Raw genomic sequence first — 221770 nt, 5'->3', positions numbered from 1 at the left:
TGAGCTAGGTGGAGACTCCAGCTGCAGAGAGGTCATGGCTGAGCGTAGTTTCACCCATGTCATCTAATCCTCAGAAGTCTGAGCAGGTTTAGGGCACTGGGTTGTGTGTGACAAAGCATAGCTGTGAGGGGGTGCTGCTGGGGTCTGGCAGGGTTTTCAGGTTGATGCACCGTTATGCAGGCATGGTTGCATGTGCCTCTTTTGTAGAAGGCTTGATCAAAAAGTGGCACCTGAGCATCTCTCCCCCAGGAATGACCCTGTTTCCCATTGTAGGGGCACCATATGGTCATGTCCAGGCTGCTGCTGCTGTACGTTCCTGCGCACAGGGTAGTAGGGACGGGGTGGGTGTGCGACCCAGTACGGCTCCTGCTAGCCAGGCTCTACCTGAAATACTTTGCAGGAAGCAATTGGAGGGTAAAGAAACCCTCATCCTGAGCAGCCTTGTCTTGGCTTGTCTGTGGTAGTTCAGCCATTGCTGGGGGTGTGCAGAACTTGCAGCAGCCCGACACATCTCCTGGCTGTGAGCATGCACTCAAGAGAGAGCAAAAGTGGTCAGCCTCTCCCATGAAACTCCCCGGCTGATATCCTTGAGAACTTTTAGCCCTGCTGTATTTTGAGCATTCATGTGCCTTTCAGTCAGAGTAATATGCCATCAAATTTAGATGTCTAATGAAGGAACAGTCATCTCTTCACTTCCCTTTTATAGCATCTGAGGCTTTCAGTAACATTATCCTGCCATGTTTTGACATCTGGCTTGTCACCAGGAACATTATCTACCACAATATCTTTTTTCCAGGAGCAAAACTTTGACATAAATTCACTGGCAAGCTGGCTAGAAGCTGCTATCTGCAACATCTACCACTTCCAAATAGTAAACACTCTCCCAGACGCCTAGTTTGAAGCCTCTGTTTTACTCCCAGACAAACTGAGATGTGAAATGTTGCACCAATGACCACCCTCGGACTGTGCCATAAAATCTCAGAAATCTTATTTGTCCCTCTTTGGTATAGTAACTGGGGACAAGGTGATTTATTTTGGTGTCACCTCTACCATCACCAGTGTGGGGTCTTGTCGACATTAAGAAACCCACACTACAGTGTCCACAGTGCAGAGGTGTGATTCGGTGGCCTGACTGTTGTGCCAGGAGCCACCTGAGATGACCTTAGGTATCTCGGAGGCTGGCAGGTGGGACACAGGTGGGAAAGGTGGGTTTTCCAGCTAGGGTTGCACATCCAGACCCAGTTGCCATCTATAAACATTGCTGTGGCCTTTTTTTTTTCATCAGTAGTTTTTAACCCATGCTCTGTGGATGCAGGTGTGTCCATAGGATATTTCCCAATCTGTGATGGACCAGCAGAAGAAGACCTGTTTGCTGACCACTTCTCTTTCCACCAGCCAGACTTGTTTTAGGAACCGGTTCAAGAATGGTGTGTACCACCTAGACATCTTCCTGCCATCACGGTGTTTCTGGGACTCGCAGCTATCCGCCTCACTCTCTGGCAGCAGCACTGCTGCCAGGAAGGATTTAAGATCTCTGGTGACTTCCACGGACCCCAGAGCATTTCTGGCCCCCTTCCACCCTCCTCCACACCTTGGGCCAAGTGCAGCTGAGTTGGTATGTTTGGTCCGTTGCCACTTTATCCTGGAAGGCCTCAGCAGTGCTGGGATTTGCCAAGAACATGTATCTCAGGAGCATCTCTGCCAAGCCCAGATGGTGCTTCTGCTTCCCTTCTCCTTCAAGCTCCTAGCCATGCCCTGGCCAGCTCAGAGGGTGTGTGTCTCCAAATCCTGTTTTGAAGACTATGGTAAATTCAGACTAATTCCCTAGTACTCCCAGAGTAAAATTCAAACTTTCCCTCTGAAAAGAAACACTTGGTGCCCTCCAGAACCCAGGCTTTTTCACTGCTGTGGGTGGAGAGCACTGATCCAGCTTAATCAGAAGGGGAAGGCTTGCCTCACACGATTTTAAATATCTAAACTAAGTGTCTAAATATCAACATTTTAGCTGGTCATCCAGGTCAGTGCAGAGAGAGAGCCAGTTCTGGGAGGTGGCTCACCTCATTTTGACATTGACTTTAGAAGGAGAAGATTTGGACCCCAGAAATATTTGCTTGTCTTTACTGACGATAATGGATCTAACCTGTAGATCACTGTCATGACCAACAACATCCCATAGCATTGTACAGAGTCCAGCTTTCATAACTTCCCCATCTTCATACCTTTCTGCCCAAAGACCAGCATGGTGTTAGAGCTGCACTCTGCACTGTCCCACAGCAACATTTCCCATCAAACTGGACTATCTCTTGTTATCCCAACAGCCTGAGAATGAAGCTGGTAGATACATCTCCCTCAGGTCCGTTCGCCGGGAGTGGTCCCTTTGCCAACCTTCTCCCACTTGGGAGTGTAGGTGCTTAGAAGGGCATCTCAGGGCCATCATTCAAAGCTCACTTGCTGCTCCTCAAATAATTTGGCTGAGCACCATCCTCCTGCCCCATGTCCCAGATGTTGAATAACAGTGTGTTTGGGAGATAAGTGAGAACATGTCGTTGGACAAACTCAGTTTTTCAGACTATGCATGAGAGATTCATTCCTTCCCTCACTGCTGTTGGAAAGTGACACCCAACAGCAAGCGATGACAGGGAGCAGGACACGAGACTGCAGCAGAGCACAGTTCGCTGTGCCAGAAGAGCAGAATGCTTCAAACTCAAGGAAGGTCACCAGCTCCTGCTCCTGCGACGTTATCATATGCAGCCACATGCACACAAGGTTACAGTGGGCTGATGCCAACCATATATCTATCACCTTGCACTGTCTCCCCACTCTCAGAGAGTGTTGTAACCAGTTGAAATGTTAATGGTGAGATGACAAAATTTTTCAAGCCTGAATCTGCTTAAGGCACTTTGGTTAAACCAGCTTCTGGCCCCATCTTTAATGCTTAGAAATAGGGTTTGGGTTTGTGTTTCATTTAAAAAAACATGACCTGAAACTGGCCATCACAAAGCTCTGCAGAGAGATGCTGGGTCACAGCTAGTAAGCAGAAAATGAAGGGAAAAAAGGGTTATGAACTATGAAATCCCAGCCTCTTGAAGCACAGCTATCTTTCTGTATGCTTCTTATCCAAATAATTAATCATTTTAACTCCTCAAGGCTTAGGGGTATGCTGCAGGGAATATATGCTGTTTATGCCATGGTTTAGAAACTTTTATTGGATGATCTGCAAGGGTCAGGTGTGGACGATTGGGTGAAGACAACACACAAATACACCTCTTCTGAGCTCCTTCCTTCTTCCCTGAGTTCTTATTTTTCCTGTGAAAATCTCTAGATGTCATGTATGCAAGGAAAGACTTGAGGAATATGCACTAGGACTTGGGAGTCAATGTGGCCAGGAAGCCTCCAAGAGGGACGGATGGCAGCCAGAGCTCTCCTGAGTGTGCCAGGAGCCAAGGCAGAGTGGCTTAGAGGAGGGCGCATGGCTGCACTCATCCCAGTGAGGGTTATCTCTGCAGCGGGGGGATGCGAGGCTGGAAAGGAGTGTTGTGTGCCAGGGGAGGGGGATGCTTTGCAAATGTGGTGTGGGATTTGTATTGCCGGTGGTGGGGCCAGCACTCAGCAGCACCACTGTGGTCTGCACCGTCCCTTGCAAGACCCCAAAATCGCAGCTCAAAGCAGAAAGAAATACTTTTTTCTCTTCCTCCCCCTCCTTTTCAGTCTCTTGATCTGTCTGGAGCCGGTAGGGGGTTGGCATTTCCCCCACTGTTGGGGGGGGGGCTGGGGGATGGCAGCGAGAAACCATCCCCTCCTGGGCAGATTGCAGAGGAAAAAACTGGGGAGCAGGATGAGAAAAAATGCAATTAAAGGCTCTGCAAGATCCATGTGCAGTGGTCCAGAGGGAGCCCAAGGGAGCTGTGTTTATCTACTCTGGCTGCGAGGGGCATGGATGCCATGCTTGGGGCTGTGAGGCTCCCTCCAGCCCCTGCCTACAGGGCACAGCCCAGAGCACTTTTTTTTTTTTTTTTTTTTGGTTTGGTTTTTTTGTTTGTTTTTTTAGACGAATCTCTTATGCGGATATGGAGGGATCACCATCCCAGAGCCCTGGGACTGTGCACATCCTGGCTGGCACCAGTACAAGACATCCTTTTGGATGCAGATACCTGCTGGGTATCTGCACACTCAGAGATGTCCCCGGAGTGGGATGTGACCCTCAGGCAGAGGACTTTCCGTAGGGGGAACACGTGGGGCCAGCTGCATGTTTCACCTGTGTATTGCATTGCCCTCCAGCGTTAGCAGACAGGAATATTTTGTTCTGTCTGAAGCTTCTCCCACTCACCAGCCCTGAGTGTTTTCTTTTCCTAACGAGATGTGAAGGCAGGCAGGCCCTTTGCTGGTGCACAGGGCTATTTTTGGCTACAGAAGGACTGACTGTAGCTCCTTCTAATTGCATAAGCATTTGTATAATTCATTGGCACTGGATTTCATCATCGGGAGCCTAGGCACGCAGAATGAAAAAGGACTTGTGCGTTTCCTCTCCGTCCTTTCTTTTCTCTCCAGCGACTGCTCTGCAGGCGATGGGTTTAGTGCCAGGTCAAATCCCCTCCGTTGGCAGGAAATGCTCTGTTTTATCCCTTTCCTGGTTTCTTGAGGAGTTCAGGGCAAACCTGGGAGGATCTGAGAAAGCATTTCCTCCTGCAGATTGCACAGCACATGCCTGGGAGTGTCAGATCGGTAGCTAAAAGCCAAACAGCCAGAGAGACTCCCAAGGAAGGGCTTATAAAATGACACGTGTGGGTTAGGCACTGAGAATGACTCACACATCCGAAACTTTGGGATCTCGGAATCCTTTGCAAACAATAGTGAAAAACAAACCTGCAGCCACGCCTGCCTCCTTGGTGGCACACAGGCTGGGGACACGTGGTATCCATCAATGCAGGGGAAGGGTGGTTCTGGGGACACCTTCAAGCATCCTTTCAGTAATTGAAGGGGGCTTATAAGAAAGATGGAGACAGACTTTTTCATAGGGCCTGGAGCAATAGGACAAGGGGAAATGGCTTTAAACTAGAAGAGGGGAGATTCTGACCAGGTATAAGGAAGAAATTTTTTACAGTGAGGGTGGTGAAACGCTGGCTGAGGCTGCCTCAAGAGCTGGGAGATGCCCCAACCCTGGAAACATTCAAGGCCAAACTGGATGGGGCTGTGAGCAACCTGATCTGGTTGCAGATGTCCCTGCCCGTGGCAGGGGGTTGGACTAGATGGCCTTTGGAGGTCCCTTCCAACCCAAACCACTCGATGATGCTATGGCTGCTAGGGAGGCTTTCAAGGAGGAAAAAGTAAATCATGAGAAACATGAATGCTCTTCGCAAGCTGGAGTCCAGCTCATGATGACTGCCTCCTCTGAGTGGTTGTGCCTGGAAGGGGTCTTGTCTCTGAAAGCATCCCTTTGCTCCCAGCCAGGATATTTTCACTCCTCTCTATTGAAACTGGTCAACAGGTTGCAAAGATAAAAGCAGAGGAGAGGGGTGAGCAGCAGGGGAACGGTAGGCACAGACACAACGCCTGTTTCCTTAGGAACCTGGCAAATAAAATAAATAATAATAACAAAAAAGGGTCCTGTGATCACAGGGTGCTCTCAGCCCTGCTCTTAGCACCCGGCAGGAGGGCACCCAGTCTGCCTCCCCTCCGCCGGCATCCCGGAGCAGCCACAGACCTGTGTGGGCTGGGGGCAGGCCTGGAGCTAAAACAAGCGCCGCCGCAGCTGCTGCTGCTGGGATATTTTCAGTCGTGTGACAAGTTGCGACTGTCTGTGCAGAGCCTGAGCACAGCAAGGAGCTGTGCTTCATTAGTGAGGGGGCTCTGCTGCCTTCCCGTCCCTCCATCACCTCTGCCCGCACACAGCTGCGGCAAAGCCGAGGTTAACAAAAGCCTGGATTTAACATCTCCAAAGTGACGTGAAAGTTTAAAACAGTCCACAACAGAATAAAAATAAACTGAAACAGGGCTTTGGGTAGGCTTTGGGACTGAACTGAGGCAAAATCCATGCAAGCTCTCATTTGATTCGTGCCAGATGAGCCGTGTTAGTTCAGAGTGGCTACTTTATTTTAAAAAATAGAAGTTTTCCAAATCCAAAGCATTATATTTTTAGGCACCTGAGGCAAATATTTGCTGTGGAAGAGGAGACTTGCTACCTTCATGGCAGGTAAAAAACCTACCTGCCACTTTTCCCCGCTGCCTCCTCCTAGCAATGTGCTGCTTTATGCTGGGGAGAGCTAACTATCCTTAAACCCCCTTCACGAAAAATACTAATCAGTAGCCTAATTAACCTGAGCCTTGGTCATTTGGGTACCTGGTCTCTCACACTTGAAACTTTTTTTTTTTTTTTTTAAATGCACACACTGTTGCTGGAAACAGCCTCCTAAGTTGGAGGATGGATCCACATTCGCAGAATAGAAGATGTATTAATTACAGGCTCCACACTTGGAGCCAAACAGGTTCCTCTGAGCTGTGCCAGGCATCAAAAACCAGCAGCTTTGTAAATACCTAGGGAGTGCTGTAACAGGCTGGCAGAAAGCCTGCAGGGAATTGTATCTTCAACCCTCTTTTTGCCATCCCTGGGCTGATTTCATCCACCTGCCAGGAGACCTTGACTCATGTAGGGCCTGCAGCGCTTTTGAGCCGTGGCCTTTTGTGCTCTCCTTTGCGATGCTGGTGGTTTCCTCTTGGTGTTTGTTGAGGTCAGATGGAGCCCAGAGGAGTTGGCTGTGCATTTGTGTGATGTCCTACGCAACAATTTGTCATCTTCTCAGCCAAAAATGTTGCTCTCTTCCAACTGTTTTCTGCCTGCTGCTGAAGACGAGCAGATGGAAAGGTGCCTGTGCGTGGTGTTTCTCCCTTCCCTGCTCCCTGAATTCATAGATCTTGTCAGAGACCAGGTGCTTCATGCTGGAGGCAGCTACAGGTGCAAGAAAACAAACTGATCACACGCTCATGTTATCTCTGATGTTTACCATGGACCTCATCTTGTCTAGAAGTCGACAGGGAGTTTGTCTGGCTAAGAAATGCCACCAGAGGCACATCTACCACTGCATTTCCCATTCAATTTCAAGGGAAAGTCTTCCTGAAATACATCTAGAATTGTAACAACCTAGTGGGGTTCTCCAGAGGACCTTTGCTGAGTGATACCCTGCAGCCAGGACATGTGACAGGGTGGCTGTACCTTCACTGTCCAGCATCTTGCAATGAGAACTTCATCTCAGCCTGGCCATCAGACCCTTTTGGTTCTTGTGAGGAACTTCTTCAAAGGCACAGTTGCCCACCTTGCTGGTATGGTCATGTACCTCCACCCAAATAAAAAGCACTGAGACCTCCTTTGCCCCACCAAACTTCTGGCTTTTGGTGGTGAGAACTAACCCAAGTCTCTGTCCTGAGCAGAGGGTGGTGATGGATGAGGGGACTGGAGCCTGGATGAGGAGGGTACAGTCCCTCTCAGGTGAGGCAGAGGAAAAAGGACATCCTTTCCATTTGCTGTAGGGTTAGGCCAGACATGGCATTTTTCACATCTCCACAGCAGAAGCCATCATCTCCTATTGGGTTATAGCTCTGTGCGTGGCTGGAAGAGGAAAGATGTCTTAGAGACAGCACTCAGAGATGCTCTCAGTCTGGTCCATGTCTGGCTGTGTTTACATGGTGCTCCCTCTCTCCGACACATGAATGGGTTCACATGATGCCCCTTGATTTCTCCCCCCACTCAGGGCATTATTACTTGCTGTCAAGTGCCAGAGCTACTATTTCAAGGGCTTTTTAGCTCCTTGGCTGGTTGGGTCACGCACAAACTCATCCCTCCCTTCCCATCCCTCCTCCAACCATTTGTGGTGGCTCATAAATCTCACTTCGCATCTGCTTGGAGGCCCTCTTTCACCCCCTCCATGCTGGGATGGGCTGTCAGTGTAACTATCTCACACCCCTGCTCTCCATTTTTTTGTTAGCCAAGCTCATCCATCCATCTTGCGGCAGCGTTTGCCATGCTGCATTTCAATGACATGGCAAGGAGAGGGATTGTGGCCCCAAACCCAAGACTCCCTCACAGCAAAGGATTGCATCGTGGTACCAAAGAGCTTACATCCAGCCAACACAGTCCTGGAGTGAGCAGGACAGAGATCTAATTATCCTTTTATCTGACAGCAGCGGGTTGGAGCTCAGCATCATTTCTGGTCCAGCTGTGACTCACCAGGAGTGACACCTCGCTGCAGATATGTGATCACCAGGGCTGAGCCACAGTTCACCTGCATTAGCACCCAAGCACAGCAGCGATGGCTGAAGGACCCAGTTGAGCAAAGAGATGCTGTTTTGGCTGCTGGAGCTAATGGGGCTTGAGGTGCTGAGAGATGATTCACAGAAGTGGTCCTGGCAGCAAGCCTTGTGGGATGCTGACCTCCAAGAACTGGAGATGCTGCTGGCAGAGGCTGTGTACCCCTGTTGGGTTCTTCCCCCTCCACCCATAGAGTCCCTGCTTTGTTCTGCAGAGGGCAGTGGGGACAGCAAGGAGGACGTGCCGCCTCCTTGTCCAGCAGGGAAGGTGAGCATCTCTGGGAATGTCTCTTTTGCTGGTGTTTCTGTCAGTAGCTTAGCCCCACCTCCACCCATCTCTTGTCTTGCAGCTCATCCCAAGGCTCCCCACCTTCTCTTTCTTATCTGATACAAGTTAGACCTTCCTGGAATGGGTCTTAAGGAAACTCACCTCCCATCTCAGGCTGGTCCTCACACCATTATGGGAGGAAGGAAGAGCAGATGCTCAGATAGAGCAAAAGTCAAGAGCAGGGAATTGCAGAGATCGCTGCTGCCTGTTTTCCCACGCTTGTCACCTGGATGCAGGGGTTAAGTCCCATCCTTTTGGAGGTTTGCTCCATTGGTATTGGTCTAGGTGATGATTAGAGAGATGCTCCCCCAGAATATGATTCCCTTGGGGTAAACAAAGCATCATGCTTTCAGGATGCTTTTCAGGGCATGACAGCAAAAGCCTCTCCTATTGTTAAAAGTGAGGTTGACGGGTTCAGTGGTGGTAGGGGGATGATGAGGCATAGCAGGTATCAAACTCAGCTTGGGGGGGGACGGGGGGAGCTAAAGCTAGAGCTGAATTTTTGGATGACCCAATGGGAAGTGGATATAAACAGGTTGTCCTGGAATCTGAAGAAGGCATAGACAAACCTATAGGTCTGTACAGGAAATTCCTGTATACAGGAAAGTACAGGAAATCCTGGAGCAAACACAATAAAACTCATGGGAGGAGCAAGCAAGGAAGAGAAATGAGCAGCCACTTTCTCCCTAGGCAGCAGATTTATGCTCAGTTTTTTTCATTTGCAATCTTGTGAGACCAACATAAGATTTCAAGGTCACTCAGGGGAATTTGAGGGAGGCGAGAAAATCCTGGAAAGCACAGGAACCATTCTGCCATGTTTCTGCTTTGCCCTTGCTTCAGCGAGTCCCACGTATTTTGGGAACACCCATTTTGGTAGATGTGGTGGAAGCCTCACATCGAGTGGAAGGCAATGCAAATTGAATTGACACACTTCATGCCCACGGAGGACTTCTGAAACCAGTGAAACCTCTGCGGGGGAAAAGGAAGGCAAAGAGGTAGCTGCTGATGCAGGCGGTCTCAGTGAAGATGTCACGTCGATCTGCAGCAGCAGTCAGCAAAGTTACAAATATATTCGGTGGTGTGTAAGAGAGCAGAGACAAACCATAGGACGGGCAGCAGCGTCCTCTACTCACCGAGGGGCATCTTCACCTGGAGTAATGCCTCTGCCCATGGAAATGGGCTTTACAGGGCCTGTATAGGACTGGAAAGGGCTTGTTCCTGGGTGTGAAAGGTGTTACAGGGAAGGAGGCTGGAGATGGGATTTGCTGTGCCCTAGGAGAGTGAAAAGATCTGGATGATTTGGTCCGGGTGTTTGGGTGAGACTGAGGGTATGACTGAGCTCTGGGAAGCAGTAACATCCCTGGCACATGCGTTCATACCCATCCTTGGCTTTATTAAGGGTGAAGAGATGTCCTGTTGACTTTGGAGGCCCGATGACTACACATGAGGCAAAGAACTTTGCTGGTCTGCAAAAAGTGGTGGCCTCTGCTAACCGTGGCCCATCTCACCCCACTGTAGTCCCTGCTAGGGCTTTGAATGCTTTCCACACCCTGGCCACATGCAGACCTCTTCAGCAGCCAGGCAGTATGGGCTCTGCAAACACAGGCAGGGTGTCACCAGGAGGTGGTCATAATTCAGTCATCTGTTTGATCTCCCTGTAGGAGAATGAGCAAATACATGGAAATCCTCTGTGATGGATGGCGGAGTCAGGAAGAGAAAGTAGAAAAGATGTCCAAACACACTCTAACAAACTTTCTAGGTCTGAGCTGGGGGACAGCGATAATCCATCCAGGCAGATTCTGATCTGGTTTCTTATTAATAATACCTTTGCTAATTAACTGTAGTTCATTTTCCTGCCTCACCTGTGGACAGATCTAACAGTGCATTAGCAAACTCTCTGGCTTAATTAATCTCCTCCCTGTTTAAAGAGAGTAGAGTGAGCAAGGCTTGGATGTCTCACCCGTCTCACTGGAAACATGTTCAGAGCATCACCCAAGAGGACAGGAAGGAAATACTTCGCGTGGAAAGTCCCTCTTTCCACAAGGTACAAGGGTAATGAATAGAGGTGTGCTGGCATCCAAAGAACCACAGCATGATTCATGTCCAAACAGAGACTTTATATATATTTCACACAGCAAGGATGTACCTTGCAGGGAGGACAAGGTACCGTCATGTGCTGGAACATTTTTTTTTCTTTTTGGGAAGCTGTGTGGTCCCAGTTGTCAGAAGAAAAGCTGCGATCCCAGCTCCGGGTCCTCTCTCCCTCCTCCTGTGCCCACTCTCCCTTCTGATACGCTGCAAATTACCATCTGCAGCCCAGGACAGCCTGGCCTCAGATGAACGCCAGGCAAAGACTCTTACATAAACCTCTTCATCCATAATGGATGAACATCATCAAAATTCAACGGCAGCCTCCGGAGCCTTTCCGGTGCCTTGCCTACAAATTTCTCCAAGAGGCTAGAAAGCCCTGTTTTAGCACTGCACATTGATTAGAGAGAAACCCGGGAGTTTTGGCTCCCTCATGCCTAGGGAGTCTCCATCCTCAAAGGACCTTGTAATATAATCAAGTCCTTTTTAAACAGGAAAATGATGTTCTGGCCTGGGCAAGCAAAAGTCCAGCTCTGGGCTTGTTCAGCCCTGGGGAGGCTGGGTGTGAGAGCACAGCTGGGAAAGATGGTGCAAATAAAACCACCGGTGACAGGAGCTGCTGGCACTTTCCCCTGTGTGTCCAGCTGCTGTCTGGTCACACAGTGGTGGCTTCATGCCTGAAATGTCCCTTTATGCTTTAGGGTGAGATCTGCGGGCGGAGGAGGAAGGGGATTTCAGTGCTTCATCTTGAACTGCTCGACTTCGAGAGCACAGTGGAGAATCTCTGATTTCTCTCATCTTCAAATCCCTTTCTGCTGGTCAAGGTTTGTAGGTGTGTGGGTAATCTTTTGTTACACCAACTGTGAAAGAAATCAGACAGACTTCTGGGTCTGTGTTGGGGTTTGAAATAAAAACAGCAGATCTTCAAACTGAGACTTTGCCTGGCAAGAAGTTTGCACCTCTGTAGGAGCAGGTAATTGGTACCAATGGAAGATAGTGTGGGGGAAAAGGGAAAAGAAAAAAAATAATTGATTAAAGAAAAAGGATAACAGGTGGGAGGGAGATTGTAGTGAAGGATAAACAGTTGAGTGTGTGGCTTTTGGTATCCAGCTCCTGAGCTCTGGAGGTGTTTTGGCTCATTGGTCCAAGGAGTGGGAGGGCCAAATGTTTCCATTTAAAACCCATCAACCCAACATGTTCTTGCTGGCTCTGCAAGAGGTGGAGCAGAGGTCCAAGTCCATGTTGTCCCCTTGGCACCGAGGGCTTAGTCCATATAATGCCTGGCTGTGGGATGGGACACCATGGGACACCCATGCAGCAGGAGATGTTGCCTGGCCATATGCAGAGTGGCCTGTTTCTCCATCGCTGTAAAGGCTGGGAGCATGTCTGGGGCCTGGCAGGTCAGGAGAGAAAACGGTGAAAAACCCACTGAAGATGCTGTGATGAGCATGCCTGTCATCTCCTGCAGGTGGATGGATACAACCTGCCTGGCTGTGAGTGGTGAACTTGGATTGAAGTAATAGAGACAAAAAGGGCCTCTGGGGCTGCATTAGCTGCTGTTCCTCAAGATTTTTGTATCCAAGGTTCCCCTCTGTCTTCTCTCATCAAAACCTACTGGCTGTGTTGCTCAGTGCTATATCAGCTGTTTCCACTTCCCACCACATACAAAGGAGGCTGCACTGCTATGGGTCCTTCATCTTTCTGTGTTTTATTTGTTGGCCTCAATAGCACTTGTTTTTCCCTTGATCCCATGAGCCATGGGTGTACAGCACTGCATGCCACAGCACTCTTGTTCTAGTTGATTTTTACAGATCTGCAAACAATCCCAAGATGCTACATGGCAGTTCAGTGCCTGCTTAGAAATGCATGATGATGATAATTTCTGTGGATTATCCCACTTTAACATCTGCAGCGATGCTGTTGACATTATGTGCCAACAGGGAGGAGTAACATCTATCGGTATAAAAGCTTATGAGTACCCAGCCTCCAAGGAAAAACATATTTTTGCTTCCTGTGGTGCTGTAATTATCTGATTAGATGAAATGAGCCTGTCCCACTGCTGCAGCTGTGGGACACATTCCTATACCGGGTTAAAGTTGTCCATTTGTTGCTGTGTGTGGACCTGCTGCAAGTAGGTCTTCTGCTAATTCATGTGCCTAATGGCAGTGCTCAGGTCAGCACTGGGAGCCAGTAAATCCTTGCAGTGCGTCCCATCTCAGTTATTTTTAGACATCCCAGTGTTAGATGTATCATCCTGACTTGGCAGTATTAGATTAATGGTTGGGCTGGATGATCTTATGGGTTGTTTCCAACCTAAATGATTCTCTGATGCTATCTCAGCCAGCTTCCCATGCTCTTTCTGTAGACAGTGGAGGACCTTAGTACCTGCAGATGATTCAGCCCTTGCATTTTACCTGCCTACCACAGGATGGGATGAATTGCCCCTATCAAACAAAGCCACCTCTCCCTATAGACCGTAGATGAAATCCAGGCAATGGACTGAAACTCAGCCCTTGTCCTAATTGTGATGTCCCCATCAGCATGAAGAGCCAGAGCTCAGGCTTGGGTTGCTATCACTGTTTTTGGCATTTTTCAAGCTTTTAATCCATGATATGCACAAAAAACAGCTCCTTCAGGATACAGTGTTGTTTGCACAGAGGTTTGTTGGTTGCAGACTCACTTTCCAGGACAGCTGAAAAATAAATGCACAAGGTGGCCAAAGTCCCAGCTAGGAATAACGTGAGTCAAGTCTTGCCTCGTCTCGCTCAAAATGCTGCTGCAATTGTGGGAGTAGCAGCTTGGAGTTGTGGTCGTACGGAATCTGGCCTATTCCCTCTAGAGTCAGGGGCAACAGGAGATACTACCAAAAGAGCTAATCTGTTTGTCAGAAACATTTCATGAATTCCTGTTAATTCACCCATCACTTCAGCTGGGAAGAGCCCTGCAAAAGCTGAAACATTTTGACAGTTGAAACACTTTAACACTCTTGCATGAAAATGCTTGAATGTTCTCATTTAGAAGTTACATTTAATGTTTTAAACTTACTTCAGTTTTATTTCAAAAGGTCCTTGAAATACCCTTCTGAAAAGATACAAAATAAAATAAAATGGTATTTTAGATTCCAGGTGCTTTTAAAGAACATGTTTCTCAGTATTGCAAATAAATAAATAAACTTTTTTTTCCACATGTGATTACAGGCACAGCTTTGATACAACCATTTACACCAGAAGAGAGCATCAGGCCCTGTAGCAGAGTGTTAACCACCTTGTGCTGGGGGTTCAGTGTTGTCCGTAAGACATCAGAAGGTGGTCCATTAAATGATTATAAGTAACCCTCTCTCCCCATGTGTGCTGTCCCAGGCAGCTGGTTGTACCTGTTACCACTCATGCCAGGAAGGACTGGAAGAAGGAGCCACTGCCTAGTTAGAAGCCAAATTATAGCATAAAATTACAGTTCTGCAGACCAATTAAACTGTGTTTACCTACAAGTCCCTTTATTTCCCACTCATCCAACCCCCCAACAAGTGAAATGCAAACAATCCTTACTCTTTTTCCCAAACAATAAAGACAAACCATTAAACTCTGTTTACTATTGATAAGGGCAGAGCTGGACCTCAGGAGGTGTCAGCCATGGATGTAGCTACCCCATGTTATGCCTGGCGTCCCCAAGGTGCACATATGCACATTTACAACACAACAGACACGGTACAATAAATTCACTGCCTCCCTTATTTCTTTGCATCCATAACTTCATCAGAGCCCTTGTAGGTATTTAACTGCACTCAGGAAAATGTTAGTATATACTAGAGGGAAGAGATGGAGACCAGAAGAGCTTGTTCACCACCCTGGCTTGGGGCATGTGAAGAAAACTTGGCTAGAGAGACGTTTGCTGTTGCTCTGCAAGACCTATGCATCGAACGTGGGCATGGGCAGCCCAGAGACTAGAGCACACTGGATATTAAAAATTCAGCATGCTGCACAGAGCTTGGGGCTTTTAAAGCCACTTTGATCTTCCTGTGACCCTTTGTCTTGATTTTCTGGGAGTGTGCCGATCCCTGGGGACTGATGGCAGCTCAGCATGTGGCTGTGAAGTTAAGCACTGAGGAGTTTGATGACTGCACAAGTGAACTATGACTATCTTTTCTGTGAGGATGGGTTCCTCATGGGACCTCTGCTAAGTTCTGCCTCCTGTGGCTGCAGAAACCCCCTCCAAGAGCAAATCCTTTCTTGCAGCTTCAGCTTTCAGCTTTTATTATTTTCTAATAGCTACTCTGGAGACCAGTTCAGGAAGAATCATAGAATTAGAGAATCATTTAGGTTGGAAAAGACCTTTAAGATCATTGAGTCCAACCGTTAACCCAGCACTGCCAAGGCCACCACTAAACCATGTCCCCAGGCACCACAGCTACATTTTTTTTGAACACCATCAGGGATGGTGATTACATCGTCACCTGGGCAGCCTGTGCCAGTGCCTGCCAGCCCTTTCGGTGCAGAATGTTCCCTCACACCCAATCTCACCCTCCCCTGGCGCAACGTGAGGCCATTTGCTCTCGTCCTGTCGCTGGTTCCTGGGGAGCAGAGACCGACCCCCCTGGCTACAGCCTCCTGCCAGGCCGTTGCAGAGCCACCGGGTCCCCCCCAGCCCCCTTCTCTCCAGGCTGACCCCCCCCGCCCCCCCAGCCCCTGCCCCAGCCCCTGCCCGGCTCTGGACACGCTCCAGCCCCTCAGTGTCAACACAGACACAGTCCTCTGGGCCACCACAAAGCATGTGTATCACCAAGCTCAGGTGACAGAGGATAGGCTTGGGTAGTCAAAAAGCCTCAATAGATCTTGGCCACAGTTGTTGCATCTCAGGTCTCCATCTATAGGGGATGAAATGTTTATGCCATCAACACTTCTTAAGAAGGAATGAATCCTAGCTGCGCCACAGGCTGAATGGAAAGCACAAGTTTGGGTGGCTAGGGAAAAAAACAAGCTGCAAAACCTGCTATGCCCAAAACCCAGCCGAAGATGACGGTTTGTTAGATGAAATCCACGGAGGTGCTGGGAAGAAAAAATAAAGAAAAACAAAAAAAGAATACTCTGGGGCCTTTAAGATGCTTTTTTGCACAATAGGTGCCTTTTGAAATGTAGAAAGGAATAACCAGATTCTCACCGGGAGCACGTGTTATGTTCACACAATGAGCTGTAGGATTCTCCCTTACCAGTTGTACAGAGATGAAAGCAAAGCTGCTCACAATCTTTTATTCAGGAAGGCGGTAGTAGTTAAGATGATTAACTATTCCTTATGAAACGCTGTCCAAAGGACCCTGCTGATTTTACGTCCAAGCCAGAAATGAGCTGGTAAGTGGTTTTCGCAGACGTAGTGTGACAAGGATGGCCAAGCCGGTGGAGGGGGAACCTGAAAGATGCGCTTTGATATTATGTCAAGAATTTTCATGAATAACAAAAACCCAAAGGGAAGAGGGTTTACATTCAAAATTATGCATCACGTGTAATGAAGGTGTTATACAGTGCAATGGATCATTGATCTGTACAAATAAAGCGTCCATCACAGCCAAAGGCTGCTGAGCGCTTTGCATTGCTACGTTTGGTCTTGTCTCACCTTCTCCCGGGCTTTCTGGATAGATTCACCCCTTAAAATTACACAAAATAGGCCAATCTCAAATCTACTGTCCCCATAGGACCGTGGATTTTAAGTCTGTGTAATGGGAGTCACTGAGACAACCTCCTTTAGCACAGAATGTCTGTAAATGCTGGGAGAAATAGGGCAATCCAGATCCTTGGAGGAAACAGCCATAATTGAAAATCAAGACTTTGTCTTGAGTCCATCATAAGGTGTGAAAAAGGCCAGGAATAAAACAATGAAGTAATTAAGCCCTAAAAAGGCACTCAGCAACATCCAGGGTGCTAGCCTCATCTCTGGAGGAGGCTCCTATGAGCACATCTGCATGTTTGTAGGACTGTCCTCACTTAACACTAAATGCCTGGTGGGTAGATGCATCTGTTTTTGCTTCAGACCCTGAGCTCCCTCTGAGGTCAGTGGAGTGAAAAAGTTGCTGAAAGGACAGTTCTGGGGATTTGTTCCAGATGTGCGTCTTACTGTGCCCAGGAATTGTGGGTTTGTCTTTACTGGCTGTGGAGTGAGGCAGCGATGGCCAGCTGCGATGGGGACACCCATATGGAAGGTACTTACTTGCAAGGGGGCAGAGGGGTCCTGCCCTGTAGCAGCCTCTCTGCTGTGTTCCCAAACAGCTCTTGAGCCCCACATTTGATGGAAGACATCAAAGACATATTTGTTTTGACAGAATCATAGACTCAGAATGGTTTGGGCTGGAAGTGACCTTAAAGCCCATCCAGTTCCAACCCTTGGCGTGGGCAGGGACACCTCCCACCAGCCCAGGTTGCTCCAAGCCCCGTCCAGCCTGGCCTTGGGCACTGCCAGGGATGGGGCATCCACAGCTGCTCTGGGCAGCCCGTGCCAGCGCCTCGCCACCCTCACAGGGAAGAATTTCTTCCTAAGGTCTAATCTGAATCTCCCCTCTTTCAGTGTAAAGCCATTCCCCCTCGTCCTATCACTAAGTGCCCTTGTAGAAAGCCCCTCTCCCGCTTTCTTGGAGGCCCCTGTAGGAACTGGGAAGTGCTCTAAGGTCTCCCAGCAGCCTTCTCTTCTCCAGGCTGAACCACTCTAGCTCTCCCAACTTGTCCCTACAGCAGAGCTGCTCCAGCCTCTGACCATCTCCATGGCCTCCTCTGGACTTGCTCTAACAGGTCCGTGTATTTCTTATGTTGAGGGCCCCAGAGCTGAACACAGTAAAATTTTGCATGTTTCATTAAAAAAACTGACTGAAGAGAAACCTTGGTCGTGCTTCCACTGATGCAGACTGAGCTCGGTCATCCTGAATGCTCAATAATTCCTGTTGGGAATAGATAAACACTTAGTCAAACAGTTCACCCAGATTGCTCATCTATTTCAACAAGCAAACCCAATCATCCACGAACAGAAATCTAGAGAAGAAACATTTGGGTTTTTTTTTCACGGTGCACACAGAATGATTTATTTTCAACCTGAGCGCCAATGGAGTGTTTGCTGTCATAGTTGCATCATGGCTGAAGAGCCCAGCTGGTGTGATCTTGTCCAAAAGAAAAAAAGGTTGAAGAAGGGAGAACCCTGAATCCAGATTGAGGAAGGACTGCTGTTTGGTCCCATCTCTGTAAAAACAACAGACAGTAGAGGGATGAAACCACAGCAGCAGTGGTATTTCATTCTCTGAATATAGGTGTTATAATGCCGTTTGGGATGACATGGGGTTCCTGAGTTGTCTATATGGGCAGCTACAACAGGGGGTTTGTAGGAAACTCACTCTTACTGAGATATTGCTGGGGGTTGGCTGGGATAACCCGAAGCATTTCCAATGGCTCTGTGTTTGGAGAGCTGAACCCACTCTCAGTGACTACTTATTATTGGAGTTAGCTTGTTAACTTTCATGATTATTTTTAAGATTAGGTAGTGTAAAGCTTTGTAGGAACTTGAGATAGCATGATGTGATTGGCAGGGCGTGGGAGACGTGAATCCATAAATCTGTGCCTAGACAATAATTGTTCGAGAGTTGTTTTTTTTTCTCCTCAGCTCCATCCCAACAATCTATCACAGCATTTCTGGGTGGGCCCCTTGAGGACTTGAGAAAATCGCTTGCTGCGCACTGTGGGAAAAACCTTGTGATCTCATGTGACAGATGCTCTGAAGATGTACAAAATCGTAAGGTAAAACCATGCTGATGCCAAATTGGGCCATGCTGACAGTCAGAATTGTCCGCGATCTGGCAGTGACCAACAGCAGATGATGGAAGAAGAACATCAGCGTGTGGCATGAATAGTGGAGTCCGTCCTTAAAAATCCTTCAGTCTTTGGCAAATTAAGTTAAACGTGTCCTAAGAATGAATAAGGCAAATAGAAGGACAGAGGAAACAAAAATGCACTTGTCCATATATTAATCCCACTTTTCCCACCCCATCCTGTCCCCAGCACGTGGCAGTGCAAAACCCAACAAGTAGCATTGCCAAAATGCAGCAACAGGGGATCGTCAAGAGGCTTCTTTCATAAGTGGGAAGCTGCCATGAAGATGACCCTCCTTGCTGGATAGTGGGCTGGTTTTCAGTGTCCAGGGATGTGCTTGACCATTGGGGTGAAGACAAGGACTATGGAGCGAGCCACCGTTCTTGAGTGCTCACTGTTGGATGAGAGGCTTTGCATATTTGACAAAGCTGGTGCAGTTAGTAGCAAAAGTTGAAGAAACATATTCCCAGCTGGTTTCAGCTATTTTAGCTGGGCCAGAGACATAGCCCTGTCCTTGCACAGCCATGGCCAAGCTATAAATAAATCTTTCTAGACAAGCAAAAAAATATTCCCTCCCCTCTTTTTGTCTTCCTGTAGCATTAGTTGCTTGAGATGTGGGTTGCTGTAGTGTTGGTGTTGTTGTTTTTGTCATATTTTTCTTTGCAGACCTAAACCCTCAGAGGCCAGCCCTGCACTGTAACAAGCAAAATCCAGCTGACAGGTAAAGACAGGCCTGGAGAGGCGAGCTGGGTCATGGGCTCGTATGACTCATATTTTGAGAGGCAAAAACCTTCCTCACCCACTCCTTTCCCACCTCATCCTCGCAACAAAACACACTCTGCAACATCAAAATAGTCCCAAGAAGTGTCTTGTCAGAGCCACTCAGGCTGATAAGGGATGTGTTTCCCGCTGGGGGGCCCAGTCTGTCTCCGCAGAGGCGCTGGGAAAGGGCAGAGCTCTACGGGCAGTGCTGCCAAGTGCTGGGAGAGGTCTGAAGTGGCAGGAAGCATCTGCCTCTGGAGATTCGTCTGGGTGCCTGGTGATTAATGATGAGATGGGAGGAGAGATGAGGTCTCCGAAAAAACATCGTACGGCTTTGTAAATACAGAGAGGGGCACGGCTGTGGCACGGTAAAATTGTGTGTATGGTTGTCAGGGTCACCCTTTGTGTCCACGTTTTGGGTGCCTATGTGTCTGGGCCTGAGAGCTGAGTGACCCTGATTTCTATAGGTTTTCCAGCTAAGGATTAAGCCGCATACCCAACTTCATCCCCCTCCTCTTCTTTCTCTGCAGATAAGTTCAAACATTTTGGATCTGGGGTGCCAGCTGTGGCTGAAATATGAATTTTGAATTCATACAATAGTCCTTTAGTCAAGTCGTATGGTCTCTGATGAGGATTGCTAAAGAGCCGTAATCATGCTACCATGAGAAGCATCTCATGTGTTATCACAAATATCTTTTCTAGCCTCAACTTATCTGTCCTCCCACAGATGCCAAGTTTACAGAGTTTCACTCAGAAGTTTGAATGCAAACCACGCATCTCGCGTGTTTGTGATTTCCGCAAGCAGCAGGGATGCTTCTTGGGCATGGTTAAGTTGGGTGAGGAACTGTAGATATTGTCCATACAAAGAAAAGCAGGCCTGCGGCAGAGATGAGGCTGTGACGGATGTAGTGTGAAAGTTCATGTCTCAGAGGAAGGAGGTACCGTGTCTCCCCAAGAAAGCAGGTGCTGTTTGGGTTAGAATACCTGGAGGAACAAGGGCCACCAAGCAAAGAGCAGCAATTGGAGAGGACAGAGAGCAGGGAGGGTGGTGGAGCTGGGCTGAGTGTGGCTGTGCAGGGACTGGTCATGCTGGGGAGAGCTCTGATTTGGAAACCTGACGCCAGGAAGAAAGTCTGTTTCAGAAGGACCCAGAGGAGAGAGAGGGAACAAAAAGGGGGAAGAGCAGAGGCTGGAATCATTGATAGAAAAGCCTGACTGTGCCACAGCTCCTTCACAACCAGGGAAACATTTTAATCCCTATTTTGCTTGTATGCAAATTTCTGAAATACCTCTTCTAATAGCTAATTTATCGCACTCAAGAAGAGACAGCAAGATCCTGAATACTGGCTAAGTGCTTGATCAAGAGGGGCTACCAGCTGTGGCCAAGCTTGCCAGGGGGCTCGTAAGACTTTTCTTTGCAATATGCTTTTAGATCCCTGGGTGGAAAAGGCCAGGTTAAGGGAGATGCTGGATGTACCTGGCTGGCTGCTGATGTGGAGTATGAACTCAACTCTTGGTGTTGTGGCTGCTGCATTAGCTGAGATTTCAACCCCAGAGCTTGGCTTTTTGCAGTCCAATAAAGAGAGGACTTCACTTTTGGCCACAGCTTGTGGCCATGCTCTGTAAGGCGTCAGAAACTTAAAGAAAGAATTTGGGCTTAAAAGTTTCATAAATAGCTGCTCTCAGGCACAGATAAGCAGCTGAAATCTTGCTAAAGCAGCTCCAAAAATACATTGCTTCTTTTTCCTTCAGCTCAAGAGAGAATCAACAACTTGCACGGGTGAGTAAATTAATTTTTGCCACTTGCAAAGCCCATGCGATGGATGATTACCCGTATGGAAGCAGTACCGCCAGCAGTATAAAGGGAAGGGTCTCCCCAGGCTTTTTGTGAGGCTTCCCATGCTGCCAGTGTTTTCCTTGGCATTTCTGCCAGAATTAAACTGCTCCAGGGAAAGGCTTTGCTGGCAGCTTTCCCAAACCAACCCTGCTGGGACAGTTTCATGCTGTTGCCCATCACTGCCACATGCAATACCTCTGTCTCCTCTTTGGGAATGCAGTGGTTGGGTGATCCTCAGGTCACCTTTTTCCAGGTGATCGTCCATGGTTAAGCCCCAGAGTCACCACGGCTTCTCACCTCAACAACAGACAGGATCAAATCAGCGTGCAGCCGTGGGTGAAAGCCTTTGCAGACCCTTACATGTGGCTCTGTCTGCCACTCTTCAAAAGCTCGTGAAGCCTAAGGAATGGTTATCCCAGGCAGAACCTACTGGTCTCTCCCTAAACCTTCTCTCTTCACCCTTGGCAACACTCTCCTCTTTCAAAAAGGGAGGGGAATAAGGAAATGCAGAAACTTAACAGCTTTGGGAGCTCCAAGCCAGCTGGATGTGGGTTCCCAGGGTTCTGCACCATGCTCAGAGCAACAAGGACCTTCTCCTCTGTGTCCCCACAGGGTCTGTGCTACCCAGGTCACCCCAGACCTGGACTCTGACTCCTATGTACACTGCTTTTCATCTGCCAAAGCACAGGCATCTGCCCTGCACTGCAACTACCCCCAGCTGGCAGGGCTGTGGGAAAGCTTGTTGCTGATGGATATTCATGCCCAACGTGATGGAGGTGCCCTTGAGGCCACAGGAGCCTTGTCCCACCATGATGAAGGGGACCATCCCCACCCAGCCATGCTGTGGGACCCTTTAGCAAAGCAATGCTCTGCTGAATTACGCAGCATCTGCTCCAGTGCCATCAACACGTCAGAAGGATGCAATAATTTTCCCTTTCTGCACAGCATCACACCTCGGGGCCCAGGTTTCTGTAGCACTGAGCATCTGCCGAGCCCATTAGCGTCAGTGGGAGCTGCTGGCACTTAGCCCCATCAAAAATTGGGGCCATTTAACATGACTCAGCTGAAATACAAAATTAGCCAAAAAGGTACAGCTGAGTTGGAAGATCTGAGCTGTTGTGCTTTGATATTAATTCTGGCCATGCATATCTTTGCAATGTTACAAATGCTATTTTACAGATTGCGGCAGGCAGAGACACATACACATCTTATTTTCACAGTAGTACAACAGGCAAAGGGAAAAAGCTGGTCATATTGTCCCCCCAAAAGAAAAGCTTGGCTTCTAGGTGACTCAGGAATGTCCTAGAGATTGGCTTTATCTATTTGTATGTTTATTCCAGCTGGCATCCATGAATCACTGCTAATAGCAAAGGGTTGCATAATTGTAAGGAGGATGCTTTTGTGATGCCTCTGACCATAGAAGATACATCTATTTTGGCTTGTGTCTATGAATAGGTACCCTACTCTGACTCTCTGCGTTTGCAAACCATAGATGCTACTGAAAATAAGATATGATTGGCAGGTACAACTTGATTAGCATATACAAATTGCTGTGGCCTTTCTCCAAGCAGTCATTTGTACAAATTGTTTCCTCTGTCTCCTAGCTGAAAAGAAACAGAGCTATTAGGTAAGGTGAGACTTTAAAAGAGTCAGCACAAGGCTAATGCGCATGCCATCTCATTTCACACCCTTTTGAATGTTCAGCTTTTTCTGAACTGTGTCTTTTTCCCCTTCCTTAATAAAAAGGCCAAAACACATGGGCTTTGGGTGAAGAGGCGTTTTTTTTCCCCTGAAGAAAATCCTTGCTTTTTTCTTTTTTTCACAGCTTTTTTTTTTTTTTTCTTACAGCAACTGTGCCTAAAATATTTGCTCATTGTGGTTTTTAAACAGATGAAAAATTTCTATAGCAGTTTAGATTATATATATATATTTTAAATCACATCAAAATGGGAAAAGAGGCTTGCAAGAGAAAGAAAACCTCACTTGATGAAAAGTGCTTCAGAGTGGGCTGAGATTATATCCCTCCCTCCATATTCAACCCAGGAATGGGTCTCGCGACATTTTTGCACTGAGTACACTACAGCACACTCCTCTTAAGATGTTTGATAGCACCAGTCATGGAGGTTCAATCCATGAGTCAAATACACCAAATGGCTGAGGGTGGCTCCAAAGACATGCATTTCCTCCCAGACACAGGAATAATCTGGCTTTTTCACTTTGCTTTGTGCACGTTGGACCTAGAAATGGTGTTGCACCCTTCTCTGTAATCCAGAGCAGTCCAGTGTTGTTATTTTCATGGTATTGAAGGTTCCCATGGCTCCAGGAACCAAAGGCTTAAGACCTTCAGGACCTTCCTGATCTCTATAGGCGATATGAGGGTCAGCTGGAGAGTCAATGGGTCACTGAGTCCCTTTGAGTGAGAACATCACTTCAGAAATTTTATCCTAACCAATTTAATTACAATAACAGCAGCCTGTCCAAATTTCATAGGCTTTTGAATCGATAATTAGGCATCTTAACACCGGTGATGAATATCAGGCTGAATTCTGGCTGCAACCTTAATTAAAAATATCTTGCAGCAGGATAAATAAATAATTCCCTTTTAAGTTTGAGGCCATTTTGTGCTTCAGACCCTGCCGGGCTGCAGGAGTGCTGGTGTGTGGGAGAGGCGTGATAGCTCTGCCTCAATGAGATAAGTGGTGGAGAGGCAGTGTGCATCCTCCAATGCGGTCCTCACCACAACCCTTCGTGGGCTTTGCAAACTTTCTGGCCAGAATCGTTTTGCTTTTTCTACGCTGCCTCAGAGATGTTTTTTTTTTTTCTCTCCTTGCTTGTTCTCTGGGGGCTTAAATAAATAGAGTGTGAGTGGGTGGGTGGGTGAGAGGAGGAGGCAACTTTGGGTAGCCAAGCTGAGCATGTCACTTGGTGCAGGAGTGTTGCATGGTCATGACTGTCCAAAAAGCATGGGTTGTTCTCCAACCCCAACCCTAAACGGGAAGAAGTGGGTCACGGATTTGCTCCTGGGCTTCCTGGCCAAAACCAGTGCATATCTGGTGCCAAAATGACACATGGGCATTGTAGGTCCTCCTGAAGGGCTCTTTCTGGCCATGACATTTTTGCCAATAACCCAGCCAATAATACAAAATCATTGACAGTGTTTTGAGCTGAGAATGAGATTACTGGTGTAATGTGTAATGAAGCAGGGCACATAATACCGCAGTGAGTCAGAGGTGAAGGTGTTTCAGACTTTATTTTGGAAAGCAGAGGTTTTAAAGACCACAATCAAAAATCAGCTTGGAACCAATGCACATATATCAGTTCAGATCAAGCTGAGTGATGGAGGCAAAGCGGGACCCCAAATGGAGATCCCTAAAGGAGCAGCACTGAGAAATCCAAGTTGGTGACACCATAAACTGGTTTTCCAAAATGATTTACCGCTTGTTGGAAAATCTCTGAAAATGGGTACCTGGTTGACAGGTCCAGACCTCACTGGAAAAACTGGAGCTTTGGAAGGTAATTGGGAATATAAGGAATATGGGGATAGGGACAATAAGTGATAGAGCCCACGTGGAGATGAAGAAGGGATGTATGGCCCAAATAAACACTCAGTGTTGTCTCTTTTTCTGAAACCTGGGGAAAATGTGGGTAGTGAAATGGGAATTACTAACCTAGGGGTGAAAAGTCAGCGCTGTTTCAGATAGATAACCCATTCTTGAGTACTGAAACGCCTGAAATGTGAGGCAGCATGTGAGACTGAATTAAAGTCAAACACAGGGATGGAGTATGACTGGAGAACAGCAAGTAGCATCCCTGCCTGAAGGACAGAAAGAAACGATCCATGCAGCTACAGGCCTGCCAGTCCGGCCTTAGTCTCTCGTGGAGAAGCAGTCTTCAGATGGGAAGAGGTGGCAGTGTTGGGAAGAGGGATGGAGAATAGACTTCAGGAGAAGCAGCCACTCAGCCCTAGCTTTGGTCCAGCACAAGATGGGTTGAACATGAGGAGGAAGATTTCCATCACACATTGCTGACAGTGCTGTCATCGGGGTGGTATGAAGCAAGTGAGTGCTGGGTGCACACTCCATCCACAGTCTGTGGTTCCAGAAACCCAGTGCCGCAGTGAAAATGGTACTTGGACGAAACATCCTCCTTCTGCATGGAAGAAGAAAAGCCACAATGACATACCATGTGCCGCAGGAAAAGAGAAGAAATCAATGTCCCAGGGACATCTTTCAGAGACAGCATCCAGATATCCTAGGAAGTCCATCTCTCCCTGTGCTACACCAGGAACCATAAGGGCCCTCCTGATCACTGTGGAAAGCTCATTCCCAATCATAAAATGGTGACTGATTAATTCTGGAGCTCATGAGCAAGATCCACAAAGCAGGAATTTAAATGAGGTTTTCTGAAACTGCTTGGTGCATTCTGCCCAACAACCCCTCTTCATTAAAGCCATAATCAATGGGCAAAGATGCATCTTTTCCTGCAGCCAAGTAATGCAGTGAAGACATAGTACAGGTCCAACATGACCAACACAACCCACAAGTTGTGATTAGGTTCCTTTTCAACCTCTGCTGGTGGGACCCATGGATCAAACACTCAAAATCTCCCAACTGCACAGGTTTTAGTCCCTGGCTCCGTGAGTGTCGGACTCCAGGACAAGTATGGTTGAGAGGTGCCGAGACTGGCGCTTCCTGCTTGCCCAACCCATCCCTCTGATCCCACCTGTGTGCACACCCCCCTTGCCATCTAGCTATAAAGCTGAGCAGATCTCTGAAGGAAGGCATTTCCCATCCCTGACATGCTGATGAATGATGGAGCATACCTGTGTGTTTTGCTGGCCATGGGATCGGTGGGAGCAGGACCTCTCCTCCCCGGCAGCAGGAGGGATTGGCAAAGGTTGGGAGCGTGTGCATCAATGCTTTGTGCCAGGACCTAAAGGGACCAGTCTCATTTTAAGCCTTTCTTGTGGATTGAAAGTGTGTACTATTCCCCTGCAATATTTAATACCTTGCTATGGATCCTGAGGAATATCTGCCCGCTTGATCATTATAATTAATAATAACACCACGCTGCAGGGAAAAAGACTTGTCTAAATGCTTTCAATTGTTAATGACTCAGACCTTAAGGTTTAATTCATCCTATTCCTTCCTTGTTAATTAAAGGCACTCTGTCTCTCGTTGTGTCAGCCAGATGAAGAAGAGGAGATGCAGAACAGCTGTTACTGCCACGGCAGGGAGATTGCATAAAAGTTATCTCAGCCTGGGACACCTTGGGAGCAGGGATGACTGTGGACAGTAGTTTGCTTTATCTGACAGCAAAGATGGAAAGAAAATGTGCAATGTGGTGATAAACTCCCTTCCCAAGCTTCTTAAAGCCTTTTCTTTACAATGCAGAGATTATAGCTATAGCTTGATTTCTGCTCCGATTCCTTGATAGCCAGGAATTATTTATTTTGCAGCTGTCAGACTGTATTTGCCGCATGCAGCACTTCTCTATTTGGTCTGTCTCAGATATCCTGGGGTTTTATACCTGAGTTTATGTTGTTTGTGGCTCTCTTAGAAATACAACGAAGCCAAAAATAATTGTGTTTATTACAACTCATTTTGAAGTTTTTCTGCCAGGCAGCAGCAGAGTTCAGGACCTAGTGGGATGCTTTCCAGGCAGAAAAAGGGTCAAGTGACAAAAATCAATACAGTTTGAAGCATAGGTCACTTATTTGCAGCAGTGCTGGATCAGATAGTAACCTCCCAGACTGAGGAAGAATCCTTCCTGGTATCCACCCAAAACAGCAAAATTAATATTCATTAGTTTATTTAGCAAGGTTAGGGTGGAAAAGAAAGTAACCTTCATTTGACAGCAGCTCCCCTGCCCCCATTCAGTCTAACCTTTCATAATTTCAGTCCTCTCAACCTTGTGGTGGTTCTGTGCAGGAGCCAAGATACTGTTGAGTAATGGTAAGCTTAGTCAATCCCCTCCAGGGGATACACGTAAATAAGGAAGGTTTGGCATGGGGACAAAATGATGGCAAATCCCTTGGGCAGTGCAGAGAAAAGAAAAAAAAATCCCAATCAAATAATTTTGCTCTGTTTCAAAAAAAATGGTACTTTCATGTTGGGCTGAAAATATCCTCCTGGTACTTTCATATCTCCAAAGTAGCTTGGAGATGAAAGCAGCTTTGCAGAAAGGGCTTCCGAGGAGAATTTGTAGTGGTCCTTTAGTCCTGCTTGCATTCAGGCAAAATTTGGATATTTTTTTGCTGAAGAAATTAAATTCTGCTCAGGGATTTGAACCTGCCTCCCTCTCCCCAGACCTCTGCTGCCATGTGATAACCACACCCCCTTTCCCCTTTAAAAGCAACACTACCACCACCACCCCCAACTGATTCATCCTTTGGCACTTGGAGGATAAAGAGACATTTAAAATCTCTGCACGTTTCACAAAATGCCACTTCTCCAGGGTTCCTTCCTTCCCTGAAGGAACTGCTGCTTGTAACTAACTCAAAACAGCAAGAACCAAATTTTATCAGTGGTTAATCCTGTTAGAGCAAACACGAGCTGAGGGGTAAAGTGGGTTTCTCTCCTCCACCTGCCCCAGTGCCTGCCAAGTCCCAGGACGCTGCCACCTCTAAGCAACTTTTCCTCGTCTGCGATATTTTGGTGAAAACTTGGTGGTCCCCCAGCTTCAAAAGTTGCAGGACAGGCAAATGCACAGAGATTTATATTACCCAAACTATGTGTCTCTGTTTCTTTTTGACGGAGGAAACAAAACAGTGTCAGTGTTTGCGCTGGTGTGAGCTGGCCTGAGCACAGACGTCTAGGGCGCTGCTTATGGCTACAACCAGCCAGTGCCTGCAAATCTGCAGTTTGCTTTGCTTTGGGTTCATTATTCCACATAAAAACCTTTGGCTTGGAGAAGACCTTTATTACCAAGAGTTCCACCATGATTTGATGCTACGTACCACATGTTGAGTTCATGCCAGCCTTGAAAAGCATGTTTTGAGTGAAATCTCATGAGTACAATAGTCCCATCCAAGGTCTCTCTCAGCCCAGTGTTTTTCAAATCATGTTCAAGACAAACACGTAGATCCTTGAGTCAAACAAGTGGTGAACGTACCCCAGGGGAAGATCTGGAGAGAGCAAGTTCAGCACAGCTGCTGTAGTGAAACAGTAGGTGCTTGGGAAAGTCAGGGTCCCACTGAAGAGCTTTTTAATTTGACCACAACTCACGAAGAAGTCCTTTCCCTGGAGGCATAGAAATCCAGGAAGACAATGAGATTTTTATTTTTTTTTCCAAGCTGCCTTTCCAGGAGGACAACCTACTTGACATCAGAGTGCCAAAAGAAAGGGGAAAAACTGAGAAAGCCTCCCCAGGCTAAACATCCTCCAGAGTTAAGGGCTGGTAGCTTTTAAAGATGACGGCAGGAGTGAGTTATCCTGTACCTAAGTGTTTGGGACACTCATGTGCGAGGGAAGGCTTTGCTTCCTGCTCATGTATGAGCTGTCTGCAGCCAAATGGGACCTCCAGCCCTTTGAGCCTCCAGTTCCACTGTCCCACTACATCCTCAGATCCACCACATCCCAACAGACAATGCTTCTCGCGGGGACTATAACAGCGTACGTGTAGCCTGGGAGGACAGGTGGAAACCCACCTACAGCCCCAGACCCAACTGCAAGATAAAACAGCTTCTCTCTTCAAATTCATCGGTGCCTGTGCCTATAAGGCGCTGCTTGGCAATTTATGACCTGTCAGGTATCACGCTGAGCACGCAAGTGTTTTTAGTGTGCCATGAAAGGCAGATGTTGCCATCAAACAGCCCCACTAAAGCCCCCAAGACATGAGTATGCATAGTCATTATAGCGCTGGGAATGCATTTGGCGCAGCTGTTGTAGTTTGCTATAGCGTGGAAAAGAGGTTGAGGGGAAAGGAGGGTTGCTTTAAGGGGCTTTGGGTGCAAGGGGAAGGTGTGCAGGATTGAAGGGATGAGCAAGGTGCATGCATGTGTGTGTGAGAGGGCTTCAGGAGGGAGATGTGGTCATCACTTGGGCATTGTAACGCAATGGGAGAGCGGATCCCATTAGCTCCTATGACAAGAAGCCACCATGGCTGCCCTCAAGCATTCCAGCCCCTTTTTCCACTGCTCTGGGAATGCCCATGACAGGACATGGGTCACCTTGCAAAATAGCCAGTGCCATCCGGCATGGACATCTGGGAGGGGGAAGAGGGTTGTGACGCCTCTGTGAGAACTGCATGGACTCAAGCTGCTGAGAAGAACTGGCACTTGACCATTTGGTGCTGAGCTGGGCTGCCTGCCTTGGACCAAGGATAGGTGAGCTGGGATGCAGCCTTGGAAGCAATTCGGGTCCCATGGAGGAATGCTAGCGGTACAGAGCAGGACAGTTCAGATCCTGTGTAAGGTTGTCAGAGGAGGGAATGCTCCTGAGAAAAGGGAAAAGATTAAATTTCTTAAATGAGTTCAGTAAGCTCCAGCTTGTTTCACCACTACAGTCCCAGGCTCCCAGCAGTGTGGGAATCCCCAGGGCGTGAGCTGCCAAAGAGGGAAGGACAGAAGTCTCACCACCATTATGCAATCCTCCCCAGGCCTCTTCTGCATTCAGCTCATTCTCTTTGCTGTAAATATTCCCAGGGAAAGGAAAACCATCCTTCTCTGCCCTTGCAAGAGCACAAAGCACTGCAGGGCAGGGAATCTGTCAGAGGAGCCGGGTGCTGTTGCACGTGCAGAGAGCTTGCAGCGCCTCGGGCGTGCAAAGGAGAGATGACTGTTACACATCAGTTTCAGGAATGGCTGAGCATCCCTTCCCCTTCGCTGCTCTTCTTAGGGCTGGCAGCAGCATGGGTTGGAGATGGCAATTTTTCGCAGGAAGTTCAGAGCAAGGTTTTGCTGTGGAAGCATGAAATGTAAAAAAATCCTGGTGGAATAAATGTACTGGGCAGAGGCCAGCTTGGAAATGTCTTTGAATTATTTTATTATGGGAGCATCTAGCTACTACTAGCTGATATTCCCTAATATAACAATACTGGCATCAAGTAAGTATGATAAAACCCAGAAGCAAGTAACTTCCAAGCAAGGGTCACCCCTCATTTCATTTTATGCGGCAAAACATTTCCAGGAGAAAGCCATCTTTTTTTGATTTCCATCCCCATTCCTGAAGGCAAACCACTTCAAAAAATACATTTTCAAGCAGCTTTAGCTAGGAAGCCTGACAAGCCCACTCAGCTCCACCACATGCAGCCCCTGGCACTCAAACACCCCACGAGGTCCCAGCACTGGGTAATGAGGAGAACATACTCTGGAATCAAGCCCGGTGAAAGCAAACACGTGCTCCTTAAGTGTATTGACATGTATTATGGCAAAACTCCCATTTCTTGTGTCTCAGTCCTTTTTTCCACATTTCTGCTCCCCAGCATTACGGCCTGGAGGCAGGCAGTGGTTGCCGAGGCAGTTGTCGTTTTTTCAGCAAGATGAAAGAAGATGACCTGCTATTTTATACATGAAGATGCACATACTTGCTCAGTGGTTCAGGGAAAGAAGAGAGGTGGACAAAGATAAAAGTGGAAACAAACCCTGCCAGCAACTCAGACACCGTGACAGGAGATGGTCTCAAGCATTTCCAAGAAGCAACCAAAGGCAAGACCTAGGGAAAATGGGATCACTAGGCATTTCAGTAATCCCTGGACCTCTAGATCAGGTAGCTGGTAGGACCAGCCATTCTGGAGGGTGGTCCTCTGGTCCACCAGTCCTCTCCTAAGTTACCAGCAGTGCTGATGTACATGTTAAGTTATCTGGACATCTGCTGGTAAAATGATCCAGGAAGACTGTGACAAAATCCTCCTTCCCAATCTCCAGGCCAGATGGTGGTGACATTTGGACTGGTGTCTGTTGGCTGCTTCTCCTGCAGGGTGGAGGTGAGTGATCCAGTCTTTCTTGTGAGACATGGAGGACTACCATGGGCTTCACACTGGATTGGTCTTGGATGCAGTTTGGTGTCCAGACTTGGGTCCCTTCCATCAAAAGGGACCTTGAGAAGTTGGACAGTGTGTGCAAATGGGAAGAAGACTAATACATCTAGACAGCACAAAGCATGAGGAATGGTAAAGTGAACTGGGCAAATGTGTTTTAGAAGGGGCAGGACTAGGAGGTAAGGGAAAGATCAGCTTCCCAGTAGCTAAAGCATTGTGACAGGTAGGACTGACTGAATGCTCTTGACATCCCCTAAGAAAGGGCAGGAGAGAACAATAAAAAAAGGCGGGGGGTGGGGGGCGCAAAGAAAAAGAAGGGATTTTGCTAGATAGGAAGCACTAGAGGCTGGGAAAATGCTTGGAACTTGCTGTGAAACACCTGCAACAGAAGGTCTAAGGATAGGCTTCTGAACAGATGCTGTAGACCTTTCTTGCAGCTCTACAACTCTCTCGTGGTGAACACTCCCATCTTACAAGCTTCTCATATGCTCACCTGTCTTCACTAAAGTTGGTGCCATTCCTCCTGCCCCATTTCAATTCCAGCCATATGCAGTTCATATAAGCCCATGGATCATCTTGTTGGGGCATCCTTCAGACCCGTGACAGCGATTCTGCTCTCAGGATGGTGTTGGTCTCCCCAGTCCTCCTCCACTTACTGGCAAAGAATTTACTGGTATCTCTGCCCCTGCCCCTGCTTTTGACTTCAGGAGGAGGCTTCCAGCTTTTCCAGGGCACTTCCAAGAGCCTCATCCTTTTAGTGACAAAACCTTTCGCATGGTGCTAGTTTTGAGCGATCACGCTGTGGAGTCAAAATTACAGGACAAATTCCACTGGCTCTCAGCTCACAGAGGAGCATCTCCATCCCAGCAGGAAACCAGAGTGAACAGATGCCTCTTTTGGGCTGTCCAGATGGCTGCCTAACTGCAAAAGGCATAAGAAGGATCATAGCCTACAGCAGCTTTCAAGTGGCCAAACTGATCTGGAGTGAGCAACGACCTTCATAAACCTGCTTAATGAAAAATACATCCTTGCAGCAGGGTGAAGAGGAGGAGGAATCTCTTTCTCTGAATCTCTTATGCCACAGATATTTCAGCTGTGCAAACATTTTGAAGTGAGACCAGCCTGCAGTTAGCTCCCGCCACTGGAAAATCCACTTTTCCACCCCAATTTTTTGCTTTCTAGGCAGCTTGCCAATGGGTACCTGGCAGCCAGCTTTTGGGGTGCTGCTCCTAATCACATTAGAGGAAAAGCACTTCCCTGGGACAGAGGAAGACATCACGAATAAAGGATAATGTGGGCTGATCTCACTAAAGGAGGTGAGCAAAAATCCCACCCAAAGTTAGGCGTGTGAAACTTGCTGCTGCAGAAATGGCATCTTTGGTATCCAAATGCTTATTAGATTGAGTAAAAAGAGGGTTCAGAGACATTCAAAGAGATGCTGGATGAATGGGACCTCTGGAAGTCATGAATCTAATCTCCTGCTCAAAGTGGAAGTGTCCCTAAAGCTGGATCATGTTGGTAAGGGCTTTGTCTGTCCCAGTCTTAAAAACCTCCAAGGATAGAGATCCCACCTGCTTTCTTTTCCAAGTCCTCCCTACATCCATAGCTCCATCTGATTGTTTCTCCCATTGGGTGAGAAGTCCTTGGAGCCTGGAGCTTTTCTGTTGCTGCAGCAGTGCTGCAGAGGAGGTCTGGTCTTAGCTGGCTGCTTTGGGGTCCAGTGCTAGTGCACAGTGCAGCACAGTGTGGGTGCTGTCAACGTGTTTGGAGGTTTTGATTCAGTGTTGTGTTGTGTCATGAAATAACCCAAAAAGCATTTAATAAATACACATAAACAGAGCTTTGGGATCTCCTAAATTGTGTGTTTAAATATTTTCCACCTCAGATATTCCTCGTTAAAAAACAGTTCCAAGTTATTTTCTCTGGAAGCTTTTGAATACAAGCTTTCTTTCATGTAAACCAGCATTTTCCATGGGAAAAATCCAAGCATTTCAGTGAGAGACGTCAAGCCATCTCCTGTGTTAAATCTCATCTGAATGGTTGATGTGCAATAAAGCACATACTCATCTGCAATGAAATGTGTGTAACTGAATTAGCTTTTGCAGAAGAGAAAGGACTGGTTAACTACACCAAAATTAAGTTAGCTTCTGTGGAGGACTCTTGATTATCACAGTGGAGGTGCAGAGTAAAGTTGCTCCCTGAGAAACATCAAATGTGTTTTTGCTGGGCTCCTAATGCAAACAGGGACAGGGCTACTGATGGTGAGCTAGGATTCTTACTACTGAAATGAATGGAGAGGCACATGAAATGGAAAAAAGAAGATTTTTACACTCCTTTTTCAGAGAGGAGGGAAGAACCTCTGAAGTTCCAGGCTTGCCCAGCTTGCCCATTGCCAGTGAAGCTACCGGGTGAATCTTACCTGATGTGAGCAGATTTGTCCTACCGCTGCACCTGAAAGGGAGATGGAAAAACCTTAGTCTGGCCACTTCTGTTTTAAATTATTTATCCTCCATCTGCTGACTTGAGCACAGATGTGCTTACAGTAAGTGCTGCACCTCTTAAAATAACAGCCCTGATGCAGTGGAGAGGTTTTACACATCCCTGACATGCCCACTCTAAGCTTTTTCAGCTTCTAACTCTTGATGATGTCGCTGCAGGTGAAGGCTGGATGTCACCTGAAACAAAGTGAGCGGCACAGGTTTGGCCTGCTCCAGGCACCAGCCAGGCAGGCTGAGATGCCATCATGCCAAGGAAAACTGCTCCCTCTTTCAGCCCAGTCTAGGAATTTCTACATCCTTTACTTTGACTGCTCCAAGAGACCTTGCCTGTGTGAGGAGTGTCTACACGTGACATCTGAAAGCCTCCCTGAGGGACCAGACCCCAAGCCTGAGTCCTGTATTGACTTTAATTTTGGAAAGCTCTAACCCCTGGACCACAGCACTCCTTACAATGGGTCTTGGCACCCTCAGGGGACCACTGCAGCCAAGCCTGGCTTGCCACCAGTTCAGAGCAGCCCCGGGTGCAGGAGCAAGCATGTTGGCCCAGCATCTCCCTGGAGCAAAGCCAGGGGCTGGTTAGATGGGGATTCACGCTGCCATGCTCGGGTCACTTCCAGACAGCGATTGCATCCCTGCCAGACATGCTCCACCACACTGAACATGTTGAATTTTCTGCCTCTTTCCTCTGACTCTAAATCAATTCTGTCAGCCCCTTAATTATTTTAATTTTTCTCCATTCTCCACATCCCTCAAATATATTTTATATGTAGGGTACAGGCTTAAAAAAGAAAGCTGCCGCTGTGGCCTTGCCTCTGAAATATTACCAGAGAAATGTATGTATTTCATCTCTGCCTTTCATTTTTCCAGACACTTTTTGCTTTGAAGAAGCTTGAAACAGTAATAGGCTGATGGCTACACTCCAGCTCTATTGATTAACAGTGAGTGGTCAAGCTCTTCAGTGCCTCAGAATATATCCAGAAATGGGGGCAGGTGAATTACTGCATTTTCCCGCAGAGGGAAGGAGAGGGAGGAGGACCAGACCTACAACGGGCAGTTAGAAAGACCAGCCTCCCCCATGTTCAGATCCCCTTTGGCATGAAGTTCTCATCTGGGGGAGAAGCAATGATTATTTTAGTGACTCAGCATAGCACAGGGCTAAATCATTTACAAATATTGCCATTCTAAATTGTCTCTACTTTAACAAGAGGAGAGCGGAGAAGGAAAGTGAGTGGGAACACTTTTCCCCAGTTTTATGCAAGAGGTGAGCGCTGAGAATAGAAATCTCTTCCTGGCCATTTCCATCCTCACCAACAGTCTCATTAGCAGTGCATTCTAGGAGAAAAGGCAAAGGCTTCTCAAGGCAAAGGAAGCGTTGCAGGCTGCAAGGTTTGAAGAAGCCCAAGGTCTGCAAAGAGGTTGTCCTGGTGGACAATGGAACAGAGGACCCATGGCTGTACCTTCAGCTTCCTCACAGAAGTGTTCTTCTTTACAGCCTTGGAAGCTCCTGGAAGCGCTGGGCTACTCCCTATCAAGACCACGAGGTCATAGTATCATAGAATCGTGTGGTAGTTCAGGTTGGAAGAGACCTCAGGTCTCTAGTCCAACCTCCTGCCCAAAGTGGGGTTACCTGTGTGGCTGGTCCAGGTTGCTCAGGGTTTTATCTACTCTGGTCTTGAAAATGTGCAAGGTTGGAGATGGTGCAAGTTCTCTGGGCAACATATTCTACTTCTTGACTCCCCTCAAATAACAAATGTTTCTCCTCCAACATGTCATCTTAACTTTTCTTTTTTGACTCAAAGGAATCACTGGTGGGTACACATGCAAAGGGGTTGCCATCAAAGCTGGGCTTTTCAGAGTAGGACAGACTTGGCAATGTTGTACTTCTCTCCAAAAAAAGAGATGGGTTTGGGGTGGGATCACAGTCTCTGGACTCCTCCAAACTTGAGCCAAGGAAGACGAGCAAAGTTTGGGTGCAATTAAGAGTTGTAGACCTTATTCTCAGTTCCACCACCATGTCCCCATCCCATCCCTCCATCTCATTCATCACCTGGGAGAGGTGCAAGTTTGCATCAAACATCAGAGAATCCATTCTGTCTTCAAAAAGATGGGGGATATTTTTGGAATCATGACTTCTTCTGGGATTGGAAAGCATTTTCTTCTTACTTGAACTCAAGAGCGGTCCCAAGACTGAAGAACAGGTGAAGGCAGATGTCATGGGTGATGAAGAGCAATAGATCACTCCAGCTTGCAAGATGAGTCAGTGAGAAGTCAGAAGCATTTTCAGCTTCTCTGCTGGACCTGATGCAATGGCTGGTGCTGGGGGATGTTTCTGAACTGTCTCTCAGCTGGACAGCCAGGTGAAGTTTTCGCTTGTATGTTAGGTACTGCAACACCAGCTTCCAAGGCCATTCAGGGCATTACTAAACATTAAAAAAATTTTCAATTCTCATGCAGTTAATAGTAAGTGATGCTTACTTTTCTGATACATATCATAAAACTCAGATCCTGACAGGATTAATGCACTGTAAAAAGACTCAAGACCTTCAGTGGGGCAGGATACTCCTTTAACACATCAGCTTTATGAGCCCATGTGTGGCCAGTTTTGGAAGAATAAAAAATCCTTTGATGAAAAGAAGCTTAGTAAAGAAAAACAGTAATTACAACAAAATGAATAAGCAACTGTAGAAAGTAAGCTATGAAGAAAATGTTTTCATCTGCAAATATACTTAAGTCAATAGCTGGATGAGAGGTACTAATGTTAACACACATTTGAAAGCTGTGAAGGCCAGAGGAAAACACATCTTTGGGTACAATAAACTAAAGAAGGTTACTATGATGTATATGTCCAGGCAGCTCAAACACTACAAGAAAACACAGAGGTAAAGGCATGCTCTTCTTCTTTCTACTTATCTTTTTATAGAATGAGATTTAACTTACATTATCCCAATCAAATTCAAGAGAATTTGCCAAGGGGGTTTCATCTGTTCTGCAGAGATCTAAATTATGTTTTCAAGGTACTAATATTTCCCAAAGCCTTTCCACAGTAGGAACAACACACTTTCTTGGAGAGTGGGGATCCAAGCAGCGTGACCGAACGCAACTCAGCCTTGCAAGCTGTTCTGACCCCTATCTTGCCTTGTTCCTCCTCAATTCTGTCTTTGCACATCTTGTCCTTTTTTTTTTCTTTCTCTTCTGCACATTTGAATTTAGTAACTATTATTTTAAGAATGGTGAAAGGGCTGTCTACTTAATCATGAGAAACTTGTAGTCTGAGTAGCTTTCCTAACAGCAAAACAGAATACTTTTGTTAATATTGATAGCTACAGACAGAAATCAATATCTGTCATAGCTCTGCATCATCTGTTATGACTCCACATCCCTCAGCAGGGCACCTGCTTGTTTCCCACATGTCCTGATACCACGGTGAGATCAGAAACTTATATACTCACCTGGGCATGGGGTAACTCTCCTCTTTTCACTTCTGTTCGTCGATTTCAACATGGATTGTTCGAAGCCCCTTGAAGCCCTTGGGGATTCCTCATGATAGACCTAGGGCTCAGATCATATTAAAACAGATTAAGGGTAAGCAATAAGTAGCAATAAACTATAGCTGTGCAGCTTTAACATCAGCAGTCGAGAAGCATCCCAGAGTATGATTTCATTGATTTTAGTGGAATTATGTCATGCATTAATTTGAGCCAAAACCACGATATATATTTCAGTGCTCCTGAAAACCCTTTTCGAAATTATTCTCCAGTGGAGGTTCCATTAAAATAAAAAGACGCCAGTTTTAACCATTGATCAGAATATATTGTAACATGTCTGAGCAGAGAGATTATGAAAGACCTCATAGAAGATTGACCTTTTGATATGTGGCAGAAAGATTGCTGGAAATAAGGGAACAATTCAACAGTTATTTGCTGACAGTACCCAGGGGCATTAAAATCACTGCATTATGGCAGGCTTGGACTGTTGCTGTTCCCTTTATATACAGCTGAGAGAGACTTGCAAAAGAAGCTCCTCTCAAGAAATGGATACAATATTTTTGCAGCCAGTGACAAGACAGCTTTGACAAATTTTAGATCAGCTCACTTGGAGGGAACAAAGGCTGCTGAAGTGAGTCAAGTTCACTCCTCAGTAGTCATGACAACACTTTCAAGAACTCACAGTTTAGGGAAGAAGTAAGGGAAATAAATACTGATGGGTGACACAAAACGATCCATTATTGCCCGCACTTTATCTCCAACCATCTGGACAGCTCTCAGGTTCAGAAACCAAGGCTTGGTGTCATCCCAGAGGCCAGGCGGGATGCGGTGGATCACAACCGATGGCAAAGCTCAGGCAAAAGTAGCATCGCTGTGCCACAGGCAGGGCAGAGGGTCCTGCCGTCAGAGCCCAGGGTGCTACAGACTCATCATGCATGTCCTTGGAAAGCAGTGGGAGAAGTTAGGACCAACTCCCTCCAGCTCTTCTCTTGGGCTTTTCTGGGGGACATTGTGGCTCCCTGGACTGCATCAGAGCAACAAAACGGCCATCCTGAGACAAAGCCTGGGGATAGGTTTGAGCTGCTGCAGGAAGCAGCTTGAACAGAGCAGTCAGACTTCATACTGAAGAGGATGATGGGGTGTCCAGCATGCTGCGTCCTGCTGGCCCTTTGTCCAGCCACAGCGTGGTCACAAACAGTCAGAGGACAGGAATATCATAGATGGCTGCACCTACTTGCTAAATGGAAGTAAGAATCTTTGCAAGCACTTGCCTTGCAAGTCACATCTGCTCATTGAAAGTCTATTTCCCTTCTTTCCGTTCCCCCAGGAAGCTTGATAGTGCTTTATTAGGTTTTTTCTTTTTTTCCCTTTTTTTTTCTTCTTCATCTTTTTGGATGTAATAGCCACCCTCCAGCTATATCTCTTCTTTGCTGCCCTTCCAGACAGCTTCTGCCACTGCTAATACACATCTGGAAAACCAGAACCCTCACTGGACAGTAATGGGACAGTGGAAACTTCAGGATCTCAACAGCAGGGGAAAAAGGGATTAGCATAGATAGCTGCTGTGCCCAGGCTTCCTTGAAAACCCCAGATGGGCTCAGCAGGGCAGGAGAAAGACTAATGTCCCCTGTGTTCTCCTGGAAATGTGTCTTATCCCAGTGAGAGGGGCAGGCACAGTAAAGCCATTATTCTCTTCTGGCCAGTTTCATTAAAGAAAGAAAAGTGACAAGTGTGGGGTTGCTGGGGACCGCAGTGCAGCAATGACCTGCTCCTTAGGAGTGATGCTGAAGGCATATGTATCTGTTCTAAGAGCTTCCCTGAGAGCCTCCTCAGATAGCAAGGTACAAAGAGACCTGGCGGCTGAGCCCTGTTCCACAGAGGTAAGAGATTTCATCCTTCATGAACAAGATTCATCTGGCAGATGAAAATACAGCCATCCAGTAAGGGACTGTGCACCTCCCAAGAGAGCTTGAGCTGTTTGCCCACACAGGTGTGTAGTGTACCACTACTTCTGCAATGGGCTTGCAGATGTGACACCACCTCTGCGAGGGTGGCAAAGGGAAAGCAAAAGAGTTACCCTAGACCATCTCAAATGCTTTGTTTTCCTGCACATTTGCACAGCCCCAGGCCACAGGACTGGCTGCTCAGCCTGCGAGCATGTGTACCCGCATCTCCTGTCCCTGGTCTCCTGCCAGGCCAGCACAGCACATCGTCCGTGCTGACCCACTGCCTTTGCATCTCCTCCAAAAAGCCATACTTGGGGTTGGATTGTGGAAGTAGGGTGGACTGCCAACCCATAAGGTAAATTCCTCCTCTACCTGTCTACCTGCATGCTACCTCCCTCTCACATCTTCTGGCAGCTCAGAGACCCAAATTCCCCAAAATCAGGAATAGGTCACAAGCACACCACCACCACATTCGTTTCCACAGAAACTTCTCATCTCTTCGGCCCTGCCTTAGTGCAGCACTGAAATCACCTTTCCTTGCACTGGAAACTCTCCACATGTAACTGCAATTTCTGTAGACATATTGTATTTACTATTATATCGGTCTAGGGCATGAAACTGACACTACTTCTGAAATATTTACTAACAGTGGCAAGCAAACAAAACGCACACCTCCTGAGGGGTCAACAAGGGTGGTTGTGCATGGAGGTAACTCATCACCACACCAAAAATGAAGGGGAGGATTATTGCCTTCAGCTGTACAGGAATCTGCAGTTTCAGCAAAGACTTTCTTTCAGATAGGATCAACTTTCCAAGCTCACCCAGGAACAAAAATGCAAATTTTCCATCAGGCCTATGAAAAATTTTTCTGCTTGCTCAAATGAAAGGTTTCATTTCAATTTCAGTATTTTCATAATTTACTCTTTATCATATAGAAAGAAAACATGATAAAAGTGCTCATTTGCAGTTCTGTAGGGTTTAACATAATAATATTCAGCAATAAGAAAATAGCCTATTAAAGGAAAGGCAGCCTATTAAAGGAAAGGCATAGTTATAGGCATTGCAATATCTATTGACACCATAAAGGTCAAAAACCTTCAGAACCACATTGTTTTCCAAGAAGACGTGACTAATAGCTATCATGAGCAGCACTGGTGAGTATGGCCATACCATACAGGGGGAGAAGGAGGGCAAGAGTGTGCCAGTTTTAGGGCTGGTGCAGGCACAAGCACCCTCTGGGCAGCCTTCAGGTTCAGTATCCCATCCACCAGCATTTGAAAGGTCTCCTAAGGACTTCCAGCAGATCATCCTGAGGCGTTTGAGCTGCAAATGCTTGAAGTTCAATCACTTTGTCATCATGAAAAGCTTTCACCATGTGCCCCTGGAGTACCGAGGTGCTTGCTGGTGGGATGGACTGCCCCACTTTGCAGCTCCACTGGTGGCACAGCCCTGACCTCCGGTGACCAGCAGAGGCACCTCAGCAGCCAGCTCACAAGTAGGCATCAATACGTAGACGCTCCTAAATGGAGGTTTTTTCAGCTTGAGGTATCTCCCACTCACTCACGTCTTGGTAAGCCGGAGAAAGAGACGTCCTGAAGCCCTGTGGAGCAGTTCCCCAGAGGCCAGTTTCACTAGGCTGTGCTTAAGGATGGCAAGCACTGGGGCTTCAGGAGGGATTTTGCACCCAGAGAGCTGTGAGGTTGTTTTACCTGGAAAGCAGCATACCCGGCATCAGCTGAGGGTTGCCTGAGGTAACCCAGCTGTCCTCTTGCCCAAGTCTGCCATCCCTGGGAACAATCTGTGTCCTGTATGTTACACAACAGGGGGAGGAAAGTGCATTATATTTGCCTATAGGTACCATTGCCATTTGGCTGTTTGCTTGGTGCTGCACAGCACATGGAGGTGGACTGGGTCAGCTTCATGACACTGCTCATTTATTAAACACCACCTAATGAAGAAACACCTCAATTTCTTTGAAACTGGCTTTTTGAGGGCAACAAACCATTTCCTACATTATACTTTTTCACACCTCTAGTTGCCTTCCCACATGCTTAGACCACTGACAAAACTTGCAGTAAGTATTCACCCACACGCTGGTTTGCAAGAAGGGGCATTTCTGGAGCCTTGCCCTTTCTGATGCTTTTATTTAGGGAACTGGGCAAAACGTTTAGAAGTGGAGCCAGCAGCCTAAAAACTGCCAAACTTCTCAGAAAATTGAAGTAGAATAAGGAAAGAGCTGCTTCTCTCTATCTGGGAGGCACAGCAATAAAAAAGACTAGCTGAAACCAGGACTTGGTTCTGGTTATGCCTTTGCTGCAGGAGGATGTGGTGGTGAGTCCACAGGTTCGGTTTGCACCATGTCAAACCCCTGCACAATTGAGTCGCCCAAAGCCAAGCCCCATGTATGTGACTTCCATGCGTGGGTCTCCCTCAGCACGTTTAATTGTACATAAAATATTTCCACCTAGAGATAGTGGTGGACAGGGAGACTCGATCCTTTTAGTCGTAACTGCTGGTTTATTTCAGTTTGTTTAGAAAACGTGTAGCTGTGGTGATTAGGGACATGGTTCAGTGGTGGCCTTGGCTTGGGCTTGGGCTTGATGGTCTTAAAGGTCTTTTTCAACCTAAATGAATCTATGGTTCTATGATTCTATGATTCCATCTACCTTCATTAAATCCCCTTGCCTAGCACCTGTGGCTTCTAGCCTCAAATGTCTCCAATGCTTTTAGATACCCTTTTTTTTTTTTGCAAATAACATAATGGTGAGGCTCTGGGAACTCGTTGCGGGGCACTTGCCATGTTTCAGAAACCGTGACCCACCCACAGACTGAGGATTGGAAACCAGCTCTTTAAAAAAAGATACTCCCAATCCTTGATATCCCTCCCTGCGCCCAGAGCTTTGCAAACCTCCACTTACTTTTGGCATCTGTCTCCAGATTGTGTCACTCGCCAGCTTAGTTAAGAAGCTGATTTGAATATTGTTTTATCACACTGTGCTTTGCAGACAGCATTGAGTCAGCTTAAAACCAGCGCAGTGTGTACTGGCTCCCAGTTAATTATAGTCATAAAACATAATTCATTCCAGTGAAAGGAAATACTTTGAATCCGGAGGGCTCTTTGCTGCACACGCCAGTTCTGGTGAAGGGTTTTCTTTTCTCCTGTTACCGCATGGGGCACGATGCTGGAGAGCGAGTGTTCTGATTGTGGGAGTACAAAGCACTGAAGACCCTGTCCAGACTACCCCTGGTGCATGAGTGATAGCAGCAAGGATGTTTTGCTGACAAATTTTTCCAAAGAGCATTAATACAGCCCTCGGGAAAGAAAGAAAGAAAGAAACTGAACTCTTAGTAAGTAACAGCCTGCCTCGTGCTTGGCATTTCTTTGGGGAGCATCAAGCTCCCCAGGTACCGATCCTCCCTTCAGCAGGGTCTGGCTTGGTCCCTAGAGGACTCCGCTGGGTTGGTGTTTCCTCCAATTTCAGCTCTCCAGGCAGCAAATAGTCACAGTACTAATGACCTAAAGGACGATTTGTTTTCCCAAAGGCCGGGCGCTTGCAGTGTGCCTCCCACCCAAACCACTCCTGGTGCAAGTAGCTGCATCCTGGTCATTGTCCCCACCTCAGCATCACAGGAAAAGTTATCTCCATCATAGGGACTGGATCACCTCCAAAACCCATCTACTAAATCCATCTCATTAAATAAATCCATCTCATTTAAACTCCTGATGGTCCGAGAGGTGAAGGCAGAGAGGAGGGATCGGGCCCTCCTCACCGTAGATGTAGCTCCTGGACACATCCCAAGTACAGTACTCAGAGTTATTCCGGGAGCATTTGCATGTGTAAGAGTCTTTTTCCCATTGTCCAGAAGAGGTTTTCTGGCCAGAAACCAGGTCTAAGGTTTACACAAGATGTTTGGGGTTGCACAGCTCAGCGTTTTCTTTCTGAGAGGTTGCCTTGGATATGTGCCCAAATGCAGAGAGGCAGCTGGGGAAGGAGCATGGCTGAGAACACACAGTGAAGCTGCAGCAACAGCAACCCACCTGCTCCTTCAAGCTGTCATGAGTGCTTAAAATTGGTGGGAGAAGAGCAGGCACAAGCTGGAATATCTAGTGAAGGTCCAGTGGGACCAGCCATTGCTGGTGAGCACTGGTAGGGCTAACCTTGGAGGGAGCAACTTTGTTCCTGGCAGTGCTTGAGACACCTGGGAAGGGCAAGAGGAAGGTGAAAATGCTTTGCTGATAGAATAGCACATAGCCACATCCCCTGCCCTCACCTCTTTCCCTGCTTCTCACTACTGAAAAAAAACCCCATCTTGTCCACTTGGTTTTTAGCAAATCTGGTGTGCAATTTAGGTGCTCTCAGGTTTCTTCCCACCAGAGACACCCAAAGCAGTGGAGAGGGAGGCAAGTTGAGGATATGTTTTCATTTGTCTGGCCAGATGCTCTCCTTGACATTGCGATGGTGAACTTGATCCTGTCTAAACATTTCTCTGGGTTCCTTCCCTCATTTTACTCCAGCACTGATCCAGGGGCAATGAGAGGGAAAGCAGCTCTCCTGGGTCTGTCTGATAGATGGATAGTGGGTAGAAATGAAAGGCTGGTCTGAACTCCTGGCCTCCTGGTTGGTTCCCTTCAAAGCACTGTCTGCGGTGAAGAATGGAGGTGCATGCCGTGGCCAGATCCAAGGTGATAACCTGATACAGCTGTGCATGCCTTGCTCCTGCCTCTAGAACCCTTCCTCCCCTCCACTCCTCATGGGTAGATTATTAATGATATGGAAAGGAAATACTCATATATATATATATATACACACACACACCATCAGAGGGTGTGCAATATTACTGCCCAAATCTGACATCTTTCAAGAGTCAGGGTCCCTAGGAAAACTGAGGCACTGGCTGCACTAGGGACATGACCCCAAATCTCAGAAAACCCTTAAGTCCCAAAGGGAAACCAACATTTGTGGCTCCATCAAGCACTGCCAGCTGGACACCCTCCTTTAGGTTTTAGTTAAGTGCTAGCCAACCAGAAGTATCACAGAATCAGAGAATCACAGCATGGTCAGGGTGGGAAGGGAGCTCTGGAGATCACTTAGTGCAGCCCCCTGCCAGAGCACGTCCCCCTCAAGCCGGCTGTGCAGAGTTACATCTAGGCGAGTTTTGAATGTCTCCAGAGAAGGAGACTCCTTCTCCGGTCTTCTTCTTCCTCACTGACACATGTCTGATTCCCACAGCATCTCTTAGAGGAGACATCCTGTATCCTTGCTGAAGGCGTATCGTGGATGTCTCCGGTCAGCAGCGGGACCAGCAGGGAAACAAAAAAACTTAGAAGGAGCAATACCCATCACATTTTTTATTTTTTCAGGCTTCCACTTCTCTTTTTTAATGTCCTATGAGGTGGTGGGAAGCTTTGCTCGAGGTTTGGGCAGAAAGGACCCCAAAGGGAAAGAAAAGTTGCCCGCAAACCTCGGAGGCACAGGTAGGTACATGCAGAAACAAACCTGGGAAAAAAAAGACAAAAATCCCCTAAAACATTTTTTTTTGTTTCTCCTGCTTATTTTACTGCAGAAGATTTTGAAGTTTTCCATTTCCTGTGTGTGTTACAGGAGCAGCAGAGTTGAGACACAAGCTTTTAATGAAGTTTATGTAAATTTGGTGATGTTTATATTTAGCAAAACAGATTTAGGAGTACTAATAAAGCAGCAGTTGAGGCGTAGAAAAGAGCTGGTGAAGTTTTCCACCACTGTTATTTTTTACCTCCCTCCCACCATTCCCAATGAAAAGAGCCTGTTTCTTGTTTCCAGTTTCCCTTCAAAACAAGTGCTTTGGAAAACCTGTTTATCCCTTAGTGCTGCTGAAGCATCTTACCAAGTGGCAGTTCAGTTGCGCCACATCACCTTTCTTCTGTGAGCAACAGGGGGCAATTCAGCCCACATTTGCTTTTCCTTAAAGCAAATTAAAATTTCCCAACTCTGCTCACTGATCTTTGTTCACTAGCATAGGAGCACTGAGGCAGGCCAAAGCAAAGCCATGCTTTTTGTTATTTATAGTCAGACTGAAGCTGAAGCAGCCTTCCCTTTGGAAGAAAGGTGAGGGCTGGTGCAGATGTGCTGGGATTGGATGCAGAGAACTGCACTGTTGATGCAGGAGGAGCCTTAGCCCTAAGGATGCGAGGGAGGAGGCAGAGCTGGCACTGCCCTGTGACAGGTGGTGACTGATCCTGTGTTTGTGCTACAAGGAGAAGAGCAAGGGCCACCAGCAGCGACCTGTGACCATTATCCCTTCTAATGCACTGCCTGTCCCCTCCAAAAGTAGCAAGTCTGTCTTCAAAGACCATGGTGGAACAAGACATAGAGAAGCAGTAAAATTCGTGGGTGCCCAGTGAGAACAAGAATTCTGGCAGGTCTCCAAGTCTTCATCTATTGCATGGAAAGGCTGGCTAATTAACCGTGACTATTAACCTAAGAGTAGACATGAGGTGCATTGCCTCCTGTCCATCCGCACAGCACCGTGACCCAGCTTCATGGTGCTGACAAGCGCTTTGGTTTTGTAAAGTGAGTGTGCTTGGGAGGGGCGGGATAAGAGGAATGAAGCAAGACCCCACAACCTGCAGTGACCTGAGGGCCAAACCAAAGCTGTCCTTCTGCATCCCAGTAACACCACTGAGGGGGTCAGAGGGACATTGCAGGGATGATGGGTTTTATCCTGCCTCTTATGTCAGCCAGCCAAGGCCTCCACAGCCACACCTGGGTCTACCTGGACATCCTCTTACAGATGGGGAAAACCAAGGAGCCGACACAGGTGACCCAGCAAGTCCTTGGAAGATGCTCGGAAGCCTCACCTCTCCTGACACCCTGACACAACCTCTTTAAAATATTTTCTGCTCACTCTGGGAGAGTTTATATTAGGACATAAGCTGGATTTGGGGCTTGTTGCCATTATGCATTGCTATGGCAGTAACCTCCAATGCAACCCAGCAGTGTCAGCTCAGCATATTCCCTGCTGAGCCCCACCTCAGCAGACTCCACCCTGGATGGGGTTCCCAAGGAGGGAAGGAATTTTGAGCCAACCTGTCCTTATCACAAAAAAGCAGAAGTCCTTTGCACACGCAGGGGAGTTCACTTTGGACAGAGCTGCCAGTCGCACACACGAGCCCAATGAGATTTGCAAGCTCATGCCTGTATCACTGGATGAGTGATGCTCTCTGGGATGCCTCCAGACTATTTGAGCCATTTACCTGTTCCTGTAGGTTCCCTCCCTGACCCTGAGGTCCCTCAGTGTGACCGCAAAACTGCTCTGTTTGATGAAGAAGAGCAGTCTTTGATAACAGAGATATCTAGCTTCATCAGAGGTCAACATGAAATGGAAGGTAATGCAAATTATTACAAGCTACTAGGTAAAAGGTGCTACAGAAATGCCTGGAAATTTTCCTCTTTATGCCACCTTCATGCATCACATTTCATCAACAAAAGGGATAGGGTCTAAATTTAGGACTGGCATGGCCAAAGCTTAGGTTTGAGGTGGGATTTCCCCACAACCCCACTGCCCCCCCAAACAAAAAAAAGCTATGTGGTTCAGGTGGCAATAACAAACCAGAACCCCCCCACATTGCTCCCTGTCCACCTTTTACATCATTGCAAGGCCAAATCCCTGCCAGACAGATAGATAGCCAACAGATGGGTGTCTCACTTCTTGTCTCCATGATTTAGCGGGCAGCAGACACACTGCATGAGAAACCCACAGCCACTTGCCTTCATCTCAGTCTGGGTCTCAAGTTTTCCTTAGGGATCCCATCCCTACAACACAAGAAGAGTCCTGGAAAACGTGAAAAAAACCCATATATTAGCAAGTACTCATGATATTTAATTTTTTTACAGGAGCCAACCATCTGTTTTACCAACATTCACCAATGTTTTAATGCACACCAGGGAGAAAGCCTGCAGAAGTTGTTAATAAATCAATGCTGCTGAGCTAAGTATTGTACCCAAATTTTCATAGAATCATGGAACACCAGGTTGGAAGGGACCTCAAGGATCATCTGGTCCAACTTTTCTTGGCAGAAGCATGGTCTAGACAATGTGGGCCAGCAATCTGTCCAGCCGAATCTTAAAAGTGCCCAAAGTGTTGGGGAATCCACCACTTCCCTGGCAAGATTATTCCAATGGCTGGTTGCTCTCACTGCAAAAAATTTTCCTCTTGTGTCCAGTTGGAATCTCCCCAGGAGTAACTTGTACCTGTTACCCCTGTCTTTCCCGTGTGACTCCTGGTAAAAAGGGACTCTCCATCTTCTTTGTAGCCACCCTCTAAATACCAGAACGCGGTGCTAAGGTCTCCCCTGAGCCTTCTTTTCTCAGGGCTGAACAAACCCATCTCTCAGCCTTTCCTCACAGGGCAGGCTTCCCAGTCCTTCCATCATCTTTGTGGCGCTTCCCTGGACCCCCTCCAACCTTTTAGTCTTTAATACATCTTTTTAGTATAGCGGGGACCAAAACTGAACACAGCATTCCTTCCTGGTGTGGCCTGACAAGTGCTGAGTAGAGTCGGGTAGTGACTTCTTTATCCCTGCTGTTTTTTTCTTTTTTTGGCTGCAGGGCTCTGACATGAGGAGCAAGGACACGTGATCCACTGAGATCCATTAGTTAGGCAGGCATGCTGATCAGGGAGTGTTAGTTTTGGCAGGGCTTTGGGTCATGCCATAGTTGTTGGGGGCAGCTCCTCCTAGGGAGGACTTCAGAGACGCAGTTCAGCGCAGCAGAAGTGGGCCATTAATGTTTTTTACCTGGTCACCTCCATTTACCTGTTTTCCTTCAGCTCATCTGTGATCAACCAATAGTTCAGGTGGGTCAAACACTGATGTGGCTCTCTGACATTCAGAAACCCTCATGAGCATCCTTAGGGCATCTTCCTTACCATGGACATGGATCCTGCAGGCATCCCAGTTTCTGATCAGTGTTTCCCTGGAGAGGAAGGGGCAGCCCAAAGGAGTCAGGTGGAGCTGGGTGGGTATCTGGAGGGGAGATCTTGGAAATAGGGATGTTCTCACTTAATCAAAGGTATCTTCGGAAGAAATGGGCTTTTTGAGACCACTGGCACTCAAATGCAGTCTCAAGCACCTGAGTGATCCTGTTGCAAGTGGTTACACAAGGATGGGAAACCAAAAGCCTCTGAGGACTGATGGATTCACAGCATTTTGACTAAAGGCTGAATCTTGCTTGAATTTTCAGCTGCGACTCCCTTTCTCTTCAACCTGAAATGAATCTAAATATCCCTAATGTAAGGTGCCGGAGGAGGAGGAGGACATTCTGGGGAAAAAAAGTGTTCAGTCCAGGAACCAGCTGTGATTGCTAAATTAGGAGATTTAGACACATGGGAAAAAAGCAAAATGACTGAAAAGCTAAAAATACAGCCCGAATCATGGAGCCTGCCTAGGAGCTGCGTTTTTGCCCTTCTTTAATATGGGCTTCTCTAAACCAAGGAAGAAGGGCACTGCAACCACAGGCTAGACCCGCAGTGTTAACAGCTACATAAAAGATGTAAGAAAGCAGGAGATAAGCCAGCCCAAAGCTCTCCCCTTAGGTATCACCTCCAAGCTTTTGTACAATTACAAGCATGAGCCAGCCATATCTGGGACGGTGTGTGATTAGAAAAGGCGAGAGGGGCTGAGCACAGCCTCACAGCTGCCCAGGGCCAAACTAAAAGGGGCTGCTTGAGGCATCCCAATAAAATGTTATTTTTCCCTAGAACAAGTGCCAGAGGCACAGAGGATGCTGCTCAGAAAGGAGATTTTTTTTCTCGCCTGTTGGTCATCAGCCTCAGCACAAGCTGATTATCCCACTAATTGCTGCCCTATCCCACTAAGTGCTGAGCTATCAAAATGTATGAGGGCTTCTCCAGCTGAGGGCTAAAGACATCCCACCTGGTGCCCTTTGCCTGCTAGTCGTGGTGGTCTGGTAGGGAGGGAGCTGGGGGAACTGGTGAGCCTTTTGACCAGAGAATGCTGCAGATTACTGCCTCCAGCTCCTGATGTGTCGGTGAGTCTTGTTAATCCAAGTTTACATTTTAGAGAGAGAATAGGAACTTCCAGGCAAGAGGATTTATACGCAAGGACTTAACAGTTAAATTTATTCATGGCTAAACTGAGAAGCCCGGAGTTATTAAAGCATGAAATTGTGCCAGTCAATTAAAGCGTCAATCATACCCAGCTTCATTTAGGAAAGCTGCTTTAATCCCAAGAAAGGAACGTTTTTTTGGCCTAGTGAGAGAGCACATTGACTTGAAGTTGGTTTTATTGAAATAGCTGTTCCTCAGTTACTGTTCAAAGATTTTTCCACTGTGGGTTTTTTTGGTGTTTTGTTGGGGTTTTTTTATGTGTGTATTTATTATTTTCTGCTGTGCTTCTTCCAAGGTGACTTGTAGATGCTCATGTAGAGACACAGGTGCAATGTGAGCTGGAGCTGGAGTAACTAGTGGGCTACATAGCAAACAAACAAGAATCAGAGACATTTAAACTGGCAAATATCAGAGTTCTGAGATATCTTTTGCGTTTAACCATGTAATGGATTTTTCTTTTGTTTTTAAAACTCAACAATTAGATTATTCTGCTTGTCACTTCATGCAACATGTGTTTGTTTTATTTGATTTTAAAGCCTTTTTTTTTTCCCCTCTGGGCCAAAATCTCAGAATGCTAATTACATTAGTGATATGTTTTTAACAAATGGCTGTCCTTTGGCCCTAGCTATAGCTATATAGAGCAAGTCACATACCTGATCATAATGAATGTATCGTCAGGAGATACATCTCCAAAAGTGGTTTACCTGGAGATTAATATAAGCTTAGGCACTGAATATGATTTTTTATTCTTTGTGCTCCGAAGCCCATGAAACACAGACAAAACAGACTTGGGATTGGAAGAGAAAAGGGAGCTCAGGGAGTCTAATGACTTAGCCAGGCTTGCACTGTAAGACATAGGCAGAGCTTGGTAGAGAGCCCAGGTGAGTTTCCAACTCATTAGTACACTTCATTCCCATTGATGTCTGGCAGCAGGTATTTCACCTGGGCTGGAGGTATTTTTGAGATGGGGATGGCTTTGGGTGTGCTTTCCAACAGCAAAGCAGTGCTATGAGAGTCAGCAAGGCTGGTCAGAGGAGGATGTGCTGGCTCACCTGCCTTTTCACTCCCATTCTGCAGAATGGCCCATTCAGCAGCAATCCTGACTGTGATGTGAGACAAGGAAAGGCTCTGGGTAATTTAGGAACAAAACTCAGGTTGTGAGGCACCTCCAGACCCATCTCAGAATGGAGTGGTCGGGGTTGGAAGGGATCTCTGGAGATCACCTAGCCCAGCCCCTGCCACAGCAGGTTCCCCTCGAGCCGGCTGCACAGTCTCATGTCCAGGCAGGTTTGAATGTCTCCAGGGAAGGAGACCCCACAGCCTCTCTGGGCAGCCTGTGCCAGGGCTCTGCCACCCTCAGGGTAAAGAAGTTTCTTTGACTGTAATGGATCACACAGTCTTTCCAGTTATTCCTGCACAGCACAACTTCCCATGGTGGAAGCCTTGGGTGCGCCCTTACTGTGAGGTTGTAATACTTTGTATTTCCTCTGAGCATCTTTTTCTTTGGTAATTAGTTCTTTTCCATTAAGAAACAGCTCAAGCGTGGGTCTAGGGGTGGTCCACCCCATGGACCAGGCTTTGTAGGCACTACATGTGAGGTTGTGTAGGGTTGGCTCCCCAGGGCTGCCCCAGCAAGCCTTGCAATGCAGGCACACTGCATGGCCCGATGCCACACTGCAAGGCACACAAGGCTCATGGGCACACAAGGAGACTCAAGGTCATGCTCAGAAAACACCGCTCTGTCTATGGGGCAGTCCTCACATTGCTCTGGATCCTCTGAAAATTTAAAAAAAAAAAAAAAAAAAGTATGTGCATTTAAGAATCTCTAAGTATAAATATATACCCATATGTATTTGTTTATGTGTTTGTTATAGTCACATATATGAGGCCCAGAGAAAATAGAGGCCAACAGTTGTGTAGGGTGGCCACAGCCACCCTGGCCCAGAAGAGATAAACCTTGAGCCTTGTGGATGAGCCCCTCTGTGCTGCTTGGCTGGGTGGCTTGAGATGCCTCCCGGAAGAATCCTCGAGCAGGATAGATGTAGTGTGGGTTTTCCCACCTGGGCAGTCCCCTTGCCTTGCCCAGCCATAGTGAGCCATTAGGGACAACCTGGACAATCAGGTGATTGAGGGTGAGCATTGGCTGGAAGCTCACATGAAGACATAGATGTAAGCCCACACCTCTCTTTTTTTTTTTTTTTTTTTTTTTTTTTTTTTTCCTCCTGGTGCCTTGCTTGAGATCTTGGGAAGGTCACATATTCTAGTGTCTGCAGTCTTCTGGTCACCTGTGTCCAGCAAAAGCATCCAAACTGGAACAGGCGAAGGGGAGAGGAACAAAGAATTTGTCTTATAAGATGACACAAAAAGGTTTTTGGCTTATCCCACCTAGACAACGAAAGCTAGGACATCATATGATTGCTCTCTGTAAATATCCTGAGCAGGGAGTGCAAGAAGTGAGCACTAAAAACAAAGAGCCATTTCATGGTAAGGTCTTGCTGCCAAACTGGAAACTGCCCAGACCTCATGGTGAAGGATCCAGGCTGGGATGGAGAGGGGAGATCTTAGGCAACAAAGTTGTGAGGGTCTGAAAAGCTTCTGAAAGGGAAAAAAAAACCTGGGGAAAGCTCAGGGGACTTTATTCTTCAGCTTGGCCTTAGTATGCCTAAGAAAGTGGTTGTATGACCAGGTGTCTGTGAGGGACCCAGGAGCTCCCTCCAGTCCTCCACCGCTGCCTCCGTAAGGAAGATAATAGCACTTCATGCCCTTGCGGGGGGATTAGAGACTGAGCACATTGCAGAGGGAAGAGCATTGAGATGCAACAGTGATTGGAGCATTATATATACCTGAGACAGTTGCATCTAGCTGTAATTTGCAGTATTAAACCAAGCCTATTTAATTACTAGGCTGTAGACTATTTTTTCTCTTCCCACCTGCTGTGAGATATTGTGAGGGGAAAAAATAGCACAAGTGCAAAGCGAGCCTTCATAAAAACTTTGGAAAAATGTAAGTGGGTCTCATCTCTGTAGGTATCAAGGTAACTTTTCTTGTTACTAAGAAGAAATTTTCCACGGCTGGCTGTTTGATTTATTGTCCAGATCCTGAACTGGAACATTTCTTGTGTTAGTGTTGGCAGTAAGAACAAAAGTACGAAGTATAAGATGTCCATGTTGGTTTTCATTTTGCCGGTGGATGTTTTGACAGCCAAAAGACTTCTTGCTATGATCTCTCTTTGTCTATCACTTATATTTATAGGACATTGGTGGGGTGGGAGAGAACTGAAATTCCCATCACCTGGTGGTGTTGTGTCAGTCAGAAATTTTTTGTTGTTAAATTCCAAATAAAGTCTTCTCAGTTTTCTAAAAGCTGTGATACTTTTGATGCGTCACCAACTTAGTCCTTGTGGCATGCAAAATATTGTTTGTGTGTGCATATTTGTAATTACTGACTTAAAACAAAGTTTGCCCCTGGTTTAGGATGACTTCGTTTGAATGTGGTCGGACCCTCCTGGGTCATCTTTGACCTTAATTTGTCAGGTTAGTGAGGCTGAGTAAGCTAAATTTTCCAGCAGTGAGACTTAAAATCCAAGAAGCCATGTCTTTTGGGTCAGTGCATTGTCAGTGGGAAAGCTGATGTCCCACTGTCCCTCTGGGTAATTTTACATGACCAGCTAAGTATTTGTGCATCCATCACGTTCAAATTAAACCATGAGACTGCTCTAAATGGCCACTTCAGCCCAAAACCTTGAGCTGGGCAGAGGAGAGGAGAGTCCATGTGCTGGACCAAGACTCTCCCTGGGTATCTCCCAGTACAGGAGTAGGTGGAGGTGCACCCATATGAGACCCAGCTGCTGCAGGATGGACACTGTGATCCAGTGCATCAGCTTCATCCCAGGTCTGACCCTTTGAGAGTTTGCAGCATGTGCTGAAGTACTTGTAATTTTCCCATCGAGTTAAACACCTGTCATTTCTCTCTGCTTTTCTGTGCTAGAAACTGTGAGGTTTTCAATCCATTTCGTGGTCTGATTTTCATGGCATCACTGACACAGACCATGGCAGTCCCTGTATATGTGGGATTTCTGAGTCGTCACCAGCCAATTCTGCCAAGTGTTTTGCCCCAGCTCTCCAAGATGTAGTTAAAGCTTTAGCTGTGGCGGTTAGGCATGATGGGATTCATCCCTTCAGATGCAGATACCTCCAATGTAGACATTCACGCAGAGCAATTTTGTAGTGCCTGGAAATAAAGTCAGTTGAGGATAAAATTCAACTCATCCACAGCAGCTATCTACATTTGGTTAAGAAAATAACTTCCTAATTGCCTGTTTCTCCCCAGCAATGGCAATTGGAGCATTGTGTGATTACCTCAGGCATAAGCAGGGATCCAAAACTAGGTGTTTCCACCTGTTTCTGTGGTACATGGAGAATTTTAACTTAACTCTGGCTGAAGAGAAGTGTTTTGGTGACCCTGGATACCAGAGAAGCAGGTGGAGATAAGCTGTATGTTTTGATATTGTAAGAGTCTGGGAATCCATCGCTTGTGGATTCCAGAGGGCCTCTGGAAAGTAAAAGAAACTAGTTTTCTAGCCAGTCAGGTTTGTATTCTTTTGAAGCATTTCCTGAAATAAGTTCAATGAGACACCCAGCCTTTCATGTCTAGACATTGTCCCCTATAAAGTTTATATCCTGAAATGCTCTCCTGGCAATAGGCTGTAGGAAGAGATGATTCTGTCATGCTGTGCTGTGACCCAGAAGAAGAAAGGGCTTCTTCAAAGAACTGCAGTTCATGCCCTTTAGCTGCTTTTACTCTGCTGAATTATTGCTGCTATGCTAACAAAGCCCATTTGGGTTGCCTGAACAGAGTACCTAAATTCTGCGGTATGGGAGTGACTTGGTCAAAAGCTGTGAGCTGAAGAGCAGGTTGTGGCTCATACCTGGGCAAATCGTGGTATGAGAGGAGCTCGCTGAAGCATGACATGTGTATGCCAATTCTTGCACGGGGAGGTTGCCAGAAGAATATCTCCCTGGCTTGACATGCCCTAAACAACATCTTGCAAAAATTATCTACTGGAGCACAAGCTGCTTTGGGTAGCAATCTGCGTACGGCAGTGGCCATGCCCAAGAGTTTCTAGCCTTTAGATTTGAGAGCAATAAGTAACTTTTCTAGTTACTTATTGCAAAGGACTCTTGGAGTAGGGGAAGGCGCAGTTCCCCTCCTCTTGCAGCTCTGTTTAGTGATTTAGGAGGCTGGGTAATAGAATTCAAACCTAATAATGGGACCGTGTTGATGTATTGATTTACTCTCTGTCTGATGGTTGCACTGCTTTATTCTTCTCTGGGCTCAGTAGTATTACTAGTAGTTCATCTTTGTTAATATGTCTTTCCTTGAAGCTCTTTCAAAAAATATATTAGTGGGTTTCATAAAATGTATGTGCTATATGAGAAACAGAGGTGGAAAGGTGCTATATCACACTGATTTAGAAAACAACAACATACATCCTGAATTGTTATTCACTTGATTTTCTTTCCCTGATCTTTGGTTCTTGCAGCGTTTCCTCACAGCAATATTTTTGCTTTCTCTGTTACATCTCTATTACTCCTGCTAGCATTTTTCCAACCACAGATACAACCTTAGATTCTTTCTGAAAAAGGTTTTTGTAGGGTGTTGCTTGTTAAAAAACAACCTTAGGTTGCAAAGTAGCAGGGCAGGAAAAGTCTGAATTAATTTTTGGAGGGTCTTTGGGCTCAAATCTGATAGTGGCCAGGGATTTTCTGCTTAGGAACAGTTTTCAGAACTGTATTAGATGCCCTAGAGAGAAATGCGGGGTTTTGCCTTTTTTTTTTTTTTTTTTTTTTTTTTCTTCTTCCCCCCTCCCTAGCTCTCTTTAATGCTTTTTACTTTTCCTGTTGTTAAACTCAAGATTTATCATCATTAGACACTTACAGTCAGTTTTCACTTAACTGCCAGTGGAAAACCACAAAGAAGTAAGTGAGGAAGAAGAGCGAGACAGACTTTAGCACAGTCCATACTTACTGGGGACAGATGCCTTTTTGGTGACTGTACCAGAAACACTTCTCCCAGAGAGGCATGAACAGCTCCTTACAGAGACAGACATTGCCTGTAACTATTTACTTCCTAGCTATGCTGAAGGCAATTTCATCCCTTGGTTTGATCCTGCAGTCCCAAGCCCCATGCTAATTGCTGTTAATTTAAATGAGTTATTTATATTGCTACTGCACAGATGTTACTGACTTTGATGGCAACATTTGGCAGCCTTGAAGATGCAGAGTCTCTGTATCCTTCTTATCCCAACACTTTTCCACTATACCAGTAAGACATTGTGTCCTGGCCTGGCTCGGAGGGCTAAGACAGCCCCCAGTCTGGTCTAGAGTGCTGTTTGAGTTGTTTCCCCATGGACTGTTGTGCTGGCAGGGCCACGGAGGCCATGCACGGGGTGGGGGGGAGGGCTGGGTGAGCCATCGGTGGTTCCCTGGTTGCTGGGTATTCAGGCTGCACCCCAGGAGCCACGTGCCTGCAGGCACCTTGGAACACATCGGCTGTTTGCACGCTGGATTTGTTCTTGCTAAAGGCTGTTGGCATTTTGATGTCTTTTGAAGATATAACAGAGAAGTGACTCCTGAGAAGTGACAGCACTAAACTCTGATTAATGTCTCCAAGGAGCTAGATAGTCAACCAGAACCATTTTCTTTAAGCTGCATCAATTTCCATATGTAGCTCAGACTTTGACGATGCAGTAGAAATGTGGTGCTTGGAAAGGGTATGGTTTGTTATGAGGAATATTCCTCCTTCAGCCTTTAAGAAGACATGAAAAAAACCCCTCCCAAACCTCTGTTAAAAGATCCCAGCATATGAATTTCCATAGTAATTAGGAGGTGACTGTCCCACATACTCCCACATAACCCATACCTGAGAATTCAGGTCTGCACAGTCTTGAGATGGGAAGGAGCATGGCAATGTGAAGTTAAAAGTTTGGTGAAAACCATGCATAATCCACACACAGCTTTGCTGGGGTGTTGCAGGATCATACTCAGGCTTGATATTGCCTCTCGTTTAGGGAGAACATCTTCTGGAGGTGTGGCCACAGTGTGTCTGCATATGCTCACAGGCTGCCTAAAGCTTTAGCCTGTGAGTTAAATGACCAAGACATTTCACAATCTAAAAATGTACATTTGGCGTTCAGATCGTCTGCATTTAAACAGAAAAATTCACAGGCTTCGAGCAGAGTACTTGTGAGCAGCGCTAATGATTTACAAGCGCATGGCTGTGTTGTCACATACTGTCACCAAGCGTCTGGCATTTGGCCACCCTCTTCCTCCCTCTTTTCCTAATTGCTGTGCTAACAGACCGCCAACCATGTTTAAAGGGATGGAGATGTGAAACTAAGTGTGGCAGAGAGACTGAAAAAGTGGATGCAGATAATGCAGTTCTTCTAGAGCCTTTCTCATCACCCGGGAAGAGTTAATTTTCATGGTCTTTTGCATGGGCTGGAGCAAGTATTCCAAGTTTCCAGCTCTCTACTAGCACTGCGCACACACGCATTGCAGCCTATAAAAATTTTGCTTTTCTTTTAATTGCTAGAGCAGTGATTTGGCAAGTCATGCGGCAGCAGATGAGTCCTGCTGCTGCTGTCCAAGGTCCATGTGCTTGGCAGGGGGAGCAGGAAAATGTACAGTGTGTCCAGGCTGCCCAGATCTGAGCCTGAGTGTATCTGGAATAGCCTGGGATGTGGCTGCCTTGGGGGGTGGGCGGCAGGTTCAAGGCTTAGGCTCAGTACTTTGATGCTGAAACACGGCACGGTTCATGTGTAAGTCCCGGGGGGTTAACTAGGTGTAATGGTACGAATGTATCCTGACCCTGTCAGTGACCATGCCTCCAGGGTGGCTCTTCTTGCTACCTGCCTGCCCGAGCAATGCTTTCCTCCAGCAGTCAAGGGACATGGGGCTCAGTGAAGCTTATGAATATTGTCCTCCATCAGGCTGGATGTCAGACCTTGTTGGTGCGGGCTGTAGAGAGAGCTCCTCTTCCACCTAGTCTGGGACACCATGCCATGCTGCACCTCCCCCTTTTCCACATCCCCTGCCCAGAGACCCTGTTTGTGTCCATCACCAGCAAGTCCTACCCGGATCCAATTGCCACCACCTATGAGCTGCTCCTTACACTCTGGAGTCAGCTGCTTTCATGAGACCTCTTGTGTTCACATGCTCCATCAGAGAGCCACCAGACTCTTCCTGGGGTTGTTTTTCCACAGGAGATGCTGCCTTTTCCCTTGTTTTTCTTGGGATTTTTTTTTCCATTGGTTTGTTTGATTTATTTTTTTTAAGAATGCTGTGATTCATCACAGGGAGGCAAATATCTAAATTGGGAAATGCATAGGAAGAACCTAGATGGTAGGTTTTATGTGTTATAAAGTGCACACCTGGATGACCAAGGGGCCAAGTGTAAGGTTCACCCAGGGAGAAGTATTGATGCAACCAGAGAGCTAAAGAAAACTGCCTGCAAGATATGTTCAGCTCTTCATGGGGTAAGGCATTTGTACAATATCGTCTTTCAACTCCCACCTCCTTGATTTCTTCTGAATGTGTACGTTCTATGTGAGAGATCTTGTAGTCATTAAAAGAAAGTGGAACCATCCGAGCAGAGCAGAACCTTCTTCCTTCCCTGTGTGTCAGTGCTGAGAAGGGCTGAAAATAGCCACCTGTTGCCTTAATTATGCGCCACAAATTGACTTTTCAGCAGGGCTTGCCCATCATTTGGTGTTATTGGAGTAGTGCTTAAGCTCTGAGTGATGCACAAGATGGAGAAAAGGAATAGAGACAAACAATGGAGGATCTTGCACGGTGGATATGAATGTGCCCAGATTAAAATGGAAAAAAAACCAACAAACAAAAAAAGGAAAACTATTGCATAAGAACACAGGTGGAAATTGTTGTGTGGTGTCTTTCAGTTTTATTAGACATGCAACTTAAATGCTACTGGAAGGTCCAAAATAGAAGGAGCTTTTTCACATGGCAGGTAGATCTGTAGATTGCTTTGCCAAAACATAAGTATGATAAATATTTACATGAGTCTGAGTCATCAAAATCATAGAATATTGAAATTGGAAGGGAAACACAGAGGTTTCTGAACCAATGTAATGCTCAAAGCAAAGGTAGCTTCAGCAGTTCATTGGGTCACTCAAGACCTGATCCAGCTGAGGTTTTAGTATCTCCAGAGAAGGAGATTCCCCACCTCTCTGGTGGAGTCTGCCTCCATCTTCCCTGTAATCCCCCTCAAGGCAGTGGTTGGCCTCCATTAGCTCTCTCCTTGGCCTTCTCCTTGCAAGCTCGGCCATGCTCTAGATACCAGGTCCTGCTCTGCCAGGTGCCCCAGCCCGGGCTGGTACACGGGGTTATCCCATCCCAGATGCAAGATGTGTCACTTGCCCGGTGAAGAGCAGGGGTTACACTGAGGCTTGCACAGAAACTCTGTCTAAGCAGGGAATTTCCTGAACTGAAGGTGGTTGGTTGTTTTGAAAATAGCAGAGGGTGGGAAGGCTTACCTAGACTGTCCTTGTCCTAATGTTTTTCCCAAGGCATCTCCTTCTGTCTGCTGTTGGGGAAGGGCTATGGGCTGGATAGACTTTTTATTTCAAAGAGAAGAACAGGGCAGAGGTCTACAAAACCAGAACTGTCCTGGAGAGGCTGAATAGGGATCATTGCTCCTCCTTCCTGGTGCCAGGACTAGGCAGTGCCTGATGAGCTCAGCAGACAGTAGGTTCAAAATGAGTGAAGGGAGAGAGTTCTTTACCTGAAAACCATTAAATTGTGGAACTCATTGTCTCAGGATGGCAGAGTGGCACAAACATAAATAGGTTCAAAGAAAAACACCCGTTGGAAGCTATTAAACATTACAAGAGCCCTTCTGGCTCAGCAAATTGCTGAACCTTTAATTGCTGGGACAAGGAGGGATACCATAACAGGTTTGCTGGTCTGTCTTTGTACAAAACCACTACTGGTCTCTGCTCGAGGCAGAATCCTGGGCTAGATCAGCTTCCCATCTGATGTGGTGCAGCTGTCATGTATTACACTGTCATGGGGAGATGGCAGGACGCGGGCGGAGATGCAGAACGCGGTGGGTTTGCTGAGCTCTGTATGCCCATCTCCAGCACCTGTCTCTGTCAGCCAAACTCATCCACAAAGTGCTGACTTCAGAGAGCAGGGAGGTTTCACGCTGTCTGGGAAGAGACACACAGGCTTTTACTGCCTTGGGCTTTTCGTTACATCTCTGGCTGATCATGCCTGGCTTTGCTCAGCGTTGTTATCAAAAACTTCCAAACCTCAGCTGGGGCAGCTGTAGGGGTTTGTCAAAGCTCTCTTTTCTCCCCGGATCGCTTCTGCCTGTGTTTCTGTATGTATTTCCCCTGCACACAAAGTGAAATAAAAAGCTGACTTGAGACCTACTCATTTTATGCCCGAATTACTCCAATTTTCTCTGCCTGAGGCTCCTCATTCCTTTCCACTGTGTGGCTGCTAGCCTGCTGGGACTCCTTCATTGCCCACAAAAGTTTCTTTTGTCCTCCTAAATGGATACTTTTCTCCACAAAATAAAATTTTTGCCTAAACATGGATTCTTATGGAGCTAATTGCTCTTAAATTCCACACAGTTTGGTTAGGCATAGATGTGTGCACTAAAATAAGTTTCAGAATGGCTCAGATTTATTTTAAGGTTTTCTTGTTGGTTTTTTGTTTTGTTTTGTTTTGTTTTTCAGATACAGAATGCATTGATTCCAGTTTGATTTAAAAAAATAAACAAACACCACCACCACCCCCCCCCAACATGGTTTAGCAGCTCATCTACAAGGATCTTGACTGGCTTAACTAAATGGTTGGTGCTCACTCGTGTGTAGAAAAGGCCTTGGTGGTTTTGGATGTACTTTATTTTATTTAACCTAAACACAATTTAATCTCAGAGAGTTAAAAAGCAAGAGTTTAAGATGATGTCTCACAGCTTGAGACAATAACTACTGGAAAAATCATGCAAGCTATCTCATTAGTTTTTGAGCAAAATGTTTTGGTTTAGTGAAGTTATCATTTAAATATTTTTGGATGAAAGCTTTTGGAATTGTTTCTGGTAACAAAGCTTTTCTTTTAAACACAACTACAGCTTAAAATGAAAATATAAGGGGAAAAAAAAAAAAGATGATCAGATAAGCCTTGAGAGAAACAATATTCAATTCTGAGTCAAAGAAAACATTGCCTTTTTCTTTTTTTTTAACGCAAATGAACCATTTTGCTTGATTGCTTGCTTACAAGAAGTTTGGGTTTTGAATCATCCAGAATCATATTCTTTTGTCTACTATTTTTATTCTGGAAGAACCATCAAACCAGAAAAAACCCCAGTATTCGTATGACTTCATTTAAAAGGATCGAGTGCTGTTTCATTGCTCTTCTGCAGAATACTTTTAAGCAGTGCTAGAAATACCATCAGAATAGGGATGTTGAGTGGAATTAAGTAAGATTATGAATGTTGAAGGCAGTTTAAGAATGCCTAATACAGAAAATAAGTAAAACTATGCCACTATGACCTTAGGCGGAGAGATACACTGCAGCAGAACAAACCAGGCTCCTTTGTTACGTGCTGAATATGAAACGGGCTGTCTCAGGGCTTTCACATTCTGACAAGAGAGTCTGCATTAGCAGCTGGTTGGTTTTAATCCAGGCAGCCCTGTCAGAAGGGCACAGTTAACTGGGGAGCCTAGGGAGGAACAGGGACCCTGCAGGGACCTCCTGTCCCCATGGCAGGCCAGATCTAGCGACCAGCTGCTGCTAAAACATTGTGACAGAGGGAATGATGGCCCGGAGTGTTTTCTGGGAGGAAAGGTGGTGTTTTTGTTAAGCAGACCCTGAGGTGGGCAGTCAGACCATGCCCTAGAGATGTGGTGCATGGGGACATACTGTGCGGGCTTGGAAGCAGAAGTGTCATGAGAAATCGCAACCAAGCTGCGGAAAGGGATGAGTAGCGAGTGCACCAAGGTGAATATACACTGTCAAGGGAAAGTAGAGAAGTTGTGGCAAGATTTAGCACCAGTTCATGTGGCAGCAGCATGAAAGCAAGAGAGTGAGGGCATGCTCATGCCTTCTCCTGCCTCATTGTGTTGGTGGGGTCCCTGGTTTGCGGGATGCAAGACCACATGGCATTGCAGGGGGACCACTCAATTTCCCTGGGCTATAGCACTCATTTTTGGCAGAGTGGCAGAGGACAGATCCTTGCTGCTGGCGTACATTCTAGACAGTTCAGGAAGGCTGGATTTTGTGTCAGTCCTGGATGGGAATAGCAGCCTCTGAGCAGCAGGGGCTAGGGACTGGATGTGGCTGCAAGGTGTGCAATGCTCTGCCTTCAGCAGCCAGCCTGGTCCAGGCAGCCTTGCACAAACCCAACACCAACATACAGCCATAGGTAGCAAACTGTGGGAGACAGATAGAAAGCTGTTAACCATCTTAGCAGAATCACTCATTACTCTTTAAAGAGCTCCAGCATGGGATAGCAGGTGAAGCAGGGCTCCTGCTAAACCTTGACAATCCTTCCTAAGTCCTCTTTCAAATCTCTTTGCTGTCTGATCATTAAGTCTTTCCCACTGCAGACCCATACAACAGCTACACCAACCTGCCCTGCTCCTCTGTGCAATTCTGGCTCTAGCTGTGAAGACACAAGCTTGGAGAACATCTGGACACATTGCTGTTCCTGTGCCCAACCTCTCAGTCCCTTGGGGATATTCCCAGGGGGCTTGAGACAATTTTCCTGCTATGAATCACCAGTCAAAACTGGAGACCTTGTCAGGTGGCTGTAGAAAAAGTAAGTATAAAAAAGAAACAAGATAGAACTGTCTATTAAAAAGTAAGATCACAAAAGATTTCACAGGAGAAATCTTGATTACATACAACAGCCAACGTACCTATGCACAGAGGCATCATACTGCATGATGTTGCAAGAGATGGGGCTACCACCACTCATACATGCTTGATAAAGAAAATCTGTAGTGGAGGGAGAACCAGAAACATCTTTCCCTGAGAGTCTGAACAGTCTAGCTTCGGCAAGAAAACCCAGATAGGAGATGTTCAAACAGCTAATCCCATGGAGCAGACATTACCTACAAACAGGCAGTGGTTTGGGGGGCTGCAAAGCAAGGCTGACACAACAAGGTTGGTCAGGAGCAGAGAGGAAGACAAGTCCCACCACCATGTAAAAGTACAGTGACCCTTTAAAGTCAGTGACCTAAGAGTCTACACCAAAATAAGGACACCAGACTTTTTTTTTTTTTTTTTTTTTTTTTTAAAAAAAAAAAGAATACATCATTTAGTGTGGTTTTTTTTTTCAAGCTTGCTGGACATCATACTGAAGCACTGTAAAGCTTGTCAGGGAAATTGTACACTTTTTTTCTGTTGTCAACCAAAGCGTGCTTTTATGGAGTCAATTAGCCACAAATTATGAACACACATCAGTTGTCTGAGAATGAATTACAGTACAACCCAATAAACATAACTGTCTTTGCTCACTGGTCATTGCCCTGATGAGGAGGCTGTCAGACTTTCTTATCCAACCATAAAGGAAACTTCATGTTCATTTGTGTTTCATTCTGCAAACGTGCCTCTTTCAAGTGCTGCAGTGCTACAGTGTGAGGGGAAATGGGGTCATTGGTATTACTTTTCTGACGTGCAAACCTGGACATGAGCTCAGTGGGTAAAATGCAATTACATCAGTGGAAAGGGTTCGTATAAGCTGGGATGCCATGAGTGCTCGGATCTACAACGGAGCCTATAGCTGCTGTCATATTCAATAGAGAAGTGCAGCCAATGTCCTTTTTACATAGTGTATTGTATGCCCTCCACAGACCTTAGAGCCCTTTTTGAAGGCGGAGAGCCACAGTCTTTTCAAGTTTGTAGGTTATTTTTTGTTTCTTTGATTGGGAGGGTTTCTTTTCCTTCCTTTCTTTTTTTTTTCCTTTTTTAAATTTTTTTATTTTTTAAACAGATGAAGAAACTGAGGCACAAAAAGGTGGTGTGACTTGCCCACAGTCAGTGGTAGACCTTGAACCCCCCGGTCTTGTTCACAGCTTTTCAGCTCTCACCTGGGACATGTTTAGAAGGAAGGGCTGCCTATTTTGTTCCCGAGGTGAGGAGAACTGCAGCTCCTCCCAGGGTGAGGGGAAGGGGTGTCACTCTCAGCGGTGATGTCTGCCAGGGGAGACAATGGCACGCATGGTTTCTGCCAGCCCCGAGAGGCAAGAGAAGCAAGGAACCTGAAATGGAGAGGCAGGAATTTGTTGTTCAGGCACTGAGAGAGAAGACATGGGTCTACAGGATGCATTCATGCCTCTCTGTGGCTTTCAGGGCTTCGTGCATGCTGGCGGCGGAGAGCCTTCTGTTGATGTTCCTGTACCTGCACCTCATGAGGTTCCAGAAAGTAGTCCTCAAGTCTCGGTTAAAAAAAGCATAAATCAAGGGGTTGATGAGGGAGTTGGTGTACCCCAGCCAGAGCAGAGTCCTCTCCAGCCGCAGGGGCATGCAGCTGCAGCGGATGCCGCAGATGAAAGGCCGAGCCGTTGACATCAAGAAGAAGGGAAGCCAGCAAAACGTGAATGCCCCCACGATAATGCCAAGGGTCCTGGCTGCTTTCTGCTCCCGTTTGAAGATGGAAATATTCTTTCGGTCTTGCCGGAGCAGTTTGGAGAGTGTGGCGCATTCCTCCACCGCTTTGGTACGCTTCGAGCTGTGGTGGCCCCGGCTGGAGGCCTCTAGGCAGTAGACACCATCTTCTTCATAGTGCTTGGGGAAGTTCATGAAGCGGTGCTTCTCGGCGCTGACCTTGGCAGCTTTGTAGATCTGGCTGTACATGACGAGCATGACTGCCATGGGGATGTAGAAGGCAACCCCTGTGGAGTAGACTGTGTACCCAAAGTCCTGGCTGATGAGACAGACTCTTTCCACGGTGACATTCTTGGCCCAGCCAAAAAGAGGAGGAAGAGTGATGGAGGCAGATAGGAGCCAAACGGTGAAGACCATCTTGGCCATCAGCTTCCCATTTTGTCTCACAGGGTATGTCAGCGGCCGAGTGATCCCCAGATACCTGGAAAAAAGAAGAGTTGCAAAGGGTTAGGCGGGTTGCATGGTGTGAGTGCTGTTGGGTGGTTTTTCATTCCTAAATAGCTGTTAATGCTCCACCACAGGAGAATTTTGGCACTGGGGGAGGCAAGAAATGAATTCACCAAATGAAAATGTTCCCAGGGATGTGCACTTGCAGCACCTTCTGTGAAATGCATTTCACACCCCTTCAGCTTTCTTGCTGAAACAACCTGTTTTGACTGTTCCCCATGCATGACACGAGATGTCATCTAACTGGTGAGTGCAGTCCAAGCTCCACATGGCTTCCTGGGGAATAAAAACCTTAAAAACACTTAAACGTTTGAAAAAAAGCTTCATTTTTCTCCACCGGAACTAGTTTGTACAGACAATGCACAACCATGTCCAGCCAGGGTGTGTAACTCACCCCAGACTGCTGCCCTGCCTGGGAAACACCCAGGAGCAGGGTGGGCTATCCGCAGAGTCATCCTTGCACCAGGATACGTCAGAACTGACTCTAAATGAAATTAATAGACTTTCTGGCAGTGTTTAATAGGAAGCAGGAAGGACAACACCCTTCTCTTACTTGTTCAGGCAACTTGGGAACTCAGGGAAGAAGCATAACCTGCAGCTGAGGTGCCCCTGAGGCAGTGGGCAAGCAAGGAGCAATCTGGGGAAGTTGGGAATTCTGGGAAGAAAAAACCTGGGAAGGAAGAAATCTTTGGGAAGGCTGGATCTGAAAGGGCACAGAAAGCAAAGCTAGTGATGGGGTGATGGAGTGTAGTGTAAGACAGACAGCTGTTGATTCACACCTCCTTTCAGCTGGTGAACTGCGTCTTTGCATCTCGCAGTGCCCATGGGAGACACCCCTGCCAGCAGCACACCCCATTGCTCCCCCTCTCCATCCCACCTGCCACACTGGGACAAACCTGCAGGTCCCTGCAACATTTACTGGAGGTGACCTCTAGAAACCAGGACAGGAGTGAGACAAACAGCTGGAGCAGCCTGCTCCTTTGCACGGCCCATAGCTCCTGAAGTGATGGTGTCCAGCTCGCTCTGGAGAGTGAAATGAGAGGAGCTCTGAGATCCCAAAAGCAGGTGGTGACCCACAGATTCACAAATCCTGATGCCTGGAGTTAGGAGTGACCTTGTCAGCTTGCCTGAAAGGAGCTGGAGATTACATCAACCATCAGCTCCTGCTTAAGCTACGGGTGGAATTTTGAACCACACCAGCCTTGACTGAGAAGGTTTGTGTGGCTACGAAACAGAGTCAACTGTTAGTTATTACATTACAATTGTAAATTAATAAACCAGTAGGGAGCTGGCCACCGTCAGCCAATGCTCCCACTGAGAAACATCTGCCTGCTATTCAGTGTCGAGCAGCCCAGCAAAAGCCTCTAACTAGTCCTATGGATTTCTTTTATGTTACAGCCTTTTTGATTCAAACCTGCCTGCTGTCAGCAATTTGTTGGCATTTTTAGGCAGGATCACACCACCTTCTAATTGTTCTTGGAAAAACTGTGTCAGTCCAGAGGGACAGTACAAACAGCAGCTGTACGGATACTTTTTGCTGAAAGCTGTTCAAGGGAAGAACAGGCTTTTCTGCCAAAAAAAAAGAAAAAAAACCACGAAAATTTCTGCAGAGAATTTTACCTCTATTGTATCTTTTTTTTTTCTCTGACAATCAGTCTCATTGCAGGTGTTAGAAGATTTTTTCTTCCCTGATTATTTCCCTTTTCCAGATCCTCCTCCAAGATTGAAATAAGATGGAAATACAATAAAAAGAAATCCAATCCCTCCTCCCCTCCTGACTGCTAAATAATTTCAAAGCCCAAAGTATTCTCCCCTGACTCTCTGATAAAATGCATTTGAATTCATTCACGGAGTTATTATTTCCCTGTTTTCCTCTGTATTTTCTTCAGCTGGCCTGAGTCACAAAAACCCAAGCAAAACTCTCTGTGACCACCTACATTGCTTGAGTGCCTGAAAGTGTCTGTGGAGGAGACCTGGTGAGAAGGAGGTGGACAGCAGGGCTGGTTTTGGTATTGTTCTTCCAAAACATACTATCCCCTCCTTCCCACCTGGGCTGAGCACAGCAAGAAGCGATGAGCCTGGCTGGAAGATCGGGACTCAGAGAGATGGGTGGGAGCAGGTCAGTGGGATGCTGCCAAATATCCTTCCTGCTGTAGGAAAGGGCTATGGAGGGAGCGCAGAATTGATGTCCTCTAGGCTGGGAGAAAACCATGCCCTGCTGTTGCATCTCCAAATTCAACATTCCCCAAATCACTCCTCTGTATAACCAAGCCTAGAACTTTGCAAACTAATATATGCTGTGCTGTGTGATATCCTTTATTATGCTTTTATTATGCTATTACTGGGTTTTCTTTAGAAGCCAATCCACTCAGGATTTGCTGAAACTTCAAGGAATTTACACACTAGCCAAGCAAAATGCACAGTGACAAGATTTAAAAAGCTGGCAAAGCCGACACCTTTCATCTGTGGGTACCTTGTGCAGTCACTGCTGGAGGAAATGGGGCCGTTTTGAGGTCTTTGCTTATAATTTTGATGAGAGAGGGAAGACCTCAAAATAGGCCAGCGTTTACAGCAGTGTGGGAGGCGAGATTGCACAGGCATGCAATGAAATTCAAATCAAATTCTCTTGCTTTGATTTTTTTTTTCTTTTCTGGTGTGTGTGTGTGTCTGGTTGTTAATCAAGTTTAGTGGTAATCAGGTAACAAAAGCCAGTTCCCAGAGCAGCGATTTACTGGCAGTTTCTGCAGCTTTGCAAGACTCCTGCTGTGCAGAGCTGATTGTGTTCCTGGTGCAATAAACTCTTTCCACATCCTTGTGCCTGCGGATGCCTGGGCGGCCTGAGCCCACAGGGTAGGAGACCTGCCCCAGGCTGGGCTCCACAATCAACCCCATGGATGAGCCAATTCAGCACATTTATTCTACACTCAACGGCAATTGTTGAATCCTTACATTAGGGATTAAATACTAAAGAAAAACAAAACCTCTCCAAGGTGACCCCATCTCCGTTCTGCAGCTGGTAAACTGGGAAAGGATGAAGCTCCACTCACACAGGTTGGCTGAGCCTAAACAAGCCTGGAATTGTTTCCCAGACACTTTTGCCACAATCCCATACCTCCTCTGGGCCAAATTTAAGCTCCATACCTGACTTCCAAGCTGATGCTATGCCTGCTCCATCCTGCTGAAGCAAAGGGAACCTCCAGGTGGAGGATGCAACAGGCAGCAGGAGGCTGCAGCTACCTGTCGCTTCATCTGCCCATGCCCTAAGCCAGGGATGCATCCCAGCTCACTGGAGATACAGTGCAGGGATCTACCTGGCCTGGGACACGTTTGGATGAAAGGCACGGGAAAGGCAATCCATGAAAACACTCTGCAGGTTTCATCCCACCAGTTCTTTTGGGAAACATCCTTTTTTTTACTGAGGATGATGCAAATTTGGAGCATATAATCTCATTTCAGGTTGCAAATACTTCCCAGGGAGAAGGGAAAGCCTCAGTGGAGCTGCATTCTCCACTGGGAAAGCCTGAAGGGACCTTCTTTTGTCAGCTGCATGACATTTTTATGAAGAGCTTCATCAAAAGCTGAACCACCAAAAGGGGTTTTTTGTTTTGTTTTTGGTTTGTGGCATTAAAGAATCTATAACATTTGCAGGCTTTTATATAAGAAAAATATAAGAAAAAGACAGATGTTTCCAGCATTTTTCTGTTTTGACTTAAAGGAAAATCAATCAAATCTCCCTTCATACAAGATTAGTCCTACCAGGTTCAATCAAGAGGCTTTTAGAAAGCGCTCTGTATTAATAATCAATAATAGCAACCTATATTTTAATGGTACTCATCATCTTGGGCAAACCAAGCATTTTCTATATCTAAGCTAACCAAAACATAATGACACTTCAGCCATCAATAAAAACACAACCTCCTCCTCGGCAGAAACAGGCAGCTGCCTAACCGTGCTGACCAAGCTGGCATTCAGGAGAGAACTAGCAGGGACATTTATATTTCCGAAAAGCACCAGGGCTGTTCCTCTTCTTTCTTGCAAGGCAGGAGGAACAGCATGCTTCGTCACAGGGGGAAATTTAAGTTAATGCCTCACTGAGATGAACAACCATTACAACCATTTTATCTCCTTTGGAGCAAGTGTTTCAGGCTCTCTGCAAACTCAGCTATCCTTTTGCTTTAGCTTTATGGTTGACTTTTCTTTGGATCAGTTTAGAAACTGAAAATGTGCTTCCGGATGTGTTTCCATCAGGTTCTAAACCAAAAATCCTGCCCATCCCAAGTTTGGGGGGAGGTGGAGATCCAGGTATGGTCCTGGATCTGTGCTCTCCCTCAATCCACCTCCATCAACTGCTTTGTGGGAGCAGGGAGGATGATGGGTTGATGTGGAGCAATGATGACTTACAGGATGCTCAAGGTACTGCCCTGGGATAATTCACACAACTCACAGCCCATTCCTGGGGACCTTTGAGGCACAAAGCAGCAGAACAGCGACCCAATCACCTACTCCTCCTTTGTGCATCAGAGGACATCCCAGTTATTCCCATTCCCTCATCAAGCTCTGGCACGGACTGAGCCCGCCAGCCCCCGGCACTCACAGCATGCTCTTCCTCCCACCCCGAGCGAGGTGGGCAGAGCAGGGAGGACTGTCCACCCCTTTTCTCTGCCCTGCCACCCCTCCTGCTGCTCAGATCACAGCCTTTGCTCTTTCTCTCTTTTCCTGGCTAGAAATACATCTCAGGCAATTACCCTCTAACTGCTCAGCTTCCCCATCAGGCATCTGGGGGGTGGGATGCAGGTCTGGGAGCAGACAGTGATGCTGTAGCCCAGCTGGGCCCCCAGCACGATGCAGACCCCGTGCAAACACACCTGAAGAACAACCCTGAGCCAGAAGAATCAGGCTCTGTGGCCACCTCCTGTATCACAGGTTTTTCCTCCATCACCCTGCTGAGAGGTCTGAAGCAACATGCTCCCCCCATCACTTCCTTTGCTGCAGCTCCCTTTTCCTCTTTGCCATCCGAAAAGGATGGTGGGGTTTGCATGGCCAGCAGTGGAGAAGATGCAGCAGAGATAAGTAGGTGTTCAAAGGCCACGTGAGATAGGGCACGGGACCATATCCCTATGAGGTGGGATGGTTTTCCATCCCTGCAGTTCAGCACTGGCAGCGTGAGTTTTGCACTAAAGGCCTGAAACCGCCCCACTGCTGGGCTCCTCCGAGCCCTGCCGAGCTCCTTCGGGTGAGCTGCACAGAGATGCTCCCCCAGAGGGCACGGGGGTTGCTGGAGACAGAAAAAATGTTCCCACAAGTGCTTCCAGCATCACCACTTAAAAGAGATCCTCCTTGGCTGTATGACCAGCAGGTGCAACTTAGAGCAGCCATAGGGCTGCTCCCATTTAAGCCAGAGATCCCAGTTATGTGGACAACTCCTGTCCACACTGCATGGAGCAGTTTCCTCCCTGCTGCCTTCCCTATAGCCCTCAGCACCGTCCAGGATTCAGCCTCGGCACACGTGGACCCCCCCCAGGCTGGTGTCTGTACGTCTCCAGAAACCTCCTGCCCAGTCCCATTCCAACAGGGAATGGCAAAGCGAGGGGAGCCCTGGCAGCTGCCCGCCATGGTGGCTGCTTGCAGGAGTGGCGACGTGGGTGAGAGCGACGGGATGGAGCAGTGGAATCGATGGCAGTGGGTTTTGTGCAAGGTCTGTCCTGTTCACTTGCATGTTTGCAAGATTCTCCATTCTCCAGGGAAAGGAAAGGGGGAAAGGAAAGGGGGAAAGGAAAGGGGGAAAGGAAAGGGGGAAAGGAAAGGGGGAAAGGAAAGGGGGAAAGGAAAGGGGGAAAGGAAAGGGGGAAAGGAAAGGGGGAAAGGAAAGGGGGAAAGGAAAGGGGGAAAGGAAAGGGACATTTTTAAAGCAAAGCCAATCTGATTAGCGTGTAGCTGCTTCCCTGCTCCTCACTCCTCAGGAGGAAGCACTGGCGTATATCTTTACTGCGTTAATCTCTTCCTCCTGACAGAGATAGGCTTCTGTCAGCTCTGAATGCACCTGCCTTTTTACAAGCAAGCTTTTTTATTAAAACTGAGCAAGTTCAGCAGCAGAGCTGGACCTTGCCGTGTGGCCTGGGAGTGATTTTGCTTTCCAACCAGCAGCGGAGCTGATCAGGGGTGCGGAGCAAAGGGCAGCTCGTTGGGGAGCAGCAGCTGGCGGGGGAGCGAGGGCTTTGGAGCAGGACTTGCTGTTTGCTTGCCGGGAGGTAACATCAGTCAGCAGCAGGAGGATTTTCCCATCCTTTCTGCTTTGTCACCCTGTTTCACACCTGGGAAGGGTGGGAGGGTGACCAGGGAAGTGGTATAGCTGAAGGCACGCTTCTTATCGGCTGTCTCCCTTCCCCGAGCAGTTCATCACAAACCCGCCCAGCTTAGCAGTGCCAGCGTAAACCCAAACCAACCCCCCGAGAAAGCCAACACGCGCGTCAGATCTGGATCTGGCCCACCGGCTCATCAGCGCAATGTCCCTAATGACGCAGGTTGCTATAATTAGACCCATGGAGGTGCTAACTTTCCCGAGTCTTGATAGTTTGCCAGATGGACTTAGCCTTTCCCTCCTGACCCCAGGTGTGGAGGGTGAAGCCTGCAAATCCTCAAAAATGCATGCAGTGGCTACAGCAAGGTTTCTGGGGACCTGGGATGGCGTGGGGGGAGTTGCTGACATCCTCAGCCAAGCCACAAGTCCAGGGTGCAGCAGACCATCCCATAGGGCTCCAGAAACCCCATAACATGGATTTTCGAAGTGCATCTGGGTAGGTTCTTTTTGTTTTCTTGAATAATGTTATGGTCCAGCCTCCTTCCATGGAGGTCAGGTCATGGGGTCTATCCTCTAGGCTCTGTTCCTCAAGTCAATCAAGGACAAGGTGAAGCAGCTGCCTAGAGGGGGAGGACTAAGCAAGTAACTTAGAGAAGTTTCTTGAGAAAGCCCCATAAGCCCAGCTCTTCCAAAGGGACTGAGGCACCTAATTCCCACAGAAAGCCCTCAGCAACCCCACACACCTGGAAAACACACACAGAAACATTGATCCAACCAGGAACATGATTCTAGTGGCCCACAACCTCCAGAAACACCTTTATATTCAAGCCCACCTGGACACATGGCAGGTACCTTCTCCTCCCTTACCTGTCAACGCTGATGATGCACAAGGTCATGATGGAGGCTGTGCAACACATAACGTCCATGGCGATAAACACATTGCAGAACACCTTCCCAAAGAGCCACTCTCCCCCCACCAGGTCTGTGATGGTCACGAAGGGCATGACAGCGAAGGCCACTGACAGGTCGGCAGCTGCGAGGGACACCACCAGGTAGTTGGAGGGCTGCCGGAGCTTCTTGACAATGCACACAGAGATGATGACCAGACCGTTGCCAGCGATGGTCATGAGGATGATGATGGAGAGCACCGCTCCTATGACAATCTTCTCAGTGTCCCCATAGAGCAGGATCTCCTCTCCACAGTCCGTCGTGTTGGTGAGGTTGGAGGATGGCAGGTCTGGCTCAGCTGGGACGGAGGGTTCCTCAGTCATGAATGGATTCGGGAGCAATTTCTGAGCCGGGTGCTGCTGCTCTGCGTTCTCCACAAAGAGAAGATGGTGCTCCAGAAACCGCCTGGGGCTGACCCTTAGCAACATGCTCTGAGCTCACCGCAGCAGGCAACAGCACGAGTTTTCTCCCAGCAATGACACCTCCAGCAAGAAACCAGAACATTTTGTCACAAGCAGGCTAAGAAAATTAAATATCCCTCCTCACCCCCAGCTCTTGCCTCCCAAAGCTGCGGCTGGATCTCACGGGCTCAGTAAGAAGCAGCTTCCCAAGTCTGCTTAAAGAAACACAGTTTGCTGGAGGATGCTTGGAGAAAGCTCCTCTCCAATTTTAAAGAGCACGAGCTGGCCAGTCTGCCTGCATCGGCTGCCTGATCATCTGCATGGTTTTCCAGAAGGACAGACAACAGCAGTCGATCATAACTGCCTATGTTATTATGCATTACTGCTGAGCTGTGCTGCTAGTCTTGCACTTCTGTGCATCCATACATTTAAATCCCATGCAACCACATGCATATTCTCCTACGTGCATATCAAAGAGTACGTGACAACACCAGTCGCACCGACAAACGTGCACACAGATCACCACTGGCTGTATCTCTTGCATGCATTAACACGTAAAGTTCAGAGCTGTGACTGTAAATCCATGCACATGGCATTTAAAGGCAGCATGCGACTGTACATACCCATAAGAGCACGGTGAGGAGCTGCAGATTGCAGTGGGAGCATATCCATCACATGCAGCACCCTCAGGGTACCACACACTGTCAGGGCATCTCAGCCCATGCCCAGGGCTGTGAGCATCACCACCACACACACAGCAGAGACACATAGAGAGCAGCCACTGCGCTCCCACGCCCGGGTATTCGCCTCTGTTAAGTATTTACCAGCCACCAACAGGGAAACTTTAAGGCAGGGCTCACCCCTGTATAGGGCTCCCAGCATCATGCACAACCTGTATCCTCTGCTTTTTGTTTCAAAGCCCCTTTTCCCCTTGAAGGGAGTTTTGTGGAAATCAAAGCAGGATTGCAGCCCCCTCCTCCTCCTCCTCTTTGCAGCTCCCCACCCCCCTGGGCTGGGGTGATGGGGGTCCCAGAGTTACCTGTGCCGGGGGGGTGAGACATCCTCCAAACGAGCCCCTGCGAGCTCTGGGCAGGCAGAGAAGGCAAAGAGCCACCCCCGGAGCATCCTTCTCCCCTCCCCGCCTCGCCGGTCCCTCCTACCGCCCTCCCCTCGCCTCTCCCCGGGCAGGGACCCAGATGGTCCCCAGCTCCCTCTGATCCCCGAGGAGCAGCAGAGACCGGGCAGAGGGGGGGTCCAGGTCCTGCAGCTACCCCACCCGTGCAGCCATGAGTAGGGAGGAGCACGCCAGGACCTCGAGGGGAAAGGCTGGAAGTTGAGAAGATGCCTTTGAATGCAGTCGTGCCACACAGCGAGGCAGGCACGGGAGGAGCAGCCTGAAGCCTAGCAGGCAGGGTGCACAACAGGGGCACAGAGAAAGGCTAATTCCAGAGCACTCCTCCCCATTACATTGTTTTTTGGTTTGGTTTGGTTTTTTTTTTTTTTTTTTTAAATAGATGTTACAGGAGAGGGTTTCTTTCCCTGCTCCATGTATTTTTCCAGTCCCCTGCTTGTACGAGGTCCCATATACATTCAGCTCTGCACCAAAAAGCATCCCTAAAGACAAGCCTTCCCCTTTTCCTAGTAAAACAAAACAGATAGAATAAACAAACCAGGCAAGAACATGCAGAGATCCACATCCATTTCTGTCTTTGCCAAATGTTGCATGGGTGCTTTGGTGCTGGGATTGCTCTGGATTTCCAACCCAGGGCATCAAGACAGCTGCTGTCCTGGGGTGAAAGCAGCAGAGCAGAGTCATCTCCTGCATTGGTTGTTCCCTTGGGAGCTCAGCCAGTCTGCTCCTCCCCGGGGGGGCTGACAGCGTGGGGCTTCTCCCCTTGCACAGGCCCGATCCTGCACCCCTCAGGGCAATGGGTGTTCAGCCTGGAGAGATGCAGGCAGGTGGCTTCAGAGCTGTTTGCAGGCTCAGAAAGTGTTTCCTGCTGCCCTGCCCCATGCCAAGCACTTGGGGAGCAAGATGGACACCTCCATTCCTGGTGCCACCAGCTCCCTCGCCCACTCTGGGACTGTGCAACCACCCCAGCACCCTCCAGCCCTCCCAGGGACAGTACAAAAGGCTGATTATGGGAAAAACACCTTTACATCTCTGAGACGCAGGACACTGAATTACCTTGGGCCAGGGTCAGCACCAGCCCCAAGAGATCTGGGGGCAGATGCTCCCTACAACAATACACCTGCAAGGAAAGCACCAGTGAGCTATCACAGGGCTTTTAAGGCTGTGCTTAACACTAGGGTTTCTCCTTTGCTGCTCAAGCATTGCCGGGTGCATGGGAGGCTGGCTAAAATAGCTTCTTCACTGGGGCATGGTGTGCTGAAACTGTTTTTTTTCACCTCTGCATTACGAGTGGTTTTTTTATCAGCCCCTCAAGAGTGGTGACAGGCCAAGATGGGATGGGGCTGATGATACACAAACACCCTGCAATGCCTGTGCAACCTGGGGAGCAGGGGCTGCCTCAGTCGCCAGTCTCGACTCACCGATTTTTGGCAGAAAAATATACCTGGTATTTCCAAGGAGCAAGGGGGATCTGCAGAACTCCCTGCTGCAGGGCCAAAGGATTCTGCAGTCCCCAAACCCAGACAGATTCACCCAAGAAAGCCAGGCCCTAAGGACCAGCTGTTAGGTGTTGAAGCAGCCTGTTGCCTGCCAGATGCCCGGAGAGTTTCAGGAAAAACATCTGTGCACGAGCTGCAAACTCCTGCCTTGCTTTCCACCTCTAAGACTGGGGTTTGGCAGGAAGCATACAGGGTGGGGATGGGCAGGAGGCATTTTTCCAGCTTCCCTGGATGTTGTCTTTGGGAGAGTAACACAGTGAGTGGCTCCTGTGCATCAGCAAGGAGCGACAGGGAGGGCTTTTTTTTTCCCCCTCAATGCCCTGCTGAAAGCAGCTGGCTTATGGACAGTGGTCAGGTTCATGTCCTGGCAGAGGAAGACAGGAAAGAGAGAAGGTGCTCATAAAGGTAATAAACTTCATAGGCCCTTGGCTCTGGCCAACTCCTTACACTACTTCTGGCCCAGCCTCAAACCCTGCAGCAGCTTCAGGGAGCAAAATGGACCTCCCTCTCTCCCATCCCAGCCCTATTTCTGTAGGATACAACCTATATCTTCCCCCTTCCCAAACCCCTGCAGGTCTGGGGACTCCAGAGGAGGGGGTTTCCCTCACCTTTCCAGGGGAATGAGCTGCTCTGATAACTTTGGTAGCAACAAAATCCCTGGAAAAACAAGGGCAGAAAGCCACTAGCCATCTCGTAGAACATGCACTGAGCGGCTGAAGGATTAAAAATAATAATAATTCTTCTCCCTAAAACTCTTTGTGCAGCATTCATCCATCTGCAGACCATGATGACCTTGTTAAAACATTTGCTCCTGGGGACAGGCTAGGAAGCACTAATTGCATTTAATGGCAATCAGGTGAGGAAATGGCCACCGCGCCTCAGCCGAGCAGCTAACTGTAGCTTTCCCACTGTGGCTGAGAAGAACGCACAGATCTGGAGGAGCAGGGATGCTGCTAGAGCGAGAGGGATGAATCCCAAAGAAAATTGTCCTTGCGATGCAAAATAGCCGAAGTTTTCTCCCTCCATATGCAGCAGGCAAGAGATGAGCAAAGCCCTCCCACCATTTCATGAAGGCAGTGCCCAGACACATTCTTCTATCTTCATGTACAAATGACTGTTAAAGTGGCTATTTTATTAACTATTAATTGTTAACATTATGCCCTATTAACTCTAATGGCAAGGTAATAGGCACAGTTATTAATATGCAAATTCTGAGAAATCTCATTAACTCCAAGGTCCTCAATCTCTCCGTGTTTTCAGGACTAGCATCCCAATCTTCCTTGTATTGCAGGTGTTGACATTTCTCCCTCCAAGCTGGCGGAGCCTGCCCAGATGGATAAAATGAATCACTTGACACTATCAGCTTTCAAGGAACATCACTAAGGACTGCGCTTGCGTGCAGAGAAGTTCACAGTGAACTGGTCTGGGATATCTAACCTGCCTCTGATTTGGAAACAGAGGGGCTTAACCCACTTCCACAGCAAGGTGGCCAATAACCCAACCATGAGCAGATACCATGGTGCTTCTCCAGTGGTTGTGGTCAGGAATAATGGTGACCAAGGTGTTTCAGAGACCCAAAATGGCTCAGAGCGTCACCTCCACTCCACAGGCGTGAGCCTTGCTTTCCCCCTGAGGCTCCCCCCTCCCAAAGACAGCCCCTTCTCCTCCTGGTGGGCATTGAAGCCCAGAGGTGTTCACCCAGCAAACACCATCTCAGTGCGGTGGGAAGGCAGCACCCAAGAGATTGTTGGGTCTCTTCGACACGGACTCCGAGACCCAGGTCCAGCCCAAGGTGGCCATCTCAGCCCCTTGGTGCATGGGCTAGGGAACGGGGCTGGCACAGCTCTACGGCAAACGAGCCAGAGCTTAGAGGGAAACTGAGGCACTTGAAAGGCCCAAGAAGGCAGCAAAGCTCTGCATTTAAATTTTCAAACACTTATGTCCTTTAAAAATCAACCCACAATCCTAAAAAGGACAAAGAAACCACAAAACTCGAAGAAGAGTCCCTAAATAAGACATGGTACTGTTGAAGTGGCACGGTTTTGGTTGGACCAGGACAAGATCTCCCTATCCCTCTTCCATGGGTGAAGCCATCAACCCAGCTGAGCATTCCTGCATCCTCCCACCTCTTTGGCTTCCCTTAGCACCACAACACCAATAGATTCACCTTTTCACAGAGCTCACCCTCCGGACAGAGGCAAATAGCAGGGGGGGAACCTGCTCAGAGTGCCCTGTGGTGACCAGGGGACTGGTCCCATGGTGGTGACATCGGTACCCAAAGGATTTCAGCAAGGGGATCCCACCAGCAAGGGGCTTTCTGCCCAAAATCCTTTCTCCATGAAAAGAAAAGCCAATACAGCATTGGTAAATTAACGACCTACCTGTGGCTTAAAACTCTCAGAGCTGGGTCTTCAGCTTGTTTTTTTCTTACTGCACCTCCCCAAAACAGAAAAAAAAAATAAAATTTAAACTTTTCAGCTATTTATAAAGGCACTCCATGCATTTTGCGGTTCAAGCAGATGGGGAGCAAAGGGAACGTCGTGGGAAAACGCCACCCAAAGGAGACATTCAAACAGCTCATCTCAAAAGGTGTTTGCTGGAGGGAAGCGGATATCAATGCTACCAGACACAGCCACGCTCCCTCTGCTGGAGTCCGCACAGACAGGCAGCTGTTAGGGTTTAAGCCGCCCACGATTTGCAAATTTTAATAATCTGGGAGGGCTCCCAAAGAACTACCTCTGTGCCCCATCGCAGCTAAAGCCAGGGCAAGCCAGGCACTGGCAGTACCGGTGCCTCATCCCTGTATCCTGCAAAGGCCACGGGGATGAGCTGGAGGGACATTTGCCACAGGATGGGGATGAAGTGGAGGGAGAGGAGCCCCCAACTGCAAGCTTTTGGCCTGCAGACCCTCCTGTCCCCCCTGAAGCTGCCTATGGTGGGTGCTAAAAGGATTTCCAGGGGGGCTGATGAAGCTAGCAGGGAGAAATCAAAAAGCCTGAAGAGGGTGAAAAACGAGTGATTTAGCTGAGGTTTCCAACACAAACCCTTCAGTCTGCAGGTCTGCTCACAACTGTAGTCACTCCTTATACTTTTATTAGCACTACATACTTTTATTAGCAAGCCAGTCTCATTAGTGCTCATTATTTATTTGAAGTGATGGACATGCGGCGTTTCCACCTACTGCTCTCTCATCTACCACCTCCAAGGGTTTGGGTAGAGCAGGGGTCCTCAAACTACGGCCCGCAGGCCAGATACGGCCCCCCAGGGTCCTCAATCCAGCCCCTGGTATTTACAGAACCCCCCTGCCCCCGCTGGGGGTTGGGGGGGGAAACCAAGCAGCCGCAGATGACTGCCTGCCACTGCATCCGTGTGCCAGCCCCCTGGTTAAAAAGTTTGAGGACCCCTGGGGTAGAGCCTGATATTAAGTATATGCAGTGAGGTAGGTGCCAATTTAGATTTTTGGGCTTAGATAAAGAGTCACGCAGCACCGAACTTGTCCCCTTTGATGCGCGGTCCTGGTGTTACACCCCTGGACCATCCAAGTTTCAGGAGGAAAGAAGCGGGTGATGCAAAGCAAGCACTCCTGGCAAAACTTTATTTAAAAGCCAGCAGGATACAGCCCCCTGGAGAGCAGCAGGAAGAGGGAAGGTTGTTTCAGGACATGATGGCAAACCTAGGGCTGGAAACACGAGTCGTGCCTACAGAGTGGCGAGCTCGCAGACCTGTCTTGCTTGCGCTTGGCTTAGAGCAAACCATCATAAAAAACCCACCTTGGTGCACGCCGTTGTGGTCCATGGTTCTGTGTGTGTGTGCTGCATGAAGGCAGATGCTTTCTGCTCAGAATTGGGGGCTGGCTAAGCTTTCATCAAGCCATACACCCACCGGCTCCCCGTTTTCCAGCTGGGATTCTCTGTGCTTGGTGCCAAAGCGACTAGAAGGTGGGAGGTGGGATGAGGCTGGCTGGAGGTTGCAAGTGGGTTGGTTTGGTGGAAAAAAAAAAATAAATACAGGTTTGGAAATGAAACCCTTCCTTGTCTTCTGTTGTCTGTCCCCTAGATGGCACCTGCTCTCAGCAGATTAAATCTCTGATGAAAAACAACAGATTTTGGTGCCTGGGAAGGTAGAGGGCTGTAAACTGCTTGCCAGAAAAACAAACAAAAATCCCACCCCAAACATAAAAAAAAAAAGCCACAATTAATGGCTTTTTTGGCTTTTAGACCAAGAACTTGAGATACGTGACCCCTTGCTGGCTGCAATGTTTTTGCTGCTTTTTCTTCTGGTCCACCTCTGGGTCCTCGATCCCTGCAAAATGCAGCAGGCAGGGGCCATCTGGTTCTTCCTCAGCAGCTTTTCTGCGGCACATGTGCACATCTGGGGGCAGTGAGGGACCCCACCAGACCTGGATTGTTCCGGGAAGATATTTCAGTCCTTTCTAGGGCTGGGAAGTGCACGGAGGAATGTGCCAAGTCCGTTTTCAGTTTAAATCAAAGCAGGACATTGAGAAGGGAAATGTACTGACACACTCCTGTCAGTTTGAGGAAAGCCCAGATGCAACCACCCTAAATAATCCCTTTTTCTCTGTCCTCCACGCCAAGGCATGGCACAGGGCAAAACTGCAGATCTCATCCCTGGGGCCTGGCTCCTCTTTGAACAGTTTATCCATCCAATTTTTGGCTAACACGTATTTAAACCCTTCCTGCAAAGCTCCTGGCAGTGCATCACATGTGTGTCCTGGTGGGAGGAGGGAAACATGTCCCCATCTGACCCCTTCCTTCCCCAGCTCGAATCCACACCAAACAGCACCGACATTTAAACCAACTATTACCAGAGACCTGCTTCGAATGGGGGCACCGTGCACCTCACAGGCTACCACCTCGCCAGGCTGCCCGCGATCATGAGCAGATGACCATCTGCTAAAACACCATGCCATGACACCCAGAAGGTGACAAACATGTCCTCAGCACCCATCCCAAGGGGCTTACTGCACCCCTGTATGTTTAGGGTCCTGTGGTAGCACCCAGCCCTTCGTCATACCTTGCTTCAGCCCAAAGGTGGCTGCACAGCCTCCCCAGGCTGCTCCTGGGCATCAAGCAGGGACCTGGGGGCTGTGCTGGGGAGAGACTCTCACAGACTGGGGAAGGACAGCTGCCACAGAGAGGCCACCGGCCCAGGGGCCCCCATGGCTCCCAGGAGGCTTTACCTGATGGGTGCACCACCGCTTCTTACCCATTCTTTGGTCCTGTTCTCAGGGCCTCCAGCTTGTCCAGGAGGGAGCAGTCATAAGTAGGAACACGCTCTCGACTCTCCAGTCATCTTGCAAGAGGTCTCCCAGGTGTTCAGAACAGTTCCCCCACCTATGCGATCCTTCATCACAGTCTGAGATCTCCGAAGGGAGAGATGCCCCACTCCCCTCCCACCTCAAGCTGCTGCTCGCTGCCAAAGCCTTAATCCTCACACCGGTTTGAGGATCGATTTGGCTCCTTTTGAAGGTCCCTTCTTGGACCTTGCTGTGAAGGGGGATGCAATCTACCTGCCTGAAGACAGTGTAGAGCCTGCTTCCTGCTTCACCCTTCTACAGAAAACTGTGGTAGAAGACTAGTGCAGCAAACACAGTCTGGGCATCGTTCACTGCCCCAAGGACTGGCACATCTCAAAGGTTCCCATACCAGAGCATGGGGCAGCTCAGGTCCCCAAAATCTGAGGCACTCACATGCTCAACAGCCCACCAAAGTTAACACTGTGCAGACTCTTTCCCCCTTTTCTTGATAGCCTGTTTATATATTTTATATATATAATGAGGGTCACCAACACTGCTTTGAGGGCAGCTCATGCTGATGAAAGCCAGAGCTAGTCCTCTGCATGGAGGAGGAATCCCACACTACCTGGAAAGATGCAGTGGCTGGAAGGCAAGGAACAAGTGTGCAGACTCTGGCTCCTCGCAGATGGTACTACCAGACCCACACGGCCTTTCTGTCTTACCCTTACACTTCAACCTCAGCTTGCTTTCACATGCAAAAAGCCATTCTTTCTGCAAAGTGAGCTCCTCAAGGTTCCTGATGATCTAGAGGGAGTTGGAGGGCCACTATCCAAGCCTGGGTCCTGTAGTAATTAACTTGTGAATTTACTCCTTGGAGAAGTGGACCATTCTCAGGCTCCTATGCTTGTGTTGGGATCACAGTATCTCACTAGGTATTGGACTCATCTCTGGTTTGGATGGTGCCAAGGATGTCAGAGCCACAAGGGCAATGCTAGCCAGGTCCAGATGCTCTCAGTGCTCCATATCAGGTAGAAGACACAGTTATTTCTTATGCTTCCCCATTAAAGTATGAAGGAATCCCATTTTTGGCTCCCCAGACTCCTATGGGCAAGATGTGTCCCTACATTCACAGCTGAGATGCTCAAATGCTACCACTGTGGGGGATTACAGAAGTATCTCAGCCACAGGGATCCCATCAGTCACCAAATACAGTACATCGGCACTAGGAGAGAAATCCAAACTATGCTGGGAGCTTAAGGTTAAATAAAGGACACTGATTAGGCACAAAGTAGAAATATATAAACAGTATATTTCTTTTTATTTTGGTTTTAAATACAGAATTTCCTTATACAATAAAGGAATTCCCTCTCCCTCCCCCCTCCCCCAAGCAACTCTTATCAAAAGAAATCATTCACTGTAAAATCAACACTAGATAGAGGCATGCGCTTTAAGAGCATATTTAGCAAGTGCAATATCTATAGGCCCTATCTCCCTAAATAGGAACATGTGCTTTCCCTCACTTAAAACGGCTCCCCAATCCATGACAGAAGCCTCACCAAATACAGAAACATTTAACCCGTTACATGCCACATGACATGTTGGAAAATAAACCCACCGTTGGTTGCCTTCTGGTATGCTGCAGGTCACCCCATCCTGGAAAGGGGACACAGGGTTTGAGAGGAGCAGTCTCTGCCTCAGGAAGGTTCCTCCTCTTAAATCACCTCCTCGGAGCTTATCCTGCATTTACACTCTCTCCAAGGAAAGCAGGAGGCGGAAAAGAGGGCATATTTAAGATACATCTCCTTTCTCTAGTCAGACCAAAGGGAAGAGGATTTGGTTTGCACTGATGTTCAAGAGCACGTACTTTGGAGAAGGTGGGGTTTAGCAGCTGAACTGCAGCACTTTCATAAAAAGAATTTTTGGGGTAACAGCATCTGTGTGGGAGCAAGGTGCAGCTTCACCTCAGTAAAGAAGACTGGGGGAACTGGGGGGGGGGGGGCGGGGGTTAAATACTTCTGAAAATAACAGAGCACTAAGCCACCTTACTTATTAAATCAGAGCGGCTCTGCCAAACATGAGGCCAAATCCTCAGAGGGTCAACAGCGCAGTAAGCTTCTCACTTTCCAGCAGCTGTCACGGTTTGCAGTTGAATCGTGCTTTCTCCCATGGGAATAGATCCACTTAGACCTGCTGGGCACTTCCAACCACAGCCCAGCACCGGCTGGGGACGGACACATCCAACACCCCCACCCCCCCCCCACCCCCCCCCAAGCAGCAACACCTGCCAGACGCAGGCACTTAAACCCAGGGTCCTAATTACACTTTGGCATCAGAAGTCTTGGGGATGGGAGGTAGCGGCTAACACCCGGGCAAAGGAAACTCTGCAACAGAAATGTGAATCACTTAAAAGCCTATTTCTGTAGGCCAGGACGCTGCTGGGGATGCAGTTTGAAGTCACTGGAAACAGTTACATATTTGAGAAGTTCAGAAAGAGGTGATGCTTTAAGTAACAGAAAGGTGGCTATGGCAACTCCCAAGGTAAGCCGTTCACGGTGAGGAGGGTACACTGCATGAGCTCAGTCATGTCACTTGGATGTCAACCAACCACCTCCTGAAAAGAAATCACCTGCAGAACTGGGGATGCCACTGCCCACAGCACTGAGGGCTGCACCTTCTGTTCCAGCCACCTCTGATCTGCCATCGCTTGTATGGACACTTGCAAAAACCATCTAAGCCATCCCATCACGTGGAACTTATCAAAATGTAACGTCTGGAAAAAGCATGCTGAGACACCGATCACTGCTGATAAGCAGAGTGAGAACTGATCGCAGCCCTTCAGCAAGCCTCACAAGCACTGAAACTGATACTCCAGCTGTTGAATTTGATATGCCTATTTTCTGCAAAACCCTGATCATGTAACAGACTTCACTGCTAGAGACCTCTTTTTATTATTATTATTATTATTTATTTGCATGCTAAGGGCAAAAAGCCAGCATAGCTCAGGTCAAGAGGGAGAGGATTTAATTGCAAACTGCTTTTTCCAACTCTTTGCCATTTTGTTTGCTTTTTGGACACCGACCTGTGGCTCAATAAGGAATACTGACAGCTTTTGCAGCAGCAAAAGTAGAGTACACAGTAGGTCACACAGATGACCAACTGAGATGCCACACACGTTCCCTCTTCTGCTCCAAGCCTGCTCAAGAGCAGACTTCAGCTCTCCATGCAAGCAGCTCTTTGCAGCAGAAATGCAGATGGGGAGCAGAAGGCAGTGTCTCCCTCAGGACAGGCTCTTAATATTTAATGTGACATCAGAACAGCACCAAGTGGTCCAAGATCATGCAGTTTTCTACAAGGGAAAGACACACAGCCAGGGATTGTCTCAGTTTGAAAGGAAAAACATACAAAAGCTGAAGAGAAAAGTGCTAATTTGTATTTCTAAAGCATGTACTCTGGCAACTCCCTTGTCTTTCTGCTCTTTACACAATATTGATGGTTTGCTCTTTGCAACCAGATCTGCAGCCAGTAGTGTAATGGACAGGGTTTGGTACTTAAATGCCTTAATTAGATATGAAAACAATTAGAGAAGACTATTCTCTTCTAAAATCCACAGGCCTCAGCACAGATATAAGATGGGGCAAACCCCATCCCATTACGTTTAAGTTGTTTTGGAAGCTTGACAGATGGAAGGCAGACAGCCCAACTGGAACACTGCACCTAAAAGTAATCATCCCAAGAGATGCAGAAGACAGTGAAACTGTAGGACAGTTCTGAATCCTTCAGAATTGCTTATTACAGCAAAGTGAGCCACAAGGGAGCAGCTGCTGCCACGCTGCTGCTCAGACACGGGCTCAAGTTCTCCAGAGAAAAATTCCCACTCGGCACTTTGCAGCATTTCCACAGTAGAGACGCCAGAGCCAGCTGCCAGAGGAGGGCTGAGGAAGATGAGAGCTTGGTCAGGAGATGGCAGAAAACAGTTTGCACTGAAGTTTGGAGGAGGCTGGGTCGGGAACAGACAGACAACCAAGCTCAAGCTTTTGGTTGAGTTTGAGCCGACCCTAGTTCTGCCCGTTAACCTTCCAGGCAGGTAGAAACACTACAAAAGACAGGTACAGAACACAACGAACAAGAAAAAAAAAGCTTGATCAAGAAGGAACATTAACATACATCAACAGGTAGTGTAGATACACGCATATCTACACGTAGTGTAGATACATGAGGGTAACAGATGGGAAAACGGTAGGTGCTTTTGGTGACACGGCATGTCTCGGGTCCCGTTTTTGTTGCTGAGATCTCCGCTGAAAACCCCCACCCTTCCCCTCCCACCCCCCAAGCAGTCTCCAGCTACATCTAGCTTTGGCCAACTTCATGTTTCTTCAAAGAGTGTCCACAGAACACAGTCCAGCAGCAGTTTCTAAAGCAGCCAAATATGATATGCAAAAGTTTACAAACAGTTTCAGTCTTTTGGTAGAGCTGGGGATGTGGACCTTTTGGGGAGAATTGTTCGACCTACGGTATACGGAAATGTGACTGGCTACTGTATTTCTTTTTGGAGCATCCCAGTTCACACAGGTCATTAGGAGGTGTGTATCATGTCCCACAGTCCCTGGGCTCATCTTGAAGCATTTCACCAGATGGCAGCTCTGAAGCAAACCAGCTGAATTCATTTACTCCATCCCCATCCTTTCACAGCAATGCGCTGATGCATATCCAAGTAGACCTTGACATTTATTAATAGCTTTATATGTTGACGCCAGAGAATTTGGGGATTGTTGCTAGTGAAGTTGTCAGATTCGCTTCCTAAGCAATCTAGGAAGTGCTACGCTGCCAGTTCAGCAGTCCATGTTTTCAACAACTTTCCTTAATTTACATGGAGAAACACATCTATTTCCACACATAGCATGTCAAGAGTATTTCTGAAGGCAACAAAATAAGTCTCGGACCAACAAAACTATTCAGGTATAAATCCGATTTTAATTGTCAAGCTAACTTCTAGCTCCTACATTCAATGCAAGGATCAAAAACTACAAGTTTGAGAGCAGAAGTTTATTCTATCCTCAGTTTCTTATCATTTTGGCAGCTGTCAAAGTGTAACTTCCAAAATCCACTTGTTTCAGAAGCTTTTCACTACCTTGCAGTTCCAGGTGAATGTCATGAACTCTCTTAATAGCTACCAACGTCTTTCAAACCCAGTTCTTTGGCAACAGTTATACATAGCATTGTGCGTATATAAAGAGCTTATAATAAAACTTCTTTTACATTCTAATTGTCTTAACCTTCACAGAAGTATTAAAGTGCTCAATCAACTCTGAACAAACTCTCCTTCCCTAGTTAGCCTACTTCCTGGAAACGCCTGCACTTAAGTCAGCAAAACCAGAAGCAAACAAGAAGAGAAAAGGTATTTGTATGAAAAAAAAAAAATCCTCTGCAGGATCATTACAACCCCTCATGAGGCAAGAGGCCTTGAGTCTCACATTTACCCATATATTAAAACATGGGTCCAAATGTTCAACCAGCCTAAGTCAGCACAACTTCTTTTCCCAAGTTGTGCTGATTTCCCATCAGTTGATTCTTTGGCCCCTGACTTCTGCAGAAAGAAACCCCTGCAAGACAGAATCCTGTTGATGCTACAAGAAAGCACGAACACTGAAGTCATATTGCTAAAGCAAGAGCAATAAAAGATACAAACAAGAGTTATGATGGATATTTAACATCCCCCTCCCCCAAGCTATCTGGATTTTACATTCTCTCTCAGTTAGCAACATTTGACACTATCTGAAATCAGTGCTTTAAATGGGGATGGTTTGGTCCTTCTGAGTGGGGGGATGGAGGGTACATCTCGAAACCGCTTCCTCTGGAAAGACCAGCATGCGAGTTCACCCCACTATGCTCTATGCTGTTGGAAATTTCTCCCACGGCCTCTGCTCTTCCCCAAAGAGGACCAGAACCACATCCCCTTGGCCCTGTCTCCTCCTTCCTCCAGCCACAGCATCCACAGTAAGATTTAAACCACCCCACAGGGTGACTTCTTCCTGCCAAGAGCTGGGGCACCAGAGGCGCAACCCCAGGACACGTGTGTCTAACAGCTCACTCAACCAGAGGATGACACTTCTGATTCTAGTTTTGGTTAAATCTTTTGACATCTGTGGGAAAAGCATGTTATTTAAGCATCGTCAGACCTTTGCACTCCCTGTTGTACAACAGGTACTGAACTGTTTGCTGTCACCTGCTCTTTTTCTGTCGACTGAAGATCAGACATACTTTTACCACCTCCGCCTTTGCACTGCCCTGAAATCCTGTTTGCCCCCTGTTTCTACACGTAGACCTTAGTAACAGCTATTAGTGATTTCACCACAGAAATGACTCAAAAGCCAGGAAATATTGACAAAGGTGATCAGAAGCCACACACAGATTTATACCTGCTGTCATACCACTTATCAGACATGGCATGAGCTACCCCTGCTGCCTCCAAGATTGACTGACAGCCAAATGCGTGGTGTTACCTGCTTTGGTGTACTGGGGTTGTCATCCTGACCTTGTGACTTCCCAGCAGTCCCAAGAGTTGGTTTTTGCAATGTAAAGGTCATGCTGTCAAGGTCACATAATGTTGTTTTGCTTGCTAAGCTGCGGGCTTTCCCCTGCAATTCCTCAGGGATATGTAAACCATGGCCACCTTACTGGGAACACTCTTACTGCTCTCCTCCATCAAGTATCAATACGAAGATGAAGGGTTTCATAAGAAAATAAAAATCTAGTTTTTCATACGTGTTTTAAAGCCATAGGCAGCTACATTAAGATGAAATGCCACCTGATATTTAGTGGAAATAAACCAAATCTTCAGTGGCTTGTGCCTGGCTTAGTTTCAGTATAGAATCTTTTTAGGAAGGAGAAGCCTTCCTCCCTCATTACAAAGTTGGTCTTCCTCATCACACAGAGGAACACCCAATCAATAGGGCATGTGCTGATAAACACTCTGCACCATTTACTGGGCGAGCAATTGGTAAGAAACACTTCTTTGTGCTAATAATATATTTGTATTTCATTTTGTATTACTCTTCTCTCATATCTACTGTTTTGAAAGTTCATTGTCTTCAGAGGTCCACATTTTTCTTAACACTTTACCTGTGATCTGTAGTGTGCAGCAGAGGGCAAGCACTGAACTGAAGGGCAGCTTGTTTCACAGTACTCCAAATAAGAAAACTGACCATAGTACAAGCAAAATTAAACAAACTGAAATATAAAAGACAGCAGAAGTTAAATTCATCCAGAAATATAATATAATGTCTGGGAGTGGGGAAAAATCTGAGACTAGCTACAAAACAGAAACAATGAAATGACCAACAAATATTCATTAGGCGAAAGAGGAAAACCTTCATTGCATACTGGAAATCAAAATTAAATGCAAAATTCACATGTTAGAGCATCAAGACAGAATGATGAAGGTCTCAAGCCATGGGAAGAAGAAAGCAAAGGAACAATTTGAATAAAGCAACACATGAACAAAAACAGTAACTGAGCAGCTTCAAAAAGAAAAGTGACCATATCTCAAATGAGGAAAAGCAGCACTGAAGCAGGGAACAAGTATATGGTTAAGACATCACAGGTAACACTGACTGCACAAAACACTTGATATTTTGAAAGAATCAGGCCTATTTGTATATCTATGCAAAATATATACACAAATCCATATGTATATATGTACACATAGGCACTACTGTACATATGTATATGCAATCATTAACACAACTGCCCTTGGACAAGTTTCAACATCTGACTCTGGGTGCAAGCAAAACTGTTGCAGTTGTGCAAAACGACACTTCTGTGTTTGATTACTGAGAAGTAATGGAAGAAAGATCCAAAATATTTTCCAAATAGCTTAGACCCAGATGCGGTTTCATCAATATCACCACACAAATCCAACCTTTGAACACGTCCAGCTCATTTGTAGGAATTAAACATTCACGCAAAGCTGTGGATTGTATCAGTACAAATAATATCTATTTCCAACCCTACTAATCTCAGGTGATGACTAGACATCTCTCCTGACATCAGTGGTTTAGCATGAGGCCACGCCACCCAGAATACCAGATTGGGAATACTGTATACACGGGAAATTGAATTCAAAGGCCAGAACAAGACTGTCATTCTGTAAAAGAATGGTCAGTTGCTGTCCTTACAGTGTTTTGGAGGAAAGGGACATGGTGCATAAAAGAGAGATTTCCAAACCCCCACCCCCACCCCAAACTAGGGAACACATGACAGCTCTGAGAACACATGCTCCAACCATACAGACACGCTGATCTTTGGGGTTTCCAATTTTGGGATGTGGAAAGTAGCATTTTCCATAAAGTTTGCTTGCCTGACAGCTCCAAAGAGCATCAGCCTCCCAAGTTCAAGGCCGTTTTGGTCTGACACTTCAACGCTCAATTGATCTTTGATATGTGTGCATTACCAATGCCATATTAGAGCAGAAAGAAAGTGGTGAAACAAAGAACTGCAGATAGATTGTTCTACGCCTCGGCAAAGCCACCTTCCAACTCCAAAAGAGCTGTCCTCGCTGCTCCATGTGTGAAGGACCCCATTTAATGCTCTGCATCCATAGCATCTAAGTACTTGGCTTCGATGATCCTAGGGAGCAGGTTATACCTAAGATTGAACCAGAGAGATAGCATTAGTGCTTGTTTATAGTCACATAACATTTTTGTCTGTCCCAGCACTCACAGATGAGTTTGCCATGGCCATGTGTACAGCAGATTCACCCAGCTGAAGGGAAGATGAAGTAGGGGAAAGCAAAACCAACCAATCCTGTCAGCAAATGCCGCATTTATAGGGATAACAGTGCAGAGTTCCTCCTGGAAGAAGCCTCCTTATTTCAGTTGAAGAGGAAAGAGAACATCCTCATCCTCATGGGAGAAAAGTCACTTTCTTAGAGCACGCTGTCACCACAATGTCTTCAAGGTGCCAAAAAATCTAGCTTTCACCTGACCCACAGCTATGCTCCTGGTTTGTGCTGGGGAGGAAGGTAGCAGCTTCCTGCTAACAGATGGGTTACTTTGCTAAGAATCACCATTTCTGATTTCTACTTTCTTCACTGTCTTCACTATAGTTGGAATGGTGGTTTAAAGACCTGCCTACAAGAGCTATTGTCTTGCACTTCCTGAGTTCTCCAAGTACACCAGGTCACTCCTTTCAGCTCTCACCACAAAGAAGGTTTAATAGACACAGGAGCTTCCAACTTTAGAGAAGCACCAAATATGTCAGCAAAACTTCAGACCATGGCAAAAAGCTAAGAAGGGCTGTGATTTTATTCCTCCAGCTGCTGGTAAGACTATCCGTATCCAGTGTCTGGATTCTCTATTGGATCATGGAGACAGTGATTCTCTTACTTTAGAGTAAAAAACATTCATGTTTTTTATTTGTTTGCAAAAACACCCTCATGAATTAACATATTTGGATGAAAAAGTCACGACACCATAACAATATGCTATGAAGTTGCTCTCATTAAATCCTACTGCATATTTAGTTTAACACTTTTCCTTGCTATTCTTCAGCTGCTAAAATAAGGTACAAAGCACTAGAAAGCCAGTTTGACTTGGAAAGGCCTTTTCAATAGCTCTGCAAGAGATCCCAAGCAGCACTTACTACTGAGAAGTACCAGGATCTGCTTAAATAGACATGTAATGAAATAAAATGCTGGAGAGCCACAGGAGCACAGATAAGCATCACAGAGAACTTGGGTAGAAGATTATGCCTCTCTGTGCAACTGAAAGTTTTGAATCAAAGCCAGGAGCTGGGGATGCCCAAAGAGATCCCATTTTCTCCCAACAGGCTGTGCTCCACTGCAATAATGAGAAGCCATTGAAATCCATTAGCTTTCCTATTAGCACTACATAAGTGGACCCTTACCACTGACAATGCAAATCACACATCGGGCAGATGAAAACCTGCCTTTGAGACAGACAAGTAACACTGCTGGTTTTCTGGATAGGAAAGCCATGACTCGCTCATCTGGGTTTGACTCTTGACTTTGACCTCTGACTACTGTCCCATCTCCTTTTCCTCCCTTCACTTCTTAATTTAAAAAAAAAAAAAGGAGAAAGATAGTTCATTTCTTCTACTCTGTCTCATCTAGAGTGCCAAATCTTGGTGAAAAAAATAATTTTTAACTACAGAGTTCATGCATCACAGTGCTGCCTTGTCAGCTGGAGTCCACAGAAACTACATGAAGGCAAAAGAAATCCGAGAAAGGAAAGCCAAGGACAAGTTTCTGATGTGCCAGGTAGCACCATCTTCCCCTTAGCAGCAGGGCTGATTATCCAGCTACTAAAAAAAATAATCTGCTCTGGAAAGAGAAATAAGCTAGCAACAGAGCTAGCATAAGATGACACTATCTTATTTACTAAAAGGAAGTTATATTTGCACCACTAAATTATCCAGCTCTTATTACAAAATCAGGTTCTTTGACAGCATGCTTTCCACACTAATTTAGCTTATTACACTATGTCCGATACTTAAATGTTTGGCAAAGTGTCCCATGTTTTCTTTTCTGTACTGAGCTGCTCTGTGCTGAGACTTGCAATTCCCACAAGAGTCAATCATCCAGCACTACACACAGTTGAAGTATTTACCAGACACTTAACTAGTCAAAGTAATGCCTATGTGAAGGGTGGGCAAGAGACACTTACCATAGGAACAATTATTTCAGTGCTTTCCAAGACTGGGCTGGATTTTTAAAGATAAACAAATAGCTCTAACCTGGTCCAGTTGAAAGCCATGGTAGTTTTGACATTTGCTTTTGTTTTAGAAAGAACTGGACCTATCTTCATTCCCCAAGGAAAAACACCACAAGAGCTGTCTTTGCAGATCATTGTGTAAGTAGCCCTAATCTTTGAGTTGAGACAGAAAATCTCCAAGACTGCAAGCTCAAAGACAACAAGATATTGCTGGATACCATGCTGGCCTAAAAATAATCAAGTGGACTGGAAACAGAACTGTTCCTTCCAAGATCTTTTTATGGCTTCTCATTACATCCAAAGGATGGAGAGCATGAATGATTTAACTGGAGAATGATAGGCAGTCACTGTTAATGAACATTAAGGAAGAAATTAGTTAAATTTCTCAATGATTCTCTCAAGTCTGCAAGATACATTTTAGGACTAAATGTGACTTTGACCTAACTGATCAACCGGCATTCAGCAGTACAGGTGGTCTGTTAGGTCACCACAGCACTGGGTAAGAGATAAGGATTCCTCTTAGGAAAAGTTTTTAGCTCTGCTCTGAGCACAAGTCTTATGAAATCAAATTGCAAAGCAATAAGGAACATTTCATATACCACCTAGAGGGAAGGCTCAGGCATCTCACAGGCACTGCAAAAGGAGACTTATTTGCCCCTCTGTCAGCCCAGAACCCTTTGCACAACACCCAGCATCAGTAAAATCACAGGCTTTCTGCACTATTCCTTCTCAAGCCTGAGCAGCTGGTAAGAAAAGAGGTCACCATCACCTACTGCCAGGTTCTGGCTACTCAGGAAAGTAGCAACTGCCCTTCTAGACTGCTCAGGCTTCCTGTAATCCAAAAGCCTGAAGACAAAAGGCATGGGAGGCAGAAAAAAAAAAAAAAAAAAAAGGGCAGCCAAGCTTTGTACCTGATTGGGATCATCCCTATCATGATGAGTGGAAAGATCATCTTCATGTAGGGCAATGGTGACATGCCGAAACCACAGAGAATGAGGAGCTGCAGGACCTGCAAGCCTGTGAAATAGTGGATCTTCCTCTGCGGCACTCTGCGGATGTAATGTGTCGGAGGATAAGCAGTCTGGGAAGAGAAGAATTAAGTGTTAGGTGTGCAGTGACCTGGACTTGTGACTGCAGAATGTGGATCAGGCTTTTGAACACAAGGGTTTTAAGGAAGTCATCAGTTTACACACACACAGAGTGCATCAACAGAGTCCTTAACAGGTTCAACAGCTGAGTGCAGGATTTGCAGGGTTAAAGCAAGTGCTTTAAACCACACCATTGGCAACAACACACAGAAGATGACTGGGCACTAGAAACCTGAAGAAGAAAAGACACACCACACAGCTAAGATTGCCTTTGGGAGCATCTGGAGTGCAATAAAGTATCTTGATAAGTACAGTAATGAGATTCCCCTGAGTAGGATTATCAGGGCTTTGCAGCAATTTGTGAAGTGCCTGTGGGGGCGTGCAGGGGGGTGGATGGTAAGCAGATGTATTTGGGTGTTGTTACTGCTGGGTGGTTTCTCCACCTGAAACCCAGCTCCTCATTATTTTGTAGCCTTCTGTCTTCTGCTGATCAGACTATGCTTGTCCCTGGTGGTCCCATTTCTTCCCAGCTAGGGAAGACCAGGAGATGAGACTGGGGAGGTGCGAGAAGAGACTGTACTCAGACTGCAGTGATTTTCTCAACTCATATAAGCTATTCATTTTTGAGAAAGAGGGAAAAGTGACATTAATAGGCTAAATCTCACTCGTGGTTTCTTTTGACAGTTACTTGCTCATGTCTGAGCACAGGCTTTGACTCACTGTCTATACATCAATGAAGTGTATGAGCGACTGTCTGCTGGCACCGATACAGGCTCAATGGATTTCAGATTATGCCATGACTCATTAAAAGGTTTCCAGAAAAGGGAGATCTCCATACTTGACAATACTTTTTAATTTTCCAAACCGAAGCTTGGAAAATTCCACACATAATTTGTACTAAACCCAGAAATAATATTCCACATACATCAGTAACTATTCAATCCTCATTCAAAAATTGACATGACAAATGTAATCTTTACTTGGATTTCACAGGTTTAATTTCAGGGATGTAATATTAAAGATCAAGGTAGATTAGCAGAAATGCAGAACCAAATGTTAGGCTTATTAAGCCCTTGACCCTAGTTACATAAGAGAAGGTGAGCCAAAAACTTGTTATTACTCCCAGGTGCCGCCTACACTGCAAACTAACACTTTCTGAACATATATAACAGAGAGCTTCAAAACACATCTTCCAGGTTTTTTCACCCCACATCAGAAGAGTTTCAGTAATGCAAGTCATTTCATTCTGAGTTTAAAATCCCATCTTGTGGCATTTTACACAAGACAAAATGAAAGTGTAAAATATAGCAAAACTTACCTGGTTTGAAGCTTTGTTGGGGAAATTAAAGGTCACAATTAACTGATGTTATACATGTGCTTTTTAATATTATTTTTAAAATGCACATACTCTGCAGCTGACATGACATCACAGCGTGTTTTTAAAACGTAAACACCCTACATTCAGTAAGCAAGTTTGTACAATTGTGCTTTTTTTTTTTTTTTTTTTTTTTTTAAAGGCATTGTTTTAATGTATTCGTGGTTTGTACTCTACACAGTTTAGGGGTGTCTTCACTGGTAGCGTCTATCCTGGCTCATTCATGCATTCATTTTTGCTTTCTGGAGATAGGGGCTCCAGAGCAATTCTTAGCAGATTGAAAAGAGAAGGATTATATCGAAGACATCACTCCGAACAAGAAAGCTCAAGTGCTTTTGTGGCAGGGAAATACAGAAAGCAATTTATACAGAGTTTGAAAGACTGACGAGATGCAGTGCCATTCGATGAACAATTCAGCTACTGCCTTTTTTTAACCCTACAATAATCCTGCTACTTTTCTTGTTTGACACTGCATTGTTCTCCCACTCATTTGTCCACTTTAATGGACAAAGCTCCTCTTGCTCATGTCTCAGTGGCTGCCAGACTGAACTACAGACATCAAGTCTCACTCCCACTTTGCAGAGAAAGGTGAAAGGGATATGCAAAGTGCAGGCTGGAGCCAGAAATCAGCTTCCTGAGAACATGAGTTTTGGGATAATGCCATTCCCAACACCAGCAGCTTTCTGTGTTAGCTCCTGGCACAGTTCAGTACTATTTCCTTCTCTGCTCTACCAGGCTGGTGCCCCAGTCCGCCTACCTGTTCTTTGAGCAGGAGAGCCACCCTTTCAAAGAGCTGGTTCCCATCAATGGAGGTCAACGCAATGTAGAGGAACAGGCCATAGAGTACCGGCTTTGGGATCCACTGAAGAGGAAAAGGGAGGAGCAGGAGCGAAAGGCCAACCAAGAAGTTTGCCACTACACTTGTCAGCCGGGTCTCCTTCACACTCACAATCCTGCAAGCAAGAAAACAGGGATTAGAGGAGCACAATAATATCACAGTATCCATGTAAATTAATCACAGGGGCTCACTGCTCTGTGTAGGTGCAGGACACGTGCTGCTCGGGAAAGGGAAACTCATCTCCACCACACCAAGATCAGCACTTCTAGCCCCATGCTGACACTGAGAAGGCAGAGCTCTGCTGGATCCAGGCCAAGCACTTAATCCACAGCTCAAACAGAGCAGCTGGAAAAATGCCAAATTCCCCTTCTGCGAAGCTCCACACATCCCATCCTGAACTAAACTGCTCTCTAAACTAATTCTGTTTAGCACATTGCAAAAACACCAGGCAAGAATCCTCCTTCTGGGAAGTAATCCTTCCCTCGATTTACTTTGTGCATATGCAATTGGCTTCTATCCAAAAGAAAACTCATTGACTTCCACGGAAACTAATGAACCTCTTTTAAAAAAAGAAGAGTCTGCACTCTCTTGACTGAGAGTCAGCATTTTTGATGTATATGAGGATCTCCTTGTTTATATGGAAGGGAATGCTGAGAGCACTACATAGGGAGCTAGAAATTTAATTCTGCTGTGGATAATAGCAGTTGAGCTGCAAATTGCCTATTACCATGCAAAACATGTAATTAATTAATGCAAATTTTCCAGAGCTGACAGACCACAGATTGATTTATTTTTTCAAATGGGGAGGAAAAAAAAAAACCAAAAAACCTGACAGGAAAGCAGGCAGCAGCTTTCAGACTATACTTGGGGGGTGAGGGGATGTTGCTTTATTTTCTTTTCACTTCAAACTAGGAGATGCTCACAGGTTTAGTTGAAAAGAAAATTACCAGAAACAACAGGAGGAAAGAAAACCCTCATCTTTCAAGTCTACTTATAAATACAGAAAAGGAGGATTCTTAACTTAAATTGAGAAGATAAATCCATTGATTCAGTGGATAAGCTAGTGAGTAAATCCCCCTATTATCAGAAGAAATTCTTGCCCAAAGGCTGTTTTGGTGTCATCTATCAGCCTCATTCCCTGGATGCAAGATCTAATATTCCAAGTTAACCCTGTACAAAAAATACTGGAGATTAACACAAGAGCCAGCCATGAGACCTATCAAAACACATTTCCCTCTTTTACATATGCACTGCTGGACTTCAAAATTCCTTCTGTCCTACAGAAAATTCACTGGGAAGCAATCTTTTCGATATTAAATTTTTGAGAATCGTGCTTATAGGCTCAGGTTGAACTTCAAATCTGTTTACACATTCAAGAGCATAATGAAGCTGTGGGGATGAGGGAGCCTTCCATCCCTGTATTTAGAGAGAGAGGGAAAGGGTCACAGCCTAAGGCTTGCTCTCAGGATTTGGATAACATGGCAGAATTAAACCACAAGCAGTCATGAGAGCTAATGAACAACAGGTATCACAAAACAAAGTCCCGAGGACAACACTTGAATTCCTTTGCAAGTAACAGGGCAAAATATACATATCTTGGATTACCAAGAGAGGATGCACAGAGGAGCCACAGGAGGTATTAAGCTCTAAGTAACCTCCCCCCTTCCCCTGGCTAGGTTTAAACAGCAGAAACCACAGCTCTCCTCCTTCCAAACAAATTTTATTCTGATCCTCTTTCAAGTCTCCTGTGTCAAGGTGTCCCTGCCTATGCCTAGAGAAGCCAAGGGACAGTAAAGTACTTCGCTCTATCTGCAGACTGCTCTTGCCAGCTCTGGAAGAACTGGAACATCACCTAGGTGGATAGAGTTTGACACCCTTTCCACAACCTCCAGGTTTGGATCACTACAGAACAGAAGTCTTGGAGATGAACAGAGCCAATCAGCTTAAAGTACAACTGAAAGTGCTAATTCAGAGTAATTTTCTAGTCTGATAAGCAGTGGTCAGACTGCTTCAGAGCTACCAGAACCACTGCAAGCCTCTCCAGTGGCCCAGTAAAGCAGGAGCGAAAGGGTGCGCTGATTTAGCCTCATCCAGGTACAGCACAAGTTTCCCTGACCCTGTCATTGGGCAAGCTACAGAGGAATCAATTCTGCTATTTCAGGCAGAGATCTAACCCACTGCTGGGGATGCTCGTCATCTGCAAGCATCAGTCTGAGCACTCACAAGTCTGTTAGGTTCCTTGCAAGTCAAGTCATGCAAACCAAAGAGCTCAGGATCAAAATTAGATTATGAAGCCACCAGTTTTCAATCAGATGCAAGTCTGCAACTACAGAACAGCTCAGAGTAGCAGCCCTTTGGTAATGGATTTTTGAAGTTTATGAAATTTTCTGCTGTCATGTCTTGGGGATGCAGCAATCACGGCACTGAAGAGTGTTTGATCACATACAAGATGCACTGCAACGACTACTGCCAGCTCACGCTAATGCCACTTATTAGTTTGGAATTTCTTATCAGAACATTGTTAAAATTGCTCATAATTGACCAAACATGAGATCTTTAAGGTGAAGTTCCCAGACTCAAATTGGTCTTCTGTCAATTCTAGCATCTTATTTCCAGGGTAAGGACATCATGAACAGTCACTAAATCAACAGATTAAACCCTTTAATTTGCATGTATTCAGAATCTGGTTTGGCCCTCAGAGAAACAGCTCCAGAAAGTCTGTGCTGCAATGGAAATGAAGTAATTAATAGAGATTAAAGCATCTAATCCAGGCTCATTTCCCCAGAATCCTTTAAACATTGCTAGCACAGGATTAGCCATTCCCAACCTCCTCCACATGAGTAATGAGAGCCTATTTGAAGATTGCTACATGAAACTCAAGTTGTTGTTCTACAGGGGAGAAGAAATCTTCGCTTTCATTGTGACAGACCTTTATTCTTGTTTATATCATCCTGCTCATCAAGAGCTTTGATTTGAGTGCAGGAAAGGAGCCTGCCAAGGGAGCCAGCTCTGAAAGAACTCCTGATTTTCTAATTGAGCTTCAGTATGTTTCTTTTTCAGTGAAGCTGGCTAAGAGGAAAAAAAACAACAAAACAAAACAACATTGCTTGGAGCCTCCTGTTTATAGCTCAGTGCTTTCCAGAGAACAAATTGCTTCAGTCTCAAAGGGAGTTAAAATAACTAGGAAATCCTCGTACCCCTCTTCCCTCCCAATATCCAGTTTGCAGCACTCATTTCCACATTGATTTGCCTCCAGCAGAGGAAGAGCTGTGCTGCAAGAGAATATGCTTAGTGAGAGCAGGGCATCCCTCAGCCCTTTCATGACAATTACTGGAGCCATATCCAGGTTAGCCTGGCCAAAGAGGGTTCTCCAGTGCTGGTTTTGGGCAGCTGGATGAAGGGACAGAGGACAAGGACAGAAGGCAGTCCTTAATCTGGACACAAGACTTGACTTTCTAAGGAGAAGCCAGAATGCATAATCAAGGCAGTGGGTGGCAGAAGAGGAAAAAAACCCACCAGGTATTAAAATTGACAACAGAAGACACAGGAGGGAGGCTTGGAACATGGGTTTCAAAGTGCAAGTTCTGCACCTCAGAAAAGAGGTATCCCAAAGCAGATCATGGGCACAAGGACCAAAGGCACAGATTAAAGCCCTACAGAACTCAGATTACAAAATTGCTTTTTTTTAAAAAAAAATATGGTTTAGTCTTTATTCCAGACAGATATAGTTATGGGAACAACTAGTACCAGTGTAATAATGGGAACACAAGCCCAAGGGGCTGATCTCCCAGGAAGAGTCTGTAAAAAACATTGCAGGGAGCAGCAGTACTCTGCAATTTCCAGATGTGGAAGGTGAAATCTGTCTGTTACAGACCCAAAAAGTAACTTTACCAGGTTGGGCTGGGTCAGCTGGCACCAAGAATAGTGTGAAGGCAAGACTGAAATTAAAAGACAGAGTCACTCCATCCCCAAAAGTAAATGACCGCTTAGCCTCACTTTTGATAAGTGACAACTCTGAAAATGGAAACCAAGACAGCATAATTAAAACTAATGGCATATGAGTGGAAATTGCCATTTCTGAGGTAAAAGCACTCAACTGTAACATGCTGAGATCAAACAGATGAGATAATTTCTCATGAATCCCACTACAGAATAGAGATTAGGTTTTAAATTACTATTTTTTTAATAGGTCTTTGATAAGAGTGTGTTGGACAACTCAGAAAAGCAAAAAAGCTGGTATGAAATAAAAAGCCATGACCCAGGCATGGCTTCAATTGCTTTTTCTTAAAAACAAGAAAATTTAATAAGCATCTCGCCGCCTTCCCAAAATGTGGTGGAAGATGCTATGGGAGCTCTGAAATAACGTTGCATTTTTCCCACCCTTCGTAATAACCACCAGACAGGTTTCCGGCAATGAATCAGACTGGATTTTTTTCTGGTAAAGACATCTCAAAAAGAGCTGGCCAAGACATCTCCTCAGCTTTCCACAAGGATAAACCTGAAAAAGGCCTTGGCCAACTCTTCCAGAGGACAATTAGCACTGGGGTGGGTGGAATCCCTGCAGGCTGCTGCCAGCTACTGACAAGAGCATAAATTTGTGCCTGTCCTAAATAAAGCACTTCAGTGAAGGGGGATGAAGTCAGGCCACCAGCCATACTGGCTGAGGTGGCTTCATTTGGTGCATCTCCCTTCCACCTTCATACATTGCAGACCTTCAAGACTACAGCTAACCCTAACCACGTAACCCACTGTACCTAAAGGATTATGAAACCACAAATGAAAGCAAGGAGATCCAAGATAGCTCTGCGGTTCCTACTTACGTCTCATAGATGTGTCCATTTTCAACCCTCTCCTCCACATAGGCCAGGGCGCGGACATGCATTGGGGAGTGAGGGAAGGCAGCATGGATCCATGGGAGGCCGAAGATGGACAGCCCTGTGTTGATCAGCGCAACAAGCAGGAGGTCCCAGTGATAAGCGGTTCCCTTCACCAACCTGAAATGAGGTTTTGGTTGACAGCAGTTGACACCCGGTGCAAACTGTAACAGGCTGCCCTTGCTGAACCTGAGCTCAAATGCTAAACACCAAAGTGCACTTCCATGCACAGAGCGATTTCACACCTCCTGCTTTACAGTGTGCACTACACCAACTTGAAAGGTAATGAAATTTGATAGCTTGCTCCCAAAGCAGTCATCTCCTGTAAAGAACAACATTGAGCAGAAAGGCAACCCACTAAAACAACAGCCCATGAAAATTTCATCAGCATTTTGCTCCTACACTTATTGCAGAGTCCACTCAAAATAGACATGTATACTTGCTAGCAGAGCCCATGAAGGGAGTGGTTAGAAACCTAGGCACAGGTTGCCAAAATACTGACACTGAAGTTTCCCACCCATCATGTTTTTAACTGTGATCTCCCTCCTTCCCCACAAGCAGAACACGTGCTCAGTATGCTGCAGTAATCCCCTAATTATGTAATTGCTACTACATGATAAGAAAATGGGACATAAAGTCATTAAACTTCAGCTTCTCCTTGGTAGTCAACCAAGGACATACACTTCTAACTTGCTCGGCAGCCTCCCCGTTTTGTTTGTTAGGGAAGGGGGAAACTGACAGCCTTCATCAAGGAAGCTGACCACTTCACATTCAGCTTGCAAGGACTACACAGACAGCAGCTGCTAACACTGAACTCGCATATAGTTTAAACTTGCCACTTTTTGCAGGGTCTTCCCCTTTCCTGAATATTCATAGTATGTGAGTACCACGTGGGTGTAAAGGCTAGAAAAAGGCTAGGGAATGATTCAACCCTCAGAATTTGATACCTAAATTAAAGGTCTATAAGCTGGGTTTCTGCCTGGCCGTCAGAGCACACAGCAGTTTGTAACCTCACACAACACCAGGGATCAGCTGAATTGCTCTCTGGCCATCATCAGCTAGAAAGAGAGCACCATTTAGGTGTCTCAATGTCACCCAAGCAAGCTCTGTTCAATACCTAAGCAGAGACTTGGAGCCATCCAAGATGCTCTAGGACGTGACACGCATGGAGCTAGTAGACATGACCCAGCACATGAAGATCTATGCCTAATGTCTATCTCAAGGAGCAGCAGAAATCCTGGGTGGGGTTTGGTTTTGGAACAAAACGACTAGTGTCACTGGAAGTGCTCACCTTCATTGACTGAGGAGGCCATGGGGTGATTAGGTCAGGTAGACATCTACATTGCAATGCCTCTGAAGATGGAAGGTGCTGGCCGGAAGGGTGGGATTGTAAACACGCTTCCTGTGTTGGCTCATGCTTTGAAAGCACAACCCCTGTTCACGTGCTGCCTTCTCAAAGCAAAAGCTTCTCCAGCACCCCCAGGGTTACCATTTGATTGTCCTGTTTGCCCTTTTCCGAGGGCTTTCTGTGTACAAAGGCCATACATCTAACAGCAGCATCGTTTTAGTCTCCCTGGGACACTGGTCTCTGCAATCTTCAAGTGCTGCTTGTGGTATACACTTGCTTTGACCAATAGATTAGGCTCCACTGAGGCTGCCTAGCTCAACATGCATACAGAGATCTAGATGCCTTATCCTAGGTCATTGTCACACTGCCCAACTGGCCCAGTATTCCTTGGACTGTCCTATATGCTTGCTTTAATTATTTTTTTAGCGAAGCATATCAGTGTACTTTCTTTTCTCTGTTTTTGGTTGGGTGTTTTCTCTCTCTCTCTCTCCAGGAGGAAATCACTACATTTGTCAAGACACCAAACAGCACATTCTCCATTTGGCTAGTACAGACAATGGTATTTTTATTCTGTAATGGTACCACAAGCGGAAGGTGTCAAGTCCTAGTTTTTCCATCTCTAAAAACCCATGCCCTGACACCTGATTAGCATAAGCTCAGCCCTATAACAAGGCATTATGAAAAACACTATGAAGAACTCCAAAAAATATTTTACATTCCTTAAAGACACTCTAGTGGAAAATAACAAAAGTTTAGAAGAAACTCATATTAGCAAAGAGATGACCCACTTACATTACAGATTTATGCAAAACTTTAAAGGGATATAATAAAGATAAAAGGGAAAAAAAATCAAGTGGTTAAAGAAAACCAAATTAGTAAACTGTGTGAGCCGAATTTGAGCTCCTCTTCTCTCCCCTGATTCAGTGTCACTCCAGCTACACGGAAAATGTTAATATATGTTATGCAAGGAGAGAACCCTCCCACGCATTACATTAGCAAAAAAAAAAAATCCTCTGAGACATGGTAGATTCCCTGAGAAAAGTCATACACGTTCATTCTTGATATCATATCTGATTGCAGTTGGCATAAAAACATCAGAGGGAATACTTTAACAGTACAACATCTTAACTCAAGTTTGCATATAAATCAGACCTATTAGACATACTGTTTTACTTCAGCTCAGTTGGAGACTACCAGCTCCAAACACTTCTTTTCAGATGCTCAGCTGCAGCATATCACGTTATGACATTTATGTAGGTCACTGGCTCCTCATTTTCAAAAAATTCTCTTTACTGCAAGAGCAGTGCAAGTGTCCACATGTGTCAGACACTCCCTAGCGATCCCGAGACCTCAAACCATACAAAACATCTACATAACATTCACACACGGCAAAGAAGAAACAGGCTGAGGTGATGAGCTCACTGATGCTCTGCATTCTTTACTTTGCCACAATATTGGGTTTTGGAGATGGTGAGGAGTTGATCAGTACAGTTACTTTCATCTGTGACAACAGGAGTTGTGAAGAACAAGTCCTGAAAACCTTTTCTAATATTCAGACAAGCAATGCTGGGAAAAGACTCGATACCTCCACAGAGGAAGAGTAACACCAAAAGTATTACCTGTTCTCTGGGGCGTTTGTGAGGGATGCCACGATGTTCTGTTCTATGAAGAAGAGCATTGACAGGAGGAATCCCAGCCCCATGGCGCTCATCACTGACCCGATGGAGAGAGACTGGACCGGGGCAAGCACGAATAAGCTCTCAGATGGGTTGTAGTTGAATTTGGACACTGGAGAGAGGAGAGGAATGACATTAGGAGGCACCTTATTGTGCAATCATCCACACGGACTCAAGTAATGTTTTATCCACACCATGAACTATTGGGAGCTAATGCAGCAAACCAGGCATGATGCTCTGTCATGTGGGAGTCAGACCATACAAGATGGGCTCATCTGGCAGTTTTAGTTTATTTTCCTCCATCCTCTTAGAACTTGGCTGCCATCCTGATTTGACAGACCACTGCTAGTCCTAGTGAGCCATTACATATATTTGAGCAAAACAAAAAGAGGGAAAGTTGTTTTCCACAGATTCAAGGCATTTTTGAATTAGAAAACCTTATTTCTAACTAGCACTATACTCCTCCTGCTCAGTTAGTCAACTGACAGAGGCACTTTAAAGCTTCCTCATTATCCAGCAAGCTGTGCAAGTCATTTTCATTTAAAATGCCCCTAAGTTTCCTGCCACTGGAAGAAATCCATGACTAGGGATAAATCACACATGGCCACACATCATTTTACAATCCAACTGGATGGAATGGCCATCACAGAAAAAAAGCCATTTCTTATTTGTTTCCATACATTTCCTCACATCACCCAGTCACGTCACCACAGGACAATGCAATTCCTGTCCCTGTTATCACTTCCTGATATGGAAAAGCTGATCTATTTGGCCAATGAATGGTGTCTCATTTTTAGATTTCCTTGTGTAATTTAGAACTGCCCAGATGCTCCGCACCATTTCACCTAAATTAAATTAGGAAAACGTAAACTGGAGACAAAGAGGACAGACTGGGATCATCAGCTCTACGTCTGACTGGCAACAACACTTCCTGCCTGCTAATTACTCTACCCTTTGTTCTTTGCCAGAAATTGTTGACCCTCTTTATTGTAAGAGATACGTACTTTAGATTACATTGAAATGAAAAGACACACTGGAATAATTTGTCCAGAGAAAAAACTTCACTCAGCTTTGTTTCATCAAGGTTTTGAACAGATTAAATCCAATATTGAGGAAGTCTGAGGTGTTGAGGTAGTGGGAGGTCAAATTATATGGAAGAAATTTGCTATTTATTTTTTTTTTAGCAAAACCTTCCTAGGGTTTAATTTCTCTTTTTCATATACCCCAGGATTCCAGAGAATAAAAATATAGCTTACTTTCAATTTCCTTGAAGATATACGAACCCACAACAGAGAAAGTCAGAACTGAAATCGGTAAGGCACAGTCGGACAGAATTTCACGTACTCTTGCATGCAGATATGGACTGCAATTTAAAAAGAAAAAGATTTCCATCAACACCTCACTGTAGGGACAATCGCTTAATCCAGATAGCATTAATACTTTAACAAGTGAAAATTCAGTCCAGTCTTGCAATTCTAAAGAGATACTTGGAGTGAAGAATCAGTCTTGAATTCAGCCTTAAATCCTCTGGAATCTATAGTTTTGAAGGTTTATGAATGCATAGGCAAAACCCATAAAGAAACAAGAAACTAAGATGCAAGCTAGAAAAATGTCCTCCAAACACCAATTTGTGTCTCATTTCCACTTTAGTTTAATTGCTTACTGCATTTCAAATGAAGAGTTTTAAAGGGCAACGGGAGTGAAACCCAAATTAGAGCTGGGCAGTTGAGTCCCAAGAGCACCCTGAAGGTACATTCCCAGTAGATCTTCCAGCACCATCTGGGATTTTTACCCACCAAAACAGTTAAATGCCTGTATGGGGGGGAGTTACAGGGGTTCCAACGAGAAATGCATAGTTCACCCACAGCTTTCTAAAAAGTCACTTGTGACGCCAAATCAAATACGGAAGGACATCGTCCAGTGACTGAACATTTTGTTCTGCTGCTAACATTTTCCAGGTGGCCAGCCAAGTTCATCTCTGGCTTTGGCTTCCACCACCACTAATGGAAGATTTCCACCTGATTTTTCTGGGTTACAAAATTAAGATCTAAACCATCAGCGATTCCTCACAGGTAATATGAAATAACCAGTAGTCTGAGCTCTAAGAATGAAGTAACTCACCTTTTCTTAAACTGATAGAGTGTATGACCAAGCCAAAGGGTACCCAGCATCAACATGAGACTAAGGACGGCAGTTTCACGTCCATAATGCACATCATGCATGCCTGTTTGATTCTCTAGGGACATGGATCTGCTCACTGATGAATTCATCAAGAAGGTGGTATTGATGCCGAGGCTTGGAATAGCATCAGCTCGGGCTTTTTCCAAGTAACTGTCTCCCGTGTGCCCATAGTAGTAATATTTCTTAAAAACTGTACAAACAACCAACAGGCAAGCATTAGGATAGGTTTGTGACAATCAAAGCAAGTAAAATAAAGTGGTTCTTTCTTGCTTGATCATGTAGCATTACATTATGCTTCCCCAGGTTCATAGCTTAACCCTCAAGCCAGTGAAATCAGGAGAGCTGCTTTTCTTATGAAGCCAGTGCTTTACAAGTTTATTTTTCACTTATTTTAATAGGTAAAAGTTAAATTGACCTAAAGCGACATGTTTGAAGTGTAAGGACTTCCAGTACTAATTATTTATGTGATTTGGTTCCTAGCACTGGAATCGCTGCTTTTAAATATACCTATATACATACACATATAGACAACTACTTTCAGCAGCCTGGTAAACAAATTCCATCAGGATCTCTGAAAAAATTAAGAGCAGCCAGGCTGCACAGATCCTTAAGCGGACTACAAAATGTACAATAATTACTTATCCCAGGCTGGTCCAGATTTTAAAGATAAACATTGATGATACGCAAAACCTGGCAGAACATTTAAATTTACACTGCAAATTGAAACAGTTACAGAGCACTTGAAGTAAACCTGTACAAGCGAAACACTCAAGTAATGCCTCTGGAACTGTCCATAAATGCATTAGCTTAGCTCAGACATATTTATGTAAGTAATTAGCAGCTGTAAATACACTTTTTCTCTTTAGCATTTAGACAGCTGTGTTCCCATTTCTATGGCATTGGCTGGCTCCAAGCATATAAATGTGGTTTTGGGGACATTTCAGCTCTTTCTATGGGAAAGAAGAACTTGAGGTGCCACAAGGAACAAGTAAAACCAGAAGATGGGAGTTGGGTTTTGCAGCCTTGGTACTCCCATGTTATGTGATCAGATGGCAGCAGGCAGCACCCGCTTCCCCCATACCAACAGGGAGATACATGGGGATGGAAACCACTGTCAGAGCTCTGCAGTCCCCCTACCTTTCTCTGCTTTAGTCAAAAAAGCCTTCAAACTTTGCATAGGGAAACTCAGAAGTTTAGGGCAAGAACATCCTCTTTAGACAAAAATACAACAATATGAAGCTTAAGCTATAATGCTCCTTATAACATTCCCTGTCCCCAAATAATCATCACATTTCTGAAAACCCCAAGCACATCCATTTTTTCATCTGCAGCAGTTACAGGGAAAGCAGGCAAAACAAACTGTAATTGAAAATACCTGAAAACAAGCAAAACAAACTTTAAACGTTCTTGCAAAGCACAACTAACATTTGCTAGGACCTTGAAGTTGACCAAAGCACAGTTTGTGCTACTGCTGGTTTGTAGCTTACCCCGTGTAAAACACCCCATGTTTAGCCACGTTGCTATTTTAACAGCAGTAATAATATTTTCGTACCACCTTTATATTTTAAAAGGAGTCCTGGCATTTGACAAGTGGATGGGGTCAATAGGGCATGTAGGGCACAAGAGAAAAGACCAGTTACTTCACATCCAATACTTCTGTGTATACATTTAAAGATCATGAAGGTTTACAGTTCAAGATTTAACCTTTCAGATCATTCTCAGCAGCAGCCAGAAATGAGGATATCATTTTACTTTTAAAGCATGAGAAAGGTTCCCCCTGTAAGGAGCAATCTCATCATGACCTCCGTTAGCACTGTGTATTTCTGCATTGCATGCTGCGGAAGAGGCTTTGCTATTATTTCCTCTCTGCATCCTAACAGCTGTGTCCAGCCCAGGCAGGACACCCACACCTGCTTTGCAAACAGGTAAACTGAGGCACAGAGCACTGCCATGACCTACACACCAGCACAGAACAGGTCATTGGAGTATTTGCAGTTTCCGGCTCTAAACATGAAAGGACACTTTTGTCATAACAAAAATGATTATGGCAGTATTTTCCGGGGATTAGCAGCTGGCCAGGGCTAAAAGCCTGTTCACCATCTCAGCTGACCTGAAGTGTTACCAAGTCCTAGAGACATGCACAATTACTGAGCATATGATAAACCAGTAGCACACACAGACTGGTAACTGTGCAGAATGTATTGCCTCCGTATTTAGATCTGGACTGGAATGAAGAAAAAAAAGTTTGGTTTGGTTCTTGTGGATTTTCTCTATTTCCCACCTTTGGATATATCACAGTAATATATTCAGGGCTAAGCACACCCCTGGTACCCTACGTTCAGCCTGGCTGCATTAACTCATGCTGCTTCTCAGGCTGCAATTCAATTCGCACCCATCTCAAAACTAGACAGCATTGCTCCACTCAATCTTGGATATAGGGGAAGAAACTTTTTATTTAGGGGCTTTACTCTTGTATTTTAGTTAAAACAATGACACGTGCCAAGATGGCTAGCAGCAGCCTTCATCCTGCACCACAGACTTGCTATAGAGTATTCAATTCCTGCAGATTTATAGTTTGTTTTATAACAGAGCTAAATGAGTCTTGTTGCTTACATCCAGAGTGAGCAACAAAGCAGGTGGTGCCCTCACTGAAACAGCCGTTCTCAAGCCTAGCAGGCTCTCAAGTTCCCTCCAACAACATTAACTCGCTTTGTTTGCTTCAGCTGGTTCACCACCATTTCCTGCAGAGCACAGATGTCAAGATCAAACAAACACAGCTTCAGTGGCTGGGCCACACAGTGAAAACAGTGTCACCGGGATAGTGTGAATGTACATGACTTGATTCCTTTGTACAATATTGCACACACACACCCACTTCTTTCCTGCACACGTACAAGTATCTTGCAAAAAAAAAAGTCTGTTCATAGCCTTGATACTATTAAGGAAAACATATCTGAGCAAGAGCAGCATGTCCACCAGCACTAAGGAAGCCCAAAGTTGTTGTCATCTGGCTAGCCATTACCAAAACACATTTAACAGCATGGAGAAGAGACCAGCTTTCTCTTTCTACTCTTCCTACTGCTCAACAGAAGTTTTAAGTGGGAGGAGGTGGTGGCAGTGGCAGCATCCCTCACCTCCTGCTACAGAACAGGAGTGGAAGAAGACAGACGAGCATGTGGCCAGGAACTGCACTGGTGTCATGTGTTCAAATATGAGCCCTGAGACTGTTAAAGTCTGTGCCTGCCAGCATCAGTGCCTCTCCGCATCTGGGAACATGCCTGGACCTGGGGTCCCATCTGCTGAACACTCCCAGATGCAGCTGAAGCCAACATGAGCTGGCAAATGAGTAGAGCATTGGTTTGATTTTATTACCATTGTTGCTATAAATACAGCCCTTCCCAAGTACAAGGGAGAATTACATTAATCCACTAATTAGGCTAACCTCCAGGATCCTCTCCTGTCCCCACTGCAATACACTGAGGTATTACTTGCACATTCCTGGAAGTCTGGCAGCAGAGATCGATGGATGATTTCTGTAGCTTTAACCTGCACACCATGCCCCTTCTATGATAAATCAGCTCTCTGCTACAGAAGCACTGTGAACATTTGCTAATATTTACAGAGAAATTGAATGCTCTGTTGAGGAACACCTTAGCGTCACAGGGAGAATGTCCCGTGCTTCCAGAACACGGCACACATTAAGCAAAGCTCAGAGCTACATAGTGAGCAAGGAGAAAGCAAAGCATCCCAGAACACCTTCTCCTTCACTGAGCATTGCCTAAGCAGGATATTTGAAAGATCCAGGTGTTCTGCAGAGGAAAAACATAACCCTCTTTATTGCACAATCAAAGCATATGCCCAAGGAGTCAAATTAAGGATTCCCAGTGAAAGAGCGTATCTCACTTCAAATTGCTTTGCAGTGTCAAACTTGCTCTTTGAAGGTGTTTTCCTTGCATGCAAGACACCATAACGAGCCAAGCCTGAGAATCTTGAAAACAAGGGACATGCTCAGTATGCTTGGGTATGTCCAGAAGGATTCCAAAGGATAGCCTAAACACGGGGCTGTGGGACAGTAGGTCATAAACTAGGAATGCAGATTTGGCCAGCTCCTCGCTGCAATGAGCAGAAAGGTTGCCATTCATATGACATTTCTGCTAACATCTTTCACCTTCACAAATACCTCCTACCAGTCCTGATCAGGAGGAAGAAAGGTGCCAGAGAAGCCTGTCAAACTCCAAGGCTGCTCATGGATACTCACCTAGAACTTAAGTCAGAAATGGGAACCAAGGGGCTAGAAAGGGAGAACCGCTTTAGGAACATGCTGGAAGGCACCAAAGTCCTTACACTGCCATTCAAGAAGGGTCTCAGAGCTCATGTAAGAATGGGCGATCCCAACCCATCTTCCAGCTCCCCTCCATGTAGTTTTAATAATGCGGCAAGGAAAGAGATCTAGAGACACTGCATTTAAGTTGGATAATTTTTTGCCAGCACCACTCAGAGACTGGTATCAGGACAAGACTTTCACAGTAACTCTATTATGGCTTCTCCATTTGGTAAAATTTAAGACACTAATCCTATCTCTGCTAACTGAAATTAGACCTGATAGAAATTCTGCATATCCAGGTAAACTGCTGACAAAGGGCTGCTTCAGTCTCACACAATGATTTTTTTTTTTTTTTCCCTGAAGACCCTGAACAAACATGGAGCAAGCAAACATCATGCATATTTGCACCTTGTACTTCTGTTTGATAATCCCTTTGACAAAGAAGCTGAGAGAGATCTACACTGTAAAACATTGTTGCAAGGCTTACCTTTAATAATGCCTTTGAAGGCATCAAGCACAAAAGTGATGGATATAAAAAGTGCAATTATTTCTTCTGTTGACCTGTGGAAAAATCCCAGGAATTAATATAGCCATTAGCAGAGTCTGCGTTCAACTCCATTCAAAGGCAAATCAGTGTAATCATTCATTTACATGAAAATATACCGATTTTAGTTAGACTCCAACTCAAAAAACAAAATCCAGTGAATATTTTAAAGCTTCTTTCAGGCTGGAACAATAAGCTGAAATGATACTAGCCTCATCTCACAAAATACATTTTGTGGCAAGTTTGTAATTAAGGAGCTTGTGGAATGTATAATTTTTCCATTTGCTGAATAATCTGATCAAAATATGACTTCTTGAAAATAGCTACCTTTTAAAGAGCTTCATCAGAAGACTGAAATTAAAGAGGGAATACATCACAAGGAAAAAGCTGTTCCATAGTCCAATCCAGGCATAGAAAGCACTGAAATCCAAGTTGTAGTCATCACAGATTCCTCGGATGACTGCAAAAATGAAGCATTCACGTGTCAGATTAAATTTTTGTCATGGCCACTCTGTGATTCCCATCTGCTTGATGGCAAAAAGAACCAATGTCAAGACTTTTCCCCAATGCACTTATGGCAGATACCATTAAACCTGTTACACTCCCAGATGAACACTGGATCAACCCAAACTGTTCTCTCCCCTTCCCTGCCCCCTTCCCCCACTAGAAATGGGGAGAAGCACTTGGGAAAAATAGTCTCCCACACTGCTCAAAGCATCTTTCCTAGGGATCAAAGCCAAAAATCAGCCCTTGGAATTTGCTTTTGCTGATGTTTTGGGATGCTGTTGAACAAGGGATCTCAAGACATGCTTTTGCACCATGTGTATGCAGTCACTGCATTGGTAACAAAACCTCATGTCTTCAACCTTTCAAGCTTGTGATAGCCCATCTGATTGTTTTTACAGATATTGAGTTGGCTCATTTACACCTCTGGCTCAGGAATATCATCTTGCAGCTGTAACTGGAAAGCGATTCATCACAGCTTAACAGACCAATCAAAAAAACCACCAAGCAAAAAACTTTACCTCAGGCTCTAATCCTCAAGTTGGTTAAATGCAGCATGAGAAAACCATTAGAAGGAAAAGATTTCCTCCTTGATGCAGAAATGCTCATTCTTCTTATGAAACTTTTTTCTATGTGAAATGATTCCTTTAGAAACCAATTTTTATTATATCTGAATCAAATTCTTTCCCTTTCCCTCTGCACCAGAAGCAGCCCTTTAATATTGTTTTAGTTAAAAATACACAACTAAAGCTCTAACAGGATTGCAAGGTTGTAGTACAAGGTCCCATTCTGCCAGTTACAATCACACAATTCCCCTGATGTACATGTTTAATAAACTTACCATTAATGTAGAGTGCTAAAGGAGCTGTAGTTAGGAGTACAACTAGAGGTTGCCCCGAAAAAAGCGCATAAAGCAGCCCTCCAATACACTGGCCGACGATTGTCTTCTGCACATCTACAAGTAGTTAGGAACAAACAGGGTTTTTAACCCACACCTCCCTGACCAAGGAGCATTCACAGGACATAGAAGCCAACCACTAATGAGCAAGAGCAATGTTTAGAGGGTATAGAGGTAAAACATTGTGAAAGCAAGAAAGCGACCCTTCACCAGGAAACTTGTACCAATAATTTAGGATGCCACCAGGTTTCCAGATGTTGAACTGTGAAAGTTAGGAGGGCTTTTTTTTGGGGGGGTTGGTTTTGGGGGGGGTATGTTTGTTTTTTAATATATTTGTTTTATTTTGAACAGCTATAAAAACATAACCTGTGTTTGTGGAGGCCTTCAGGACAAGATTTTGACTAAGACACCTATGAACTGTAACAACAGTAGGAACTGTTTCAGGGCCATAACTGGGATAGAGCAAAGCATCATCTGCTATACCAGTGGTTTGGATACTGGCAATCAAATTAAAATCAAAAGCACAGGAACTTGTACTAGGAAAAAACTTGAACATAATTACATCATTATAAAGCGAGCATCATTTAAAAATACAGTACCAGGTAATGGTACCAGTCCAAGTCAGATGATAACCATTTAAAATAGTGTTCAATTTTCCTAGTCTTCTGAGAAAGTCATGAACATCAACAATTAGAAAAACCTTCAGTTGTGGTTTTTTTCAGTAAATAAAAACTATTAAAACCTTCTGTGACCAGAGCTATTAACTTTGAATACATGGAATCCTACAACAGATGCACAAAACTGATAAACTTACCAATAGCTCCTCGGGTATTTTCATCATTGAGTGACCCAAATGCAATGGATGGAAGGAGGCAGGCAAAATACAGAAAGATCATAGTTGTGATGTATTTTCCTATAGCTTTGTTGTTTCCAATAATACCTAGTGTAAACCATAAACAAAACTCACGTTAATAGTGACCATCTGTAAACCGTTGAAACTCTACTCAAATCAGCCATATGTACCATTAGTTCTTTTCATGTTGAAAGGCAGAAGTAGAAGTTCAGTCCACACTTTAGTCTTAAACATATAGGTAGGTCTTTAACATTTGATTTTGTACATCCATGCTCTTTTTTTCATCTGGACCAGAAGCACCAACATGCCAACAGACTGCTTCAAGAGACGTTTCTGGCATCGTCAGAACAGGAAATACTGGAAGCTTTTTGTTCAGTTTTGCCAGCCCCAAAAGCTTGGAAGAGGATCAAAGCAGAAACCGTAAGTTTAGGGTTTATAAACCCCCTAATTCCCTGCCTTTTTCATACCAGCTTTATAGGACTTTTTTATTCTGGACTATGCCCCTAATGCGCTTCACTATGATCACTTGTCTTTGCAACTTATGATGCCTTGCACAGGAGAACATGAAGCACTTCATTTTTCCCTAGGCAGAAATCTGAGGTTATAGGCTTGAATCAATAATATGCTATGCTGAGCCAATTAGTGCTAGCAGACTTACAAAAACAAATAGCACAAGAGGTCAGGAATGCGTACATTGAGAGTTTTGCTTTAAAAAAATTCCTTCTGAAAGAATGGCTTTTTTTTCTTTTCCATCCACTCATCCCCTCTCATCTCCATCGGAAAAAACACACCAGGCCAAAACAAAAGCAGCCAGAAAGAGAATTAAAGTGTCATAATATGAATTTAAGGGCCTCTGAAGTAGCTTCCCTTCCCTTTCCTGTTTTCAGGCTGATGTCCATCCCCAGTGAGCTCATATCACATGAGAGAAAGGATGAGAGATGACAACGACTGATATTGCTTGAGAAGAGCAGAAGTTTTTCCACAAAACCACCTCTTCAGAGATGATACACCAGAGAGCCTTTTCAACGAAAACCTTGAAACAGCCTTCAACCTGCCTGTGCCACCATCCTTGATGGCGCTTCTGCTGTAAGACATTTGGACAAGATTGGAGTTGCCCAGTTCCTCTTTCTGTAAGCCCCCTGAGCAGTGAACTCCCGCACAAGCATCTGCCCCTAAGCTCCCAAATGTCATCTAACCTTTTGCAAGCATCAGTCCCTCGGCAAAGGAGCCAATGAGTTGAATTGGAGAAGGGAGGGGCTTTGCATTAGACAAGCTGATGCAGCACTAAGAAAAGCTGGACATTGCCACAACACACTAACTGGAATGAAAAAAAAAAACGAAACCAAAAAACAACAAAAAACCCCCAATCGTTCAATGACTTTGGAATCTTATCTACATCTGTTTTCTGCATCATTTGCAGTGCAGAGATAAGGACAGGAGGAAGATGCGAAAACCAAAAATCAAAGATGATGTGTAATGAACAGGCAGCCACGTGAATAAAGGACACCTTGAGATAGTTCCTTTTCACAGACACAAGAGGAACAGACACAAAAAGGAAACAGGACTTCTGATGCTCAGCATCCTCAAAAAACCAGGGCAGGGGCTAAAACCTAACAAGAGACATCTCAAGCACGCAAATATGAGCCTGACCTTCCAGGAGCCACAGGCCTAGCTGTTTCAAGGCAGATTCTTTTCTATTTACTGAGAAGATTCAGAAACCACAGACCGCATTCTTGACCACTCTTGGCAACCAAAAGGCCTGAAATTTCCTTCTTGCAGATGAAGCTTTCTCATGTGATCTTGCGTCCTACAGCTGCAGGCTCCTACCTCATACTCCCAAGCACCCAAGACCTTTAGAGAAATGGAAAGATTTGGCAGGGCAAACAGTGGACAACCTGGTCGTTTTATAAGTAGAGGTGGTCACATCCCTGTTCAAAGGACTCCATACCACTCCAGAACACCGCTTTTTGGAATCTTTGAAGCTTTGAAATCGTTTATAAGACAACAAGCAACCAGGACCAGAGAAGGAACTGATACTAAAAAAGGCTCATTTGCTGAGCAGAGATGTAAGTGAGGAGGTGCTTTCTGTCTTTCAGGTAGATAAACCATGGTACGAGAGGGCAGAAGGAAGGAAGAAGCCTTGAAGAGCATCACAAAAGCTCAGGCATGGCTTTTAGTTTCAGCTTCAATCCTTGCAAAGCAAGCAGCAGGAGTCCTGCTGATGTGGAGGTCCTTACATCACATCATGGCTGGGTCCAAGACTTCCAGTACCAAGCAGTACTTTAGTCCATAATCAGCCGGATGAGATGCAAGGAGCAAAGAATCCCTTCTGTTGAGCAGCAAAATTCGCTTCACAATGGAGACAAAAACTACATCACATTAAACATAGTCTTTCACAAACATGATTAATCACCCTCTAATTGCAGTTAAAATAATGAGCAAATACTGCCTCCTCATTCAGATTCACCCGAGACAAACACTAAAATCCGGTATTAACCACTATTTACCTTTTGCCTTTTTAAAGGCAACATCTGGCTAAACATTTTCAGGGTCTATTTGCAACCCAGGGACTGACATTACTTCACTTAAAAGAAGGTGGGCTGCATTATGATGGCATTTTATCTGCAGCGGGCTCATAAAGCCATTGAAAAAAATGTGTCACTCCAACTGCACAATGTAAATTTGTAGCAAAAAATCAACTCTCAGTCCAGCTGTGAGATTTGAGTAGTGACTTACAGAAGCAACCCCTTGAAATTAAGGTACATCTACACATTGAAATGGGAAGCAGGTCACGTTCATCAACATGACAGTTCTATTTTGCTTACCTGAATTTCTGAAATGTCATAGTTTTTCAAGACAAGGTTAGACTTACAGAAAAACTGCAGCATTACTGGCCTCACTTTGCTTGGTATTCTGCATCAACAAGCTAATGACCAAGAGACCGAGAGACTGGGACTAGAGCTCCTTAAGACTACTAATTGTACATTTACTGAATCAAAATTGAGACAGATGGACATTCTATGAAATGTCTGACTATTAATGTTCCTTCCCACTTCCCTGAAATATCTGATGAAAAACAAGTTTAATTCTAATAATCTGCAACACAGCAGCAAGGATGTGTCTATTTAAGCCACGATTTAAAAGAAGAAAAAAAAAGTCACCTTTGAATGGTAAAAACACACAATAAGGATATCTGTTCATGGGTTTTGAGCCATAAGAACTCAAAGGATTGCAAACTTCTGCTAATGCCCTCAAGCTGGGCTTTCACTTATTTTAATAGCTGCTGGACTCTGCCCAATTTTCTGAAGATGAACAGAAGACGAATCTTCCCTAAAGTCCTATGAACAGTACAAATGAGACTAAGAACTTAACTGGAAAAGGAAATCCAGTCTTACCAATTTTGGAGCAGAGAAGCCAAGCATATGCTCAGACTAGAGAAGTATGAAGAAACAAACCAAGGGCTCACAGATTTCCTTTCTATTGCTTCTTTCAGCCCATTTCCCCATGAAGTGCTAGACTCTTGGAAGGAAACATCCACAGACAAAACACGATGCTTTTATGCATCTTTAATGCATTCCCACCCACCACTGACACAACAAGAGACTTCAAAAGCAACTCAGGTCATGGTGCCCCAAAGCATCCAACAAGTCAGTCTTCAAGTGGCTTCTGAACTTTTACATCCAGCTGATATTTAGGAATGAAGGGCTGCAGAGTGATTCAGGAGCTACCCCACTACCTAACCTAGGGCAGCAGAGCAGTAAGAGAAGGGGAAAAGCCTATCTGCAATTCTTTTATTTTTTTCCTCCCTCAAGAACGTAATCCTGTCAAACAAGGTGGCCAGTGCAACCAGGCAAGAGTCAATGAAGATTTTGCACGTGCCACAATCAGTCCACAGTCAACATTTTAGCAGGTTTAAGCCCAGTGATATCTTAGACAATCAGCAACACAAAACTTCACCTTCCAATCCTATTTTTCCAGCACTTTCAAGCCTTCCTTCTAAGCATGCCTGCATTCCTCCTGCAAAACACCACTACCAAATCCCAAGGATGCTGCCAGCAGACGTGCTTGCCTTACTCTCAGGAGCTGGTTAGGGACCCTCTGCAGGACCAAGGACAGGGAGGAATTTGCATCTCCAGCTGAACTATCCACCCACCACAGCTGTGTTCTGAGGACACAGGTCTAGGAAAACAGGGGGAAACCAGAATAAATCTCAGCTCTCCTCTCTCCCCTTCACCACCTGCCTCTCCAAGAGGCAAAGGGATATGGCAGAACACAGAAAAGCTCACCATAAAAATCTCAAGCACCTCCTATTTCCTCCCAGGCACTCCAGGTGCTACCTCTGTTAAGTATTTATTCCTCTGTGCGGTACCAGAAAATACACACTGAGGGATAAGGGTAACAACTTTAAGGGGTTTCAGGAAACTTGTAGCTGTGTCCAGGCAGAATTCCCTCCTTCATTCAAACAAACAAAAAAAAATTCAAGAAGCTGCTATGGTCTGACTGTCTTAAAGAGTAATAATATCGATACACATGTGTTTAAGCCTACTTGACAAGATCAGGATGAAGTTCCGCACAAACTTTTTTTTTTAAGAAAGCAGAATCCCATAAACAGAGGTTGTAGTCATTAAAAGGAGACTAGATGACAAATTGTATGAATCCTAAATTAAAAGGAAAGTTACAGGTGTTCCTAGGCTCAACATTATCCAGTTCATCTTCAGTTGGTCCTGCTGGAAGACACCCATTACAAACCAACCATATCACTAAAGCCCCGGACCAAAAAAGTTTAGAAAACTCTTCCTTGATCCTTGCACATTAAGTAAGATGCACAAGACTTCACAATCCAAAGCAGACCTAAAGTTGATTGCTAATCTGGAAGAAAAAAGGAGAAAGAGAAAGATGTTTCCTTTATTTCTTCTCCCAAATCATGATGGTTAAAGATAATTTAATTGCCAGCTTTGTGTAATGTGTAAAGACTACCAATTCCAAAAAAGTCAAACTGGCAAAACATTTGCTGGCCCTACAAAAGCCTTATTTATCACCCTGTCCTTAATCAGTTTATCTGTCTAAACCAAAACCCCAGGATGCTTCTCAGATTGAGGATTTAGAGACTCCAACCATTCGGAAAAAAGGCATCTTTGTAATTCAGATCTCTTTGATGATGCACATGTGGTTGTCTGGAGCACAGATACTTGGATAGCTCAAATCCCCAATGTTCTGGTACACTGCTGCTTTGAGATGGTCCAGGAATTTCACATTCCTGATCACCTTCGGTCTTGGTGGTTTATGGCAGATGCTTTATGCTCCATCTGTTTTTCATTCATGCAAATCCTTAAAGAATTCATCCTAATTTCTGGTTTCTGGGAAGAAATGGCACATGCTAATATATTTATATAGGTTTTTTTAAAAAAATTCCTCCTTTCCTCATATCCTATTTTAAAGAGCACAACTGCTCCTAAGGCGAGTACTTCACAGTTGAGCTGCAGTAGTTCTTGGATTTCAACTTGGCTCATCTCTGCATCTTCCACTCTCCAGAAATTGTTTAATAATGCACGGACAGTTTTTAACATATACTTTCATTTTATACTAAAACCATTTTTCTGGAATGTTTGTAATGCTGGATTCTCACTATGACAGTATTTCATCACTCAGGGCAAATGCACCCAAGGGAACAATTCTTTCAAACTAGTCAGTCCCAGCACCTTGTTTAGGCCAAGCCTGATCTGCCATGTACATGAGTTCACAGAAAGCTTGCAGATCTAACTACAGCTGACAGACCCAGAGCTGATAGGTAGCATGCACAGGTTAATTTGGATGCATGCAGAGCCAGATCGTGGACCCTGAAATGCATTTCCAAATCTGCTGGCAGCCGAAGTTGGCTACAGGACCATCACATGATGCTTTTGTGCCTGTGAACACTGACAGCCACAGCAGTCACTGCACTGCCTTGAGATGCATGTGGGTCCCCACAAGGTGCTTCTGCCGCACTTTCCTTCTGAAGTGCTTTAGTATCCCTTTGTAATGAAGGGTCAGACTTTGACAGCCTACAAAGGCACAGCTGTAGAACTGAAGTGTCCTGAACCAACTGCAGAGGCGTCCAGATTAGGAGTTTAAGCCCCCGACCAGATCTGGTGCCAATGATGCACATGCCACAATATTTTTTCCTGTTTTATCATAATCCTTGCTGCTACCCTGAAAACAATTTATTGTCCCCTTTGTCCTCAACATACCCCCAAATCCCCAGAGAATATAGCATTATCTTGGCTTCAAAGAGAGCCTGCCCTTCCATCACCCCAAGGCTCCTGAAAAGCAGTTTAATCCCAGCAATTAACACACTTGCAGAAAGCATCCAGCACTCTACTGTGCTAAGCTGGCATCTCATCTTATTTTTTTCTTTCAAGCAGAGTAGATACCACTAACCACAACACGCATCATAGTGGATGAAGCATTCCTAGACAAGGATCTTTGTAGGAGGCAACTCCCCCAAACACATGGCATCTTCAGCTGAGCAGCCAACAGCTGATTGCTATGTTCCTCTGCTGGTAGTGACCATCTTGTTGAAACGCAGTGAAGGACTCTGCCCATGCTTGCTCTCAAGCTTAGGCTGCTGTGGAGGGTGGCTTTGCACCAGAATACTTGTCTGCATAACGGGGCTCGGGTATGCATCTTATTTTCTTATGCCAACTCCAGGGGAGAGCACCATCAGCAGAGGTGCAGTGGGGAAGGCTGGGACACTGTAGCTTGAGCTAAGGAGGATTTAACAGCAGAAACATGTCTGACAAAGCCCCGAGATTCTCCCTGCCTACACTCTACATATTTATTTTATATGCAAATTTTCTGGGTTTAATATGTGAATACATTAGCCAGCTCCCCAATAAGCTATAAGAAATTGAACATGTTTTGATGTCAGGCTGAAGCGCTGTAATCATGGTATGCCCTGAAGACTTAGCAGCCTTTAAAAAAAAAAAAAAAAAATCTCTGAAAGTGAAAGTTTGAAAGTAAAAAAGGAGAAAGTGACTCTTAAAACCAACAATGCCATTGTGGGAGCTATATAAAGCCCCAAACCTGAGGCTCAATATAAACACTGTATTGCTGCTCCTGTGATCTGGCTACAGCAGACAAGCTATATCCTGTTTTTAAAAGCACTGAGCTGAAGTTACTGCAGCTCAGATTTTGCTTAAGCATTTTCAACTCCCACAGCATCACCATAATCACTATTGAAGCTGGCTTGCAAAGACAGCAGAAAGAGCTTATTAGGCCAGTGCCGACTAATTAGGTTGCAATAAGGTGATCTGTGTCTACACACAACAATAATCAATCTATTTATTGCCTCATTGTTTAATAAAAATTAAAATCCTCATACACATACAGCTAGCATCTTCATTAAGGGAACACTGCAAGATTCTCATCTATAGTGTGCCACCATGCCTATTCATAGGCTTTTATCAAAATATTCCTTTAAATATGAAATAAGAGAGCTATTACACGTATCAAAGAACACATTCAATGCACACTGTAAACAGGACATTGCATCACAAAAATTCAAAATCGGGCCAATGCTTTCATAAACATTGGCCAACATACCATCAGTGAAGTCCAAAGCGTACACTGGAAATCTTCGCGCAATGTCATCAGAAATCCCCTTGCCAATATTGAGAAACTCATGCAACTAAAGAAAGGAAGGAAGTGCTGTGTCAGTTTAAAGGCTCATGTATTGTTAAAGAGATTAACCTCCTTATTCAATACTGATAGGAGCAAAACTGGTCATTTTGAATAGGGCATTCAAATCAGATTTTGTAATGATAATAAAAAACTCTTCACACTTCAATTTATATCCTCAAAAGCATTGTAAGAGAGAAAATCCCCCAAGACCACCCTGTTTTCCTCCCTTCCTTCCCTTTTCCCCCTCCCATTCATATCGGCATCCCTGCTTTGCAGGTGAGGGAGCTGAAGCAGTGTGACCCACTGAAAACACCCTGGCCAACAGCAGGATTAGACCTTGGGTACCCTGGGGTTGAACAACAGGTCAGAGATGCCCTTCCCACCCCTCTAGCCAACTTTTTTTTCTTTAGATGCCACCACAAACACACACCCCAAAAACACTACCCCCAAATCTACATGAAGCTTCTGAAAAGGGATCCCCAGCAAGTGCTACCTTCCCTGGCATTGCCATGAGAAAGGGAAAACTCAAATAGATGTAATAAGGGAACTAAGACCATCTACACCTCAAACTCCACCAAACGCGAAAAAGCTCTAATAACTTCACATAACCAAGCCATAATTTCTGCCCATTGAAAGATATTAAGATCCTTGTGAGAGGGTTCCAAAAACTCAACATGTTCCCTTTTATTTCTGGTTTAGGGGCCTGCAAGTTACAGTATGATTGTTGATACAATCTGATGCTCACCACAGGCAATAAGGAGCTTTTCAGAAACATGCGACAGCTGCTATTGACTTACAGCCTCCCAATTCTCACAGCTACATCCTTACAGAAAGCACATGGAAAGCATCAGAGTAGGCAACACTTGCAAATGAGGCACCTGCCAGATTTTTCCCTGTTATCCTCAGCTCAGAGTATATGTATTACTCTGAAAATCAGATGCACCTTATACAGTGCTAATTACCCCAGCTGTCTCAGCTAAAACATTTTGCATGTTTGTTACAGAACCAGACACAGAAGACTTATGACCTCTGCTACAAACTGTAAGCAAGGCAGGAAATAATAGATCCAAAATTGACACCAACAGACCATCTCAAAACAGCATGGACATCTTCCTTTGGCTGGTTTATGTGGAAACTGATAAAAAGTATTTCTTTAGAAAGGACACTACTGTGCTTGTTCAACAGACTACACACAACTCTGTCTTTTCTCACAGGGCTCCAGTGTTTTGCAGCAGCTGGAAGATCAGAGCCATAGGTAAAACACAATAAGAAAAACTCCCCTTTAGAGGGAATACACAGGGCATGACAAACTCTAGGGTTTGGGGTGCAAAAGATAACTCAAAGGATTAGCTCCCTTATCAGTGACTATGACATCTCATATTTTAGCTACTTAAGTCAATCCTGTTGCATTTTGCCAATACACCTGTATTACTTTAGGACAGTTTCAACTCTCTGACCTGAACGATCAGGATGAAATTCAGCAGACACCAGCATAACATTTGTATTTTAAGCATTTCTGAAAAAGCTATGAGCTTAAGCCATATTTGGAGGCATATTTGGACATCAAAGCCATATGCGCTTGAAAAGCAATTTAATTCCACCCCCCCACCTCCCCAAGAAAGACATTCCTGAAGGCACAAGTCAGACAGAGAATCACAATAGCTTTAATGACTAATATGTTTACTTGTCTCGCTGCAGTGAGTATGGGGAAAAGGATGCTCAGGGTATCTCATCTTCCGGGGAAGAAGCCACAGGCTTGCTGCTGGCCTGGGGTGGGGAGGGAAGGGGCACTCATGCACGATGTCTGATCACAGGCAGCAGTAAGTGCGCAGAGAAGAGAGAAGCACTGCCTAACTTCTTGTCCTACGAGGCACACTGAGACAAATAGATTGTTTGAGACCCCCTGATTCCTTCATGTGCTTATTTCTTGCATGTGTGCAATTTTAGGCTAGGCTGGGGCATGGGGATGTCAAGCTAAACCTCAGTGGCTAAGAACAGGGAAAGTCAATTCTTCCGTATGGCTAATCCTACTCTTAGCTTTCCTCTCTGCTCTGCTAACCTTACACTCAACTCTGCTTGCACTGAGGAGATAAAAGACCAAGTTTACTGGCCTCTGAAGCTACCACACTTTGTTTTTGGTTTTAACCCCCAACCTATCCACCATGCATATTCATTGTCTAACTGTACTCCAGACATGTTTCAGTCAGGCTTTTGCCTCATGCTGTCTTCTGAGCCTGCACCTTGTGAAGTTTCCCAAAAGCCTTGGAAAGGACAGGGCTGACATTTTATTCTTTCCTCATACACCCCAGTGCTGGGAATTTCTTGGACTGCGGTGCCCTACTTCTTTCTCTTTCAGTGGGTCAAGTTTGGCTGACACATGGGCTTTCCATTCCCATTCATGGTGGCACCTCTGTCATGGCCCTATTGTCTTTTTGATTTAACCTGGTACCAAGGGGCCTTATCCAGGAGGCCAAAGCCGCATCCCCCCACCAACACCTCAAGGCTTATTAGCCTTTAGGAACTACAGCTCAGGTACCCAGCGCCAAATCTTCCTTCAGACTCCTTATTCTCCTCTTCTGCAAGTCCCTTTAGTGCTTTGCCCATGCTGTTCCTAATACATGAGACAGGAAAGAGCAGCAAAAGGAGCGCCTCTCCCCCTGCCCCCCCCCCCCAAAAAAAAAAAAAACAACCCACAAACCACCAACAAAAAACAACCCAACAAAAAACCCCAAACAAACACTAGAGGAATTTCATGAATTTTCCAATTGCCATTTTACAAATCCCTCCAGGTCTCTTGCTGTAAGTGACTGTTGTTTGTGTTAAATGAAGAGGCTAAGCCAGCACTTAACAGCAGTTAAAGCCAAACAGAAAGTATCTGCTCCAACACCACCAACCCTTTCTCAGTCCTCTTCTGAAGTACTGAGGGGTGCATGACTATTTTACACAACCAGGGACACACACTATTCTTCCATCTGCTGATGCTGAGCAAGCATAGCCCAGCCCTCTCAGCAAATCCACACAGGTATCAGACACAAAAATCACAGCCAGAAAGCATCACAACTGCTAGGGGCTCCTCCATGAACAAAACCACAATTAGCCTCAAATCTTCTTGTTTACTGAGGCATCTGACTTAATTATGACTGAGTATGTAGCCTTGCCTAAATAATCCTCTAAGATGAGGCAAAGCAAAGTGACTGCACTGTAGGCACAACATGTATGCAACTGTCATGTCCCCTTCAGGATTTTAGCCAAGCTAAAAACAAGCACTTGCAAAAACCCACTCGTGTAGAGAGCGTTTGAGACCCATTTCTCTCCCATCACTGCAGGGCCAAAAGAAGAAGGGAGGCAGGAAAGATTTTTATGCTACCAAGAGACTTTACCCTCCTGAGAGCTCCCTTGTAACAATACAGTGGCTCCACATTAGGGTGTTTATTTCACTGGGGTGGCTTACAGGTTGAAATTACACCCTGGTCTCATATGAGTGTTTGCTCATATTAAATGCTTCCCTTCTAGGAGACTATTGCACAGGGCAGACAGAGGGGGAGGAGATACTGCTGGAGATGCCTCTCAGAGGAACTCAGGAATGCAGGCTACAATCTCAAGTCAGTCTCATCTCTCCAGGCAAATCTTTGCTTGCCAGGAAAAGAAATCTCCATCCTAGCTCTCGAGATCAATGCTGGCAAGGCAAGGTGGGGGACAGCTGCTTCCAAGAGACCTGAGAAAGCAGAGTTACTACTGTACAGGCTGCATCTCCTGAGAGCTGAAAGATAAAACATTTTAATAACAACAGTTTACCAAATCCAGACCAAGAACGGTCAATGCCAAGAGCAAGTGCTAGAGAAACAAGTGCTACTATCTACAGTACTGGCCAAGAGCCATCAAAAGTCTGCCTGGCCAAGGCTGCTTGCCCAGCAAGGCAAGTAGGAACCACCACTTCTCAGGGCCAACATCTATCTATAAGCACAGTGTTACATCCAGCCCTCCTGTTCACCCAAAGCACAGAGCAGAAAATCCTCTACAGACATTTAAAAAGGGCTAGGTTTAGCAGAAGACAGAGCCAGATATTTCAACTGCTTTAAGAAAAACTCCTTTGAAAGACCAAGTGCAAAGGGTTAAACCTACCTTTACCTAAATTACATTACTGCAGCTACTCTGAATACAACCACCCTGGACGGCCTAGGTTTAAAGAGGGTTTCAGGACTTGTTCTGCAAACTTAAGAGCAGGTATGGGGTCAAAGCACTACCTATAAGCAAGGGGATTCTCTAGGAAAAACATGAACTTTGCTCTTTTCCGGATGTGCAGATAAAAACCCTTTAAGTCTATTCCAGGAAAAAGTGCTAAGTTAACCAGCTTCTGCACTGTAGGCAACCCAAAGCTTTAAGGTTATTTGTAATTCAGGGACAGGAGCAGCCAGCTAGAGATGGCACAGTTTGTTTTTCAGGTATGCTGTCTGGTTAAAGAATGAATTTCTGAACAGAAAAACAAAGTGATGACCAATACACAGGAAATTCCAGAAAAGAAAGCTGGGTTACAGCATTTCCCTCAAACTTTAAAGTACAAAGCAAGTAACATTTTACAGAGCTACAGATCAAACAGTGAGAACTCAGGCCAAATACTGACAAGCAACTTCTAAGTGAAATTACCGTGCAGAGATGGCCAAGAAGTCTTTTGGCTGCAGGAAAGACAAGCGGCAGCTTCCTTCAGAGACTTTGGATTGTAAGGATTAAGTACCATGGACCCACAATGCAGTGATCCATTAATCCCATCCTTGACTAAGCATCTGGAATCAAAGTCCTGTAACCATTTCAAGCCCCTACTGCTCTGCATCCCCCTTCAGCACCTGCCTCTTTGAAGTGGTGAGTTTTTTTCTTTCAGATTTACAGCAGCAGCTGAGGAAGGCAGATGTACACACATCAGCCATTTATGGAAACCTCAGTGCTGAGAGCTTGCTAGGAGAGCCCAATGGATGCAAGCAGCACAAGTGCTTCATCTCCTTATTCAAAACCCCTTGCATTTATGCATTTGGACACCACTGAAGCAGGTGCATGGCAGATGTTGGCCAGCCTTACCTTTAGTGGCTTAGGACTGTGTGACTTGTGCCCATCACTCATCGCTGAGGGTCTCTGATTCACCACCGTCAACAAGTGGCGTTGGTGGACTAAGGCTTCCTTGAACTCCTCTTCTGTTTTGGTTTCTAGGAGTTTCTGCCGAAAGGTTATGTCCGAAAACATTGTGGCAAAGGTCCTGCCCACTTCTGTGGCCGTTTTGGTACTTTTCTGAGCAGAAAAGACAGGCAAAAAAACACCTTGTAAAACTACTTTCTTTTACTTCTGAAAGCAAACTCACTGATTTACCCATTGGGCACCATCTGAAGAGCCAGGTACTTGGTTTCCAGGACCCCAGAGACACCTGCAGAAGAAAAGCATACGCGGAAGCTGTTGCAGATGAACACACCAACCACAGCAGGATCCTGTGTGGAACCACAGCAGAACATACAGGCCCTGACCAGAAGCACTGGTCAGTCTTACTTGATCAACTTCCCAGGACTCAATCCAAAGCTGTATCATGCTGAGCATGCGTTTCATCCCTGGTCTCCCTTCAAGGCTGCTAAGACTAAACAAATAAGGCTTTGTATCCTACAGCATCTCAGCATTACTGCTACTGGAGCAGAAAGACGCTGTAGTCAATGTTCCTGCAGGTAGAAGCTGCCTGATGTCTCTTCTGAAAGACAGAATATTGTTCATATCTGCTTCACCAGCTTCCTATTTTCTAAACATTAAAACTCAATTCGGCTGGCCTCTCTGGGACAATTCTGGCAGCACAAGTAGAGATTTAGAGCTCTCTGCTAAAGTACTGGCACAGAGGAAAGCATAGGAAAGAAGCAGCTGAGTGCACACACGCAAGGAGCTCTGTATCTTCACTAAATGCTTGGAAGAGACAGGAGACTTGCAAACATGTAAAAGGAACAAGTGCCTACTTGCAGGCTTTAACACTGCTGTGAGCCAGAAGCCTGATGCTTTGAGGGCCCAGTGTCAACAGCATCCAAGCCTGGTTTCCTATTGCTCCAAGCACCTTGAAAGTTAGACACAAAAAGGGAACGGTAGACGAGACTGAGCTCCCCAATCCTACACAAACCCACCAAATCCAAGCTCTACAAACCCTGACCTGCTCAACTGCTTGTACCACTTTGGTCAGGCCTGATAAGATACTTGCCAAGGCAAAATTATGTAGAACCATAGCTCATTAAGAACTCCTTTTGATGCCAAGTTTTAACCCACCCACCTTCGCTACACTCAACACTCATCATGCAGCAACTGCTAGAGACACCCAAACAACCACCCTCCTTTGGACAGCCTCCAAGCTCCTCACATTACTGTGAAAAGTAGTAGTGAGCATATGTGTCTGATCTGAATTAGTTTTCGGGATTCATAACAAAGCAGATGAATAATTTTTTCATAAACACAACCAAATAATTCAGTGTTGCTTGACACAGAGGCATGGACACGTGGGTTGCACTGCACTAGTCCCAAAGTCATCACTCACACTACCACCTCTCCTCCACTACACTCTCTCCATCACAGGGAATGCTCCTTCAGATACACTTGCTAGGACATATTCAATTTAAGTTTCTAGGAAAGGGTTTGGATTTAAGTGAAGATAATCTGCTCTGGGAATTGCTTTTAGAGTTCATAAGCTTGGTCCTTTCAGCCTGGATTTGCCATCACAGGGGAGGCTTCTCCTTTCATCTCTAAGCAGCAGTAGTCCTTGGGCTGGATGCTGCAAGGGTCTTCAAGCTGCCGAGTGCTGCTTCCTTTCTTGGCTTTCCCAGAGGGAGATGAACAGTTTAGAGCAAAAGCACTCAAGGTTTTTTTACATCCTCCATGCTGGAGAAGGCCAATGATCTGGATTTCTCAGTACAACAGATGCCCATTTGCTGGGCTCTTTTTTTTCCTCCCCAAGAAAGGCTCAATTAATCTGTTACTGTCAGCAAGTTAATTATTTTAACTGCTGTACCAGAAATGCGTACTTAGAGCTGGCTAGATAAACTCATTTAAAATAAAAAGCATATTGGCAACTGCAGCTCTGCTTGGCCTCCACTCCCTTTCCTTAATTCGATGCTGTCCATTGGAATTGCAAACTTTCAGGATACAAGCGGATGCAGAGCTGTTCGCTGGGTGCTTTGCACGTAGCTGGCCGGAGATAAGCAAACTGCCATACAATGAAAGAGAGATCAATGCAATTGCGCACGGGTTCAGTTGTTTGCCTGATGCTTTTGTAAGTAACATCAATATGTTTTCAGCCTGTTGGGTTTGAGATCTATGCCAAAAGCATTGAACTTCTCAGTTGGGAAAGGTCTGCCAGAAATCCTGGGAAATAAGGAAACACCAGTATTTCCATTTAAACAAGGGTGGTGGTGACTGGGGGTGGGGAAAGACAAACCAGACTAGAAGGTCCCAAGGTCACACAGACAGCATTTGAGAGCAGGAAATTGAATCAGGATATGTCCTGTTCCAGACAAGGTCCCCCAACCTCTCCAGCACCTCCCAGAAGCACAGACCTAGTAGCCCCAAGGTGTAAACAGCCAGCTTAAGTGTGAAAAGGTCTTGAGCTTTGAACCATTCAACCCATTAGCTAGAAGAACACACCATCTTGATCAAGGCAGTGCTTTCTAGGAAGACAGGATGGTGATCCCCAATTAACCTTGATGCACCCCGCGATATTGTAGTGAATGTGTACTACTACAGCATTTGTTGGCCTTGTCTACACCAAAGAACCTGTAAGTACCCTTGAGCTTTAACCTTGGTGGCTGAAAGTGCCAAAAGCTATGAAAACACATCCCAAAGCACCTCAAGACAGTCTGACCTTACAAGCACTCCAGCTCCCAGATAGTTTTGTTCCCATACTGCAATAAAGCTCACAAAACTACAGCTTCCTCTTGGTTACATTAGTCCATCTACACCTGCTTCAACCACCCTGCCGTGTAACCGTTAGACCCATCAGGAGTTTGCTGGGAAGTCAACCCAGACCTTTGCAGTGGGGCATCAGCTGCAGACTTACAAGAGCCCTTCACAAGGATGGCTTTAACCAGGAACAGTATCCCTTAACTCTCCAAATAGTAGCTAAACCAGTAAAGCTGGAAGGGGGAATCTGTGGAGTAATACACACATCACAGCTATAGCTCTAGCAAAAGGTGTACGGGAGCTAACACAATCTGCAGTGTTCTCCTCCCAGTCAGGCTAGAGGCCATTCCCCAGTATGAGATGAGGGCACAGCCGACTAATCCACCCCTCACATCCACTGTTACCATAAACCATCTTGACAACTGCTGAGATCTCAGGCCTTTTCACATCCGCTGGTGTTTTAAAAATAATACATTATCATTAACCCTAGAAGGAGACCAAGAAAAAACAAACTTGGGAGAACTCTCTGAAGCACCAGAGCAAACAAGAATGCAATACTCACCATTTTAGGAGGAGCCAGGACTAATATCACAAATCTCACTTCACAGGAGTTTTCACCCCAATTCTGAGGCCTCTCCAGGCGGCTAATGCAAACATGACGTCGCTGAAGGGACTTTATAGTGCAACTGTCAAGGAAGATGGCATTGTTATGCATAGCACTACGACACATGACATGCTCTTTCCTGGTGTGCAAGGTTTATAAACACACATTTAAGCTTTGAGAAACACGAAATCTTATTGGTTGTGCAAGGGTCACTTCTGAAGGAACTTAAAGTCACTGTTTAAGACTGTTAGCCCAGTTCAGCTAACTTCTGTAGAATTCAACATCCATGTTTTTATAGGCAATAAGTTTCAAGATTAAGGTGTATTCTCCCTCTTCCTCCACCTGCTTTTTAACAGCCAAGAGAGCAAGAGTGCAACATACCTAGTACTTGCAGTGCTGCAGAAGTTTCTACAAACAAGCCCTCTTAGAAAAAAACCCACCACCACTTATGTTATTGGAAAGCAGTTTACACTTCATTTCATTTCACCCAATCTCCCAAATTGCTTTTTGAAACATTAAGGCAAAGTGCCAAACCAACATTTCCACTTTTGCCTTGGGCATATCTGTTTGATCGGCTTCCCCTGTTTGCTCTCAGCTGTTATTTTTCCCTTTCCTGGTACAGGTGTGTAATAGAAACCAAGCTGACCTCCTTGCTCAAGATCTACAGACACTGTAGCAGGCAGGATTACTGCTCAGAGGGAAATCCTTGGCTGCAATCCAGCCAGCCCTGCTGGGCACACGATGGCTGTTTGACTCCCAAAAACTAGCAACAAGTTGTTTGAAATAAAGAGATCATCTTTGGAGGCCATGAAAGACCAGGTTTGTCTCCACCCTGGGGTATTGAAACAGAGCTGTGATCTGGGTAGTCATCATTTTTCCTGCTGGGAAACTCTGAAAAAGCAGCAAAGTGGCTTGGTGCAGCTGCAGCTGGAGGCCAACACCAGCCTGGACTGCAGCTATCCTGTTCCCATTAATGCTACCTACTACTTCCCAATACTTCTAAAAAGCACTGGTGAAATACATACACAGGGTTTACATATCGACACTGAAAGAGGTACGGAAGTGTGTTTTCCTACCTTGGAGTGATTCCTCCCCTCCCTGGCCTTTTTTCTCGTTCAAAGTCACTTTGACTGCTTGCTCCCTTTTATTCATCTAGCCCGTGCTTACAGTCCTCTGTGATAAAAAGATTCATCTCTCCTTTAACTTCTCTTCCATAATCCTAGCCCATTTCTTTTCTTTTAACATGTATTCTCACACCCACACACCCTAAAGGTTTTTCCAGTAATGACTTCTGAAGATCTCTGGCTGGAGATGTACTAGTCAGGCACACATTATATTATGTTCTTATAACTTGCAAAAAAAAAAATAAAAAAAATCACACCACCAAGTATTTTCTTACTGAGTTTGACTTCCTGATCACAGATTGGAAGCAGGCTACTTACACAAATTAATTCAGACAAAGGCACTTGTCTGAGTGCAACCAAACAGCTTAATTAGAACAATATAGGTTATGAGTCAGATGACAGTATTTAATTTATTTCCGAACTCCCCTCCACCACAGCCCCTTGTCCTTTTTCTACTCGAATCAGCTTTGAAAGAGAGAAAGATCGAGGCAGGTCCTAAGGTTAGCAATAAATCCCTTCTAAAGTAATTGAAAATAGAGTGCAAGCTATCTTCTCAATTAAACCCATAGTCTGGATCTGCAACAATTCTTGTCCTTTGCTCCCAAGGGATCAAAGTAGCAGAGACAACACTGATTTTCACAAGCAAATCAACGACCTCGTAGCAATCCTGCTGTGGCTGGACAGCATACAAGCCTCCTTATGTTAATAGTTCAACAAGCCAATAAGGAAGCTATGTGAACTCTGGGCTTTAGATTAATGGAAGAACCTTCAAGTGGTCCTACACTTTCAGCGCTCTCACCTTCATCCACCTGAAATGGTCACCAACAGCAAATGGCTGTTCTCAGCATTTTCATATCTCAGCAATTGAGCTCAGATTAGTTTGTTTAGAAAAAGGCGGCCTTCTGGGCATTTTGAACACCATTTCTATCTCAGAGATGGCAGAAGCAGATATCAGGTACCTATTGCTCACAGAGCCATACTACCACTTTCCAGACATCCTCCCTTTCCTACTGTACCCGTCAGGCAGCACCCGACCTAGCAAAAAACTGCTGAAGTACAGAGTACGGCCAGAACAGACTTACTACAGGACAAGGGCTGATCACACCAGCACACACCCCAGTGCCCCAAGTAGGGCAGCATACTAAGGCACACACGTGAATAGAAGTTTGTGTGTGTTGTGGAGGTACAAGTTACCAGCCACGCCTTAGCAGTGCTGCTCAGCAGCATCTGCTTGCCTGCTCCCACCCTGTTTGAGTGAACCCAAGAACTGAAACCTCACAAGAAACAGAATTTCAGCTTGCTGCTACCCAGGGCAGGAAAGCCAGTGTGCAAAAGCCCAGCTCCCCTGGCTACAATATGCAAATTCATGTGGCAATAGAGCAAGTTATTTGGAAAAGAGCTATTATATACTGCAATAATTGAGCAAGCCACATGTTTCTTCTGTAGCTGGCTTTCTCCCTGAACTGACAGGGTTATGTTTCAGCTCCAGTAGCTCACCTCTAAGGCCTGCTTTCCAGAGATGACAGTCCTGCCAACAGTGCCAGTCCATAGGCTACAACATCGCTTTAGCTCAAGAGCTTCTTGGCTATGTAGAGGAAAACTTGACTCTGAAAGGCTGCTCTTTAATATTGGATCGCTTTCACATGCGAGTTAGTTTTCTGGGCAGCCATGCCAAACCTTGTGTTCCTCTAAATCAGGAGCCCACCATTTTCCTTAAATTGAGGGACTGGGGAACTGTGCAACAAAATGATCTCGAAGTTTGGGCAGTACTGGAACGTTTAGCAACACGGAGCACACTTACAAGACACCAAGAAGCCTGATGTCATCATTACCCATTTTTATGTGGAATGGTTTTATTCACAATGCTGGAATTTGCAACTTCTCACACCTATGAGAACATTTATTCCAACTCTTCCATAAAGAGCTCTATTGACACAGACATGTGCATCTGAATCCCAGTATATCCCAGTATCACACCAGTAAAACAGCGTGGACCACTGAGTAATTTCCAGTCTAGTTTAAGTCAATATATGGATACAATTTAAATCAATAACACCTTCACAAACCAGGCTGAGTCAGTTTAGTGAGGGTAAACCAGAGAAAAACCAGAATTAAACAGGCACCACAGAGAATGTCTGATGTACCTGAGCGTTCCTACATGGAGAGGAGAAACAGTGCTTTTGTGCAAAATGCAGCCTCATCTGCACTGAGCCTGCTCTTGCTCAGCTACATCCATTTATTTGGGGGAAAAGGTACTTTCAGTCCAAGGCCAAGTCACTTCTGCCCATGCACCACTCAGCATCTCAACCTTTTCTTCAAATTTAAGCCATTATTTAGCAGACTCAGATCCTACTCGCTAATGCAGCACTTAAATCTCCCACTTTTACTTTAATTCCAGAATCCAGATACAAATATAATACAAACCAAAACTGCAGCCCCTACTAGACTTGTGCAAATATTTGTAAAGGACAAAAAAGTTATTTGGTTCACATGGATAAATTCCAAGTTGTGCAAGACTGCAGGTAAAACTCAACCAAGAGGAGAGTCACTTTCAAACTGAAGCAACTTCTTTTCAAGTAGCACTTAAATTCCCACTACAAAAAAAAAAAAAAAATAGTAATTCTGAAGGGTGAATAGCCAAAGCCCCCCAAAACCCCAAGAACTAGCAAGGCATTTTCAGCTGACTAAATCAAGTCAGGTTTGGCCAAAGGCAAGCTGCCTTTTGGTTTGGGTTTAGCTAAATTTGATTCTCCTTTGGTTTGGCCAGAAAGTGGGGAAAAAAAAATTAAAAAATCTATTTTCACCCAGTATTAGTCACACAAGAAAATGCTGGGCTATGATTTAATGAGATGCCAGGTTGTGTTCTCAGCAATTTTATCTTGATCCTCCAATAACTGAGCTCATGAAAAGGGCATTTAAATTACAGTACACATTCCTGCTTCGCTGTCCTCCTCTTTCCACACTGTGTATCTAGCAGCACTGAGCACGGCACTCCGATGGTGAGAACTGGCAATGCTCCACCGAAATCACTGATACACCAAGTCACACACGCTGCAGGTCTGCCCCACACCCAAGATGTTATCAAGAGTAATAGCACATTTCTCAACTGAATCATAAAAAGGGTCAAACTATGGAGACCCAAGAGAAACAGAAATCCTCTTTAAACGCAGCAAGAAAGGAAGTTAATTCAGAAACAAATTATTCCCTGCAGTAAGAAAAGGTGCCCAGCAGAGGTAATCAGCTAGCCAGCCTTTTCCTGTCCCAATGCAGAACAACAATGACACTTCTTGTTCTCATCCACTGCAAATAAATCTTCCTCCACAGAGCAGCTCCAGGCACAAGCTTCCAGAAACCAGAATTTGCAAGTGAGGAATGAAGCTGTGACCAGCAAGCCAGCTCACCCGCAGCTTGGCACAGGGCTGTTTTAGCAACAAGGTCACTCCAAGCTGGATATAATTTTCAACTTGTAAACGCACTTTGCTGGCCTCCAAAAAGACCCATCCTCTCTAGGGAAAAGTATTATCTACAAGTCAATGCTTAAGGAGACATCTCTTCCCTGCATGCATGCTGCAGGCACTGAAACAACTCATCCTTCTCTACAACAGACCCCCTTCAGGACCCAAATTCCTAATGAAGGGTTTGAATTTGAGGACTCTTTTTCATAAGAGCACCTGCAAGAGCTTCAGCTCTCCAGCGTAACTTCAGACAGCCCAACAAGGGTGACCAGGCACTTAAAATTAGTCAGTTCTTTGAACGCAGAGAACACTTGAGAGGTTAGGACTGTAAATTTTAGAAAAGATGCTCTGGTTTATAAGACTCCAAATCTTGTAGTCATTTCTTTAGAAGACAGTATTTGTTTTAAACAGTTAAACTACATAATTTCCCATAGCATCTCATTTTGCTCTTTGAAAGAAGGGGTAATATTCTGAAGAATACACTGCAACTGAAGCATCTCCATTTGAAATCTTTTCAACAGCTAAATCTGAAGCAACGTGGCCTTTCTACAGACCCACAAACCTCTGGGTCTGGACAATACTTTCAACACATGAAATAGGCTTAGCATTACTTTTGTCAAGAGATCCATTAGTAACATGTTTCACACAACCATCAGTTATACATTAGATCTGAGAAGTTACTACACTTAAAGCTTACTCTATTTGAACAGCAGTCTTGTTTGATATCCCAAATAACCTCATAATACCTGGTTTTGAAAGGCTACCTAGGTTTTTCCCACCTGAACTCCTCCACAGGAATCACTGCAATGACACACTGTATCAGAGTAAGCAATTTTATAGCAACACAGAGCCTACAAACCACTAAACTGCTCTTTGCTTGCAGAAAGGCTTTTTTCTATGCTTTGCCTGTTAAAACAGCTTTAGCAAATCAGTTCAATGCACTGAAAATAAGCCCTTCACTAATCCATGTGCCTTATGAACGCAGCCAAAAAAAAACAAACCAAAAAAAAAAAGGCTCTTCAACTACTCAATCCAGACTATGAAGCAGCTTGCCTCATGTTTTTCTGAGGTTTCAGCTTTGGAAAAAAGCAATTATATCTATTTCCTGGCAAGAAGAATCTAGCCTGGAAGTTGTGATGCCTGGGGAATTCCACTCGGCTCAGGAAGCATTTGTTCAATAACCCACACAGCTGGTGTTTCTCCTATGGGGAGATCAAGGAGACAGATCCACCAGCAGTCAGTTAACAGTCACTTCAAAATCCTTAACATTAGGTATCCTACAGTCCGGTGTGTGTGTAATTAAAAATAAGCATTTACATCTCCATTTGTCAGACAGTGAAAGAAGCAACTGAGTGTGATAGGTCTTGGCTTGTGACAAGAGCCAGTTCTCCATATGTATCTCCATTGGATAAGGGGGAGGCCTTCCTTGGGCTTTTTGAGCCACAGAACCATGCAACACCAAACCCAGTAGCTCACAGGTGCTTCTTCCCCACCTTTCCTGATCCAGACATACAAAGCACCCAGTTTACCCCCTCCAGGCTCTGGATCATTGTAGGTCTGGGTGATTTGTGAGGAACTCTTAAGCACCCTCCTGGCAGTACATCTACCTGCTGCAGTCATTGCAGGTTGGAGGGTACCAGAGCACCTCCCTAAGCTCCTTCTGACAGGAGAACTTCCTCAGGCTGAATAATCAAGTAAGCCTGAGGGTAATAGTTCAGCACTCCACACTCTGGGACAGATCTGGCTACCCCTCATCACAAATTCTCCAATGAAACAATCAAGCAGCAGCTTCACATGCCAGTTTGCATCTTGCTGTTCTAGCAAATGCTACAAATAGAAAAAAGAAAGTTGTGTCCATGGCTTCCAAGGTATGAGATCACGTCCTTGACCAATGAAACTAATCTGTAACTTTGAAGATTTGCTTTCTAGTTAGAAGAAAACATCATGTACACCAATACCTAGCAATTTTCATCCTTTTAGAACTAAGATGGTTAAGGCACACAAAAACCAGCAGCACCAATCTAAAATTTTGCAAAGACTATAGACTAAATGCAAGGATAAAGAACCAGCAGATATGCCCACTCACATGGAAAAAAAAAATCATCATCATCAAATTCCTTTTACTTCAGAGTTTTCAAAGTTGTTTTGCAATCTGACTTCAAGAAAAATGTGAGACCTAAAAATATGGTTCATAATCTGTTGCACAATAGCTACAGCAGAAATACAGTGCAGTAATTAGATAATTATAGTTAATAACTCATCATTGCTTTCCCACCACTTTCTTCTCCCTCTTCAGAGTAACAAAAGGAAGAAACAAGGAAAGTTTTGCACAAGACACCTTCAGGCTGTAAGCTTATTTTTCAAATCATGTCTTGTCATGGAAGCTAGTATTACTCACATGGATGCATTTAAAGCTTTGGCACACTTTCTACAGAAAGGCTGAACCTACCCTTTTCAGTTTCATGTATATAATAACAGCATTTGTATCATGACCTGTAGAAATGCTTTGTTATTAAGTCAACGCTCTCCAAAGCCCTCCACAAAGCAAAGTCACATGCCACAGCAGAAACTTCCACCCTCTACCTTTCTTAGAGTAGAATGTACATATCCTTTGTTGCCACTATGCTACCTATGGCATCCAAAGAGGAGAAAACTGCTCAAAAGTCCTCTTGGTTGATCAGTAGAGAAAGACTATTTTACTGTATAGTCATTTTCTTTGTGCAAGATGCTCTGTACATGCTGGCATAAGAATAGAGTTGGCAGTAGCACACGCAGCACAGACATTATCCAGTGCAGTTATTTCACAGAACAGAGCCCCGATATGCAATAATCTCTTTGTTGTTTGTTGGTGACTTGTTTTGTTTAAATTATCTATTTCCAAGGCAGAACACACTACATTTTTTCCAGCTATAAGCAAAGACTACAACTTCTAGTAGATGGAGAGCTACGGTGACAGTTGTCCTAGCAAACTGGCTGTAAAGGCTAAAATATGTGCATGCACTCTCCAAGACTTTAGGCACCTATCCAACATACCCTAGTAATTTCTCTAGGAATTAAAATTTTTCTTGAAAACTTGACAGAGTTGCATAAAGAAACAGACAGAAGTCAAATCTCATCTCAGTCTTTGGTTGGCTCAGCAGCGCAGGTTCTGGCCTTCCTCTGCAGAGGGACAGTTTGGCTCACCCAATACGCTTGACTGTGAGACAATTCCAAAACCCAGTTTTGATCAAGTGGAAGCTGGGGTGAAGCCACTATGTCTCATAAATCCCAGGTGACAGAGTTCTTGCTGTCTTAAGGCTTTGCTCCAGTGTTTAAGTGTTGACAATTAATCAGCATCTGAATTAACCGCCAAAGTAAATTAGCGTCTAAATACTGTCAGAACTTCTGACTTCAATTTTCAGTTACAAAGTTTAGATGTTTTCATCAAAGGACTTAAGAAGTCTTTTGGTACAAGTTCCCAGACTTTGGCAGGCAAAGCAGTCCATGAACTGGTTTGCTCGTCCCTTTCAGAAGTTCCCCTCATTAGCATTTCTCAGTAATTAGCACTTTTTGGCTCAGATTTTTTTCAGCATTCTTAGCTTGTTGACACCAGATTTCTATAGCATCCAAGGGCTTAATGCCCTGTAGAGACTGTGGTCACCTCTGCCCAGGCTACTGCTCGTCCATTTGCAAAGAGGAACAGCCCAACACTCAGACTGAGATCCCACAGGCCAGGATGGATGGAGAGAGCATCACCATCGTAACTTAGGAGGGCACATCCCAAACTACTATTCTTCCCAGAAGCAGGAAAAGTTACAAGTTTTGAGCAGCCAGCAGATTCTGCTACTCTAACACAGATACTTACATGATACAGAGCCAGGACTGCTGATACTGCACCCCTGTGACTGTTGCTGTGACCCCTTGAATTGTATCTGATAAGAGGTGAACTAGGAAAAGAAGAGAGGGAGACGTTACAGGCTGTCCATGTTTGGTTCACAACTGCAAACAACATTCCCTTTTGAATGGAAGCCAAGTACTAATACCAAGCAAACTTATTTATCTGCACAGTGGATTGATGCAAGGGTGAGAGGTGACAGAGAAAGATGGAAACATTTGTCCTGATGCTTTTGAATGCTGTTCTAAGGCTATTTACAACTTTGAAAAGCAGCTGGTTTTTCCTCCCAACATCAACTTACTGCAGTACCAGGCTATTAGATTAGCATTACTCAAACTCACAGACAGGACTAAAAGAGGCATCTTCTGAATCCCCTGCCCTCTCACCCCCTCTTCCCAATTAGTGTTCTCATTTTATGGCACTGCTTAACTTTTCTTTATTGACAGAAAGCCTAAATTAAAGAGATTATAAATACAAAGCTCTAAGACAGGTAGCAAGAAGTAACCAAAGCATGAACATGCTTACTACATGCTCAGGACTTGACATATCTGTTAAACAAATTCACTCAGGCTGTGACAGTTACATTTGAGGTGCGATGTACATGTTTGTATATTCATTCCTGTTGACTCTGAAACATCATGGGTGCCTACAGAGAAACAATGCTTAGTTAAGCTTCTTTACATCTTGGGCTAAGAGGTAGTGTTTTAGACTATGCTACGACATTTGCTGATAGCTTAAGGTGACACGTGAGCCAACGATGTTGGCTAGGGCTGCCCTGATTGAGTTTCTGGAGGAAAACGAAGTGCCTCTCATCCCTTCCAGCAGGCTGGGAGCAACACGAAGGCTCAGCCTTCCCCAACCAATTACTCATCCAAAGCAGGCAAAACTCCCCAGCCTGTGTGAATTCAGGTGGAGAATCACATGGCCAAAGAGCCATTTCTGAAGAGACACCAGCAAGCATCTCTTTCTGAAGAGCGTTGGACACTTGTCTGAGGACAAGCATACCTAATGGGTCCAAACAGACAAGACACTCCAGTGCTGTACACTTCTCACCCCAGAGAACACCACTATGTGTCATATTAATGAAACAGGGGAAAGGCTCTACCAAAACATAAAAACCCTGGAGACATAAGACCCTTCAGTCAGAGTGACATGGAAAAAATAAATCCCCAGTGTCACATGCAACATGCAAGTCCGGGGACCACGCAGTAGTGAGTTCAACACCCCACTAATTGAAAGGATGACAACTTAACAGTAACCCACTGGCAAAAACAACTCAAGAGTTGATTACCATTCCCTTCTCTTGGGGTCCCTGAATCTGTGAATAAAGTGCTCATGATTTTTTCAAAGTTGCAGCTTGGCTCCATGTTCTCAGGATCTTCAGCAAAGTGTTTCAGCATCTCTCGAAGAACATCGTCCAAGGAGGTGGCTGTTTCATCAAGGATGATGCTGGCTCTGGCCAAAAACCCATCCAGGTCTCTGTGGGCTCTGACTTCCTCCTCAAAATTCTTTAATTTCAGGTACTGCGTTAAGAAGAGGCAAAAGCATTAGACAGCTATATGCAATACCTAACATCAAAGGCCTAGGATCCGTGGAGTTCACAAGCAGTTTTGCTGAGGTTACTGCCACCCAATCAATAATTCCGGAATCACTTTGACCATTCAAGATCATGTTTAGAAGAAAAGAAGGTTTATGCATTGATGCATTAATGTGTTGAAGGTTTGCATTTGCAAGGCTTATCCTAACAGAGTGCCCATAGGTGAATGCCTAGGTACCATTTATACCCTGACATAGAAAGCAGAATTAAAAAAAAAAAAAAGCAGCTTATTTTTACCTAGGATAAAGCACATCGGTTAGCCTAAAAGCAAAAATGCTTAAGGTAGCATTTAAAATCCTCTTCAGGTTTAAATAATTCAAGAAGATGGCAGAAATGCAGGAAGAGTTATTTGGAAGAAATGGATTTTGAGCTCAGCAGCACGAAAAATTGCCAGTATGCATTTCAGTGCAACCCAAGTCAGTTCTCCAGCTGGAAACCACCTCTTCCCAGTGGTCCCAATCAGAGACCCTGAAGTGGGAGGTGGGGAATGTCATCCAGCCCATCACCTTTTTTGACACTTCTTATTTCTATTGTACCCACTCCCAAGGAAGTTTTCTTCCTTTGTGCGCAACAGTTAGCTTTGACTAAATAAAAAAAAAAAAAAAAAGAGAAAGAAAAAGAAAAAATAAGGACAGTAGACAGAGGCTGAAACTGTTACAACTCTCCGCTGGTTCCCTCTGCTGCCCCAGACTTGTTTGCCTTGAGACAGTGGAAACAGCCACACTGTACTACAGAACCTCAACTCCTTTCTGGGTTTGCCAGCTGTGAAGTTTGTTAATTGAGTTACCAAACTACAAATGCATTGTTCCCATTTCATAGTCCTTGGAAATCCACACACGCAGTTAGCATTCACAGTACTAGTCAAGGAACGACAGTCCCGTCCTCTCCTTCAACAGCTTAAGACTGAGTGAGGAAATGGGAGCTGCACTTTGTTCTGTGGATCTTCCTTCTGACGGGAAATCAGCCAAACTTGAATTCATGATGTTCAGGACCAGATTGTCAAGACATTAAAATCCTCAGTCCCCCATAAGCTCAGTAAGAATCAAGCTCTTAATTGCTTTTACAAATCTGACACCAAGTTGTCTCCACAACAGGACCTTGGCACGTTCTCCCCAAGTTACAGAACCACCCCAGAGCCTGACTCACAGATCCCCTCCTCTCACACATACCCCTTCTAGCTTTTCCATTTATAGCCTAGACACAGGGAAAGAGATGCTAACATCTCACTAATTACTGTAATTATCCCAGCAACTATCAAGTTGTCAGTACACATCCATTGCAATTAGCACTGTTTTACTTTGCATCAATCACTCCTTACACAGCATCCTTGAGAGGGAGGATTCTTTGAAGTATTTCAGCTCCCACCCCCAAGGCTTTGTTACCATCTGTTTTTAGGAGAAGAAACAGTGACATAGCTTTGTTACAACTCCACCTCAAAAAGACCATATAACTGCCAGTGGCCAAGTCAGTCTCAAATTCTAACTGCCTAAGAGCAGGTGGTAAAACACCTATCACACCATCTGTAACACTGCTGTTCATGGGGTCATCATATGACCAGCAACCACCTCCCAAAGGTCACTCGTTTCAGTTTGTCTGGTACAGTCCAACGTCAGATGTAGGTTCAAACAGCAAAGAGGCCAAATGACCTGGACAGGACTTAACAAGGTGGATGGCAGAGGAGGTCAAGAGCATCAGGAGTGCCACAGTGCTGAGTAGCTTTCAAAAAAAGCAAGAGTAGCTTCGTGTCACCAACTCCTCCCATGCACGAGAGAAGCTACCAGAAGCAGAAGAGTGCAAGAAGAAAGCTGAGGGACAGCAGAAATTAATCAAAGGCATTCGGAAGAGAGCTATTATCTGCCCACATAATCTCAATCAACACTGATCTTCCAGCAAGCTGCACATGACAGCATCATTTGCTTGCTGTGGCACGACAGCACTGTCAGCAGCTTACTGCAAGTCATAAAGATTCAGCTCCAGCTCTGCCACAGGCTTCAGGCAATGCCTTAGGTAAACATTTTTCCATGCCTCAGTCCTGTCTTATTCCCCTGCTCCCAGTCCTTTATAGAAAACAGGGGCAATAGCCACCCTTATTACCACTCCCATAACGCTGGGAAAGATATGCACATTAAACATAGCAAGGCAAATACCTACCATGAAAGGTTTTAAATACATCACTCCCCAAGACAAACCAAAAATCAGATTAGTGGAAGCACTGGTACAGTAGCACCCCAGAGACAGCTCAAACAGAACTGTTCCAGTCAGGACACCTGGCAGTTTCAGGCGACATTAATGGATTGCTCCTTCACAAATATTTTCAGTGAGATAGTCAAGTCACACCAGGATACTTGATACTGGAAACCTGATGCTGGAAACTGCTTAGCAAGAAACCCAAGACAGCTACTCAACAGCCATGTTAATAGCATTAAGTATCCTTGATTACAAAGCTGCCCATTGATTCGTGGCAAGAACAGAGACTGTTGTGTCAAAGAAGGGGGAACACATTGAAACAGCCTCCCCTGACTTCAGGCAGGCCTCTTGGCCAAAGTCACACACTATCTGTTGCAAAAAAAGAGCTCTCAACACCCATTAAGAAGTCCCAAGATGCAAGCTCTTTCCTAGGGCTGGGCAGCTGCTCTGGAGACCACCTCCAGTTACAGGCACTGCAAGAACCTTCAGATAAGGGTGTCCAAAAAGCACAGTCCTGAGCAGAGCTCTACCTGAGCTGTTGCCATGGTCACTTGGGCCAATTCCCTCAGAAACACACTGTGATGGTGGCTAAATATTTCAAATTGTATCAAGGGGCTTCTCTTGATTTATGCCTGCCCAGTACCGTGCCAGATAGCAACTTGCCTGAGACACAGGTTGGCCTTCCAGCACTCCTAAAAGGCCACAAGAACCACAGGCTACCACCAGAGACAGGGACAACCCAGCAGGGAAAACACTCCCAGATAAAGCTTCTGACCCGATCACTTTTCTGCTAGCAATTCCCCCTTCCCAGACACTTGGAACCATCTCCTCTGTGAAGCACAAAGTTTCCACTTGCCCTCCCTGGAGGCAAAACCTGGCAATAGGATCTTTTCTCAAGCCCTGCTAAAGCAGGCTAGCTTTCTGCTATTTGTTGCTCAACAGCACACTAAAACACTCAAGCATGAACTACAGGCCAGAAAAACCAGGAATCCTACAGCTCTGAACAGCAAAAATAGAATAGGAGAGACACATGTGTTAGCAGTTTCCAACTGTTTCTTATCAGAGGCAGATCCTGCATTTGGGCTTAGAATTTGCACTTTAAGTGATTAAGTTCTTAGGTTACTTTCAGTCAAGTGTATACAACTGAGTACACTGGCACTAGACAAATCATTGACAATGACATTTCCATTCCAGAGCACAGAATAGCTTATTTTAACTTCTACAACTTAATATCAAACAATGTTTGATGTTATTTGTTGGTGGTGTTTTTTTGGTTGGTCATTTGGGTTTTTTTTAACTTGGAGGGAAGATTTCTTCTATTGAAGCTATTGCTCATTTTCCTCCCCCTACTAATTCAGCCTGCTGAAATACGTTTTCAGGATTTGAGCTGTCTTAGAGGCTTTAAACAAACCAGAGTTAAAGAGTATACTGGGATTCCCTAAAAAGCCCCCAAGGCTTTGGTACATAGATTTTAGAATCCAAGTTACAGCCTTCGACAAAGCCTGCAATATATGATTTACCAAGATCAGCAATGCTCTAAGTTTTCATACAGACAGGCAGCCCCTCCAAGCAGCAGACAAGGCAAGAGCCAAGACAACTTAAAGCACCATGAGCCATGCCTCGCAGCCCCAAAGACCAAGGCTTCATGCGGTATTAAATATCAACCCATTTCCTCCCCGCATACTTTCTGTGCACTTTCATAGCCAGAGGTTTGTAGTAACACAGCCTGCACAAGGGTTTTGCTGCACTTTCACTTTATCGTTCCTGAGTTACGGTCTTGAAAGCAAGTGTAAACTAAGCCTTGTTTCCTAATCATCCTCCTAGACTGCTGTTTTCCAGGGAATTCGCTCCTGCTGAACCTTGCAAAGGCAGACCTGATTAGCTGGAATAAACAGGAAACCAAATCACAGCAATGTCTATTGGGTGTTTCTGCTTTTGGCTGAAGAGGAGCTCAGCAGCCTGTATCCCTATGGTGTACACTTGGATCCCTTCACGGGCAGCTGCAGAAGAGAAAGTGATGAATTAAGTTGTCAAGGAATTGTCTGGGACAAAAAGCAGTGGAACAATCAGAATCACAGAGAAGTTGTTTGGAGAACAAGCAGCACATGGCTTTTTAGGTTTAAAGACAGACAGAGGCATTCAAGGAAAGACACATTAATATGCCTTCTATTTAGGCCAGTAAAAATCACCTCTCCACCCCCGCAGAGTGTTTCAAGATCCTTTTCTCTGCTTCTGGATGATGAAAAAGTAATTGATCATACAGCATCCCTACTTACCTTCCTTGATGTATGCAGTAACACGCAGCCAGCACTTTCATTTTCAGCTGGAAAGGGGAGAAAAAGTAACATCAGATCAGAAAAGTGTTACTATCGCAGGTACCTGACAGGCAGCAGGAACCAAGCAGAAGGTCTCAGAACAAGGTGAATTATCACTCTTGGCAGAGGATGATCTCTAAATTAAAGCAAAGATTCAATTTTTACAACATTTCCCATTTTGGAAGTGTAAACCAAGTGTAGAAGCAGCTTTTGGCGTTATCAGATCAGCTGGGGTTGGCATCTTGCAGCATTTCTGCCCCCCCCCCCCCCCCCCCCCCCCAGATTCCCTATGTATTTTTACATGCCACTTCCCACCTCACCCCCTACCTCTCCCCAAAATAAAATAATAATTAAAAAAACATCTAACTCCTAATCCTTTAGGTAATAATTTAATCCAATGCATTGCTGTTTGATAGATTGAGGCTAAGATTGCATGAGTCATGCTCATTTGGAAACTATTCTTTTCCTTGTTAAAAGAATCAACAATAACACTCAGGCACTTCCAAGGGAGCAGGCTGTGAGAGATCACATACAGTGACTCGAAGATGAGCACATTAACGTCCTGTCAACTCACCACGCTGCCTCCATAAATCTAAGCTTAAAGCAGCAGAGCACTTGGGAAAGAGTATTGCTGTTTAGAGACTATTAAATATGCAGCCAACATACTGGGATGGAGGTACCTGGGAAGTTCCTGGTTCAAACTTCTAAGCACCAACATTATTATTTTCTTAGGGTGTCTATGAAGCAATCTTTGGGGTATAAACCAAAAAAAAAAAAAAAAAAACCAAAACGAAATAAAACCCTGTTGGTTTTGCCACAAGCCCACTCAATACTGCTTGTATCCAAGGTGGCTTCTCTGTAGGATTACTAGTACCACAGGTACTGTCTGTGCATCCTCTTTAAGTCCTCATCTTCAGACACTCCAGAAAGCCCACTAGACTGAGCTGCTACCAAAATTTTTGCATGAAGCACATGAACAGTTTTCATTCAAATGAGTGTAGCGAGAGCATGGAAAAAACCCACTGAAGACCAAAACTTTTCCAGAGGTCAAGTTGTGGAAAAGTACAGAGATGTAACACAGAGTTACAGCTATTCAGATAAGTTTTTTGCTTCCTTTCCAGATCTGCATTTCCAAATCCTAACCTAGAACTGCTGCAATCCCATTTTACAGGCTGACCACACACAGAGCACCTCCAAGCAGCCCTGCTACTCTCCAAAAAAATAAGCTAAGGATACAATTCACAAGAAAACACCCAAACTCCAAAAAAGCATATTTTTTTTCTACACAGAAAGCTGCTTTAATCAAAGCCACCCCGATCAAACAGAAATTCAAGTCATGTCCACGGTGGAGTTAAAAGGCTGCAACTCAAACTGGGAACAGAGTTGACAATAGTACTAAAGGATTGCCTTTGCCTCCCACTAAAATGATGGTTCAGAGGCTTTGATTACATCACCTAACTCCTCCCAAAGTTCACTTGGATGCCACACATGTGATTGAAAGCATCACTTAACTAGACAAGTCCGCTGGTGCAACAGTCCCAATTATTACCACTTTTGACATATCTTTTTGAAAACACAAGCTGTTTCATCTAAAAAATGCTATTTATTATTAAAAAGCAAGTACCCAAATAAACCAGAAACATCAAGTGTTTTCCCCAGGCTCTTACATTTGTAGTTCTCCAACATTCACTTACTCAACATATAGCCTAATTACACATGCAAAAGTATGCTGGAAGATTTGGAAGCCATAAATATTTATTGAGGAGAAAACATGCTCTGGTTTTTCGGCTCTTAGCAAGAAACATTTCTAGAGATACAAAATAACCACAACCCTGAACAACAGCAAGCATGTGCTGAAAAGCTATTAAGATACCTGCAGTCTGTCCTTACGGATACATGCAAATGCAACAGCAATTCATGTTCTTTTATCATGCAGGAACTCTTAGTTCCTCTTATCAATTTCAAGTATCTATCAATCTTCTCCGCTGACAGCTCTCTCAGGTACTCATCACAGATGAGAACTGAGTGCTGTTTTATCAACACAAGCAAAAACATCTAATTACTTCTATTGAACCAATATCTTTCAAACTTCTCAAAACAATTGTTCTGGATACAGATGTGATGCTTTGGAAAGCCCACAGACTCATTCATCATTTCATCCAAGCAACATGCCACTCAGACTCGATCCAGGGAAAGGAGACAGCTGGATATGGCCATCCTGGTTCTACAACATTACTGAAAGACAATAGCAAATCCACTAAAGCATGAAAAATGGCGTGGGGGGGAACACAAACACAGACTGCCCACATGCTCTCCTGCATGGCTTATGAACCACCCAGTTACTTACCGTGGGGGAACTCAGTATGCAATGCGGCGTAAAACCGTGTAAGAGGTTGCCCATGACATGTCCATCAGGAGACAGCCTGACTAAAGCCCAAGACCAACCACCAGCAGCCTGCCACCAATTTTTTCCTCCTTCATGGCTCTAGCACTGCTTCCCTCCAGTTATGGAGAAGCTGAAGAGGTACAACTGCCTTGAACCTTGCACCTCCATAGAAGAGCCCTTCATGCAAATAAAATGGATACAGAAAACCACGGATTCACCCTCTACTGACAAGAAAGAAACTATCCATCAATCATCAGTTATGTCTCACTACCAGGAATAATAACTAGATTTCACACCCAAATGACAGGATTAATCACACTTAATTAAAAAAAAAAGTCAAGACCATGTAAAACTTTAATTTCTATTTTTGTGGTCTTCCTTGCTGGAGAAAGCAAGATACAAAAGTCTATTTTAGACAAGCTAGCTAGCTACACACATTATTGTCTCTGTTCTAGCACACAGTTAAAGGAGAGCTGCCAGGGGTGGCCGACCTTATCTGTTAGGCTGTGCTCCAGGCTCTGCCCAGAGGAAAACCAAAAAGTCAGCAACGCATCTCTGACATCCCTTGGCAGCCACATCAAGGCCACACGCATATCCCGAATTTCTAGGACGCATGCACACAAGCACGCAGCATTACTGAATATGTTACAAGCGATTCACTTGGAGTTCACTTCAGTTTTAACACTGATAAATTGCCAACATTAGACTTCACGCTTGCGGCCTTGTGTCAGCACGTTCAGAGCCCTACCAGGGCACTGCAGTACGCCTCCGTTTATTTCCCACCATTTGCAGAAGAACAAGACCCATCCAGCTTTTTTGACATGAGCAAAGAGTTTTAATAATTGGAAACGAGAAATGCAGCAGGAAATTTGCTATACTCCAAAATAGTTTCAATCCAGCTGCCCTTTATGTAACACCCCTGATAGCAACCTAGAGAAATTAAATCCCCTGCTTGCTTCCCTTGCCATCCCCTGTTCAGATAATGACATCTTTATGCAGACAACCCTGAAAACAGATCCATGAAAGTCATATGCCAAAGTTTAAGGCTTTTCACCCTTTGCCTGAAGATATCTCCTTTCAGTTCAGATCCCATTCCTTCCCTTCCCTTGTACAGGTCCCAGTCCTGCCCTTAACACCTGAGAAGACACAAAAGCATTTGGAGCAAAGCCACCGCTGGATGTCTGCAACATCCTAAGAACGTATTTTTCTTTGGGATAAAGGAGCAGAAATTAGAGAGCAGGAACTTTTTTGGCTGTGCAGGTGTCAGTGCGCATTACTTTAGCTCTACATGCACTCTCCAGTGCGCCTCCCTGGTAAATAGGCTAATAAATCAGAGCAGAATACTTACATTAGCACTTCCACGGTTTTCTCAGAAAAGTATCAAGGATCCAGTCTAAGTATAAGCACTTAAGGTTTGGGGGTGGGGTGGTGTTATTATAAAAAAAGCTATTTTATCTGGGCTTTCTTCAGGGGTGTAAGCAAATCTAAGCCTCAGCTAGTTGTGTTGAACCACACTGTGAGCAGCAAAAACTGTTCTGCTTTTAGAATCTGACACCTTAAAGTATAAATAAAAACACACCAGCACATGGCATGAGAGGAGCTTGTTAGGAGCTGTGGAGATACCTCTAACTTGTCACTGACAGCAAGGGATTGCACAAGCAGGATCTCAAGGGGATCATTTACTTTGGTGTCCTGCCATGGCTGTGCCGAGTCTGGACTCATCCTCATCAGACTTCAGGTTAAAAACTGTTAGATAAATAATTGTGTCCCAACTAGCTCACTTTTCCACAACAGGGTGGTGGGCTGAGCTACAGTAGAAAGCCTAAAATCAGCTGGTTTCATCCCTCTTAAACCAACACACAGGTTAAGAGCAGGTGGGAATAAGCAACTAGCTGCAAATTTCTGGAGCAGGCTGGAAAGAAGCAGGCAGGGTGCGGAGGAAAACCTCACCTGAGTAATGCTCAGCACAGGCATCACAAAGGCTGGGCAAGTGAAGGACTATCGCCTTGCACTCCCCTCTGATCATTGTAGAGGAACTGGAAAGAGGCAGACAGCACGACAGACTGACCAGGGCTCTTGCACAGAGCCAGGGACAAGATAAGAGTGTGAGCGCTGTATCACTTGTCACACCCAACTCCCCAAACATGCACGCACTCAAAAGCAATTTTTTTTTTTTTTTTTTAAAGCTGCAGTAGGTTTTGGCATTAAGTTTGGGGCAGGGGAGAAAGGTGCATTTTCCCATGCCAACTAGAGGGGCAGAGCACTCAAAATCCCAGAGGAAGCTGCCCTGAAACAAACCCAAGGTGAAGCACCTAGAAGGGAAAATGCTGCCTTTGTGCAAAGCCAATCACACTGCCCAGCCGCCCCCCCCACCTTCCTCAACTTCATAAGCACCACTTTGAAAACACTCTCATCAGGAAATTCAGAGGGAGGCCATACCATCGCATCCCCTCTGCCTGCCCCCCCCGTGACACAATTGGTGTATCCACTTTCCATTAGAGTATAGGAAGCTTCGGCAGCCCAACATCCCACGCTGACATCAAACTACTAAAACAGGAGTTATCAGATGGAACGCGTGGGTCAGCATTGTGCCTCAAGACACAAAAAGGACCTTGGTATTAATGTGAGGAAATGTGGCTATTGTGTGCAGAATGATACCCATTCAGGCCCAGACCACTTGTCTCTGGACGCTACTCTCTCTGGAATATCCTTGGCGCCAGCATCTAGCATTTCTCCTCATCCCCTTAAAGAAAAAAAGTCACCTCGGCAGGGGCCGAGCCATGAGTGAGAGCACTGTGTTTTGCTCAGAGCTGCAGCGACGGGCGTGCACGTGTGTGCCTCTGGAGTGGATTACAGGAAACTGTTGGTTCTGCATATCAAGGAATGATCAATTTTCCAGAGGGTGGAACAGGCTTTAATTTCTCATGAAGCATAAATTGTGTCCCGTTATTTCCCCCACACACTCCAACAAAGCCACATCTTGCTTTCCAATTGGCTTTTCACTGCCATCAGGATTTTGCTGCCTCCCCCCCCAAAAATGGCTTCAGGCACCTCTCTGCAGCTAAAACCACCAGTGTGAACATCAGCTATAAGTGGCAATGCATACTGCAGTATGCATTTTATGCAGTATGCATTTTAGCAGCTACAGCTCCACGCATCCCTGGTAAGTTGTACCCAAGTTTAGGGAAAAAAAAAAAAAAAAAAAAAAAAAAAAAAAAAAAAAAGTTGTGTAAACCTTCCTATTGCAACCTGGGGAAAGGAGAAGGTGAATTGTTTTAAAACCCCAAACCACAAGAACAAGGTCCAAAGGATGGAAATTTGCCTAGCTGATTTAAGGGGGCTGCCAAGCAGGTAAGAACATTGTGACTGACTGCAAGGCTGTGGCCCCACATGCTTTGCAGACCCACTGCAACAAGTGAAGTTTGCATTGCCTGTCCACCAACTTTAAGGCTCAGCCTAAACCAAATTGCTGTATTCATTTGCAGGGATTTATTTCCAAGCGTGCTACAGAAAGTAGCAAGCGGTTGAATCCCCTAGTTTGCTGTTTCTGCAACAGGTTGAAGGGATGCAGGTATGTACACCTGCAGCCCAGGCTCCAGAGGGATTTATGGAAAAGCCCACATATAAGATACAAAGAGAGACAGATTTGCATCCAGATAGCATTAAGACAGAAGGATTAATACATTTCAAGCTAGCTGAGAGAATAGGAGAGCAGTAGTAAAGGCATGTATGAGCCTGCAAGCCATTAGACAGCTAACCCAGTAGCTATGAATCAAGCAGGGTTTGTTGCACGCTGGTCTGGAAAGAGGTCTCCCCCACTGCACTCCAAATTCACTGATGCTCCTCATTCTCTCTGGCACCAATTCCCAGGTAACAGAGCATCAGGCTGGATTTTCCACCTGCAGCACAGGAAAGGTAACATCCCTGCTCCTGAGGTGGGGGCTCCCTCTCCAGCCTCAGGGAAAAGGGACTTCATTTGGGACAGGAACACAGTACCAACTCAGGCAAAAACACACACAGCAGGGCACAGACCTAACATTTCCCTTGTACACATTTATTGTGACTTCAGAACATGTCTCAGTCTCTACAAAACATTCTGATCTCCCCCCCCAGAAATGCAGATCCCAGGGCCAAAACTTCAGATGAAGACCCATCTTCATGCTGGAGCTAACATTTGCTGAAAGCCAAAATCTTGCCCCCAAAACCTAAGCTAGAAGGGTGAAAGGCAAAAAAGAATAACAAGAATAAAAAAAAAAAAGCCACGCCATCTTTTATCAGCTACCTCAAGGAAGCAATAAAACACCCAGAAGAGAGGACCCAAGTATCAAAACTGAAAAGCATTTCAGTGTATAGGCACCTGCACTGATTTGAGCTCAATATTCCATGTAAAAGCAGCCAGTATTAATTAAAAACAAGATATGCCATACCTTAAGCCCCAGATTTCTTCAAGCTATCCTGTTTTATACACATCTGTGTGCACAGCCCAGCATTTTATGACAATGGTTAATTGTCACAGTTTTATGGGCTGTGCTATGTCTTGTTGGCTCAATGTTTAATCCTACCAGTGATCTTTTTAAAACAGAATTATAATAAAGTGCATCCAATTATGCTCATAGCAAGCTGTATGTAGATCATACAGAGATTACCAGCTCAACAGGACAATGGCAAAGCTGTCACCACATCTGTAATTCTATTTATGTTGCCTGCCGGCACCCAGACCTTTGGGTATCAATTCATCCCCTCCCAAATAGGATTTTTGGATCTTTTAGCCCTAAACTAAGGTGGGCAGCAACCTCACAGCAGCACACCAGAACAGTTCTCCAGCAGGAAAGAATTTGGACAGCACATCAGCCAAGAGACCAAACCATGACAACCAGAACAGGCAGAGAGACTCACAGATACCACAGAGCAGCTATTTTGTTTCAAGTCACCTTAGAGGTTTTTCCTGCTGGAGGCGGAGCAAGTGTATTTTATGCAGCAAGTGCATCTGACACTAGGGAGCAAATCAACACAAGCAGTACTGGAGAGCCCTCTTTGCAGAAGAGGGCCCGTGGTCAGTCCCTCTCTGGTCAGGCAGCAACCGCTCAAGCCCCAGAAAGTGTTGCAATGGGTCGCGTGACACACGAGGGCAGTATCGAGCCCTCTGGCACTTGGAAGCCTTCAGCTCAAACAAAGGTTTCACCCAGTTTGGAGAAAACAAAAAAATGAGATAAAGACAGAAAGATGTCATTCCCAGTCTTGCTTTCCTTCCGTGTCTAAAGAGCACCAGAGGACCTTGTAGGATCCTGGTGTACTAGCTCCCCTGGGGGCTGGAAACTAGATGTCTGGGGGAATCTTGCATTACCTGGACAAAACCTGCAGGTGTTTTGTTTGTGGTTGTTTTTTGGTGGGTTTTTTTTTTTTTTTTTTAGGATATTTGTTTGCTTTTTTTGGGCCCTTTCTTTTCAGCTTGTCTTGCTGGACACAAGCACTGCAAGTGCTCAGCTCCACGGTTTTGTTCCAGGGAAGCAAAGCTTGAGTATAAAACAAAACTCCCAGAGAACAGCAGCAATGCAAAGGCATTTCTGAGAAGTGTCCCCTTGCAGAGCCATACAAGGAACAGCACACTCCCAGACATACCCTGGGCATGGCATAGTTAAATGTCATTACTGGAAGGAGCTTAGGAAGCTTGTGAAGAGAGTATTTTTTCAGCAGTTCAGGCTACTTTCATTAGAAGAGCTAAGGGAGTCATCTCAGCCACTTTCAACCACCTCAGAAGTCAGCTGTCCCTGAGGATCAGCTATACCCTCTGCAGCCAGAGACTGGTCTAGTATTATAAAATCTACTCTGGAAGATGCTTCGATAAAATCACCTCTGAGAAAAAGCTGACAGGCTAGATGACTAACACCTGGAGTCTGAGGAATCCTATATGCCTGACAGGGAAGAATTTGGATTTTGGCTACATGGACCACTTTGATGTTGTCACGAGGAAAAAAGAAAAAATAAATCTCACTTCACACCACACCTGCCCTTATTGAAAATGTGAACTTCTATTCTACCCGAAGCCCATTTTTTATAAGCCTCCATCCTTACATTCAAAAGCGGATTCCAAAAGACCAAAAGTCCATTTTTCCTTAAAAATCCTAAGCATCTCAACTGAAGAAAAAGGATACAACTAATACCACCATCGCAAACATCAGTGCTTCAGGGAAATAAGGAAGTCTTTTTTTTGTCCTATTTTGAATGGAAGAGAAAATACTTACAAAAAGCCCAGGAGGACACACAAGGAAAGCCAGCCTCTTCGGATGCAAAAGAATCCACAAGCACTTGCATTCCTCATCCCTGAGCAATGCACCCCCACAGCATTAAGCCCAGGCTTGTCATAGCAAAGTACAGTTCCCCTTAAATCTTTCAATTAAGACGGCATTTGTAAAACTGCAGGCTTGAAAATTACTAGAAATTATCCCTAAGTTAGAGTCACCGCTTCGACTCAAAAAGCAAACTTCAAGACAGTCCAGCAGAGGTCCAGGCCATGCCTATTCTGCATCACCGTTTCCAATAACTGCTCACTATAGATTGCTTGGGGTTTGCTTGTAAACTGAAAATAACTTCGAGGAAACTTAAAGGACTCTCCAATACTGCGATGCCAAGGAAAATCCAAAGCTCGTGTATTTAATCTTCAAAATAATCAGTGTCCACACAGGCAGGCTCCCTCCAGCTGCTGGAATGAATCCCAGGCTGCTGCCAGGTCCCAGGACTGCATTTTTCTAGACACATCGCATCAAAGCCAGGTTTTGCTAGCCCTTCTCCTTCAGCATTTAGCATACGCATGACACAGAAGATGTTAAAATGGCACACTAGAGGCAAAAGCAACCTCTAGAGCAATCTAGGGATTTTATCCCTCGACAGCAAACATTTTAGATATCCCTGAGGGTGGAAGCCCCAGGGGTGTGTTCTCGCTGGCGTGCTCACCCGCAACACTGTGGGCACTACCACCAGCAAACACCATCATCCTCCTCATCATGAAGCTGCCTTGAAGCAGGTACAGATCCTACTAAAGCATATCTGGGGGAACACAGCACTTGGGACCTCATCCAGAGCAGACAGTTTGTATTTATAAACGGAGCATGACACACAGCAGCACCTCCCTGTACTATAGACTCAGATGCATGCTGTGGGGGTCTGACTTCCATCAGAGAGGTCTAACAGGCTGGTTTTCTCCCCATTTTTGCTGTCTGCCTCAACACAGCAGGTCTAGGGATTACCTCTAGCCAGGAGGCTAAAACCCAAAGGATGCATGTCCAACCCCCAAAATCCCCCTACACTTTTTCTTCTCTTACCAATTGCTGCAGAGGGCAGAAACTGACGCAGGACAATCCACAGCTCCAACTCACCTCCAGCATTTCAATTAAAACAAGATCAAAAAAGCCTCCAAAATCCTCGGGAAGCCCAAGAGCCACATTTCAGTTATCTACACCGCCAAAAATACCCTGATTCCTCACCAAAAGTAGCTCTCTAGCAACAAGACCACAGCAGCGAGAGCAAAACAAACTAGGAGCTGAAACACTGCATGCAGATGGCTGAAGACCCTCTCAGCACCCAGACTTAATAGGGTTTTTTTCCCCAAAAAACTCTCCAAAGTTTCTCAGTAAGGAACAACTGTGTCTCGTAGCCCCATTTTGGGGCTGGGGGTTGACACTCACCAGCGGCATTCGGTGGCACCTCCAGGTTGACATTGACGAAGAAGCGGATGCTGTCGCCTGAGACGATGGAGGAGTTCACCGCGTCAAAGAGCTCCTCGCCCCCCGTCTCCTCCTTGGCCTCGCAGCCATCATCCATGTCGCACTTGAGGTACCCTGCCAAGGAGAGGGGGAGGGTGGTTAGGGGGGGCGGTTAGCAGGGCCGTGCCGGGGCACCCACCAGTCACGGCCACCCAGGGCCGCAGCCAGGCCTTGGCCGCACCCGGGGGCTTCCCTAGAGCCCTCGTCTGGTGAGGGCTGAGAATTATAAACAATGGGCTCCAGCACACCTCGGGTTAGGCCACAGGTGGGTGTCCAAAGGGCCAAGAGCTTGGCACACCAGCCCGCCTGCCAAGCCGATGATGTGAGCGGCAAAGCCAGGAGTCACCACCTTGCTCCTCTCAGATAAAAAAAAAACAAACCCCCACCACATCAGGATGAAAACTGCGATCAGAAGCCATAAAACTGCCAGGCAGCGACCCAGAAGCAAGAGGTGCACCACAGCCCCAGCCCACCCCAAACCCAACTCCAGCCATCGGCTGCACAGCCATTTCACTTGCTATTCAGCAATTTGAAACTGGGGTGGGGGGGTGGAGAAAAAAAGCAAAAAAAAAAGAGACCAAAAAAGTTCCCAAGGAGACACCCAATATGGATGGACAGACCTGCAGCTCCCCACGGGGTAGAGGAGCAGGTCACTGGAGGCAGCAGCACCGAGAAAGCGAGGCAAGTTTCTTAATTACAGCGGACAACTCCTTAGCCTTTTGTAATGCTTCTAATTAGAGTTTAACCTAGCCTCATTCAACAGCAAGCTGGTTCACTGCAACATTTTATTACGAAGCAGCTGGAGGACTCTTGTGGCATGCTTGTGTATCATGTTTAATTAGGAGAATTAGGGACATTATAGAATGTCAATTTTTACATTACCAGGATTATTCAGCAGCTTCTACCCATCTTCTGACAAGTCTTTTATGCCTAATTTGAAGCAGGAGGGATATATTTCATTAGCTTGCTTTAGGCACTATAGTAAAATGAAAAGGGTGAGCTTTGAGGCAGAGGTTTGAATGGGGACTAAAATATTGATGGCTTTTTTTAAAGCCTTGTATAAGCAAACAGAGGCAGCAGCAGCTAAAAGCAGCACACGCTGTCTTGGAGGGATCTTGAGCCAACAGCTCGCCACCACACAGAACAAGCCCTGAGCCGGAAGGCCACAAACAGGAACTTAGTGAGGCAGGACAGGGGCTGCAGCGCTTCCTGACGCGAGCAATGTGCCGACGGGTGCTCGGCATCTGCCCAGGAGGGTGCAAGGGAGCTGCAGGAGCTTCAAGCCTTCAGGTGACTTCTGAGCTGCTTATCCAAGGTGTGGGAAACCCAGCAAAAACAACTCAGACAAAATAGAGATTAGGAGTAAGATTAACCTATCTGCTTGACAGAACCGCTTCAGGTTTATTCCTATCAGAACTGCTCCGAAGGCTTCAAGAAAAAGCATCCACTGTGCTGCTGTCCCCATCCAGCCTGCCCAACAGCTTGCAAAACACACCAAAAACACTCTGCTGGTGGATCTTAGACAACTATTTCCATCCCTGCACAATGGAAACTTATCCAAAGACAGCCAGAAAGAAGCGAGGCAAGGAAAGCATAGGAAACGCCTGAACACAATACCCAAAGTATCACAGCACTCTGGGCACCACCAGGTATGAAACTGCTGCACAATGGCTGGCAAAATGTGCAAAGACAAGGGAGAATGGCCTTACACTGAAAGAGGGGAGATTTAGATTGAATATCAGGAAAAAAAATCTTCCCTGTGGGGATGGTAAGGCACTGGCACAGGCTGCCCAGAGCAGCTGTGGATGCCCCATCCCTGGCAGCGTCCAAGCCAGGCTGGACGGGGCTGGGAGCAACCTGAGCTGGTGGGAGGTGTCCCTGCCCACAGCAGGGGTTGGAACCAGATGGGCTTTAAAGTCCCCTCCAACCCAAACCATGCTGTGATTCTGTGATTGAGGGGCAGCCTGTGTCCTGGACAGATGCAGAACAGCCAGACAGGGTGCCTGCTGGCATCAGAAGTACTGCAAAGCCCCATGCAAGCATCTCAATTCTAAACAAAGTGCCAAACTTGGGGTTTGGTTCCTCCAAAATACACGATGGACACTATAACCTCTTTACAGCAAAGCAGAGCACCCACCAGTGCTGACAGCCCCCCTGACGCCAGAGGAGCTTGGACAGCCCTTGTAAAGCAGAAGTTAGCCTGTGCAGGCTCAAATACATCATATTGGCTTTTTCTTCTCATCCATATCCAGGATTGTGGCCCCGGGCAAGCTGTCACAACACATTTGTGTTTCTCCATCCTTCTTACTCCGTGGGTCAGATAGGAGGCACAAGGGCGGGGGCGGGAAGATTATTTGAACACGCAGTTCAAGAGACCATGGCTCACTTGTTTCCCACTGTCTTAACGCAATTAAGACACAGATAGGTAAATCGGTAAAAGTCAAGCAGGGAAGACTATTTATTCCCCTGCCACTGAAACTGGCTTGATAAGAGTGCAGCAGCAGTGGGCCCTGAAAGCAGAGAGGGCTGTACATGGGAGAGAAGCAGCACAGGAGCTGGAAGAAGGGCAAGGGTGGAGCAGATCAGAGGGCTGGGCAGAGGTCAACGAGGACTCTGGCAAGGGAAGCATCCTCTGTTCCTCCCTCTTTAGGGGAGGAAAGAGCAGAACAAAAGGCAGCCGAGCCTCATGTCCCTTGGGCAAGGGACGGACAAAACAGTCAGCTTGCAAATAATCCCAAACCTGGGCTATACAGGAACTGCACTCCCGGGCAGGTGTCTGCTTTGTCACTAAACCACCTCAAGGCTTCAAACCAATCCTGTTTTGAATCCCTAAGCCTATTAGTCTGCCAGGCATTTTAAAATACAAGCAACTCATGCCTGTTCACATACAGGGTCACCTCAAAGTGAGAAGATGTCATCTCAAACTGTGTGCACGGCAGATGCATCTTCCCTTCCCTCTGAGCACGGCTCAATAGCTGCCTCCAGCCCTGGCAGCTGTTTTCCCCCATCGCCTGATGATCACTGAGTGCCACCCCTGCTGCTTGAAGGGCAGCAGATGCCACAAGCAACAGCAGAAGCCATTCAGTTCCTCTAAAAGTTTTGACTGGTGTTTTACAGAACTTCAGAACAGGATCCGATGTAGCCGTTGCACAATTTGTGTAAATATCAATCAGGTTTCCATACAAAAGCACAGTCTCGGTAACACTTTATAGCCTGTGCTATGAGCAGCTGCTTCAGTGAGGTGGAGGGCAGTTTTAGACACCTTTTCATGCTGCCTCAGATTGACTGGGGAAGAGTTTAAGGTTCCTGAAGTGATGCCCCCCATCCCTATCACTGCAGTTTGCTGCCTTCATATGAAGGCAGCATTTACTAAAGTGCCATGAGCTACATGACAGGGCAAGTCAGACCTCTGCGCATGGGAAGTGCTACTTCAGCCTGAAATACATTCTAAAAGCACTAGAGAAAAGAGATTTCACTCAAGTAGGCAGCCAGAGTACAGAGCTGAGCTACGGTTGGCTGAGAAGATCAGTACAGCCCTTCTGTACTTTGAAGAATACCTTAAGGTCAGAATGATCCCCCCTTAGTCCACCCTGCAGGACTCATCTCACAACAAAGACAAATGGAAAAGCACGAAACCTGTACAAGGCCAAGGACAGCGAATACCATCCTTCAGTGCTGCAGGAACAAAATCCACTCTTCGCCCAGTGCAGCCATAAGTAGCAGATGCCTTGACTCTAAGTCTTCCTGTACCTCAGCTCATCCTATGCAACATGAAAATAAGCTATCGGCCCATTTCATGCAGCTGCTGGGAAGAAAAAGCAAAAAATGAAGTTTCTCTAGCCACTCCTCTCTAAAGCATCACCCCTTCCTCTGTAATTTCATGCCTGGCCCAGGCCCATCTTGCTCGCTCCAGTAACTCAACATGCATCCCCATCTTCTCTCCTTACTTTCATCACCTTCTGAGATCCACTTCACCTCCCCAGTCCTGCTGCTATCAACCCCTTCACAACTCTGACAAGGTGCCTGCCCTGCAGCTGTTTCACTGTTGAGCTGAGTTTTAAGAGCCCAGGGCTCTGTCAGGAAAAGCAGGGAGCTGAGCTGCAGCAATAGGAGGGGGCATTACCTCTCCCACCACTGCTTTAGTGGCAGCTGCACCTGGGGTAATAAAATCAGCAGAGCAGTAGTTAGCAGGAAGCACAACTTCAGCCACATCATATACATTCCCTAGAAAGGCTTAATTGCTCTGTGGGAGCAGCACTTACAGCCTAGGGGCTGCAGACTTCTCCAAGAAAACTAAAATCTTTTCAGTTTCCTGGGAGAAAAGCAACTATATTACTAACAACATCTTCTCAAACCCCAGTTATGAGCCTTATGCCAGACACAGCCCCAGCATAACCTCTCAGTGGGCCTCAGAGGTGACAAAGCAGATCATGGTATTTTAATCAACATCTGCAAGCACACACACTAGCCAGGATATTAGCAGTGCAAATGCATCTACCCACGCTTCGGTGCAGACTCAGCTTAACACGGCAAGCCAGAGTAAGCATCCAAGGAGGAGGTGTCTGGGGGAGATGGGGCATTTTTCCTTTTGGCATTACCAGATGTTGCATGGTTCTGGGCATATGTGCGCTCCACATTTTTTTGGTTAGGCAGATATATTGTTGCTACTGCCTTAGCAAAAGTTACATGGATGAGGTTAGGGTACATATTCATGTAGCTACATTAGCAGGGTAGAATAAGAAAGCTAAAAATAAGGCTCGTCAAAAGGTATTGTCCTCTGCCAAGTCTCTGCAAAAAATGCTGGCTTTATTTCTGAAGGACCACATTTATGCTATGTTAACAGTCTGAATATTCAAAACAATTTTCTGGAAACCACAGATTTTTACCCTCAACTTCCAAGGTAGTCTACACTACAAATCTGGAAAAACTTCTCATTCACAGCACCTGTTTTCACAACACTGCCTATTTTCTTAGCTAAATCCAAGCCCCAGCTTCTAGAACCATGGGATGGCATCTCCTCCTCTTCAGAAGAAGTTGCCCCCTCCCACAAAGTCTCTTCAAAAAGTCAGAGGGCTGAAGTTACATTAAAAGAGTTCTTTTGAGCTCATACAATTAATAATCCGGCACTATCAGCTAGCCATGCTAAAAGCCATTTCAGATTTCTCAAGTGGCTTTTTTAGGCTCAGAAGGCAGTAAATTGCAGGACAGTCCTTTTTACTGCTTTTGCAAAACAGCACTTGTGGCCACCTTGCCAGAACATAGCAACAACGGCATGTACTGTGCTCCTGCTGGACTCAGCCAACTCAGACACTTTGCCCCAGATGGAAAGCCTTTGCTTTTCCTAACATCACTGCTTTAAATATTTTTGTCACTGATCCCGATCCATTCAGAACTGAAATCCACCAACTCTTAAGAGTTTCAAGCCATAAACCCCACATAGTCAAATAGCAAGCTCTGCTGCAGTCAGACCATCAAGGGTAGGAGTTGGCTTGTTTTGGAAGAGTCCAAGAGCTATTTGCATCCACTTTCTCAGAAGAATTACAGGTCAAGTACAGAAGGACAACAGAATCAATAATAATACATTTTCAATAGCTTGTAAAGGTAAGGGGGCATCAACTGGGACATAGGCATTATCCTATAATCAGGTCTGGTTCTTTCAGCATCCCAGTGCTCAGCTGTAAGACAGTCTTAAGGCACTCAAGAGAGAATTAAGTCCTGTATCTGCCTAAAATCTAGTCATGATACTAGCATTAAGTTAAAAAAAAAATAATCAACTTCATCTGTTTTTTCTACTTGTGAATTTTCAACTTGCTCTAACAATAGATGCTAATTTTCATGAAAGGCATGAGGTTTTAATTAACCTGAGCTTAAGTGATCAGCCTGAGCTTTAAGCTATCAGAGGGCTTGCTTTGTTCCCGAGTACTGCAGGCTTGCAGATTCACTGCGTCACTCAGAAAATACCTAAATCCCCAACGCTGGGTGCAAAAGGAAACTCAATTAATAATGGAGCCTCCACCTCCATTTTGACCTTTACACTCTGCATAAAAACACAGATTCATGTTGCCTCCAAAGGTTAGATAACCTTACAGTTAATATTGGCAGGGATACTGTGATCGAAGGATTCAGGGGAGACTAGGAAGAACTTTGTGCAAGTGTTATCAGTTCTCCAATCTGCACAGTATTTTAGAAAAATAAAAGGTTTTAAAGAGCATCCTACTCACACACACACTAACCAAGGCAAACCTCTGATCACATCTTATATGCTGATTTCAGCATAATCACCTACTTACCAAAATAGCTCTCCTTTTTCAGACAAAAAGAGTGCAATCGTATTGATAGAACAGCATCTTTGGGGTAAATATTTGCCTAAATTTTACATGTTCCTGTTGAGGTTAAACTTCAAAGTTTGGGGGTTACTTATTGTTTTGACTCACTGGAGTCTGAAAAGCGATCGTGAAAAATTTCTCCCTTGCTAAAAAATTACTCCATTTCAGACAAGAACAATTGCAGTGCTGTAGCCACAAAGCAACACCCTCCAAAGGCTGCTATCAAGTCACATTTTGCAAAGATGTCTTCCCCCAAATTAAAAATTCAAGCCATGATGATTAAATAAAGCAGTTCTACATACAGCTAGATGCTTGCTAGGATTTTAAGCTTTTCCTTTAGTTCATAGTCAAGAGATACCCTGGCAAGGCTTGCTATTTCTGTCTGAAGATTTACCTGTCGTGCAGCAGGCAGCCACGTGGACGTGGCTTATGCCAGCACAGGAGAAGACAACTGGTGGGAGGTGTAGGGGTTGTCCACAGACCGCGTTGTTGGACTGCTGAGGGTTCACTGCTGACAGCTCATTGGCAAGAGAGGTCCAGAGCTTACCTCCCACACTTTTGTTAGAAGACCTCTTTTATTAAGGCAAATATTATGGTTTGGCACAGGTAAGATCAGTGTCTTCTCTGGGTCATCTAGATGGGATTTAGACAAGTGTCCTCCAATCCCAGCCCCTCTGTGACTAGCATAAGGGGCAGAAGAGCTGGGGAAGTGTTGTGTGATGCTTCTTAGCTCTTGAGCATCACTGGGAGCCCATCAGGTGTGGATCTGCAGCCTTTTGGAGTAATGACCACCCTCTGTAGAGATGTCAATCCATTACCTAAACTTTCAGAGTGCTTCAAGACCACAGATTAAACCACAACATCTTTTTTTTTTTTTTTTTTTTTTTTTTTTACAAGAGGTAGAAAGTGTCTAGCAGGTGAGTCACCAAGACCAGACCTGCATCCTTTAAGTAACACATGCCTCCACTACTGGTCAGCCACAGCTTCAGTCATATGTTTCCAACCCTATTTCAAGTCAGTCTTTTGTTCACCAAGAACCAGATGGAAACAAAATTTCCCCTGCTACTTCACTAATAATTTATAACAGAACTGAAAGAACTGATCTGCTACAAAAAAATCCAACACCCAGGCACTTTTGAATTAATTCCAGTATTGTATTTTGCAGCCAGATTTCTAGGAAATGTTGTGAATAATCCAAGTAATTCAGTGAGGCTTTGTTTTTATTTATTGTTTTGTTTTTACAAAACACAGCAGCACGTGGAACTTCAGTTCTGTACCAGAACTCACAGAAATCAGGAGTGTTCATTTTATTGTAAGCCTCCTGATAGTCAGTTCTCAGAAACAGAAATTTGCAAGAGATCTGCAAGCCACCCCCTCTAAGGTTCTCCATAGGTAGCAGTAGTGCTTCTCCTCTCGGTAAACTGAGCATCTCATCAGGGGAAACCCATTGCAAAGGATTTGTTCCACAAAGACATTTTGATTAATCTCCTAGTTAAGCTACCGATTCTAAGATAAAGACAAATTTAAAGAAGAAAAAAACCCACAGCACACTTACCAAACGGAACTGCAAACTGAAAAACAAGAACGACCAGATAAAATGTATCAAATCATCCCAAGCCAGACTGGGGCCTTGGAGCCCTTCAACACAGCTGCAATTTATTGTGCCAGCAAAACCAATTAATAAGTCAGAGAAGACCAAGCAGTGAGGGATTTGCTGAGGAAGACAAAAATTTATGCTGCAATATCTGTTGAGCCAGCTTTAAAACAATGCAACAATTCAGATATCCCCAGCACTATACTGGGACTCCTTCATTTAGATTTTGCAAAAGGAACTATAAAGCCTCCAATTTTGCGTCTTAACTGACCCAAGAACTTTCCCTGATAAGAAGCTCATCATACACTAGCAGAATTTAATCACTTGCAGCTAATAGCAATGCCTTTAGAGCTAATCTACTTGTAGCAAGCACTGGATACTTCCCCACCACCACCAAAGAGGATGCAGGAGCCTGACAGCCAAGAGACGATGTGGGGCTTGATGAGTAGTTATTCCGAACTTTGATTACCAAGCTGCATTTCTTCAGGACTCCAATTATCTTCAGGTTTGCATTGGCTCTACACAATCATCTCATTAGTCACTTAAATTTGCCAAGAGCACCACTCATTTGACAAAACATTGCTGAAGATTCAAATGACTTCAACACACAGCCTACTCATGGGGCAGGGCAGGGGGGACACCCAGTATTACTGAGCTGTGCCAGGTTTTGTTTATTTGCTTGTACAAGAGGCTTGTTCCACAGACACAAAAGGAATAAACACATGGATTTTCATCAGCAAGATGTGTCAGAAAACAACTATCATAATGATGTATATAGGCTGCAAATAGAACATGGCCAACAGCTGCCATCATACCTGCTGCCACCACACTGTCCATCAGAAACTTCTAACTAGGCAAGCACAAACTTACCTACTTATTTTTCCTCTTAATGTTACCTCTGTAAAGCAAGCTACTAAACAGATTATTTTTTTCTCCCCAGTCATACTGCAATTGTTTACCCTTCCTCAATGCACCAAGGGCCAGAAAAGCAGCTTTCAGTCAAGTTCTTCCAGCAATAGAGGAAGACCAGAGTATGCTGGAAACTGGAACTTGTAGCTAAAAAACATGGATTCCTTTGAATAACTCTCCAAATTTTTAGCCAGTTAAGAAGTTAACAAATAGGTTGGTACATGGTTTGGACCATAACAACCCTCTGAGCTTCCAGAATAGTCATATCATTCCTATCAGTCATATCCCTGGAAGCATTTAAAAAACACATACATGCAGTACTTAGCAACAGGGTTTACTGATGGACATAGCGGTCCTGGGTTAACAGTTGGACCTGATCTCAGACATCTTTTCCAAACCAAATGATTCTATGATATTAACATCCATTCACTAGAAAAATCATTCCCAGACTTTCCTCAGCAATTAACAGAGCTACAAATTATTAATTACTTCAGTAAGTTTTTATGAACAACAAAAAGGAGACTCTTACAAAGCAGTGCTTTTGGCTTGCAGCCAAGATTACCCTCACTACAATGGTTTAACCTAAAACTGCAGTCTCAGCTTTGAAGTTTTAACATTGCTGCAGCTGCTATTAAGAGCACAACAAGGGTAAGAAAAGAGTGAACTGGCAAAGGCAGACACAGTCTCTGAACAGAGACTCAGATATGGTCAGAAACAAAAACATCCCAATTACTAAGGATACAGAAAACCATATGTATATGCAAGATCTCGGAGAAGATAAGCAAAAAGCTCAACTGCAAAGAGCAACAGCATCAAAAGATGTTTCTCAATGTTTCTCTATTGAGCAGGGGGGGAGGAAACCAAATGCTAAAGGAATCAGATGAAGAGGTTGGTTGGTTTTTTTCTTTGCCCTCCCCAACACACAGCTTAGTGGGTTGGTGGGGTTTTTTTTATTATTATTTTAAAGGTGGGGCAAGAGCATCTCCTGGTCTCCACAATGGACTAGCAGATCTGGACAAGTGGTGCCAAGAAACAGCTTAATGACTACATAGCTCCATATCAAAACAAGTAGTTTTGAAACTATGTGAAGAGGTAACTTCTTTCTCTGCAGTTTCCTCTAGCCCTGATTAAGTTTTTGAGTAAGTCTTCAAGAATCTGAGTGCATGAAACTTCCACACAGAGTGCCAAAGCACTGCCTCACAGAGAAATGTGAATATTCACACTAGCAAGCCCTGAGATGTGCTGTCTGTATATTCTGCACAGGAACACACAAGCAATCAGGCAGCAGAAGGTGACTCATCACTCAGCGGCAACTGAACTTTTAGAAAAGGTCAGTTTGTAATGAGGAATGAGAATGACAGCAGATTTGAGCGTGACATAACCAAGAAATCCACTGTATTTTCAATCACAATTAATACAGCATTCAATACCACATGCAGGCTGAAGAGGAACTTGCAGGCAGCCTTCCCTCGTTCCCCCAAAACATGCAGAAGCACAATAGGAAAGAAGCATACAGAGTTTCATGAAGTCCTTATTTAACAGTAGCTCTGAGGTTCTGTCTCCTTAAGATAAAGGAGGAAGCTGAGTAATAACACAAATAGGGCAGAAATAAACCCTCACTGCCATGGCACCAAGTTGAAAAAAAAGCATATCTTATAGAAGAGCTTTGCACGGGGAATGCCACAACTACAAGTATGTGCTCTAAAAACAGATCTGCTTTTCAGTTGTTTTTTTTGTGTGTTTTGTTTGGACAGTTTGAAGAAGACAGAGTCCTAGAAAGGGGCATGTAGAGCTTTCCTACATAAGATGCTAGGACAGCCAGCTGCACTTGTGTTCCCTGTGGCAGGAGATCTTGGGGTGAAGCAGGTAGCTCCAAGAGACAGCCACCTTTGTCCTTCCTCCAAGAACAGCAGTATTTTTCCCCAAGCCCTTACACTTCTCTCAGCCAAAAGCTGGAGGCTTAATCATCTCTCCAGGTCCCAACCTGGTTCACCTTCTTACACTCCCAGTCCTAAGGAAAGGACAGGGACATCCCAAGGGGCTACAAACAAGCCAGGGAAGGTAGGAGCAGGGCTACCCAAACCTCATGCCTTCAGAAAACCTCCTTGAGGTCTGGCATGTATTTCTGCCCCTCCTGCAACTCAACCCAGCCTTCTGAAAAGACCCCTTCCTAGAGATGAGAGTACTTGCTTCCTGTTTCACCCTTTTACTCCTAGAAATTGGATCCATATTACGCTTTCAGGGAAGGCAAGCGAGCCAGTGCCAAAGGAAGCACTGGCAATAGCAATGCTGGATCTACTGCAGCTGATGTCTGGCAGACATTCAGCTTCACCCTTCCCAAATGTTAACCTGAGACTTAGTCCCCTGCAACAAGAAGGATGAGCCTTGTGACAGCCACAAGCATCTACAGGCCAAAGTAACCGGAACATTCTAGTCTTCTGCTCTCACCATTTGGAAGACCTGAATACTCCAAGCACTACACCTTCCCCCAAGGGCAAAAAGCCTCAGGCCCTTAGAGACTACATCCTCAAGAGGTTGATCTTGAGCAGAACTCTCAGGCTGGTCTCTGCTTAACAACCTCCACACATGCCATTACTCCAAAATCAGTAGAGAATTTGGGACTTCACTGCACTTCAAGTCTGGTTGTGCGATACTTTGGCCCTTTATCAGTACAGTATCTCTAAGAGCTCAGCCACCTTTGTTGAGACAGATGATAAAAGTTGCCAAATGCCACAACTTAACCTTGCTTCAAAGAAAAAAAATAAAATCTTAGCAAGCACTTTGCACTGAAAGATGTATTTACCAGAGCCATCCAACATTTTCCTGATGCTCTTGGCAGGTTGTCTCCAAAGGGATCTGACACCTACACATTATCTCCACTCTAGAAAAAGACAAGCAAATACACCTGCCAGCCTGTATTACAGGAAAACATGAGAGAACTTGAAAAACAAGGAGCCACCCAGAATAGTCACAGATGACAACATGAAGATGATTATTTACTGTTTTGAATATCTAGAACATCTAAAGGACTTAAAAACGCAGAGTCTGCTTCCAGTACAAGATTACACAATCACTGTGCAAGGCTGTCTTTGCATGCTGCTTAAGCTAAATGGTTTTCCTATCACCCGTTTCAAGTTCTCAGCTAACCCTGTAGTGCAACTCTCCCTCCAATAAAGCAACACTATGTACAAAACAGTCAAATAATACTTGCCACTCTCTTCAAAGAAGTATCCATTTCTTGACATCGCTGCTGGTGGAGACTCTAAAAAGACAGAAAGAGAGAAAACATAAGAATCATCAAGATGCTGAATATCTTTACCTTGCTGCTAAACTTGCTGTTAGCCTGGATTACAGCAGAAAGCCAGTCCCAAAATACTGCAGGCACCCAATTCTGCCAGATGTGGCAACTTTAATCTTTTGTTTATTGACTTCAGCATTTACCAGAACATCCTATAGAGTCACTGCCTGAAAAAAAAAGTTAAGCAGTCTCAGGCTGGGACCACAAAACAGCAAGACTAAGGTCAGGACAAGCCTGATCATCTACCTCAGTGACCTATCAAACCTGAACAAATGCATCCAAAAATAATACAAGCTAAGCATCTAAAGGCTTTTATCAATAAACGTAAGCCATAATGAAGTCCAGGTTGTAGCTTATGCTCATCTAAAATGCAGCAGTTTAATTTAGAAAAAACAACACAGCTTAGATGGGAACAGCATTTCACATCCTATTCTGCTGCTCCTAATCATTAGGATATCCCAAAACAGTGCTTGGCACTTGATGATAAGCACCAGAACACTGTAGCCTTCCTTGGCCCGCTTCCGGAGCTGGGGTCCTGCAGCAAACCCCATCTGCACCAACAGGGTCTCATGAGGAAGCCACAAGCGGGAAATAACTCTGACCAAGAGCAAACCCCCAAACACAGCAACACCAGGACTGAATCCCTAAGATTCATTATGGAACATGCTTTCTTATGTAGTGAGTCAGTTCTGCAATTAACTGCTGGCAAACTGGGTATTTGCCATGCAAAGAGATGTTCAAACATCACAGGAGCTCCTGCTTTCAGGTGTGATCAAAGTCTGGTACCCAAACCCAGCCTGGTTGGTTTTAATACTAACAATATCTGACAGTTCAGACTGCGTGGGCTAGAAGCAGCAGCTTTTCTGTACAGGTGTACGCTCCATTTTATGATGAGCTAACAGAGTGCTATTACAAGCCTTGAGCAAAAGTCACCCAAGCAGCCCCTTCAAAATCTGCTACTAGATGCTGCCTCTTTATATGCTTCTTCCCAGCCAAAATGCAATCAAAAAGAGGAATAGATTTGTTCTGTCTTTCCCCACTTCATTAGGCTAATCAAATGTTACCTACGCAAGCCTGGGATGAATTTGGGCCAACAAGGAAAGAGGTTTTGCCTGCTTTATTGTTCTACAGATTAGGCTTCCTGCTTTTCGTTTGAGGTATGAGACAGTTTCCCAAAGACCCTTTCTCTACCCCATAACTTTTGGCTTACAGGTTATGTGCTTTTTCTTTTTCCCCTTTCACAGTATGCCACATTTCAAGCATCATAATTCATCACTGTCCACCGGGAGCCTTTGTGCGCAAGACGGATACAAGTCACATCACTGACGGTAGCACCTTCCAACCCTAACACTTGTCACAGCCCAGCGTGGCTCCGATCTTTCAGTGCAGACAGCACTCGGATGACCATAAAAAAAAAAAAACAAACACCAAAACAAACAAAAAAACCACACCACAAACCCGAGGGCAATTCAAGTGTCTGGTCCAAGAAAGAAACACAATGTTCCAAGTTCATCCCAGAACAATGGGTTGAAGGAACAAATGCACAGTGGCCAAGGGGCACCCATTACACGAGTCAATTGTTTCCCTCCACCTGGAAGGGAAGGAGAAGATCCATCCAGACCGATTAGCATGCTAATGATCAAAGGAAAGTTTTATAAAGAGGCTCTTATTGTGTAATGATTGCATTTACGTATTTCAGAGCAACAAACAAAATATGCCTAGGCAGATGGATTACCCAAGGAACTGACATTCCCATCAGGATGGTATATCAATTTCTCATTTTTATTATGACTTTTGAGGAAGACTGAAGCAACATGCTCAACCTTCACTAGGCAAAGTGAGACACTGTCTGCTTTTTCTTTAACACACCTATTTCTATGGGTTGATAATGCCCTATGAATACAAATTCAGAGTTGGTTGGTTTCTTCATTAGAAATACCTTCTAACCGCCGCATCGCCTGGGCTCACATTGCACCTTTATGGGAGACTCTGGTGTGGTTGTTGCTTGGACCAGGCATGAAGAGGGCAAGGCTGGGGTATTATAGCAGGCAGTGCCATTTCATTAGGTGGCACTAGTTCCTCTGAGTCACTAATGAGCAACAGTCCCCTAGGCAACATGCTCAGGCAATTATGTTGGAGGTGCTGTTTTTTCAGATGAGTCATAAAACAGAGGTCTTAACCTTGTAATTAAAAATGCAATGGCACGTTTGGGGGGTGGGGGGTGGGGAAGTCAGGCATTCACCCTACTAGGTCCTGGCTAAAGTCCAGCCTTGATAATTTGTCTTCTCCCTACATAATGCTATCCCATAGGACCAATGGGATTCAGACTTCAAAACAGGCTTGTTGGAGCCTTTTGAAAAGTTGCTACAACTCCCACAGAAGGGGCTACGCACATTAACATCAGGAACAATGTGTAACATGCCCAGGAGGCAAAAGGTGATGGGGTGTTTACACAAGTCCAGACACATGCACAGAGCTTTGGGACTAGCTTAAAGGTCAATGCATTAGCAGAAGTAGAGGTAGGAAGGGTAAACTGGGGCCACATCATCTGCATCTGAGAGTCTAGAGAAAGCAGCATCCACCTACCTTTTGAACTGAGCAGAACAAAGGAGACAGGTTTGAGTAAGAGTGTAATTAATATCTGTCATCCTTATGCTGTTAGCCCCTTTCTCCCCATATTTCCCCAGTCAGTTTAACACAAGCAAGCATAGCTTATGTTTGTGCGGTGCTACCTAAAGACCATGCCAGCTAGACCATACTTCAGTGCATGCTCAGTGGCAGTCAACAAGGCAAACATCAGTAGGTTCCATATGCCTCGCCTTTCACAAGGCTTACGGGATTTTAATATCCAAAGTCTCAGCTCCTTCGTCATGTTTTGCTGAAGAAAGGAGCAATGGGTTTGAGTTGTGCAGAACTGACAGCAAGGCAGGGCCCTCTTTCTCTAGCAATAAGATACATCCCCACAGCCTGATGCACACACACCAACCTGCATTTCCTCTCCCCATCTCACCTCTGCTCTCAAAATTAGGAGGTCAACCGAGGGGCAGTTAAAAACAGTACAGTAATCAATGCAAGTGTTTAGCTTAAGGGAGCCTGGGCAGGAATACAAGTCTCCAAATACCTTAGAGATCAACACTACAATGCTCCAGGGGTTTGCTTGAAGCAGCAGAACTGTTTCCACAAAGTACAAATCAGCCCCCTGCACTAGCCTTTGCAGACCTACGGCCTAAAAAGCACTTTATTGCCACAGGGTGGGAGTTCCCCTCTCCCCACCAGCACACCACATCCCTCGGGTCCACCAAGCCCATGTTGCCAGTTCCTATCCCCCAAGCATTCTTTCAGAGAGTTCATCAATTCAAGAATTCGATGCAAAGCAATTTCGGCAAGACATAAGGTCAGGCTTCTAGATACAAAGCTGGAAAGCATTATCCCAAGGAGCCAAGATACACAGCACAGCAACTCACTCCCGTGCCTCTAGTATCTTTCACCAAGAAGCTTATATTCTCACTCTCCAGATTCTGCTTTCTCATCCAACGCCTACAAGGACAACCAAACTCCCTGATTGCTCTCCCTTTCTAAAGGCAGAAAAAGATGCCATCTTCTGTTATCTGCCAAAAAGCACATGGTATAGCTCTTCTGACAATTTAAGGAGTGCTCATCTTTAAGAGTTAATTTCCTCCAGCAAATAAGTTTTTACTGCCACCCCACAGGGATATCTTTTAGATGAGACTAAATTGGACAGGCATTAAAAGTGTCACTACTTAGTTGTTCTTTTAAAGGAAAGCTTCTGACTAGTTTCTCATCCCTTTATGAGTGTTGAATTCAAAGGTAAAAGTGAAGAGCTGAAGCACTGAAATGCTGCAAAATGGAAAACAAAGCCTGTTGCTAATAGACTCAGGGATACGGCTCAAGATTTCAGAGGTAAGCCCTTCCCTTGGTGCAACTGCAGTGACTCCAAAAACCACCGAGGGGGAGGTATATAAAGTTTACTACTTAACTGGTAGGACAGTCAAGTTTGCTGTCGTTTAAGGTACTTGGTCTTAGGACTAGGACCGATCAGATGATCCACAGTGGGAAGCAGCAGATAAGAAGTGGGTATACTTCCTGATTTCTTACATTCTTACCATTTTTACAGTTAACAACAAAACCCTACCGTGCCACCCTCCATTATTAAATTCCTGCGGGGAACGTGTCTCAGATATAATAACCCGTTTTAACTCTCTTGTTTTAGGGTTAGTAATAAGTTCTCTTGAGCCTTGCAATATTATTCCAATATTAGTGGATTACAAACAAAAACACATTCTCTGGATACTTCAGTAACTCAATTACAATGTTCTGCTGCTGGCATCTTCCAAGTAAACAGCCCTTTGCAGCACAAGCCTTGTATTGAAGGCAAAACAGAGCTCTCTAACAAGCTTTCTACAAGTGGTACTACAGACTTTGGCTTTTATGACTTCCCTCCAGTAAATCTCTCCAAGTTCTAGTCTCTTGATATTTAGTTGGAGTTTATTTTGAGGCAACACCATTTTTGAGTTACTGGAAAAGTACTTCTTCATTTACAGGCCCTTTAACATCGGCTACTCTTGGGTTGTCTCTGAACACAGGCTGCCTGTACATCAGGAACATTTACTCACCCTGTTAAGTACTGATCAGAAAACATTAGGTACCTTCATGTTTTACTCAGGGTGTGTCCAATATCCCGATTTCCACCACCTTCTTCAACATTGTTTTGCTGGAACTCTGAAGACATTTCTGAAACTCATCAGCACATGCAATGTCCTTACCTTAAAGCTGAATAAAGCAAAACACTGCAGCCTCCTAGCAAGAAGTTACAAGAAGAATCACTTGTTCAGCTGAAAAAGCCTTTAGACTTTCCCAGTTTCCTCCCAGAAGGAATACCAATTCTCAGCGTGACAGACCAAACTATCCAGTTATATGGAAAGAAATCTACTTTCCAGAAGGCATGTAGGGCCTTAGCTTTGAAGCAAGGTTTTAGCCACTCCAAGCTGACTTCCAGGACTTTGTCAGTCAACACTAGAAGTGTCCATCACTACCATTAAGTAGTTGGGAACCAGCTTCCCTACGTGATGGGGAACGTTGCAGTTAGTAGCACTGCCTCAAACAGCTCTGGGACCAAATCCAGCTTGAACGAATGTATTGTCTCATCCAAGGCTTTGATCTGGGAGATGATGACAAGGCTACCTCTGCCCAAGCCTCCACCAGACCTGGTGTTCGATGTTAAACTCTGAGCTCACTCATTCTTTGTTCTCTCCATTCCACCATGAATTAACATCACAGGACAAGGGAGATCCCATCTGCAGAAATGACTGGGAAGCTGCACCCAGATTCACACAGTTTGGGGCAAGGAGAGCGCCACAGTTTATGTGCTTCAGATACCCAACGACCAAAGGATGCTGCTCCCCTCCTCCACCCAAAGTAAGCAAAAAACCAGACAGACTCAAAGAAAAAAACCACATACGCAAGGAATAATATCCCAAAGGAAACCTGCAGGACAGGACTTATTTTTATAAATTATGTGGAGCATTAACTGAAAGGAGCATGCAATTGAGAGTTTAAAAGTCTCTGTATGCAGCAAGAGCTCAGCAGCAGGAGGACGAGGAAGTCTCAAACTCCTTTCGTAGCACAACTGCATCATCACAGAAGAATAGGCAGAGAGCTCCACAGGCAGCAAATCGGATCACACTGACCAGTTGATCAGTTCCAAGTATATCAATAGCACAGGATTCTCCCACAAAGCGTCACCTGTGCTCTTAAAACATGAGACTTTGACAGTTTTCAGGGAAGAACCAAGCAGCAAGATCTCCTGGTGGAGACATTTGCTGCAAATTACTTAAAACCATCCAAGTCAGCAAGAATGATTGGACAGCAGCATGCTAGAAAGCTATTTTGCCTTACATTATCACTTCTTATTTCTATCTACACCTTCAGCAGCTGATCACTTCCCAGAGCCCTACATACTTCAACTGGAAAACACTGGTGAAAGCACAGCTCATACTGGCACAGAGCTGAAGCATGCTCCTATGCTGCTGGTCTGGGCAGTAACAATTGACATACAAGGCAAAAGGTTCAGATTTTACTCTGTTTTCTCTGCACCTAGAGAAGCATAAAAAAAGAAAAAAACCCAAACCACACAAGTCAGGGTTTCAAGACTGGTCACTGTAATTCAAGGAAGTGTAAAATGAGTAAGGCATGCTTGTTAATACTTGGACAAGAAAATGGCTAGTTAATACTGTGTACAAGCACTGCTGCCTGTGGCAAACCCCGACTTAAAACTTCCCCCAGAAAGCATCAGTTTCCATCGATAAAGACAAAGGAAAACATAACAGAAAAAAAAACCCACAACCCAAAAAGCTCAAGAGGGGTAAAAAGACCTTTTGTAAGTCATTAAATGGGAAATACCAGCACTGCTATGTTCCAGGGAGTTTTATCTTGAAGAGGTAAGGGTCAGAATCGACTAAAGGACTCTTCTTCTCTACAGCCTCGCTCTGCCTGCCAGCACCACGCATGCTTTCTCAGCACAGACACACATCCATCCACATTTCATCCTCGGCAGAGGCCGAGGGAGATAAGCCCTTCCTTTCATAAGGTACACCAGAGCCCTACCCTCCTCAACTTATCCTTTATTCATTTCAGTGGTGTAACTGCAGGCAAGGGCTAACACAGCCCCATAACAAGCTACCCAGGTCTGCAAAGGACCAGCTGTGGTGTTCCTCCTTCCCCGGTTATATCCACAAGCCCATCACACATGTCCAAACATCTTCCTAACACTGCTTTCTACAGCACTGCTTGAAGAGTAAAGAGTTAGCAATATACCAGCCATCACTGTCAAAGCCACGGGCACACTCCAGCCAGTACTCGCAGGAAGGGCAGGCTCCCCTCTGTCTATATTCCCCTTCCACACTGCTGCCCCCCAGTTTTCTTCTCAGCTTCTCATCCTCCTTAAAGTTGTCAAGCCTTTGAAAAAACACAGCCAGATGCTGAAGGATGGATGAGGGACTCACCTTCACTTGCCATGCCTAGAGGTTTAATGAAGGCAGCAGTATGGGGTACCAGCAGACATTGACACAACTTCATAATAAAAAGGGGATTTTTTGTTGGAGACCTTCACCTAAATGGGTTGATTAAAGTGTTGTCTGCATGTAAACACCTACAAGAAATCAACTTTTGAGGTCTTGAAAGCAGTCTAGAAGACAGCCATGACCAGGAAGATTTAAACCTACTCCAAACACCTTCACCTTGGTAAGCTTTTAGAAAATGAAGCGTTGGCCAGAGCAGACCCTGAGAAGGATGGTGCTTTTAAGTAGCCCAATCCAATGACAAATTGCTGCTTTAGCCAAGAGACTCAGACATGCAGGAACGCAAGCTTTGCCCTCCTTATGTGTAGGCACAGCCAAGTAGTCTAGCAATCCTCAGTCCTTATGGGAGAGGATGCTTCTCTTAAAGAGCACTTTTTAAAAGCATGTTTAACATGCTCCTGCCACAGAATTGCATAGATGTGTTGCTTAACCTCCCTGCCCTCCTACTAGAAGTATCCCTATATGATTTTCACCACCTCTTTACTTCCCACAAGGGTTTTATTTCCCAAGAATATTCATTTTTAGGACTAAAAGGTCTGGATTACCAAAACTAAAGTATCTCTAACACCCCTGGGAAGTGTCCCATTTCTCTGATTTTTGGAGGACACAACTCCAGCCCTCTGACATTTCCTAGGCTATGCATGGTGCACTAGTCACTTGGACATAAAGCTTTGCTCCGTAGAGCTATCTAAACATTGTCCTCCACCACAGTGCGACCACCCCGGCATGCCAGTCCTGATCCAGGCAGAAAAGACAACTTTATAGCTTCGTGGTTCATCAGGCACTAAAGTATCGAATCCAGGATTATACGCAAGGAGCTGGATATTCTTCTGATTAAGGGAAATGGTATGAGGAGGTCTTAAATCATGCCACCATCACTCTGGTAAACAAAACCCCAGAACTAATTTTCACAGTTGCTGGCTGTGAAAATAGAAAGCATCATATTGAAAGGATAAAGCAAGAAGCATCCTCCTGCCTGCTCACTGCCAGGCAAACACACACCCACACACAAGCTCAGGGATCAGACATGTCTGCTTTCAAGGCATTTTCCCCACTGCATTGAACAACTCCCCTCTTCATCCCTTCCCCAGCTTCCTCCAGAACACCCATCTCAATAAAACCATCTAATAAAAGATCACTGGTAGCTGCTGTCACTGCTGCAGCTGGAGACTGCCCTCGGCCACCCCCACCCCCCCCCCACAAAAAAACCACAAAAACCCAAAACCAACAAAAAATACCCCCACACAACAAAAAAGATCCAACAAACCAAACACCAAACCCATGCACACCAAAGGCTGGTGGCAGCAGTGCCTGGGATTTACCAGCATCACCAGGCTGTCCAGGTTGACTCATCACATTTTAGCCTACCCGAGCAATTAATATCCGAGGGTGCCTCCCAGAGGTGAGCCACAAGAGGAAGCGACCCTGTAAATGGAAAGCCGTGCAGCTGCTTTGCTAATGGGATATCTCTTCCTCTGCCGCTGGGTTTCCTGGCCAGCATCTCACAGGTGAGCAGAAACTGAGAAACAGGGGAACACCACCACTTTAGGATTTGGCTGGTGGACAGACAATTTGGGACATCTGCTTTTTTTTTTTTTTTTTTTTTACACTATTTTTCCAGGTTGAAAAGGGGAAGTTTTGTTTTGTTGGGCCCCTAAAAAGTGATTTAAGAGTTGCAAGGATTTCTTCCTTAAGTGCTACATAGAGAGGAGTGAAAGCCAATACCTCCAGAGATCCCACAAGCTGGCAAAGGCCCAAGAACAGACCAGTTGAGGCTTTTCAGTAGACTTTTCCTGAAACATTTAAATAATTTAGAAAGCATTAACTCTTACTGACAGCTTTTCAGACAGATCTTTCACTTACAGGGCCCTATCAAAACCCTCCTAATTCTCTAATCAAAAAGAAGGGGGAATAAAGAGATACTGCAATGGCCCCAAATCTCGGTCAGGGTTGAATGTGGATTCTACAAGGTGTCTGAGATTATTTTTTTTTCTGAAATGCTTTCCTTGTACAGGCAGTCTTCCACAGGCCACCACCTGCCACTTACCTGCAGTGGTACTGTGTAAAACATGCAAAAATGGTTGAGACAGTCTATCAATACTTCACTTGCTAGAGGCTATTCAGAGGAAGGGAGCTGTTCCCTACAGCGGTTCAACTGTGTTAAATACTGTAAAAACTAAGCAGCAAGGTGTAAACTAGTAGCTATAAGACCTCTTCTTTAGGGTAGGTAGAAAAGATGCTCCAGCACCACCAGATTCACACTCCAGCATCCCTCCAGGGTACCAGGGTCATGTTTTGGAACAAAGTGTATTTCTAGAAAGTTTTTATCTCCTATCTTATTGCCACCAGAAATAAAAACAGCTGCTAAAGAGGCAGCAGTGGCCGGGTCAAGCTTTTGCAGCAAGTTATTCCTGTACCACTTCCCACCACCACCACCCCCCACCCCCCCCTTCCCCCAAGAGGCACCTATATGGAACAGGAGACCAGTTCCAATTCACACAAAACCAGAAGTCTGGTCAAAACCAAGATCCGTACTGGAAACATAGAAAGACAGAGAAGTAGAGCAGTGAATGCAGCCACCTGATCACCAAACACATTTTCAGTTGTGTTGTTGTTCCAGGCAAGACATAGAAAGACACCCCCCATCCCACCCCCATTGCCATTAAAAGTGAAAACAGTCTAAAGGATACCCAAATGACAGCCCAGCTGCCCTGTGCAGCCTCAAGCATCCCCCCCCAAACAGGGATTTCAAGTCCCAAGAGGCTCTGCAGGCTAGAACAAATCACCCCATACAGTTTCTACGTCTAGGAGCCACAAAACAGCAGCAGTGACACCACCACCACGGGCAGGGGGGACAGTCAGCAGCACCAGATCTGATTTTGCTGTCCATCATCAATCCAAAATAAAAAAAAATAATGCCCCCGTCCACTGGTAAAATAATTGTAGACTGCCAATCTACGACAGTGATATTCATTAGGACATCGTTTATGGCTCGTCTACATGGCTTCCATGGCTACAGCAACAGGGATGATGTTTGCTAGCATTTTAGACAGACCACATATATGCATTCTGTTTTCACTCAGCACTGCACTTTCCCCACATGAAACATAAGTATGTAAAGCCCCACAGGCTGTTAGGATGTTTTAGCATTAATTAGAGAACAATCAGAACAGGCAGGATCTCTTGTGCTCATCTCCCCATGCATGTCTTGAAACTAAATTCAAACCCTGAAAGACAGCATCCTGGTTAATGTAAATTGAATTCAGAAGGTATTCTCCATCCTTAAACACAACAACACAGAGACATCCGGCACAGGCAATAGATATCACTAAGCAGCAAAGCCCATTGAAAATACATCAAGTACTGCCTTACTTCAGTGAATTAAATAATTAAAGAGCTGGCAGAGCTGGTTTTCTAGATTTTCTGTCCAAACGCACCACACAATAACAGTAGTTCTTCAGGTTTTTTTGGTTTTTTTGTTCGCCTTTTTTTTTTTTCTTAAGACCATAACTTACCTGCACTACTTCCTTAATAAAGATGCTGTTTGAACAGCCTCCGCTCCCCTGCTGGCTGCTCCCCCTGAGCCACCACACTTGTTCCCAAATGCCACTTGCTCAGGTGGCTGAGGCAGCGATGTCTCGTGCTTTTTCAATGGCTCCAATATTAATCCATCCAGAGCATCTTTCTCCCTCACTTCCAATTGGCGAGCGGCAAATGGGTGGAGTGAGAGCGCAACCCATTAGCTCCCAGATGGGCACCTCCACCCCAGCTCTCCCAAGCCCAGCAGCGATGCCGATGCCGGCGAGCCGCTAACTTCACGCCTGCGAAGCACTGCTCCGCATGCCACCGGCCAAGGCTGGGCTTTGGGTTTGCTCCTCCGGCCACCCAGATCCCACCGCCTCTGGGAGCTATTTGTCTCTGGTAGCAAGGAAGGGAAAAATAGAACAATTAAAGCGACCCTGCGCTTTGGAACCGTTGGGTTTTGCCGGATGCTGCACGGAGAAAGCCCCTGTGCCTCCTTAAAAAAAAAAAAAAAAAAAAAAAAAAAAAAAAAAAAAAAAAAGCAGCTTTGTGGCAGCCAGGCTCAACTGAAGTGAGAAGATACTGTACCTTACAGACAGAAGTACAGGGAAAACAAGAGGATGTGAAGATGTAGGAAGAACAGAGGAGGGGGGGAAATAAAACCTGCTGCTCAGAGGTAGATACAGCAAATTTCTTAAAGATACAGCTGCTGTACTCCGCGAGCACGGTGCCTGCCCAATCGCAGGGCTGGGCTCTGATGTTTTTTCCACATTACCCAGCGTAACAGCTCAGCTGACTGGGCAGCAGCAGTGCAAGGGTTAATGCATGCATTCAACGAGAAGCCTGCATAAGGGAATGAGAAACCGGGCAACAACTCCGTGTTCTAACAGCAAGTTGCAGAAAATAGAGCAGAAGGGTCCTCACCCCATCTGAGGAGACTTACATCCAAGCCTGTCTGCTCATCACTCGACTGTCCTGTAGCTAAAAAAGCTTCTGAGAGAAGATGCCACATCCCCTGCTGTGCTGTCTCCCCCTGTTTCCCTGCCCCGCCCCCCCCCCCCCAGCCTATTTACTCCTTCAAGTTCCTTACACTTCAAGATTTTTCATAACAGCCAAGTCTCTCCCAGATGAGTATTTAAAGCCCAGAGGAATGGTCGGTCTATGTTGGCAAAAAAAAAAAAAAAAGCGTGCCCTAATGCCCCAAAACAACATCAAGTTAACCTTAGAAAAAGGAGAACCTTTAAAAAAAAAAAAAAAAGACAAAAATAAATAATAAGTTATTCAAATGCTGGCAAGACTGGGTCACTCCCCTCACAGTAACTCTGACAATTACTGTGACTTCAGTAAAAATTTCCCAGTGATCATATTTACCAGGAGGCAGCAATTGTTCCGCAGCATGAAGCAAGGCAAGGCACAGCACGGCTCGGGAAGAGGCATCACTTTTAGCAGAGGGATTCAGTCAGAGCCACATACCCCCGTTTTCAGTCCCTGCTACAGACTTGTTTCCGCTGCATGAAACCACAGGCAATGCATGTTTTTAAACACCTCCTACGCATTTTCTCTGCTGAGACTGCTCATCCAGTCTCCTCCATTATTTTTTTTTTGCATGCCACCTGACGAGCTTTTCCAGGTAAGGTGCATCATATTCAGACTATTAATAAGATGTAAAGGAAGTATACCATGGTTCATAAAATATCTGACTGTGGAAGAGACCCTTGGAAGTCTCTAGCCCCACTCCTTGCTCCAGGCAGGACCACCTTCAAAGCTAAATCAGGCTTTTTAGGACCTTGTCTCATTGAGCCTGATATCTTCCCCAAAGAAGTTTTACAGAGAGTCAAGGCTCCTGTCCTTGGGATCAGCAATTACAGCAGAGCTCAGCTTCTAAAACAGGAGGATTTACTGAGTTTCCCCAAATCAATTATTTGCAGTAGAGCAACATGTAAAAATTTTAACCATGCTGATGTTAAAGGAACTTCCCCGTAGCAAGACAAATCTGCAGAGAATCTTAATACCTTCCCCTATACCCACACTTGATACCTTTAATAAGAGTTTAAAGGACAGCGCTGACAGCATCACAGCCCTAAGGGTGAAACGAGCCCGCCTAGCCTCCAGCAGGTATTTCAGGTTTCACACACTGCTGGATTAATTTCACCAAGCGAACAAGCTTATGAAACAAAAAACTGGCTAATATCAGTTTCTATTTTTATTTTTTTTTTCCATGCTGAGACTGTTTATCAGCTCTCCCTGGCCAGCTTACCCAGGCACAAGGGTGCAGCAGGTACTGGATCTGCTCCTTGATGGAGATGACAGCTGCCAAGCAAGCACCACCAGGAGAGGTCCAAGAGAAGAGTGCATCAACACAACCACACCAGTGCATCCACCAAGTCCTGTCTGTGTTGTCTCCCTCCTTACCTGCTGACTCCAAAGCCCCCCCAGATCTCAGCAGGCTTCTCTGCTGCCCCATGCCACCCTCCTCCGGTCCCCAACCCTTTCATCCCCAGTCACGCACCGTCCACTGGCCCACTCCACCTCTGTGTCACCAAACGTTGTGGCCACCGGGCCAAATCCTGCGAAGACCCAGCACTCGACCCAAACTGCCCATAGGGCGAGCGGAGAAAGGTGAGCCGGGGATAGCAAAAAGAAGCTGGCTCCATGAGGACGGAGAAAAGAGGAGAGCCAGGTACGAAGCAAACTGCGTCTCCCTTCACCTCCTTCAATGGGTACTGTTGGGACATGCAGTCTCAAAGCCTTCTCCCCGAGAAGTTCCTTTTTGGAGAGGAATTAGCGCAAAAAAAAAAAAATTGCTTCAAGCAGCCCCGCTGCTGCTGTCACAGCCCAGCAGAGCAGACTGGAAAGGCTGCGTATTCAGCCTGTATTTAAACGCCCCTCTCAGAAAGCAGAGATGCAGCACAGGAAGAGACAAATTCCAGCTCTGCATCGGGCTGATAAGCCAGGTTTATAATATTCAAGAAGTACTGGCATTACTACAATTCCTCCCCCGCCCCCCAACGAATATCTTATGCAGTGGCAGTAGCTTGTTGTGCACAATAAGCAAAAAAAAACCCTCAATCCCTAAAAAAAAAAAATAATAAAAAAAATCAGCCTGTTCCGGTGGGAACAGCCAACACGTTGAATAAAACAAACACACGCGTGTTAAACCCTGGGGATGCAATTAGGCTGCAAGCAGGGGGAAGAGGTGTTTAACTCCTGGAGAAGGAGACTGGCAACGGGCAAGAGGAAAAGGAGAATAAACCCGATGCCTGACACTGTGCTCTGTGGGGTGCTTTTTCCCCAGGGGTGAGAGCTGAAGCAGAAGCTTCCACGGCTGCAGTGCACCAGCACCTGCCCCAGCACCAAAGGGGGAGGAAAGCCACCTCATCCTCAGCCCCCAGATTGCCTCCATCCTCCTAATTTTCCACTCATCTTCCCCATGAGTGGGTAGCACCCGGTAATAACTCACTCCACCTTCACTGTTCAAAACCCACCCGGCAGCATCCTGAAACAAAGGTTGCCCAGCTCCAAGCACAGACCTGCTGAGATCTCTCCACCAGCTTTAAATCCAAGTTCCCCCCCCCCCCCCCCCCCATCACAGCCCACATCACCAGCTTCTGTCCATCCCCCACGGCATGGCTGCAGGGATGCCCCCAGGGCAGCCAAGCCACAGCCCCTTCTGCTGCCATTTGCATCAGGTCCTTCAAACCTGGGGAACCAAAACACACAGGAGGAAGAGAAGTTCCCACCCAACACAAGTACAAAATCAGTGTTACCTGCTCCAGTGGCCTGTATCAGGTTTTTGTGCTTATCTCCCCATTTTCTTGCAGTTTTTCAGCAGGACATCTATAAGGATTGGAACTGGACTCCTTCCTCTGTGCCCTACCCAAACCACAGCTCCCACTGGTTCACTAGAGCTTGCAGACCCTTTCTCAGTAACATACAGTTAGACTGAAGCCCTTGGTGCTGCTTTTTGATTATTTTTTTTAACTTCAAGTCAGAGACAGGGATGAATTTAGAAAGGGGTAGCAGAAAAACCCCATGGAGTTATAAGTGACAGCTAAGCACTTTGATATCAAAGCCAGCACTGACAGATGCAGAAGCCCACAGTGCTCTGCTCCAGGCCTGCATGGCCAGCATGTCACTATGCTCTGCAAAAAGGCTCTATAGGGAGCTTATCCCAGATCATATTTAGAAAATTATATTGCATTAAAAAAGAAAACCCACACAAAAAAAAAAAAAAAAAAACAAAAACACAACAACAAAAAAAGCCCCGAGTTTTTCAGTTTCACCAGGTCCCAGCACAAACTCCTGGAGCAGCTGCTTTGCAGATTTCATGATTACAAAACAATGCTCAAACCCAGTTTAGGATGAACTTTAAGGAATTGCCTCAGCAGTCTCAGTTTTAACCTCACTGCTCTACATCCTTTGGAGCAGACTTCCTACTCTGCCTTCGCAGTGACAACACCACACCTTGTTCTCAGCGGCTGCTAGCAGCAAAGGTAGCTTGGATTTAACATATGCTGGATATCTGCTGGTGTGCTTGGTAGTCATTTGCATATTTAGAGGATAGATGACAGTTTCATGATGATGAGTCATTAAAGCGTCCCAGAGTTGTTTACTCCCAGAGAAAACCTACATAAGGAAGCGGGATTTTTCTAGAAGTGGTTTTACATTAGGAAGAGGTAACTCAAGTGCCACCCAAACAACAGCAATAGCTTTTGGATAGCAACTGCTGTGGCTTCCCAGAGACACGTAAATCACAGTGTGATATTAGAATTACTCACCACCCACCCACCCCACACCCCCACCCCAGCAAACAGCTTCCCCCCCTAGGTGTGATTTAGCACCTGTCTTCAGGAATGAAGTACATATGCAGAACATCACCACAGTTCTGCAAGGCAAGGAAGTTTTAGTTTTATATAGTCAAATAAAAACAGCACCAGGCTAAGTCAAATAACTCTAGACTAAAATCCAACTTTAGCTAACCTCAAGCTCCCTTCTGCAGGAAATATCAAGCTTTTCACTGACACTTCTCTTTTTTTAAGACAATATAGAAAGCACACATTCCAAAACCTTTTGCCTTTAGGAATCAAGGCATTTTCATTTTCACTCAACATAAAAATGCAGCTTGCTTTAACAACTGTTTACAGCCTGAAATGATTTACTACAGTTTTACTAGAAGTCAAGGCACTATGAGTTTACATACAGATATTTATGCCACTGGGGGAGTCAAGCGAGCACTCCATGTAAAAGCCCAACTCCTAATTCTAGCTGCATTCATTTAAACAAACTGAAGCACTGAAATTGCCAAGGAACACCACGAGAGCCGGAGCGGAACTGCCTCCACGGTACCTCATTCTTACAGAGCAGCAACTGTAGAAAACCCACTGATATTTCTAAACTAGAGGACTCCAGCTGAGATGAATTAGCCAATGCATCTCGATTATAGCAAGGAAACGGTGATGCGCAGCTCACGGGAGTGGTAGCAATGAGCAAGGTTACAGTGTAGACAAGACCAAAGTCTTGCACCACTTTCCTTCCAGCCTCCAAAAAAAAACCCCACCAAACAAACCAGCCACAAAACCAACAACAGCCACCCAGGTGAAAAGACTGAAATACTGCTCGATTTATCCCGGGGTCAAGCAGTTTATCCCATGCTTTAGCATTTGAGGGGCAGTAACTCCGCAAAGGACAGAAGAAGCTATGTCCACACCTAGAGAAAACCCACAAGAGAAGCCCTGCAAACATCACATGTTGCAACACTTTGGGGAAAAAAGTTGTATGCTTGCAGTAGATCACAGGGATGTTGCTGATGGACAGCCGGTCTGCACCAGCAGGTCTCCAGAGGGAGAATGACAGCCATGGACATGGAAACCAGCAGCGCAGAAGAAAGCTTTGAATAAAAACATCAGATCTGAACCAGACTCTTTCATTAAACCGGGAGGGGGAAGAAAAGAAAAAATGGCACAATCCTTCCTGAGAAAAGATCCTCAAAAGAAGTTTTTGAGGACCAGCCTCCCGCTCGCTGCTTTGCAGGAAAAGCTGTTGTGCCACCTACAGTTGCTTCTACTCTAGAACAAACTTTCGTACACGAACCCAAGTCCCTGTCATTTAATTTAGTGTCAAACCAGTGCTAACGCAGCCATGCTGATTAAGGAAGTGCTTCCTTCGGTAAGGCAGCAGGGCTGGCACTTCAGAAAAATAACTTTTTCAAGTTTAGCATAAAACCAAAGCGCATTTCCAAGTGTGTTTAAACCCGTCCTACCCCTGCCTTTAAAAAAAAACAACAAAAAGACACACATCGCTGGAGTTTTTGCCAATGCACACGGACTGCCCAAGCACTTTAGTTCAGCTTGAGCCATATAGTTCCTTTTTTTTTTTTTATTATTGCCGTTTTTACACTTTTAGCAACATGCACTCAGGCAACCGCATCCGCAAGCAAGCACCGGAGTGGAGCTAGCCACCGCACCGTGCACTCCTCCCTTAGCTCGGTATAAACAAGTACCAAAATGGGGGGGGGTGGGGGGGGTGGGGTGGTGGTAGCCACTCCCAGAGCAACAAGGCAACAAGTTTTACATTGCTCCTTCATTCCCTGGTACTTTTCCCACACCGCATCCGCGCACCCTGCGCCGAAACATCCCGCTGCTGCCCAAGGAGACCAGATTCGAGGAGTGTCACCCCTCCCCACAGACCACAGCAGGGTCCTCACCAAAAACCCTTCAGCAATGATGCAAAACCGAAGGTCTCCCGGATTTCTGCGCCTCCCCCCGGCACCCATCCAAGCAAGGAAGCAGGATACATCCCCACCAGCCCACCCGCCTCAGCGCATCCAGGCGCCAGCCCCAAGCCCTCTGTTGCTGCAAAAGGCAAAGCTGGGGTAAAAAGCAGGGCGGGGGCCACCCCGCAAAATGCCGGCAGAACTCCTCACACTTGTGCCCCCCGGGTGCGCCAGCGCTGCCCCTCACCGCACGGCTGGAGGTGGAACACCCGGCTCGCTGCCATGGCTGCCTCGCCTTACTCCGCTCATCCCCTCTTCATCTCCACGCTTTTCGGGTGCTCTTATGCTTTCGAGGCGCTTTCTATTTTTTTATTATTATTATTTTATTTTTTCCCCCGGTGAAAAAAAAATAAAAAAGGGATAGTTCAGGGAAAAAAAAAAAAATACAGAGAAACTCCGGGCGCAGGAGCGCGGGCTGGAAGGGGAAGGGACGGCGCGGTGGCACACCCCTGCCCGGGTCCTAGCGCCCTCCCGCAGCCACTGCCCAGCGCGCCGCTCCGGCCCGGGCCCTCGGCACACCCCGCAACAGCCGCAGGTGCGCTCCGAAGAACTCCAAAGAAAAGATTTAAAGTCAGTTCTCCCCCCTCCCACACCTACACTAAAGCTCGTCACTTCAATAAATAAATAAATTAATTAATCAGTTTTCACTTTTCTGGGGATGCAACACTACTAGAAGCATTAGGTAAGATGCTGCTGCAACTCCACAGCTGGGAAAAAGCATCGAGCTGACAAATCTTGCTTCTCCCGTAAAGCTTGCTGATGTACACCACAGGGTCCCATCATCCTGACTGGTTTTCTCGGCCCCTTCTAAACTTCCTCTGAAATAACCTGGCACTGGCATGTTTGAGATAAAAGCGGCCAGCTGGCATGCAAAATAAATCTCTGGGACACAGCACAGTGGTGTACCTCCGGCTTCTCCACAACACCAGGCAGCATCAACAAAGCTTTTGAAAGCAGGTGTAGGGCGATGATCCCCAACCTGCAGCCTTCACTTTAAGAAAAATCAGGCATATTTCTTACACTTTTTTCATTAAACTGTGTGCATGGGGCAGGAGGATGACAAGAAATAAGGGCATTATCTTCCCCGAGACAAGATGTTCAGGATCTTTGCTGCTTTGTGCATTATTTTTTTGGGTTGGGTTTTTCCTTGTGAGTTTTCCCTAGCCAGTACTACCTTGTTTGCTCACAACCTGAGCAAGCTTTGGTGCATTTTTTTGCCTCCCTGCTCAAATCACTCCCCCCTCCAGAAGGGGGTAGGTGCCAACACCAGGAGCACTGACCACAAAGCAGTTGAGGAAGCAGTAAATGAAGGTTAACACTCCTTTGCTGAAATAAAACCAAGGCAGCAATTAGAGACTGGCATGAGGACATTTGCATCACCTCCTGTGTGAATACTGTATCATAATCAGATAAATAGCTGCGATACCATAAAAGCCTGGACTTGGACTGTTTAGTTTCTCTGTTTCCTGATCTTCCCTCCCTTCAGAAGGGTCTGATCCAGCTGAAGCAAGCAATTTGGGAAATTTGGAAATTAAGGGTGAAATAGGTTTAAAGAAATCTTAGCTTTTGATTGCTAGAGATCTTGGTCTCAAGGCAGCATACCCCTAGTAACCTTCCCCATAATTTAAACCAGCAAACCACATCCAAAAAAACCACTTCTAGAAAACCATCTGACACCATTTCAGCTAAAGGTGGGAAGCCCCCTGCTGAGATTTGAAGGCTTAAGCTACTGTATAGATCCAGAAAATACTGGAGAAAAGAATATTCATCCTTATTTAGCACCTAGATTAATTTCAAGGAAATAACTCATTTTCCAGTTTCGAACACTCAGTGCCATCTCATTCAGCTCACAAGAGAAGCCCATTCCCACCCAAAAATCATCACGACAGGAGCAGGGAGATCTGTTTTAAGCTAATTATGTTGATTTGGCAGATGCAGATGTTGCAGAAGTTAATACCTGGTTTAATGGATTAAATTGTATACATTTAATGCAACATTTAACGCCTTGCACAAGTTGAATGCCTGGCATCCAGTTACATCAGGTGACTGGGAGCCCAGTCTCTCAAGTGGTGACCTTGTCAGCTCCTCCTGGAAGAGGATGACCAGGAAGGAGATGACCATGGGAATACATGCAAGAGCATGCAAGGACAACTTTGCAGGGCTGTATTTCATGCAAGTCTTCCACAGGGATTTGTAGGATTCCTTCAAGACCTACAACCTATGGGCACAAAGCTAATGGTGGAAAACTGGCCCCTACATTAATTTCATTTTATACCTCAAACCAAACCATATTTTCCTACAAATGATGAAAAATTATTATAACAGTAGATGTCCCTTACTAGAAATATTAGCCCCACCACCAGTAAAGCTTTCTGGAAGGTATCAGCTTCTCTGATACGATGCAAGACACCAGAGAAGGTATCTGATACCTTCTGTCTGGAGCTATCTGGTCCATCCCAGCGTCTCCAGAGCTGCTTTTTGCAGGCAGTCTCTGTTGGCCCGGCTAAGCACAGTGACCCAGAGGGAGCTGGATCCAAGGAGCAGGAGTTACACCCTACCCCAAGTCCTTCAGCTCCTGAGGAGCCTCATCTGACTATTCCCCTCCAGCAGGTTGCTAACTTTACATACAAAGACAACCTCCCTTCAAGGCAGATGGTCATTATCCTCTGTTAGTAAATTATTTCTTATTGCCTGATTGGCTTTACCTTGGTCTTTGTACCTAGGCTAGTTTGTGGCTAGAAACCAATGGGAAGTGGTGTTTTGTTTGCCTTCACTACCACATCATACAGGACCTGTATGATCCAGCAGGATCAGCCATGTACCTGAGCAGAAGGTACCTGGGGTTTCCTCCAGGCCAGGCACAGATGCCAGCTATATATGCTTTTTAGTAGGACTGTTTTGCCAAGACTGGTATTTTTTTGTCCTGGTGGGCTAGCATTGGAGACTGTAAGAATTTGGAACTGAGAAAGAAACACTAGGTGGACCCAAGCATTGCAGGGAAACTCATCCAACACTCATGCATAAAGTAGCACTGGGATTCCCATGCCTGTGACACGGCCAAGACTTTCAACAAAAGCAAAGAAATAATAAAAAAGAAATTAAGTGCTGCCATACCTGCAAGCCAGATGATTTATTTTGTTTTAATCATGCCCTGAAGACCTCAAATCCCTCCCTACCTCCTGCTGCTTTGACTGCAACTCAAGTAAAACTTCTGTTTGCTGCACAAACCCAGCTCCTGTTGCCTGCTCCGTACTACCAGCTGCAGGTCAGCTCTGCTTGCAGGACAATGCAATAAATGGTGCAGCACAGCAGAGGGAGCAGCGTCCTGCTGGGAACTCCCCCTCTGGAGCTGGGGAACCACCAGGTAACAGCTCCTTTTTGAGTTCTTGTCCTTTGAAAGGCTTTTAAGTGTTTATCCCACCACCATTTGCTTCAGTGCTCTTTGGTCTCATCCCTGGAGCCGAATCCCAGCGGTCTCAACCACAGCACTAAGGATCCCATTTCAGGACATGCGTTTGAAGTTGCTCTGCAGAGACCCAGGCTGGTCTGGGGCACCAGATTTGCTTTGAAGAGTCAAGGAAATTCAGTATTAGAGGCCAAGGTAACTAGTGACCTTGAAATTTGAGCAGCTGCAGCCTGCAGATTGAGACATTGGGGTGAGTTTAACAACTATCAGCTTTTTTGTTTGGGTTTTGGTTTTTTTGGGTTTTTTTTTTTTTGGTGCCTGTCCTGCAGCCCACAGCAAAGGCACAAATAAATATTAGCCAGAACAGTATCAGTCTCTCCAGAGGCAAGCAAACACATACCAAATCTTTCAGGGTTGCCCCCCAGCCAAGAAACTCAACCAAGTAGGAGAGAGAAGACTCCAGAAACAGTTGCAAAACTCCAAGAAGAGGCACAAGTCCCTTTAGCACAAGAGGGATCGGGGGAGCTTAAGTGACAGGAGTATGAGGACCTGACCCAGAAGACCAATACTTCAAGGCAAAACCACAACACTGCTTCCCCTTGCTCGCGTTTACAACTAAGGGGAGAGCCGGTCACATCTGACAAAAGGAAAAGGGAGTTATATTGGATTAAGAGGAATATAAATACTCATTCCTTTACCTCCCTCCTGTAGAATTTTTTTCCCCTGCAGCTTCCCACAGCTCCTCATGCACTGTTGGCTCTCTCCTACAGATGCTTGGAGCTCTGCTGGGCCAGCAAGGACCAGAGCTGGTGTTTAAACCAAGGGCTGCTGGGAAGAGGAAGGTCAGGCTCCTTTAGATGCAGACTGCACCCAGATGGTGATTTCCTCCCGGCACTGGCAGGAGTTAGGGAAGGCAGCCAGTCTCTCCAGTGTGCTCTGCCAGAGCTAGAGGCAGAAACTCCCTGGCAAAAGTCACACCAGCATGCAAGTTTTATTAGGCCAGGACCATGCAGCCAACTTTCATTGCTACTAGCTAGAACAAGGAGATGCAAGCAGGACTGAATACTCAAACATCATAACTGTGTTTACTGCACAGTCCTTAGCCTAAACAGAGCCCACGCTCCAAAACATAATTCATTTTTCTTGGGACAAAGATGCTGTCATCTCCAGGAGGTATTCAAGGGTCCCTTACAAGCACATAAGGGGAGCAACTCTCACACGATCATTGCCACCTTGGAGCTGAATACCACAGGAGGGAACTGCAGCTTGGAGAGGATCTGACTGCTGAGTCCCTGGTCCAGCCCTCCTAAGGAGCACATGTTTGGGGCAGGGGATAGCAGCAGGAATAAGCCTTTTCCTCTTTGGAGGAGTTTTCCAAGTACATCTCACCTCTACAGGAGCAGCAGGAGTAAGGATTCCCTAACAAAATATAGGCATCCTGACTGGAAGGTCTTGTCAGCGCAAAGACCCCACCTGCCAGCAGAGCAGGAGCCAGCATGGCTGGACACCTGCAATACTAAGCTGTGGTTCATGTGATGGACACCAATGCTGCCTGGGCTTTGGTCTCTTGACAGAGTTGGTTAGCAGGGACTGAACAAACTCTGTTCTCCATGTCTGGGGCCCTAAAGGCAAAATCATTAACTTGGCCATCCCTGGAAGCTGCCTAGACCACAGGGCGAGAAAGCCATCTCCTTCCCATGTGTTCAGGAACTGGGGATGCTTGGGCCTCCCACTCAGTAGGGACATTAAAGAGTTGCTCCTCATCTAGCCACCTATTTTCACAAGACATTTCACAAGCTATGTTGAAATCAGGCAGTTTAAGACTGATTAAGTTCACACCTTACTAGAAAGATGGGTTCACAACACTAAGACAAGACTCAAATCAGACTTAGGTCCCCACTAGCTGGGCTTAACTTGGAAACAAAGGGAACAAGAGGGTCATTTGGTGGTCTGCCAAAAAGTTTAGTTAGCAGATTGTCTGGAGAGCTCTCCAGGCGGCAACTAGTGAGCTGTAAGTTTGGCATAGACTTGTGGCAACCAAAAGCTTCCACTACACAGTGCAGCCACATACGCTCACCTTTGTTGACTGGTTAAAGCAGCCCATACAGTGCATCACGTGGCAGGGCCTCCCAGGCTCCCTGCAAGGAAGGCGTGGAAAGCCCAAAAGGTATTTCCTAGGGAAGTGCCAACACAAAGCTTTATCTGGGTCTAACCCAGACCTTGGAGTCCTACAACACACTGAACGCCATCTCAAGTCTTTCCACCTCTTGTAGGAAAGGAGAGGTGCATCATGCCTAAAGGTAGGAGAGCTGAAGAAAACTAAGGGAGATGATGTAGAGAGAGCAGCAATAATGTGGATTTCATTGCTTACAGCTACGGTCTGTCCTCAGGCTACTAAGAACACTGCACCTGAGGTCAAGATCTGAACCAGAGTTTGAAGGAAGGTTGCTCATGGTTATTTTGGTATAAAGGCAAAACTTACTTCAAAGTGAGTGTGGGATTGAAATCCATCTCCCAACCAGTAGGTTAAACTCTAGCCTGCCACTTTAACACCTGAGTGTCAGTTCACCTTTCTGTAGCAATTAAGTGGAGGACATCTCCATGTAGCTTGTCAAAGCACACCTCCATTTCATGGCTCATTAACAACAGGGCACAGTGTCTCTGCCTGTGTCATTGCTCCCTGGACCCTGTAGCAGCAGTCAACCAAGGACCAGAGAGTGCCCAGGCTCCATCACCCTCCTGCCAGAACTCATCTGAGAACCAGCATGCCTCATTGTTATGGAACACAGTATATACCGGTACAAGCAGGATTTCTGAAACCCAGCCATGCCTCTGAGGACATCCAAGAGGTGACGTTCAGCAAAAGATGGTTGGTTTTCCATTGTTTTGGTTTCTACATCGGTAAGATCATGGGAAAAGCCTACCCTTAAATGATGTTACAGCTACACAATGAGTCCTGCTAGCCTAATGAGTAGGTCTCAGGCAGAGATAAACACACAATAGATTTGCAGAGCCACAGCTGAATAGCTGACTTCAGCCTTAGTTTAGCCTCAGAGCATTAAAAGATTGTTGATTCCAGTAGAGAAGACACTTGCCAGCCTTTATTTGTGCAAGAGTACAATTTAAAGAAAAAAAATATCACAGTGACAAGTCCAGCCACTGGCAACCCAGCCTCTCTTCTACAGTTAGCAGCAACTCAAACAATGTGAATATTTTCACTGGAGGCAACGTGCTGGTGATAAGAAGTTTAACATGGCATTTATTTATTTTCAGAGCAGTAACGGATTTAGAAATAAATTATGTTCCTTACCCAAGACTTAGCTGAACATGTTATGAAGCTCAAAGAACAGACAAGAGCAGCAGATCCAGATGATGTCATGTAATAGAGCAATAAAGAATTACACAACTGAAGGCAATAGAGAAAAAACAGGATCACTCAGCAACACCAGAAGATGTAATAACGAATAGCCTTTAATCTTAGCTCTACTCACTTGCAAAGCCCCTTGCCTAACACATCCAGTTGGATCACATTACATCCATGGACATATTTACCTGAAATCTTCATGGGCAAGAAAAGGAGGGCACCAGACAGCAGCGCAGTTTCATATCCAGCAAAAACACACGGGAAGCAGCAGAGACTAAACCAAGCCTAACAAAGACCAGCATTTTCTAAGCAGAGTAGTTTTTATAACTGACTCAGCAGCAGGTTCATGACAACTTGCAGCACAGAGTAGCTAGTAGTTGGGAGCAACTAACAGTTTCTAGATAAGCTAATACCACCACCACCACCACCCCCCTTTTAACACAAACAGCAATCATATTCTGGGATGTGGTTGTGAAGATTCTTCACACTTTAGGATGACTGCTTTCATCTCTGAGCAGATACAATTGCTGGCAGCAAATACACAAGAACAGAAAAAAAGCCCCTCGGGTTCCACAACAGGCTTCAAAGCCCAATAGTGTTTTACTCACTGCTAAAACAGACTCACAGTATGCTATGCTTGTTTAACTTAGTTTGAGTTGCATGAAAAGCCTCTCGCTTTTCTCCCTTTGAAGTGCTACCCTCCCCCAGCAATGGGACAGTAGGGTGCAAGTAGCAGGGATGCACTGGTTTTCCAATTTAAGTGATTACAACCTGACACCTCTGGCTTTGACACTGCAGACCAGGATCAGAACTGGCTATTTGGTAGAAGGATGCAGCAGAAGAGGCATTTCAAGAAACATGTCAGATCCAAGTAGCCAGCAAAGAGTTTGAGTTGAGCATGAGAAATGCAGCATCCCAGCTTAGGTCCTTCTCTAGAAGGGGCATTGCTATCCCTCTGTGGCTTCACCAAGAGTGGAGAATCTCTGATTAGGTTTGAGCACCCATGACTTCAAAGCATCATCAATTCCAAGGAAAGACCTGTCCTCTGAAACAAATGACAATAAAAGCTAATGCAACAGCACAACCCAACAGCGGAATGTCACTTTGGAACTCCGCTTGTCTGTTAGGAAGGGTTTACGGATGCCAATACCTGGTCCCAACAGGGACTGAAGGTCCTCTTCGCCACCTAGATACAGAAATTTATGGTGAGCTGAGGGCCCCACCAGCAATAAAGCTATGTTAGAACTAAGCTTAGAAACAGATATTCAGATTAAGCCAAGCTAATTAATTTAGTCTCACCTCTGGATAGAACAATTCACAGGTTCACTGCCCCACAGTTAGCACAAACAACCTCCAGGCTGCAATAAGGAAGCAACGATATAATTTGTTTCCCCACAGGTAAGTAAAAGCCCATAGTAGCTACCAATGCACCTCAGTAGCACAGATAGGATAAAACCCTTTTAACAGATGTTTTGATTTGCTTGGGAGCACTAAGGAACAAGTGTCCAGCTGTCCAGCTTACAGTTCCCTACCCCCACTAGGGAATGGAAGGAATCACTGCTGTCATTTACAGAGCAGATTGAAGGAGATATTAGCCACTTTCACCACCTTCCTTGGAAAGAAATGCTCTAGCAGAGAGCAGCCAGGCAGCACTTACTTCCTTAAAAACAAAACCAAAAACCACCACCAATAAAACCTACTCAAAATCACTCAAGTTTTACAATTATAAAAGACTTTCATCCTATTAAAGCCCTACAGATATGGGATAGAAACTTTCCCATTTACAAGTCAGACTTTCAGAGTTAATTAGAGCATGAACGCAGTAGCTGGGAACGCACATACTGAAGCACAGACCATTAAAATAGTGCTCTTAATCAAAAAGATGACCAGCTGTTTGATGATCAGTGGCTTAGACTGCAGGAGCCACTGCCTGAAGATACAGCCACAGTTTTGCCTCCTTTCCACACACAGGTAGGCGGTGTGGGTGCAAAGGGACCATCACCTAGCATGGTTTGGGACACTGGTACACAGACCTCACCATCACTCCAACATAAACACTAGTAGCACCTCTCAACAGCAAATTCAAGATTTTGTAATCTGCCTCCCAGACAAGGAGAGTTACTCTCCCTACTGCCACATTAAACAAAACCAAGCTCTTTTGAAGTTGAAAGAGCAGCTGACTTAAATATGCAAGCTATTAGATAGCACTTGTTCTTAAAACTAGTTTGGACCAGTAGCATTCCCACTGCCTGGAGAACTGGATAAATAAAGCCCTTGATGCCATTATGAAACAGCTCAATACCCATATAATTACATTTTTGCATTAAATGCCATACACTATTGATGCCATCAGGGACTTATCTACTCCCTCTGTGAACACCAACAAAGCATAAGGCCAAGCAGGAAGGAGTCTGAAAGCATTACAAATAGCTGTCTTGTTCAAGCACACACTTGCATTTCTCTTCTGTTGGTTAACGCAAGTAGTCATGCTGTGAAGGTGTATTTTAAGTGTTGGAGTTAACTCCAAGCTCAGGGCCTTCCTTCTTGACCACCATTCCATGGTGAGCTATCTGTGGTCTGTGTTAACCAGCCAGCTTTCACTCAACCCAGGGTTTCCTAACTGTTAAGCAACAGGCTCCTTCCCAGCAAGGCCAAGCTCACTTTCAGAAGAGATCTTCAGGAGCTCAGAGGGTCTGCAAACAGATCCACCTAGCTGAGGCTGGGCCACAGCCATCTGCACCTTCTCCACCGCCAAACACCACCTCACAAGTTGGATTTTTTCATCCCTTTAACACCAGCCACACATCTCCATTTGCCATGGGAGGGAAGAAAGAATAAACCGCTAGACAAGCTGTTCTTGAGATGGAAATGAATATTGTCACTTGGAAAGGACCTACAATGATCATCTAGTCCAATCGTGAGATGATTAAGTCTGCTTTCTGCAACCTTTTGTAAAAGGGATAAACTGTTTCAGAACAATCTAGAGGCTTGCAGCTTTCTTTTCTGTCTTCACAATGCAGAATGAGAAACTCTTCAGCATTTTGTACACAAGAAAGAAGCTTGGAATCACCTGCCACTCTACAAAGGATTCCAGGAGAAACTGTTGCATGAAGACTTCCAGGTAGATGCAAGATTTTGCAGTGTTTTATAGCTCCTCTTTTGTGGCTTACATTTATCCCCTTCATACCCCAAATCAAGCAGCTTAGCATTAACAGTCAACATTTTAATAATTGAGCTCCACTGCTTTGCATGAAGCATTGGGCAGGTAGGTTTAAAGCCTGCAGTTGGAACCACTCGCTCCAGTGTTGTTGGCAGAGCTAAACAGGATCCTGAGAGGGAACAATAAAATGATTACCGTTTCTCAGAAAACTGACCTGCGAGGAAAGCAATTATGGACAGGCTTCGAGACAGAGGAACTGGAAAGGAACAGAACAAAGCTAAGCGAGGTAATTTTGGCTAGCTAACAGGAAAGTTTTCGCCTATTAAGCCTGTTAGACTGCAGTCCAGTCATCCTCTCCTAGGAGAGTGTTATTTCTGCACAAACTGGAAAAACACAAAGGTTACCATATAGCAAACAAGGTGGAGGGGTTTTGGATTTTTTTTTCTTTAAATGCAAGAAAAACAAGTGGTTCTTATCTCTGATTTCAGTATTTTACTATCAGTCCTGTTCCAGAAGAATATAAAATTGCTTCCTTGCCACAGGAAAGATCACTACACGTAAAGGGATGCAAGATTTTCAGTGTAGGGTTCATTTCTGAAGCCTTACAATTGCACAGAACTATATAACCCTATTCAGATGCACAGACATCTGCAAGCTCTTTGGTAAGAGATTTTCTTACCTAAGCAAGAGTTCATAACCTATCCATATAGCTTTCAACTCACACAGATGTGGATGGGCACACTTAGTACAGTTGGCGCACAACACCAAACCCACGAAGTGTCCAGCCAAGCCTGAAAGCTTCAATCTAATGTCTCATTCTCCATCACTTAATTTTTTATTTTAGATAGCCCATCCATACTCCCCTTTCCTTATTCTGCACTTGAGGTTGCAGAATACTATGAAATGTCCTCAAGTACTGTGGTTCTTACCACACCACTGTCGGGCTTTTACCCCCAACAATGAGCAGAAACAAGTTTTATGCACTAAACCAACCCTTCATTGCCCGTTTGAGAATTGCATTCAGAATTGATCACGGTGACATACTTGCGTATGCCAAGCTGCAGATCCTGTTCTGCAGACAGCTGCACTTACAACACCTACCCTCTGTTCTCCATTTCTACATTATTTTTTGGGTGTCCTAACTGAAGATAAGTAGACTTCAAAGAGCCACCTACAGAAGCACTGGCATGCTAACCATTCAGATTGTCTCCTCTGGCAGACAGACTGGCTCCTGGCTAGGAATCCTGAGAAAGTAGGTACAAAAGACTGAAATTAAAGCAGAGAGTATCTTAACAGTAATTTCCTTCTCTGGGGAGCTCCCACATGCCCTGCCCTTTTATCAGCCTTCCAGTGAGGAAGAAGGTCCTGAAGTCCTAGGATGTGGCAAGTCATTACACCCAGACAGCGTAAAGCCTGTCAGGAACACAACTGCTTCATTACAACACTATGTCGTTTTTTTTTTTTTTTTTTTTTTTTTTTTAAGGTGGCCAAAGTCCACAAAAGTTCAATCAGTTTGAAGTATCCACAAGGATGGACCTATAGAAGGAGCCTTGATGTCATTTCTGATCTCTCAGCACCAGAACCACCAGATATAGGGTCTCACTTACAGAGGAAATATTCCCTTGCACTGGTTTAACACCCACTACAGAGCAACCATTTGGCCTCTAAATGAAGCCAAATACTCTTGGTAGTCTAAGGGCTTTGCTCCCTCCCCTGATGAAAAAAATAAAGATATCTGAGAATAATTATGCACCTCAAATCTTCTGAACACCTCTAATGTGTGAGAAACTAACAGACAGATATGAAAAGAGGCAGCTAGATTCATCTTATCAGACTGGCCTACAATTGCTGTTCCCACAAGAGAATGTTTTTACACCCTGGTAAGCTAGACAGCAGTTTGATTTTGGGAACATTTCAGTTCACAGCAAGAAACAACTCCTCTATCCACAGCATCTTCTTTCCCCAAGACAGTGATAGGCCTCAGACCATTTTGTCTCTGGACGTTGAGAACCTGAACCCTGCTGGGAACTAGAGAAGTAGCTAGAATTGGGGTCACAAAATTGACATTATTAAACCAACTAATGCACAGTGCTGCTGGGTGGAAGATATCCTTAAGTGATCAAGTTTAACCGTAACTCCATACTGTTCTAAGCTTTAGGGAGGGAGAGGTCCAATGATACCTTTCCCAGAGCAGCAGGAGTTTGCCTTCCATCCCCTTCCAGGTACCCAGTATGCTGATCCACAAAAGGTACTGTGTCAGAAATTCCTACATGTTCCCCATTTACACACAAACATGCCAAGTGCTCATGCTGTACATTAAAGAACTAGTAAAGCTCTTTCCTTAGAACTATGCAAAAATTTTTAGGTAAGAAGTTGCATGATATCTACTTCATCTCCTTGGCCATGCAGCTATTTCACAGAATGGTTTGGGTTGGAAGAGACCTTAAAAACCATCCATGTCATAGGCCCATCCATGCCATCTGTGTCCCATCCAGGGACACTTTCAACTAGACCAGGTTGCTCTAAGCCCTGTCCAACCTGGCCTTGAACACTTCTAGAAGTTCATCTCTCCCCACCGATGTCATTATCAATACTAACTTTATTCCTTCAAATCTTCCTCTCACTGCCTGGCTAAGCTACCAACAGGCTGTCCTGCTGTCAGCTGGTGAAAACAGGGGAGCAAATCAAGGCAGTGTTTGAAAAAAGCAACTCGGGCAGGCTGCTGCTTCAGCATGATTCTGTTTTCATCTGAGAGATACAAAGCAGATACCCATGGTGTATTTGAACAGAGGGCTTGCATGCCATTGCAAGTATTTTACTGACTGAGAACACCACAGGAGTTAACTGCCAGCCATCTTCTGTCACCATGTGTTCCAGGACTCCCCTCTAGATTCATCAGGCTATTTTGATGATCGCTACCTGAACAATTACAATCAAAATACTTTATTCTGAAGCAGTGCTAGGGGACTACTAAGTGCTGAGAACCAGTTGTGGTCATATTGGTTGAGTAATATTATCTCCCCGGGCTTTTTCTCACCTCCTTGGGATATAGGCATTCAGCGCCCAACAGATTTGGATGAAGATATTCCACCTTGCCCCACACTGATAAATTAAGTGCTCCTGTTAGTTTTAGCAAGAAACACTCACTGAAGATTTGACGCAAGCTTGCTACCCAGCTTTGTACATCTCCGTGAGCAATTCTCCCCAGGCAGCCTGCCTAAACATCACGTCCCTGGTTTTGGTCCCCAGCAACAGGCTGGAGAAAGAATTTGTGTCCTTCACCACAGACAGGATGGTTCTGTCTCAATACCAAAACCAATCCAGGTTGCAGGTTCTACCCCAAGCAAGGTAAGTGAGATTTGACAGCTCTAGAGAAGTCCAAAGCCTTATCAAAGTCTAATCCCTTATTGCACAAGACACATCCTCCAGCTCAGAACATTTCAGCACAATTTACGGTTGATTTCAGTCTATATCAAACTTATCACTACCTAGATCTGGTGTGGGTTGGTTTACCAGACTGCTTTCAACCTCACTCATTAAAAAGCTTGAAATCACTAACTAGCAGTGCCCCGATCCCACAAAGCATTCTGAAGTGCTGAAAGCACCATCCTAGCTGGATTCAAGGTTATTATCTGACTTTCTGAAAGACTCAGAGGTTCACCTGGTCCATTTCCTCTATAACAAGGGTTATGATCATCAACAAGCGATAGATACTATGAGGAAAGAGTTTAGCAAGTCCTATGAAAAAAAAAAAAGGAACAGCTTAGTAAATCCAGGGAAAGAGATCAGGATGCAGACAGCTACAGACTCAACCCAACTCCTTACAACATCCACAGAGTGAGTGTTTCTGGCCACACTTCCCACACAAACATCCCATTGAAGCTTTGTTCTGCAGAGAACGCTATGGCTGGAAGCACTGTTGCTATTGGCACGTTAACCTTGAACGTAAGGGGAACTGCTGAGGATGAGTATGGTGGAAAGCAAGAGCATCTCGAGAGCTTGAGGACAGCTCTTTCCGCTGGTCAACGAAATCTACTTCCAGCTTAGTATTTTGGACTGGATAACAGCTACCAAGAAATACTTAGAAGAGAGTTCTAACACCAGCCCAGCCTATAGGGAGGCCTCCTAGGACACCCTCCAACAAGCCTGGAGACCAAGGACTTTGAGAGTCAGAGGCAGGTCTCCGCACTTCATAGCCTGCAGCACATATCCCTTCCACAGAGGGGCTCACTCTTTCTTTGGAGATGCTGAAATGCATTAAAACCCTCAAAATCCTGCAGCAGGGAGCTCCACAGTTTCACATGCAGTCATAAGAACAGCTCCCTTTTTTTAGACTGTTAAGCAAGAAATCTGCATAACATGCCTTCATCTCCCACCTTTGTCTGCACTCCTCAGTCCTCTTTCATTGGGACTTTTTCCAGGCTGAAGATAATTTAACTTTTATTATTCCTTGTACAGAAGCTATTTTTTACCATGGCCCTTACTATTGCCTTTCTGACCCTCCAGTGATGCATAGGGATGTTGGAGGGGCAGCACAGACAACTCTGGATTTTGGAGCACTGCATTTTAAACCTGGCTTGTATTCCTGTAAAGGAACAAATTGAGCAAAGACACACAAGAACACCTCTCTTTGCCTACCAAAGTCACAGTGCTTTTCCTCCATTATTGTCTGGGTAAGCCAGAAACTTCTCACTGCATTTCCAGTAACCAAGGGACCCTAAATCAGAGGAAGATCAGATCATACAGAGTCATTCATATCTTCAGCAACACAAACAGAATTAGTGGTGGCCTGGAGGAATACAACTTCAACAGACTATTTCAGGTCAGTTAAACAAATTTGGCTCAATAACACAAGTTTATGTTCCATTTCCCTCTGTAAATCATGCCCCAGTAATGACACTGAAGCACGGTTTAATGAAGATGGAGTTATATAACAGCACAGAGGAGAGCACCGCAGAACTAAAGTTAGGAGTTAAATCATTGCCCAGTTATTAGCCCAACAGAAAACTCACTGCTAACACAAAAGACTTCCAGAAATGTGATGCTCAGGGAAGCAATAACACCCCTGCTTCAAAGCAAGGAGATTTGCACATTGATTTCAGCCATCTGGAAGTATATTTCTGGAAGGCTCAAAGCAGGGCAGCCCAGAAGAATGGAATGGGAAGCTCCAGGGAAGCAGCTGAGATGCTTTGAAGCAGGTTTCCTGCAGGTAAAGGCTTCTCTGTTAGATGGGGAGATACGATGACTTCAACCCGTCATCCCTGAGAACAGGCTGATTAGGGGGTGGCATCAGGACAGGAGAACGAACAAGTCTTCCCAGCCGGTACAATTCATACACTTTACAGCAGGGTCTTTCACATGCTCAGAGCAGGCAGTACCCTCAGGATGGTATCCCCATTGCCACACTGGCGTGCTGATGTGAGATGGGTACCAGAGTCCTGGGAAGTGGCTGGGGATACCACCTCTGTGTAAGAAGCCCTCAACATCCCAAGGCTGCCAAAAAGCTCCTTGTAACTTCATTCCAGTCTTGGAACACTGTTCACTGGCACAGGCAAGTATGAAAGCAACCCTTTTCTTCTGCATCCCTCAGAGCCAGCTCCTCTAGAGCTCTCCATGAGTTCAAGACCAGCAATTTTTGGGTGGGTTCTAAGTACTTGTACCCCTGGCCAGCCCAAACTCTGGAGAATTGGTGAGGGCTGGGAAATTCCAATCACAGCCAACATGGGCCACTGCCTGCATACCTGCCTTACAAGCATGAATGAAGCTGCAGGACCAGCAAGCACTGGAGCTATCCAGGGTACCCCAATAGCCTTCCACCTCTTCCTTCATCCACCCCGCAGCTCCACAGGGCAGAGAACTCATTTCAAGCTACATGCCCCACCACATAGCACCCTGTCTGACCCACAAAGCACTTGCTACTCACATACATCTCTTTGTTTATTTTATCATCATCACACTAACAGTGAGTTTCAAGGCAACAAGAGCCAACTCACACTAGGACAGGTTCTCAGGATCTGCTTCACAGCCTGCTCGGGACCTCTCATCCCTCGAGGGAGGCAGAAAGACACAAGTTGAGTAGATTACCTACATCTAGCCTTGCTTCCAACCTTACCGTCTAAAAATCAGTGCTACTTATCAGCCCTGCCATCACCACCTCTACTAGGGGGAGGCAAACCACAGCCGCTCCACCACCTTACAGCCACCTTGCCTCCTGCTTCATCCTAACCCAGGGGTGTTGTTTTTAATTTTTTTTCCCCTTCTCTGCAACAGCAGCCCGAGGCTGGACCGATGCTGCAAGAGTTACACAGGGCTGTGTTGCACAGATCCTCCAAATATAGCCGGGAAAGGGCTGACGTCCCCATGCAGGAAGGCCCCCTGCCTCCGGAAGGAGCTCCAAGGGGAAGCGCTCGCTCAGCAGCTTCCTGGCTCTGCTGGCTGGGAAAGCTGTTTGTGCTGGCAGCCCCAGCTGGGGGACACCGCCGCGTTTCATCTCAGCTCATAACAATTACCCACATCCAGGGACAGCCCGTGGGGCTGTGCTTGGGCACTAGGAACAAAGCCACAAGAACAGATAATAGCGTCCAGAAACAGCTTGTCCTTTCAGCATCTCCTGAGGAGGTATGCCAGCTCCTGCATGGCCTTCTCCCTGGCCCCAAGCTTCCAAGAAAAAAAAAGAAAAAAAGATGTGGAGGAGACTGAGGCAGAGATGAACTTGGACATGTGGTTTAAAGAGGGAAATAAGAACAACAAGGAACAAAATTTATGTCTCTCTAGTCACAGCCATGTATCTTCCTTCCTCCTCCTCTCAACACCCTGTGGCTCTTTTCTTGCTTGGATAAGCCCAGTCACCCCCATCCATGTTCCTTTATTGCCCGCAGAGGGGCTGTTGCATGGGCAGAGCCTATGGGTACCAGGAGCAGCAGGGAAGAAAGCTATAGAGAACAGCACAATCATTTTAAGCTTCCTAGCTCAGGAGGATGGGGTGGGAAATAATCAAAACTAAAAAAAAAAAGTTAAGAATTGTGTGCAAGAAATGCTGTGTTTTATTACAGAACAAGTCTGTCTATAAGGCAGATCCCAATTAAGGGTGTCGGTTCTGACTGTCACAGTATTCCCAGCACAAACATGCTCTGCTCACAGCATTCAATTCTTAGAAATATTAAAGTAGCAGGCATGGAAGCAGGCAGCAGGCCTTCAGAGCCTGCTTTCTAGGTTTTCAGTGATCCAGAGCAAGCCAAAGGCACACAAAGTAAACACTTCTGTTGGTATTGAGCATGTACATCTGTAACGGACTTACTCATGGTGCCCTATAAAAGCAGTCTGGGCAGTCTCTGAATGTTTTCTAGATCCAAAGAGGTCTAGCCAGGTGTAGACAGAAGCAAGTACTCTGCAGAAAGACATCTGCAGCTAGTTAATCTTCATTTAAAGTTGCTCTCCAGATTCCTCCCAACTTCTGTAACCTCTAGCCCAAAAATCACGACACTAGCTGATGTTGTAGAAGTTGTTTGGGCTTGTGGTTGGGTTAATGCTGGCTGGGCACTGGATGCCCCCCAGCCGCTCTCTCCCTGCCCTCCTTCACCAGACCCAGGAGAAAAAAAAAAAAAAAAAGTAAGGCTCACGGATCAAGGCAAGGAGAGAGAGATCGCTCACCAGTTACTGTCATAGGCAAAACAGACTCGACCCAAGGACATTAGTTTAATTTCCCCCTAATCTGATTTGATTGGTAATAATAAGAAATAAAACCAAACCTTAAAATCGCAGAGCTCACTCCTGCGTGGGGCCCTCCCAGGGAGAGAGTCCTCCATGAGCTGCTCTGCCATGAGTCCTTCCCACGGGCTGCGGGTGGGGATCAGTTCCAGCGCGGACCTCCCCGGGCCGGGCCGGGGGGCACAGGCTGCCTGGCCGGGGGCTGCCCCGCGGGCGGGGGGCACCTCTGCTCCGGCGCCCGGCGCTGCCGCAGGATCTGTCCCTTGTCCCCGGTGTAAGCGGCGCCCCCCAGGCGGTGCCAGCGTGGCCGCTGGGCTGGGCCGTGGCCAGCGGCGGGCCCGGCTGGGAGCCGGCTGGCGTTGGCGCTATCGGGCACGGGGGAACCTGCTGGCACCGGCTCACAGGAGCCGCCCGGCAGCCCGCAACACCAAACAGGCACACAAATCCAGTACAAGGCTTCTCATCTCCTTGAGAGGAAGGACACCAGAGCTACCAACACCTTCCTTGACTCCTGGTTACAGCCTTGCCTCAGGATGGATCCTCATCCACCTCTACTAGTATTTCACTTCTCTATCTGGAGCCAGGTAAGCTGTCTGGCTGTTTCCCACTTGGTAAGGTCTCCAAGGGAAGCCAGAAAGTTGTTCTTAGGCAAGCTGAGAGTATTTTTTCTAGGGGTAGGAACCCACATGCAGTCTGTCTTGCTCCCTCACTTTGTTGGCGACATGTATTTCCATCCAGCCCACTTCCACCCTGGCACACCATCCTTGCTCCTGGCATGGCCAGAGCCAAGCTGGCGACCGAGGCTTTTTCAGTAGGGAGCTGCACTTTAAGGCAGGCTGTAGCAAGGTCAGCATCTTCAGTTTGAAAAAATGGACTTTGCTGTGTCTAAAAGACCCCGATCGTAGCACAAGAGCTGCTCTTTAGAGAGGAACTCTGCAAAACCACCAAAAAAGCCACCATTTAGCAAATAGATTTCTACATTGCACTCAATGCGGTCATTCTGCTGCACCAGATTGTTTTCATACTGCAAAGTTAACTCTTCCAGACAAAAGAGGGAACACGGAGCGGGTTATGACTTCCTTCTGTTAAGTCATTTAATCAGAAAGGAAACCCCAGCAGAATACACAGCATAGCATGTCCTGCACCATAGGATTCCTGTTCTGCAGAATCCTGAAGCCGACTGAATTTAATTGCAGACTTCTGCTTTTTTTCCCCTGAAAACCCCACCTTTTAGAGAGATGACATCTCTCAGCGTGAGCATCTTTGAGTGTCAGAGGCCTTTCTGGAGGTGTCGTGTTTGTACAGCCAGAAGAGCCAAGAACAGTACAAGAAGGAACCCCAGCCACCAAGAAACAACATGCTTTTATAAACCAGCAAGATGAAGTCCAGAATAGGTATGTATGGTCTGCTCTGCTCTGTTCTGGCCAGCATTCCTCTTGGCCTTGCCATGACATCTGTTATTTCATAGCCAAGTCCCCTGTGAGATTACACACATGGTTTAGCCCTTGCAGCCTTGCCAACCTCACACATCATTATCACAGCCACTTCTAATGCCGCCTCCACGCCACCACCTTAGCCTACAGGCTTGCAGTGCGATTTGGCCATTAAACCCATAAGCAGGACTGCTTGACAAAAAACCCTCTGAAGTGGTCCTGAACGCCTGCCCTTTTGGATTACGGATGGGCAAGTTATGAATTTATTTTCACACACTCCAAGTTAAAAGTTTATCAGATACAAAACCAGACATTTAGCCAAAAACTAGTTGACGGAGCCCAAGTTCGAAAGACTCTCAGATGTGCTATAAATTCTAAAGCTGCATCTCAAGAGAGAGAGTCCACAGGGATTAAACACTCAGCGCCTCAGAAAAAGATAAATTTGTTCTCCAGTTGTAATACAGGGTGTCATCCCATGGGTCAATTTTAGATTTTTAGTAGGTAGAAATTACTCACATGGGAGACTTCTCACTGGGGGTGTTGCAGACACAGACCTATCTTGCAATCCAGCATGATGACTTCTGCAGCACTTTAAGCATAAGCAGCTTTAATTTCAAAGAGTTGCTCTGCATTTCACCTCAAAGTTCATTTGGATTGAAAGAAACACCACCACCAGAGAAGATGGAAGGAACACTTTAGGCTAATATACCCGAGTGCATTAGCTAACTGGAGGTTCATGCAAGATGTGTGACCACACACAGCTCATCCCTCTAATACTCTGCAAAGGGGATGCCCTGTTACAGAGAAGTCTTATGTAACACAGTCATCCTCCCTCATTTTGCAGGCAAGGAGTGCTCACAAGCGGAACAGAGCATCCTAAAGCCACATCAAGACTGCTAGAGGAGAGGAAAACAAGGAACAAGTTGTGGATGTCACATCTGTGGAAGCGTTCAAGGCCAGGCTGGATGGGGCTTGGAGCAACCTGGTCTAGTGGAAGGCGTCCCTGCCCGTGGCAATGGGGTTGGAACTGGGTGGGCTTTAAGGTACCTTCCCACCCAAACCATCCTATGATTCTAATATTACAGCACCTGTGGTGCCTACGGCACAATGCTGATTCCTGCTCTCCCCAAAGATGAAAGGCCAGAAGGCCATGTGTGTTATTGCAAGGGATGAGCACCCCAAATGCTGATGACATTGAGGGAAGAGCTCATTTAAGTGGATCAGACTAGGTTTGGTTAGCAGATTCTTGCTGCAACGACCCATGGGATAAGCCAAAGGCTCAGCTACCCACAGGGAATTTCAGATACCTAAGAGGGGTTATTTCAAGTGCTATGTAATAGATATATATGGCCTTACCCTGAGGGGGACCTTAAGTAAAATTTAATTTTAAGTGCTCAGATGATACCACTATTTCTATATTAAGATAATGCCTGGTAACATAAGCAGGTATTAAAATGTTGTTTTTAATACCACCTGCCTCATGTTTTTCCACTGGCAATTTCAAACACACTCATTAAGATCATCACTAGCGGTCATTTAACGCAAGCCTTACTAACATCACAGTATCCCAATAGGTAAACCTCATGAGAGAGCTTATTTCCTAATTTTGGAAGCACTGTTACCTCAGACACGAGGGACCAGAGCAACTGGTTTTACCTTCAAACTTCTAAACCCGCCTTTATGGAGGGACCTACAGGCGGTCACAGAGCTTGTTTTAGGCAGGCAGGCAGGCTGGCTGGTGGGCATTATGGACCTTTTCATGTTAAGAGCATCCATGGATGTGCGATTGAGTGCTTCAGGCTGCCTACAGTTTTTGTGCAGAAGTCACAAATATATTTGAAGGTATTGAAGATGGTTTTTTCTTCCCATCCACTCTTACCTGCAGTGAAAGTAGACTTGTAATTAGTTCAGTCTATCATGCAGCGCTATTTATTTTGCAAGAGATTTTCAGCCAAAATAGGCTGGGCATTAACATTTTATCTCCTGCTCTGCTTTTGCTAGTGCTTGAATAGAGAAGACCAATTGTATTTATTCATTTTAAGACGGCGTACAGAACAAATCCTACCATATCTTCATTTCTGAACTGTCAGGAGCAGATTGGCTCTTAGCTGGACTCTGGAGGAGGCTAAAACCTCATGTGTACAGCGTGGTTTATCTGAAGTTGCATTACAAATGTATTTCACACTGCCTTTCCATGTGGTCATCCAGTCCCACGTCAGGTAGAGCAGACCGTGTCAGCCCATCTCAGAAATAGCTCTGAAGAGCTACTGGATGGCTTGTCACCATGGGGGTCAAGGTTACTCCTTCTCACACCATGGAGGTAAAGAGCAGCACTCTTTGCTTTTATACACTCATGCAACACCTAAGGCTTCAAAAGCCTCCAAAATTCATCAGAAGTGAAAAGCAAGGCCAAACTTGCAGCGCTGCTCTCCTGGATTTCCTAAACCACTGTTTTCAAGGTTCCCCTCAATTCTTTCGCACAAACCTGCTCTGTATAACTGAAAGTTGCAATTAAGAACCCAACAGTCAAAGGCCTTGTAAGGATGAATGAGGATGTGCATGCATGGTTGCATTTCCATATTCAACCTTTAAAACAGAGCTCATTGAATAAGCATCAGAGACTGCATGCCCCACCCCACATCTGCCTGCAGTCACTGGAGCCATTCTATTAGTTGCTCTCCAAATTCATATTTCACACTACAAGTGGTGGTCAAATAATCATCCAAGCAAGCAAATAAACTTGCATTCTTCTCCAAGACACACAACTACCCGCCTCCCCGGATGCATATTTAAATATCAAAGCAGTCTATCCTTTAAGACTCCTTCAGAAACATTTCATTCTCACATTCTGTCACCTGCAAAGCTGGAGAAACCAAATGACCATGGCACATTCATGACAGTGGGATACTCTCCAGTTAATTTTTATCTGCGTGCAAACTCAGTCATGGTCAGAGTTATACGCACAGACCTCTTCTCCAAGAGTCTTTGCACTGCTGCAAACAGTACCTACATCACACCTTCCACAATTTTTGATAGAAGGCAACAGTCCAGCATCAACACATCAGGATCCCCCCTAACTGTTCGTATGGCATAGGATGATAAATATTCCACCAGAGCCCCCACAGCTTGCCAGCAGCCAGAACTCAGCTGGAATTTGAAGGACGAAGTCACCCATCTCCCAGACCAAGCCTTGGAGTCTGTAGCAGAAGTTTTGCAAACACATTTTGCCAAGGGAAACCACTTCTTTGCCTCATGGGGAAATGCGTGTGCTGCTGAGACCATGATCCTCTAAAGAGCTTCTGTTGAAATCTAAATACATGCATCAGTGACAATGCATGGTACAAAGCGCCTAGAATTAAGAACAGCTAGTTAAGGATCTAGGCGTTTGGTTTCTTGATGCTCTATACACAGACTCTGATTAATTTGCACCAGAGCTGACACCTATTGCCTTTTGAAGGCGAAAGCAAAGCTACTTCTATTTCTAAGCAATTAGGCTTTCCTAAGAGGCTCAGCTTCCAAGCGCTTTGTTTTCAGAGTCAAGTAGCATTCCTGACAAACACTATCCCCACTCTTAAAGGGAAGAGCTTAAATCAGGGATATCATAATTAACCAGCCTCACAGGTGAGGCACAAGCATAGCAAGAGAAAACCACCATAAACAGATGCTTGCATATAAAACCCACATCTCAATGGGTAAGCAACCCACCTTCTGGGAGGTGGCAATAGCTATCTTAGAGGCAGCGAGCAAAACATGCAACACACATGGCACACAGGACACCCTGGACAAGTTGAGTAAGGGGATTGGGGCATATGGTGATGAACAGAGTGCCCCAGATGAAGATTAAGCTACACCGACTCAGGCTGATAGTTAGCTTCACACATCAGAGGCAGATTTTTAGTTCAGCAGGGAAGCGACAACTTACTGATGTATCTGTCAGCACAAGAAGAGACTGATTCCTACTCTCAACGAACAGCAGCTAGAGAAAAAGCAGAGGGGCTTAACGGTGCTACAGTACGCAGAAAACAGCAGTGGGAATGAGATACACTTGGGATGTGTACCACAAAAAATAAAAGAATTAATGATCAATCTGGTTTTCAGCTTGCTAGAGGAGCTGAAAAGTGCAATGTTTTCAAAAGGGGGAAGGGATAAACCAAGCTAACAAGACATCAGTATCAGCTGATAAAAGAGAGAGTAAAGTTGTGGCAATGAAGAACAAACAAAAGTGAGATGTGTAATCGCTACCCATACTTTCCTTCCTTCAGGAACCCACAAATACACAGTGCTGACAAACCACAAGGACACCAGTTAAGCTAAAAACCTTGGTATTTAAAGAAATCTATTCTTCCCCTCTCTGGCAGAGGAGGTTTACTTGAGAAAAAAGCTTTTTGCTTATTTAAAAACAACTTGAGCAAAACAGATAACACCCTCATACAGCTAGTCTCTACCTTTGTATTTTGGTATTTGCAATTATAAACCCTTATCCACTGGGAGAAGAATCCACACCACAGCGTGGATACATCCCTTCCCTGTAGTACATTTCTCAGTGTCTGGTACACCATGTACCATTTAATATATCCACATAGAAGAGTCTGAGACAAGAGCTACAGCTGAAAATTACTCAAGAAAAAGTCATGTTAATAGAAACCTGCCTCAGAGAATTAGTGCTCATCTTGTCAAGCTTCCTGTGCCTGTCTGCATTGGTCTCCTTACTAGATATCTGTGTCACACTTGGGCTCATAACTGTCTGCCAGACCCCCATCTTTTACTATTTAAGGTAGTAAATGACTCAAATACAGAAGCATCACATCCATTTTCTGCCAACAGGCAGAAGTTTTATTTCCTAATAGTTACAGTAGAATTTAGTGCACACTTAGTACTTTTGAGATATAAAATGTTATTTAAACGCCATCACATAGTGCTCAAAAAAGAAAGCCATTTTAAGAAAAGCCAAGATAATTCCACAGGGAAAAATAATTTAAGCTTCTCATAAAGAAAGGGTTTCTCTTCAAGTGCCTTTCCAGCAGAGGTACCTTATCTGTACAGTTTTCATCCTCTAATCAAGATGGGAGTCATACATACATATACACATACACAAAATGCAGTGGGGAGCAGTACTATGGCTTATCATAGTTTTTCAGTCAGGTTAGGAGATGTTCATTACCAGAAAGGAAAAATAAAAATACTTAAACTTGTGAGAAACAAGTATGTAATGCTTCATCAGCAGTTACCACCGCAGGTTAACTGTTTCTCTGCTCTGCATGAACAGTTACTAATTCAAGATGTCTACACCTGAATTCTGTTGTTGCTGATAGAAATTCAGTGTTCAAAATTATTCCCGCATCTTTCTGTGGAGGGCACTTACACAACCCTTTCCTCACCCACGCTTATTCTTGACCTCCTCCTCCTCTCCATACTACCATGCAACATGGGAACGTGGCCAGATGTAGCACACTGACTCCCCACACATCAGCCCACCAAGGGGGTGAACAACTTTTGACCATTTCCCTTGCCACCAGCATCCCAGAACTTACGCCTGGGCCATGGTCTCCCGTTTGGGCTGGTGTTGTTCAGTAGCTGTGCACTTAAAGGAGTCATCTCTGAAAGGTGTGTGTGTGTGTGTGTGTGTGTGTGTGTGCAGATTCCCAAGTTTAACACCTGACAGTGCTAGAAACCAGTGCCCAAACCCCTCTCAAGCTGATCCTACACTGTTCACCCCAAACCCAGGGCAAAGCCAGGCTCAAATTTCAGTACCTAAACTCACTAGTTGGTGTGCCTCGTGGCCCTACTTGGTTTTCTCTTATATTCATACAATTCTAATACACAATAATTAAGAGATGAGCATGAGGACTCCTTTCCTTTGGGAGGGGTTAGGGGCTGAAGCAATGCAACATTGCAAATGCACTGTTGGCCAAAAGCCTCTGAAATTGGCGATCCAGAGACAACTCTTGCACTGCCTGGTCAGCTGAAGTCCTGACCAGTTTCTAGGCACTGAACAGCATCTGCTGTAGACAAGGACTGGTGTCGCCCAGATGGAGGTGTTCACCTTCAGGTAGAGGTCTGCCTATATGCAAGGGAAATCCTCAACTCTTTCACAGCACAGAATTTGAAGCCTTTCTAGGCAGGCAGCCCAGTGGTACTAACATATACAAGCTTGGACTACTGAGAAACCAGCTACCCTCAAGCGTACAAGAGTTATTGTTAATAGCATTTGAAAGTCTGTGAGATTTTTTTTAAAAAATATCTCCTCTTGCCAGCTATCATCACCCTCTAATGAGAAATAGAAATACTGTGGCTTTGAGAAAATACAGTTTCCTTATCTGTTGTCCTGCTTGCTCCTCATGCCATACCAAGAGAAAGTTCCTTAAGACTGTGATGCTGAAACCCAAATCAGCCAAAAGTACATTTTTCTAGCTACTCTGGTCCCAAAGGTGTCAGCAACACCTGGAGCAGACATGAAATTGGTGCCTATCACTGTGCTCACAGCCTCCTCTCTCCGAGTCCCTTCTGAACTTACTCCACCTCCAGAGCAGACCTCATCCCTGGCCTGAGAGCGTATTAGAAGAACAAATCTTGGGCGGTAGGACCATAAAGTGGCAGTTGCGACTACTTCAGTTTGAACCCAGGGCACGCCTCGTCCAGCCATGTGCTCCTCCAGCTGCAAGGCTATTGTGTAAAAGCTAGTAACCAAGAGAACTGGCTATTTTTCTTGTTAATCCCATTGCTTGTTACCATGGAGCTCTGTTGCGAGTTCAGTGCTGTTCGCCCACGCCAAGGACTGAGGAACATTATTACAAGCAAGACCCTTCAAGGACTTATCAGGGAGATACTCAGCCCACCCAAGATGCCAAGAGCAATTTAAGTTTCTGTCAATGAATGTAGCTTGAATTTGATGTGATCAGTTAGTAGGGTGGAGGGGCAAAGCTGGTGGTCAACTTCATTCATCTCAACGCTTGGCACCCATGTTAAGGCCAGGCTGCACACGAAACACAACTATTTTTTAATGCTCAAAGCGTGAGAAGCTTGGAAAGTACCAAGGAAGGCAAAAGATACGACAACACACTTAGCAACAGATGTAGGGCTTCAGCTTTAAAGACAGAAGTTGTACACAACGCACTCAAGCAGCCAGTGCTTCAGGGAGCATTGAGGGATGGTTCTGATGGGAACAGAAGCAGCTTAACTGACATGGACTCGACTGTTTTAGCAGACACAGATCTCCCACTGCAGTTTGTCTTCCCAGTTCCAAAACCCAGTGCCCAGTCCTGCTGGCAGCACCATGCCATGCTTGCCAGCATAATTCAGGCCTGGGGAAAAAAAAAGATTACATGTCTAGAGGTGCTGTACAGGAAGGATTACTGACACGTCAGCACCTCCTAGTACGGAACCAGGAGGGCAGAAAGCCCTAGCATAGAAGAGGATCTGGGCAAAGGTTCTTCACACTCCAGTACTAGAGATATGGTATTAAAAAAGCAACAAGAGCAGAAGGGAAACTCCTGGTTGAGCATCACAATCACATTGCTACCCCTTAGCCTGGATGGGAAAGAAAGGATCCTCCAGTGCCTGTGGGGTGTTTGGACTGCACAAGTCACCAACATGCTACAGCCCTTACACAAATGGCGGCCAAACCAACAGGGGGGGGAAAAAAACCCAAACTACTTCAAAAGCATTCTCTCCAAGCCCACTATGAAGGACCAGGCACCACACCACAAACCCCCGACCTGGGCAGCCAGACAGAAAAATCCCCAGAACACTCTGCCTGTCTCCTCCCCCTCAGCCCCCAAAACAGGGAGAATGCAGCCCCCCAGCAACACATGCGTTCACGCTGGCCATCGTGGAGCTCATGCACTGATATCAGGTCAGACAAACATCACTAACCTCTCACAGGAAACATCTCCATTGCAAGACGCTCACTTGAGTGGGTCAGATGAACACACCGCAAGACTGCCGGTAACAGAGAGGCCAAGGAGCAAGTCTGAAGAGCCCAAACACTGGTATAACATTGATAAAAATACTTTCAAAACAGTGTAGCCAGCCAACTCCAGGCTTCCATTTAAAGGATCACTAGATCAACACCAGGCTTATTCCTTAAGATACAGACAGTAGGAGATGAAGTTTTTAAGAAGTTGTTGAATCACACCCATAAAAATAAATCAACTATTAAAAGACACGCTGCTTTAGAGATACGTATTCCTCATTGTCCTAATTACAAAGTTGGCTGAATGCAGCTCTTTGAAAAATGAAACACGGCTGTTGTCATGCTGTTTCAGCAGGGTGGTGTGTCAGAGGAAGTTCTCCAGCAGACAATGTTCTTTCAGGGTCTGATTGTATATCTAAGGGAGGGCCACATGGCCCATGACCCCTGAAATGCATCCATTAAAGAAAATAGACTCTCAAGCACACAATCACTTCCATTTGTCTTTTGTGCTATTGTGGTAGATTCAAGAATACTGGGCTATTTAAACAGGAATGATGTGGGGTCTGCAGAGGTCTGCGCAAGAGTGTGGCAAGTCTGAATTAAATCCTTCGTGTTCTTATGGGAATTCAGCAAGACTTGATTAAAAAAAAAAAAGTTTTTAGACAGACAATCTTCCTTCCAAGACTACATCTTTAGACAGTGTTATTAAGGCTGCCTAACCCTTCCCAGTACTGTTTTCAGTTGCTTTTACATTCACCGAGTCCTGGCTGTTCAAGATAGGAGTTTGCATGCTAGCCGGGTCTGCCTCAGGCAGAGTTGTTTTGGAACATGTGAATTCAACTGCTTCTCAGAAAGCAGCATGGGAATAAACACATTGTTTTGTTCAATTTCTGGTGACTTTTTTTGAAAAGCCTTGGACCCATGATTTAGAACTGAGACTTTAATGAACAGGGGATAGCTTTTTTGTGTCAAATTTGATTTTTGTCATCACCAAAAACCTAGGCAAATTATAAGCCTTTTGAGGAGAGGAGAAAGAGCAGCTAAATTGCATATGCTCAACAACCCTTAGACTTTAGAACTTAAGACTCAATGGTTTCGGCTTTGCTGAGTAAAATTGGAAGCAAGTATGGGGCAAGCAGGAAGTAATGAATAGGAGCCAGTAAAAAAAAAAAAAAAAGAGAAAATTTGCAGCAGTAGGGGATATACCAGGAGAATCTGTGACTGAAGGAGATTCAGAGCCCAGGTTTTAAGCCAATAAGCCACAGTAGCAGCCTGGGAAGACCAAAGAGGTGTAACAAGGGACAGTATAGAGACAGACATGGCAAGAAGTCCTCACTGGCTCCACCACAGAACATGCCTTTCTCTGTCATGGAGGATCCTCATTTCACCAATTATTCTTGTCAGAAGGGCTGTTGGATGAAGTATATTTTTTATGTCCTTTGCTGCTCAACTGGAAAAGCCCTTTGCTGTTGGAGGCTGTTGTTTTAAAGAGCAGAGTCTGGCTGGCAGCTCTGGAAATGCAAACCTGCTGATGAACAACACTGTCACCAGAAGCACACTGGGAAACACTTTCACAGTAGCAAGCAGAAATTCGCTTCTGTAAGTTTTTCCTTATTTTGGAGTGAAAGAGTGCAAGTCAGCCTTTAATTACTCAACCATAAAACACACAGCATTAGTTCCATCATTCTGTGCTTTAGAGCACTGCTTTTGTGGGCTGCACGTTTTTAACGGTTTGGCAAGTTGCATGTTGGGCATTAAGCTTAAGAGAAACAGATCTGGAACACCAGTGCATTTGCTAAGCCTTATTCAATATTTGTATAGCCTTGTATCTGATTATTATTCAGTTTGCCTTTATGTTTTGGAACAGAGATGGAAAAGCATGACCTACAGTCACATCTTCCTGCATGAAGTCAACAACAGGCAATTCTACTACAGTAGATAGAGATTGCTCCGGAGATTTCCAGCTCTAGTGAGCAGGTCTACACAGTACCCAAAGACAGAAATCAGTTGTACACTAGTCACGCAGGGTGCAAAGGTTATAAATACAACTACCCAGTTAAGTGCCTGCCAGTCTGATGTCTAGAACATTCAGATGAAGAAGGCGTCTCCAGTCCTAAGCTTATACCAACGTCAATGACATATGCACAAGTTTCAAGCAGTCTGCTAAACCTTCTGTGGTAGAGGCTATATGGAAAGTCAGAACTCTGATAGCCTTCCTTCAGAAGGAGCTTCAAAGTCTGGCAACACCTAACTACGGCATTTCAGGCTTAAAATGAAACTCTGCTAGTGCATCTGCAAAGGCTTAATTGCAGTATTTGAGAATTTCACCATTTGTTAGTGAAAGCCAAGTATATGTGCTGCTAATCAATGACATACCAGATCTTTAAAGCAGAAAAATCTACCCATGATCCAAGAGTAACATACCACCTCTTTCTGCAGAGGCTGGATTTCCTCAGTTTACTCAGTTTCACTTTTGAGCTGAAGAGGAAGGATTTTGTCATGTGTTTTGAGGTTTATGTTAGAAGGGTAAGCAACTAGAGGTACATATTATGCAAACTTAACCTCAGCCCTGACCCCAGCAGCTCTTTCTTCCCCTTGTGTCAGCCCACACTCTCAAGGAGGCCAGTTTTATATGCTTTTGTCTTGTTTTTCTAGCCCTTGTCAGCTTTCCATCCGCACAAAGTTTTTCATACCTTATTCAAGGTACAATAAAAGCAGATGATAGCATCTGAAAATGAGGCAGAAACAGATCTGTTACACCGCTTTATTGAATTAACGGCTTACAGAAAGGTAATGAAGCCTGTTCCAGAACAGGAGTCTACCCCTAAATGTTACCCCTTGCAGTTCAGTTTCTCCATTTGCAATTTCCCAGCACTTAGTGTCTATTTACTGAGACTAAAAACTTGTTTACAGTGGGATTGCTTTCATAAATGAGGTTTTTTGGATCCTCAACCTAGGCAGAGTCCTCATTAGTAGTTCTGTAATCCTACAGTGCTTTTAACAACTGTGCTTTTGGTACAGGACAGGTTGGACAGTCATTCTCCCTATCTCTTCTAAACCAAGTGCTTGTTGGTGGTCTCAGCTCGGATCCAAATACATCAGCTTCGACTTGTTCTGCAAGGTCATGCTTACAACAACTGCTGGGCACAGCAATCCCCTTTCAAAACCTTCCTTGTAAGTTTAAGGGTAATAACAAGACTAACAGAAAGTTAAGAAGGGCACCCTCTGAACCCGATGATGTCAAACTAAAGAATGTGTCTGATCCAGTTAAAATTATGATCTCTTGACTTTCCAGCCATTTGGAGTAGTTGGGATGCTGCTCCCACTTCACAGGCTTTTTCCACACGATGTTTCCTTAGGAGACCCTGAAGCCTTATATCAGTTTCTTAAAATTCCCCAATCCCCCAGGATCAATTCTTTATTTACAGTGTTAAGAGCCTTCTAATTAAGCTTTAATGAGTCCAACATCAGTTCCGCATGTATGTCACGTCACAGCTCTCCTACCTCAACCACAAAGATCAGTTTAAGTGCTGCTCTGCCCAGTTCCAATAGCTCCGTCCTTGACATTAAGAGCAATCCTACCTCCATCCTTTCATCCCAATACAAGTCACTGCAGCTCATCACCTCCTTTTCCTTACCAGAAAGGGACTGAGCAGCAGGTGCCAGGTCCTTTCCCTCCAGCTGTGTTTTGTTTCAGCATAGGCTCACTAACCCAGTCTGAGCTGCAGAGGTTTATGAATAGATGTGAATAAAGGACAGGATCGCTGTCCCGTGCTCGTGCAGTAAACTCCTGAAGGCACTGTGACTTGCAGGATAGGCAGCTGCAGCACCCTTCCTTTGCTTTCTTGTTTCTTAGAAGGGCAGTCCTACCCATCCTAGCATCAGGAAGTTACCTCAGTCTTAATAACAACCTCACCCACTTCCATTTTCTTACACAAACTGATATTGCCCTAACAAGTTGAGAAACTCGTCCACACCAATATTGAGGAAGGTTTAACTCCCACCTCAGCCACATGCTGTTTCTGGTTTTACATGTACATGTGTGCACACAAAGCCTTTGCTTCAGGAGACTTCGGCAAGCCCCCTCAAACCTGCAGAATTTCTTGGGCTCATCCATGTGCTCTCAGGTCTTAAATAACCTGGATGTATCCAGTTTTCCTGAAGCAACGGGAACATTGCTGTGTGTCCACCAAAATACCCTTCTTCCAAACAGCTTGTTTTTCCTGCAAGCCAGTATCCTCAAATCCAGTTGCACCAACTGCCTTGCGTATGTGCTCCAAGATCATAGCAAACCAGTTTTTGGAGGGGATTGCACCCACTACCAGCATTGCTTGCTGCCCATCTCAGCTCAGCTATGTTATGCTGCAAGCCAGTTTTGCTATTCTGTCATGGACCATCATTCATCACGAACTATGCCAGCCAAGGGAAAAAAGTTCAACCGTACATAATTAAGGGACTCACCAAAGTGAAAATTTAATACAACCATGCTCCTTCCAGCAAGCTTTATCTAATGAGACTGCAGTGCTCTGAATGCTCAAAGGGCAGCCCCCAACCTTCCTCTGCATTGAGGAACTGGTGGGGGGTGGGGTGGGGGTGGGGGAGATGACAACACACAACAGAAGTGGCTACATAATCCAAATTGGACAAGACTCTAGTATTTGAGACTGGTGCCAAGTAAACAAGTGTTTCCGTGAAAAGGAGAACAAAGTCAGTGACTTTGATTTCTCCCTGGATTCAAGATCACAGGTAGATTCCTCAACATCCACTGCAGTGCAAGGAAACTCTTTAGCAGGGATGCTAGTTAGTTCCTTCCCTCTGCGTGCCTCTCCTTTTAGTCTTGTAAAAGGCTTTGAGATCACCTGTCAAGTTTGGCTGTAGCTGGTTGTCAGAAGGACACCCATGGCACCATTACATAAAACCTAGCTTCCTTTAGGGGAAAAAGCAGCTAAGAACATCTCCTACATAGTTATCAGTCTACTTCAAATACCCAGTGCAGAGACTACAATAGATCTCAAAGTGACAAGATCTGAATGCAGACAGTGCTAGGAGCTCAATCAAGTTTGATTCTTCAAGGACTGTGACAGCTCACGGTGCACACAAGTCCAGGGGAGCATTTCTGAAGACAATGTACCTCTTTCAGTCACAACAACAGCTTGCGAAGACTTTGACATTTATTTTTATTTCAGTTCAAAATAAAAGGCATCCCCAGGCTGAGCAAGCTGTCTGCTACAAGCCTCCAGCACACAGAGCAGCCATTTCATCCCTGCTCACAGGGCATCACTGCACTGTTGTGTTATTACAAACTCACTCCTTAATTCCCTTATCTTGGGCACGGAGATGCCAGGGGGCTGATGGGGTCTGAACAGCTGAACCCTTCTATTCTTGGGGGATATGTTTTTCTTCCCTGCTTCTCAAGGGAAGAATAGCTAATTTGAAAGGGAATCTATAACTGCAAGAACACAAGAACCCAGAGATTAATAAACTAACAGCCTGTTGGATTAGTCTGAGGATTATTTTGCACAAGCAGAGATATCGACGTACAAACATGTTTGTGCAGATGTGTGGAGGCTCTGGCTATTCAGATGTCAGACTCCAATCCAAGAACTTACTGCAAAGAGATATTGTCTTTGACAACATCAGACCCAGACATGTGGATAGGGAGGGACTGGCATCTCTCACCACTTCTGCCCCAGACTAGCTGCAGTGTCCTGCTCCATTCCCAGGAGCAGGGGGAAACTGCAGCTGAACCCATCAGTGGGGCAGGAAAAGGAAGATTTGGGGTGGTAGCAGTGTTATGGACAAACACTGGGAGAAACTACACTAGAAAAAAAAAGGAAAATCCCCGCACTCACTTATTTTACCTTTGGCTGCTGATTTAGCAAGATTACTTACATCTAGCTTGTAAAAAACACAGTCCAAAGGACAGCTTCAGCAGATGTACAGCTTTGTCCAACAGTTCTGATCTAGGGCACGTTCCTCAGCATATAATAAACCAGCTATCCCAGACAGACCCATTTTGAACCACCACTGAATAGAGACAGATACATCAATGCCTGAACTGCTCCCAACAGAGCAGAGCCAGACCTGGAACAAGCAGTATACTAGTCTCACTTCCTAGAAAAATAACAAAAAAAACAAAAAAACACAGGCAAAGTTTAATAGAGATGGGTTCAAACATGTTGTTAGGACAAGAACATACATTTGCATAACACTGTTGAAATCCTAATGAGATGTCAGATCAGACATTTCTTTCACGTACGAGCATTGGTCATGCCAGTTTCCAGCAGATTAGGAAACAAGGCAGGTCCAAGGCAGAGTTGCCCCATTAGCAAGCCTGGCCACATACAAAGGAATCCAGGAAATCACCCGAGGAGTCCTCTGGTCTCCCTGTACAGGTGAAAACCTTCAACTCAAAAATCAACAGGCTAATCACCTGGGGAAGCCTATTATTTCAGTGCTAAAGCAGCAGCTGGTGCATAAAGTTTTACACCTTTCAATTACAACTAATCTGAGAGCTGATACCAGGCTACAGCCTGTTTGCTGCATGCAAACCTTTTGTTTATCACCTTCTTGCAAGACAAGAATGAGCCTGAGCATCGGTTCACCTTCCCTCACAAGCAAGCACATCACCTCTCCTAAAGGAACAGAGGAGGAAGCAAGCTGTTTGGGGAAACGCCAACATTTAAAACTATTGAAAGAATGCACCGATACCAGACCAGAGGTGTAGGGTGGTTATTGTTGCTGTTGAAATATCTTTGAGGATGCCATCAATCACGATCTAGCAAGATCCAGAGAAACAGCTAAAGCTGTGGGTTTGCTCATCATGGGTGAGGGCTGTCTCGACGGGGCATCTTTTTGACACAGACACATGTGAACCAGGTTGCGCAGAGGCACGCTTCCCTTTCAGGCAACCAAGAGCCCACGGTGGTTATCTCTAGGTCAAGGCAAAGTAACATCGCTACCATTCCTTTGTAGATTCACAGTAAGATTCAAACTATTACTTGTCTGACCTTATGCAGTTTTGTGTTCTGCCTTATCTAGAGCAGGAGAAACTTTTGAAGAGATATCCAATCACTAAAGCTACACTCCCCTTGTACAGTGCTGCGAGGCTTTTAACCGCCGACTCCAAGCAAGCAGCTCTAACAGCCATTAGAAATCAACACAAAGCCAAATTCAAATTTGCTACCTGACAACTTCTCACCCTCTGTGTGAGAGCACGTTAGTTCTGACCTGGGGAAGCAGTGGGCTTTCCCTGGCATCTGCAGCCACAACACTCTCTACCAGGTATCATGGCTACAGAGGTTCTTCTGTAACTTTCTGGCAATTCCTCCCCCTTTAGGCACTGGTGAGGCCACATCAGGAGTGCTGCCTCTAGTCCTGGGCTTTCCAGCACAAGATGCAAATTGAAATGCAACCAGTGGAGAAATACCAGAACACCAGGGACTGGAGCATATGCTGTATGAAAGCAGTGGGAGAAATGGATTTGTCCGGTTTGGGGAAGTGGCTGAGCAGGTCTCTCATCACTGCACACAGCTATCCAGCATAAGGCAATATAGGAGACAGACTTCAAAAGGCACACAGTAGCAAATGTTAGCTGTAAAAATGGAAATTCCAACTCAATAATATTGTGATGTTTTCCATTTCTTCCTTAAAGATAGCATTTAAGCACTGGATCAGGATCTCAGGGAGGTGGGAGAATCTCCCATCCTTGGAAGTATTCACAGCTTGACTGGACAGAGCTCTTAGAAACTTGGCCTCACTTTAAAAGCCACTTATCTTGGAGCAAGGTATTGTACTGGAGACCTCCAGACCTCCCTTCCAACCTCATTTATCCTACAATACAAATTTAAATTTTTACTAACGTAAGACTGCCAATATTTTCATTCAAGAAATTAAAAGGCACTTTCCCTTCAGGACAGCAGCCACCCAGTTAAAGTAAAATTCCATTTCAGAATTCTACATCCTGCACAAATTAAGAATAATCACATTCTAAGGGATGCTGCCTATTTCTGCTGTTGTTGCTCCTGAAAGCAACAGTGAGTCATGTTGCAGAATGAGACCAAACAACAGTTCCTGTCCCTGAAGGAAAAACAGGCCTGAAAGTTTGCCCAGAGTGACCGCAAGACAAGTATCTCCATGCAGAAGAGGGCTAGAAGGATGCTTTTGGGATTTTGTCCCTCAGTTGCAAAATGGCCAAGGCAAAGATCTCATATGCTTGCTCCCTCAGTGTGAGCATTACAGGAAAGCTGTCCTGAGCTGGGTGGCTCAAGGTGGGACTGGAATAAGAAAGCATCCATGTATACTTGCTCCTCTAAGACTATTCAAGCACCACAGCCGAGTCTCAGCACCAGGGAGGTCTTCAGGTAAAGCACTGCTAAAGCAGAGGAATGCTTGTGTGCAGAAACTCCTGCCAGCCTTCATAACAGCTCTGCTGCACCACAGAGCATGAACACCATGCTGATTGTACATGGTGGCCCTCCCCTGGACAGCCTTAGCTATGGAGATGCATGGCACACCACAATTCAGAAGGTGTGGATCCCACCAGCATCCCAGTACTGACTCACTGTTGCCCAATTCACAGCCCTAGTAACATGTTGCAGGAGGGACCTGGTGTCAGCACACACAGAAAGGAGGATGAAGAGACCCATAGCTTTGTCAGTCTGGACCAGCATGAGATGCCCGCACATTTCTTCTCCCACAACTTACACTAACAGCCCACCCCCAGCCTCACAGCAATAGCTGGTCCCACAGAGAAAGCAGTTATGCTACATGGCTGAAAGACTATATATAAAATATATAGTTTCCATCAAAGCCCTGCCAAACACCCTGTTTTGGCTTATTCATGTCCTCCTAACCTTTCTCTTTGGAGGACTACAGACAGCCACAGCAGTGCACACACACCTTCCCACACCAGCTTCTCTGCCTTGAGTGCTTGGTCCGAGTGGCCTTTCTGACAGATGCAGACCACAAGCTTTCCTCACAGAATTACAGTTTCTAAATGCAGTCAAACCAAAGGAAACTCTGACTTGCCTGCCATGAGATAGCAATCAGAGGCAGACAAGTCTCTTGCTCTCCTGGAGGATTGTGTAAGAAAATACAGTTCATTGCAGAGAACATGGCAAAGTTGTAAGGTAGCTTGTTAATTTTGGATTTTTTTTGTTTGGGTCCCCCCCCAGATGCAAGTTATCCGTTTACACAATGAGTCTCCAATAAGCAATACTGGTCAGACTGCTAAGAAACTTTGGGGATAGGTAAGCACCACTCTGAAGGGAAACACTGATCTCCAGCAGTAGCATTTACCCACCCAAGTACCTCAAGCCAAGGTAGACCGTGCAAGCAGACTGGCTACACAGCAGTGGCTCCCCAAAAAGGATCAAGAAGCGTTTGAACAACTTCCCTTGCCATCTTGCGTGCGTTATCCAAGGCATGCTAACAAAACATTTACTTTCCTACTGCCATCATGACCATACTTTTTCCACCAAGAGTCCTGTCTCACCTCGGGACTTTTAACAAGCAAGAGAGATTTAAAATAGAGCCTAAAAACACTAATGAAAGCCAGAGAGGTCTCTCTGAAAGAAAGAGCTACAACCAAGTTAGTATTTTCCTTCGAACTGTCTTTTTATGACCAGCATTTCATAAAGCCCATAGCCACCAACTTCAGCAGCAGCAACAAGGTAACAGTAGTCCCCCCAAAACAAACAAAAAAATCAGTTGATATTTCAGCAGCCTTCTCAGGTAAAAGGAGAGCTGGCCTCTAAGGATGGGTACAGTCACACTGGGAGCATCACAGCTTCAGATCAAAGATGAAACACAGCAGCCCAGTTGCTGGCTGCTCTGAACACAGACATGAAACAGAAAAGTGTTAACCAAGGCCAGACTTTGGCTTGCTTTCTGTCCTGGAGCCACACTCAACTGGTCTCTTGGGCATTAGTTTTTAGCAAGAGCAAGAGCAGCTAGCTAGGACTTGCTGTAGGGTTTCTGGAGCCTACCTACCAGATCTTATCACCTAAAGGCGTCAGGGGAGACAGGCTCCCTAGCCAGATGAAGCACATCAGTTTAAGTGCCTCCTCCAGGTGGGAAAGGGACCAAGACATTTCTTAGCTGCCATGCAAGCCATTTCAAAAAGCAACAGCAGATTGTATCTGCCCTGAGACCCACTCAAAAGCAAGCAAGTCCTCTTCAGGCTCCAGCTATCACACATCCCGCTTGCTTCAGACTGGGAGTTGATGAGCTGGGAGTTGTGAAATGTGGTGTGTCTCTGTTGTCAGTGTGACCTCACCACATCCAAACGGGTATCAGATCTTTTCAGACTCACCACAGCTACGCATAACTACCCTGCCAAGAGATGGGATGCTGTCAGCACCTCCTGTCTGCAACCCTCCTCATGTGCACTCAGAGGAAGTCATCTCCAGCTGATTTGAGAGGCTATTGAGCAGACGTCCTCCGAACTGAGAGAGCCCAGCCCAATTCAAGTTCAGATTTGTGTAAGCTGGCAAGCAGTCATGCCCACACAGTAACATTGTCTGACAGCCCTATCTCCAAGAGCTCTGTTGCCTCACAGCAACAGATATATTCAGATATATATCTGATAACAGAAATATCACGTTTATAAGATGCAACACATTCAGAGGGGAAGGCATTACCCTAATTTTTACTATAGCAGCACAAAAGACCTTTAGAGCAATAAACCAGCATCTATCTATACTAGGGGCTACTGGTTAAATTCATCTCACATCAGTTTCTCCTACAGGGGAAAAAAAACCCCAAAAAAGGTCATTATCTGTAAGTTCTCATCAGAGCCATCATTGGAACTCAACAGCAGGGGCTCTCCTGCAAGAGAAAAGGCATGTCCAGCCCAGTTGTCTGCTGGAGGAACAGTCAGAAAAATCAAAGAGGATGGGAGAACCAGGTTTTACCTTAACTAAACTCTTCAAGCAAAAGTATTTCAGCAGTCCAGGCTAGAATAGGAGCACAAGAGGTTCAGCTGCAGCCTGCAAGCTTTATGTGGAAAAAGAATCTGGGTGAAGAATAAACTTGAGCCTTAAAGTCTCTAAATTTGCGACTAGTGTCTGGACTAGAGGCAACTGTAAAGCTGTAGTCCTTTTTAACCTTATGTGAAAAGGCAAGCCAAATTAAAATTGCTGAGCAGACACAGCCCATGGTGCAGCAGTCCTGGAAATCAGAGTTGGGGCTGCACAGAAAGAGCAGCTTCAGCAGGTACAGGTAGCAGAAGCACCCATCTCCCAGCTCACTTCCAGCAGACACCGTTTAGCACAGCGAGCAGTTCAGTGGATGCACAGCTTATTGCGTCATCTACAGGAGGGGTCCCAAAACTGAGGGGATCAGCAACAAGTCCCCTAATAATGATATTAACTTCTTCCATTACTTTTTATTTCCTATTAAACCAATGCATATTTTAGCATTTCCACCCAAAAGCACATGACAGAACCTGTTATTTCCAATTGTGGCTCAGCTACTTTTTCAGAGAGAAGGAAGAAAAGCAGAGGGTCTCTAGAAACTTCCTGATACCTCCTTCAACCCCACACTAGTCTGATACACTGAACTACAAATAAGCTGGTCTTTTCATCTCGGTGATGGCTGAGTAGATGGCCCTCGGCAGCAAACCAGCTCCTACCCTATTATTGTCAGGAAGCTTTCTCCAGAGGATCAGACAGTTTGAAAATAATCACCAGCTTCTTAAGGTATTGTCATGGTTTAATGAGGACATATGACAGACACACACACAACCATTAAGAAAAAAAATTAAACCAGTGTTTTCCTTCAACTCCTTGCTTCATAGGTTGTGCAGTAGCTGCACTCTTTAGGTGTCATTTCACCTGATGGAGCAGAGCAAGAGCCTAATTAATATCTCCTACAAGGGACATTCCCCTCAACTAAAGGACGGGAAGCACTGCAGTGGCTGGGGAACGAGAAAAAAATAAGTGTGCGTGTATATACACACATATAAGCAGAGCAAACTCAAAAGCCCAGCTCCTGCTAGACACCTGTGCGACAGCTCACACATGAGGAAGAGCAAAGACAAGGTTAAGAGGCATATCAGTCAGTCATATTTGCACCCACCTTTAGGCTAGGGCTGCCTTGGTGCTCTTGCCACTATCACACAGCTGCCGACCATAAGCCTGTGCCAATTGCAACTTTGCAAAGTCATGCAAAACAGGAATCTGCCTAATTTTTATTTTTTTTTATAATAGAAATACTTGCTGTATTCCAGTGTTAAGATTCCAGCCACGATCAACACGAATCAACATCAGCAACAGAGCAAACAGAGCTGAAAAGCACATATTTTTCAGCCCTCTCAGATTCAACAACTGCTCTCAGTTTACAAAGCAATTATTCAAATTTGTCATGCTGAAAAGCAGCAAGAAAGAAACAAGCTGGGCGCTCACTCTCCACACAAGGTGCAGACCAGCTTTCCCCATGAGCCTTCCCATCAGGATTTGAAGCTCAGCTGGCTCCAAAATTCAGTTTCAGAGCAAATTCAATATGCTGTGTTACTGCATAATCGGTGCAGCATCATTAAGAGGAAGATACAAGTTTATTTTCTCTTTAAGTTGCGGGGGTTTTTTTCCTACTAGATGAGTTTTGATATCATGCTTAGCAGGGAACCAGAGATAAGCCATGTGCTGGGTGAGAGATCTGATGTTTTTATAAAGCATCTTTCATAAGGCAGCAAGGCAGACATTAAACAGGAAGTGTTTATTGACTTTATACTCACTTCATAAAACATTTACACGGGTAAGAGAAGAAACAGGAGCTCCCAGCAACCCAGACTGGATTTCAGTTAAAACAAAGATGAGTTCATGCATCGTTCTAGTATGGAAGTGATCCCAAACACTGGGCAGCCTGAGCTTTAAAGATGCAACATGCTCCTGGAAAAAGACAGACAGAGCTACCCCAGTCAGGGCTTCTTACTGCTCAGCCCCTCAAGTGTAGTTCTCTGCCATTATCCTTTCATTAACTTAAATTGGCATGGAAAGAGCTTGTGCCATTTCCATAGTATTAACATGGTATGTAAACACTACAAAACGAGCGCGTGGAGAGAAAATAGAGGAGTTGCTGGTGCAGGGGAAGCAGCCGACCTGCCTCTCAGCAGCCCCCTGCCCCCGACCCGAGCGCTGCAGCCTCCCCCCTACCCCATCCAGAGGGGCTGTGCCGCCAGCAATGCCCTCTACCTTGTTGCCTCGTGCTGGGCAATCAAGATGGGTATTTATTGCAGGTATTTGCTCTACCATCCTCAGCACAGGACCGGCATCCCCCAGCCTCACATCGGGAGCTATGGAGCACACAAGCATTAGGGATGCAACACTCCAGAT

General features: G+C 45.4%; 2 protein-coding genes across 14 annotated transcripts; both read right to left on the bottom strand.

Annotated features, from left to right (window-relative positions):
- Positions 1–62494: 62494 nt before the first annotated feature.
- On the bottom strand, positions 62495–84638 carry LOC308067636 (5-hydroxytryptamine receptor 7-like). Of its 2 annotated transcripts, XM_080396838.1 has the most exons (3): positions 72992–84638; positions 71471–72033; positions 62495–64279 (listed from the first exon to the last, which is right to left on the bottom strand). In XM_080396838.1, exons 2-3 carry the CDS (start codon positions 71977–71979, stop codon positions 63508–63510), a joined length of 1281 nt encoding a protein of 426 aa, XP_080252964.1. In that variant the 5' UTR covers positions 71980–72033; positions 72992–84638; the 3' UTR covers positions 62495–63507. The 2 variants fall into 2 exon arrangements, with proteins under 2 accessions (XP_080252964.1, XP_080252963.1); XM_080396837.1 differs by having other exon boundaries at positions 71471–84638.
- Positions 84639–84791: 153 nt separating this feature from the next.
- SLC4A11 (solute carrier family 4 member 11) lies at positions 84792–218988 on the bottom strand. 12 transcript variants are annotated; one of them, XM_080396461.1, is made up of 21 exons: positions 208397–218988; positions 163977–164027; positions 151859–152011; positions 141752–141798; positions 136983–137214; positions 136275–136337; positions 135662–135743; positions 127197–127320; positions 123803–124009; positions 118655–118739; positions 111035–111160; positions 110164–110277; positions 109146–109278; positions 108762–108835; positions 103891–104140; positions 103026–103132; positions 101713–101881; positions 98692–98865; positions 93791–93986; positions 91482–91651; positions 84792–88483 (listed from the first exon to the last, which is right to left on the bottom strand). In XM_080396461.1, exons 1-21 carry the CDS (start codon positions 208416–208418, stop codon positions 88420–88422), a joined length of 2643 nt encoding a protein of 880 aa, XP_080252587.1. In that variant the 5' UTR covers positions 208419–218988; the 3' UTR covers positions 84792–88419. The 12 variants fall into 12 exon arrangements, with proteins under 12 accessions (XP_080252587.1, XP_080252586.1, XP_080252583.1 ...); XM_080396460.1 differs by lacking the exon at positions 208397–218988 and adding an exon at positions 181642–199838; XM_080396457.1 differs by lacking the exon at positions 208397–218988 and adding an exon at positions 181605–181622.
- Between the last annotated feature and the right edge of the window lie 2782 nt (positions 218989–221770).

Source organism: Falco punctatus, assembly GCF_963210335.1.
Source record: "Falco punctatus genome assembly, chromosome: 1".
NCBI classification, from domain to species: Eukaryota; Metazoa; Chordata; class Aves; order Falconiformes; family Falconidae; genus Falco; species Falco punctatus.
Note: the sequence above shows the minus strand (reverse complement) of the source record. Positions and strands in the feature narration are given on the sequence as shown.

Coding starts and splice junctions, on each gene's coding strand:
- LOC308067636 (XM_080396837.1), bottom strand. CDS start 71,979: ATGTTGCTAAGGGTCAGCCCCAGGCGGTTTCTGGAGCACCATCTTCTC. Junction 64,280..71,470: donor TGCATCATCAGCGTTGACAG/GTAAGGGAGGAG, acceptor TCTTTTTTCCAG/GTATCTGGGGATCACTCGGC.
- SLC4A11 (XM_080396455.1), bottom strand. CDS start 177,417: ATGTCCCAACAGTACCCATTGAAGGAGGTGAAGGGAGACGCAGTTTGC. Junction 137,215..141,751: donor TACTGCATACATCAAGGAAG/GTAAGTAGGGAT, acceptor TTCTTAACGCAG/TACCTGAAATTAAAGAATTT. Junction 104,141..108,761: donor CTTCAAAGGCATTATTAAAG/GTAAGCCTTGCA, acceptor TTGTTTGTACAG/TTTTTAAGAAATATTACTAC.